This window comes from Lepidothrix coronata, unplaced genomic scaffold (genome assembly GCF_001604755.1).
Source record: "Lepidothrix coronata isolate B3197 unplaced genomic scaffold, Lepidothrix_coronata-1.0 Scaffold44, whole genome shotgun sequence".
Lineage (NCBI taxonomy): Eukaryota > Metazoa > Chordata > Aves > Passeriformes > Pipridae > Lepidothrix > Lepidothrix coronata.
In genome coordinates, this window is record NW_016690224.1 from 31,460 (window position 1) to 281,370 (window position 249,911).

The following is a 249,911-nucleotide window of genomic DNA, read 5'->3' on the forward strand; positions in this document are numbered from 1 at the left end:
AAAGTGAAGGACAATGTTTGTCATTTCTTGCTTGCACAGGTTGCACTATTGAAAAATTGAGATTGTATAAACCTGTCCAAAAAAACTACAAGATAATGATCTTGTAGATGTCAAATAAAAGTTATTGTACTAACAAGAAGTGGAGTCTTGTTTAGGCAATCACGGTATTCCAAAAAAACTAACAAGTCTGTACAATTGGAATCTGACAGGACTTGGCATGTTCCAGGCTGCTCTAACCAGGCTTCTGTCTTGCAGCCCAAATCTCTCAGCTGAACTCGCTAATGAGGCAAGAACTAAACTCTGTTTAAAGCTCCAAATGTGTGTTTTAAGGAAGGCTCAGCTGCCAGAGCAGGATCACTGCAGGGGTGGCACCTCCCGAGGGTCAGAAGGAGCTTCTCCGTAAATAACAGGGCAGAAGTTCCACAGCTTGAGGCCAGAGTGTGTTCCCTTATGGGAATTGTCCTCTTGAGGCTGCAGTGTCTTCCCTTATGGAATTGTTTCCCTTGAGGCTCAGTTAACTCTGCCTGTGCCACCAGCCCAGTGCTCACGGAGCCCCTGCTCAGCAGGGAAGGGAGTGTGCCCACCTCCCTCAGCTCCAGCCTGAGCTGGTTGGGAGATTAAACCCCTGCTCACGCTTGGGACTAACTGGGAATACAGACCTGGAATAAATCCTCTGCTCCCTGTTGCTGTAGCACCTGCTGCATCTCTGTAAATCCTTGGAATGCAGGTGGTGGGTGTTGGGAGCAAGGAAACTGTGCCTGAGTGCTGTCAGAGCCCTGGCAAACTGTGGAGCACAGGGTGTGGGGAAGGATGTTCCTGTGTTCCATACCCACAAGTGCATGGATTTGGCATCCATTCCAAGAGCAGAGATGGGATTTTGAGGAATGTGTTGACAGATCACAACTGCAGCAGACAGGGAACCAAAGTGCCAGTGAGGGCAGGTTGGGTGGGGACTGCCCTGGCTCTGACTCTTAATTGTTATTTGATGTAGAAACTTCTGGGATCTGAGATGGTAACAATGTTTTAGGTCTTGATTGTCAGTGAGATGGTTCTAGAAGTCCCAGGTTCACAATTAGTGATTTTTTTTTTTCAATTTTTTATCGTTTGAAAAAAATTACTTAGACTTGCTCAGTTCCTAAGTGCTCTTCTCAGCCTGATGTTGCTGGGATGAGCAAATGCTGGATATTCCCTGTATTGATAAGCAAACCAAGCTGAAATTTTATTTCAGCCTCTTAAACTTTCCATAGACTTGAGTCCCTTGGAGGGGGGAAAAAAGCTGACAGGACTTCCAAGATCCATAAGAACCGTTCCCATTCCAGAAATCTATTCCTCCACTTGCTGTCCTTTGCCTGCTCTCTGCTACTTGCCACCATCACTGCCTTGGCTTTGCCACCCAGTTACTAACACAGCTGCAGCCACGGCTCTGGACTGTTAAACATCTTAAAGGTTAACAGCAAAAAAAGAAAAAAAAAATAGCCTTCAAGCTCCAGCAATGTTTTCTCTCTTGAAAATTCCTGCTCAGGGGGTTGGGATGGGGGTTTGGGGCAGTTTGTTCCTTGCATGAGCTGCTGCTCCAGCTTGGGGAGAAAAGGAGTATAAATAGCACTGGATGGGGTGAGGAACAGTGAGTGGTGTCCCTTTGCAGCACTGCCCCTGAGACAAACATCCTCCTGGGCAGGAAAGGAGACCAATTGTCACTATAAATTACCAGGCAGGGACGGTCTCTGTGTTTTCCTGCTTGTGGGGTATTGATCTGCTTTGTAAAAATGAAGTACAAAATGTTTGGTGGAGTGGGTATAAAACTCACAGAGGGCAGATGTCTCTGATAAAGGGGCAAAGCCACATGTAAAATGGTGTCAACTTCTGTGCCATGGGAGTTTTGGACTCGAGCTGCAGAAGGGGAAGGTACATAATTAAGTTGACTTGAGAACTGAAACCCAAATTTTGGGGTTTCTTTTCTAAACTTTCCCCTGACAGCAACTAAATTATGACTTGTTAACTATGTCTGACACATTAAATGCAGTTGTAACCTCCTAAAATCCTCCTCCCACAGCAAGTTTTCCACTATTTCCAGTGGTTCATTGGGAACACACACCTCTTGTAAGGACTTCCAAGTTCCCTGAAGATGCGAGTTGTCTACTCTGTGTGTAGTATTTTCTTTGTAAATGAAGAAATCTCTGCAACCTGTAAATGCTTGTCCAGTGAATTACCCAGGGGATTTGTATTTTCCTTTTGCATTTGGAATAACTTCCCTCTGCTCCAGCGCAGTCTGTACATATATAGAGTCTGTATGTATATAGAGGTGTTAAAGGCTACTGAATATTGAATGTAAATAACTCCTGTTTTCCTGTGTTTTTTTTTCTCCTTCATTCCCTTCCCAAGATGTATTCCTATTTTCTCAACCTGCCACATGGGCAGTTTGTGTGTACTTTGAAATATATAGAGATCATATATAAACCTCCCAGGGTGTGTGTGTGCATTGGGGATGTTCCGTGTTGTCATCAGTGTTTTAAAAGCTCAGTGTCCTTGTTCCGTGATCCTTTTGATGCTCTGTGGTTTTATTCTATATTTTTAGTGTATAATGCATTTTTTTGAGAGAACTGATGTCTTTCAGTGACACAGCGAAACAAATATTTGACTTTTTACAGAGTTTGTTTCCTTTAATCTTTTCAGTGCATTTCAGATCTTGAGCTTTAGTCCTAGAAACATTTCCATTTTCTTCCAATTATTTTTATCTCCAGTTGTGCATTCAGGGAGCTCCTACAATCAGAGTTCTAGAATTAAATTCTATCCCGTCCTAACATGTCAAAGTGTATACTACATTCAGATTAAATGTGAACTGTGTCTTAAAAGCACTCTAGAAGGGTGGGGATTTCATAGAATCTTAGAATGTTAAGGGGTTGGAAGGGACATTAAAGACCATTCAGTGCCAACCCCTCTGTCATGGGCAGGGGCACATCCCACTAGACCAGGTGTTAGTAAACAGTTTGTTCTATTTGCTGGTTTGGGAGTGGAAATGATGCATCTGTTGTAGAATATTTCCTGGGAAAACTTTGAGCGTCCTGTCATGTCTAAATGTGCAAAATGAAGGTAGTGGAACTTTCTTACCTTAGAAAAAATGATGCATTTCTTAATTGCCAGGTAAAAACACATCTATTTACCTCAGAGTTGGAGATAAATGAGAATCCTTAGCTGGTCCTTTCTGTGGTCAGTCAGGCTTTGAACAGTGAAGGTGGAGAACGAAGGGGGATGGTTTGCTCAGTGCTGCAGCTCCAGGGTTTGGCCCTGTGTCATGGGCTCGTGGGGATGGAGGGGGTTGGCAGGAGGAACAAAGTAACACAACCTCCTTAGGCTGAGTTTGAAAAAAAAGCTGGTTTTGAGGAGAAAAACATGAAAGAGGGAAGAAAAGGCTGTAAACAGCTGAGGGCAAGTTGCCCCTAAAAACTTGTGCTGGAGAGAACAAGATGTAAAAACCTCAAGAACTTCCTTGATCTGATGTGCTTTGCTATTTCTTTATGGATCCAAAATAATTTTGGAATAAAGTTTGAGGCACTAATAAGATTCAAGAGTAGGAACTGGACAGGTTTAAGATGAAGCCAAAACTCATGTAAGTTTTTCACCTGAACGGATCCTGCAGGTTTCTGTTGTCCTGCACCCCACGTGTGAAGGATCTGAGACATCTGTGTGGAGAGCACAGGCTGAAAGGAAAGGATCTGGTGCAGCTAAACCAGAATACGGAAATACATTCGGATTTAAGGGATGTCCTGCAGCGTTAAATACCTGAACCAATGTGAGTTCCATTTTATTTCATAAGAACTAAGTTTGGTTGGTGTCTCTGAACTCAGCTGTGCTCAGAGCATCACTTCCATGAGAGGGGTCACTGTGGAGGAATAGCCTTCCTACACTTGATCTTCACTGGGAAGGATAAAGAGACATTTCTACTGCCATTTCTGATGACATATTGATGTCTCTAATCCTGATTTGGAGAGGATAACGTGGAAAATGCCAGATTCATTGCAGGCACAGAATCACATTTTTATTTGCCAAGTCATTCGATTTATTTATCAGCCACTGACATATTGAATTTCATTGGAAGTGGGTGTTTGCTGCCTTGGCACCTTCCAGCAGCCCTGGGGAGGGTCTGTACTCCCCTGCAATAACCCACTGTGAGCCTGCCCTGGCACAAAGGACATGCTCAGCTTTTAAAGGAGGACTTTACTGTTAGTACTTCTTCAGTCACACCTTTAACAGTCCAACGTGACAGAATTCCAGAGACACGCAGGATTTAAGCTGAATTGTAGGAGTTCTTTTTATTGCCTGCCCTAATTGGAAAGCTTTGCCACCCTTAGAGCCTCCATCCTGCAGGAGTTGTGCTGCACATCCCCACGTTCTCCGTGCCAGCAACCAAAACCTGCGTGTGCCAACTGTCCAAGAGTGGCAGAACTTGGAGTGCCTGGCAAGAAAATATCACAGCAGTGTGCAGAAAGAGTTATACTCCCCAAAATGACAAACTGAACACGATGAGTTCTGTACTGAGTTCTTTCCTTTTTGGTAAAAAATTGTTAAACAAATTAAACTGACTACTATGTTGGGACTTTTTTCCCCTCTTTTAATTTTCTGCTGTGGAATTTGCCCATCCAGAGATGCTGGAACACCTTTCAGCAACACATCTGCATACCTTAAACGTACTCATTGTCACTCCATTTTAGGATCCTGCAGACCAGCAGAAGTCTTGTTGTAATGATCCAAACAGCTTTTCTTTCAATCCCCTTGAATCCCCAGCACTTAACCTGGTTAATGTCACTAGTTAATTAAACTGCCTTTATTAGCAGTTGAGAACAAAATCACAACATTCTCTGAATGTTAATTGCAATGATCTTAAAAAAGGGAGGAGGGCTTATAAAAACTGTATCAAGAATGGAAAGTATCGACTTCTTCATGTTTTATGCAGAGCATGCAAATGTCTTTCCTTTATCCAAAGACTTAGTTTGGGATAAACAGACTAATCTACTCTTATGTTTGTACATCTTCTTATATTGACTTTTATTCTCATTTTCCCCAAATTTGGAAAAGTGTTGATGCCAAGTTCTCAGCAATAAATGAAGATGCCCAAACCTCAGAATTTAATTATTCATTTTCACAAAGCAGTAGACTTTGTTCTGCAAGTAAGGGAGAAATGTCTTAAGAGAAGTTTTGGTTGGCTCCTTTCCAGTACGTAAATAATACACCTTAAAAATGCCAGCGAGGCAGCTCGTGAGCTGACAGCTCCTTCCTTTGGAAGTCCAGGTCTGCTTTGTGTGTTCCTTCCTTCCACGTTTATGAAGTGGAAGAACTGACTGTGTCTGGTAAAGGCACAATGAATTGCAGGGCATGAAACCAAGATCTGTATCGGTTTAGCCAGAGAAAGTTAAATCACAAACCGAAGTGCAAGTGGTTTAATTCCTCCTGGGTGAGGTCTCCCCTGAAGTCACTGGAGGGAATACAAATGGGAGCAATGGAACCGTGAAGATCCGAGCCTGTAGCTGGGCTCCACAATCTCCACAGACTGCTTCACACAGTCGGTGCTTGGGATTGGGATTGGGATTTTCCTGGCGACAGCTCCTGCCTGCTTTTGTGAGCGGCCCCCCAGCTCTGCCATCCCAGCTCAGGCTGCTGAGCCTCCTGCATCCCACTGGCCCCTCGCTGCTTCCCAGGGTGGACTCAGCAAAGCGCCCGTGTTTCGTCCCTTCTCTGGCAAGAGGAAAGCCCATCCCAGCCCCACGAGCTGCTGGGGAGGATGTCCTGGCCTCCTCTGCCCTCCCGCAGCCCTTTGGGGCAGGTGGGTCAGGGCCTCGGGGCTCCTCCTTTGGCTGGAGCCTCCCTGTGCTGTGTCTGAGCCTGGCAAGTCTCGGGCTCAGACTGCGCTGCTTAAATCGCCAACGCTGCCGCCCGTGAGGAGCGTCTGCCAGGGCTGTAAATCCTTCACATCCGGGATTGTCCCTCCCTTTCTGTGCACGCACAGACTCTGACACAGAGGGACAGCGAGGCGGCTGCCAGGATGCAGCATCTGCCGGGGGAGCTGCCTGGCCACGGCTCCGTGGGGAAAACCCACAGCCTGTCCACTCCAGAGGGAGCTGAGGGAACCCCACGGCCTCCCCTCTTCACTTTGGGAGGGGGAAGGATGGGCTCGTAGGCACTGCTCCAGGGCAGGAGGCTGCTGCTGTCACTCCTCAGGTACATGTTTAGGGAGAATTTGATTATTTGGTTGCTAAAAATACTTGGTGTTTCCAAGCCCTGATGCTGTGGGATCACCCTGTCCCGCTGCCTCCGCTGGGAGAGAGAACTGGCACTGCAACTCTCTGCACTCAGAGCTGGGCACAGGGGCTTCACACCAGCCATCCTCGTGCACAGACGTCACTTGGCAAGAGACTTCAGGGCTCTCCCTCCTGCTCCAAGCAGTGTCCTGGGGCAGGAACTCAGCAGGTGTGTTAGACTCACCCTGGCAAAACCTGTGTCTGGGCTCTGGGCTGGCCCAGGGACAGAACTGCTGTGCCTGGCAGTGCCAGCCCAGGGCTCCACAACACCGACAGAGACCACTGAGGAGCTGCCCGTGCCACACTCAGCACTCCAGAGACTGATGCTGCTTCACTGTGATTTACCTCCTTTCCCCTGCTCCTCTCCCCCCCTACTCCGAGTTGCTGTGAAGCTCCACATTCCTTTCCTCGCAGTCATTTCCATTTTCCAGCTCTGGGCTTTGCTTTCACTCTCTCCTCCACTTCCTTTGCTCAGATGACCAGTAACAAAACAATCAGAGATGCTTCCATCAGGATCCAGAGCTCTGATCCCATCAGGCTCTGAGGGACAGCGGTGTTTGTGCTTCTGGTTATTTGTTTCAGGAACACGCCACCGGTCTGGTGACATTTGGTTTGCACTTGGAAGGTTTTCTGTGATGCTCAACTCCAGTGTGTCCCTGCAAACTGTGATTTGACTCTGCAGCCATGGCAGGTGCCACGTGGATGATTATTTCACGTGGTGTTTGATGCCAGCCTGCCTTCAGGAATCACTCCAGGTGAGCCAGCACTCAGCTTTGCTGTGGATTCCTGTGCTCCCAGACGCAGAGCAGGTTCAGGAGCTTTCCCAGACAGGGCTGGGATGAAAGCAGGTCTCTGAGGCTCCTCTGCCCCAGCCAAAGGGTGGGGTATTCCCTGCCCCGGGCCCGCAGCCACACAGGGGGAGGCAGAGACAGAGGGCCGTGCCCCAGCCCAGCAGTGCCAGCTCACGCCTTGGCACAGCCTTCAAGGGCTCGGGAGTGGGAGGAAAACAAGAGTCCAGCCTGCAGGGCAACAAGGGAGAGTCCTTCCAGGCAAACCGAAGGAATCAGGCAGGGTGGAGCACTCGTTTGTCTGGAAAGATGATGCAGGGAAGCCCTGTAATGTGGGGATAACGTGATAATCCATCGCTGCAAGCAACAGCAAGGAAGGATGAGCCCCTTGGCCCAAGCCCCCATCCTCTCCTCTCTCCTCTTTCCTCTCTTCCCATCTCCTCTCCTCGCTGAGGGCAGCTCCGTAGCTTTATTTGCCTGTTCTTACCAAGCAAAATGAAGTGGTTTCCTTTCTGCTCTTATTTTTCTTTGCTGGTTTTCATTGGAATCTGGGCTGGTTTTGATATTGGTGCCTGGTGCTTGTTTGCCTGGCAAACTGCAAAGAGGAAAACTCTCATTAGAGAGATTCCAGGCCTGTGCTTTTGTGGCTGAGGGCTTGGAAACTTCTCATTCCTGCTCTGTGGTTCTCCAGGGAGACCTCCAGACAGAGCAGGAGAGAACAGGCTTGCTACTCGCACTATCTCAGAGGTAAACCCAGAGTAGCATAAAGGCCTCTTTATTTTAAACATTTCCAGTCTCTTCCGACAGCTTTACAGGTGCTGTTTGCTTTTTCTCCTCCCGGTACACGACATCCCTAAGGCAAAGCGTCCCCCTCGGAGATGGAACGGGCCTGGAATGGGCTCGGGAGCCCACGGGGCAGCGCCCGTGCGATGCGGAGCAGCTGTCGGCCTGGCAGGGCTGCTCCTCTTGGCAGCCAGACAAAGGACTCAGGAGCAGGAGGAAAACAAGGCTGGGAGGGAAAGTCGCTCCAGATAATATGGCATCTGGCCTGGGAGGAACCATCTTGAGGTGGGGAGCAGGGCTAGACTGGGAAAGTTTGTCCGGAATAGGCATCCAAGCCTCGATCCGGAATTGTTGCAAGGCTGTCTGGAGACCTGAGCCAGGAGCTGGGAGAGGATTTCCTGGCACTCTGTATCACAGCCCCTCTCGCAGAGGGTCTCAGAGGGCTCTTTCTTGTGGAGGGGGGACCAATGCAGAGCTTCTAGAGGGATCTCGAGGTGTGAGAAGAAAAGGCAACAGGGTGGAGCTGCAGAATCTGTATTTTTATTCAGCATTGGGTGTTTCTCTTGCATTTTGGTGAGGATGGGGCAATAGGCAGCAAACATCAGCCAAAAATTAGATCACAGAGGAGGGACACCAAGGGCTGTCAGATTTCTCTCGGGAACAAAAAGAGCAGGAGGGAAATGTCGTAGCATCAGTAGGAAGCAGTTGTGGGGAACAGAGACAGGAATGTAAGGAGCTGCAGCAAGGTGATAAGAAAAGAGCAACAATGATGCCAAAAAGCATGAAAAGCACAATTTTCCCTCTGTGCCAGTGTCCCACACTGCCCCTGGAGTGTACAAGGTGTCCTTGGAGCAGGGCCTGGGGAAGGAGGTGTTCTGCACCAGGAGGTGCTGGCTCTTTACTATCCCAGTGAGAAAGGCATTCAGCTCTGTAAAGCATCTTTGAAAATGCTATTTGTTAGAGCCACTTGCCTCTACTTGTGCTCTTCACAGAGGTTAAACCTTCCTTCATTCAAGACTTAGAAAGCTTAATTTTCAGCCTAGGCCTACCAGAGACTTTTCACTTCATTTTGGTTGATCATCTTACTTTTAGCAGAAGAGCAGTTTGGAGACTTGCAGATTAAATTAGTGCTCAGAAACTTGTACGAGCATCTGTGATTATTTTATGTATGATGCTGGATCCCCAGAAATGTGGAGAGAAGTATTTGAATATAAAGTCTCTCCAGGAAAAGGAGAAAACTTCCCATCCCCTTGCTGCTACACAGGTCTCTGCATTGGGTTAAGGACAGAACTTCCCCAGTCACTCAATTCATTAAGCCTGACAACAATTAATTACATTGAAATTAATGCGCAAATGTAATGTTTTACACATGCCAAAGACATGCCAGGAAAAAGGAGGGTCTTGCTGAGCCATCTTTCATTCTTCTCATTGTTGATTTAACCCAAGATGATAAGGAACAAGCCTAGTTTGTGCTCTCCATTTGCAGGTCCCCTCGAGTGTTAGAGCTCTGCAATGACTAATTCACTTTGTTTCCAGATAAAAGGGGACAAACAAGTTTGTTTTAAAGCATGGCCCAAGGCCCCTGGCTCTGTGGCAGAGCCATCCTACAACCAGCTGCCAGCACCTTCCAACATCCCACTTTGCATGTGTGTTCCTTACACCCTGGCCTGAGGGGCACGGCACCAACCCCGCAGAGCTTTGGGAAGGGAAAACCTCCCTCAGATCAGTTGGAGCTCTGGCGAAGCAGAGGCTGGAGGCAAACTCTGTGGAAATGCTGGCCGCTGAGTATTCCCAGTGGTTTGGGAGGAGCAGAGGTGAGGAAGTCAAACCAGCAGAGGGAACAGAAAATGCCAAGAAAAGAAAGAGGAGGGGGACAGGGTAAATGGTGGAGATCTCACACAACTGAGAAGAGACAGCTGTACTTGGAAAATACATCATTGGTGCTTGCTGTGACTGAAGAGCCTGATTTCACAGAATCAAGATTTCACTGAATATTCTGAGTTGGAAGGAACCCACAAGAATCATCAAGCCCAACTCTTAAGTGCATGGCCCATACAGGGATCAAACCTTGGTGTTCTTAGAACCATGCTCTAACCACTGAGCTCTTCCTGTCCATCCTCCCTTGTGAAAAACAAGCATACGCATTTATTTTCAAATTACCTCTTAGTGTGGAGAGGGCTTGAAAATGTCACCTGCGTGATAAAATGGCTCTGTTGTATTTCCTGCTCTATGACTTGGCCACTTGGTGCTGAAGAGCTGCTTTTGATGTCAGTGAACACGACAGAGCCATGAGCAGCCTGCTGCACAAGACGGGGCATGTGGGCTCTGGGAGATGGAGCTGCTGCACTCAGGGCAGGGTTTGCATGTGCAGAGCACAACTCCAGCACTGCTTGGGACATCAAACAAGGTGAAAGCACAGGCAGTCCCTCTGAGGGAGCTCACTCTGTGGTCACCCCACTGAACAGTCAACCCAGGGCCCCAGCACAGTGGTGGTTTTGTTCTTGTGGCCACACCTGGTTGAAAACAACTGAAGTGAACCCTCAGAGCACATGGCAGATGGGAAGAATTTGCAGGTACTTCCTACCCAAGCCAACTCCTGCAGTGTCTGCAAAAAAGAACCCCAAGAGTAAAGTCAGTTGAAGCTTAAATAGTGTCTGAGGTTGTCATAGGGTCTTGTGTCTCATGCCACCACTGCTCCCTGTGCCCAGAGAACTGCAGAGCAAATGTCAAAAAATAATCTCACCCTACAAGCCTGACCATCTCATCAAGCCTGACCCCCACAGTTTGCTTCAAAGCTCGCAGTGCCTTTTGCTGAAGAAAGGATAATCTTTACAGGACTCCTTCCTTATCCCCCTTCCCTCCTGGAATATTGTGTATTTTGAAGCTGCCATTATAAAACTCGAGCAAAACACGGGGGATCTTGTTCTGCAGAGTGTTGCTCTGAGAGCAGTTTTGTAGAGTTGGTGCAAAGCCGTGAAAAACACGGCAAGCTCAGAACGCTCCCATTTCGCACTCACTTGGTGTGACTGTAAACAACCACACAGCGATGGAAAATCCCGGAGCAGTGTGCAGGACTTCACTGGCCTTCCAGGGATTCAACAGAAAGGCTGTTATTTATAAATCTGGAAGTGAAGCGTTAGGAATGCAAAGTTCTCACTCACACGGTGCTGGACAGGAGGGTTTACCAGTGCAATCTTTCAGGACTCTAAGGAGAATTACACAGTTATAGTTGCAAGCACCAGTGTGAAAATATTGTCACTGAGCGTGTAATTCTGTGCCTGAGGCTCTCAGGACCCCTCTCTAACAGACCAGAGTGTGGATCAGTTGTAAGGAAGACTCTGTACCACTCTGGGCTTTGTAGAATCACTGCAGTCATGCACTTGGCCCAGAGATAAAATACAACTGTGTTTCATCTGGTACTAGTCATAATTTTCAGATGTTTCTTTCATGCAGCATGCAGTCGCTAGGGCATGAGCCAGGGGCTCAAAGGCTGCCTCGCTTTTCCCATTCTCCCTCAATTTTCCTTTATTTGGAAGAAATCATCTGATTGCTCCGTGACTGTTTCTGTGTCCCTGTGGTGGAGCTGTTACCTGCTTCCCTCTGCAGAGCTGTCCATTATGGGCCTGAATCATGTCACTTAAAAGAAATGTGCCCCTGAGTTTCAAGGAGCAGGATCAGGCTCTCTCAGTTTGCCATCACTGGCATTAAGAGCGATAAAAAGCCTTGGACAGACTTCAATTAACATATGCAATAAAATTTCCAGATCTCAGAGTGGCCTCCGGTAAAATGTATGTGTGGGTCTGATCCTGTGGGTCTCAGGCTAAGCTGTGCACCTAAGGAGAGCTTGTCCAGCTCCCAAGCAGTTTTATTTGTATAAATCTGGAGTAATTTAACAATTGTAGAGTATATTTGAGATTAATGACAGAAAGAGCAAACCTGAGTATCTTGCAGTGAAAAGGGTGAGTTCTGAAGTGGAAGATGCATGTGGAAAGTGTCATCATTTAACCTGAAAATTAATATGTTTTTAAAATTTTTTTTTGTGGGGAAGTTTTACTGCTGCTTGCAAGCAGAAAATGTGTCAATTACCAACGAGATCCATATTTTTTTTTAGCCCCTCAGAAGCTGCAATCTACATTAACCCTCCACCTTCAAGTGGAGAGAAATAGTGGCTTGAAAAAAAAAAATAGAAGCAAAAAAAAAAAGAGGAGATTTTTTCCTCGGCGGCATCTAGGGGGAAGAAAAAAAAAATCTTTTATTCTAAAATTATCAACAGGTATTTTCCATCGAAATTCGCGGGGGGAGACGGGGAATAACGAACGCGACTGAACGCCCGGTGTGAGGTGAGGGGGAGGCGGGAAGGCGGCGGCGCGCGGGCCGCCCTGAGGGACGGCCGGGGCGCTCCGGGCTGGCGAGGGGCCGCCGCCCGCCGCGGGCACAGCCCGGTGGAAAAAAAGCGAAGTTGTGCCAAAACTTTCCGAAGTTAATTAAAACAGCCCCCCCGCGCCGCCGCCGCCGGGGCTCTGCCGCCGCCGCCGCCCGCCCGCCCGCCCCGCTCCCTCCCGGCGGCTCCCTGAGGGGAGCTCCATTGTCTGTGAGGGGATGGCCGCGCACCCCCGCCGCGCCCCCGCCCGCCGCGCCCCCGCCCTCCGCGCCGCGGTGCGCGGGGCGCCGGGCGGCCGCGGCGGGGTGGCTGCCGGCTCTCCCCCAAAGTTTTTGGATCCGCGTCTCCTCATGATGTATGGATGATATATTGCATTGTGGGTGTCAATATAACTGACGGCCATATTTGCCGGTGCTGCTACTGCTGTAAACAACCCAAAGTGTCTGGGAGACACGGAGACGCTTCGCTGAATTTCAGGACGCTTCTCCTCCTCCCGCTGGCCATGTCTCTGGGAATGTCTTACAAGCCCAACTTGAACGCCCACATCCCCGGGACTCCCCTCAACCCGGGTAAGTCCGCGGCGGCAACTGGGTGGCAAGTTTGGGGAGGCGAGCGGCGGGTGCCGCACCGACACCTGGGGGAAGCCCCGGACTCGAGTTTGTGCCCAGTCCGGTATGGCGGGGCAGCGGCTCCTCCGCGCCGCCATTACCCGCGCCCGCCCGCCCCGCCGGCCGGCACCGCCAGCCCCGCACCGCGCCCGCCCCCGCGCCGGGCACCGCGCCCGCCCGGCCCCGCGCCGCCGCCGCCGCCGCCGCTCCGGGGCTCCGGCCGCCGGGTTTCCTCCATGCTCGGCTCCCCGGGGCGGCTGATTGATCTGGATCAGGAATATTCCGGCGGCGCCTCAGCGAGGACCGCTGCTGGCGGGACGCCGCAAGTGCGGCCGCTCGCCCCGCGCCTCAGCCTCGCCTCACGCCTCCTCAGCGCCGGGGCCGCCCCGGGGCCGCGCTCCGCGGGGCCGAGGGGTCGCCCCGGACGCCGGAGCTCCGCCGGAGGCACCGGCACCGCCTCGGGGAGACTCCCAGCCCCGCTCCCCTCTCAGAGTCTCCCTCTCATCCCGGGCGCGGGAGCCCTGTCCGCTCGCCGGAGATTTGGAGATGGGGAAGGAGGGGGGGTGTGGTGCACACGGGAATTGCACTGTTTCTTAAAAAGCTCCTTTTTCAAAATCACTCCCTCATCCTTGGATCTGTACGGGAGCAGTTTCAACTTTCCTCTCTAAAAAGTTTCCTTGACAGCATTAACTTTCTGTCTTTATTTTTTTTTCGCTCCATCCCCCCGCTTTTCCCTTCCCTCCGCGGTTTCCGAAGGCACCGGCCGGGGGTTTTTGCCGGCGCTGAGGTGCTGCCGTACATCGGGTCCCCGTGTGCGAGTCGGTGCAGCCTGAACAAAGCCGCAGCAGCAATTGCTTCGCTGTGGGATATTTGGAGGGGATCTCGCTAATCTCTGCGCGTTGGCTCCAATTAAACAGCACGAAAATGGAGAAGTTGCTTCTGACTTAAAAAAAACGTATTCCCGACTCCCATCCCCGATGCCTGCAGGGCTGGCATCGGACCATCCCCAGCCACAAATTAGGCTGATTTTTTTTATTTTCCCCCCCCCCCGAGAAAAAGTTTTGGAGTTGGGTTTCAGAGGGAGACAAATCAGCCTGGGTGATTTTTACGGCACCGTTAGTGGCTGTAATCCTGGGAGGCTGATGAACGAAAGGGATCACCGAGATGCACCTCTGTTCTAGCTGCCAGGAGAGCAACAATCTTATTTTACTGCAAGGAATCGTCGCCAGCTGGTGGATGAGCCGAGGTGCCGGTGCCTCAGACACTTTGATCCTGCGTGGAGCTGAGCTCGGTGGGGCTGTGAGCTGGAAAGGCTCCGTGTGCCGGGGTCGTGTGTGGGGAGTGCCGTGGGCCCCAGCGCTGCTCTGTGGAAGGGTCAGGGAGCAGGGGATGTGCCGAGGATTTTTGACAAAAAGCAGAAGTGTCACCGGAGGGGAAAAAAAAATAAAAAAGAAACAAAACAAAGCCGAGCAAGGGAAACCGTTCTCCTGTCGGCTCCCACGAGAACCTGTGCCTTGCTCTCCGGAACAGCCGTAAAATTGCAGGGAAAACAAAGGTGGTATTTTGCGATGGTGGGTGAGGGGTGGGGATTAGGTCATGCTGTGGGGGGGATCCGAGTCTGGCTGCTCTGCGAGCGGGGACTGCGAAATCCCGGCTCAGACACGCCGCGCACAATGCGAGCCGAGCGGGGAAGTTTCTGTCTCCAGCCCTCTCGCTGCCGTGTCGGTGCTTTCCAACGCTCCGGCTGCGAGCAGGGCTTTAGATTCTTTCATGCAGTTTTATCTTCCCCTTCCCCCCCAACCCTTCTTTTTGCCTCGTAACGGCAAGTTAGCAGCAGTTTGCTGTCATGCTGGAACTATTCCTGTCTAAGTTGTCCTCTCTTCTGAGTTCGGATCATCCTCAACACCCCCAGAATCTTTTCAATGAAAGAACGTCCTCCTCTGAATCCAAAATGGGCTCTCTCTTCCCTCCCTGTCTTCTGCCATTATCCTCACGCACCAGCTCTTCCTCTAGCTGGTGGTATTGCCAGCACCGTGGCCTAAGGCCAAGGGACTTAGACAAAGCAGTCCTTGCAGTTGCACATATCGCATTCAGAGTGATATGACTGCAAATGGCCCCCTCCTTTCTGGAGCTTAATTCTGATTTGGAGGAGACCGCTTCTCTATTGTGCTTAAATTAAATACCCCCCAGCCAGGGGGATAAATCCTAGGTCTGCTTCCAAACCTGGGGTGAAGGACCCCCCCGCCCCGTCCTGCAGAGGAGAGGAAAACAGGAAATCTGTCCCTTTTGGCCTGAAATCAGCCCTGCAGAAACCTCTCTGTATGAATGCTGAATATTTTGGTCTCGGCCGACGGAGGGCTCTGGGCAGCTGTGGATCTCACAGGGATTTTCCTCTGGGAGGTAATGCTGCTTCCCTGCAGTGCAGGGCTTCTGGTGCAGGAGTATTTGGGAAGACAGTGTCGACTCAGCTCCCGGAGCTGCGTCCTTGCTGCAGAGCAAACTCCTTTCAAGTTTAGGCTGAGAGTGGCCACTCTGCAATATTCTGTTTAAGCTGCACATCAGTGAGATGAAGCAGTTGTGGTTGGTGGGCTCTGTTCTTGCACGGGAGCATGTTTTGGGAATCCAATCCTAGACTGAAGTCCAGAGGGAGTGGAGCTGTGTGTGGGAGGAAATATGGGGAGGAAGCCTTCGTGGGTTGTCGGCAGATCTGGGGATGACTGTGGGTGAGGAAAATGCAGCTGCTCCACAAGTGACTCAGGATGCTGGAAGTATCCGGGTGCTGACTCCTCTGCCTTGCACCAGGCTGAGGGAACGAGATAGTGTTGTCACAGCAGAATTTGGTGCCTGTTCCTCTTCCCCAATGCCCAGAGCAGTGCTGACACTTGGCCCAGGGTGGCTGCACTGGGCTTACAGTGTTTTGTCTGAATTACCAGTCACCTTCCTGGAGGGGCTGTGCTCAGGAATTGGGCTCTGGCTGTAGCATCCCAGGCTGTCAGATCCAAGCTGCCTGTGCTGGGGGAGCCCCATTTAATCTCCTGCAAAAGCACCTTCTCTGCCTGGGCTACAAAAGGTTGTTCTGGTGGGGACTTGCAGTGCTGTGGCTCTACCTTCCCAGCCTCACCTGACCCTGCAGTGTTGCAGGGGAACCTTTATTACCTTTTCTAATAACCATGTTTTGATTTGTTTCTGTTTTCTTCCTTATCCTGCTGAATCCTAGGAAGTGCTGTTTCCTCCTCATCTGTCTTGTGTTTCATATTGTTTGACTGTTTCTCTGTACGGGACCAGCTGCTGAGCTGAGGTGAAGTAGTGCATCTCCATTGACTTAAGTGGAATAGAGACATTTACACCAGCTGTGAACTGATCTGTAGTTTGTTTTTCGCCCTGTTTCCATGTGTTTTCTGGCTCAGTGGATATTCAGCATTCCTATTTTGTTCAGAGTATGCACAGGTCAGAGAAAAGGAGTTTTAAGATCCAGAAGCTACAGTAGGAGAAACTGCTTGGGATTTTCCTTTAGTTTTATTGTCATTCCTTCAGGAACGTCAGGTTTTGAGACAAAATCCTGTTTTTGTAATAAAGGCTAAAAACTGTTGTCTGTAGGATCTGGAAGCACAGATTCCAGCAGGCTGGGACAAGGGAAGGAGCTGTGTCTTGGCTCCACAGGAACAAGCGGTGACCTGTCCAACAGACACTGCTGGATCTGGGGACCAGCAGGGCTGTGGGTGCACCTGCCACACCTCCCAGCAACCAGCAGCTTCTTGGGAAAAGTGCAAATTCTCACTGAGAGGTGAAACATAATAATTTCCCTGGCTGGGGCTGTAGGTTACAGCTGGAGAGACCAGTCCCATTCACTCCTGAGAAATGGTTCCAGCACACGAGGCCGGTCCTTGTGTTATTACACTGCAGTGCAGACTTGTATGAGCACGTGGCTTGCTTGTCGCCCTTTACAGAGACAGCTTCTGTTTGATATTGTTGTCCATATTGAGAGGTTGTTTTTGGAGTGGGAGTACTGGAAAGAATACTCTTTGTAGGCAGAACAGAGAGCAAAGTGTTCGTTCCTGAGCAGAGGAGATAATTTCTAGGAAATATACTCCCCTCTCTCATTCAAACTGAAATTTGCTGGATCCCTGATCTCTTGGAAGCCCATGAGAAGTTGAAAATGGTCTGAAAAGAAGCTCGCTAAACATGTTTCAGAATTAGCAATTTTCAGGTGGACTTGTTTGGGCATTTAGAAAACTGGCATTTTTGGCTTTGTCTGCCTGAGTGTTTTACTTCAGAGCAACAGTGTGGTTTTCACAGTCAGCAAAGCCTCACATGGTCCCCGCCCATCACATGCTGGTTGAGTTGCAGAATGGTTTTGGTCCATGCTAACTTGATTCCTTTCGGATAAAAATGATCCAGAAGCTCTACTCCAATTGTGCAGTGCTGATGCTGCATCCCTTTTAATGGGGACACAAGGATTCAAACCAAAGATTGGACAGCTTGGAACCATATCCCCATAGTCTGGGGGACCAGACTAAAATCTAACCTTAAGTCATACCCCCTCAGGCCAACTACATGTGGTGTACACGTACCAAATGCTTTCATCTTTTGATCTATTCCTTGTTGTGCCAAATAACTTGCTCATGTAGAAATAGCTTAAGCTGGAAAAGAAGAATGGTGGGGAGTCCAAGGAACTGGCTTTTGTTTTTCTGATAAAAAAAGAAGACAGGAGGGTAGGAAGAGGAGACATAAAACATGACCATTATCCACATGGAAAGATTTAATAGCACAAGAGTACTCGAGGAAAGGCCCAGAGTGTGACAGATCAAAAGAGCAAGGCCTCTGGCTGTTCTGATAAAGAATGTCCCAGTTCTTGAGAACATATTTATGTGTCTGCGCACTGCGCTTTTTTAAAAGGAAATAGTTTTATTCAAAGAAAGGTCTGTTTCTTCCAGAAGGGCTGCTTAAAGGAGAAATAGTGGGTGAAAATACATTTTTCACAGTTAGTGCTATAAGGAATGTTTTGTGCAAATGAGAACAGGGTCCATTATTTTAAATTAAAAAATTTATGAGAAGGTTGGGGGAAATGGGGGCTGTGTGTTTGCACTCTGGGTTGGCAAGTCCTGTTAGAATTCAGTGTGTGGCTTGGCTGTGCAGTGGATATACTTGTGTAGACATGTGGTGTCCATGGATGGCAAGGAGTTCTTGTTGAACTTAGACCAAAGTGCGTGGAGGGCTCGGGAATAAAATATTCCTGCAGTCAGCCAAAGAACTCCAGCTGTGCTGAGATCTGCACTGCAGAAATGGCTGTGCTGGTTGAGGCTTTACCTCTGCCCTGGTGCTTGAGGATGCCTCATAATGTGCACTGTCAGAGCAGATTACAGGAGCATTTCTCATGTGTTTTCTTGCAAAGTTGTCCAGCTTAGGACAGACCAATTTATTTCCTCTCAGTTAAACTATTCCAGCCTTGTTGTCTTGTACCCCATAGGATCAGGACCAACTGCCATCACCTGAAGCAGATGAAGTCCCCCAGGTGTGGCAGAGGCAGTGACCTCCAGCACTGGGCTATATAGGGCTGTATACTGGGCTATATAGGCTATATATGACCACGAGCCACCAAAATGGCAACAGCCTTGATGCCGCCGACAGCCTCAGCTTGAAGGGTCTGTGAAATACAGGGAGAAGTGTTGAGACTCCACAGCCTGTGCCATGTACCTTGGATAAACTCCAGGTACAGGTATCTCTTCTTACACACTGTCATGTTCGTGTGGGGAAAGAGTCTGTAAAATGGCAGTTTGCCTTTGGAGTTTTACAGGACCTTTCAAAGTACAGGGCAGTAGAGAAACACAATCCAGTGGGATTGGGCCTTGATTTGTCTCAGTCAGTTCTCCATGAGTAACTAACTCAGTGAGTTGTGTGACTATTCCTGGTTTTCCTTTGCTGTCTGTGAAACAGGGTGGCAGTTGAGCTGTGTAGATGCATCTGATGGAAGTGGATCAGGTGAGTGTGTCCTGGTGCTCCTGCTCCTGCTGCTTCCTTGCAGGGTGCTCAGCAAGGTGCCTTCCCAGTTATTTTCCAGCAAGTAGCAGTAAGGGAATTAAGAATTAAAACTTGGATCAGCAAATTGATCATCATTGTTTAGGCTTGGAGATAGTAGCAAAGGAACTGAAGGGATCCCTACAAACCTATCAGGAATTAATGACAAGATTTCTGGTCAGTGGGAGTTAAGGCAAGCAAAGGTTGATTTGAGATCCTTTGTCTCTTAGGGTGTTAATTTGGGCTCAGAGAGAGGGTTGGAAGGAAGAGATTTGGATACCAAAATCTCGTTTCTATTTGCTGTACCTGCCCTCAATTAATATAGATTAATATTGATTAACAAGAAAATCACTATATTTTTGTGAGAAAAATGCTTGTGGCAGTCTTCTGCTTGAATACAGAAATAAAAGACATTGTTGGTACAAGAATAAATGGGGATCTACAAGGTTTTGTGTACATTTAATTAGGAAAGTGGAGGGAGGAAAGTATGTGTATTAATTTAGGTTTTAAACAACAGCAAGCACTAAGACAATTTGGGATGTGATACAGGGTGTCAGTGAAATTCAGTACCAAGCACACTCCCTTTTCGATTCTGTCAGTTCTTAACTGTCTCCATTGTCATTTTAACGTGAGAGAGCAAACCTCGATTTAGATCCCCCCTCCTTTTTTTCTCTCCAGTGAATACCTAATCATCACACTGATTTTTGACTGGGTATTGACTGTGAGACTTCCTGGCCTAATTTTTCTTTCTAGCTATAATAGCAATATCTGGTGATTTATTTTTTTTTTTAAGCTGAGATATACAGGCTGTTCAGACACGCAGCTGAATTTTGGGTTAATTGAGTAATAGTCAGCCAAGACCCAGGGCTTCTCCTCGAGGTTAACATACAAAGTGATAGGTCAGAAAGCTCAGGGTCTGTTGCCCTGTGAGATACTAATACCCCCCCCAATTAATTTCATTTTCATGATTGCATCATCTTAAATTGAGGTGAAATCAAGGATTTTTCCTTTCCCCCCCTCCTTCAGCTGAGTTTGACTGGCACAACTTCTGACATGGATGTGTGGAGGCTGGTGCTGCGGCCAAGCCAAATCCTTTCCTTTGTTCTCCGGGCCTGCTGCTGCTGCTGATAAAGTGGTCGGCGCATGGCATTATGTCTTATTACATTTTTGATGCAGACTGCAAAGAAACGGGTAAACTCACCATGGTTACCACGCTCTGTCACTTGGCAGGGCACGGCGCACTCAGCGATGGCCTCTAGTGTCTGCAGCACAGCTCTGCACCGCCCGGGCACGGCACAGCCGCGGCTCCTGCGCTGCTCCTTCCCACCGGGAGCCACAGCCAGCTCCGGCCGCAGCTCCTTACTCAGCCTTGGAAGTTCCTGTTTGCTTTTATCCCTCCGTGTTGACTGACTCCCTGCTGGATTCATGCTCCCGTGCTGACACCAGCCCAGCGCTGTCCTGCTTCCACAGCTGTGAAACTTCCTTGGTCAGCCCCAGATCTGTGAAACTTTCTTGCTCAGCCCCTGGATCCATTCACTGCTTTGTCCTGGCACATCACATTTCTAACAGTTTCTCTCTAACCCACACATACCCTGCTGTGTTATTTCCTACAGACCAAGCTCATGTCGTTGCTTAAACGTAACCTGAAACAGTCACTAAATTATCTGGACTGTATTATCATAAAATCATAGAATAGGCTGAGTTGGATCCATCAGGATCATCGAGTCCAAATCCTGGCCCTGCACAGACATCAGCACAGCTCAGCTGCCACCCTGGTTCACAGGCACCAAAGGAAAACCAGGAATAGTTACTCAACTCACCCCAACAATCCCACCATGTGCTTGAGAGCGTTGTCCAAATGCTTCTTGAGCTCAGACAACCTTGGTGCTGTGACCACTGCCCTGGGGAGCCTGTTCAGTGCCCAACCACTCTCTGGGTGAAAAACCTTTTCCTGATGTCATTAATCAGTGTGTTAGCATTAACCAATATGGGATCAATAAGTTGCTCTTTGTTTTGCATGGGCTGCAGCTCAGCTTTGCTGGCTGGGTAGAGCAGGATTCCTGAGCCGGGTCACTGCCTTGTTCTGAACCAGTTTGGAGCATCCAGGTCTTGGATGTGACTGCTTCCAACAGCAGTTTGGGAACAAGTCTTTGCAGGATAGGTCTTTTGCTTTATTGTACATGAGGAAAAATCGCTTAAGCCTTTCTCTGCTTAATTGAGGTAATTAAACCTTCTTACCTTGCAGCACAAGGGGCTCATTAATGTTTTTGAAGCATTTTGAAGTCCTTGGAAAAAAAGATGCGGTTTGTTGTTGTGCCATGTTTGGGAACTGTTGAAATTCAGTCATCTGGACTTGAAATACTGAGTTGCACACACAGAAATCTTACACTGGTGTGTGTATTTTGAGCTGATAATGTGAAGAACTAACTGAGAGAGTAGCTGACAACTGTGGTGTTCCTTTCCAGTGCCCTGCTCTGTGGGTGTGGTGTTTAGTTTTTGGGGGGTTTTACTGTGCTTAAGCAAAATTCGCTCCATGTGAAACCTCAGCAATGAAAATGCAGGTCTGTAGTGCCATAACATTCAGCAGCTCAGTTAAAGACAGAGAAATGTTGCTTCTTTAAGGTGACCTGCTGACCAGCCCAATTTGCCTTTCTGGAGGGGATTTCACATCTGGTTAACAAGTAAAAATTAGAGAACACGCTCTCTTCTTGTAATGAAGAAAACACCCCAGTGATATCCTGTGGTAATTCTGAAATGGAAAGAGACTTCCCAGCTGAGGATAAGAGTCTATTCCACTATGATCAGAGCTTTCTACAGAGTAACTGCTGGCCCTTTCTTTTTGTAGTGAGGGGAAAATAGGAATGAAATCACTTGTAACTTTAAAACAAAGCTAAAGATTTACATAGTACTGAGCCCCAGTGACTTTTAGCATCAGTTTAATTTAGATTTAAATGAAGGCTGGTAAATGAGATCTGTTCCTCTTACGAAAGGCAGTTGGGAATTTTCAGCAGAGGAGTTTGTGAGGGGGGAGATTTTTCCAGACAGCAGGCAGTCTGTGTCTGTGCCTACAGGCAAAGGCAGCAGCATCCGTGGATGCAAGGGCACGGGAGCTGCAGGAGTGAAGAAGTTCAGTGCTGTGGTGCTCCCTTGCTCCTGAGTGTAAGTCCAGGACCAGCAGGCCCTCCAGCACAGTTGTGATATGGGCAGCATAATTAAGCCCCCTAAGAAAAACCTAGAAGTTGTTTCTCAGACCCAAATTTTTCCCACTGCAGGGCAAGGGGGAGGAAGTGTTTTGTTTCTGAAGCAGTTTGTCAATGAACACATGAGTCAGTTTCTGGAACTCCGGATTCAAAACTCCTTAGATGTGAATATAATGTTTTATAACTTTAGAAAAAGTAACCCGAAGTGATGTTGTTTTTCCTTTGATTTGCTTATATAGCACAATTTGACTGGCTAAAAACGTTTGATATCACACAAAGAGGAATAATGGCAGCACCGCTCGGCTCTGGTGTCACACAATGAGCAGCAGATCTGATCCACCTCAACTGACTGTTCCCTAAGAATGGTTTTGGCATTGGCTGAAAATAGTACTGAGGGTAACTTGCTTTGACCACGTAATGACACTTTGAGTTGCAAAATTACTTTCAGATAACTTGCACTGAAAAAGTAAAAATAGCCCAGTACATCAGACTCATCTGTGTGGAATGTATATATGCAAAAATAGGGCTCCTTAATATTTACAGTTTGTCTGGGCAGAACAACCTGTCATGCTACACTCGGCTTCACTTTTAGGCAAACAGTTTGCACTGATACTGTTGCAGGCTGTGTCATTTCCCAGCGTGCAGCAAACATTAGAGAGGCATTAATTTAACCATTCTTTTCCTTGCAGTGACACTCAGAAATGTCATTAGTGATCCCAGACAAAGGTGAGAGGTCACAGCTTTAGAAACAAGTGATTAAAACGTGTCCCAATGTAGCAGACTAATTGATCTTTAGATAATAATAGATTTTTTTTCTCTCTTTTCTCTCTACAGCTGGGAGTGTTCACTCTCCCTCCACAAGTATGGCAACATCTGCACAATACAGACAGCTCATAAATGACTATGGACCCCCATCTCTAGGCTATACACAAGGGATGCAGGTACAGCTCTGCTTATTTTCCTTTAATCAGATCACTGACCCCACGTTTGCACAGTAGCACGGATTGTGGCCTGTAATCTGAGGTGTTCCTCCCTCCCACCAAGGTTTGAAATCAAACCCAAATGGCAGGACTGCTTCCTCACACATGTCTGGGGATCAAATTAGACTAAGCAGAGTGCTGAGGGAGGTTGTTACTAATTAACTGTTAGTCCCATCCTGTGTGAGTCACTGAGAAACATGTCTTGAATTATGTTAGTAAGGGCTCTAACATATTTTAAAGTTATTTGTTAAAAAATGAATATTTCTGTACAGTTTTCTTCTCACTCTCCCTGCCCAGCTAACTTCTCCCCAAAATATACACCTCAACACTGAAAAAGCAGGAACAGGGTTAACGGTTGCTGTTTGTTGTAATTGTTTTGTTTTTACAGTATTTGATTGAGATTAATCTACTTTCAACCACAGGGTACCAGCAGCAGTCAAGTACCACAGAGCAAATATGCAGAACTTCTAGCTATCATAGAAGAATTAGGAAAAGAGATTAGACCCACATATGCTGGGAGTAAAAGTGCGATGGAGAGGCTAAAAAGAGGTAACTTTTAAACTTATTTTAAAACAATAATCGTGTCCCCTACACTTTGTGCACTGACTGCTTGTGTCCAACTGCATGACAACTGTGTCCTTTGAAAGGAGACAGCCTGAGCTCCTCATGGAACTGGAAGTATTAACCTGCAGCTGAAACCTTGGGAAGCTCTGTCTGTGCTGTATTTGATAGATAAACAGTGACAAAATGTGTTTCATGTGCACACAGAGAGTTCCAGTTAATAACTCAAACTCCTATTGTGGAACCCTTAATGGATACATTTTTTCAGGCTCCCGGTGACTTACTTGCCCCTTCAATTCCCTTTTCTCCCCAGTCTCCAAAATACACAGCCAAGCATTGTTTACTTCTTCTCATGCACATCTCCCACCTACTTGGCCCAGGAATCTTCACTGAAGTGCATTTTGCCTAAAGAAATACAACATTGTGGAAATTCACGCTGGGGCTGGTGGAGAGAAGGTGTCAGGGAAGGCTGTTCAGACTGAGATGTCAAACAAAAACGTTCTGCTACCTGCTATGAGTGATTGTGGTGTCATTAAGAGTCCACTAGAAAGGGCCAGAGAAGCTTTTAGGGCTGGCTGATGAGTCTCTGTGGCTTTGCTTTGTCAGCTAAAAGGGGTAATAAATGCCCTTTCCTTGCAGTGTAAAAGAAACCCCTGCATGCCCCACTGGTGACATCAGCCTGACATTGTCCTCTGCAGGGGACGTGCAGGGATATTTCTGAAGGAGCAGTGGGACATTCCAGTGCTCCAGCTCCTGAAATGACCCTGAAAGGCCACGGACAACAGTTGTGCTGCCAGTTCAGTCCTTTGCCAGTGTAACATGGTTACCTTTTCCTCCCTTCCCGTGGTCCTTGTGCTGAGATTGGCTCATGCATTTGACCCGGAATGGGAATGTTATTGTAACAGAGTAACTTCACCACCTTGCAAATCCTTTACATTTACCCAAGACTACAAAGCTTTATTTAAGGCTCAACCATTATGGGAGAGTAATATATCTGCCGTGACATGCAATAAAATGACTAGTAGCTGTTCTGGGAAAGGATGCAATAAAGTCTGCTGATGAGTGGTAAGTGGAATCTGGCCCAGCTAAAATCAATGTTGCTGGAGTCTCTCTTTATTGCATTGCCTGAGTCAGTATTAATAGATCATGAATGGCAATAGGCTAATGGGGACAGCTTGAGAGAGACCAGGGGAGATGCAGACCTCCTCTGAGCTGGATGGTTCAGTTTGGGGAGGAAAAGTTGTTTTGCTGCTTCTTGAAGCGAATATTTAATTTGTTGGTTAATGTAGGTTTAAGATTCAGTGCTGCCACTGTGACTTGCCTGTGTTGCAAAGAATCCCAAATAAATACTTTTTGCTGCCATCTTTTGGTCACAAACGTACCTCTCTTTCCATTTTGGGAGGCTGATGGCTGAAGGAGCATGTGCAAGTGTGAGAGCAAAAGTGACTGAGGGGAACCACGTGACTGCTGCCTCCATGGCCATGGAGGTTATTCCTGAATAAAGTCCCTGTCCCCAGCTCCACCCGCTCCTACTGACCTCTAAAATTGGCCAAAGTCCCAGTGTTCTACATTATTCAGAGTAGTTCTGCTGCATAAACTGGGCGTCCTGCCACCACGTCCAGGTCTGACACACTGCTGTGAGTAGGAGTTTCTGGATCCCACAGCTGCAGCTTTACTCCTCTGTGGCAGTTTAACCCTCTGCAAAGCCCTGCACTCATCATGTCCCAGGTCAGTCCTCCTTGGATGGAAAGGCAGTTGCTGTGACCTGGGCTAGCAGCCTTCTAGAAACAGAAGCCATTATCTCTAGAGACTAACCCCCATCTATTGCCTCACTGCCCTTTTTCCACCTTGTTAAGGAGCATGATTGAGCAGAGAAATCACCTTCTATCCTGCCCTGTCAGCAAAACAGAACCTCCTTTGTTGTAGAAAAATCTGTCCATCTCCCATTTTAAAATCTATCTCAAGCTCTGTTCTTTCAGCAGTTCTGTGAACACAAATCTACATTTAGTTCCAGAATCGAGGTCCAGATTGCTGGAACTTCAAGGCAACAGGACTTGTAGTGGAAAATTCCGCATTCTGTCTCTCAGATGAGAGTAGATGTAAAGTGGTGATGATTTCCACTGGGAGCTGAGCCAGTGTTAGGAGGTAACTTTTTGCACACACCATAAAAAAAAAAATCTCTTATTTTTACAAGAGACACAACTTGTCTTTAAGCAGCATTATGATGCTTGGATTTTGATGCATCCTCAAGGAGAATTATCCCGAGGGACTAAGACTTTCAGAGCTTGCTACAATGACTCCCCAAATAACTTTGTAATTTGTGTCACTCCACTGTAGCAAAATATCTCACTGGTAGGCAAGATTTTTTTTTTCCTTTAAGTCTTTGATTTTAAGTAGGTCCACACTGCACATGAAGATCTGCCTGTCACTGCAGACCTACAAATCTTACTGTGCTCTGCTTTAATTCCTTTTTCAATTTATGATCTGAGTTTGGGAGAGCAAACTTGTTTAGGAGCAGCTGATGTTTGGGGCACGAGGGCTGCCTCCCTTTTCTGAGGCCTGCTCTGGTAGCCTTGGCAACTTGGGACAGAAATACATAAACCTTCCTGTGGGCTGTCACTGCAAGTGTGACCTGAATGGGATGATTTAAAACATGTCCAATTCTTTTGCAGGCATTATTCATGCCAGAGGATTAGTTCGGGAATGCCTGGCTGAGACGGAACGAAACGCACGATCTTAGCCCACTAATTCAGCTGCAAGATTTTCCATCTCTTCATGAAGAAAAAGTAACACTTATTCCTTTTGACTCTTGAAACATTCAGACAAATTCCTTTATTTTGAATGTTTTACCTTTCTTGTTTTGCCCTTGCAAAAATGTATAGTTAAGAATGAAAAAAAAAAAAAGCCAACCAAGGATTTTTCAACTTACTGAGGGTTTGCATTTTGTAAAGACGTTAAAACTCCCTAAAATGTTTCTAAAACATGGAAACTGAAGTGCATGCAGAGGAATGCTCTCTCTCTCTCCCAGGCTATATTTCAGTTCTCTTCTTATCCAGCCACAGCCTCATTCTGTTTTTTCCTTCAACTATATTCACTTATCCCCAAACTGTCAATCTTTCAAAGTTTGACATAAGCTCTAAGGATTTTTTTAATAAATGCAGAATAGCATGCTGTTCCTAGTAGTCTGCTAAGTCACAATTTGTCATACAGCATAGACCCTGCTTAGAAATAACCTCCCCCTTCTCTTATTTTTTCCTTTTTTTGTTCATTTTGCATAAACATTTGCATGACTGTTAGTGCTTTGAAGTCCATTTAAAGTGCATGAGCTATATGGAAAATAGGGAAACCTATTAAATAATAACAAGGTCCTGGAAAGCTAATTCCTACATTAAGGCTGGAGATTTCAGTTTAAAGTTTGCCAAAAAAAAAAAAAGGAAAATTCTGGATAAATTACTAAAACTGTTATTTGCATCTTTGTATGTATTTATTACTTGACGTAATAAAGCTTATTTTCATTAACAGTTTGTATTAAAACTATGCACAGTCACTTTAATCAGATTCACACTCCACAAACAAGAACTGTCAAACCGATAAAAATTGAACCTTCATGCAGGAGTTCAGGAAAGGACAAGGGAAGGGGCTGCAGTTTGCTGCTGAGTTTCCATCCATGGCACCGTTGGGATGCAGTCAGTCTCTGGGAAAAGGAGGTGGAGTTCAAGGTCTCTGTTTTCAAAATCCATACTCTGGCTTTGGGTCTTTGGTGAAGGCCAAAACTTGGTGGCAGCTGGTGAGGGTGCTGTCCAAAAATGAATGAGAGGTTCTGGTTAAGCAGGTGGGAGTTGTTAACAGGGTAAAACCAGGAAATTGCACCTCAGCAGTGACTTCAGAATAGGTGAGAAAGGAAATGCAGCTGCATTTGTTTGTTTAAAATGGGAAACTCAAAATGAGTGAAGATACCAACATGCCAAATTCAACTGCAGCATGGCATAAACATAATAAATGACTAATTCACTATTATAAAATAAAAAAGAAATCTAAATCCTAAACAAAATGGGATGACTAATACATACAGACCTATGGATACCTGAACAAAATACAGTATTAAGAGGCAAACTTAAAAAAGAGTTAATTAATTCACAGCTTGGATGAACTGGACTCTGTTGCCTTGGGAGGCAGCTTCCAAAAACATTGTTCTTTATCTGTAATGACCCAGTTTTACCTCTGAACTGGAAGAAATGACTGCCCAGCCCTCACTTGAGGAGAGACCCTCCTTCCTGCACCCAATGCTCAGCACCACTGCAGGTAAGGTCTGTAAAGCTGCTGTTTAAACTTTGCTCAGAGCTGAGCAGGACAGAGCATTTGTTCAGCTGACACATCTGGAGGAGGCAGCCAGTGACTGGTGTCTCTTCCATCAGCAGGTCAGTTCACACCAGCACAACCAGTACCTAAACCTGGTTTGTGAAGAATTTATGTCACTGAAGGCATTGCCTGAGTAAGGATGGGAAGTGAGAACCTTTTAGTGCTGTTTTCCTCGTGTGCTGGAGCCCCTACAAAGCATCTCAAGGTGTCACCTGGGCAGAAGGAAATCTACTGAATTTTTTTTTTGTCTCCCTTAACAACAGTGGAAAGTTTATAGTTCCTTTTTAACAAGGATTCTTTTATCTTCTGAACTTGGCAGAACAACTGATTGCTAAGTGTGATTAATGAGATGATGGCAGACAGAAGCAGGAATACCTGAGTGCTTTTATCCCTTTACAGCAACAGCAGGTCAGCTCTGGGTGTTTCAGCTGTGCCTCTGAAGCCCCACATCGTGTTAGTCTGAAAGGTGTGTTCAGGTCTAATGACACATTTCCCTTACCCCACTAGGGCAAGTCAGTATTTCACATGTTCATTTCTTATCCAGTTGTTGCACCTCTTTAAAAAGCTTTTTCCTTTCCAGGTTTTCCTTTGCTCTTCTTTTTTTCTCCTGCTTCTTCTTCTCTGATGCTTTTTTCTCTTTATAAACATCACTCTCTTCACCTTTGTAGAAAAGATCAACTTTTTCCTGCAGGATTTCTCTGGCAATCTTTCTGTTCTTCTCCACTGATCTTGTTTGATGACACTAAAGAAATAAAACAGGATGTTTTTACTGGAACTTTAACCTGTTTATTCTTCTGCTTTCCCTCTCAGTCTGTATATTCCTGCCATTACAGCAAAGAAACTCCCCTTCTCCCGAAGCCAAGAGCATCCTCCTACCAATAACAGCTGGAACTTTTATATCCAGATTATATATTTTAATAATTATTGCTACTGCACTTGTCAGACTGGCTTTTGCATTAATCTTTAATGCTTCCATATTACCTTGGAAAGCTGCTTGAGTTTAACTTAACTGTGTCTTCCCCTTGTGACAGGAAGCAAAGATTAATTTCAGGGTATTAATTCACAGGAAGTAGGTAAGGAAAATGCTTAAAAATATCTGCAGAGTGTGAGCAACTTGTTAAAGGAGAGATTCTCACTCCCATGGGGGACAGGAATGTGACAGCTACAATGAAGATTCATTTACCTGAAAACTACAAACCAGTAAATTCATGGCAAAGCCAAGAAGATCAGCTCTGACCCCAGTTTATTTATCTGCTGACAGCCAGAGGTGCTTCTTGCTGAGATTCTTTACCATAAATATAAACTTTTCCTCGTGCCATGCACACTGTGATTGTGCTTTACTCTGAAAGGAGGCCTGGAAGTCGTGATGCAATTTGTGCCTTAACAAAATAGAACATAATTACCTTCACTACAATCCCAGATGGAATATGCTTCAGGACAACACAGTTGTTTGTCTTATTTGTGGCTTGACCCCCTGGGCCATCACCTCTCACAAACTGTTCTTCCAGTTCTGCCTCAGTGAGTCCAAGGAGATTCAGGGAGTTCCTCTTTCTTGCTGCCTGAAGCATGGGAATGCTGGGCAGGGAAAGCTGCTGCTTCCTCAAAATCCAGGGTGTCCATGCTGACAATTCTCTCAGTAAGAATGGAAAATGAAAGAAACCTGGAACATTCATACAGGAGTGAGGACAGGCTTCTCTGGGATGAAACCTGGAATAGAAGTGGAGAGTGGAGTTTACCATGAGAATCCTTGTTTTCAGATGATCCAGTTTGGCTGCACATCTTACGCAATATTTTCACAATCAGGTTTGTTTTCAAGGATATCTGAACTGTTTCACTGGCATTTGCCCTGGAATATTTACCATTCTGAATGGAATTTTGGTTCTTAATGTTATTAGGTTTCTTAAAATAGTTGGATTATTTTGAAAGGGATCTGGAAAACAGTAAGTCAATAAGCACTCCTACCAATGCTTGGGAAACACTAAAGGTATCAAATATTAAAAAAAGAGAGGGAAGAGAGGTTATTTCTACCTTGGAGGCTGACCTGAACAGCCTCATGGATAATGAGGAATGTCAAGTCCTACTGCTTTCAAATGTCACTCTGCAATAATCAATTAAAACAGTACATCCTGTCATGCTTAAAGTAGAAGAAAATACTTCAGCGTGTGAATAAATATTCATAAGAAACTGAACATAACTTGAAATAATTAAATAATAATAAAAATAATTGAAAATATTTTTAAGCAAACTTTTATTGGCACCCACTGAAGAAGTTAGTAATTTTTTAACGAAAAGTACATGCAGAAAAAACGGGAATAAGCCTTTATTTAGCCGGTTTCATAGGGCTCTGCCCGCTTTGAAACCAGGACTGACAGCTCTTCATAGACAGGGTTAAAAACCCACGTTCCCTCGGCCTGTTCCCGCTGTTCGACCCCACAACGATAACATAAGAGGAAACAGAAATCCCGGACGATTCACTCACCTCCGCCGGCCCGGCCGCGCCCGCGTTGCGCATGCGCGCGCCGGGAGGGAGGGGCGGCACCACTGCGCTGATTGGCACGTGGGACAGCCAATCGCTGCGCGCGGGGGGCGGGCTTTAGGCGCACCGTCCCCTTTCTCGCCAATGGGGCTCTTCGGGAACCCGCGCGGCGGCGCGCGCCAATCTCCGCGCGGCGGCGCGCGGGCTCTGCCGCGCAGCGAATCAGCGCGGGAGGCGCGGGCCGGCGCGCGCTCGAGGCGGCCAATCAGCGCGCGGCGCTCGGTCCGGAGCGCCCTCTACCCTTCCCACGGTTCGAAACTCGGGGCCGCCAATCGCCGGGCGGGCGGCGCAGGGCCCGCGCCTCTCCATCGCCTCACGGCCGCGGCGGGACGCGGCTGGCTGGACGCCGCGGGCTCCCAGCGATGCGGGTAAGGAACCGGGCGGGCCCGCGGGGCCAGCGCCGCCGCGTTTGGCCCCGTCCCAGCGACGCGTCCCGGAGCCGCGGAGCCGCCCCCGTCGCCCCGCCCCTTCGCCCGGAGAGTGGCGGGCGCTCCAGCCAATCAGAGGCGGCGGCGCTGTCAACACCGCGGAGCGCGGGGGCGGGGCTTGGCCCGAAGGGGGCGGGGGGGGCGGAGTCGGGGGGGGCGCTGGGGAAGGGACGGGACCGTGAGGGGAGCGGGAGGTGCCCGGGGACGGGTGTGGGGGCACCGCGGGAGGGACGCGGCGCTTGTGAGAGCAGGAAGCCCACACGGGGCCGGGGAGGGGGCACGGGCTGAAGGGAGGCGGTCCCGGGGGCGCAGACGTGGCGAGAGGGGTCCCCGCGGGGGCTGAGCCCTTGAGGCCGGGGCCGTTCCTGAGGACACCGCGGCGCTGCGGCCCCGGCTCGTTGTCCCGTCGCGGGGTCCCGCAGAAGGTTCCTGGGGACGCGGGGCCTGGCGGCGAGGGTGCTCCGAGGAGCCCTGAGGGACCTGCGAGGGATCGGAAGGGAGCGGGTCTGGCTCGGGGGGCGATGCGGAACCTCCCGGGCTCCGGGGCTGTGCCGGCCCCGGCGTTTGCGGCGAAACCGGCGCTGATATTTCAGAGTTAAAACACCTCACGGGTTGTTTTTTCCGAGCCTGCCCCTTAATGCAGCGTCGTGGCCGTATAAGGACCGTGCTGTGCTGCGGAGTCGAGGGATGGCGGCTCAGCGCTCCCGCAGCCCCGTTATAGCTCACTAAATATTGTTTTTATTGCGAACAGACTCGTAATGAGGTTATGAAACGAGCCTGTGTCACAGCTAAGTCCCACCCATTGCTGTGCTGCTGAGATAGGCCGCCCATGGTTCCATCCTGGGGGGGACTGATCCCACATCCAGCTGCTCCAGAGACACTCCCACAGCATCAGCTTTAGCTGCCAAGTCTGATAACCTCCAAGTTTTCCAGACTTCTGACCGCTAGAAAAAGAAGAAAGCTTTTTTTTTTTTTTTTTTCTCCTTCTTTATCCCAAGAAGCTCTGCCAAAGGGATATGTGTGTCTCTGGTAACTTCCTTTGAATTCTGGCGTTTTCAGCCCTACCCAGAGGAGATGGTGTGAGTGAGTACCCAAAAAACATTTCTGCTGAGCCAAACAGGCTCCAAGAAAACAGGGAAAAATGAGACAGTTGTCTCTCAGTTTCCTTCTGGTGGAAATATTTTATATTTCTGTAGCTATCTATTAGAGATACATCTCTATGCACTTAAAATGATGAAAACGTGAGTCTGTACAACCCATCAGCATGTCTTTGTAAGGCCTGTAAAGAGGAATGGTCGTGCTTTGGAGGTGTTGTGCTTCTTTAAGGCAGCAGGAATTTGTTCTTGGCATTATCACAGGATATTTCCTAATGTCTCTTTTTACTGTCCATCTGTGAAATGATCATAAGGTTTTTCTTCAGTGTTATAACAAGGGCTGAATTCACCAGGGTGTAGAACATGCTGAAATAAGCACTATATAAGAACTGATTAATTAATATATTTCAGGTGTTTTCTTGGTGAAAGTAGAAAAATCTTTTAGTCTCTCTACAGCCACCCTACTTTGAGTGTTGTAAGACTATGGCACAAGTATTGTGTGTTTATTTATTTATGATGCTTTCAGTTAACCAGCTGCTGTTTTGAACTGCTGTGGGATTCCTGTCTGACTGCTTTTTTTGTTGTTTTATTAATCTCTAAGAAATGTAGCTCAGAACAGTTTCAAAGCTTTCTGAATTAGTGTTATATAATAACAATGAAGCAAGTGATCTGTGAAAAAAGTGAGCCAGATATTAGACACAGAAATGGCAAAATTGGTCAAGTGCAGTTTATTTAACTCAGTGGGTCTTGTGTTTATTATTTTTGGTGAACGTGTTTCTCCCAGTGAAGTTGCAGATCCTTGGTCACATTTAAATATATTGATAGTAGGTGTTTTCACAGAAGCCTTGAAAATGCCCAGTGGAGCCTCAGATTTTAAAAAACAACCAACCAAACCCCAACAACACTGTTTTACCTGGAACATTTTGCACTGACACCCTTTCCAGTCCAGTCCAGAGGTGTGATGCACAGTTAGGAATATCTTTGGCTCGTAGGAGTCCCAGCAGGCACGAAGTTAACTGAGGAGCTCCTGTTGGCAGGTGTAGCCCAGGGGAAGGGAGAGGGGCTGGTTGTGGAATATTTGCACTTTCTGGGGTGGTTTAGCCGAAACAACTGCCTCTTTAATTCTGTTTCTTCAAGCAACAAAGTCAAATGGTTTTTTAAAGTAAGAAGGTGATTCTTATTTCTGTCTGTTCTCAGGGTAACGTACTTGGGACCAAGATATGGAAAACTGGGATGTGGTGAATTCTGTACAGGAAATCCCTTCGTCTTCTGCAGACTCTGATGTCAGAAACACCCACAGCTCTGTCTGTAACTTGAACTGTAACAGGTAATGTGCTGAAGGAATTCCTAACAAATATTTTTATTATTTTGGGTTTGCTTAGTTCAAATGTTTTTACAGTACTGTTGTTATTAAGGTGAAATAATATGTAAGATTGCAATATATTTCAGGGTTCTTTTTACTTTCACAGGTATAATCTTGATGAAAGATTTCTTTTTAGAGGAAAGCCTTACTGAAAGAACTGTGAAGTCTTCCTTAAATTCTTAGTTAACTTCCATTGCCTCGTGTCTCTTAGAATGGGGGAGGAAGGAGGGAACCTGTCTTGGCCAAATTGTAAGAGATCATTTTTTGGAAAGCTCATGCGTTGTGTGAAGTCATTTTTGGAGAGCAGCAGCTTAGGAAAACTGAGTTGTTTTTTCTGTTTAATGCCTGAGGTATTCCCAGGGAATAAGAAGTGCAAATATGGCCTGATGGCCTAAGTGAGAGGTGGTTCTTGACTGCCCTGTTAAGATGAGAGTTACAAGTCACTCCTGCCCATGTCGCTTCTCCAAGAGGCCTCAGTCCTGCCCTTCCTAAACCATTGCTCCACAGAAGCTCAGCTCTGTGAGCTTCTGACCTCAGGCTCTCTGAGGAATCACATGAGTTTGATGCAAAGCTGTATTTGTTGATGTTTGTACCAGTGAGCAGCGATATCTGTGCTGATGATCCTGTCTCTCTCCTTGGAAAGCTACTGCATTTCACAGTGTGTAGGATAAGGGTGAAGCACACTGTGGATTCTTTGACATTGGCTTGAAAAACCTCCTCGTGAATTTATCATTTTTATTTCAAGATGATGAGAGGCTCAGTATAAATTAAGTGTATAATTCTTTTCTGGCTGCCCAGCATATGTAGTGCATTGTTTTGGCCACTGTGTTGCACAACTGACACAATAAATAATTGAGCTATTTTTCCTCATGTTTCACTAGAAGTCCTTCATCCAATCCCAATGGAGTTTCTGGTTACTCAGGGAATACCAGGTCCTCATTAAAGCCTGGTTCTGTTGAACTGTTTGCCTCCTTTATGCAAGACATCCAGGCCATTGGAAATGCTGACACGGAAATTGTGAAGAACTGTGAGGTAACTGATGTTCAGGTTTATTTAAAAAAGTTGTATTAATGTATTTGCTCTGCATTTTGGAAGGCAAATCTAATGATGTAGTTCAGCAGCAAGATCCATATATGGATTTATATATACACATATATGTGTTTATTCTTGATGGGACAGATCCTGTTACACGTATGAACTAATCACCTGGCTGGATTTTATTGCAATTTTATCTTAGCATTTTCCACTATTTTATCTGTCTATCTTATGTTTTACAATACAGATGTGAATATTTTCCCCCCAAAGTTTTTGAACTGAAAAATTTAAACCTTTAAAACTGTAGCACTTCAAACTGATCTGAAGTGATCCTAGAAAATAGAATTTTTCTTTCTAAAAATGGTTCTGTTTTGCTTGATTTATTTATATGTTCCATTTGTAAAGAAGTGTAGGTGATTAGTTTGATTCCGATTTAAAACAACACAAAAAAAAATAATGATGGAGTTTCAATGAACTTATTCTCCCGAACACTTTTCTGAAGGTTTTTGTCCTTTTTTATTTTATATGTTATCATTATATTTAGTCATCATAAGGAACATTAGTTTTCCACACCATGGGCTTGTTCCTGCAGAATTTTTGAGCTTTCTGGCTGTGATCCATCACAGTGTCTCTTGGCAGATGCTTAATTTGGGTTCTCTTTAACACCTCCAGAAACAGAATATTGATGTCTGTGTCCTGTGCTTCAAGCACCAGGCTCCATAAACATTGGCATAAAATAGTTTTTAAACATCAGATTTTGCCATGTTTTAGGAATGCTATACATTTGATTTTTTTAATTAATTTTTTTTTTATTGCATATTTTTGCATCATGGCCTTCAGCAGGATTGCTGAAGAGTTTTTTATTGAAGTAAATGGTTCCCTGAATGGAGGGATGTTTAATTTTCAATTTTAAACTTGCCTTTAATTAATTGAACTGGATCTGCCTTTCCAAAATTCGACTGTACTTTCCTGCCAGCTGTTTCTTCTTTTAGTTCCCACTGATTGACACATTGGGGGCTGCAGGGGTGGTGGGGTGGGAAACCACGGTGCTGTTACTCAGCTTTGCATTATGTCAACACCTAAGTATAGGATTGCAAAGCTATTTGTAGCTACAGGAAGAGGTGAGAGATGCAATATGACTGTGCTTTAATTATTTTACTTTGTGATTTAATAGACAAGGTGGCTACAGCTGCTGAGACTGGTAGAAAAGCAATGTCAGCAACAAATAGTTGCCCAGCAAGAGCAGTTCCACCATCAAATCCAAGTAAGTAATGATTTGGCCATGTGGGTAGATGAGGCTGAATGTTTCTTTTCTCCCTCCAACCCCACACCCCTCCAAAACAATGCAGAGAGGCAGGTAATGGAAGTGGACAACTGGAATGCTGTTTACTGGATGCATATTTGAGACAACCTTGGCTAATTAACAGGTTAACGGGTAGGAACCATTTCAGAAGAGATTTGTTGATTATCTGTTTTCTATTGTTTTGTTTTCACAAACATTTGGTTCAGAATGCCCACATGATAACTGGATTTTGTAGGTACAAGATGGTTTTTATTAACTGTTAGACTGTTTAATTTCTGATTTTGAGCCATTGTAGCTTTCTTTTCATTAGAAAATGTTGTACTACTTGTCCAGACAGCATAGCGTAGGAAAACCATCACTGTAACAGCTGAACACTTATTTCACCCTTCAGTTGAACAGTCTCCTTTCTAATAATGAAAAATGACCTCTGTGAAGGTTCACATTTTTGCTGAACCACATTTATCCTTTAGAACAGGAGAAGTGTCTTTGTATGTATAAGAGACAGTAATACTGTAAATATACAATGCTTAATATCCTCATCATTTTGGTTGCTGTTTCTCCCTTCCCTTTCCTGGTGCCCTCCACACTAGTAATAATCAGCAGTTCCTGAGCTGAGTTAACAAGAGGTACTGTCCTTTTATCCTGTTTCTCCTGCCTCACCTCCTCCCCTGTGCCTCCCATCTTGGCATTTTCGTCCCACCAGTGTTTTGTTACCTGTGTTATTGCCTTCCTCTTACTGTAGTGGTTTGATTCACTTGTTGATCATAGTCTTTACTAATCCATTTTGTTGGCTTGGCTGGTTTTTGTCTTTTTTAATAGGAAAGGCTACCTCTGGAAGAGCTGAGGGGCGTGGTGCCAGCAGGGACTTACTAACTGCATGAATTGCCACACTAAATACAAAATTAACAGCTACCACTCAGTTGTATGAGTGCATTAGATAAAATAAATGGAGCTGTTCCAAACTTTAACTGCTGTGCCAGAGACCTGCTGAAAACACAGGCAGCTCAACACATTCTACTAAGAATAATAAAAAGACAAAAATAATAATCTATTTGGGGTAGAAAAGCAAGATGCTGCATTAGCATTGACATGCCTGAGATAAGGCTTGCTCTAGGCTGGGTTTCAAGACCAACTGTGCTTATGAAAGTACATCTTCATCCTTGTGAAAATAGGGATCAAAAGACCTTGAGTTCATTTTGGAATCAGTGGGGTCAGTCCTTGGCTTATGTGACCTATACAATAGGCAATACAATGAGCTGTCACCACCTGTGGATCATCCTAAGATCAGACTTTGTGAAAAGGATTTAAAACCAAATTTTCCTACGATCCCTAAACTTTAGAAACCTTATCTTATTTTTCCCAGGTTTTTCCATCTCTTGCAATTATTTGTGACTATGCAAAGAGAAGTTAAAATGCACTTTAGCTGGAATTGTAGCCTTTCACTTTTCCAACACAGGGTATTAATGACAAAGATTAAATGTCAGCAGGGAATCTGATCTCCCTCCTCACCCCCAGTTCTGTTTTTTCCCTTTTGTTCTCCCTTCCCTACCTTTCTGACAGAGTTCAGTCACAGAATTAAAGTGCAAACAATTGCTGCACTCATGATTGAAATCACTAATAGAACAAAAAACTTTATTAAGGAAGAAAACTTCATCCCAAGCTTTTTGTTTGTTTGTTGTTTTTGGCATAGAAGGACTGAGCTGAAATTCAATTGTTAATTCTGTTGCAAGTCAATAAAACATCTGAGGCTTGGTCCTGACTAGAGTTACAAGTAGGTTCCTCTGAAATTGTCTTATTTTTTATTTCTTACTTTAAGAGAACAAATGATTTTTGTTCAGTTTGTGCTTCCCAGTTGCTGTTCATGTGTGAGTGATGTCCTGTAGTCCTGTGAAAAGACAGGAGTTCCATGTTCTCAAAAATTATTGCAAGGTCTTTTTTTTTTTGCCTTTCCTGAGGGAATTAGTTTGAAATATGTTATTGAAAGGAACTCTATATGTTGGTCTTGTCACATGTAAGAAGAGTTGTGTGCTCCTGCAGTTCAGTAATCTCGAGATAACTCCGGGGAAGTGCTGCCCATGGGCACTAATGGGAAATCTTTCCATAGCCCTTGGCAAAGGCATCACTTGTTTCTCAGAGCTGTTTCAGTACTTCCAGTGCACAACTGTAAAACTTAAAAAGAAATTACTTATGTACTGAAATAACTCTCTGCAGACATTGTAAACTAAGTAACCTGTTAAATGGAGTGATCCAGTCATAGGTTTGTTCCATTCCATCGGACACCAGAGCAATCTAAATGTAGATCTTTGTATTATGCCATAATATCTAAATTGGGTATTTTAAAGTCAAATTTTATGCAAATAATCTTACAGAGGTACATTATTCCTATTAGCATAATAGAGGAATGGTTAATCCTTCCAGTGAGGCATCCTTGCAGTCTTTAAAAGTGTATATCCAAGTTAAAAATTGGTTTAGACCTGAATTCAGCAAAACATTTCTGTCCCACGTTTGTGGATAGTTTGTATTTCTTCAGCTGGCTGGGAGGTGACTGTAGTTCTGAAGGCAGTCGGTGAATACATTCATGCATGTTTTTTACATGAATTAATGACTCCTGAGACCTGGAATTCACTGCATGGAATGAAGGATTGTTCCCATGGACATTTTACTGTTGCGCGCAGTACGTACTGATCTCCTTCATGCATGAGGTGTCTGCACATCTTGGAGTCCTATGAAATAAGTGCTCTAATTCTGTCACTAATCACATGAAGCATCAAAATACAGATGTGATTTGTGCCAGCATCTCATGGCAATCCCGCCTTTCCCTTTTGTGCAGCTGATTCAGGCTGAGATCAGGCAGCTGGTGAAGTTTGGGAGCAGCAGTTGGGGAGCCGGCAGGAGCCGGGGTTTGCCTGCCACGCTTCCAGACACTTTTCCACCACTAGCAATTCCAATGGGGATGCGATCTGAGCTCTTCGAGGAACACGAGAGCATTGTCCATCAGCTCAGATCCAGTGAAGCAGAAAGCCAGCCCAGTGCATCCGACCTGCAGCAGGAATGTTGCGGGAGCGACACCTCCATGAACAGCGGGTATGGAACGCTCTCCACCTCCGAGCTGAACCCTGGCACGGCCAACAGCACCAGCAGGGCCACAGATTCCATGGAGAAAACTTCCCAAGGACACAGGGATGGAGCGGGGTTGCAGAGTGATGCAATTGTAGCCAGTGTTCAAAATAAAACAGAACTTTTACCAAAAAGAATAGAGGAAAATTGTTCACCGGGAAGGAACAACATTTTAGTTTTTCCTGCTGAATTTGAGCATAAAGTTGATGAAGCTCCATGTGGGAAGAAACCCAGGTAAGTGATAAACTTTCCAAGTATATTAATTTATTGTAGACAGTTCCCATTGAGTAAACAGCTGTTGGTCACTGGGAACATGCAAGAATTGAATGGAACCTCTTGATTGTAAAAACTTTGCTGCTTGGTAGATAAATATATTTGTTTAGCCTGATGTCTCTGTGTGATGCAGGTTTGCATCTGCAGTGTTTATTTGTTGTAGATGTGTTGGGGGAAATACCTTCCTTATATGTGTGTGTGTTTCTTACCATCCAGTAAATCTTTAACGTCGTGGGCACAAAAGTTGAAACAAAACCAACCAAAAAGGATAACTGCAGATGAAGTGTGTGTGAACTCTATGCAAGAAAATGAGAAAGTGAAGAAATCACCACTTGAGAATGTAAGCCTCTTTTTATTTTCTTGTGTTTTTCTGATGTTATTCTTGTCACTGGTATTTTTGCAGAGTTACAGTATGTTCTCATCCAGCATATCCTTTCATATTTAGCATTTAGCAATTCTCATTCATGTATTTAAAGTTCATGTGGGCAAAGTTTACTTCTTGGATCATTCCATACTCAGGCACACAGTGATTTTGGCTTATTTTATTCACTGCCTAATCTTTGTCTCAACCTCCCCAAGTGGCACATGTTCTTTCCTTGTGGAGATAATGGCCACATTCTCAATTGAAGCTTCAGGTCATGGCAATTTATGGTGCCCTGTAATTTTTTGAAGGATCTTTTGAAGGATCTGTCAGCTGCTGATGCCTCTTTTGGCACATAAAATTCTTTGTATTGTTAAGGCTTTAACCACTTTGCCCAGGACAAACATTCTTCCAGACTGGGATTTTAAGTTGCAGAGATTTTTTTGTTTAGTTTGGTTTGGGCTTTTTTAGTGTTCTCAGCAGTCTCAGTTTGAATCAGCTCAAAATACTTCTTATGAGAAGAGTTTGGGTTCCCCCTTGCTCATACTTTTCAGCTAATAATTGTGTATGTCCACAAATCTGATTATTTTGAGAAGGGAAGTTTAATCACATATAATATTTCTGATCCAAAAGTATGTTATGCAACATGATTGCATGAGTAATCATCATACACCCAACTAGGAAGCTTTAGAATGACTTCCAGCATATTCAATGTCACAAACCTCTCTCCTTATGCCATTTCTAAGGAAATAATTCCTGCAACTCTGTGAATGGCTTCTACAAGAGCACAGAACTAGCAAATACGAATCACTTGATTCAAGGCAGGGTCTGTTTTTTTTTTCCTGTGGTCACTTGGAGGATGATCCAGGAAGGGTGAGAGCAGCTCTTTGGGTTTGCTCTCTTCAGTCTTCTGTTGTCAGAGGAAACAAGATATTCCTCTAAGGGGATTTTTCAAACCAGGAGTCCAATGCATCTGCTGTGGTTGGTTTTCTTTTCTCTCTCTGCTACAGGAGAGGGTGCATAAGGAAATTAGTGCCAGAAACTCAGATTTTGAAAAGAGCTTTATCTTTCTGTTCCTTTGGAAGAATGCAGTTGCTACTCCTTCATTTTCCTTTCTTCCTCCTTAGGCAAAGGAAATACCTAAATAAAAACATTAAGAGGGACAAAATAGCCTTGAGGTGAGATGGTAATTCCTGCAAAAACTTGAACAGCTTTAGTTCTGATTTTTTCCTCTCTTACTTTTGTTAACTCAGTGGTTACTATCCTGTTACAGTCCTCACTTGTATGAAGTGTGTGGATTTGTACAGTTGTTGAGCTGCACTAATGGAACAAAAAGCCCTAAGCAGAGCAGAAAAGAGAATGTGAGATGACCATTTCTAAGCAGCTGCCCTTCCTCAGTTGCTCTGCTGTTATATCAGTGCCACTTCTTCCTTTGGTTAAGGAAGAGGAGAGTTGTGGCAAATCTTAAATAATATGAATTTTTTTTTTCCCTGTGTTGGTCCCACCCTTTTCAAAGTTTTGCTTTGATTAGCTGGGGAAGTTTGGAAAGTTGGGAGTGATGAGCAGAAGGATGTGGAATACCTTGTCTGTCTGAGATGACAGACAGTGGTACCTCCAAATTTGGGATAGGTGGAGTCATAACAACTGAATATATGAAATTCCAATCTTAGGATGAGGAAGGAAGTAACTCTTTATTGTTAAGTCATCTCTGTATACTTGTACCTCTTAAGGAACAAGAAAGTTGAGATGACTGTCCAAAATGTGTATTTCTGTAACAGCTAATCCCAAAAATGCTCCACAAGCACACAGGCACTTTAGAGAAAATAGAAATACATATATATATATATATGTGTGTGTGTGTGTGTGATATATCTGTATAAATATGTATAAAAATATAAATATTTTAAAGTTATGAGGCATATCTTAGCTTCCCTTTCAACTGTGATTGCTTTCAATATAAATTGTGTAGGTTTGGATCATGCTCTATTTAATCTCTTTGCTTAAAAAGAGTAGTAACATTTATGTGCAATTTAAAAAAAATTATACCCTTGATGTTTTTTTTTTCCTTGCCTTGTGATTTTCCTTATAAATTTATTTTCCCATTGTAATTTTAGACAAACCTTACTGATGCTGCTTTGCCACCTTACACTTTTTACCTCAACCAACCGAAGGAAAGTCCCAATTCCTTGGTGTCTGAAGCTTCAGGTAGAGTTAATTTCTTGTACTTAAATTTCCTTTTCTTTGGAATTCTCATTTTTCAGTGCTCTTGCTGGAATGCATCTCCAGTAACTCCAGGGAGGTGAGGAGGATTTAAGCACTGACAGGCTTTGATTTAGCATAATTCTGCTTTTCTTGCACCGCTTTTCAAACTGATGCAGCTCCTTTGTATCACTGCTGGCAGATGTAGGACATGCAGCAGTTGTTTTTTTTTTTTTCCAAATTTCCCAAGATTCAAAGCTGAGCTTTGTGTTTAAAACTGTTTCGTAACATAATTACTATTAAAATCATGGCAAGGTATCAAATGATGCTTCAAATGTGAGCATCACTGACCTGGTAATGTGGTGATTCTTAGATTGCTTTTTTGTGTTCATGGTTTGGCTTTGTTGTTCTGGGGGCTGGATATGAGGGGTGGTTGGTGGTGGTTTTTCATGGTTTGGGGGTTGTGGGTTTTTTTTTTTTTTTGATGAAAGCCAAAAAACTAATTCCCATATTTTGATCATAACAGGGTGGATTCCTGTCAGTAACAAACAGGGGCACAGAGATGCAGCCCTGCAAACTGTGTATAATTATTGCTGCTTCACAAGCCACTGAGAGAGGGACACACATAAAAAACTGAAGTGGGGTTGAGTCTGTGTCTGTTCCTCTTGTGCCACCCCTTAGTCCTGGCAGTCTGTCCTTTTGCATGTTACAGAGAGCTGTTCAACACCAAACTGAGGAGTCTGCAGTATCCAGTGGCTGCCTGGGATTATCCCTTGGGTGATAACAGTTTTAAGTGCTACACTGGAATCATTAGAAATATGAAAGTCTGTGATAATTGAGGATTTTTCCCCTCAACACCCATCAGTGACTGTGGTGCTGTGTGATGTGATGCTGGTTATGTTGCCTGTGCCTTGCACTGAGATTTTTGTCACTCCTGGTAACAAATGCTCTAATAAGATCCTTAAGCAGTAGATGCAAATAACTAACACAGCATTCTTGTTCAAGACAAAATAACATTTCACTAATGGATTTTGGGATTCCTGTTCTATAGCCTCGAGCTTGAAATTTGTCTTTTTTCTTTTTTTTTTTTTTTTCTTTTGATGTTTCTTCTTGTCAGGACTTTCATACTGGAAGTTAGATGAAAAGGAGATGTATCACACTCTACCAGAGAATTTCAGAAGTGAGTTTGCTGATGTTTTCTCCACAAAAGTATCACCAGATCAGGTAAACTTTGTATGTGGTTAAAAGTTGTCATGTAATTCCTTGTCATCTTTGTTTTTTTTTTTCCTATGATGGAAAGAACCAGCCCTCCAGAATTTAACTTCTCTGTGAGAACTCTGTTGTTAACTCAGTCTTTCCTACTCTGCTCCTTCATTATTCCTGTACCCCAACTAACCTCACTTGGAATTTATTGACCTTCTTTTGTTACTCAAAAGAAACTCTGTAGGACATGAAAAGTGACTCACTAGTGTATTAAAGGTGCCTCCTTAAAGACCCTTTTTTAGCCTGGGTGCATTGAATAAAGCTGCCTTCTGTCCTGAACTGCCTTATTAGCTAAACCCACCCCAAAACTTTTTTATTTATTTATTTTGGGGATGGAGGATTGTGTTCAGAAAAAGTAATGTAGCAATTTTGCCTGTTGAAGTTGTCTTCTGCTGAGGAAAGGAAGTTGTCATCCCTGAAGGATATTTATCATAAAAGACAAAGGGAAAACAAGCAGATGCCAGACCAGAGTGTTTTGCCTTCTTCCCAGTCAAGTCACCCACCAGAGGTAACATGAATTTCTTTACTTCCCATCTCAGTTGAGGATATGTTGAATACAGGCTGGTTTCACATGAACTGGCCCCTGCTGCCACCTCCAGTGTTTTGCTGGAACAGCAGTTTGAGCAGCCGAGGGATGAACCAGCCCGGGAAAGGATCCAGCTGAAAAGAACCTCTGAGAACACCCGGAGTGAAGAGGCACCTTTGCAGCACAACCTTGAGGATGGTGCAGGGACGGCTCTGCCTGTGCTGAGGCTGCAGCTCATGGAATGCACTGGAACTGCAGTGGCACAAGCGGGATTTTCTTAGTGCTTCCCATGAAACAGGACAGGCACAGGTTGTGGAAATGATTCTTTATCATCTCTCTTTTTTTATACAGCTCTCAGTCCTGTACATAATCCAGTAATGATGTGACTGTATTGTGTAGATAATTCATGAATTGCTTTTGTAACCTACAAAGGTGTTGTTTCAACATATAAACAGATATCGTAGACCTTCTGTTTGTGTAAGTGAAATTTCAAAGGTTTTCTAGACAGCTACAGATGTTGGATATGTTCTTTATTAATGGAAACTTAGAAATTTGGGAATGTGTATTGTCATTGAGTGTTAGAGGCACCTTCTTATTGTCACTACTAAATGACTGCATTAATATTCAGTGTAATGCCTGCAGTGTTATATGCTTTACTGGTGTCTTCAGATCAACTCCATTTCAAAGAGGAAAAGTTAAATCACAGTTTTTTAGCATTGTAACTTATTTCCTAGATCTTGACGTTGGACCCAACCCTGCACATGAAACCAGGTCAGCAGAACCAGGGACGCTGTTTTTTCAATATTCCTGAAGAGATTACTCCCTTTTCTCCAGACTCTATGGCAGAGCCAGGATTTTCAAGTCATTGTGACACAGACTCTTTCTCACAGACAAGTCACTCTTCTCAGTTAGATGATTCTCCCAAACACCCTGCCAGCAGCAGAGCCGTGCACTTGGACTTCTGGAGAAATCACCCGTTCCAAAGTGAAAACAGGAGCAGCTCCCCTTTTCCAAAGGCATACAGGGATGCTGACCATGCTAGTTCAGTCAGCACTGAGGAGGAAGAAACACTGACTTTAACTCCATCCTCTGTTACTCAGTGTGCTGACAACACTTTGCCAGATTATAGTCTTTCAGTAGCACCTGTTGAAGACCCTGTGGTAATGTCACAGTAAGTAATTTTTCCTTTTTTAAAAGGCAGAGTTGTTACTTTCATGGAAGAAGTGAAACAATAGTAGTGAACCAAAGAAAATATGTGAATTCAGTTTGCTTAGAACAGAGCTGGACATTCCTGCTTTTTTTCTCCTTTTTTCTTCTTTTTCCCCCCCTTAAAATATAGCTGGAGTATAAATAGAACAGTCATTTTCCACTTCTTACAATTGTCGTTCTTTAACCGTCCTATTAATTTTCTTTAGACCACAATATTTAGTCTTCTTTACACCATACAATTTATTCCAAGGCACAATATTTGTGTTTTGTCTTCCTTGGGCGTCAAAGCCTTAACTGGAAGGCAAAACAATTTCCTAGGTTTTATTTGGTTATTTCTCTTTATACATAAAAATAAAAATACATCCTTCCTTTACAGGCTGCATGAGGGGGTTTATTTAGGCAGAGAATTTCAAAGTTTGGGAGGGGGGGTCTGTTTTCTTCTTTAGAGTCAAATGGTGGGAGAAGCACAGAACTACTGGACTTAGGAAAAATAAATATTCACTGTTGAAGCTCTCATGCTTTGCACGTGGACAGGCAGACAGGGCATATATTCCATGTGTCAGGCCCTGTAAGCTTTGTATTGTGTTTGTATGTATTATTTGTATATAATAATCATAATTTCTAGTTGTATTAATGCAAAGAATTCTCTGCCTTAGATGACAAAACTTTCTTTGCTTTAATTCGAATGGAAAAAAGTTTTGTGAGAGAGATTTGTACTCAGAGTTCACTCTGAATGAAATATCCAAATGATTACATACAGATAGCTGGATTTTTTTTTTTTTTTTAATTCTTAATTTTAAAAACAGGATTAGGCAGAACCTGAGGGAGAAACACGCTCGACACATCGCTGATCTCCGAGCTTACTATGACTCGGAGATCCAGAGCTTAAAGCAGCAGCTGGAGGCAAGTCAGAGAACTGCTTCTGCTGAGGACCTGAAGAAAATCAATCAAAGTCTTGCTGACAGGTGCTGTTTGTCCTTCCTTGTTGTCTTCCTCTTTTGGTGGTGTTCTTTACACTTTCAAAACTGGGCATCCTTGTGTTAGAATGTCTTGAAAAGTTTACATCACTCTTCAGTTCTGAAGATTTCATGGATCTGTGATACTAATACTTCCCTATTAAATGTAACTTTTGCATTATTTAATGCAGCTGTTCAAGCTGTGGCTGCCCCATCCTTGGCAGTGTCCAAGGCCAGGTTAGATGGGGCTTAGAGGAAACTGGGATAGTGGAAGGTGTCCCTGCCCATGGCAGGGGGGTGGAACTGGATGATCTTTAAGGTCCCTTCCAACCCAAACCATTCCATGATTCTATGAAAATCAGTTCATTTGGCCTGATTGTTGCTGGAGCCAGTAGAAGCTTTCCTCAGGAATGGCTGTCAGGCAGAGGTATCCTAAGCAATTTGAATAGGAATGATCTATGTTGTCCTTCTTAACCCTTCATGTGAAAACTCCAGATGATACAGGACCAATGTTGAATTCACTGGGGGATTTGTGCTGCCCTCTGTGTGCCCCACCTGTGTATTCCATTAGACAGAGCTTGAAAGGTTGCTATATATAGAATATTGATGAGATTTTTGTATCATTATTGCCAGTCAAAATACATATTGCAAATTTAGACAGCTAAAATACTTCACAGAGTTTATGTCCTTCAGAATAATCGAGAAAGTGTGTGGGTAGCTGGGACTCTTTTGTACTTCCAGCACTAATGTCTACTTTCAAAGCTGACTTCTGGGCAGTCTTACTGAGTCAAAGTAGGAGGAGGTCACAGGCTGGGCACCAAAATTCATGGGGAGGCTTGAGGAAGGAAAGAAGGCTATAAAATGTAGATTTGTTATTTGAAGATTTGTGTAATCTGTACGTTATCAATAGGTGTGAGCAGTTGGATGCAGCTCTGAATGAAGCCAGTGCTCGCATAAAAGCCCTGGAAAATAAGAATAATCTGCTGGAAAAGCAAGTGGTAAGTGTATGTTCTTAAATCAAGTTGCTTTTTAAGTGAAAGAGTGAGAGGAAAGCTTGTTCACTGTTAAGCTGATCCGTGTTTCTGTGCTTTTGTCTTTTTATTTTCAACCTTTGTCTTACTATGTGACGTCAGCCAGCGTGTTACACCAGTGATTTTCCCAGCTGAGTTTCTTGGGACTCCCTACCTGAATCCTCAGCACTTTTACTCATGAACCTTTTTCCCGGTTAGAAAGGATCAAACAGAGCTCAAGAGGGAAATATTGTGATGTGTTTATCATGTTTCTCTCTAAATTTCCTAATTTATTGATTTTGTTTTAACTACTTTCTTATTCAAGCTGTGATAAAAGCAAATCTCACCTGTGCTGGGGCAACAATACTCTTTTCCCTAAGTATATTTACACTGGTTTTGGCTAGGCCAGACCTCTTTGGGTATGCATAAATAAATGCTGCATTTATTAGTCAAATCACAGGACACTTTGTCTTGTAAGTTGGACACCTGCAGAGACCAATTCCACCTTTCTTAGACATTTTTCTATGCTGGGAAGCAAATCAATCATCTGAGATTAAAGGCTTCATCTCTAGATATTATAAGTCCTGTAAAATAAATACATCTTTGGTGTTTTCAGTCTTCACTTTCATTCTTGAAGCATCACAGAAATGAGCAAAAAATCCTGTTTAATTCATGTCCAGGTGTACCCTTGTTTTCTGTTTAGATGATTTCAGGTTGCACTTTGCACTGAAATAAATAATCTGCCAGGGAAGTGTTTATAAAGGACGTTTTCTCCCCTCCAGGCAGAGTGGAGGGAGCGTTTCCAGGCCCTCAGCAGCACTTCCAAGGTTCTGCAGGAGCGGATCGAGGAGATGCGGACGACCCACAAGGAGAAGGACAACACCATCAGCCGCCTGCAGTCCAGGCTCAAGGAGCTGGAGGAAGCTTTTGAGAAGGCCTACAGGTTATCTGATAATAAAAACACGAGGCTAAAGGAAGAAAACAAAATGTTTCAGAATGTAAGTGAGAAAATGGACAACAGGAAGTCTGTCCTGGGTGTGGAAACTGCTTCGAGTTTCCAACTGGAAAGTCTTAATGCACAACTAACACAGCAGAAATGACTCAGCTGACTCCTTGTAGGCTGGGTGACACTAATAGATATTTAAAAACAATTATTTAAGGCAGCTTATGTGTACTTGATAACTCCTCCCATAGTCAGTCTCAGGTATTTATTACTCTTAGTTAATTTTATTTTTGAAGACAGTATGTGAAATTATTTTAGAAAGTTATTTTTTTCCTCTCTTAAGTTTGTTGGAGATGGACTAAATTTCTCATACCTCATCACAGCTTGATAAAACTGTTCATTGTGTGTGATTTTAGGCTGAATCAAAGGAATTGTTCCTCCAATTCTTCAGGAATAGCTTTATGGAATGTTTAAATGGATTGGCCAAATGGGTATTAGCTGGAAAAGCTACTTCATGCTCTAACTTCTTTTTTACAATTGAGATTTCAAAATACAAAGTCAGTTTTAAGGTCAATGAGGAATTTTAGTGGTTCATTCATTCAGTTTCTTTAGAGAGAGAGAATTTGAAAATTAGAAATACATTCTGTAAGTAGCTCTGTCTCCTCTTGTCCCATCTATAACTTCTTGTTCCAATTAGAAGATGATAAGAAGAATTTACAAAAATGTCCTTTAATAGTGTTTGTTATCCCCTGTAGTGTTTCTGCATGTGGTAGACAAGCAGTTGGGATGATTTTACAGCAGTCTGTTAATTGTGGATGGTCTCAGTGTGAGTTTTTGTGTTCTTTTGTTCTGTTTTAGCTTTTAGGAGAATACGAGTCCCTTGGAAAAGAACATGAAAGAGTAAAGGTAGGTGCACTCCAGTTAATTAAAAAACCAAATGTGATAATGTGCCATAGAATTTGCTGAATTAACTGATGCATTTTGAAAAAAGCTCAGATGGAAAGATCCATGTTTATTTTTACTGAGAGCTTCTTACTCCATCTGCAGAGCCCTGGAGGGAAAAGGGGGAATTTGGAATATATTATTTTCCAATCACAGACAGCAAAAATACTGCAAAATCAAAGCCAAGGAAATTTAATGGACCCTTTGAAGGTGTATTTAATGGAGTGTTCTTGAGACTGATGTGGAGTTACTTGTTTTTCTTTTAGTGCACTTCTGGGCTTTTCACTTTTTTCTTTGTGTTCTTGTAGGATACATTAAATACAACTGAAAACAAATTGCTTGATGCAAACACACAGATTTCTGATTTAAAAAGGTAACTGTGAAACTTATTACTTTTTTACCAATATGAAATACAGACTATGGCCTAAACAGCAACTCCTAGATAATGAAGGCTGTAGATCTTGCCAGTTTAATTACATTTTATGAAGCATTCCCGTTGTTTGATGTTACTTGTACACACTAAAAATCTTGTTATTTTAGGATACGTGTTTTTTTCTACTTCTTCTGCTTCCACAGCAACATCTCCTGGTCCTGTCTTTCTAGCCAGGTTACCTGATTTATTTAACTTGGAATTCCAATCCATATTTATATCTGTACTTAGATAGATACGGAGATACATAGAAATGCAGCAGTTTCTCTTGTTCTCCTGCTTCATCCAGGATATCTGAATAAAAATGAATAAACTAAGAAATATGGTGTATCTTTTGTGTCATTGAAATCATCTCCTAATGCATCTTTACTGCTTCCCCTTTAGGACAATTTTAAAACTTGAAGCTCAGCTCAAGCAGGTGGAACATGAAAATATGTTGAAACTTCGCCACATCACCGAGAACCGTTTGAGAACCTCTTGTGCCAAGTGAGTGAATGTTCCAACAACAGGAAAACAGGTCCTGTGTTTGGAATATTTTTTAACATGTGTTGGCTAAAAGTGGATCAAGATGAGGTCAGTCCACAGGCTAAACTGGATTAAACACATGTAACAAAATCCAGAGACTTCACATTCCAAGAAATTGTGAAACCCAAATCAGTACTTTGGATAATGGACCAGAGTGTCTTTGGTCTTCCCAAATGAGTGTTAGATGGGTCTCAATTGCTCAGCTGAGTTGGGATTTCCACACTCACCGAAGAATTTGGGAATAAAATCTAATACTCCAACAAGACATCGGAGGTTTTCCATATGTGTCATTGATTTGAAAGGCTGATCACAACTTTTTATGGTTCTAAATATAGTTTGTAGTTGAATTTATTTAATTCTCTTAACATATCCTGAGAGTAGGGTGGGAGTTCAGTGACAATGCACACTCCAGTTTGAATTGGGAATTTATGTTAAGAGAATTAAAATTGATCTGTGTTCTTTTGTTTGTTTGTTTCTTTGTTGGTTTTTTTTTGTTTGAGGGTTTTTTTTATGTTTTAAAGACCTGAAAAACTTTGTCCCCCTTCTTTTTTCATTACTTAGTTATGGTTTCTTCAGTGTCTCTCCCAGTTCAGCACTGATGCTGTGAAGCTCAAAATGATAATTGATGTGATTTGTGGATATCCACTTGTATGTGTTTTGGTAGATCTGATTTTTGTTGATTACAAAGATGCAAGTAATTTATGTATTAATATATTAGAGGGACAGATTTCTGTTTAGAGCTCTTTTAATATTTCTGAACCAGATCCCTCAACAATGAACAGAAAAAAGGAAGACCTGGGCAGGGCAGACCATGTTCATCAGGGAGGGGGATGTAAGAGCCAATATGGATTTAGAAGTTAATCTGTCCCTGACTGATCTCAGAGGCTCAAGGAAAGCCTCATTCCAATTGAATGCCCAGCAGGATAGATTTACACAATAGTACTTATGGTTCATAGCTTGGGTAAACAAGACCCTTTTTTTCTAATTATCTACTTTGCTGTGTGTAAAAATCACATTGTTCTTTTGACTTTTCAAGATAAGAATATAGAAACAGATGCTTATTAGTCTATCACTCACATCATCAATGGTGGCTTTTTCCTGGTTTTTGTTTTTTGTGTTTTCTTTTTCTAATATTTGGTGTCCAAAGGAAAGCTGGGATCAGATGCTCTGAACTACTGCAATAATCTCCACCAAATGTTTTCATGTAATTAGTTGGGAACTACTGTTACCCAAACCTTGGTCTGAGTAAGCAGCATTAAATTACAGGAAGATTGTTGTGGAGCTTAGAATTCTGAGCATATTGTGTAATTTAGACTGAAACCTCAACATAGGACTTTTTTTAAAAAAATATTGCACTTTTGCTTTACAAACATGTTTTAAAAAGCAGTTATTTTTTCCCACGGTATTTACAAGTTTATTGTACATTTCTTTCTGTTTACTGGAATAAATAGCAGCTTTTTCTTTAAAATAAAAAACAAACAACAACAACAAAAAAACCAAACCAAACCAAAAAACAACAAAAAAAAAACCAAACAAAAAAACCCCACAAAAAACCACAAAAAAACCCCAAAACCAACCAACCAAACAAAAAAACCAAACAAACAACAAAAAAAAACCAACAAAAAAACCCCAAAGAAAAACTCCAAAGCCTTTTGTAATTTTGAAGCTTTTTGTTCCCACAGCAAGTTGGGAACTCCTGATGTCAGCAGGAGAAAGTGGCTGATACCAGGAGCTGAATATTCCATCTTCACTGGCCAGCCTTTGGAAGGCCAGGAAAGCCCCAAAGATAACAGATTAGAAGAAAACTATATTCCTTCCAGGTGAGTTGGTTTCCTTCAGTATTCACTATGAGGGAAAGTGGAACACTTCTAAAATTAATAAAGTAGAACACTTGTAAAAACTTGTATTGACTAGATTTCAATTTCTAGATTTTGTACTTGTTAAATAGAGTTAAAAAAAAAATTCTCAATGTTGTAGGTGCTGTACAATTACTTAAAAACAAAACACTCCATTAAAAATTTGATCATTTTTTTCCCTCCACTGCTTCACATCCTTTAAGGTATCACTCTCCTCCTGAAAAAGATTCTTCACAGGAAGACTCTTCAACAAACACAATAGAAAAGAAAGAAAATGAGATGTCAGAAGCACCAATTATAAAAGCCTTTAAAGAACTCGAAGAAGGAAAAGTATTTAAAGACTGGGGGACACAGACAGACAAAGAAGACGCACCAGCCAGTAACTCTTATTTTTATATTCCTGGGCATGTTTTACTTTGTCTGCGTATCTTTTAGTTTTGGTATTCTCAGCATTCAAGTCCATCAGGCTTCAGCGAAGGGATAAAAACAGTGTTAGCATGCAAACTGCTGGAGTTTTTCTAAGAAAATTCAAAATTAGATAGTTAAGTGACTTGTTTAGAATAGAGGGAAGGCAAAGGTTGCTGTTGGGTCTCAAGCTGGAGACTCATCAGTGTCCTCTTTTCTAAGAATATCTCAGTATTTATAAACAGTTAATGGAGCCCTAAGAAAGCTCTGGCTGTACATCCACTTGAGTTTTGTTCTCATGGTGTTGTATTGGAATGTTATTAAGGAAGCTGGTGTGTGTGAGACTGCACTGAGCTGTTGTAACAGCAGGGATTTAGGAGCCTTGTTGTGAGAAACATCAAGTCTTTCTTAAATGCTTGTACTCTTGGCTCAGGCAGGTACTCCAGCTTTCTTTCTCAAAAGATGCTTTTGTCTGATTTCCACAGTTTCTCTATTAAAAAAAGGAAAGAAAGGCCCCCACTCTGCAAAGATCCTTTTCCATGAGTTAAGCTGTCTATTCTGTGAGTAGAAGAGAGACTGGAACAAAACAGCACAAATATGTTGATGTGAGGGAGACTTAAGTGCAGCCTTTGTCATTTGTTATTCAGGAGAATATTCGTGAGTTCTCATATTGAAAAAGATTGATTAATATAACAACTTTTTTTTCTTTTAACTAGAAACATCAAATCGACGTCAAACTGTTGGGTTTGTTGAAGCTTCTTTAGTTGCCACCCCAGAGAAAGGGAAGGACCAACACAGACCCAAAAGGTTCAGCTCCCCTTCAGGCCAGAGATCATCGTCCCTTCCTCCTTCCAACAGGAAACCCAACACTCCAAGTCAGTGCTTTTCTCAAGTTTGCTTTGTGTTACTCAAAAAGTAGGAGCAAACAATGACAGGCTGCTCTAGGAGAGAGCAAAATAGAGGCAGGATTCCTGCATTACTCTGACAGTCTGAAAAGGAGAATGTCTGTAATCACAGCAAATGTGAGAGCTCTGAGTTTATTTTCATTTCTCCGTGTTGTGATGCACTTTTCATCAAATTTAAATAAACGTGTAGACAGCTTTGAAAAGCATTCTTTTAAGCTGTAAGCACATGAGTGGGAGGTACTGCACTGGGAGGTTTAAGGTAGATAAACATAATTTGTCTTTTGCAGCAAGAAGAGAGATAATGTTGGCACCAGTGTCTGTGACGTACAGCCCAAAACGATCTCCAAAAGAAAACCTCTCCCCTGGATTCAGCCATTTGCTTGGCAGGAATGAAAACACAGTGACAAGGTACGAGTGTGGTGATTACAGTTGTGTTCTGATCATTACTAGAGCAGGAGGATGTTTATTATAGAGGCTCAATGCTGCTGGTTCTTGTCTAGAAAGTGAGTCATGTGAAGTTTTCTGAATATAAAGCTGAGTTTTACTTTTTAAAATCTGGCAAGGAAAATGTAGAAGGGATGTTGGGTTTGTTAGTGACACAACATTGATCAGTCACAAGTAGTTAAAGAAGAATTGTTCTGTAGAGTAAGTGCAGATCAGATGTGAATAAAAGTTGAAAGTAGGACCTTCCTACTTGTCCTGGTAGCTACAAGCATTTTAAAATACACATAAACTTACCTTTCTGCTAACTTCCTAAATACTATGGTTTCTATCAAAATTTTTGCTTAGCAAAGCTTACAGAGTTTGAGAACACACTTAGTTGTGAGATTAAAGTGTAGGGCATGTGTGTGAGAAATAAGAAATGTCCAGCACCACTCTGAGAGTTCCTGAGGATGATGAAACAGGAGCTCAGGGTGTTCAGGAGCAACAGCTTGGTGAGGCTCTGAGAGAAAGTCACACAAATGAGAGGTTTTGGTGTGTGCAAATAGGAGGACATTGGGGCATGGTGCTATGAACAGGAATCAGAAGACTTGCAGTGGCTGTGGGATATAAATAGTTTTATAAAAAAAATTGTTCGTTTAACCAAAAGGTGAAAAAGTAGAAAATTCTGTATTGCCTGATCCCTGATTTCTAACAAGTCATTGCTGTGTGCTTCCTGCTCTGTAGGTTTGATATACTTCTAGATGACCTGGAAACTGGTGCTACATCTACTTTACAGCACAATAACCCAAGGAAAAGGCTCCAGTTTCTCTCACTAGATGATGCAGAAGGTAATCTGTCAAAGTGGGGGGAAAATCTGCTATATTTTTGTACCACAGTTCCTTCCACAGTGGTAACAACTGCTTAACTGGAAAGCTGACCCTTGATTTGACAAAGTCCAACTTATAAAAGTCCTCTTTTAAAAGTCTTGTCTTATCCCTGGAGCCAGAGATATACCATTCATACAGTATTTTATTTTTATGTATATATGTGTGCACAAACACGGCAGAACAAGAAAAATAATTAAATTGAGGAAGAAGGGCAATACATTTCCCTGTGCTTAACTCAGTTATCCAATGCATATCTTAGGGGGGGTCTATATTAAGATGTACCTGAGTCATACTAATAAAATTCTATTGCTAAACATTGCATTACAGATAGCAAAGAGTAACTCTAATAAAACCAGCTCTTTCAGATTTTTAAATGATTGATTGAAGCAAATCTTTTCTCACTTTTCTAATCCTTGTCACAATGTTCTGCTTTTGTTTTTACTGATGCATTTATTTAGCCTGGTGTTTGCCTGACAGCTGCTCTGCTTGGTGATATTTAGAAATGTACCAGTAAAAGTAATTCCTAATTAGCACAATAGAGGAATCTGTTTGTTAGCCAAAAAAATATGTTGTGCTACAAAGATCACTTGAAAGATGACCCCTACAAATGTTTTGCATTCTTGTGGGAAGTTGTTTAAGGCAAGGGACTGAGGCTTTGCTTCACTGTCCTTGGTTCACATACCGCCACGATCGTGCTGCTTGTGCGGTTATTACTTTGTTTTTCTGTCCTATGCAATCATTTCCCAGACAATTACAAATATAAAAATGTAAAAATCCCCCTGCTTTGTTGCTAGGAAGGCAGCATTCAGGTGTCAGGCACAGCTCTTGTGCTGAATCCATCAACAGCGGGCTGAAGAAGGCGGCAGCTTGGGACGAGAGGAGCACAGCTCAAAAATATGAGCCGGTGGCATCGCCTGGGGAGGAGGACTTCAAATACACAGCAAGGATCACGACTCTGGCTGAAACAGAGAGGCTTTTTGATGAGCTGACTCAAGAAAAGCAACAGGCAAAGATTATTTTTGTTTTCAAGTTGTGACAAAACATAATTGTTGTACGAGAGGGGAGGGATGGAGCCGGATGTCCACGCAGCGCGTGGCTGAAATTCGTGCACAATTTTAGTGTCACGCTGGGAACGTGCCATTATCCTTCCCTGCTCTACTTCCAGACCTTCTCTGTCCCTAATTTCATTAAAGAACAGTCACTGGAATGCCAACACAGTGTGAGTGGGGATTGGCATATTATTATGGTCACAGAAGTGAGCGTTAAAGGACAAAACTGTAGCTGTATCAGTAATCCATACACATCACCTCTCTTCTTGTAAGAGGAGTTGGGAAGGCTCATATTGGCTCTTGAAACTCTCATTTACAGCTGAAGTGTTTTCTGTTATTAGATTGAGGCTGCACTGAGTCGAATACCTTGTTCTGGTGGAAGAATGACCTTGCAAGCAAGACTGAATCAGGTGAAAAAGCTTCTACGTCTGACTGTCCTGTTAAATTGCTCTTCCACAACTTGAGAATATGTAGAGGAAAGTTCTGCTGTGTAGTGTGATTTCTGTGGCAATTTTTAGATTGGTTTTGGGTCTTATGTTATTGTTTTATATTGTTCATATCTTCTATTTTTTGTACATGGGATGGATTTTGCCAACTTGCTGCAAGAATAGTCTGTTCTTGTGATAACACTGAGAGGTAGATAAAGGCAATAAATTAACAGCATGCAGTTCCTATGGAATAGATCCCTGAAACTGTGGAGAGGATGTTGTGCTGTAGGAGAAATTGCAAAGTTTAGTTTTTGGTTGGTTGTTTTTTGTCTCCTTGAAAGTATAAAGAGGAAAGTAAGAAGGTAAAAATAAGTAGTGTAGGTGGAATACAGGAAAGTGCCTTCTTTGGGAAGCTCTGCAGACTCTTTTAATAGAAACAAGTGTCTCAAAGTTGTGTTTTAAAGGTTCCTGTGAAGCCTTCAGCTTCAGCACTTCCTAAATTCTAATCCTTGTTAGCAATTAATCAGTTTGAAATTAAAAAATCAATACTGCCACTCACTGTAGTGATCAGCTCTTTGCTAAATGGGTCTCCCTAATTATCAGCCTGTCCCAGTTCTTGTCAAGTTTATCTCCTGGAGTTTCATAAATCATGTGGCCAAAAAAACAACAACCTACAAATACACACATAAAAATTCTATGGAAAGTTTGGAGGTCTGGCTCTAGTTTTTGGGTGGTAACAGAATACTGATAATGCCTCAAAAAGGATACCAGGAATACAGGAATAACAGGAGTTTCTTAATTTTAGAAGGATCGTTGAATTTTTTCTATTATTAATGTTTTTTTTCCTCTTCCTTTTCTTTAACTCTTCCTTTTAGGAAGCCCTGGAAGATCGTTTGGAAAGAATTAATAGGGATTTGGGGTTGATAAGAATGACTCTGAAAAGATTCCATGTTTTACGGACCTCTGCCAATCTCTGACAGTTCTCTCCTGACTGCAAATATACCCTTTTCCTTTTGGTTTTTTTTTTTGCACTAATATATAATTATGCACTCAGTAAATGCAAATTGTTTTGTATTTTTATAAGCCCTCAAAAGTAGTTTTACAACCATGTTACCCTTTACAAACAGCAATATTTTGTACTTGGAACCGCAACCTCTATTTTGAACATATTTTTATTACACCTGAGAAATCAATGTTTATCCTGTATTGTAATATTTTTAGAAATATTAATTATTTTTAAATAGTGATATTGAATTTATAATAAGAATAAGAAACTAAAAGGCAGCTTGTTTTCAGAAAATGATAGTGTTACCCTTTTGCACTTGGTTTTCCTCCACCATTTTATAAATATTTAGGGTGTGATGTAAATATTAGCCAAGAGGAGATTTTGAACTTTAATACAAAAAGCAACATGAGTTACCTGTGTTAAAGAGAACTGCTGTTCTGTGGTAAATCCTTTCAGCTGAACCCTTTAACATGGATATTTTTCATCGTGACAGAACTGTGAGCAATACTTTCACTATGGCTGTGGTAGGAAAATACTGCTCTGAATTCCCTCATGTCTCCAGCAGTCACAGTGAGTAGTGTTTGATACTGTGAGTACCAGGATTCACCTGACAGCAGCCTCCCTGTCTCCCAGTGAACAGCTCCACTCCAGCTGACTCTCCAGGACTGGAACTCCTTCCCTGAAGTTACTGGTTTCCTGTGCCAGGCTGGGTTTTGTGCCAGTGTTCCCATCGTGAACATTTCATGTATTTGTGAACAGAAATGCATTTTTCTTGGTGAAAAATCCAGATTTGCCAGTTGACATGTTGCTGCATTACTGTCCAACATTGATACTTTGGTTTGTATTTTAATATTAAATAAATGTTTAATTAGATTCTTTCCTCCTGCCCAAGTACAATAATAGGTTCTGGGATATTACATCAGCCATAATGTAGGTTTTAATCATATTGTGTGTTTCATATTCTGTCCTTGTTCAAGATGTTTAGCCACCAATGATGTGATTATAGGGCCAGAGGAGCTGTCATAAAGGAAGCTTGAGAAGGTCTGATTCTAAAATTAGAGTGCTGTGGTTTCAGATATTTCATGAAGAACTGCCCTACCCATGCAGAGTCTTGAAAATCTTGTGGTTTTTGCAACCCCTTGTGCCCTGTGGGTCCTTTCAGTACAAGACCAGAGCTGGGAAGGTGTCAGGGATGTTTTAGTTCCTCATTTCCCCTTTACTCTAAAATGTAGAAATTGGGTCTGAATGCATGGACATGACTTCCTTAAATATATTTCCAGTCCCCACAAAGAGATGCACAATTTTTATGTCATTCTGTGTTCTTACTGGTAATTTTTACTTAGAAGAGGTGGAGGGAAATAAAAAGAATCTTTGACTTCCCTGCTCTGCTCTATTTAGCCAAAGTTTTCCCAGCATTTTTTTATTAACAGGCACAATTTGAAAGGATTCTTCAGAAGTACCACTCAGCCAGCAGGGTTTTTCCATGGAATCCATCACAGGAAAATTTCATGAGTCCACTGATGGCCTTGTTTTCTTTCATCAGTGCTACAGCAAAACCAAAGAATTTTCCTGACAGACATTAGAGGCAAGTAGGTAAATCAGCTCAGCTCTTTCAGTGCCTTTCCCTCTCACCTCCCTTCATCTCCACTCCATTCTTTCCAGCACTATTCATATTCATGGACTCTTTTTTTATTACATCCAGAAAACTGAATCGTGAGTCAGAATTTATTTTTTAATCAAAAGTCCTCCTCCATCTGTTGGAACTCTTTAGGCTATTTCTGTTCTATTATAACACTGAAGGGGAAAAAAAAAAAGTTGCTTTTGGTAAACTTCTAGGACAACCTTCTGAAATACCTGCGTGACACAGGGTGACCTGTTCAGTGTGGTACCTTCAGCCTGATTCATCAGAGGGGTAGAGGCTCTGCAGTTCCAGATTAAAGCAGTGGGAGGCCTGAATGCTCAGTGCTCCTGAAAATCACACCCGAAGCGCCAAAAACTGGGACACAGGGAGCGTGTTTACTGTGGGAACCAGGACTGTGCCAGCCCTGCCCTTTGCTGGACACTGTCCTTTTTTTAAATCCCTTTTAAACTTCCCCTTAACACGAGAAAATTCTGTATTTGGGGATAAATAAAGACTTCCAGAGAAGGAGAGAAAGCTTATGCCTCCTCCGTGAAGGACTTTAATCATCTTCCCCTTGTCTCACTTGATACATCCCAGCTATGTAGGCATTTACTGCCTTTCCAGATCTACTTGGTCCTGCCTGGAGCCCCAGGCTCTCCTTGCCTCACACTGCCCTTGGAAGACACTCCCATGCATAGTTTTCTCTATGATAATAAACATTACAACACCTTCAGCTCTGAGATTTAACCTTTGGAAAATAAAACTTCTATTTGTTCAAATTTCTAGAAAGCAAATTAAAAAAAAAAAAAAAAGGTGTCTTGGAGCAGTGGTAGGTTTGAGTGTAATCTGCTTTGCACTGGGAACTTTGTCCCTAAAAAGAGCTGTGATGTGAACTAGAATTTACTGTAGCAGTGCAGGGAACGTTTACAAAACAAACGAGGAGGGACAGAAGGGCTGGAACGATGCATCCTGGAAAAATAACCCCAGGAACAACTGCAGGAAACGAACGAAGGTTCCAAAGGCCACGGCAAATTATTTTTCCTGCGGTTTCTGAATAAAGCGATCGCTAAACTTTTAGAGATTTTTTTTTTTTTCCCCAGTCTTCGCAGGGAGTGAAGCTGGGGAGTCCCCAGCGCTGCTGCGGGAGGGGCAGGTGAGCGCAGGGACCGGGCTGGGGGTCGGGACCCGCCGATACCGAGCGGGGGAAGGCGGGCCGGGCCCGGGGCAGCCCCGCACCGGCCCCGCACAACCCGCCGCGCCCGCCAGGCGGCGCCGCCGCCCCGCCCGCGCGGGTGCGGGAGCGCCGGGGGCGCGGGGAAGGAAGTGGCGGCTCCCGGCGCTCCCGGGGCGCGGGACTCGGCTCGGCTCGGCGGGCGGAGAAAGCCGCGGGGCCGCCGTGCCAGGGCAGCGCCGGCGCGGGGCTCCTCGCCTTCCCCGCTCCCCCCTCCCCCGCAGCTGCAGCGGCCCGCCCGCCTCGCCTCTCCCCCCCACCCCGCCTCCGCCGTCCCCGCAGCGCCGGCGGGCGAGGAGCTGCTGCTGCCCGCGCCCGGCCCGCCCGCGCCGGGGATTATGCGAGCGGCGCGCGGGCAATGTCGGCAGGCAGAGGCAGCGACCCGTAGGCAACGGCAGCCGCCGAGCCACGGCGGCACCGGCAGCAGCGGGAGCAGCAGCAGCGGGAGCCGCGGCCGCCGCGCCGGGAGCAGCCGGTGCGTGGCGGGGGGCGGCGGGGCGAGCCCCGGCACCTGGCGGTGCCTCGGCGGGGGCGGGAACGGCGGCGGGCCCGAGGGCGGCGCGGGGTTGGGGGGGCGGCCGGGCCCGCGGAGCGGCTGCGGCTCCGCCGAGGGGCCGGTGCGGCGCGGGGGCCCCTCCCCGGGAACGCGGCGGCGGAACGGCCCCCGCGGGCCGCGGAGGGTCCCCGGCGGTGCCTCGGGGCTGCCGCAGCCTGAGCGGGGCCGGGCGGTCCGTCCCCTCCCGGGATGCGGCGGTAAAAGTTTCCCGGTGGAGCGGCCGGTGAGCGGGAGGGCCCCGCGGCCATGGCAGCGCCCGGTCCCGCACAGCGGCACCCGCAGCCCCGCGCCGTGCAGGTCCGGCGGGGACACCGCCGTGCTCGGGGCTCGCCGCGCCGGCGGGTTGTGGCAGCGGACACCGCGCTGTGCCCGCGGGGACGGACGGACAGACGGACGGGGACCCTCCGCGCCGGGTTACGGCACAGGGAGCGTTCGGGGTCGGTCGCGGCTCGAGGCCAGACCAGCCCGTCCCCGGCAGAGCCGCCGGCCCGGCCTCCTCCTGCCTCGATGCCGCATCTCCCGGGCTTGGATGTCCCCGAGCTGGGCTCTGGCAGAGGCCCCGGGGGCAGGTTTGTCGTGCGGTCGCCCCGCGAGCCCCTCTGACGAGGCCGGGCCGTGAGGAGGGGTGAAGGTGCTGCCCGGGGTGACCCCCCGTCCCTGTGGTGGGAGAAGAGGGTGAGACCCGCAGCAGCATCATAGAGAAACAGCCTTGACTCAGTGCAGCTGAGGGAGAACCTCGTGGGCTTTTGGGCTGGAGATCCCCCTGCGCTCAGGGAACTGCTGGGTTCTGGTTACTCCCTGGAAACCGGCCGTGCTCCTGAGGCGGTGCTTCCCCCTGGGAGGGTGGAAGGAAGAGGTTTTTCCCTTTGGAAAGAGCAGGATGCCCGTTCCTTAAGTGGATGATGGGCTGCGAGAGGGGATTCTCTTTGCTGGGCCTGGCAGTCCCTTCTTCCGGCCTCCCCATTCCTTGACAGAAGGGGTCCTGCCTAATGTTCCCAAACAACCCTGGGCTCCATCCTGGAGTGCACTGATGCCTCGTGGCTACAGCGTGAACAACTCCAGCGTTTTGTCCAGCTGTGGGAGGGTTAAATCCCTTACTTCACCTCCTCCCCAGGCTCTCTCACTCTGCTGAAGGAGCTGAAGCACAGAGTGCACTGAGGTGCTCAGCCTGAGGCTGGAGCATCCTTAGGGAGTCCCTCAGAGCAGTGCCCTGCTCAGTCAGCCACACAAGTCAGCATTATCACCTTTTGTGTTAAAATGCCTTGACAGAGGCAAAGTTTACTTGAATTATTTAAGAAAAAAAAAGTTCCTTCCTGTGTTAGTACCTGCTCTAAAGCGAGAACTTCCATCTCCTGTGTGCCCTCTGCGTCTGGAAGCTGCTTGGTGGGAAATACGATGTCAGGGAGCGTCTTCAGTCCGTGAAGACATAATCTGTGTGTGCTCAGCTCTGCCCCTGACAGCGGTTCAGCAGGACAGTGGCAGTAGATTAGTCTTTGTGGACATCAGGACTTAAATATGTGGTCTGAGTGCACGTGGGAATATCTGTGGCTATAGGGCTCCTTATCCTCCGATGGCTCCCCGATCCTGCTCCCTGCCCACATCTTTCTGCTCGTGCTGTATTTTTATCACGCAGTTTATTTTTGTCGTGACTGTGACTGTGTTGTGCTCCCGAGTAACACAAGCCGCCTGACTGTGTTACAGAGTTCAGCACTGGCTCCTGGGCGGTTTGTTTTCCTCTGGTCAATAGGAGACTGCTGTTTGTAGGGCAGCCTTTTTCCCTCTTTTCCCCTGGCAGACCCCGTGGTGGATGGATGGCCGAGTGCCTGGCTGTTCTGACAGGTAACTCGGTAATTGAAGCGTCTCCTCGGGATGTACAAAATAGAGAATGGCCAGGCATGAAAGCACCGCTGCAGACTTGTCCTGGCTTGCTGTTTTTTCTCAGGAATTTTGCTTCGTGGTCCTTGCAGTGTGTTCTGGTTGTGGCAGCATCTCTGGGAGGGAAAGAGAAATGAGCAGCAAGGGCTGGAACGCAGCTTGTGCTGCTTCCTTTTGATGGAGCGGAGTTCTGGTGGGCTGCTGGGTCCATTGATCATGTTTAAGTTTCTGTCACTAACTTTTAATTAAAAGCATAGTTGATACCACTTTAATGAACGTACAGATGTTAGCCATCTTCATGCATAAAAATGCTTTTTAATTCCCTTACTATTCCCTTTATGGCCCTTAGATGCTTTTGTTACCATCTAATCCGTGTACAGCAGCAGCTGTTTATCTTCTTAATAAAACTTTTTCTTGCATCTGTGTTCAGGAAACAATAATGCTTTGAGTAAACAATTCCCTGGTATCCTTTAGTGGTATTTTTTTTTAAGGAACTTGGCAGAAAGGCTTTTAAGTGATGTCTAAATAGTGAACTCCAAGGCTGACAGTCTCCCCGAGCCTCACGTAACTCCGCTTGTTGGTGGTTGTTCCTCAGCTTATGTGAGAAAAATAAGTATCCCTCAGTGTATGACTTTTGATTCTGATGAGCTTCCTGAGGATCTTTCCCCCAAATGATAACTTCTTATTAAAATACCCTGTCTATTTTGGGTTTGCTGGTGTGTGTCAGTGCGTTTGTCGCTTGTTGTGCATCTGACAGCCCGGGCATTTATTGTGATTTACCAGCTGGCACGGGGGAGTTTTATCTAACTTCTCATTTTGCTTGACAGCAACCAGTTTGGAAAGACCTGGCCCTGATTTTTTTTTTTTTTTAATAGAAATTCTCAAAAACTTATAATTGACAGTGAGGCTAAAAGGCTTTGAATTTAAATAATTAGTTTGGTTTTATTCAGAATTTGTCACTGTTTCTGTGAGTTGGCCAAATAGAGAAGCAGCACATCCTTCAAGTGTGCTGCTCCAATTAGCACTCCTCCAATTAGTCCTAAAGAGCTTTAATCTCCCCCCAACATTCAAACAAAAAGTCTTGTCATTCAGTTGCTGTCTTGGCAGCCTGAGTGGAAGGCTTTGGAAATGGCAAGTGAAAGCTGATGCTCGCTCCCCAGTGCAGTTTGACTCATGCCTCTCATGCATATTCACCGTAATGTCCTGTTCCAGGACCAGCAGGATCCCTCTAGAAAGCACTTTTGGCCTTTTTTTTTTTTTTTAAATGTGTTTTTCTTTCAGGATTACTCTTGAGAGGGGAGAAACAGGCTTCAGTGTCTCTCTTCTCTTTATTTTTATTTTCTTAGGAGGAAAAAGCAACATATAAACCCCATGGTTTTCTTAATGGCCAGTTTCTCTACATGGTGAAGATGCCTCATTTAATTTTAAAGCTGGCTGACATGGAGTGTGATGCAATTAATATTTCTGATTATCCCCCCAAATTAGTAAAATATGTCTAAATTCAATTTTGAGCCTGAAAACGTATTAGAAATAAAAGTGTTCTGTAGTATGCAGTGTGACTGGAAATGGAGTAATTAATGCAGGGGGAGGGAATAAATAAAACACTTTTATTTATAACTTTGTTTCCTGGGCATTGGAGGAAATCCAAATGCCACAAGATTGTGCTGGGGCAGAGTCTGTCTGAGCTCACCGACAGACTGAAAGGGAATGTGGCTTCTCGAGTTGTGGTGTCCATGCCAAGAGTCCTACGAAATTTTAAATGAACAAAGTAATGAATGATATTTGGATGTTCTTAATGTAAGAAGAAGAAAGCAATTTAGCCTGGGGCTGACCCAGATCCTGACACTACCGGGAGTTTTAATCAGCACGATGCCAAGTGAGTACACAGAGCTCCTGAAGTCAGGCTTGTGAGTTTTCCATAGGGAAGAGGTTTTGCTGGTGTGACTGTCTTTGATGGTGATTTTTATTTTTTTTAATTAAAAAAAAATAATTCTTAGAAACTCACAGCAAAATGTTTCAGTAAATCCCACTGGCAACTTAAAAACCAGTTGGGAGAAAAGTATCTTTAATTTTGAAGGGTTGGTGGGGGTCCAGGGGACGTCCTGAGAGATGGCAGGATCTGGAGATGGAGCTGCTTCCCGCTCCTGCAGCCCTTCCTGAGTGTGTCTGACACAGGATTGGGCTCCAGAGGTGAGAAGAAATGAGAGGTTGCTCAGGCAAGTGGAGATAAATAGTTATGGAGCAAATCTGGGTGCAGGGGAGAAATCCAGTCAGCACAGAGCTAAAACCTGCCCTGGAGAGCTGGGGCACATCAAAGTTGATCCCAGAGAGACCATCCAGGAGGAGAAAAGAGAGAAAACAGCATCTGCTGCATGTGGGCTTCCATGTGCAGGGGATGGTAACAAGGATAGCGGGGATCTTGGGTTGGTGGTTGAGGCAGCCCAGGTCAAGGGTGTGGAAAAGGTGTGGAAAGCCACAGCCGAGAACCTGGCACAGCTCTGGAGTGTGGGAGTGACGGTGCCGGGGTCATTGCTCCGGTGTTGCCAGGGCTGGAGCCTGGCAGGATGCACATGCCAGCACCCAGGAGGGCAGGGACAGAAAGCAAACACCTTGGGTGAGTCAGGAGTGCTGGGCAGGACGCAGCTTTCCAGGCAGGAGTGGCGCCCACAGCAGTGCCTGGAGCTTCCGAAAACCCCTCGTGGCAAAAGCTGATCCTCGGCTTCTCCTTTCTGAGGTGGTGCTTGAGAACTCCCAGTAAGACAGATTTGAAGACCTACAACATCCAGAAGTCTGCATCCTTGTGGACATCAAGTTTTCCACAAAAAAATCCCCAAGCCTGAGCACTGAGTCTCTTGGACAGCGAGGACTCTGCGCAGGTTTGACAGTCCTGACTCGGTGTGTTTGGCCAGCTGAGGTTGGTGGGTGCTGTGGCGTTGGGAGCAGGAATCTTAGAGCTCTCCTCGATGGGAAAACTGTTGGGATTGGGTAAATTGGGGAGACTCCTTTGATGGGATGAGGAAAAGTGATTTGCCACTCATCCTTTTCTGTGCCTTTAAACAGTTCCGTCTCCTCTCGGAGATCAGATACTGGGATTTCTCCCTGGGATTTTCCATCAGTTTCCATAGTCTTGTCGTGGCAGGAGGAGGGAACAGAGGTCTGGACAATCCAGTTAAGGAACAAGAGGTAGTTTGCTGTGAGCTGGGAAGGCACATCTGGACATGGAAGTGAACTGTGAGGACCTGGGGAGGAAAATAGTGAATGAACTGCTGAGAGTTTCATAGGCAACGGGGATTCCTGTAACAGACAGGGAAGTTAACTCTGATTTGTTTGGATTGCCGGCACTTACATAACGACCTTGGGGACACTAATTCAGGCGTATTAGCTGACTTAACCCCCAGAGCAGTGACCTGAGAAAGCATTTCTCTTTAACAGCACCATAACCAGTTTGGAGGGTGGGGAGGTGTAATCACATCAGCACCTTGAGGGCTGTGTTGGATCTTTAGGGGCGAGGCCGCGTAATCTGCAGCTCCAAAGAAGTTTGGTATGTGCGTGACCTGACTCTGGACATGAAGTGGGGCCTTAATTCCATTATGTGCTTTAAAAGGTTATGGAAGGATTGCAGGTTTTTGTAGGACAGCCCTGGTAAACAACAGTTCAGCTCTGGCTGTGGGTTACTCATACAGGGTCTGGTTTGGGATGTGGGGCATCACTTTGGGGCTCTTTTCAGATATTTGGGTTGGAGTTGGAGTTACCTCTCTGTGGGCATTTTGCAAGAGGTGAAAAAAGAATGGGCTGCCATCAGCCACTGCACGTTTGGAATGAACAGCAAAACAATTTCATGTATGTATTTGTATATAAATGTGGTGTAATTATGTTTTATATACATCAGAAGACAATGCAATGGGAGTAATTTCACTTGTGGTTATAATTTGTTTCAAGATCGATACCATAAGTTAAATAGCCTCCTCCTGAAGGTAGAAATACAGCAGAATCCTGTTCTCTATGTGGGTGGCTTACCTATTTTAATGCTGCTTTCTTTTTCTTTTTTTTTTAAAGAAGGAAATAGAGATTTTATATTTATCATATCAGATGAAATTGAAATCTAAATATTTACATCTTTTCACTGGATCTGAGGTTGAGCACCAGCTGTAGGCGTTGCCAAGCTGTTTAGTTGTCTCCTTCCCTGAGTAGGTTGAGTTCTCCAGGGTGGTGGAGGGATGGAGCCTCATGTTTTTGTGTGTTATTTCCTAGCCAGTCTCTGCATCTGGAAATCCTTCCCTCTGTGGGCTTGGTGACCCGGCCTCACGTTCAGAGGGTGTTCCAGCCTAAACATGCTGAAAGCTAAACATGTGTTATCTCCAGCAGGATGCAGAGTTAACTGCAAGCTGTGAAAGTGGAGGGGGAGTTCAGGATATGAGGATGTAAATAACTCGCAGATATTTGGTGGGGAAGAGCAGAAGGGGAAGGAGGCCTCTGCTTGCTGTTTCTCTGCCATCCCCATCTCAGTAACACTTTGAGTGCTCTTCACAAGCAGAGGTGGAGGATCACTTCTGTTTTTAACAAGGGTAAAACAGAAACACATGTATGGAGTGTTGCAGGACACAATTCAGCAGAAGAGACAGTAAAATCTCAGTTTTCTGTCTCCCGTTTTGTTTTGTTTTCCTTGTTTCCAGGCAGGCTGTTATTTCTGAGCAGGCTTAACATGGGGCTTTTTGGCTTCTGATGCACCAAAGCCAACTGGTAGAGAAGAACATATAGCCTGTTTTGTTTTCCCTCTCTCCCTTGTTTTCAAACATAATTTATGCAGACTCTTGGGACCCATTATTTGTCTAACCTGTATCTGGATTGTAAAACATTGTGCCAGGTTTTAACTTCAAGAAACAGTAAACATCTTCCATCACATATCCTCAAAACTGTGTTTAGCACAGGCCCAATGTGTCCTTTATTTCTTTTGAGACTGTGGAGTAATTTTAATGCTGTCTTTTGCTTACATTTAATGCCTGTAAATAAGTTTTTCCAAAGGGCACCTTTAACATGCTGCCTGTGTGAGAGGGAAGAGCGTATTTGGGCAAGCCTGCTTGAAGGATTAACAGTTGTAGTCCAGTTCTGTGTGTTGCTCTGCCTTCCCAGTTTTTGTTTATGCTTTTGTTTAGAAGAGCTGGTTTTACTTGCCTTGCTGAGGGTGGGCACTTTGGTACCATTAGGTCAGATCTTCTGCATCATGTCTGCAAAACATCTGGGCAGAGAGGATGGAGAGGAAAGAGCTTTCTGTCCTCCTCCTACCCATTTCTTCATACAGTTGTCCCAGCAGAAAAAGGAGCTTGACAGAAAGGGGAGATTTCATTGTCTAGTGGAGCATCTGTATTATCAAAGGCAGATATGTCAGAGCACTTTTCCCCCCCTGCTCTGTCTTTTGTTCTCTGTATGTCATTTTGCTGACATAACTTTTGTTTTATTCCTTGTTGTCAAAGTAAAACTGAAAAGAGGTATTGTCTTACCTTGAACATGGTTACCCAAATCATCAGCTAAACCGTGTTGAGAGAGAATTTTAATTCCTGATTTGAAGGCTGAGTATAATTTGGCTTTTAGACCTCCCATTCTTCCTAAATCAAGTTTATGGTACCAGCAGCCAGGAGTGTCAGCTTCTGATTAGAAACATGTTTGGAGCCACTAAAAAACTCCTTGAAATCAGTTTGACAACTGTTTGAGAACCACCTTTTTAATATTCCCTTCAAGTTCCCTGCCGAGGTCTCTTGCAGCAAACTTGTAGATCTTGTAGATATCTGTCTTTGCTGCATATTTTATTGAACTTGCTCCTAAGCTTCCTAGAGGAATGCACAGAGATAAGCTTTTCAAAGCTTTTTAAAAAATTTAGTTTTACATGAAAACCTGGAATCGTCAAGATGAGAGTTTAACTGGCTGCACTCAGAGCACCTTGCAAGGAAGTTCTTTTTCCTTTTGTGTGTGGTTTTTTTTTTTTTTTGGAGGTTAAATCTCGATTTCTCCCCAGAATTTCTGGTTGTGTAGCCCAGGTGGGTGTCTCTGGACCTGCAGGGTGTCAGAGGGTGCAGCCAGGTGAGGCAAATCCACCCCACCAGCACCGTGGGTGACAGTTGGGGTGGGCTCAGGGGTCTTGGAATGCTTAGGTTGAGGTTGGGAGAAGGGAAGGGAGACTGAGTGGTGCTTTTCAAGCTTCATTCCTGCAGCCTGTGTGGCCTGAACCACCTGGCTTGGAGAACTTGAGCAGTTCCTGAAGGCAGCATCAACACAGGCGCCCCGGGGCTCCACGTTGCAGGAATCAGAAGGAATTCCATCTGGAGGTGGGAGAAACAGCCCTTACAGCCTTTCTTTACTCGAGGCTGGCACAGAGAGCAGAGTGAGTGACACATTTCCATTTGACTCATCCCTTGTCAAAGTGGTGACACCCTTGAGTCACATCAAAAAGGAGCCCTTGAAGCTGAATTGGCACATCACAGAGCAGGTGTTTGCTGGGTTTTTTTTGGGTTTTGTCCTTGTTAAGAAAATTATTTTCCCCTTCCCTGGGATGGAATGAAGTTGATTAATGCTTTCCCTAATGTTCTGGGTTAAAAATAACAGGAAAACCTGATTCAGATGGAATGTTGGATGTTGGCTGTAGAGATGGTCAAACAACCTGCTTGGAATAGTTGTGAAGCCCTAAAAAAATAAAATAAAATAATTAAAAAAAAAGAGTGCCCAGTAGCCAGATGGTTGGAAAAGAACACCCCACGATCAGTGAGGCAATATGTAAATATTTTCAATCATTACCACAGTACTGCTGTGTTGACATTGAAATTCAGAGTGTTATTCCCTGGGACTCCTCATTGATCAGCAGATGAGCTCTGATAAAACAGAGGATAAAAGCACAATACTGAGCATTATTATGGATCGTGGGTTTCGTTGACAAGGACAGGCTTCCATCAAGGGCTGGGAATGGATTTCAGGCCCTATTTAAGCATGTTACTGAGCCACTGTTTCTTCCCTGGCTGTCAGCTACCAATTAAATGGTGTTTTATTTCTTGAGCTGCCTTATTTAAGGTGAAATACTGCAGAGTTGACTAATTTTTCTGTGCTAATTAGCACATTTGTATGGGAAGGGGCAAGGTGGAAGCTGACGTCGAGTTCTCTGTTTGAAATATTCCTGGCTAGAAATGACTGGAAAATAATATAAATCAAACAGTTGAATTAAAATAATTTTTTTGGGGAAAAAAATTCTCCTGAAAACAGGCTGAGGAGACCCTGTGTGGCTGATTCACTTCAAAATCGTCACAGGGGTGATGGCATTGTCATCCATAAAACATGGAGTGCCTTTGGCATACACAGGTGCTGAACCCACCCAGAGGCTTTTTCTTTATTTTTCTTTATTTTTTTTTAATTTTCTCTCCTCCTCCACTTTTATGCTCCTGGAAGAAACAAATCCTGTAGGTTTTACTGCTCTCAGAGGGGAGTCTGAAGCTTGGCTCTAAATAAGATGCTTTTAAAAGCTGCTTTTTAAGCTCTGCCCACCTCAAAGCAGTTCCATGCCAGGGTGAAGCAGGTGCTGCTGGTGGTGGCTCCTGGGATCCCACCATGGAAGCAGGAGGTCTCCTCTGTTTGGGAAGGTGATGTGTGTAGGGGACAGGTTGCCACCTTGGATATTTGGTATTAAATATGACTGTTCCTTTGTTAGACTGATGTGATGTTCCTAAAAATCTTGAGTGTAGGGGTTATTTTTAATATTTTTTTTCTCGCAGTCTGATCAGAGCAATGTGTTGTAATACTTTCCACTCCAATCTCTGCTTTAATACAAGGGAATAATGACTTTTAAGCAAGGAATAATGACTTTTAAGGAAGGAGGGAGAGGGCTTTGCGAATGAAAAGGTCATTACAGCTACAGCAGGGTCCAGAACCCAGGCAGCTTCTGGAAACATTTTGCTGTTTGTTTTCTGTCCCTTCCCCTTGGGTCTGGCTGCTTGCAGTGAGGCCAGGACCTTGTGCTCCTTTGGGAATGTAACTCCAGGGCATTTTGGAGGGGCCAGATGCTACAAACATCAGAGAGGGGAAAATGGTCCGGGTGCCTTTCCAAGCTGTTCGTATTTTCCAGTTTAACTGCTGCATTTGTCCTGCATGTTGATTAATTTCCTGGCACGTCCTGGAGCCTGTTCCTACAATTAGAGTTCTTCAAGATTTGGAATTTTTTTCTCTCTGGTTTGTTGATTTTCATTTGCTCCCTTATATCCCCTTATTTTTTTAGGGCAACTTATAGGAGAGCAGAAACCACCTTCTCTGAGGATAAAGGGCTCTGGAGACTCTCTGTGGTCTCAAATTGATGCTTCCAAGCCATGGCCGTGTGAGGTTTGACCACAACTGACACTTGGTATTTATTAATGCAGATTGAGCTGAGCTGAACCAGCTGTGGTGTTGTTGAGGGAGAGTTTTGCTGCTTCATTTCTCCCTGTAAGACAGTGCTCTCAGTGGCTCTGGCTTTGCAGAAGCAGCATGTGAGTCTTGCTTTTTATTGCCAGTGCTTGGCAGGCCTCTGGTTCGAGGTGTGAGGCCTCTGTGTTGTGGTCTGTGGTGGTCACCAGGTGTGTTTGTGGGAGCTCTGCCCATCCCACCAATATAAAGAGTTTTAGTGGTGGCAGTGATGGTGCCTCTCGGGGAAGGACTGGAAGGTGAAGTGCAGCACATCAGTTCAGCAGAGAAGCCTTCAGAAGCCAGCAGAAAGCATCTTATAACTAATTAATCATCCTCCTTGGAAAGGTAAATGTCAGCTCTGTTAGTGCAATGTGGTGTGTGCAGCATTTGTGATAAAAATGAGCCGTGTGGCACCTCTGCCTCCTTGCAAAACATATTTCTGTGTGAATGTGTCTATTAATAGCTGGGGTCTGCTTTCATGGACCTGTGTGATGGACTGTTGTGCTGCTCCAGAACAAACTGGGCTTTGATTTGGGTCTGAGCCGCTGTGATGCTCAGAGACTTCCTTGGGGAGATGCTTCCCTGGAAGCCTTGTGAGGAAGGGAGGGAGCTTGAAACGTTTCTCTTTGCAAATCGCCCATAAGAAAACTGTTGTTGTAGCCTTTTGGGAGCCCTTGCATTAACTCACGTTTCTCTGTTTTTGTTGTGTGGCTTTTTCCTGATGGTTTGGACAAATGTGCCCCTTCTTTAACAGTGCTGGAGCCTCCCACACTTGAGCAGTTTAATTTTGAAGCAGATGCAGTTTTAACTGTGTATTTGAGTTCCACACAGCACAAAATGCTTCTGAAATGCAGCCAGAGTTAATGATTGTAAAGCTACAAGAGGGTTAAAACCTGACAATTTTCAAGTTTCAGTTTTGCCTTGGTATTCTGTTCTCACACCTAAAAATAAATAAATTAAGAATAGCAGCAGCAGTGGCTTTAAAAAGTGATGACTTGGGAATACAGCCAAGGTGAATTGTTTATGATTATTCCAGAAAACAAGTTTTAGAAATATGTCATAATTTCCTAGGCTGCATTAATTATCTATTACTTTCAGTGTTTGCTGACGGTGTTTCTGCTTCCCAGAGGCAATACTTTCAGTTTCTGTTGTGCTCAAATGGTTTTGCTTTTAATCACTTTCGATTTCAGTACCATTAGCAGGGGTGCAGAGAGCTGTCTTTCTGTTTGGAACGATTGTTACAGGCTTCAGGTCACTGAAAATGAGAACTTCTGTCATCCTTCCCCAGTCTACAACCCAGGGGAAAAAAAACCAGTCCTAAAATAAGAAAGAATAAAGCATGTGGGAAGATTGATTTTCTTAGATTGAGGAGGCTTTGTGGCCGCTCTTCAGGTTTGTAGGTACCTAGGGGGCTTTTGAAGTTGCCCTCACCCCAAGACTGAAACTCTGAACCCCTGGGTCCAGGCCCTGCTAATTCTGAGAACTCTGCTCCACAGAACCAGGGAGACAGAGCAGGGCCTGGGTTGACTCAGATTTTTACAATTTATTTACTGAAATGTAGGTTGTGGTGGATGGTTCTTTTGGGAGGATGTTGTCTGGCGTATCCAGTGTCTATAGAAATGTGTCTAGCCTGTGGAAAATGTAGAAAGAAAGGATATGGACAAATCCCAGCGTGCCCGAGGAATGAATTGTTGTATAACATGTAAAAAGTGGTCAGACTCAGACAGACTAGATGTATATTGAGTTAAAAACTATGTATCTATGATAAGTCCTTATAAAAAAGAAAGGTAATATGAGGATTCTTGTTTACTTGCGAATCAGAATGGTAGAATAGCTGAAAGGACTAATGAGATACTCGCTTTTCTGAAAAAGTGTTTAAAAATTCAAAGGCAAAGCAAGATTAAAATGTTGTATTTCAATACATTTCCATTGTACACATTTGAATAGTTGCTTTAGAGAGAAAATCCTTTGGGCTTTGAATCACTGCATTGTGTCTAACAGTAGGGGAAGAAATATTTTAAATTTTCTTTCACAAAAAGAATTTTTTTCTTAAAGGATTCCTTAAGAATTTGGTGGGTTAATTCTGCCCTAAAGCGCACAAAGAAATTCTTGACACGGGTTTGTGTATATCAAATATTTCTGTTCAGTTGTAAAGATGTAATTTTAAAAGTTGTGATGATTTTCAGTGTTAATTTTGTTGTGAGCCTGAAGAATCAATTTTATTTATGAGCTGGTCTTGACTGTGTTAACGTTGGCAACAAGATCAATAGTCAGTAAAAGAGAAGAAAACTAAGATTCAGTTTCAGATAAACTCGGATCAGATCCTAAACCACAGGACCACAGACTGGACCTGAAGTTTCCACCGCAAATAGATCCACATTTATTAGTTGCATGACAGAAGGTTTTGAGATAGGTGAAGCAACTTGATGCCTGACACTTTCAACTGTTTTGTCATTATTATTATTATTTTAAACCCAGCCTGGGAAAGCAGAAGTGGCATTTGGGCTCCATGTGCCTGGCTCAGCTGTGAATCAGCAAATGACGTTAATAAGCATTTGTGGACTAAATATATTTTTAAGCTGTCTGGCTGCTGCTCTTGGTGAGATTGCTGAGATTAATGGGCCTTCAATGTTACTCACGTTTGCTCTTCCTCCAGGATGAATCTGACCCGTGCAAGCACTATTATATTTTTTAAATTGCTGTGCAAGAAGGTACAAGAGGAAAGAGCAGTTAGTGTTTTTTTAAACTGTTGCTGAGACATAAATCTGTCTGTTAACTGAAGCAGCGTTTGCAGCTAAAGGCAGCAGCGGTTTCCCCACACGTTTCAGGGTCTTTGGTGCAGGGAGCAGAGCATGTTGGTGTTTTAGTTATTTTTGTGTATAGCCCTTCATTTTTGGGTGCTGGTCTTAAGGCTTGGATCCAGGTTCTAATCAAGGAGATGAGCTTTTATTTGTGGGGTTGTGGACTCAGATTTCCATGTTCTGATGCAAAACACAGCTCCTGCTGCTGGGAAGGACAACTGTGCCTTCCTGACCTGAAGGGGAAAGGACTGTTTCTGCTGATGGGGAGTTGAGTGAGTTAGAGGCAGTTTTAATCTGAATGTGTGGTTTTTTTGGGGGATGTGGGAGCTGCTGAGGCCTGTGGGTGACTTGTAGGGGAATGGCTGCATGAACCCCAACCTTCCCTGCTCCATCACCCTGGCAGACCGTGTGCTATGGACAGCCCTGACTCTGCTCTGGTTGCTGCTTGGAGAACAGCAGGGCAGAGAAACCACGATAAGCCATGAAGACCTAAAGAAACTTGAATATACTTGGGGGGATGATGGCTGGTAGTGGGCAGCACATGTGCATGCCTTAAAGTGCAACCCAGCTGCTTTGAAAGCATAATTAAAACCAGTGTTTGGAGGTAAAGATGAGACTCTGCCTGAAGGAATCTCTTAGAAAGACAAGGGGCTGCTTGGAATAAGGAAGCAAACCACATAACCTGCTCAGCTGGGAGCGGTTACAGGTTCCTTTGGCTCTCAGCCCTCCTGACAAAAATCAGCCTTGGGGGAGAGCAGGTGGCTGGAATACGAGTGTGGATGGGCTGCCTGGGGTTGTGTGGGAAGGGCTCTGGATCTGCCCTCCTGGGGGCTGTTGGTTCACCATCCCTCGGGCCCGGCTGCTCCAGCAGCCAGGGGAGCTGCCTTCTCTGTGTTCTTCCAGGTGTGGAAGGATTTGTGGGGGTTACAAAGGCAGCTCCAGCTCTGCTTCCGCCCTTGAACGTGGGATCCTGCCTGCTCTCTGGGGGCTGTTGGGAGCAATGCTGTGATGTGCCAGGATGATGATTTGTCTCCGTGGAAGTTTTTCAGCACCCAGATTGGAAGGGAATGCTTTAAAGGGAAGTGTTTTACAGAGGGAGCACGTGAGGGTGGTCAGTGCAATGCGCGTGTGTGTTTTCTCCTCTCTCTCTTTTTTCCTTCTTAATTTCCATGAGTTAGAGATGATGATGACTCATGGCTTGGAAGGCACTTAAAATCCCTGAGGTGCTCATTGCCGCCTACTATCACGTATTGAATTTCTGACATACCGGAGGGATGTCTGCACAGAAACTCTGATGTGCAATTAGAAAATGTTGTAGCTTTATGTTGTTTGCATAGAAGCCGTTAGCATGGAGTAACTGGGAAAAGAATGCAGCTTTATTCCTGCTCTTGATTTCCCATGGGCATGGCAGTTAAGCAACTGTGTTTTGTCTTTCTCTAGGATGTTGACACATGTGGACCAACAGTGACATCCTTTCTCAGCAATGCTGTCTTTACTCCCTCCTGCATTCAGAAGCATCTAGAGAGATATTTTGCAGAAGGTAGGTGCTGACATTTCAGCTGGATGGCTATTCTTTTGCTTCTGGATTAGGAAAAAAACCCCCATTTAGATGTTACTAGGGAGAATGGTAATTAATCTGAAGGTTACTAACTCGCTGCTGGTGAGGGGGGATTAACCTGAGCTTGGGTTCCACTTGAATAGATGCTCGGGGAAAACATGCTAAAATGGAGTCTGGAAGAATGGCTGCATGAGCTCTTTGGGAAGGGCTTGGCACTCACAGGACACGGTTGGCTTAAATTGCATAGACGTGTGCGCTGGTAATAAACCTCTTTTTAAAGAAAGCTCCCTGCCTTTTTCTTAGTCAGCATATTTGTTTCTTTAAAATCTTTGAAATAAATTCATTACAAGGGAGAATGGCTGCACAGGATGTGCAATTAACAGAATTTTTAATGGATATTTAAATCTTAGATGTCTGAGTTTCCCCCCTCCAAAAAATCTTAACCATGTTGATTTTATTTGTGTTGTAATAAACAGCTGTGCAGCCTCTGGTACTACCATCAAATTGTTGTTTCTGCCTTTTTTTTGCCCTCTGAACTTTAAATTTGCCAAGATGATTGAAATGCAGCACTTCCTAATGAAGAGTGTAGGAGGGAAGCAGTAACCCTGTGGTGGTTTTTAGCAAGTAAATGTGAAGAAGTTGTGTTTTTTATGAATGTTATTCAGGGGTTCAGTGTGTGTGCCTGGCTCCCACCAAACCTCTTTTGTGTGAGTTCTAGAAATGTGGATCATAGTGTGAAGTCTCCCTACAAAATTAGTGGCTGAAGAGGAGGTTTTTGATAGATGGGGTGTCAACCTTTAGACTGACTGCATAGTTTTGCATCTCCTTATTGTCCTCCAGTACATTCCTCAGCACTAAGCTTTTTTTTCTTTTCCCTTATCAGAAAGGGTGTTTTCAGCTCCCCCGAATGTCTCTTTGGGGTGATACTGTGGTGTAGCAACTTTGCATTTTTGCTGCTGGATGCTAAAACCCAAAAATTGATGGGTTTTGCTTCAGGAGCAACAAATTGCTGGGAAGAAGAGAAAGAATAAATGAGTTTGGATCCGGGGCTGTTCACTTACCAGAATGAAATGTGATTTTAGTTTGTGTGGATTTATCGCTCAGGGTCGCAGCAGTTGCACTGAGCCCACAGTGACACCAGCCCTGTGTTAACATGAAATATCTTTGTTGAAAACTAAGGGTGATTTGAATACCTTAATTATCTCCTGGCGGGGAACTGGCTCCCAGTGAATTCATTGCCGTTCCCCACGTTGATTCCCTTCCTGAAGCGTCTCTTCAGGATTAGCAGAGCCAGGCTGTTCCCAGTGCTTTGTCTTGTCCCTCAGGAATACCTAATTTCCTTGGGAGAGAGCCCGGCAGCTCCTGCCTGCCCTCGCTGAAGGAGCTGTGGACGGGTCTCTCTGGGAGCGAAAGCTGCCGTCAGCAGCTTTAACAGAGGAGTTTATGCTCGTAGAGGCATTAATTGCCATGTGAATTTGTGCTCCTGTGCTGAGGAGGAACATCTGTATCCCGAGAGCTTTCCCTCCTTGTGTTAGGTCACGAAATCCCCCTCGGGCCGTTGTAGAGGGGAGTGTTTTTCTGGGAATTAGCAGTAACAGCAAAGTAGAAATGCAATCCTTAGCAGTGCTCAGGGTTTGCTTTGCCCCAAGGTTGAGGCTCCTCTCGTTTCACTTGCCTAGAGGATTTAACAGGGCTGATGAGGTGCCCAAATGGTCATTAATTTCCTGGGCAGGTGAGGGGAAACTGCCTTTGGAATGGTGTTCACAGCAAAATGAATCCAGGCTGTTTGCGTCAGCAGAGAGCCAGGAACGTCTGTGGATTGGCAGGTAGGGAATGTAGGGAGAAAAATGGGTTTTAAACCTTGTCAGGGAGTGCAGTGTTTGTGAAGACAAGAAGCTGAATAGCAGTGTTCAGGAAAATGCTGTAGGCACTGGGTAATATTCCCCTCTCTCCTGCCAGCAGCCCTCTGTTTTTCCAAACCTGGAGGCTTTGAATCCAAACTGCTGGACAGAGTTGAAATGCTGGGAGAAGGCTTCTCTGCAAGTTATACCTGGGAGTATTTTGGGTGGAATAACTTGAAAATCTAGGAAAGTGTCCTCAATCCCTGGGATGTGTGTGCGTATGCATGCCCTAAATACTGGTGATTCTGGAAATTGTGGGACTTGGGCAAGGAGCTGGTGGGGGAAGCAGTGGGATGGGGAGATGGAGGGATGCTGGTGCAGAGTGAGGAGGTACCTGCAGCTCTGCATCCTCCCTTCCACCTGTCCAGGGGCACTGTGCTGCCTTTTTGTGTTTCCACTGGTCCTGCAGCTGCAGAATCCTGGGTGGGATGAGGAATTTCTCTCTTCAAGAAGCAGAGGCTGATGTTGGGCAGGAGGATAATATGTAGGAGAGGGGAAAGTAAATGAGGTGGAATCACAGGGTGCCTTAGCCTGAGAAGATGTGAGGCAGGTGGGGACAGGGGACTTATGCACTGGGGAGGTGATGTCCCCTCCAAGCAATTTGTACAAACATACAAGGAGTGTGTGGTGTCCTGTCAAAAGGAAGCACAGGTTTGCTTTGCAGTTGGGTCCTTCTAATGCCCTTCCAGGACCCCCTGCCTTGCCTGCAGCACCTGTCTCTGCCTGTGCCATGCTGGGCTGTGATTTTCCACCCCTGGCTGTGTAATGTCATCAGCTTTTCTCCTTCCAGAGCCTTATGTCCTTTTATATGGACACAAATTGGGGCTGAATCTTACTTTTTCTACATCCTGTACTTACCAGGGGAGTTACTGTGGGATCCATGACGTGAGAACTGGATGCAGAGAAATCTGTCCTCGTGTTGGATCCTTCATCAACTATATCACAGAACTCACTGTAAGGAGTTAGATCGAGGTGATAACACTCCAGAGAGCTGGGTGATGGCTGCTCTTGTACTGGCAAGGAGAGGAACCCTGTTTGGCAGCACAGTTGTGACATTCCCTCTCTGAGTGTGTAAAGGTGGTGGGTTAGTGTGGCACTTTTAACTGTGCCAGGCTGGGAGAAGAGGGAACTGCTGATAGGGAGAGGAGGGGGAATGGGATCTTTTAAAGGTGGGAGATAGTTCCAGGTAAACTGAGTTACACCTGGCAGAGTAGGACATAAATATTTGAAAAGGTACAGAAGGATCCCTTTTCAAAAGAAGGGATCTTTGTAGTCCCCCTGTATAGTCTGGCACTATGAAATTTTTAGTGGAACATGGGTGAGTTTGTCTTTTGGTGGTTTTCCTCCTTTTACTGTAGGAACACCAGACATGAGGAACTGTTTGGACACACGTATTTAACTGGGAGGAAAGAGCTGTGACGCTGGTGTGGTTGTAACCACAGACTAACTGACAGTTTCCTGCTGCAAGAAACTTTCTATAGATCTAAACCTCCTTCGTTTGTGTTTGTTTTTCTGTGCTGTTTAAATATCTGAGGAAGATTCCACTGCTTCGAGGCTTCTATTTTTTTGATCAAGTCTTTGTTTTAGTAATTTGGGGGGATGGTGGCGTGAAGAGGGATCATTACAGCCCTAATACAAAATCAGGTGAACTCCAGAAGGTTTTCCTATATTTTACAGTCTGGTTTAGTGTAAAAGTCAAGAAGTAAGCCCATTAAATGTGTGTCAGACTGGTTTTGCAATTACATTTGCATGTACAAAGCTCAGTTTATTTCTGGGGAGAAAGGATGTAATCATGTGAACCTACTTGTTCAGGCTCAGACTCTTCATCCAATATTTTCATGGCATCATTACTGGCTTCCAACTCTCCTGCCTCCTTCCCAGTCTTCTCCCCTGCGATGTGTTAAATATCACAGCTGCAAAAATGAGGGCACGTTTTTTCCCTGCTGTTCCCATTCCAGCTGGAAAACTTGGACAGATCCTTCCCTTGTGGTTTGTGATACTGTAAATAAAGGCTTGGGAGGTCACACTTTTCCATCTCAAGTTATTTTGATTCCAGTGCTGGAATGGGAGGGGAGGAGAGGAATAAAAATAAAAACAAAAACAAAACCTCCAACTGTTGTGGCTTGTTGTGGGAAAAAGAGCTCATTAATGCAAAGAGAAAGCAGTTGGAAGAAAGGCCTTTGCAAGGAGGACTTAGTCTTTGACTGAAGCTGAGACTGGGATAATTAGGGTCAAAGATTTCAAAGGAATCTTCCATTAAGCTTTGAAATAAAAGTGATCTACAAAGGAAGGCCCTGAACACGAGGCTCCTGTGATCTGGTGCTGTTGCTGGGCAGTTGCTGTGTGGCTTTAAAGGGGTACTGGCGTCACTCTGGAGGCATTTTGGTGAGTAATTTCACCTGGGTTCCTGTGAATATGGTTACTCATGGGCTGAAATGTCAGTTAAGTGGGCTTTTAAACATGGAGCTGAGAAGTTGTGGTTGTAGGTCTCGCTGACTGTGATGCATTTTGTGGTTGGGTGACCCAGAGTCGCTGCTCACAGCCCTGGGGCAGCACCCCTTGGTCTGGGCACGGGGGTTGGAAAACATGTTTGTGCCATTTACCTCGAGTAAATGTGCAGTTCAGCCTTCTGAAAATCACCACAGGATCGTGGCTGTTACTGCTGCTGTTCACAGCTGGTGTCCTACATCTGCAGGCTTGGTCTCCTCAGCTGTGTCCCTTTTCATGTTGGTGTTTGAGGCTTTGAATACTCACAGAAAACGCTGTTTAGGCTTAACCTTATACACGATATTTTTCCTTTTGATATTTGTATAATCGTGTTTTGGATTTGCTAAGAAAGGAGCTCGGGACAAGGTCCACTGGGCTTTACTGCTGGGTGGTGATGTGTGAGTGGGGTGAATATTGGCTTACAGGGGAGGAACTAACACGTACTGGCAACTGTGTCCCTCACTTTTGTTGCATTCTGAAGAGACCTTTTCCTGGTAAAGATTTTTTTTTTGTTAGTTTTTTATCAAAACAGGATACAAAAAGTGAATGTAATTTGTCACTGCAGAACTCGTGTTGTACCTTGACAGAAGTATTTCTTTTTCCATAAACTGTTATAAATATAAATGTACAGCAGGAGCAAAAGAGAAACATTCCACATCTAGATACTAATCTCTGCACAGGGTAGTCTTTTGATTCAGTAACTTTTCTTTTCTTCCTTGATCTTCTTTTGCATTTTTTTTCTTTAATGGGCACAGGACATATGGACATAAAAAATAATGGCCCAATTTCACCCCTGCTGTAGCTCATTGACGTCATTAAAGCTACAGCAGGGATGACTTGGCCCAGATTCTTTAAAAATAAGACCTGATGAACAACCCCTCATGGAAAAGCTCCGTGGAGAAGGTTGTCCTGAGCACAGCATAGAGCAGATGTGATGTGACTCACTGTGACATTCAGTAACATTCCCATTGGTGCCAATCCAGGGAAATGGAGGTGGGACCCTTCCTGGAGGGGAAAGAAGGCTGCAGATGTGCTGCAGATCTGCTTCTGTTGTGGCTTAATAGAGGGATGGAAAGGGGTGATTACTGAGGTGAGAGGAGGGCACTTAAAGCAGAGGCAGATCTGGGTGGAGACCTCACTCGCTTGGAAGTTGTCAGAGGTGTCTCTGCCTGAGGGCTGGGATTGCATGTGGGAGCCAAAAGATGGGAACTGTGGTAGAAAGGATCCATGGAAAAACTTGGTTTGAGTAGGTTTTCAGGAAGATGGTTTGGGTCTGGTTTGTATTTTTGTACTTTTTCCTCGCTGCTGCCCAGAGGTTTTCTGTGACATCCAAGCGTTGCCACACAAGGATCTGCCATCTGAACATGGCAGCTCTCTCTTCCCTGGCATAAAGGGGCACTCCAAGGTTCAGTATCCTGAGGTAGGTCTGAGGTGCAGCTGCTTTTACAGGGCGTATTTCCCTCCTTACGACTGTGGAATAGAAATTCCAGGTAATGGAGGTGAAAGAGGGCAATGCAGATCATGGGTGAAAGTAGTAGATTTGACCTTTACTTAAATGCTCATTCTGAATTAAGCTGAAAAATGCACTTTCAGATCTGAACACACTGGAAACAGAGACAAATGTGAAAGGTTCTCAAGAGCTGTTGACTACTTTCCATTTACTAAAATAGTAGTAGCGATTCATGGATGGTGGCTCTGAAAATCTTTACACCAACATACAAAGCGAGTGTTTTGCTCACTGTTATTTATAACTGCAGGAAGAAACACCCTTTACAGAGCAGTCAAAGCCCCAAAGCTGCATCTGAGGTGTGTGAATGCTTGAACCCTGTTTGTACAGCCAATATTCGTTGCCTGGGGTAGCTTTAATTTAACCGAGTTCCTGGTGGTGATAACTGTATCTGGCCAAGACAGGTTCTCTTGCAGTGAGTCCAAGAAATCAGATAGTTCTTTTTCTGATGCCAGACTCTTCTGGTCCACTGAATATAACTGCAAGAACACATAGTTCCCAAGAAGGAAAATGCTTACTGTGTTTTTGGTGACAGCTGAAGCTGACTTGGGGGAGGGCAAGATGGAGCCAGTACCAATCCTGTCTGTTGCTGAGAGCGTGTTCATTTTAAGGGAATTTAAGTTGGAAAGTTTTTTCCTGTGGAAAGCCAGAACAGTGTCAAAGTGACATTGCCTAGTATAAATAGTGAAGGGAGAAATTAAATCTTTAAAATATATTCAGTCGTTTGATTAGTCATCCAAAACTCTGCTGGTGAGACAGGGAAAGAAATCTGGGCTTAACCTGATAAATGTCCTTCTAACGGTGGAAAAAGTCATAAAACCCAAAAATTCATGATATCCAGAGAGACCATGCAGCAGCTGGCAGCAGACTTCCAAGGAAGAGTATTAATCCGAGAGGAAGTGGGGGGAAAAGGTAACCAAAAACTGCAGCCTTAAGGGCTTTTGGAAGCAAAAGGTATTTGATGTAATGCAGATAAGGACAATTATCTTCTTTTATTGCACAGAACACGCCCTTGTCTGGTGAAACTGTCCTGCTTTGAGGTTCTCTTTCCTCGTGTTGTCTTCCTTCATCCCGTTCAAGCCCCCCTGTGTCAGTGTGGTGGACCTATTTAGGATCTAATTCTGCTTCCACTGAGGCCAAAAGCAAAACTTTATAGGTGTGAAGAGAACCTGCCCTAGAACTGCAGCTGAACCCCCACCAGACTGATGAGCAGCATATTTATGCCAGATCCAATAAATGCTTGATAATTGGAGAGGAGGGTTGAAGAGAAGATTCCATCTAAGAGAATGTAAGAAAATTTTAAATTGCATGTCTTTGACTGACCTGTAGCAGTTAATTTTCCAGAGCCAAGGCTACATTGTCATGGGTCTTAGCAGACTACAGGAATGATTAATTTCTGGGGTATATAGAGATCCTTCTTAATAATCAGAAGTGTGTCTTGTGGTTGAAAAAACAATTTTTCAGCAGGGTGGAAAATTGTAAATAGGCAGCAGCACAGGGTTATGGATGTACTTACACAGCACACACATCCCTGGAAATCAAATCCAGCTTCCTTTCCACAGGCTGAGCAAGCAGCACTTGGGCAGTGCTGGGAAATGATGTGCTACAGCCAAGTTTTGGTTCGTGTCCTCTGGAACAGCAGCACGTGGGTGTCACGTTGCACAGTCCCCAGGGTGTGAGGGTTATCAGGGAGATAACCCAGGCTCAGCCCCATCACTCAGAGGGTGTTTCTGGGACCATTGCTGTTGCATCCCAGCTTTACAGCCTCGAGTGGAAACTCCAAAAAATCCCAGTTCTCACTGAAGCAGTGTGTTCTGCAGTCCAGGTGTGTGTTAGTCCCTGTGCACAGAGTGGATTCACCAGTGGATATATTGACAGACTCTTGTGGATCCATTTTGTTTATGAAGAATTATGAGTTGAAATCAATATGCAGATCAGGAGTGCTCTGAGTATCTAAAGAAAATCCTTCCACTGTGTGTTTCTGCACCATGTCAGCAGGAAGGAAAAAAGAAAAAGAGAGCGATGCAAATACCATCTGTATTTATTCAGATTAAAAAGCAATGTGGGGATGGAGCCCTAGAGAACAAGGGAACTGTTCAGTGCTGAAGGAGAACTTTCAATTTATTTGATGGGAAATTTTAATCTCTTCTGGATGATTTAACTGTTAAGCTCTAGAGCAACAGACTCACTGCAGCTCATCACCTGCTGAGTGCTGGAGTTCCAATGGGTGTTCTCGAGTCCTGTAGAGGTCTCTAAGATTGAGCTGCTTCTTCAGAGCTCACAGAGTAGCAAGGAATGAGGAAATGGGAACTTTGAAACAGCACTACTTGTGTTTATAAAAGAACTAAGGAAATAACCTTGAAATTAATTTGAGCTTGATCAGTGGCATTGGTTTGTCCACTAACTCTTCTGTACATAGCTTGAACACAAGCAGCCAATAAAAGTCCCTTTTAGTTTCTTACTATTTTGAGGTTTATTTTGATGGATTATGTTTCTAGGTAACTGTTGAAGGTTATTTCTGGGAAATGCTGCCAGAATGTTTATTAACATGTGACTAGACCCAGGTAGAGTCCCTTTAGAAAATGTGGCTGTGCTGTGCACCCTCAGTGAGGGACAGTGACTGTGCTCAAGGGTGAGTCCTCCCAGTTCCCTGCCCACGCTGGGCCTGGAAATAACTCTGTCAATAGTAGAAATGTCACAGCAGGAATGACTCTCTGGATGTGCCCAATTCCATATATCTAAATGAGCTGTGATCCTGGATTTAAAGTGCTGTTTCATAGCTAAGAGTCACATGAATTAGATTATTGTTGGGGAAAAAAAATAGAGGGGTGCTGATATAAATACTTCTGTGGGAAGTTTAGAGAGCATTAGCAGGTCTTTTTACATTTATGAACAGCAGTGGTCAAAGCAGAATCCTGCAAGAGATGCTTTCCACATCATAGGAACTCCAGTCATTAAAAAAGTATGTATCGGATTAAGAAGCGTAGGGTTATTTTAATTTGCCTTTGAGTCTTCAGATGTCAGTGTAAGCTTTAATCAGCAGCTGTGCCAGTGAGGAACTACCACATGAAATGGAAACAGAGGATATGGACAGAGATGCTCCTGTCTGAGTGATTTAGGGGCTCCCCAGCACCCCAGGAGGTTACTGCCCCACAGGTATTCACCTCTCGAGCACTCTTGTCCCTTTTGTAGCTGTGTCAGCAGCAGACAAGGGTGGAGTCCCTGTGGTTTGTGGAGCTGGATGGTGCTGGTGGGTGCTCAAGAGCATCCTCCCAGAGTGGGAGACCCCTGCATAAGAATGTGCAGCACCTGAGCAGAGACAGTGCAAGTCTTGTGATAGAAACAGCTGGCAACTGACTGCCTCTTGGGCTTTAAAATGCTATTTCCTTTCCCTTCTGGGAGTTTCCTCTGCATATGAAACAAACTCCTTGAGCTGTTTCTCATCACCCTTTTGGTCCCCATTGCTTTGAGGACCCTGCTGTGTTCCCTGGGGCTCAGAGGGAGGTACAGCAATGACAAATGTTAACAGCTCAAATTTGTGTTTCCATGTGTGCTTAATATGCAAAACATCACCTGTGTCGTGTCAGAGGCAGTGATGAGCAGTTCTCTCCCTCCCTGTGTTCTGAGATGCTCAGTTTTGGCCTGGTACCAGTGATTTCTGTCCTGAGGAGCCAGAAGCAGCGGGGCAGGGAGGGTGTCCATTCTCAAGGTCGTGGTGAGTCCAGCACTGCTGAACTTCCGAAGACCTGGAGGGAAGGGACTTGGCTGAGGGGATTTCTTAATGCTCATGGCTGGGCAGATGGCTGTTTTCTGCAGGTCTCGTGGTCAGGGACAAAGGCGTATTCCCTGGACAGGATGGCAGGAAGTTCAGGAGGTGGGACGGCAGGAAGCAGTTTTGTGATCCTGAGCTACTGCTGGTGGAAGAGCTGCCCTTGCTTTTAAATCTGCTCTGCCTCTGCATGGGTAAAGTTTGTGTCGAATTTCATGGGGTGTTCAGGGCAGTACCTGCTGTCTCTCTAGAGAGCTGTACTTACTCCTGTTGTTATCAGCGTGGCTGTTCACTAGTGATAAAGGACGAACGGAAGAGGACCAGGATACTCATACTTGGGAACTGGGTAAACTTATATTTGGGTTTGTCTCCTGTAGCGGAGAGTCAAGGCAGTTATGGTCTCTCTTGAAGGCCTAAAATGTGCTTTTATTGACTCCTTGGGCTTTGTGAAATCATGATGTGAGAATGTAGCAAAACCACTGGGAAAGCTTCCTTTCCCCACATTTTAGCACTGACTTAATAGCTGCCTCTTATGAATTGAAATAGCTCCCTATGCCATTCCCTTTCTTTTAAATATAAGCTAGTCTGTATTACTAATAAATATGTTAACTTAATAATACAGTTGCTTTAAATCAAGTGGCTCCAGTGTTGCCAACTCTGGTAGCTCAAGGAGATATTCTGCCCGGCAGAGACACGGTGATGTGCTGGTGTTGCATCTTCTGTGTCGTGACCACCTGACGTTGCAGAAATGCAGGATTTGGTAACTCACCTTACACTACCCACTAACAACCTTTCATCATTCTGCCTGCCGTGGTAATTTAAGAGAAAGTGTCAATTCTCCATCTCCTTTCACACGTCATCGTACACACCCTGACTGTTCCACTCACCAGCTTCCCTTGCCTGTGGAATCTGCCTCTTTCCCTTAGCAAAGCCTGGCATGGAAGTGGAGCTTGGGGTACTGCTGCCCCCTGGGTTTGCTGAGGTGTCACCTGGGCTGTTCCCAACTCACCCCTGAGCTCTCAGGTGCTGCTTCCTGACCTAAAAACAGATAAGAAGTTCTGGGCAGGGGCTGAGCTCCATCAGGCTGCACTTTCAGGGGTTAAGCTGATTGCAGATCTCTCATAAATAAATCTCTCTGTATAAATAAATAGTTACATTATTACAGTTCATGGAAGCTGTCAGAAAGAAAAATTTCCCGACTGAGCCGTTTGTGCAGCCTCTGCTGGCTTTCAGAGATTGGTGTCATTAATTGAATTTTGGCTTTTCCATTACGATGGAGCGTGTGCTTTTTGCTCGATGCACTTGAAAGAGTGTGAAGAGAAAGAATATTCAGAGCTACTTGCGTGGCTTCTGTGGCTGTCGGAGACTGTGCAGCCGTTCCATGGAACTGCCTTATCCTTGGGTCTTTGGGAGTGGGAGGGTTTCCCCACTGGAGCCCATGCTGTGGTTGTTGGTTGGCTGTAGAGACCTGGCTGTTTGTGTGCTGCTGACTCATTCTTCCTGCAAAATTTCTCTTAAAAACCCCAAAACCTGTCTGTATATTACAAGTAGCCAGATTCTTCTTTCTGCAGGGAGTGATCCTTGCTGGAAATCAATCTTGCCTAATCCAAAGCATAGCAAATGTAATAATTAAGTTCTGTTTAATTTCCATACTCATTTGGTGGGGAGACAGTAGCTTGTTCTTAGAAACTGGGCTTTGTCTTTTGAAAATACTCTTACCAGTGTTACATAAACACCATATTGCAGCCCACCCTTATTAGCCACTGATTAGAGGGTCCTTTGTGAAGTGTTGTCTGTTTCTGACATAAATTAATTAACATGGGACCAGTAAAATTCCTATGGAAACAGAACAGGATAAAACTAGATAAATGTGTGTTCTGGGCTATGAAAGTGATCACAAAACTCATTTCTTAATGGGACCACTAGAAGAACAAACAAATCTACAGAGACATGGTTGTAAGCCTCAGCTAGAAATGTGTCTTTGTGGATATAATTAAACTTTAGTTAATAACATATTGTCCTCAGTCTTGGCAAAGAACTGCATTTGGGCTGTGGCTACACGTCCAAAGCATTTTTACCAGATTAACTTCGTGGTCTGGAGCTTTCAGAGCACTGGCAGCTCTTGGGTTGCTGCTTTGCATCTCAGCTCGTTCCTCGCACGGCTCCAAGAGCACATGAACCTTTTCCTGCAGAAATGGGTGATTTTCCCTGTCCCTGACCTGCTCTAGAGGAGGCAGTGGGTGAGTTGGAGTGAGTGTTCACCAGCAGTGCGTGAGGAAGGGTGAAGGGTGTGAAGGTGATGCTTCATGATTCACTTTTTGCATTGCAAATCCCGTTCCGTAAGTAACCCTCTCCCGTTAAATGATTTATTAGCTCTCAGAGCTTTTCTTCACCCTGGAAAAAAACAAAAGATGATCAGTGTGTTCGAAAGCTCTGTGCTGAGCGTTATATGATTAAGTTGTAATTTTGAAGTGACGCATTTGGGCATATAATTCTCAAGACCATCTTTGCTTTTCAGGGGTCATAAATACTGGTTCCAGCTGTAATGAAGTGCTGTTCTACTTACTATGTTCCTATCATTGTGTGTGTGTCTTTTGTTTAAATTATTAAATCACAGTGGCAATGACCATAATAATGTGGTTGTTTTATGTCTTGGAACAGGGGAAAATAATTTTATTTAGTTGGGATAATGTAATTGTAACATGCCTCTGGGTTTGAGTTGAAGGGGGAGGTGATGCAGGTGGCTGGCAAGACAGTGCTGTTCTCTTGGTGATTTTCTGCAGCAAATTCCACAGCCGTGGAGTGGCAGCATATTTGTTTTTAATGGAACAATTTGTGAGCAAACACTGGGATGTTTATGATGACAAGGAAAGCACTGGAAAAGTAGAGGCTATAAAATCCCACTCGTTAAGGGCAGCAGCACGAGGAATTGGCTCAGTCAGGTGCACCTCGGGGGAGGAGGTGTGGAGCTGAGATCTGGCCCAAGCCATTATAGGCAAAACACTGGAGTTCTTTGCACCTCTGAAGGGCCATGTGTAGGGTAGGCAGCTGTCTGCCTGGGTGGTTTTGTGAGGCAAAGTGCCAGGGAAGGACTCGGAGATCCTCTGATGCAAACTGCTTTGCAGATAAAGTCTTTATTTCCCCTTTTGAAGGGAAAAGATGCGTGATGGTTTCTTGAATCAGGATGACTGCACCAATTCAGATCTAATTTGATAAATGAAGTATAAAGGCCCAGTGAATGACCTTCTGTAAAATACAAGAGTGCCTGAACCATTTGTGCTTTAAATCTTGCTTCACATCTCTGTATTTCCTGCTCATGCTGTTCATTAGTCTCCTGTGCCTTGTTGTTTTGGGGCTGATAATGGATAGCTGAGTGGTGCATGCTGAAAAGAAAGCTCCTGTATAAGTAACCTGCTTGTCTTGGCGTAAATATCTTGTGGGTATGGGACACAAACTCTTCTGTTTCCCCCTCTTTTGCATTTGTAGCTGGGCCCTGACATGTCCTAGTGCTCCTTAGGTATCCCCCGAAGTCCAGTTTATTGAAGCATCCCTTCCTCCCAGTGAAACCTTACCCTGCTGTGGCTACAGCACAGACTGTGGTTTCTTTCCAAATGAATCATGAGGGTTTTACAAGCTGTAAAACTTCTCTGGAGAGCTTAAGGGTGTGACCAGCTTACAAGCGTGGGTGAACTTTTTTTTTCTCCTTTTCTGCTTTGGGGCTGAATATATCCTGACTATATCCTGAATATCTGCTTGATGCTTTTGATTGCCAGCAGGATTTGCTTTTCCCCTTTAGATGGGGTGCAACGCTATCCCAGGCTCTTGTGGCTGCCCATGAAGCTTTCCTGGGAACTGGGTGTAGGGAGTGATAAAACTTTATTAGTGTTGGTTCCTCCGCTCAAGATAAACTTTTTATGAGCAATGAGCTTATGTATTTGGAGGACAAAATTGCCCATTCCTCTGGCTGGGCTTTGCTTAAGGAAAATGTGTCTTTTTGCCACCCCAGCTCCAGGGCTGCTGCCCTGTTCCCTGTGGAGGCTGATGTGACCAGTCCAGCTTAGTCCAAGCCACTTCTCTCCAGATCCATTTGTTCTCCTGGTGTTCCCTATTTGGGAGTGTGGTGCAAGAGCCCTGCAAAGGGGATAGTGGGTGGGCAGAGCTTGTTCCCTTGGGCTCATCCCTGTGCCTGGGGGCTCTGCTGGCAGTGGGGTCACAGCTTGCTTTGCTTGCTGGCAGTGCAGTGCTGAGCTCTGAGATGTGCTGTCCTGCTCTGTCCCTACCTGGGATTGGAATGCGTAGGCAGTCCTGGAGGGAGCTGGCACATCCTCTCTTATCTCTGGCATGTGTGCTGGGCTGGGAAAGTCTGGAAATCAAGGGTGTTTGCAGTAGTTTGGAGCTCTGGGTCAGAGCACTCCTTGCACAGTGTCCTCTGTGGCTCCTCCTGGGTCTCGGCAGCTGGTTCTGCAGCTGGAAAGGGAGTTATCTGCTCCAAAGAGAGATTTTCTCCAGAGCAGGGCCCTGGCTAACAAATCTGGAGCTGGCAGTGACATGGATCTGGCAGAGGACAAACCAAGCAGGTAGGAACTGTCAGGAGCTCTGGGAAATTAGAGGGGAAGTTTTCTTTTTTTCATTTTTCAGGCATATGCCAAGAGTGGGTGGTTCAGAAAGGGAATACCTGGCACAGCATGATGGCAACATACCCAACTGCCCTGTCAGGATGCTTTTGCCAGGAACCTTTGGACCTATTCTTCTCGGTGTAAATAAAATCAAATAAATAAAATACCTGTTACTATAAATAAAACTGAATGAGAATGATTACCTTGAGTCTTTGGATGCACCTCACATGGTCAGCATTTGTTCCTTTCTCCCTCTGCAAGCAATTAGTGGAGAAAGAGGGAACCATCCATGGGCACAAGCATCAGCCAGGCAGCAATGAAGGCTCATAATAACTTTCTCCTATGATAAAAAAAAGATATTTTTATAGTCTGAATTTTTTATTTTACTTTCCCCCTGGTGGGAGAGAATTACTGGTGATGATAGTTGGTAGACCAGCTCCTGTTGGGAAGCACTGAATGGAGGAAGGATTTATTGAAGGAAATGTGTGGCAAATTCCTTTATGATGCACTTTTTTTCCCCCCCTTATTTAAAGAGGTTGTTTATAACTAAGAGACCATTAGTGCCAGGAGGTAATTTTGTTGTAGCAGTACCTTATTGAATGAAAGCTTGGGAATCTGATCTGTTTCTGGATGGAAGCCTTGGGAACAGCTCCTGCATAATACTGTACCTAAGCTTTTTTTGCCTTTCTCCTTTTTTCTACTTTAAATTGAGGTTGGTGCAGTTCCTTCCCATGTAGTTTAAGGAACAGCTTTGTGAAGAACATGTCAGCATTTGAATTATGCTTTTCATTTCCCGTAGCCAATTCCCATCCTCTCCTTTCTCCCCCAGGGTTTCTAGAAGGTTTCTTGACAAATCTTCCCCCTCACCCCCTGCAACCCAGAGACAAAAACCCAGGAGCTCCTTTATGTGCTGCCTGGCTGCTTTGCCTCACTCTCTGATGCTGTTAGAGAAATTCTGGGACTTTTGTAAAGGATACTAAAATTGGGGGGTGGCAGAACTGTGCTCTAGAGAATCTTGCTCAGGTTACTGCCCCCAGCTCTGCCTGTGCTAAGGAGCAGTCAGAACTCATCAGTGTGAAACCTTCCCCACCAAGGGAGTAAACAACATGGATTAACTGGTAAGGGATGCTGAGCACTCTGCATCCTTTATGTGAAGTGGGATTTGTTACTTCTGGCTTGAATACTGACCTCATGCTAATCCTATATTTAAACAACCTGCCAGATTTTCCCCGTGGCAGCAGTTAAGAGATAGGAGGGAGAAGTGTGTAGCAAAGATTGCGGCTCTTTGCAGGAGCAGAGTACCTGTTTGGTTTAAAATAATCTTCCTTGTGATCAAAAGAAAGGGGAATGTGTTCCTAATTATCTCCCCTGTAAGATCTTTTGAGCTGTTGCTGCAGAATGTCTAATGCCAAAGCTTCTTTCAGTGATAAAAATGGTGAGGGAAGGTCATGTGTATTTTACATCTTCCCCCTTTTCCCCTCCCTCCAGTTAAAGCACATTTGGGCTGGAGTGCACTGAGCTACCCAGGTGCAGAGGATATTACAGATTTCCATATTGCAAGCCCTAATTTTAGCTGCACTCTGCAGGGTTCATGCCAATACTCACCCCCTTGCATTTGCACTTTGGGTAGCACTCATTACACAGTGTGAGCTTCACACATGTGCTGCTCCTCCCGCGGCTCCGCTGGCAGGGGATTTGTATTCCCGCAGGAAAATAGTGGGGTTTGCGTGGGGAAGGGGCTGGGAGGAGGAGGAGGATGCTGTACTGGGCTTGTTGCAGCCTGTTGGAGGCAGTTGGATGGGAGGAAGGGGGAGAGAGCTCTGTAATTCCCTTCTGCTCTTCAGTGAAGTGGAGGAATGGCTCGGCGTTGCCTGTTGTGCACCTTCGCTGTGAAAGGACTCCCAGTTCAGTTTGTCCAGGCAGAGACTTGACATGAGTCCAAATGTACTTGACAATAGTCTCTCTGCTGTCAAAACCTCTCCTCCTTCTGTGATAAAAACAAAGCTCCAAGAAGCATTCCTCTCCTTCCTTCCTGTGGCTCTTAAGAAGGACTCTGCATCCCGGAGTTGCTCTGGGGAGGAAGTTTTTTACTGGATTCGAAGCACTTACCCATTTTCCATTAAAAAATTTGACAGAGCAGCGCGTTCAAAGCAAGATAGCCACAGAGAATTTGGATTTATGCTTTCTTTAATTGGCTCACATAAGATTTTATTTACTGAGAGTGTCCAAAGGGAGCTGTCGAAACATTGCAGAAAGAGTGAATGTGTCCATTGTGGTAATGTGCTTTTGATAAATGCATTATGGCATAGTTATGAAGTCAGGAAGAAGCCTTAATTACTGTTATGAAGCCATTAGAGTCTAAAGCAGCAATTTGTGCTCTTGTTGCAATTGTGTTTTATATTTCTTCACTGAAGACTTCGGCACCGAAAAGTGCTTGTTTTAGGAGATAATTTATGCCTTTTATTTCCTTTGCCTTTTTAAAATGGTGCAGCAGTGACTGTGATAGCAGTGAGCTCCATGGATTCACGTAAATAAAAACCCCCACAACCTTTACATGGAGCACCTTCTGGGAATTCATACAGGGAAGTGATGCCATATGACCTGCTGATGGTTTTCTCCTGCTAGCCATACCCAGATGGCAGAAAAAAATACTCAACTTGATTCTCCCATTGTAAGGAAGAAAACAAAAGAGGGAGAGAGGGCGTGATTGGTCTCCAGGAATCTTGTGTAAATCTTCCTCTGGGGCTAGGGAAGGAGAAATGCTGGTCTTGGAAACTTTTTATTAATGAAAATTGCTTTGGGAGATCAGTCAGTGTTATAATAACCTACAGATGGGGTCAACAAATCGTCTGTCCCTGGAAGCCTTTGCTTTCCACATCAGCTGCTCCTCAGCACAGCGAGAGCCTGAGCTGTCTCACTCGAGCCCCTCCTGACAGCCACAAAAAGCAAATTATTTCGAGCTGACTGTTCTTCTACCAAAAATGTGTGCAAAGAGTTTTGTTTTCAGGTGTTTGTTATCTTTTTATCTTTTAAGTTATTCAGAGAAAGGCTGTTTAATGCTCACTTACCTGTTTTTAGTGCTTTGTAGATGTTCATTGACTCGGGTAGCACATTATTTATAGCAGATGTTAATTTAAAAGCCTGAACTTTGTTACCCTTCAGCATATAAACATCTTAATTTCAAAACCAAAAGTGACAAACGGAGTTGTAAATCAAAGGTTAACAGGCATAGTTACACGAAGGCATTGTTTGCTCAGTTGTTAAACTGATTCTGTGCTGCTTTCTTAAATGGAATATTTCTTTAGTGACAGGAAGGTTAAGTACAAGTTGTACTGTTATGAGAAAGGAGGAATTAACATTATTTAGTGTTTTTCCAAAGCTGATTGCTTAAAATAATCACAGGTGCAACACGGTAGCACTGATCCTGTTTACAGCAGCTCTGGAAGCAGCTGTGGCTGCCTCTGGCCACCTCAGAGGGCTCCAAACTGCCCCTCATTGGCCTCAGTTTGGGCTCTGACTCTTGGCTGGCAACAGGTTGCCCAGAGAAGCTGTGGCTGCCTCATCCCTGGAAGTGTCCAAGGCCAGGCTGGACGGGGCTTGGAGCAAGCTGGGCTAGTGGAAGGTGTCCATGGCAGTGGATTGGAACTGGATGGTCTTTAAGGTCCCCTCCAAACCGAACCATTCAGTGATTCTAGAGGGCAGTGTGGCTTGTTGTTCATAAGCTTTTGGCAAAGAAAACACCTTTTGAAAGAGCCCTTCTCAAGAATGGGGATATATATCCTCAGTGCACCAAATGGTGGCCTCTACGTCCGGCGTTTTGGGGTGTCTGAGTCATGTTCTTCGTGCCCAGTTTGGGTTTGAGCCTCTTCAGCTGCCACTCACAAAGATAACTAGAGATGTCAAGAATGTCTGTTCAATATGTTGGAGCAGCTTTTTCCCTTTTGCAAATATGTGTTTATCTTTGCTGTCTAGTGTGGTCTGTGAGGGCTGTGCTCTTGGGCTGTTTTTCTGGTTTGAGTAATTTTAAAAAAAAAAAAGCAAAACCCTCACAGACTACACCCCCCCAGCTGCCTCCATCCCCAACACTTAACTATTCCAAGGCTGTGTGTTTTTTTTTTTTTCTCTGTGTGCTTTCAGCATACTGAGCTGGGGAAGGTGATGATGATAAATATTACTGCCTTGTTTCCCAAAGCTGTTGGGTAAGATCTCTCACTGCAGCATCTGAAGTATTACTGGAAATAGTCAGAACTGTTATAGCAACATCTCTGGCGTAATTCTTCTTTTCCAAAAGTCTTTCCCTTCCCTTTATTTCTGGGTAGAAGACACTAATTAGGGAGAATCAGGTGTCAGCAAATGTTCCAGGCTCCTGAATCAGAGCGAGCACTGAGACATTCCCCTTCCCTTCAGATGGCAGCATTAATTCTCAGGGTGCGCTGGTAGTGCTGCTGCACTTGTCATCGTGTTTGTGTATTTCCAAACTTAAAATGCTTCCAGTGATGATGTTTGCCCTGATTGACTGTCGTTAGAGGCTTTGGTGCTCTGAAATTTGGGTTGAGTTCTTGAAGTCTGACACGCGGCATAAAAATTCTCGGAGTGCTACGTCTCTGTGTAGTGACAACACTTGAGATTAAACCTAAGCATTACTACTCCCAAGGAGATAGACTGAGTATTTTTTTCCTCTCCAGAGTGCTCTACACTGAATAGCTCTACAATTAAAATTGATATATCTTCACTTGCTTAATCTAATAGCTATTATTTCCTCTTTGTTTCAAATTTGAGTAGTTTGGGCCAGTTCATGCTCCAGAGATCTAATTGCAATGAAGTTGTTCACAGCTGTGAGCTTGTAGATGTGTTAATGGGATAATGTGAAGCTCTAAAGAACCGCTTGATGAGTCCAGAGGAATTTAACGGGATGACTCCCCCGCTCTCCGTGTCTGCCCAGGCACGGTTCTGTCAGGTTGTCATCGTTCCAGCTGCTCTCACAGCCTTCAGCACAGCCCTTCCAAAACTGTGTGTGTATTTATTTGTTCAGAGGATTTGGTGTTGATGTCTAACTTGCAGCCTGGTGCTGTTTCACTGGTTTTGGTTTGTTAAAATGTTCCCCAGAAGGTGCCTGGTGTTGCTGGATCTGCGTTTCCACTGGCAGGTTTGAGGGCAGGTCTGTGTCTGCTCAGCTTGTCCCTGCCCCAGGGAGGGGGTTTTAACCAATTCAGCTCTGTCTCTTGCAAAGTTTCCTGGGAAGTGTTTGACCCCAGCTACACACGCACACATTCATAGACACTGAAACCACCCATTCCTCTTCAGGCATTTGGGGCAAATGCCGCCAGAAAATGGCACAGAGGACAAAAAGTATATTTGCCTTCTAAAATCCTTTCAGCTTTTAACTATTACAGATATAATTAGAAACACAGGCAAGGATTATTATCCTATAAATGCCTTTCTAGTCTGTTCTGCTTTTGTAACCTTTTTTTTTTTCATCTGTCATCCTGCTTTGCTGCGTGTTCTCCTCACAGCCTGGCGTCTCCACCACCATGGGCCATCGCTGCCCTAGCGCTTTGCACTGGCTCTGTTTGCTTTTTCCCTCTATTTACGTCAGAGCTGTCGTCGTTTGGCTCTGCACTGGTGTTCTCCTGAAGCCACCATCATTCAAACAAATAGGTAGTTCTTATTGCTGCAGGAAAATGAAGAGCCGCCCTCTGCAACTGCACATCTTCTCCCTCTGCTGCTCGGTAGGTGAAGATTTTTGGCGTGGTTTGTTTTGTTTTTCAAGTGCCTCAGAAGCAGAAAGTTGAAGCTTTGTGTGAATTGGGCCCTGCAGGGGCTGATGTGGGAGGCACAACAGGTCCCTTGGAACAGGGGTGCAACTCCATGCTGGGAAACCCACTGTCAGGCAGGAGCTGCCTGGGCAAGGTCAGAAGGAAAGGCACTGCTTTCCTGTGAGAGCACACCACAGTTTGTCCAAAAACCCCAAACAAGATGCCCGAGAGACCCTGAATGGGAAGGTGAATCAGCCCCTGGAAGTGCACCTGAGCCCTTCCCTGCCTGCACACTGTGGTGTCCTGGAGTGCTGGAGAACCTGGGAGAGGAGTCATCTGACATGAAGGTGGCCTCAAAAAACCTTTGTTAGGACCACACAGCATTTCCTTCCAAAGGTGATCCCCTCAGGCAGGACCACAAGTGGGATTTACACTCCGTAGTATCATTTTATATATGCATTTGTATGTGTCTGTATCAGTGACTGCCGAGGATGCTCAGCAGCTCCAGGACTGGGATCCAAGGCACGTGGGCTTGGGCACCCACAGAGCGGTGGCAGCAGCTTGTAAAACAAACAAACCCCCCTAAAACTCAGGCTCATCCTTTCTCAGACACAACTGAGCTGTTCAGCCCTGCCCAGAGGGAAATCGATGGTGTGTTTGGGCTCCCTGTTGATTTCCGTGGAGGTGAGCGTGTTTATTTTATTTGAGGAGTTGGTACATAATCAGTCTTAAAATTAACTGAGTGCCTGTTGACTTGTCACCCTGTGAATGAAAACACATTGCTGGTAATTTGTTTGACATTATTCTGTCCTGTTGTCAGGCTTCTAATTACATTTAGAACATAACCCAGATGTCTGTCTGTCTCCTTCTGTCTCTTTTCTTTTTAATTATCATTATTATTATTTATCTTTTTTATTGTCAAACATGGAAGGGAACATTTCTCTGAAGTGATGGAAGTCTGTTTGCTCCTCTCTCTTTAGATTAGTAGGTGGTTGCAGGCTTATCTCTTAAAACTGTTCCTTTTAAAAGAGAGTGTCACTTTGGGCATCCAAAATTGCTGTTCCCTTGTGACTTTGGATTGACCTTCTGTATGCTTTAGGGGTATTGAAATATGTTTCTATCTCCATTAAAATGTTTCTCTAGGTACTGCTTTCTAAATATGATCACATTCCCAACCTTATTTATTTTTAAAGAAGAGATAAATTGCTTGTGCTTTCAGGGGATTAAAATATTAATGTATTTAAATATAACAGTGAAAGAGAGGCAAGGCAGAAGGGGTTGCCCTTTCAAAATGTGCACAAGTGAGCAGTTTTTTATGGGATCCATTGGATAAGCATGTAATATTCCTTGCCAGCACTAGCTTTTGATAATTAGCAAAGGAAAACTCAAGCTGCTCAGTGTGAGGTTTTATTGCTCCAAGTCTATCCTGTGGCTTGAATTTTCCTTGAATCACAAGATTTTAAGCACCAGAAACCCGATTTTTGTATAGAATATTGGATCACCAATGTATTCAAGCCTGGTTTTCCGAAACCATTAAGGCACTTAAAACATCAAAGGGCTTCTGCTTCCTTAATGGGACTTCTGTACACTTCACCTCTGTTCCCACTTGGAGAAAGCTGTGTTGGCCGCTGAACAAGCTCTGTTCCCCTTGTGGTGGTTCTTTTTTAGCTGATCTAAATTTGCAAGGCAACAGGGGTTTGTGGAGACTGTTTTTAAGGATTAGAAACTTGACTCTTGGTCCCTGCTGACTTGGGTTTTTTTGTGTTATCGATCACCAGCTATTGGAGCTCTGAGCTGTGGAGGGTCACTATTATATTTAAGGGCTGTTTCCTTAGGCAAAAAGTCAGGTCTGGCTGGTTCCAGCAGGGGACAGATCTTTTCTGTTCTGCAAAACTTTGTTCAAACAGAGCTCATGGCAGGGGAGAAGGTAAAAGTATATGAAAGGCACAGTGGGTTGCTGTAAGAAAGAAAAACTGACAAGTAAGAATAAAGGAAATAAAGCAAGTGTTCAATACATGTGAGCCTCGGGCACAGAGACTGCAAATTATTATGTGGTCCCAGCCATTAGTACAAATACATCTCTGATTTTCCCCTCTGCATCCCAGCCAACAGGATCTTAATGAAGGACAAACCAAGCAAACAAATTCCCTGAACTACTTCTGCCTCAGCTTGAAGCAAGTCATGTTCCGTATCACTGGTGTGTTCCATGTTGGTGTGATGGTGCTTTTTGATCCACTGCTGTTGTTATGTGGGGTCTGGGCATCTGTCAGACCTGCCACCTGCAGAGAGGGCTCCTGGCTGGAGTCTGGAGTAAAACTGCACCAGGGACAGAAACTAAACCTTGGGTTTTCACGATGGAAGAGCCGCTTCCCTGGAGGGACAGAACTGCTGGGCAGAGTTGGGCTTGGCTAAAATATTGCTGGCGTTTGCAGTTGGGAGAGAGGCTGGAGGGGAGGATGTTGTCACTTAAAATTCCTCTCTGATCCCTTCCTGCTTTTGTTGGCAGCCAACAGTTAAAGGGGGAAAAGGCATTTTGGTTCTGGGCATCTGGGCCCAAGCCTGGCTGCCATCTCAGTTGGCCTCAGCTGCCTTTGAGGATCTTGGCCCTTATAGGAGCTGACAAACAAGAATTAATCGATGACTCACCAGCACAATAATGTCAGAAATGCTAGCTTTGTTTTGCTGTTACTGCATGTTCTTCAACCTGTAACTATTTAATGCATTTTTTAGCCTGAAGAGAGGTTGTCATGGCCATGTACAGCAGAGGATAAAAATGGGGAGTGGGTGCCTTTGGAAGAAAAGTGCCTGTGGTGCAGTGCAGGTGGATAAGTTGGCTTCCACCAAGAGAGGGGGGATTGCCAAAGCCTGGCTGTGCAAAGCTGATTTTAGTCCAAGTGTTTGATGGAGCAAAAAAAGGGTTTCTCTAAAGGTTTGGTGTTTGGTTTTTACTCTTGTTTTTTCTCCTGAAGCAGCACAAAACAGGATTGTGCTGCCCAGCTAGAATTTGTAATCTCAAGTTCAGGAAAGCTCTGTCTATGCATGGTTTCACATGTTGGGGCTTAAAGGGACAAGTTAATTCTTGGACTGAGGTGGGGGAGAAATCCTCGGAACAGCAGTGAAGCTGTAATGCAGTATGTCAGTTATGGGGAGGGGAAGAAGAAAAATATGCTGGTTTATAGTTCAGTTAATGAGGTAAGAAATGAACATAAATTTCTTGAGTTGGCTTTGTATTCATTAGTTGCTGAGTTCACTGAGTGTGGTTTCCAGTGGGTATGGCTTTTTTTTTTTCCTGTGCTGAGAAGTTATCTTAATAAATTAGGGGATTTATTAGCAGGAGCCATGTGTTTTCCAGCCTCCAGCCAGGAGCAGGTGTGGAGGAAGTGTGAACCCCCTCATGTTTCTGTTGGAGCATCGCTCCTCGGTGTGAGCACATCGCACCCTGCACGGGTCCCTCCTCAGCTCTGGGGACTTTCTTCTGGGCAATCTGTCCTCTGTGACAATATGTACAGTATCTAAACTTGATTGTGTGTGTGTGTGGTTCTGTGGGGTTTTTTTCCCCTAGTTTGACTTTCCTTCTCCTTTTAGCCCTAGACTTTCTTGTTGTTCCACAGTAAGCTTCGATATTAATCATATAGTATTCATCCTCTCCCTACCCTCTTTCACTCCCACTGTGACAGAAACAGTTGCTTGATCTTTTTTGTAAGAATTTTACCTTTGCAACTGCAAATTTCAAATGAAAAAACACCCAAGGAACACCCCCCCCAGACTATGCAAAACCCAATGAGGCTTTGAGGAAATGTGGGTGTCATTTAAATATGTAACACACACACTCAGGTTTTCTCCCTGTACCTGCTGTCTAATTTCCCTTCTCTCAATAGCTTTGGCTAACGCTGGGATCTTTCTCTGTTGGAGCTCTGCTATTTATGAATAGGGCCAGTCCTATCTGTAGGCTGGGGAATGCTCACAAGTACAAGGAGTGCTCAGATTAACAATGTGCATAAATAGCAAATAGTTGAAGGACCGAGTCCTGGGAATAACAATCGGGAGGAGATGACCCTGTTGAATATGTGATGAAGGGAACAGCTTTCCTGCTTGTCAGCCCTTTGGTTGCTGGCCCCACTGACGGTAAGGGTATATTTTTATTGCAGTCAAGTTCAGCTGGGCACTCAGAGATGATCTCCCAAATTCTGCCGATCTTACCAGGCTGAAGAGGTGCTTTCAGTAGGGTAGTTTTTTGAAATGGTGCTGAGGTCACCTGCAACAGAAACAGTGATTTATTTTCCTTTACAATCACAGAATCATAGAATGGCCTGGATTGCAAGGGACCTTAGAGATCATCCAGTTCTATCCCCCTTGACACCTTCCACAGGTTGCTCCAAGCCCCATACAGCCTGGCCTGGAACACTTCAGGGATGGGGCATCCACAATTTCTCTGGACAACCTGTTCAGTGCTGCTGACTGAGTTATCCTGCTACTGCTGCTGTACTTTCTTCTCTACAGCAGGCTGATTTTTCAGGGTAACGCTTCGTGCACTCATTTGCAAAAAGCCTGTAGTACTGGTTCTGTCTTTGACACAATTATCTCTAATGCTCTTCCTCCTCTTATTGCAGCCCTCCCGTGTGTGTTCACCAGATGTTCCCATCACACTTCATGTTCCCCTGTATCCCTGAGCTATAAGGGAGAAAACAAGAGGGCTTGTTAACCTGTGTAGTGCTCCTGTGGAAATGGAGAACTGCCTCTCCAACCTCACCAGGAGGAGAGAGCAAAGCTGCACCTACACAGTTGCCTCACAAAGGCTTCAAGTGCTTTCCAGTCCTTCAGTGGGAAAAATCCTGGGAGCAAATGTTGTTGCTTATTTAATTACTGTTACTACCTGGTATGTTTGGGGCAGCCTTTTAAGTGAAACTGCTATGAGGGATTTGGTGAACTCATTACTTGTTCTGCATGTAACAATTTCTGGGTCTCCCTGGCCCTACCTGGGGAAAAAAATCCACTTGCAGCATCTTGAAAGAAGAGGCTGCTGAGGCCAGGGCAGTTCAAAGTATGTGGTGGTAACGTTGATGCTCATTTTCTGCTGGGTGTCTGGAACTTCTGTAAGCATGAAAGATTTAATACACTGCTTTCAGTGCAGAATAAGCATAAAAGTGCCCTTAGCTGTGTTTTCAGGAGGTGGCCAACACGCAGCCCTTATCTCTGTAACATTTCAGCGATGATAAGGCATCTGTAGCTCTTTCCGTGACACAGTTTAGTAAATCCAGCAGCCCTTTTCCTGGCTGACTTGCAGAGAAGCTGTGGAGCTGCTTTTTGACTTTGCTGCACAAAGTGGTGTGTAATGAGCACTGTAAAACCAGGTCATTTGTATATGAAGCATGAACTCTGATTTTAGTCTTACTGGGCTCTGGCTGCTCAGGTTTAGTCTTCCTTGGTCATCCCTGTTCTGGGCACCTGCTTCACATCAAGGATAGAGGCCAGAACATGTTGCTTTTTGGTTCTCATCCCTTGTGTAGGTAATGGGGGGAATGTGCTCCTGATGTGCACAGGGAGCACAGCGCAGGGATGCTGCTGCCAGGGAAGTTGGGAGCAGTGGTACCTCAGTGTGGTCTCAGGCAGGTGAGGGCTGTTCTCACGCATGTGCTGATCACACTGCAGTAAAGATGAGTATCTCTACATGGTATTTCTGGGACTGTCACGATCTGGTACAGCTTCATTATTAATGTTGACCTTTTCCCTGCCCGATGAGACATCCATCTGCAGCATCCACTGGAGAGGCTCAGGAGAGCAGTATCGTGGCACCTGTTGTCAAAAATGGTCCCTTTTCCCTTTGCTGTAAACTGTCTCTTGTGATGTTTCCCACATGGCAGTCCCAAGTATGTAAAGGCGTGTGTGTTTTCTGTGAACACAACTGCTGCTCTTGACCCATCTGCCAGGAATTCTGCTCTTCAGACACAGCTTGTTTCCTCCTGGTGTCTGTCTCCCTGTTCCATCAGAAACAAACAGTTTAAGACAGCTTTTTTAAATGCAAAAGAATAACTGACTCTCCTTTTAAGGGCATGGTTCAGAGCATGAATGATTCCAAGGACGGGCTGAATCTCCTGTCAAATGGGTATTTTAATTTGGACAACTGTATAAAGTATTCGTCGCTGTAGAAAATCTCTTCTTCCACTGCATAAAAATTCCTTAAGCAAGCGTGTCTGGGCAATGCCAAACCTGGTTAGTGGAGGGTGAAGCTTCTTGAGAGTCTCTGTCCTTTGTGCTCAAAAGAAAACCTAGTCCATGCTTCATCTTTAATTGAGTTGGGTATGGCTCTGCTACAAGAGCTTTCTCAGCAGCACAACCAATATTGGTACAAGAGAAAGAACAGCCATTTGTTTTACTATTTAAAGGAAATGAGGGAGGGACAAAGAAAAAAAATTAAAAAAACTCAAACACAAAACAAACTGAAGAGCAGGGTGCTTTTAAAACACCTGCCTCTCACCTCTGCTAAAAAGGGCATGTAACTGAATTAGGGAGGGCCTGGATCGTGCAGTCAGGAGTCTTTCCACATCATGGGCATCGTGCTGCCAAGGGCGTGCTCACGAGATGTCCTCTAATTCAGTTAGAAGTGCTCTTCCAGGAACCATGTCATTGTAGAGGTGGAAGTCCCGTGAGCTGAGTGGGCGCAGTAATACAGGGCGGCCACCGCGCTCTTTCCTTCTCCCTGCTAAAAATGTCTGTGGAATGAGCCGTGTCCTGGTGTGGCTCTGCTCTTGCCATCTGGGACAGCGGCCTCCAAAGGGCTTCTGTCCTGTCCTGGTGCCCCAGCTCCTGGCAGGATGCAGTGGGAAGGGCTCTGCAGAGCTGGATCAAGTCTCCTCTGTCCTGCTGCACCTCTCTCCTCTTCAGGACCATCTTCCCCAACACTGGAGGCCTCCTGATCTTTCCATCTTGGACGTTAAATTTTTAGCATGGACGGATCTGCTTTGGTCCATAGGTGGTGTGTTGCCTCTGCCTGGCTCTAAACAAGGAGAGCATCTGGTTGTGGTGGTTGGGATGTCTGCTTTACAGGGCTGTAATTTGAGGGGAATAGAGACAGGCACAGGATGAAAATCAGCTCAGTGTTTGGGCTCTCAGTTGGCACCTCTTAACTGCGCTGTTAATTTTTTGGGGGAATTTTTTGTGTGAGCTGTGATCTGGACAGTCTGCTGAGCTACCCCTGCTGTTTGGTAAATTCTCTTTTAAAGAGAAGCATGTTTGACACTGGAATGTTTGACAGCTTCCAAAATTCCTCCTGCACAGTGATCCTTCCTGCAAAGGGGCAGCATTGCAGGACGGGCAGTGACTCCAAGGGAGCTGCCTTCATTCCCTTGGGAGAGCTTCCTTGGTGTGTGCTCTCTGCACTGTGATGTTGCTGTGTCCAGAAAACATCTGGGCCTTTTTGTTGTAATCGTGTTTGTACATTCAGACCAATTTTGATGGTTATGAAGGTTCAAAAAAATCCCAGAGATCTTAATAAGCTAATTCAGTAACTGTTTGTGGCTTTTGTTGTTCCTCTTTGTTGTGAGGACAGACCTGGTTCATGCTGATGAGTGCTGCATGAAAATTATATTATTAGTAATTACTGGTAATTTCTTGTCTGGAAGCTTCAGGTTTGTGGGAGCACTTAAATCCATTTGCTTCCGTATTCCCTCTGGCTTTGCTGTGGCGTCTCTCGGCACCGGGTACCTCAAGTTCCCTTTTCTCCATGGCAACTTCTCACACTGGTTCTGTGTGGAAGAGACACTTCTCCCTCTGTCCTGATGTGTTTTTTCTGCCCCATCGGTGCATCACCAACCCGTAGAGGCCTCCCTGAAGCAAAGGGAGCAGCACCAGCCGTGGATCATTAGGGATGTCGGTGCAGGGCGATGCACCCTCAGGGATGAGGGGAAGGCAGAGGACCAGCGAGTGCTTCCCATTTTCCCCTCCCCCAAAGAGAAATTGTAATTTACTTTTTATTTTAAATGTGCTGTGGTAATGCAGTGGTTCTTGTCAGCTGGCAAAGCTAAGGATTAGTCATAGAGGCTTGTTTTGTTTTCTTCTAGGGAAGCTGGCAGAAAGGTAAAAAGAAAAAAGTGTACCCTCAAATAAAAAATCCTTGGAAAAAACCAGCCCTAAACTGACAGCTTTTCAAAGAGAATGACAGTATTGCTGTATTTGCTCTTCATGGGGAGCATCACTTGGCTCAAATCCCTCTTTTAGATTTAGATTAGGGATATTTCTGATTTTTGAACTGTGCAGGGAAACATGCAATGGAGGTAATCTCACCTGGCATAGCTGAGGAAATGGGAATAAATGGGAGTACTGATTAGTTGTTCAGTTTGAGAGTTATTTTTTTCCCTATACCAAATACTGAGTTTTTTTTCTTCAAAGATCATCATTGGAATAGAAACATTTTTATCACCCTCTCAGGCTGAGATTAATAGAGGGGGACTCCTTAAAAGCTGTATCTTCTGTTTTGATTTGGTTTCAAACATCCTAATTACTTCTACTTCCAACCATGCTGCTGGATCTGCTTTCCTTTCATCTTCCTGCCTCTGATTGGAAGTAGCCTTAGACCAGAAAAGAAGGAAATCTTTGCTGTAGGTGAGATAAGCAGCATTTGTGGAGGAGGAGTGCCGGTGACTGGCACCTTTTACAGGACCTGGAGCCTGGGAACACTTGGGATTGCTTGGGAACGCAGCTGAAGGTGGGCAGGCACAGGGTCACCTTCTCAGCCAGCTCTGGAAAAGGGTGGTGGCTTGAAATTTGCCTGGGAATAAACAGTAAGTAAACCCTGGGATGTGTTGGTGAGGCAGTTCCTGCAGAGGTTGCAAGCTTTTGTGAAAGGTGCAGGCAGGAAAAGCAGAGGGGTTTGTTCCTTTTTTTTAAATCTTTTTCTTTTCCTAAGCTGTAGTAAATTTATCTAATTTTTTTGTTGTTGGTTTAATGTAGAATCCTAATGACCAGATATTCTTGATAAATTTTGAGTTCCTCACTGGGTGGAGATGCTGGAAGGGTGGGAGCTCTGTGGAACAAGCCTGTGGCTCCTGCGTCCAGGGAATAAGGTGGCAGCAACTTCGATTCCATGTGTCAGCATCTGTTAATGAGTTGTTGTTCAGGAAGATCAGTAAAGCTTAAGAGCAAATAACTTGTTCCCTAAGCAGTGGGCTCACAGACCAGGTTGAGTTTATATTTGTAGCTTTGTTTTGCATTTTGTTTTTATTGGATAAAGAAATACTTATGCTCCTCTGGTGCTCTGCAAACTCAACTGCTGGGATGCCCTTCAGTGCCTCTGGATTGGGAGAGGGAGGAATGTTTGTTATTCAGTGGGATGGCAGTGCCTGTCTGTTTTCAGACTCTGAGATGATGTGTAAAACCTTCAAACACCAAAATATTGGTAGGGTGATGCTAAACTTTCTTCTTGTCCGAATAAGCAATGGGAGGTTTGCTCTGTTTTGTAAAATAAGAATTTCTCACTGGTTACTTCATGGAAATGCTGACAGGTTTTTTTATGAATTGATTCTCTCTCTGTCCCCTCCTCCCCCCCACCCCCTTTTGCAAGAGATATTTAGCAGCACATGGAAAATGTGACTGACCCTTAAAGGTCAGATTCTAGCCTACCACTCTGCTTTTCTTATCCCGCTTGTCTCAGAGAACACAACTCATTTGCTCTACCTCCTGTCCAGATTTGCTTTTTTTTTTGTGTATATCTAATTTTTTTCCACGTGTGAATTTTGAATAGAATTTCTATAAAATATGGTGGCAGTAGAGCTGTTTTCAGAATGTAATTTACTGTGTTTTGTGGTTTCTGCTGATCTTTTTTTAGTTTCTTGCTCCTGATGCAATTGATTGGAGCACAGAAGTTTTTATGCAGCTGAAGGGAAAGGTTGTGCTATTACAGATTGTATTTTTTTAAAGACTCTTTTACGATAATAAACATATACAGTTACCAGAACTCATTATTGAGTAGCTGTAAAACCACTAACAAGATAAACCATTTAATGTATTGACTTGTTAGTGTCTTTAGATCAGCTTTTGATGGCGTGGTAGGTGGAGTTTATATTTAGAAACTAATTCCAGAAAAAAAACATCCATCAGACTAAAGTATTTTTCAAGACCTGAAAAACAATCATGTGAGGTTTTTTTCCCCTAAGCAGAAAGTCATGTGCTCCTCATGAAAGATGCTGCTGGTGGTTTTCCAAAGGTAAAAACAGGGAAGTTGGGCTCGTAATATCCCAACCGGAACAGGGGAGTGAGAAGCACGGGTCACATTCCTGCTCCTGTAGCTCCCCATTTAATGACTGCTGGGATGGAGACTTGGATGAGCTGAACAGAGGGAACAGCAGAGGTGCAGTGGTGTGTAATTTCCACGTGATTTAAGTGTGCCTGGAGCAGGGGGTGTTGATTTGAGCAGTGTCTCAGCACCGCAGGCACCGGCAGCTGCGTGTCCTGGTGTGCAGGTGCATGGAGACGATGCTTGTCCCGGGAATTTCTGCACAGTCCCGGTGACAGTCACACTAAAATGTGTTGTTCTTTGAACTAATGAGCCTGAACCAAACATCTCTGACCTTTTGAAGAGTGTTCATGTCCAGATTCGCTTCCAAACCTCCTGGATTTTGGCTTGACCCTCCTGGAAGGGCTCTGTGGTGTGCAGTCAGTGGAGCTCAGCACCAGGCAGGCTGTGGATGTTATTCCTCTGTCTGGCAGGGGTTTGGGGGTGGATCAGGCATCTCACTGAATGATTCAGTTTGTAACAACCAACCTCCTTCCGTGCATGTTTGCATCTCTCCGGGTAGAGCTGTCCTGCTCCTGCCAAGCACTGGAATATCACTAGTTTTCCAGAGCAAGAGCAGAGCATCCCAAGTGATTTAAAAGTCATTGCTTAGCATTCTTGGCTTTTTTTTTATTCATCTCTTTTCCTTTCTTTGATGTCACACAAAAACACTTGTCTGGGAGGGTGTAATGGAACATTTAACTCTTTTTTTGTGTGTGTGCTGGGAGCACAGCTCAGAGCTGAATTTGTGTGCTCTTGGTAGTAATGTAGTTTTCTTGTTGAGTGTTTTTTTCTCCACAGGAAGGTTTGTTTAACTGAAAGAATAAATTGCTTTTCTTGCACATTCCAATATTTATTTGCTTAATTGATCCAGCTAGTGAGGAAAATGTATGTTCTGAAAGGCTTTACCCACTCAAAGGAAAAGTTACTTAGTGTTTAGTGACAGAAACCATCAGAACACCCCTGTAAGTAAACAGAGAAGAAAGTTACTTGTAATGTCCAACAGCTTTGTCTTCTGAAATATCACCACTGGGAATGTGTGGTTATTCCCATCAGGCAACCTGAGGGATCTGGGGAAAAAAAGCTTTATTGGTGTCAGTTTGGTGTTACTTGTGTTACCTCTGAGCTGCTGGAGAACTGGGAAGGAAATTCTTCCACAACTGGATTTTTTTCAGCAGAGTTACTCATTTCACCATTTGTATTTTATCTTGTCAGCTTTTTGAGGCTTTCATTTTCCCACTGTGGTTTCTATGGGAATGTCATGAGTTTGGTGGTGTGTGTGACCCTCCTGACTGCAGCACAGTCACTCTCTGGATTGCTTAACTTGTGCTAATCTTGTGCCTCAGGACAGGGCAGAGGGTGTTTGACATGAACTGGGGTGCCAGTTACAGGAATGGCAACCAGAGATGACTTCTCCATCCTCCGAAGGTGAGAAGATTGAGCCAAAAAGCTGCAGAAACTGGTGTTTCCAAGACAGGCTTGAGGATGGACCTTACCATCCCCAGTCCCTTGGGATGTGGTGCAAGATGGGAGCAGTCCCAGGGGTGGGAAAGTTGGTTTGGGGACTGAAGGAGTAGAGGGGCTTCTGTGACTGACCCCAGGAAGGGCATTATTGAGTGAACGTTTGTCTACCACCTTTTTCAGAAGAATTCGTACTAAAGTGCTAAAACATCAGAGGGAACTGGGAGTGTTCGTGGCCCTGCTCACAGAGCTCCATGCATTTAAAAATAAAAACTGCTGACATTTCTTTCAGCTGTCCTTAGTGTGAATCAGAGCACTCTGGTTTCCAGTGTTTCTCAACACTGACGACACCAGGCTGGGCAGCAGAGGTATTTTAGCCCTGCATACAGGATTAGTGGTGTCTTAGGGGGGAAAAGAGGCACCTTGTGTTCCAGCAAACAGCAGTTTACCATTCACAGAAAAATATTGTCTAGCTGGTGGTTCTGTGTTGAACCAGGCTTTTGAGCTGGAAATACTGTCAATGACCTTCACAGCTGAGGAGCTGTAAGAGGGTTGTGCTTGCTGTTACCATAACTTTGTGTTCATCTGCTCTACTGGCTCAGGGAGCTTCTTCCAAAGACTGTCCAGTGCAGGTGGTGGGAGTGTCTTTGAGTGTAAGAACTGAATTCTAAAGGTATAAAGGAATCTGATCCTCTTCCACTTTCAGAACTTTAGTGATAATTTAGGCTTTGGTCCTAGGGCACCCCAAACCCTAAAAAAGGGGCTGAGGTAGGATTTTGGAGACAGTTGCCTTTGGTGTAAATACCACTTTTCAGTTCACTCTGTTCTTTCATGTGGGACTTTTAAAACCTCCTTATGCTCCATACCTTTCTTCCTGGAGCTCCCATTGCCCTTGGTCTGGCAGCATTTCAGAAGTAAGAGATGTTGGGCCACTTGAGGTGAAAGATGCTACAGGAACACAGTAAATCATCTGCTTTGTCCTTGGCCTGGGATCTCCCCTTGTGCTGCCCCCAGCACATGTTGGTTTGGGTGAAGAGAGTGGAAGAGCCTCTCCCAGGAGGGTTTTTGTAGCCAATCCGAAGAATGCTCTTGGAGAACATGGCTGGAGGTGTGGATAAAGCTGCAGGTATTAATGCAGGCTTTTACCACATCCTCTTAGCAAACCATTTTCTCCAATAAATGTGACAAGATAACCCAGGGCTTCCAGAGAAGTTTGCCTCTGAATCCCAGAGGAGCTCAGTACTGGGAAGTGTTCGGGAGGCTGACGGAGCTGTTTTGAAAATCTTGGGGGTGATTGCCAGGGAGAGGAATATGAGAAAATGACTTCCTTCTCCTTCAGATATGGCAAATTTGTAACTGCTTGGCTAATCTGATTATCTCCTCTTGCCTGGGATGATGGATGGGACAGAACCTGTTAGGTGGGTCCTTTTGTGCTAAAGGAGCACATGACCTTATTTTGAGAGAGTAAACTTTTGCAGGAATAAACACTGTAAGGAGGAAAATGCAGCTTTCTCTACTTTCCCCCATGACAGGCTTCAAAAATTCAGTCATTATTCTGTAACATGGTGTAGTTACAGTCCTGCCTGTCTGTGGAAGTGGAAAATATTTCCAGCTCAAAATAAACTCCACAAAGAAAATAGCTTCCATGTGATTCCCTGTTCAGAGGAAAGCTGTTGGACATTAGTCCTAAATAAAGATTTCAGCCAACTTTGGTGTTTTGAAGAGCAGTAGTAAGTGGTTGTCCTAAATTTGACCTCTGGCTTAACAAGTTCACTCCTCTGCATCACTCCTTGCATCCACCGAGTCAACAGAGTGAGTTTCACATTGACTTCTCAGTGTTGCTGGTGCTTTGGGAGTGGCTTCAGTGGTGTAAAATGCAAGGAAAGCTTTCCAAAATGTAATTACTGAGCCATCATTTTCAAAGCTTGCCATTGTCCTTTTGTCCTCTTTACCATCGCTGGGAAAAAAATGCATTAACCTGTGCTTGAGAAGGCAACGATTTTCTTGGTTTTGATACTATTTGTTTTGTCAGTGGGAGATGCTTCTGATGTATTTAGCAGTAAATCATCCTCCAAGCCGAGGCTCTGAACAGCCCTTGCTCTTGTTCTGTCTCCTGATGGGGCTGTCTGGATCTTGTTGCTGAATCTGCAGAAGAGAATGGCCAATTTCCATAGACTTTTCTCTTCTAATTTTAGTGATCAGCAGGGATGGACTGCATCCCTCATTTCTGCTGCAGTTTTAGAAGCAGCAATTCTGCTTAGTTTGGAACTTGGAAGTTTTCTCTCCCTTTAGCTAATTATGGCTATTATACTCTATTGTCATTATTGTCACTCAGGGTATTTTTGAAAATTAAGGGTGAAAAGTGACTGAATAACAATGAAACTCATCAACGAGGCTCCCTGAGCCTGTTGTGAGTCACCCTTGCTGATTCTGGTGACAAAAATAAGTTTTCTATTACAACTGTTGACTGCTGCAAGCCCTGCAGTTACTCATCGAGCTGGAGCTGGTTTATGTTCTGGCTCGTGCCTTGGGAAGAGCCACTGGCACCAGCACGTGGCTTTGATCTTTATCAATTTTATTAAAAATGCTGAAGCTGAGTAGTGCAGTCCTGAGGAAGGAGGGACAGCTAGTCTTGGCAAAAGCTTGTGTTTTCCTGGGAGAACAGAGAGGATTAAGCCCTGGATTTACATAATTGACGCCTTTTCTTTTTTAAAAAAACACTCAACACAGAAGTTGCACACCTGAACGACTGAGACAAACTTCTAGAAGTGGTCTGTGTAATTAAAAAAAAATGCAGGTCATCACTAAAAGTCAGAATTGTTAGTGCTGCCATTGCTTATGCTTTGCATTTCTCCCTTTAATTATCGTGACTGGTATTTTTAGGGCAGCTTTGCAGCTTGTCTATTTTCTCCCAGTTTGGCTAAAAATGTTGGTCTCACGTGACATGATAAATATTCTCCTGGAAACCAGTGCTGTATGTATCCTGAACTTCCCCTTCTGCTGATGCCTGGATTCATTCCCCAAGGTTGCAGCATCAGGAGCTGGAGGAAAGGTGTCCCTTCTTCTTGAAGGCTGTGCATGTGGCTGTTACTGTCTTAGGAGGAGCTTGAATGGTCCTTGCAGATCAATGTTAGACTAGAATGTTTTTGCTGTAGATTTTGGGTGGTCTTAGCCTTAGTTGTAACCTCTTTCAGCTTCTATTATCTTTTAGTATGGACTTCCTAGAGCTCTGATTCTGCAGTGAAATCCATGCAGAGTCAATGTGAGATGAGCTCTGAGGTTGCAGCAATGAGGCAAACATGGAGCTGCCTTTCTGCTTTCATGGGGTGCCTTCTCCACTCAGTAGTGCTCAAACTTCCCTCTTGGAGTCAGAGGGCTCTACTTGTTTTATTTATCTAGTTATTTTAGGGTTACCCTTTCAGGAGTTTCAGCATCTCTCCTGTCTGTGTTCATAAGATCTGATGTACATTTTCTCGGAGGTGTTGAGGGTTGCACGTTGCTGGTTCCCAACCCCAGGACCTGTCCCTGCTGTCCTGCCCAAGCTCCCACCTGCTCCTGGTCAGGTCTGTGGAGCCTCAGCACAGGTTGAACATCTCCATCCAGAAGAATGTGTCTACCTGTGTCTTACATGTGTGATGACAAAGCTTAAACTGAAAACTCAAGATTGTACTGGGAACCAGTACTGGAAATTGCTTTATGTAATCTTTTCAACAACACCCTGCACTTCCAGGTGGGCCAGATAGTCCTTGGAGTGATATCCAGGTGCTGCTTGGTAGTCCTGGGGTGGAAAAAAGGCACAATTTGTGGGCTGCTCCAGACAAGGTACAGCTCATGGATGTTTGTTTGGGCTGTGTGTTTGGGCAGCCTTGCTCAAGTAGATCCCAGGGTTTCCTACCTGGCTCCTAGCAGCAGTTGGCTGAATGTGCTGTCACAGCTGGAATTGCTGGGAATGCTGCATCAAAATACCACGACACTATTTATGTTATTGATTTCTGGACTTTGCTATCAGTCAGGATTTTTGCTTACTGACAGAAGCAAAATAAAAGCAAATCTGTTGAAGAGCAGAAATTGAAGTTTTAGGCTAATGAAGCTGTATTGTGTCTGACAAATGAGTGGCTAATCTGCTGGAAAAGGGGGAGGGTTGATTTTTAATGAGAAGTTATTACATATTGAATAGCTGTTAAATTGCTGTTTTAATAAAATGGACAATCCTCCTCTAGCTTGTCTCCTCAAAGTCTTCTTTTAATTGAGAACCCCCTCTAATACATTCTTTTAGAAATTAATTAACATTTTCAAAAACACTTCTTAGACTGTAGTGACCTGGTTCAGAATTAATTGGGGTTATGTCATGACTGCTTCCTATGTACTTTAGCAGCAATTTATGGGCTCAGTGGATAGCACTAACTTCATATAGAAGGGCTTAATACTTTTAAGAACAAGTCTAATTGGCTGAATTTTTTTTATTTTTTTTTGTCCTCGTGCTTTGAATTGGCAGCAAATAGAAGAATAGAAATGAGATGAGAAAACAGGCTCTGGTGCCTGCAGAGTGAGAACTTGGATATTATTTTCGGTTCAGCTACTGATTGTTTTGACTTTGAGCCAGAATTTGCAGGGAATTTTGGACTAAACTGTCCAAACTTTGCTGTCCCTCAGACACTTGCTTTGCTTGTAGACTGCAGGTAACTTTTATTGCCCAGACTAATTCTCCTTTTCTTCACGCCATGTTGTGATCAAATTGAAATGTTGGAGCCCTTTGGCTCCTCTATCTGCAAGGCACTGTTGGATTTTGTGGATATGCCAAAACCTCCAGCTTTTGGTGGTTTTCACTTTCCACCTGCCATTTCCAGAGGCTTTGAGAGCAACATCTCCTCTGGTGGTCAGGCAGGTCTGGTGCTGTGGGTCAGGGCCATCAGACACGTGTGCTTGTGGCCATCTAAGAAAGTCCCGGTCCTGAATCAGGTCACTGTTTACAAAGCAGATTTATGTCAGATATAAATACAGCTGTAATGCCCTTTAACAAAGGGCATGTGGGGCTGTGCAGAGCTCCTGGCACCCAACAGCTGACAGACAGAGCTGGATCAGTGGCCATGGAGAAATTCCCAAGGTGTGAAACAACTGGCCAGGCCATAACGAGAACTGGAAAGCCAGGCCAGGGAAGTGCTCCACTCAGTCCCTGAAATCTGAACTGATGGAGTTTGACACTCTCTGCTCTGGACTTTGCTCCCTCAGCTGGTGCCAGGCTGGAACAAGGTTTCCATCCTATGGTGCATCGAATGAAATAAAAATGTTGTGCCACAACCCTTTGTGAACTTTCTTTTTTAACACTTTCTTATAAGGGACACTTCAAAAAAGAACACCCCCAAAACAATTCAGGTATTTGTTGGGGAATGGAGGAAAAAAGTTTATTTGAACAGGCCTCAGAGGGTCAGGAAACAGATTTTGTTTCTTTTGTTTTGATTTACATTAAATTGCTTTCTTTTGACCCATATGTGCAGAATGACATGGCGCGTGTTTCACGACACCCTTATTTACTTGTAAAGTTGAATTTGTAGTTGGAGAAGGCAGTTGAAATCTGATTTAATTTGAGGAATAAAACCACGAGTCCTCAAGGAAGATGAGAAATCTGCCCTTGGGAAAGCTCTCTGCTTGCCTTGTTGGGCTGAAACCACAATATGTACTCTATGGCTGTTAAATGGTTTGTTACATCCAGAAATTTTCTGTAGGAAAGAGAATTGTTTCCTGGAGAGGAGTCTGAGTGAAACCAAATCATGGCTCTCCGAAACCAGTGGCAGTGGGAGAGGCTGTGGGAGGGGTTCTGGAGCAAAATGGGTCAAAATAAAAGGCCAAAGGTTCTGTTTCACTTTTGTCTTGTGGATTTGACAGCTGAAAAGTGAGTTTGGTTTAAGATTCCCAAGATATTGGGTTCAGAGCACAATGTAATTACAGCTGAGAATATTATCCCCAGCAAGGATTATTTCCATGAGATTTGGAGGATAGCGTTGTGAAGGTTTGAGCATCTTTTGATCTTGAGTAGTTTCTTTTCTTGTCAGCTGTAGAAACAGAAGATCTGTAGCCCTTCTAGAAGAGGGAGGGGTGAATGTTTGGTTGTAACCATGGAGTGTCATGAAGCCACGCATGGTGACAGTTCTGCCAGCCAGTCTTTATTCAATTTACTGCATCAATCAAACCTGGATCTACCCAGACTTCAAAAAACCAGAAAAGTTCTTGAAGCTTCCAGGTGCTTTCCAGCAGGAAAAGGGTTTGTCTGTGAGCAACAGGAAGTGGGATGGGATTTGTGCAGAGAACCTCTGGGCTCTCAGAGAAATTTGGTATTTTCGAGTTATTTTATTTTCTGCAGAAATTACTGATAGCCTGAGAGGTAGTTGGTAAGAGGAAAAAAGAAATTTCACATCTTTTTCTTGCAGAATGGGGCTAGTTATCAGGGCAACTGAATTTACTTGAACTACTCCACTCCTCTATTTGCAAAAAAAAGTATTTTGTGGCAAAAGTTGGACTTAGAACCTCTTGAATCTGCTCTGTCCCTGATTCTCTCTTGGATGTTGGACCAGATAATTTTTCTCTCTGTATCTTAATTTCCCCCAAATGAGGGATAATGATGGTTGTCCCTGAGGCTGGGGCAGAGCTTTAGTGCATCTCTCAAGCACTGGGAGCTGCTGCAAGGAGTGCCCAGCCAGGCTCTCCTGCTCCTGGGTTTCTGTGCTTGCTCAGACTGGGTGACTCAGATAGTGCTGCTTCCCCTTTTCTTGCCAGTACCTGCATTTCTCTCTTAGGCTCTGCTCCTGTCCTTGGCTTGTGGCAAATTCATCATTTATTACTACTTTTTTTGGAGCCTGCCCTGGTGGGATTTGTGGTTGTTCAGCTGGGGCTGTCCAGGCTGACTGGGGGAGTTCGTGTTCCTTCCAAGGTGCCATTTCCTTTCCCTGTTCTATCACATCTTTGTTTCACACCAAGTCTGCAAAATGTTGGAAATAATTAAATTGCACGTCAAGAAAACCAAACAAATGCAAAAGGGCACAGCTGGCCCCGAGTTTAATCTAGAGAAGGGTTTAGAAATATTATGTAGAAACACGCCGTGCTTTGTGTTCAGGAAAGCTTGAACAGAAGTTAAATATCCAGAGGTGCAGGAGGTTCCCTCTGGGAGTGACAGTGGCACTCTGGGTTCTGTAATCAGCCTCCTCCAGCCTGTCTCAGCACCCAGGTGTTTTATTAGGATTGACTTTGCTCCAGGTGTCCTCTGCCTTGAGGTCCCTGAGGTTTCTTCTCTGATTTGTGGGAATTCCGAAGATGGATGGCTGGGGTGGTACAGAAGGTGGTTGGTACATTCTGAGAAGGAATTGAAGAGGTGATTAAAAAAGAAAAAAAAAGTAGCAAGAAGCTGAAACCAAATGTGTGTGCTTGGGGTTTTTTGTAGCACTTTAAATGCTTTGCAGGTATCTGTTGTGGATGCTTTGAAAACTTCATTTCCAGGGTTTTTGCATTGAAGGTATAGATGTAATTTGACTCTTCTTTTTGCTTCCAATACCATGTGGCAGGGCATCCTATATTTTGTCTTTTGTCACTCCAGCTTGTGTCTTAACTGCAGAGTCCATGTTCATTTTGCCTCCTGTACTGTGTGTGTGTGTAACAGACTGTCCACTCTCATTTCTTTGCCATGAAAACTTGGTTATTTAAAAAAAAAAAAAAAGGCACCAATAAATAGTGAGTTTTTTCCAAGTCTCTAGCTAAACTAATAAATCAAGGTTTTATGGGATTTGGGGGGTGACAGTGGGCGCTTTGATGTCTCAGGCAGATTTCCATTTGATTCCACTCTCATCTTAAGGGTTTGATTTTCTTCAAGGGAGAACTGTCTCCTGTGGTGGCTGCTTTTCCTCTGCTTATGCTCGTGGAAAGTGAGAGTAGTCTGATGGATTCATCTGTGTGCCTTTCTCCTTCCCAAGTCTTTGATTCAGTTTCCAGCTGCAGTTGTACTTTAGGTGATCACAGTGTGTCCTTTGGGTGGGGTTTTCTTTGGGGGGGAGGGAGTGGGGAGTGAATGTGTTGGGGTTTCCCAGAGGAGGTGAGAATTGGGGATGTGGGTAACATTGGTAGTATCCCTGGGAGTCTCCCATTGCCTGAGGTGGCCATTGCACCCTGGTTTGGCAGCATGTGCAAAGGTCCTGAGTGTTGAGGATGTGCAGCTGTGACTCCAGTGCAGCAGGTGGATCCGGGGCAAAGCGAAGGGTCTGGTCCCAGCAGCAGCAGCACCAGCTCTCCAGGGAGGAGCCTGGAGCTGGGATTGTCCAAGTGACTTGAAACAAAAACTTTACCCTTCTTTAGACTTCTTAAAAAGGCACTTCTTAAAAATTGCACAGCAATTTGTTACCCAGACTAAGGAAGAAACAGAACTGATCTGGCATGTCATTCACTTTGGCCTCCTCTGCCTTGGCTGGCTCAGCTGAAAACACCCTGGAACCCTCTAAATGATGTAGGTGGTATTTAGAGGCTGGATGCTCCATGTTGTGGTTAACATAAAGGATAATTTGCAAAACCAGTAATATCTGAGGGTTTAAAAACGCACCATCACTCCATATGTGGGATGTGAAATGGCAGAGGGGAAGAAATAACCCCAGCCCAAAATGTGCTGAATAATGAACAGAAAGTGGTTATTGATTAGCTGTGCACTTTTATTACCCTGCTGCAGTCGGAGAGCGGCGAGCGATTCTTTTTTCTTTATTAAAAAAGAAACAAAACTTTCAAAGGAGCTTATGAAATATTTACTGTAATTATTTCCAAGATCAAAACTCCAAAGCCACAGAAACCTTGTTAATCTGTTGGTGTTATGGATGAAAGACGCAACAGAGACATTAAACATTTACTGCTCTTGTGCAAAATGGCCTCTCAATTGCACCATTTTTCATGGCCCTCACTGCCGTGTCTGTCTCGCTTCCCATGTAAGGATTTTAGGTGTCATTCCAAGTTTCTTCTGATGGAGTAGGACTTATTTTCTCCATCCCTACTTTGCCCTTAGGCAAGGCAAATCTCAGCCTAATGAAACCAGTGTGAAGTATTATGGTGCTATGACACTGCCTTTGCAATCACACAGTGTTTTTGTTGGTGAAATTGTCTTTCTTAAAGCAGCTTTGAATGCTTGTTTCCTTTTCCACATGGTATTTGCAGAAGCGAGGTAATCAAATGTTATTTCTGCCAGGGCTGTAACTACTGAAAAAGTGGAGTAGCTGTTGATGTCCTTTTCAGTTTGAGTAGGGAGTTACTGAGGAAGCAATCCAGGGTCTGTCCAATCTCGACTCAAATCCTAAAATTGCATTTTTGTGGCTCAAAAGCAAGTTTAGTGGATCTGTGAGTATTTGAAGATAAAAATTCAAATTAACCTCGAGAAATAGTCTGAAATGGGCTGTAAGTTGGAAAAGATGAATGTAAGGGGCCACGATTAAGCTATAAAATGGGGAATGAGTTGTGTGGTTGCCATTCTGTGGGATGTGAGATTACAGCTGCAATGGGTTTAGGACTGAGTGGCCCCAACTGCCTTATGCTGTTGGCGAATATCGTGCAGAGGGGTGTGAACAGGAGTCAGAGGAAAGACTTGAAGTTATCCTGCTCATTCCTTAGGAATGCTGTGGCTCACACCAGTCTTACACATGTGGATTGAGGGGAGAAGGGTTGTAGACAGACAGGGAAAAGAGGCATCACATGTGTCTTTGAACATGAAAACGAGGAACTGAGGAAGAACATAATTAATGAACCATTTGCTGGCTCTTCTGAGCTCAGCACAAGGGAGGGGCTTGAACCGTAGTGAGGATAACTGAGGTTAGACAGCAAAAGCCTTTTATGTCTGTAAACAATCTGGAGACATTCCTTGTTTCTGCAGCTTGAAGTGGTTTTCTTCATTCATAATGTTTTCTTTTTTAAAAGATAAATAGTCCTGTTTCCTGATGACTTTTAGCTGTAAGGCCATTTGTCTTATGGGTCTGGGCAGGATTTGTGCTCTGCTGGGTACCTGGGGACCCTCTGGGTGAGCTGGTCACCAGCTCAATTTCTTATTTTCATGCTTAGTGACTGGCAAGATGAAAGAGTGGGAGTTTTCATGACTTTCTGCTCTTGCCATTGTAATAAAAAAGTGTAATTTCCAGTGCAGCAGCTCACAGAGAGAAAGAAAGAACAGAGGCGGTCTAGACATGGACATTAAGAGCCTGATTGGATTTGTTGTTGGCATTTTACTACTTAATAGAAGTGAAGCCTTGCCCAACCTGTGGGAACTGCACCAAGCTCCCTTCTGCTTCCTCTCCTGAGTTCCATCAGGAAGAGGGATTGTAGCACCCAGAGCTGTGAAGTGTAAATGCAGTAACCTCCCAGGGAGGCTACCTTGGAAATAAGATGTGTTTATTTTGTTTTTTAAATTTGGCCAGCCTCCCACCTCCCTGCTCCTGCGTGACAGTGGCCTTTCAGCTAAAGGACGTGTCACCAGCAAAAGGAAAATCCTGACCATGCTCTTGCCTGTGGCATTGCATAGATTTTTCTTTACAGTAAGTTAATGAGCTGCCAGCAATTTTCAGTCTGTTTTCAGCCAACACGCTGCACTCACCACATTCAGTGCTGCTTTTATTTTTGTTTCCCTGTGTGTGTATATATATATATGTATGCTTATATATATTTGTCTATATATATACATTACACATCTATATTTATATGTGTGTGTGTAATTGTTGCTTGTCTTCAGGGTGTGATGCTGAGAGACTTGGACTAAGAGCAACCCCTTAAAAGCACAACTGCTTTAGCTCTTCTGGCTCTGCAGTGAGGCCACGGGACTTTGGGGTTTATGGCTGCTCTCTTCATGCAGACGACTTTGAAACATTTAACCTTTCATGTCAGGTGCTTTTTAATATTCATCTTTATCCCCAGTACAGCAAAAGGATTAGAGGCTGGTTTGTCTTTCCCTCTGAACTCATCTGTGACTTGAGTGTGCTTATTAGTTCTTTTAATGGCTTCTTTATTAGTTCATTACTGTGTAACCTCCAGGCATGGCAGGACTTGAAATGTTAATTTTCCAGCCAAAGTTCAGCTGATGGACTTCACCTGATCCCCTTGGTGTGTGCGTGGAAAGGGCTTGGCTGGCTTTGCACAGCATCACTTACAACACAGAAGGCAGGCAGTCAAGTTTTCCTCTCTGACTTAAAGGAGTAAGAGCAATGGAAAGTACAAAGAAACAGTTACAATATCCTAGAATATTTAAGGAGAAAAGGTGGTAGGTGTGTGAACGCTTTACTGTGGTGTTACTTCCCCCCCCCCCTCCCTCAGGTTGCTTCGAGCCACTGTTTGGCTGCCCAGTGAACTATAACAAGATTTAATAGCTCCAGTGTCGCTGTATTGCATTTGGACTGCTTCCATCCTTCACTTGGAATAAATGTCTGCTTTACAATGAGCTCTTAAATTCTATAAGTGACGTCAAATTGTATCTAATAATGGAAAAAAGACCGAATACTGTAAATGTGACTTGTTCGCCCTGCCTCACCAAGCAGTATTTATCCTCAGCCCCTCGCAGTGCCTTTGAGAGCTTTGGAGCTTGCCCTGAGCTTTACACCTGAGGAGGGCTGATTTCCACATATGTTGTGTTTTTCTCTTCCCTTTTCCCTGGCTGTGTGACAGTGGCCAGCCCATGGAAGCAGGCACGGGGAGCTTCCCAGCTCCAGCTGCTGTGGCGCTGGGAGGACTGTTGAGGTTTTGTGATGTGGGCACATGTTCATTAGCTGCTGATTCACTGTCAGATGGGATCTAAGCTCAGTCATGAAACTCAGCTGTGTAAGCATCTGCATGAAAATGTCTCTCTGAAGGAGCTGTGACAGATGAGATGTGTGATTAGGATCTACGACTGCACTGAACGTCACTTACTGACACAGTGGCCTTGGAGCCGTGAGCGTGTGAACTGTGCACTTTTAAGGAGATTTAACTTTTGATCTATTTTTTTTTCCCCACGGCCTGATGAGTTTTTAAATCTGCTTAGCTGTCAGTTAGTAGGTATGACCCACACTATGAAAGCTGAGAACGGCTAATTCCAAAAAGCTCTTCTGTCTCATCAGTTTATCGCACGTGCTTGTGTGTGTGAGACGGTTTTGAGTGTAGTGATGAGTGTCATGGCAAATAACGATGGCCACAAAGGTACTAAATAGAAATGTTGGGGCTTTTTAACCTTTCAATGGCTTAAAACAGCCCCACTGGAGAGAACACTTTGGCAGGACTGGGAGAAGAGGGGAGAGAAGGGGATGGTAAAATATGAGCACTCACTATGCATCTTGGAAAACCCTCATAAACTGTGTTTTCTCTTTGATGGTCATTCATGAGGGATTCATGGAGGCAATTGTGGTCCGTTTGTGATACTGTGCACTCACAAACCAAGAAGTTCCTCTCTGTCCTGTGGTCCTTCCCAATGAGATGGCAGTGGGACATGGGCAGGACAGTTATGGGTCCATGTGACAGATCACAGGCTGTGTGTGCTGGAGTAAGGGCTGAGCAGGGTTTGACAACCACATTCTGTAGATATTGATGAAAGACTCCTGAGAGGCAGGGATGCTGTGGACAAGCGGGATACGAGTGGCAGATACAGGAAATGGTCTTTGCAGCAGAGCTACTGTGGGGAGATAAAGCTGAGCCAAACTGCTCTGGGCCAGTAGCGAAACTGCCGCATTAATCATGGTGTGAGAGGTGAGGCTGCTGTTAAAAACTGCTGACTTGGGCCCCAGAAATCTGTTTCACATTTATGCTGCTGCCTCTAACGGCATAAATAAATGCAAATGCAGTATGGATGCAGTGCTTCCAGTCGTAGGAGGGCACTGCATCCTCCTCCAGGGAACTCTGCAGGAGAGGGAAGGTGGCTGGGTTTCTAAGCCTGGTGTTGCTTCCCAAAGTCCAAGTGTTTGATACACTTGGGACCAAGAGCTAACATCTCTTTGATATCCCTTTCTTCAAGGAGGCATCTTCTTGGGGGATAAAGGTGATGTTGAGAACCTAAGGAAGGTCTTTAGGGAGGTAGATGAGGTCTCCAGGTAATGCCTTTGCTCATCCTTTTGCCACTAAGTGTTTGGCTTGTTTTTCTTATGGTTGGTTGTTAATTATCTTTCATTTCTCAGTTATGGGACAGTATTACCAGGAAAATTGTTCAGTATCTGAGTCAAGGGTATTAAGCTCAGGAGTTCGTTCTTTCATCTGGGAGGTTTTTCTCAACTTCTGCAGGCAGTGTGTGATCAGAACCTGAGGCTGGTACCTGCCTCTGCTCCTGGCTGCTGTGTGACCCTCCATAATGTGTTTTAATTTAACTTTATAATAGTGTAAAATGAACCTCCTGCATGAGACTGGAAGAAGCTCATTATAGTTGCTCTCTGCATCTCAGGCTTTTTCCTCTCTGTTGAAAATGGGCTATGACAGCCATGGCATGGGGTGGGTTCCTGCTCCTCACTGCAGCCCTGAAAAGCCTGTGCTCAGCAAGCTGAGCACTGAAAACGTGAGCTGGTTAAAAATTAGTCATTGAGGTGACAGTTAGGAGAGCTGTAACAGCCCTTTTGTAGCCTGAACCCACACTAGGAGTGGTTCTCCTGCCCTGCAGCTGGGATTTCTGCTGTCATACTCAGTTTCCATCCCCTCAGGGCCAGCCTGGGAAGCCTGGCTGGGGTTTGGCCTCCAGCACTCCAGGAGCACAGTTTAACCACCCTTCACACACTGATTCTTACTCCTTAATTACAAGCTGTCAGTTGTCATCAGTCCTCTGCTCCCTCCTTTAGTACCAGGGAGGCTGCCCTGATGCTCCCAAAGTGAACACCAAGTTCATGGGCTAAATTGAGAGATTCTGCTGGGTCTCTTGATCTGTTCAGCTTCTGCAGATCCTGATAGTCCTCCCCTGCTTTTAAAGCAAGGGCCCTTTTTCAGGAAGTTTGTTGTTGAGAGGTAAACTGTTAAAATTGGCAGTAAATGCAGTAGGCTGTGCTGAGCCTTCAGACAGCCTGGAGCAATGGCTCCGAGGTGGACCTGACTCATCGCAGCAGGATATTGACTCTGCAGCCTAATTATGATGCTTTGAGAACCTGATTTTAAAATAATTGAGGTATAAAATTATGTGCCTGGTTCTCACAGTTACTACAGCTCTGGGTATAAATTGAATAACGGGCTGTACAAATGTGCCACTTGGCTATAGCAGGAATAGCAGCCAGTCTGGAAATGTCCTGCGTCACTGCTGTTTTCCTCTTGCTGGGAAGCTGCCTGCAGGCTGAGGTTTGCAAACAGCCTCTGGATGCCACTGGTCCCAGTTGTTTGGCAAACCCATGGAAAGTCCTGCAGCTGGGCAGCCAAAATGCAGTGGTGAAACACTGGCTGCTTGCTAATCCCAGCACGTGGGGCATCTCCAACACTTCTGGCTGCTCGGAGCAATGTCCTGGCTGTGGGGAAGTGCCAGGGACACAGCTGGTGTTTTGACACCCGTCTTCCCAAGCTGTGGTGGCTCCCTGGCTTCCAGAAGGGCTTTCTCTTTTCTCTGTCATGTCTGCAGACAAACTTATGTGTTTTGTTTGGCCTTGGTGAACTTTGGTTGTATGTGAAGTCCCAAGACTTTGGAAGGAGGCTGCTGTCCTCAGGGTGATTTTGTCACTTCTGTCCCACTTGGAATGGTGTTCCCCCAGGCTGAACCTGGTGATAACCTGTGTTTGTCTTTCCTGGTTTGCCACCAGGACTCCACTGCTCTTGGAAGGGTTAGGATATATTTTCAGTTCAAAGGCAGCCCAAACTGCAAACTTACTTTGATTTTTTTTTTTTCACCAGTCTAACTAAAAGCCAGACAAGTCAGGTTTGTTGTCTGTGCTTCCCTTAGGGTCAGGCTGCTGCTCCCAGCCTTTCCCTGCTGGTCCTCTTGGTTTGAGGTTGAGATTTTGTCCTTGCTCAGTGTGTTTCCAGAGTTGTTTTCCACCCAGCTTCAGGGGGACTGGTTGAAGCCACTGGAGTGGGCGGCTGCTGGAGGAGGTTTTTGAGAGCATGATCTTTCTAATGGGCACATCATCAGGACCTGCTGCTGCTCAGAGACCTGGGGGCTGAGCCCAAACTCTGCTTTTAATCATCAACCACAGGGAATAAACCTGCAGGGGAAGATCCCAGCAAATCCTCAGCTCCTGTAAAAGCTGAGCAGGAGCCACTGCTGTGACCAGACACGCTGGGCACTGTGAGGCTGCTGCTGTGCCTGCTCGGGGCCAAAATGTTGGGCTTTTTAGTCTGTAATAAAATAAACCTTCTGTTTCTCAGCCACCTGAATTATTACCTGACTGGCACTTCATTATAAACACATTTTTTCCATCTTGATACTGGTTTCCTGCCATTTTGTTGCTTTTTAGGTTCTATTTTTTGTTTTATTCATCTCTTCCAATCGATAGAAATATCCTGGTTTTAGCAAGCAGCAGAGGCAGATGTGACTGATGTCCTGATGGTGGAGCAGAATCACTCTCAGAGCATTTGGGGAACAGAGGGAGAAGCTTTTAAATCTAATTTTCAAAGATCTCTAAAGCATAACAAACTACTCCAGACGTGTAGCTGAGTCTCCCAGTGCCATTAGCTCAAAAAGTTGGGATTCTTTTGTTGTCCCATTGCAGATCTGGTGCTTTATATCCCTCCTCTGGTGGTAACTGTTGTTCTTTGCCATGACACTAATTAAAACCCACTTAATGAGATTATCTCCACCTGTTCTGGAGGATTAGTTTGATGGAGGAAATCCTGCACGTGCGTGTGGATGCACATAGGCACAGCAATGTTGGGAAGCACAGTCTTCCCAGAATTATTCTCTTCAGGATTCGCCATGGCAAGGAGTTTTTTGAGCCCCCCTCCACATGCACAGATTGCTCTGACAGCACTGAAATGCAACAGAGAATAGAATTTGAGAATAAATTGTTTAGATGACGCAGCACCAGAAGAGTCAGTCCGGGATGGATTTGCTTTAGTGCCAAATTAGAACTGTGGCAATCAAAGGGAAGCGAGCTGGGAGCACCGTGGCACAGCCCTGGGTCAGGAAAGCCTTGGCTGGGACGCTGTGGGCAGTGTCCCCACCAGGGAGGTGTTGCAGTAAACCTGGGTTACAAACACTGGGGTTTGTCCCCAGTTGCCCTGTGACCATGGGCATGTGTTTTAACCTCTCTAAACCTCGTAAAAGGTTGGTGAAGTGTTGTGCAAACACTGACTGGCACTAAGGGCTGTTGATATTGGTGTGGTTTCCTGGTTCCCACATCACAGTTTAATCCACTGGATCAATTGGTTGGGTTTATTCTGTTGGGTTTTTTCACCAGCTGTAGAGTTTGGGGCTGGTTTTTCTTCAGGAGCTCTATCTGAAGACTTCCACTCAGCAGGCACAGTGGAAAGGTGGATTTTGGTGACGAGAAGGAACCAAGCAAATGCTTTGTGTGCTGTGAGTGGTCACCAGATCCTGCTGAGGCTGACCTGGCCTGATAACAGACACTTTTTGCTTCTGGTGTCCTCTTTTCCTCACCAGTCATCCTTTCCTCCCCCAGTTTCTTACATGATGTTATTGTCTTTATCCACAGCCCGTAGAGAGTCTTGAAAATATTTGAAAATATCCTGCTTTGCTCTGTGGTGTAGTAAATGCTGTATTCCCTGAATTGTTCAGCAATAATTTTGTTAAATTGCCTCGAGGTGGGGTGTGATGGGATTATTTTGTGTTGCAGTTTGACTGTATTCTCATGCAGTGGGAATGTAAAAATGAGCCTGGCGTTGACACCAGCGGCAGGAGGATCTTGCCTGGGTTTGGAGGTGCAAGAGAATGGATCCTACCAAGACAGTAATTCAGAGTAAAGCAGGGAAGAAAAGTACATTTCCGGTGTCTTTATTGTTAGAATCCAAATGACTTCCTTCATTATGGTGCTACTGAGGGCTGAGCCAGTGTAATTATTGCCTTTTCTTGCTGCTAAATGAATGTAGAGGATAAAACCTGATGCCTTTGAGTGGATGCATCTCTGGTGTGTTGCTGACACTGGAGAGAGACTTTGTTGTCTGGCAGCAGAAGGTCTGGCTATTCATTTGGAGCTTTTGTCACATCTCTTCCGTGGAGATGCTGCTGCATACGAAAGTCTGAGTGATGCAGTGGCAAAGGTCAGGAGGGTAATAGCTTTGATGGTATCCCCTGAAGCAAATCAAAATTCTTCTCAAAGATTCTGTTTAATTTGATACCAAGGGTCTGGTAGCACTCCAGGGATTCTTCTCTCTTCTAGTAAGCTCAGAGCTATTACAAAAATTAATGTTTGTCTGTTGTTTTGGTTTTTTGTTGGTTTGTTTTTTTTTTTCCTAAGAGGATATTCTGCACTAAGAATGGAAAATAAACACCTCTCTCCTTTTATATCCCCTTTCTCTGTTTCAGGGATCCTCGATGCATTTCCTTGCCATTATTTAGGGAGCCTTTACTAAAAGCTTCTGGATTGTGTTTCTGAGCGGGCAAAAGATTTTTGTATCCAAAATGCTCATAAAGGAATATCGGATCCCTCTTCCGATGAGTGTGGAGGAATATCGGATCGCCCAGCTGTACATGATACAGGTCAGTGACATTTGGGGCCATGCAGGAGGCTGGAATGGGGACACATGTGGAATGGGGGAGTCTTGCTGGAGAATTCCTTATTTTAAATTTGAGGTTTGCTGTGTGCTTGCAAAGGAGAAGTAGGGAAAGTCACGAACTTCAGTTTATGACTTGCTTCCTCTTAAATTAGAGAACCTTTGTTTGACCGACCTGTGGAAGCAGCCACGGCTTCCCAGGTGGGCTGTGGTTACTGGTCTTGACAATTCCAGCTGCAAACCGAAGGATTGTGTTCTTTTCTTGGGAAGGAGCAGTTCTAATATAGATTTGAGAGAGTAAACCAAAGGCTTAATTTTGAATGTGGTGTGGGAAAAATTTAGATGTAATATTTCTGTGCTTACATACCACCGTGAAACAGATACTAATCAGTTTCGGCATAAAATGTAGATTATTTTTAACAGGCTTCTGAATACTGATGGGAATTTTTGTTGAGTTCCCTCTCTTCAATAAAGCAGTTAATTAAAATGTTGGGGTTTTGTAACTGAAATCCTCTGTGCCCATATTCTCCCAGTGTTTGAAATCCAACCAGGAGCAGTTTTAAAAGGAAATGAATCTGAAGTGTTATTTCATTGTCCCACGCTTTAAATAAAATTTAATTCTGCTCATCCAGCAAAGAACACATCTAATATTGAGTTTGCAAGAGAACTCTGCTTGTCAAAGCGATGCTAAAAAAATCTGCTTTGGCTTAAAGCCTGAAATGAGTTAAGGAAAAAAGCAGACCCCAAAGCAAAAGCACAACTCCCCCATTTCTCTCTCAGCCATCCAACTGTGTTCCTTAAGGATTCATGCACTTGGACTTGACTGTTACAACGATGCATGTTGTGTATTTTCTGGTAATAATGGTCAAATTCCTTTTTCTGACACAAATATCTTGTCTTTGTGTGTTTAACCTAAATGTTAAATGTTGGCATAAGCAAGTAAACACTTTTCTTAGGTGGCTGCATTTTTCTGTACCTCTTCCTGATGCTGTAGCTGCTTTGAATATCATTGTAATTAATTTGTTAACAACTTTGTCTTCCTAATCTGGCTCTGCTGCTTTGAATGAAGAGCTGGTGGATGGCAGCAGAGTATTGGCTGTGCAGAACTTGTCAGGAGCAGTGGAGCGAGGGGAAAGGGATTTGATTAGGGAGGAGCCGCCCACCTGATTTAACAGAGGATGAATCCTTAACTGGGGAGTGTCTCTGGGGCCTCCTGGGAGATGTGGAGGACTTGGTCAGGGTGATGAATTTGCTTTTTGATTTCAGGAGTTAAATTGCTTATTTTTATTTCATTACAGCAGAACACTGGGTTCTGCTCTGTTACTTGACAGTGATTTTGGCCATATCTGAATGTCAAAAGGACATGATAAGCCATTAAGGTTTCATGCAAGGGGAAGTTCACCAGCCCAGGAAACCACTTGAGAAACTACAGCTTCAAATTGCCATCCGGCCCTGCTCTGATTTTCCACTGCATTGATAAGCAGCAAAATAAGGTTTGGTTTTAGATCAGGTGCAACAGCTGGTGCAAGTCAGGTCTCTGATCTCCTCCCACTTACCTGGAGCAGGGAGCTGAGCTGGAAACACTGCCTGGAGCCCAAGGTCCAGTGGAGTTGGTGATGATGACAAACAAGTGACTTTACTATGTTACTTGTATAAGTAGTACAAGAGGAAAAGTTAGCTGTGCTTTTCCTGGACAATACTAATTTCAACTCAAATTTGAAAGAAACAAAAAGCAATAACAAAACCAGAAAGCCCACTTAAGGTGGAGTTTGGAGTTTGTTAGCATTTTGCTTCAGTTGTTCCTGAAATTGGTGGAAAGATTCCTGCTGGATTCAATAGGAGCTTTTCCTAGACCAGGATGCTGAATGTCCTTTTTCTTCAGTGTGATTTAAAAGTGGAGGGTTCATCTTTGAGACAGGCACTGGGGAGGGAGCAGTGGGGAGCGTGGCTTCTGTCCTCTTCAGAGAATGAGAAAGTGCTTCGTGTCTGTCTTTTTATTTTTCCTCTGAAATGCCAGAAGAGGCCACAGGAGAAGGAAGTTCTGTTTGTTGATCCCCCTTAGAGGAACAAGCTGAAATATCTGTATAAAACAGCAGTGAAGAGGCATTTCTTAGAAATCTTTGGCTGAAACGTAGAACAGAATGATTTAAGGTGGTTCCTGGGGAGAGGAGCAATTCCAAAAAGCAAAAGGTTCATTTCAAAGACGTTTGTTGTGTACAGCATGGGGATGTTATTGCTGGAGACACCAGGCAGCCAGGTCCTGGAAGAAGCACTTCTCCAGCAATGTAAAAGATGCCACAGTTATTCCTCAAGGGTTTTGGGGAGCCTTAAGCACATACTCGAGGTTGATCACTTGTTTAACTTCGAGCTCATGAGTGAAGATTCCCATTAAACTCCAAACTGCTTGGTATAAAACTCCCTAGTTTTTTTGGTCCAGGTATAAATTTTCCCAGATTTCAGCATTGTCCAATTGGAAGTTTTCCAAAAGGCCTTTTTCACCTGAGCCCTTCTGGTGGAAGTGGTGCCTCAAAGCCATGTGGGCAGGGGTGTTCACACTCAAGCTGTGCTCACTTTTCAAAGGCATTTTCATGGAGGGTTTTGCTTTGCAGTGGAAGGGTCCATCATCTCCTTTCATGAGAGAACAGTCCCTCTTTCTTCTTAGAAGTCTTAACAAAAATTTCCACCAGATTTGATGTAAGCAGCATCATGCCCAAGTAGCAAAGGATCCTTGCATTAAATGGGAACAGGCTGTACTCATATTTGCTGTGTTTACTGGATGGGAGAACTAAAATTGTGCGGTGGATAACCCGGCATCTCTCTCTGTTCTCTGCGCCACTGGGCAGGCGAGACGTGCAATAAATCATTGTGTGTGTGCCCATGTTGCTCTGTAATTCCTCTTATACCTCAATTCTCCAGGCTGGTATATAAAGCTGTGAAAACTGAGGTGAGTGGCCTGCTGTTTTACTTTTTAATTTGATTTTTTTTTTTTAAATTTGAGGCGAGAGAGCAAAAAGTCTCATAAGTTGCTTTCTGCTGGCTTCTGAAATATTATCTACGGAGTCAGTGGTTTCAGTACTTTAAGCAGCACTTAAATTCTTCCCTAAATAAATTAATTTTACATTACAGCAAGGGCTTAATGTACCCATGACTTGTTTGAAGCCTAGCAGATCTGAACTGAATTGTTTTTCTCTATTAAATTTTAGACTCTCAATATCCATATTTTCATGGGAAACCTCTCACACAGCATTGTCAGCATCTCCAGGTTGGGATCCCTTGCTGTGTTGGCTGCAGAGCAGTTGGGTTTTAGCTTTTCCATAGGCACAAGGGCCTTCTTGCATCATTGCTGCATTTTTGTCTCTTTTGATGTCCAAATTAAAACATACTTATTTTTATATCTGAGCTCAAAACCAGTGATCTTCCTTCCTACTGTGACCTGGTTTTATTCTTGTGCAAAAAACAGGTAAATATTTCAAAACAGTGAAATCACTCTTTGTACCTCTTTTGATGTAACTTTTTCCTAAAATCTGTATACACATTTAAAAGCCTGTCCTGCTTCCAAGGGTGAGAGATTTCTTGATAAACTCGGCCTGGAGAGTTGTCCTTGAGACTGGGAGAGCTGTGGTCTGGTGTGGTGAAGCTGCAGCCTCCTGTCCTAAGCAGAGAGGAACTGGAGTTGAGCACTGGAATGAGTTTCATGAAGCACAAACCATTTATGGAGGGGACAACTGTAACCATCTCTAGGGATTTCTTTTTTCCTGCAGAAGTTTTGAGCCAGGGACTTCTCAGACACATCACACCAAAGGCATGTGGGCTGTTTCAGTCTCTGTGAGGTGAAGCCTGTTGGGTACAAAGGGGCAGGATCATCTGTATTACACACCAGGGAGTTCTTGTTAAAGGGTCTCTTCATTCTTCCTCTTCTAAGAGGCCTGCATGTTTTTGTCTCAGCAGATAACCTTTCCTGGAACACTGGCATCCTTTTCTTGTGTGTTCAGGGAACCTTCCTTTCTGTGCACCTCCCCCTCACTCCAAAAACAATGCACACGTTAAGTCCCTGTTTCATAAAAGCCTGGAATACGAGATCTGAATGCATTTGTCAGAAAGATCAAGATCTTATTAGCCAAAGGTCAGGCCATTTATCATCTTAATAATGTTCGTTACTGTGGTTCCATATGCCATGAGATTCCGAGAGACCATTGCCCTTCTGACCCTTTCATAAGACAAGAGAATTCCTCTTGTTATTAAAACTTATTTTTATATCACTGTGCATAGCTTACTTGTCTGCTCTAAATAACTCTGGTCCTCATTTTGTCCATACAGATTTCTCTGAGTATCTGTGACCTTCCTCCAAAGCGTGCCTTAAAAATATTCTTCTGGATGCAGTGATTACCTTTTGAGGATGACACTTATTTTAAGATGTGGTGTCACCCTTCCCAGTTAATAAAGTTTATGCTTTGTTGTTCATCAGTTTGAGGGTCTGTGATGGGGGAAGGCCTCTGGCCCCTGTTTGAGGCAATCCATGAAAGATAACCCATCTGTTCCTGGGAATTTAGGGCTTCTCTCATCTGTTAACGTGACCTTTCTTCTACAGTCCTCCAGGGCTTTGTATTTATTGCCTTCCCTGAAAAATCAGAGTGCATTCCAAGCATCTGCAGTGTGCTGTATTCACCTGTCCTGACTGCTGATGGAGAATCCTGATTTCCATCACTTTCCTCCTTTGCAAAGGTTTGTCCATCATCTCACTCTCCACACCCCTGCACTGTCCTGTTTTCTCCTTCATTTCCGTGTAGCTCTCTGGAAGCACCTTTGAGAATAGACTTAAAAACCTGCTTGGTGGTGGTAATTCCAGAGGCCCTGTCCTGATACCCAGTGCAGAAGTCGTGTCCCTTAAACCCTCAGCTCCACTTGGCAGCCACAGGCAGGCTCAGCAGATGGTGAAGGATTGATTGAGTGGGGGAAAGCAAACTAACCCTTCATCTCTGGACACTGAAGAAACGGGTGGCTGATTATTTTTCTTTCACATGCAGATGCCTTGGCCATCTGGACAGACATGTATATGCTTTAATTTTAAAGCAGGTGACACTGCTGACAGCTCCAGAGACCCTGGAAGACTTGCAAGTCTAAAAACAAAGCCTGGTTTGAAGCTTTTCCCCCCAGTTTCTATGCTGCAGCATTAAAAAACTTGTGGCTTCTATATTTTTTTTCTTCTTCTCCTGGTTTTCATAAGCTTTTCTTTGTGATCATGAGACTTGCATCCTTGTGGAAGAGGAGAATAAGACACTTGCAGATGTTTAGCTTTGAGAACAGAGGTGGTAGGTACAGGCACATTCAGTGCTACCAGATGTGGGGTCTCATTTGCACAGGTGGCAGTGACACCCCTACAAGTTTCATTTGGGGAAACCATACAGAAAATAGAGAACACCTTTTCTACATTTCCTTTTTTCTGGTTTTGAAGCCTTTTTGTAGCTTTGGTTATCCTGGAACAGTTTTTACACTGTCTGTGATTCCATACCATATTCCAAAAAAGATAGATGTTAGGGCAGTGAACTTTCTGTTGCCTTGACAGTTCCCATGTGCTCTCTTTCTCTTAACAAAATTGAATGAAGCTGAGATAAGGTTTATAACACAAACATTATTTTAAACTTCAGATTTGCTCTGGTTTTAATACAGGATGCAGCACTGCTAATCCTGCTGAGCTTGTTGGCTGTCAAAAATCCTTTTTCCTTCTTTATTTTTTTTTATTTTTATGAAAGAAGGCTTCTGATATGTGGACAAAATCTTGACTGTTTTCACTTTTTCAGATACCCAAAGGCAAGTAATGAATTAAATGTTAAGAAAACTATGGGGATTTCTTTAAGCCAGTCCTCTGGCACTTTAGGATATAGCCTATTGTTAATGAACAATTGCACTGTGTTCCTAAAATCTAAGGGATGTAGTCAGAGGATTAGAATTGATCCAAAACACCCCGAGTTGAAATTCTGTCTCTGACTCACAATATACTAATGGGCAACTCGCTTTGCCTTCCTCTAAAGCAGGGACAGTAATTCACAATGTCTGTGGAATAGTTAATACAGTGAAAAATCAGTTTAAAGACACAGAAGGAAATACTTAAAGTAGATGAAATACTGAGCTGGAAGTGTAGAAGACATTTTGAAAGATTGAGCATGTGGCATAAACAAGTTTGAGGTATCTCCATAATCAAGTGATTCCTAATTCATGTGCCTCTGGCACATCCAGCCCTGACTCTAAAGGAGTATGACTGGGCATCTTTGTAAGGTGAAGTGATTAATGAGTGGCGATGAGAACGGTTCTCTTAATGCTGTAAATTATTTATGATCCTGCACAATTGATTGTCCCCAAAATATCCTGTTTTTGTACGAGCAGCTTCATTAATATCTGGCCCTGACTCTAAATAATGCAGTTCCTACAACACTGGTACAAATTGATGCTGTGCGTGTTTCTGCTCCATCTTGTGCGACTCTGCTGCTGACAGTCTGTCCTACCTTTAACTTTTAGGGCTTTTTTAAAAAAAAATATGTTTTACATTGCAAGAAAAGCAGCCAAGGGTGATGGAGCTGCAGATGCAGCTGGGGTGAGAGCGGTTCCTTCTCCAGGGCCTTCTGCACCTCCAGCTTTGCTTCTGCAGCTCTACATGTGCCTCTCTCTGGCAAGAAGAGCCTCCTGGTGACATTCTCTTCTCCTTGTGTCCCTAATTTCTCCTTGGAGGCAGTGTTATGCAGTTATTGAAGCACGGGACAGCAGGCTGGCAATTCCTGGGTGATATCCCAATTCTTGCTTGGTAAACTTGAGGGCAGATCCCCCTCCATAATATCCCCGCTGCAGACTGGAGCGATCAGATGGCAGCTCCCTACAGAGCTTGGAAGGACCCAAAGGGGAAATTTCCTGGAAATTGCAGCTGCTCAGTGCCATATTGTGAAGATAGATGATCATTCCATTATGGTTACTATCAGAAGGGTGTTCAGCTGGTGAAGCATCAGTGTTTTGGGGACAGGAGGACTGCATGGAATGAAGCACTGCACATTGCCCAGCCATTGATCAAACCTAGAAGGGAGATGTTTAAAACAGCTGCTCTTTTCCCTTTATTAATGAAGCCATTGATGAGGAACAGATTTTTTTCCTCTTTCCCCAGAGTGTCAGGTCATTCCTATGTGTTTGATGCAACGAGCCTCAGAGTCAAAGTGCTATTGTAAAGCCTCATGTTCTGATGATTATCTTGTTGACTCAAACTAACCTTCCTTCCCTAAATAAGTATTGACACTGGCCCTTCATGTATTTTATTTTTTTTTAACAGCAGTAATTGGATTAAAGTACTTGTCACCCATGAAGGATGTGAGAGCACAAAGGGCACAGGGACAGCTCAGCTCTGGGCACCATGGATACTGGTTGACATCACTGGTGTGCTGCTGGTGTGCAGAGCTGGAGCCTGGGTGAGGATGGCCTGAACTAAACCCAGAGATTGCTGATGCAGCCCCATTGCCATGGAAACAGATGTTGCAGTCTAAAGTTGCCTGCATGCATAATGTGGTGCGCGTGGTGTGAACACGTGGCCCTGTGGTGGCCACAACTTCTGAAAGGGCAGGAATAGCCTTACTGGTGGGAGGACTTGGAGTTGGCTTCCCATTAACTTAACTGTGCACAATGAGGTAGAGCAAGCCTTGCTTTGAGTAACAAAAGCAAAACTCAAATCCCTTGCTGTTCTCCAGCAGTTTTGTTGTTGAAGGACTGTCAGTCTGACTTGGTGTGGATTGTTTCTGATTGTACCTACAAAGTGCAGGCTCAAAAGTACTAATTAAACCCATTCCTGGGGCAGCAGTGTTCCCATTATTAAAGGTAAGCTCCTGCCTCCCCTTAAAATTGTCTTTCCAATGTAACCATTAAGGCTGTGCTCGACTACTGCAAAACAGGAGTAGAGAAGCTTCCCCGTTTGAGGACTGTTCTGGATTTTGGTAAAGGTCCCTACTCAAGCCCAATAAAGAAGACTTGCATCATGGTTAGGATGCTGAAATGGGGATTGAAAGATCTGGGTACTAGATTGTAGCCCTGCCAGCAGCTCTGTGTCTTAAGGTTATTTTCTCCTTCTTCAAAATGGTGCTCTCACGTTGATTCCATCAACTTTAATGTGAGAGGACTCGGCTCTTCTGACTGGGGCACAAAACCCTTTGACAGCAAGAAGTTGTGTGTGCTGTTCCACTTCAGCACTCTGCTGCAGTAATAACAGTAAAGGTGATTTTTATTTTTAATTTAATTCGTGTAGCTTCCTGTTTGCTCTTAGAACATGTTGTGCACTGATAAAATTATGTTGGTTTTGATGTGATGGGAAGTTCTGCATCTTGGCTTCCGTAAGAGTGGACCAGTACCATCTTCTTGTTCCCTTTGTTCACTCTGAACAGAGCTTTTTGCTTCGGTATCCCCCTGGTTTTGGTGATCTGGTTTTTATTGAGTGTTTCAGGTCTTTGGCACAAGTTTTGAAAAGAAAAAAACAACAAAAACCAACTTGGGAATTATGACCCTACTATACTTTCAGGGTAAACCAACATCTTTGTTTTTGTAGTCAAAGATCTGGGTTTTGATTACCTGCAGTAAATCCTGCCCGTGGATGGGGCCTGGTCTATCAGATATCTGCATCAGCAGGCAGAAGGTTGGTGGTAGTGAAAGCAGATTGCTCGTAATGAATTAGATGTCAGCTCAAATGCTCAGAAAGGAGTGGTTAACAGAACCCAGAGCTGAGTCATACACAGCAAGAGGCACCTGAGGGCAGGGCAGATACACCCATGAGTATGAACATCCTCACTGGTCACGTTATCCATGTGCAGAAATGCTGTGCTGGGAAAATGTGGTAAGAATACATCAGGTATTAATTCCAGGACCTTTTGGTATTTCCCAGTGTCTCTGTCATTGGCTTTTTGGTTTTGGGTGCACATCGAGGAAGGCTGTGGGTGATGGGAAGAAGGCAGCACTTCGGAAAATCAGTCATAAGAGTGAAATATCCCTCAGCCTAAACAATGTCCAGCTGGAGATAACTGGAAGTATTTTTCCCTTGGTGTATGGAAGCGATTGAAAACAAGGAGTTTGTCCCTCTCCTAGCCCAAATTTTGTTACTCAACCCTTTATACTTTGACTATGACTTTGTACTTCCTTTCTAAAACTGAACAGAATAGGTGTGATTAGTGAAACCAGGTATTCCAAGCTGTCCAGTGATGGCAGGAGTCCTCCTTCCTAAGAGCTTCAGACATTTCTGTGGTCTGGTGCATTGCGTGAGGCACTTCAGGCTTTCTCTGGTTCCCAGAGGACAGATCTGTTTCTGGACACTTAATTGGCATTTGTGGTAGCCTTAGCATCCAAAACAATAAAAAAAATAGTAATTGGTTGTAAGGAATGTTTTCTCAACCTCCCTTGCCACAATATGAGCAAGTATGTTAGGGATCCTCTGGGGATATTTGCTGTCATGTTCTTGTTCCGTGGTTACATAGATGCCTTTGCTGTCATTGCTGTCATTGTTAAGTGAAACCATCAGCTGGCTGGAAACTTCTTGTGTGCATATCTGTGTCTAAGTGGGCTAAAAAAATCCCAAGAGTTCAGTGTTATTTTAATGCATTCTCCCAGAAGAATTTGTCTGGACTGTCAAAATACCCTGTTTCCAACTGAGAGCTGGAGGATAAAACACCACAAAAAAAAATCTTTTGGTTATTGTTTCCAGACAATGATTTGTGTCTTCATTATCTGTGGATGATAGGTCTGTCAAGTGCTGTCAGTCTTCATAATTGGAGTAATCTCAAACCAAAACTCTCGTGGGCCCTCAGAGTCGGCTACCGTGTAACTGCATTGCAGTGGGGATGTGAGAACTTCAGTGGGAAGCTAAAGCATCTCAGCCTTTTGTAACCACTATCTCACTTATTTAGATTGAGAGGTTGTACTGTAAACAATAATCAGTGGTAAACAAGGTAAGATTATAGCTATAATCTATTTTTGAAAGCTAGAACAATGCCTGGATCACCCGTTATCACCGGGCAACCTTTACTGTTCTCTGCAGTATCATTGCAGTGCTTAAAGGAGTAAGTTACAATAAAAAGAAGACAACTTCAGGAGAAACTAAACCCCTGAGCTGTTTGCAGTGCTGCTGTTGGCTTTGCAGAGATTCCCTGCTTATGCACCTGAGCCCGTGTGCAGCCTGGGCTGGAACACAAGGAGAAGGATTCTGGTTTAGGATAATATTCTTGGTGTTCTTCTGAGTTGATTTATGGGGCTGCTTTTTCTTCTAATTCACCAAAAGCAAAACACTACAAGCCAAGCTTAGTTTACATAGGCTAACTTCTGTATTTCTCCAGCTGATCCAGTAAGCCACATCCTGACTGTTTCATCCAGCATTGTGCATTCTGGTGTGAGTGCCGTTCCTCCAGCTGTGGTGAGACTCCTCAGGTTGTGTGGGTTTCTGTTGCCATCCATCATCATTCCTTTAGGGAACTGTGTCCCCCTAGAACAACATCCAAGTTGCATTGAGTCACCTGGTGCCATTCAGCTGTGCCAGGTGGTTTGCTGGACTAAGGCTTTGCAGGATGTAAACTGGTGGGGAGGAACATTTCTGACTGGGAAAGGAAATGCAAGATCTAAGAACTGTCCAACCTGCCTTTGCTAGTGGAAGGCTTTGTTTCTAGCTGCTTTTCTCCTGTTGTGAAGGGCAGATGATAAATGGGGTTAGGCTTGCCCAGTGGTTAAATGACATTCATGGGAATTATTCATCTATGATTGCTGTGCTGAGGTCATGTGCTGTGTCCCATGCTATGCTGCTGTGCCAAGAGATTTATTTTAATAGAAGCCTTTAAGTAACTGGCATTCTTGCTAATCATGGTGCATCTGCTTCTCTGGGTTCCCTGTTATGAGTAATTTAATGCTATTACTTTAGCTAGAAGGGATCTGTGTCACCATCTGTCCTGAAAAGCTATTGATGGGGCTGTGCAGAACATGGAGTGTCATCAGCACAAGAGAGGGACTTCTAAAGGGATGACTGGATTTCCTGTTGTAATACAATATAAGATGGTTTACTGTGATTATGGCTTAGATAACCTGCATATAAAGGCTGTCAGCTACTCTTTGATTTTGTTGGGGACCATTCCTCAGATATTTATAGAGGGAAGATGCTGTGTCAGTTAGTAGTGAGTAGTAATGACACAGGAAATCTGCTAAATAAAGTCTCTACTTCTCACAAGCACATGTGTCTATGAGGCTGAAACCTGAGAGACTGACCCTAAAATGCCTGCACATCTGCCCCCCCCCCATCAGATATTCTTTGGAGAGGCCTTGCCAGACATTTCTCACACCAAATGCTTTCCTAATCAATGGTTATTTTTTAATTGTTGTTTACAGACCACTTCTTGTAACAAGCCCCCTCCAGGCTGTGGCTCAGTCACAATGGGCATGAAAAGGCTCTATGGCTGAAGAGCAAATTGCTCTTCACTCCCAGAAGTGCTTCACTTTCACAGCACCACTTACACCCAGAGTATCATCCTGGTCTCTCAAGTGAATGTGGCTGATGTCTTTATTTCTATTATATGAGAAAGAAATCTTTTTGTCTTTGTGACTGGTCAGTAATTGTACTGTTCATCATCTAACCTCTTTTGGCTCTTCCTTACCTCACTTGTTGCCTTCTCAACAAGCCAACTGGTAAGTATGAGGGTGTGAAGGGCTGGGAAGCAGCTTTGTGTGGGTTTATCGTGTGGAGTTTCTCTGTGATCATACAATCCTTCCCAGCAATGTGTTGTGTTTTGAGTATAAATTTGGCCTGACTCAAAAGTCCTGGCTCTAAAGATAGTTTGGGATATAATCTTTGATTATTTTTTTTTGTCAGCAGAGCTGCAGCTCTTATTTCACATTCATCTAAGAAAATGCTCTTGCTGCCCTTGTCACATCTTATGTGGATAAAGTGACAAGTAGGAGGAATGTGTAGGGCCAAAATTTGCTTAAGGTTTGAAACTGGGTGACAGAGGCTGTGGGTTGGAGTTGGTCACCTGGAAAGACTGAAGGAGGAAGCACGCCCTGCTCTCAGAATAGGGTTTGCAGTCTGCTGCAGGTGCAGAAGTAAATAAAATCAGGAATCAGAAGTGGGATGTGAACTGACTTTCACAAAGAGTTTCAGAGGACTTGCGTTTTTGCCTTCTTTGTCTCCTCACAAAGTGTTGGGGCCAGAACATGGTGCCACCCTCACATCTCCCATCACCAGACAGCTCTGGCTGAGAACCTCAGTGTTACCAGGTCATGTGGGAAAAGCTCCTTATGGAAGTATTCATGTAAAAAAAAAAATTGGCTGGTATGGCAGGTCACCAGGGTTCCAGCTGTAGGATGAGAACCAGGCAGCTCATCTTCATGCAGAGAGATTTTTGTTAAAAACTGGCTGAATAGGGAAGAGCCAAGTGGAGAATGTCAGTGCTGGCTCTGTGTGTGGATGTAATACTGCTCAGGATGTTTTGGTCCCAAATGAGGACTTGCAGAATAGATTGGGCTCTAGAATGGAATTTTAAATCCATCTGATGTCCAATTCTACTGTGATAACTTGGCATGAAGAGAACCCATCTTCCCTTTGCTTATGATTTCCATGTGCCTCTGCCATGTAATAAAACTCTAGATCTCCATAATTTGTATAAACTGTTCAGAGTAGATGCTGTACTGCTATTCTGTCTGACACATTCACTGTGCTGGTTGAGCTACTGCCTTTTCCAAGACCTTTGAAATAACCAGATTTTGGGGTCATCAAGATTATTTAATGTTATTGTCATAAATATTTGTACAGGACTTGGTCAGTGCTTATATAAGAACTGAAAGTCAGTAATTTGTTTGAAGAGGATGTGTGCTTTAATGAACTGCCAGCTGAGTGTTAGAAACAAACTGTAAAAAAAGTACTTTTCTTTTTTTCTATTTTTTTCTATTGCAGTTTGTAGAGTGAGAAAAAACTTACTATTTAGATTGTCAGTTGTTTAGGTTTGTTGGTTATGGCTGTTTAAATTTTAAATCACTTGAAAGCTCTTTAAAAACAGAGCTATTTACTTCTAAATAGCTCTGTTGGCTTATCATCTTGTTCTCAAAAGATGAGAAGCTGATCTCTTGCATCTTATTAATAATTTTCTGTTAAGCCATGTTATCCTTTGAATTGTTTGTATGCTAGAAATGAGAAGTTGTTATTGTGTTACATTTCATGGTTGATTCTTGGTATAAAATTCCTTTTTTCCCCCCTTAATTTTCAAAGTACTATGCTCTCAGATACAAACAATGAACTCAAAATGCTAACAGTATGAATCTGTTGTTTGGAAATGATGAAGGTTATACATCATCCAATCTGCTGAAGTGTGTTAGAAATTAATAAATATTTAGTTTGCCTCTAGCTCTTCTTAGAAGCACTGAAATTTTTAATTGAAGGAATTTTTGCCAGGTTTCTCAGTGAAGGACAATCCAACAAATAAGCCCAAATTCGGAGGCTGCCAAGGGGTGCAATGTGCATTCTGGCAAACTTGGGTTGTTTCTTCTAAATATCTTAATTAGCAGAGCATAATCTCTTCTGGGAGAGCTGCTGCCAGGCCAGATCACGTGCAACAAGCCCCCAAATCCTGTGGGATTAGGTCACAGAATAGTCTTTAGCACTGTGATTTAGGTTGGAAAAGACCTCCAAGATCATCGAGTTCAACCTGTGACCAATCACCCCCTTGTCAACCAGACCCAGAGCACTGAGTGCCACATCCAGCCCTTTCTTGAACACCTCCAGGGATGGAGACTCCACCACCTCCCTGGGCAGCCCCTTCCAATGTCTGACCACCCTTTCAGTAAAGAAGTTCCTCCTCATGTCCAGCCTGAGATGATGCTGTGTCAAGTGTGTGTACAGTTCTTCATGCTGATACACCACCAGCAGTGTGCCAGGCTGAACAAGCTCTCTTTTTGCTGTGCCATCTGCTGATGTAAAAGATTTTTGTGCTGTTGGGTGATTCACAGTTGGAGCCAAGTTTTGGGGTGTGATATGTAAACCTGTTTCAGGAGCAGGAACTGAGGTGTCAGTAGATCTCCATTCAAACTTAGTATCCAAATCAAAATTTTCACAAGATTTCTAATAGATCAGTTCTCTGTGTTGGCCAGATGAGTCTCTAAATTTGGCCAGATGAGTCTCTATAATCTCTAGCTTTGGTAACCTTAGTGCCAGGGTGCTGCTACAGTTCTTTGTTTCAAAGGAGTCCTAGAAACCATCCCCAGGGTCCATGTGCTTTGAGAGCCTGGTACGTACAATAACCTGGAAAAATTAACTATGTGAGACTTTTCCCTTTCAGAAAAAGAGCAGAGAGGAGACATGTGGGGAAGGCAGTGGGGTGGAGATCCTGGAGAACAGGCCCTACGTGGATGGGCCAGGAGGCAACGGGCAATACACTCACAAGGTGTATCACATTGGGATGCACATCCCCAGCTGGTTCCGCTCAATACTGCCCAAGGCAGCTCTGCGAGTCGAAGAGGAATCATGGAATGCTTATCCTTACACAAGGACAAGGTAAAACTGAGCCACTCCTCCCTCCCCAGGAATATCCTTTAGAAAAAACAGGGTCAAGTCCTAAAATTCTTCGGCAGTGTTTAATCTCCGGAGCGCGAGCGTTGCCTGGGCTGACTGCAAACATTGCTGGAGAATTTGTGGCTCGTTGCTCTAAAATGTTGAGCTGTTTTGTCCATCAAAGCGTGGGAAATCTTGAATGGTTTTTATTTTAGTCTTGTATCCTGCACTGCATGTTCTGCTTAACATTGCAGATATCTGCTAGCTCAGGGAAGTTATAAATGTACCCAGTGCTGGGACAGATGTCACGCTGAATACTGTCAAGGAAGACAGGATTCGTTTGTTCTACAGGGGAAGAAAAAATATTAATAAATATATAAATAAATTTGGTGCTTCTTTTCCGGGAACTGTCTTTCTGTCATTTAGCTAGAATCTAACAAACCTACATCCTATGGTTTTCACCCTGAGGAGGGAAGAGAGCCAGAGGCTCTGTGGAGCCCTCTGGGACCTCCTTGTTTCAGCTGATTTTGTCTGGGAGGACTTCAGATACCCTGGAATAAACAGCCTTTATGCCAGTTGCTCTGGTTTAGAGCATTTGCACTTTGCCAGATTTATAAGTCTGGTATTGCTGTCATCTTTCATAATAAAAGGGCTTTAATGCATATTTTTATCAAAAAACCTGGACAAGTTTCCTAGTTCTGTTTTAGCTGGTCTCTCTGAGTGCCATCGGTCCTGGGAAAGGTGAGGAGTCAGTGTTTGCCACTGGGCCATTGCCAATGACTGAATATAGTGGAGCTGCCTGACTTTCAAGTGATTAAAGTCCACTTCCACTCAGGTTTTATCTCTTCCCTTGAAATGCCCATGAGTCAATCAGTTGACCAGGAAACCTGTGCTGCACAGAACCAGTCCATATTTTATTCTGCCATAGATTTCAGACAAGCAAGAGCTCTGCTTTTCTTTGCTTTTCTCTGCTTTTCTCCTTGCACAGGAGCATTTCCAGGGTGTCCTTGTATGTGTTTCATAACATCACTTTTTAGTATAATGGGCCCAAAATTTATCTCCTTGCTGAAAACCAGTGAGCTCTAGTCTTAAGGAGTTATTAAAGAACAATCTCTTTAATCTGTCCAGTCGGTATTTTAAGCATATCTGAGGTAAAACAGGAGTGAAGGCTGGCTGGGATTTGAGGCTGATTTACTCTAAGCTGTTGTTCTGCCTTTCAGGTACACGTGTCCTTTTGTGGAGAAGTTCTCTATTGATATTGAGACGTACTACAAAACTGATCCAGGAGACCATAGCAACGTGTTCAACCTTTCTGCTGCAGAAAAAAGGCAAACTATTTTAGGTAAATAGCCTTTTTCTTTTACTTTTTCTTTCATTCTGGCTTTTTTTTTTTTTTTAGCTTAGTGTGTCCTATCTGCCTTTCCATCCCTGCTAAACACAAACCTGCACCCCCGTGGTGTCACTGTGGGTAGGGTTACATCAAGTAAAGTGAGGACACCTGGGTTCTCTTCCAGGCTTGATGTAAATCACATGGAAATAATTTGAATCCCCCATCTGTAAATTGAAGCTGCTGCTTTTCCATCTTATTTATGCAGCTCCAGAGAGGAGTAAGACATGTAATAAATTTGGGGGTAATAAGTAGAAATAACCAGAGAAGAGGAAAATATTGCTGTGTAATTGTAAAAATATTGCTGTATACTTGTGAGGCTCCCTCGTGGATGTGGAAATGATTCCTATCTGCACTTTTGAAGCAGGAAGGTGCATTTCGTTTTTGTTCCCTCTCTTTTAGTCTTGTCCTCGTGCAGGTTAATACTCAGCTTCTCAGCTGGCCTTAGAAAATTAACTTCTAAAGGCAAAAGGCAACATCATAAAAAGGCAGAGAATGACAAGTGTTGTAGCAGTTCCTCTGTCCTGCCATTCCATCCTGGTCCATGCCCATGGTGTTTTCCATGGCTGTGTGACAGAGAGTGCTGGCAATGACAGCCATGCAGGACTGAAGCGGCCCTGGGATGGAAACATCCCTTGCTCTGGAACTGCTGAGGCTGGAGAAGTGTTAAGCTGGAGCTGGGTCCTGGCGGCCCTGGGAAAGGACATCCTGAGGCTGTGTGGCTCCTGGAGGCTTGTGGGACAGGGCCATAACCCTGAGCAGTTTCATTGGAGAGTTACATGATTTCGACTCCTTTGTTTTGTAGACTGGCCTCATTCCTGAGCCTGTCTAATCAGGCTTGCAGTGCTGAACAAACAGGCTTGAGCCATGCTGCCTCCCTGGGAGGTGTCAGCAGAGCTGTCATTCCTTGGGAAGTGTGATCCCGCCCTTCAATCCAAACTTCAGATGCTTCTGCTGAGCTCTGGGGTGGGGGTTGCAGATCGTTAAAATATGTTCATTCACTGCACTCCCAGTTTCCACTTTTCCACTGTTGGATTGATAATTAGGACTTAAGTTTTCTGCCTTCCTCAGTACATCTGGTCTAACAATAGCAGGTGAGGAGTTCCCAGTACCCTCATTTGATGGATATTCCATGGGTAGTGCCTATTCCATAGCAGGGCAGGTGTATTTAACTGTCTTGGATGAGACAGCTGGAGCACTGTGAGTGATACTAGAAAAGCTGAAAGATGGAATGTGCAACAGATCTTTATGGAGCTGGAAAGACGGAGTGTGCAGAGCTGCCAGAGTGGATCTGCAGCCACTGTGGGCAGAAACATCTATTTGGAGCAAAGCCTCTGTTTGCAGGAACTGTGTGTGCTCGTTCCTCTGGCAGAGCTGATCTCTGCCCAGCAGCAGTGTATAAACAATTAAAATATCAGTTGTTTAAGTGTAAGTAAAAAGAAACTAAATTGCTGTAGTGTTTCTGGTACTTAGTAAAACAGAGATAACTCATGAAAAATGATGTTTTCTTCTTTTGTCCAGCAGTAGAAAAGGTCTTACTGTTTTCATTCTCTTTCTCTAGATCCTATTGATATTGTTAAGGATCCTATCCCTCCACATGAATACAAAGCTGAGGAGGATCCAAAGCTGTATAAATCAGTAAAGACTAAAAGAGGGCCCCTCTCAGAAGATTGGATTCAAGAGTACAAGAACAACCCTGGGAAATACCCCATCATGTGTGCATACAAACTGTGTAAAGTGGAGTTCAGATACTGGGGGATGCAGTCGAAGATTGAGCGGTTTATCCACGATGTTGGTGAGCATTTGTAGCCCTGCAAAGTTCACTGTCAGCTCCTTGATGTTGTTTCTGAATCAGAACACAAAGGTGAGGTGTGTGCAATGCATCATATCCCGAGACATGTCTGTGAGAGTCTCAGATCTGATGACTCTGTGTGTCAGCTCAGACAAAACCCTGTTATTTTATCACTTATAATCGTGGTATGTATAAATCCAAAGCACGTGTACCCACTGAAAGAGCTTCAAGTCTTGTGTAGGCAAGATCTTGCATTCTCTTTTTTTTTTTTTTTTTTAGGTAAGGATTTGTCTGTTAAACTTGCCAGATCATTTTCAAAATCTGCCAGTTTTCCTTATTGTGACCAAAATCCATCCTGAAGGGCTGCCTAAAGAAATGAGCTTCACTCCTGAGACCTGAGTGGTTCCAGAAAACCGCTCCTGGAGCATCTCTAGTTTCTACCTGCATTGTGACAGGGCCTGTGGGTCTCTGTGTGGCCATACATCTCTGGGATGTTCAGGGCCCTGCACATCACTGTGCTGTTACCTGTGGTGGGTCACTGACAGCTCTGAGTTGTGACTAAATGTGCTGCTCTAAAGGATCCATCATTCTTAGGTCAGGGCTTTTAGGGAGGAATTGGTTGTGTAGTAACTGAATGGTGGCAATGCTGGCAGTAATTTGTTCTTTGCAGAAAATCTGTAACACAGCTGATACAGTTTGTGAGCAGTGCCACAAACGACAGGATCTATGGCCAGGTGAAAAACCTAAAGAGTGTGTTAAAGAAGCATTTCCATCTCAAAAAAAAAAAAAAAAAAAGGCAGAGCTATGGCTGTGCTCTGGCAAAGAGAAGCCCAAAGAAGGGCTGTGTAGAGGATGGTACCTGCTTTCTGTACACAGTAAATCCTCCTACGTGACCTCTACAACTCTCCTTTTGATAAGCAAATCTTCCATGAAGTGCCTGAGTGTAGCATAAGTAATTTTATAGCTCTTTACAGTCATATCATGCTCCTGAGAGTTAATGTGGAAAACACTGATAGAGCAGTGGAGAATGGTGTTCACCTCTCTCTGAATGCTCACAGGTTGTTTTCTTAAAGCTCCTTTGCTTTTCCTTTACCCACAGATGGAAGTTTTACCTGTTGTAGGCTTTATTACAAGTGCCTCTCTGCAATGAGCTCCCTTGACGTTTTGGTGACATGGGTTAATTTAGTGTATGCTGGAAAACACGAGGGCAGAATAACAACTCCATTGTATCTGTTAAATGGAAAAGCAGCACGTGACTCTTCCAGTTGTTCAGAGGTGTTTGGCATAGATTAAACTGTGGTCCCTTAGAAACATTTCTTTTGTATTCTGTGAAAGATTGCCTGCCATTTCCCTCTTGATTGAGGTTTTGCAGAGAGCAGAGCCAGCTCATTGTCTGCCTTTCAAAAGCTTTTCCACTCTGTTATAATGATGGCAAATACTGTTTTTCAAAGTGGTTAAGATGCATAAAATCAGAAAAGCCTTTAAGGCAAGACAAAGTAGAGTGAGTGAAAAGTGAAAGCAAAAGCTTTGGGTATCTACAGGAGCTGCGTGGCCTCCCCCTGCCCTGGAAGAGCCTGGGGAAGCCATTTGCCCAGTGAGTGGGCAAAGTGCCACAGCATTTGTACCACAGCCAGCAAGGTACGAGGGTGTTGAAGTTGGAAGGATGTGGCTACAACAGGACTGACCAGGCTTAGATGCTGATCCCAGTTTGGGGCTTTCAGCTGGTGACCAAAAGCAGATGGAGACCTTTGTGCATTGTACAGCTGATGGTGGACCAAGCTCCCAGGAGGCAGATATGTTCTGGTGGCTCAACCCCTCCTTCCTTGGCATTTTCCTCCTGGCTCCTCTGTTCCTAAGCCCTGCAGATTTATTTCTTGGAGAACCAGCCAGCTCTGTGTGGGGTCACCAAGTCGGCAAGAGAACAGAGGCAGAAGCAAACAGCAGGATCCAAACTCTGCCCGAGGAGGGGAGCAGAACTTAGTGGTGCAAACTAAAATTAGAGAATGGGTTGAAAAAAGAACAGGTCTGAGGTAAGTGATGGATGGATTGTACAATGTGGAAAGGCTGCTGAGCACAGAGGGAGTAACTCTGGGGGATGGTGTTGAAACGTTCTCAGTCGCACTGAGTGCAACAGCCATTCTTTCCTATGACTAATTGGACAGTTACTCAGTGCTTTGACAGCCTAAGACACAGACTAAAATTGTGATTGTGGGCTATTAGTCTACTTGGCTGTAATATTTGTATGCTTTTTTACTCCTTTCCCATAGATTTTAAGTTTAATTGGACTGGCACTGCATAATGTTCTGCTCCCACTTGCTTCCTAATGGTGCACGTGGGCTCTGAGTCTTTTGTTGTTAAACAAGTGTGTTGACTGTGTATGGGTTATTAATTATATACTGTGGCAAAGTGTGTTCCATCCCAGTAACTGGAGCTTTGTCTAAGCCACTGTCTTAGGCTAAATATGCCCAAATTGCTGCACAGTGATGAAGTGGTTTTAGAAAGTACTTTTGCAGAACTTTTGCTTCACTAAAGCGCTCGAATGACTAAGGTCATCCACTGCTTGTTGGAGCCCAAAGGCAGAGTTTTATCTTTCCAAGGGGAGGCAGGTTGCAGTTGGAATATTGTGGATGTGACCATAGGCTTTTCTTTGTGATGGGTCTGAGCAAGAGAGGGCAGGGAAGCAAGGAGGTAACTGCAGGTGGCCTTTGATGGGGTACTTTCAGACAACCCGAACCTACTGACAAGGTTATGGGATCTGTTGTGACTGTCAGGGAAATGGTGTTGCACAGGGAAAATCAGGCATCCTTTACTTGCTGCCAGGAAACTGTGAAAGTGTGTTATAAAATGCTTTGGGATGTTGCCACTGGGTACAGAATCAATGGATATCTGAACAGTTGCTTTATATGGATATTGAGGTGGTTTGGAGCAGGATTTGTTGGTGAGTTTTCTGATTTATTTGAGGGGGTTTTTTTGCATTGAGTTTTTGTTACATTTACTATTTTTACTTCACGTTGGAAAGCAAACCCAGAACTACAGACCAAAGCTTTTTAAATTCAGATGAAGACTCCTCTCTGTCCTGGCTTGTCTCATGGTCATTTGCACTTCCTTTTGTATGATGAAGTTCAACACCACAAATCATTTACAAGAGTCAACACCTCATGTTTGCAACCAGCTTCTGAGGTGGTTAGCTGAAAGCCAAGTGATTTACATGTTTGCACCCTGCTCAGCTCTTCACAGATGATCTCTCTCCACAGAGCAGTGGGAAATGTTATAATTAAATCAATGTACAGTGACGGGTACTCTGAAGTCAATCTGCATGTGAATGTTTGTGCATGTGTGGTTTTCTTGTTTGTTTGCTTTTTTTTTTCTTTAAAGCTACAAAAATGCAAAAATACTTTAAGACTTGATTTTTTCCATTGCACAGGGAGGGAAGCAGTGTCTGGACAAGTGAGGTCAGTCATTAGTAGCTGGTTCCTGAACTCCTGTAGCTGTGTGGGGCCCTCAGTGTGTCCCCTGTGTCCCTCCTGCCTGCTGGAAGGCTGCAGCTGAGGCTGAACAGGAAATCAGTGATATTCTCACTGCTGTGCACTGAGGAGCTGCTCAAGTTCTCTTCCCTAGCACTGAAGACTTTCTCTCCAAGCCATGACTTTTATTTTTCCATTTCTTTTGTACCTGCACAGCCTCATTCTCCTCCAGGTTTTCTCCCTGTGTTTAAGGAAGAGAAATGGCACATCCCACTGAAGGCCAGAGGCTGGGAAAGTAATCTGTCTTTTTGACTTCATGACTAACCTGGAGGGGTAGAGGCATAACAGCTGTGAAGTCCTGTAGTGCCATCCTATTTTCAAAGGAACAAGGTTTTAAGGAAGGATGATTTGGGATGTCTAATCAAAGCAGTGTGAGCAGGGCACACGGGGAGGTCTGTGGGTTGGCAGGAAGCAGTACAGGCGATTTTTTTGAGATCTGAGGAGGCAGAGAGGAACTTCAAGAGACTTTTTCTTTACTCCCAAGTGGTTTTCATGTTCCCTGTGATGTTGGTCCAATAAAACACAAGTATGTGGTTGGTGGCATCCATGCCTCTACACAGAGAATTTCTGAGGAGTTGGTGCACTGATAGATCAAGGCTGAATCCGGGAGCATGAGCGGAGCCTGCTGAGTCCTGGAACGGAGGAAGCCTTGGGATGAGAGCAGGGGGACATTCACTTCTGTGTCTGATCACAGTCTGTTTTCAAGGTGTTCCAAACAAGGCAGAAGTGGACATCTTGGATGTGGAAGTCCAAAGGATGGTTGTGGTGTTAGGGAATTAGAGGGAGAGAAATGTTCCCTTGGCTTTCAGTGTGGGTGTGGTGGGAGTTTAATCTTCGTAGTTAAGCTCTGCTGGTTGTCAATCATAACAGGAGGTGAAGAGGCTAAAACATCCTCCTGTAGTTCTGCAAAAAGTAATCTGATATGGGAAATAACTCTGAATCTCGACTAAGTCTGAACACAATTAAGTTGCTTGTTCTGCCCCCAGAAGGTTGCAGTCTGCTGGCTCATACTTCCCTCTCCCACAGGGAGCTCCCTTCTGAAAGTCAGGCAGAGAAATGCATCAAATATTGATAAATTTAATCTTGCTGTGCAAATGAAGTTCAGGTTTCGCTGGTCCACGACATTAGTGCTGATCTCAGAAGCCATTTCCTCTTGATAGCTTGGCTTGGGAGGGCTGGTGGCATTAAGAACTGACCAAAGAGCAGAGCAGACAATAAAGTGCTCAGACCTGGAAGGAGATAAACATAAAAATACACTCTTTGTTTGTTTAGAAAATCCATCAAACAAACAAACAAACACACAAAAAAAAACAAACCAAAAGAAGTGATTGCTGAAAACAAAAGGGATATTTAGGCTGAACATCATAGAAACTGTGACAGTAATGAGATCTAAAATTTTTTGTACAACAGTGAAGCAGATGTTGCTGGAAACACCTCAGAAACCCTGCACACAGTGGCACCATCCCACTTTGGCTGTGCTCCTGGAGGTGGAGGGTGGCTTATGAGGGACGTGTTTCCTCATGGTGGTGTTTAGGGAGTTTGATCTGCAGCTCCCAAAACCTGAATGGTTTCAAGGTAGCTCGTTGATTGCTCTCTATCTTGTAATACCGTAATCCCACTGACAACAAATCCCACTGCTGCTTTTGGCATGTCCTTCAGCCCATCTCTGCCTCAGTTTCCCAGTAATTAAAGGGGGGACAATATTGACTAAGTATTTATTTTCAGAAGGGCTCCTGAAAATCAGTTGGTCAGTATTTACAGAAGCTTTTAAAGCACCATTACTGCTGTGTGCTACAATAAATAATGGTTTGGAGCTTTGACCTGTTGTGAGCTTTTAAGGAATAGTATCGGTGAAAAACCTAAGTGACTATAATGTTTTAAAAGTCTCAGTGGTATTGTGATGTTGACCAGTGAGTCTAACTCTTGAGGAAAGTATCTGTTGCCTGGTTAGGTGCACTGTGTGTTGATACTGAGGCATTTCTTCCTTTCAGATATGTGATACATTGAAATATTTTAAATTGGCTTTGCTCACTCCGTTTCTCTCCTACAGCAGAAGGCAGATGGTATCTGCAAAATAAAGCATATTTATTCTCTGCCTTACTTTGCTTTCTATCCCATTATCTCAGAAGCTCATATTTATAATGCCGTTTCACTGATATACAGAAATCAGGTGCAGAAACCAGGTTTCCAAGGAAAGGAAAGGTTTTAGGCTTAGCACTGCTGGTGTGGGATGTGCTTCTGTCATGTAACAATTGGGGTGGGCTGTGTAGTGTTCATCAAGGGATGACTTGAAACTCTTCTGGATTAAAAAAAAAATCAGTGGGTTTTTGTTGTTGATACTGGTTTGTTTTTTTTTTTGTCTGTGAACATACTTGCCTTTAAAGGTTGGATCTAAATGTTACAACTTGCCAGAAATTCAAGAGGGTTGCAATTACAGTCTGTGTGTGGCTCCTTCTCAGTAGAGCAGGCACTCACAGGGGGACAAAGTCCTTAATCCAGAATTAGGAAATCCCTTCCCTAGTTAAAAACAGTCACAGAAGATTTGTCTAATTTCGCAGTGCATGGTTGGTTAGCAAGAATTTAGGAGATAAAGCACACAAAGTGACCGAGTTGCCACCCTGCCTGTGTGAAGGTCCTTCACTGCAGCGTTGCGGGTTTGATGTCGCTGTAATATCCTGGCCACAGTGTCCTGAGGTTTTGGGAAGGGAACATGTTGAATCCTGCCATTTGTAGCCCTGGTGACGGGGGTGTTTTCCTTTGCAGGCCTGCGGAAGGTCATGGTGCGAGCCCACCGCCAGGCGTGGTGCTGGCAGGACGAGTGGTACGGGCTCACCATCGAGGACATCCGGCGGCTGGAGAAGGAGGCCCAGCTGATGCTGGCTCAGAAAATGGCCCAGTTCTGCGGGGAAAGTGACCCCGAGCAGCACGGTGTCAAAGACACTCCTGGGGAGAAGGAAGTGGAAGCCAACACAGTTTCACCTGCTGACACTGAGGATTCTGCTGCCAGCAGTGAACCAGCCTCTGGGAGGTCGCTCACCAAGCAATGGTCAACCTCTTCCAAGTCCTCACGGTCTTCAAAGAGAGGAGGTAAGATGACTTGCTCTTCTGAACTGTGTGGAGGTTGGGCTTTGGGGAGGTCAGACTGTGTCTCCTTGTGTCGGGTACCTTTGGGACAATGTTTTTCTCCTGTGGATGCTGTTAACTCAGAGGCCTTTTCTGCTGGTGTCACAGGCTCAGTCTTCTCAGGTGGCTTGTTTTGGGTTTGAGAATGTCATCCCATAACTGTGACTCAGTGTCACGTGGCAGAGTTCTTGCCAATGTCAAAAGCAGAGAAACTATGAAAACACCACAGAGAAGCAGGCAGGAGCTGGCTGGCAGTGTGGAGTGTCAGAAGACAGCCAGTAGTGCAGAGAGAGAGAGTTCTTGCTACCCATGAGCCACGAGGCCCTTCAGTGATGCTCCCTGGATATATCTGCTTGTCTGCTGTATCACAGCAGGTACATTGTGTCACAGTGCTCCTTGGCCAGGGTTATTTATTCATTTCAGAAGGGTGTTTGGCTCCATGGGTGCTGCAGTGTAGCTCACACAGCAAAGCACCTCTTCAGCTACTGTGGAGATTGAGACAGGAACCCCAAAAGGCAGCTGCTGCTTTCCTCTGGTGATGACATGCAGTAGCTGTTTGGAGACGACACCTTACCCTGGGATTAGGTGGGACCATGGAGCACAGTTATATTCCCTTTGAAACACCATTCAGGAAGATTTCAGGATTTTGATGTTAAAGCTCCCTTGTGGATGCCCTGTAAGGACTCAGCTTTGAGCCCTGGATTTTGTCCCTCCCCTCTCCCTTGGCAGTCACCTTGTTTTGCTGTACTGAACTTTTCCCTTCCTCAGACCATTCTGTACAAAGGGGTGAATCCCCAGTGAGTTACAGCCAGAAGGTTTGAACCCTCAGCAGTTCCCTCTCCTTTTAGTCAAGCACAGCTGGTTAACAGGGTTATAGCAGCTCTCACTGCAAGAGGGAAAAACAGAAGTCTTGATTTTTCTGAAAACCCCAAGGGGCAGAATTTCTTCAGTGACGGTGGAAGGGAACATTTGGGTGAGTGAAGCTTCTCTGTCTCTCATATGCACTAAATATTGTGAGTTGAGTCTCCATTTTTATTTCCCACTCCATCACTGATTTCATCACGGGGTGAATGAGAGAGGAGCAGTAGTTTTACCTTGCGATGACTCACTCGAGTGAGCCCCAGGGAAGAACCTACCAGATGCTTCATAAATCACTGCATAAAGATAAAAATGCTGGCTACTTTGCCTGCACCGGGATTTTATATTGATGCACCCATCTCCCATTATGCTCTTTGTACAAACCCCCTCTTCCACTGCTGCCATGTTCACTGGGAGCTGGAGTTTTCAGACCTCTCAGGATTTCACTAGAAGGTTTTCACTGGGAGCAAAGCATGAATTTCTTTTCAACTGCAGAATGTCTCAGCTTTTACAAGAAAAAGTAATGAAAGAAATTAATTGTGATGTGCTGGGAAGTACGTCATGCAGATATTTTAATCCTCCTCCATGCTGGCAGTATATTACCATATGGAAGCAAGGAGGGCTGTCGCGACGTACCGCCACCTCCAGCTGAAAAAAATGCCTTTTCTCCCAAAGATCTCAATCCTTTCCCTACCACCCGAGTGAGACTTCTGATAGCAGGACCCTTGTCACCATTCCATATGTTATTATATGCTCTATTTTTAGCCACTATTATGCGAGTGCCTTGACGTCACTCCGGCGTGAATTAGCTCTGCTCTGCCAGCCTCCTCCTTGCTGCTCCCCGAGAGGTGGGCGGTGGGTGCTGGGGGCTGCTGAGCTGCAATTAGATGACTCTGCACAGGGTCTCCCTCCTCTTTCCATCTGACAACCAGATAAAAAATTAGAAGAATTTTACTTGTATATTTAACGCTGTTGGAACAATAGCGTGAAAGTGCTCGTGCAGCTGTCACAGTCACCAGAGCGTTTCAGTGTCTTGCATATGCTAAATGAGAATTTGTCAGTCTCCTCAGGTTTTTGTTGGGTTAGGTGGCTGCTGCAAGTGCTTTGTGTGCACTGTGTGACAGGCACGAGGGGAGAAACCCTCTCTCTCATCGTTCTCTGGACAGTGCTCCCTTCAGCAGGCGGCTGATCTGTGACAAGTTCAGCCCAGAAGAGCTCAGGCTGGATTGTTGCTAAATTATATCTGAAAAAAAATACAAGAAAAAAGCCATAATGTGATTATATTTGGCACAAGGAACTCTGGAGGGGAAAGTGAAAGGGAGCAGGTAGGTGTGAGAACAGGAGGGCAAACAGCACCCAAAGGACTGTTGGGTTTCTCCTCACTCTGTCAGGACCGTGCTCTGACAGCTCCCGATGAAGTAGTTGCATGGCATGTTGTTTAAATCATTCAAGTTTAAAGTTTAAATAGATCTCTAATCCAATTTGTGTGGAAGCAATTTCCTTCCAGAAAACAGATTATTTCTCTCCAGGCTGCTCTGCTTAGCTACCCACCCGAAAGTTAGCGAAGCAGAGGCACGGTCTGTGTGCTGATGAGAGGCACAGAGAAAGCCTCCAATCAGCCTGCTTCCTTCCTAATTGCAAACTTTAAAACCCAGCTGATTTTACACGTCCTACTAACAATTATAAATAGCTGCCATTCAAAATAGCAGAAGAGTGATCCAAGCAGCAGCTTGCTTTAATGTAGCATCTTGCTGGCAGGTTCCAACAACAGTAAACAGACAGGATCTGTAAAGCGGTACACTGACATCACACCAGCATCATCGGGGTTTAGGGTTTTTAATATTGCAGCAGGGAATTTTCATAGAGAACACATGATTCTCCCTCCAGCAAAGATCATGTTGGGAACTCTCCGTGTTGCCGCTGTAGCGTATCGCATCAGGCTTCTCTGTTTTTTCCAGCAAGTCCCTCGCGCCATAGTATCTCCGAGTGGAGGATGCAGAGCATTGCCAGGGATTCAGATGACAGCTCAGATGATGAATTCTTTGATGCACATGGTACGTGGAGCCTCAATCACCATCGTTTCTCCCCTGAAATGGTGGGGTAAGGGAGCGGAAGGCATGAGGGTGGGGGGTGAGCAGGGAAGGAAGCGAGACTTTCTGCTTTGAAGTCTTTTCCTTTCTCACCATGACACGGTGCAGCTTCTTCCAGCATCACCCAGCAGACTCTTACATTTAACACAGCAACATATCAGATTCTGATCTGTTTGAAGGGATCTTGAACAGTCTTAGCCCTTGGAGCTGTATTTTATGTTGTGCAAATGAGTGTGGGTAAAATCCACAATAGTAACTGTGCTGTGGGTGTGTCCTAATGATTCACTGTGACTGATTATTTTTCTAATTTGTTTTTTAATCAGTAAGAGGTATGATTAATTATCCTGTCTGGACCTGAAGAAACCCAAATTTGCCTTTATTAACTCCTTATTCTCATGTTCCAAGAAATACAATAGTGAATGCAGCGAGGTACTTCAGGTGCCAGAATTAATCAGTGTTGATTCCAGAATCCTCAAAGTAATTTTGATTACCTGTATTAAGAGAAAGCTGTTATTTTTTTTTTACTCTGTGCATGTGTGTGTGGAGAAGCTTTGTTCCACTGCACTCTTTTTGTATGTGGTAGTTAATGCAAATTTAAGCGTGAAGGGCTCCATCTCTACTGACAACAGATGGACTCTTCTCCCAGCTTGTCTGATGGAAGTGAGATGTGCAATATGTGCTGATGAAGTTGGTGACCTTTCTGTGAAATGCAGTTGTTAGAAGAATGATGCCCCAGTTTTGTAAAGCTCAATTTCGCTGATGTTCAGCTAAAGTTCAGTCTCCGAAAATTGATAGTATTGTGTTCCAGAAGAGCTCTCCCATCAGTATTTAGGCACGGATCTCAAATTCTGTGGTGGGAAATGGCATGTTAGTGTAGTGACTTGTACAGTAGCAGCTGAAATGGTTGGGACACGTGTAAGTCAGGGGATGAAGGTGTGTCTTGCCTGGAAGAAGGGCCAACTTAGTTTAAGTGTCTCTATTTATTAACTTATGTAGCATTTACACAAAGTATGCAAGGGATTTATTGTAGCAATATATGTGCAAGAGAAGAGGAGTGAGCCATGGAAACGGCATCCTTGCTATCCACTGCTTTTTGCCTCTTTAATTACTCAGTAATAGAATTGAGATGGAGATGGCTCTGCCTGGGATCCAGGGCCCCAGGGAATCCCTGGCATGCTCCTAATAGGCCTGGGAGGGGGAATTAACAAAAATGAACCTTGTGCACCTCTGTTGCAATACTTCTAGGAGCTTGCTAAGTGTAGAAGCAGCTCCTCTCCTGCAACAGCGAGTCTCCGTGTACGTACAGTTTGTCCTCTGCAATCCACACAGTTGGGCTGAAAAGCATGCCCAAATCTGGTGGGATTTTGGTTTAGGAATCAAAGCCTTGATGTGTGTGCAGTTGAACACAGCCCTGTCCCTGGGAGGGATCTCTTGATGCCCCTTGGCCTGCAGATGACACGTCCCAGCTCCGGCTCTGAGAACAGGGATGAAGCTCTGCTTGCAGCTCATCCTGCAGGGTCGGTGCCATGGGAACTGGCACGGATCAGGATGTGAGTCAACACCGAGCAGGGTTCCTCAGAAGTGCTTCCCAAACACACATTTCCTCACAGTGCAGTGGGCGTAACCCGAGCCCGAGAAGATTCCTTGTCTCCAGCTTCCCACTCACCCTCATTCACCGGCACACTCTGGTAAAGATAGTGACAAGTGCAGTAATATCGAATATCTATCCTGTAATAAATGCTAATAATGGGAGTAATATCCCATTCAGGGATCACTCGAGCAGCAGTAAGGGCTGTAATTAAACCTCTCAAAGAATTAAGTTTAATATTTAGATGAAGTTGCTGGAGGAGCTTTGAGTACAATTGTCCTCTTAATTCTCTGCCAGCACGTGAGTCTTTCCACTTGCTCTGGACAGGTAGCTCCACACTCCCTTGTGCAGGGAAATTGGGATTTACTCAGATTTTTTCCATAGCTGAAAAAGGAAATGGCATGCTGATGCAAAATTTCCAGGTTGCTCTCTTTTTATGGTCAAAGTTGAAATAGAAACTCCTAAAAATAATCGGCCTTTGCTTGGATCTGCACTAAATCCCCTTCATATAATTTGGTTTTTAAGCTATTACTCAGATTTCCTGAAAAGATGAGTATATTTCATAATCTTTTGGTTCCCCATTGTAGGATTTTTCCAACTAATTATTTTAGTAACTGTACAGCAGTAAGAAAGGAGAAAGCCTAGTCTGGGACTCTGAAGATTACAGCTTTTAGATCTGCAAGACATCTGTAATTACTGCTGTTATTACATTTATAACTCTTTATTAAATTTACAAGCTCAAAATTTTCAGGAAAGAAATACTAAGCACAGAACAATAAATAAATTAGAAGGCACTTAACCTTCGTAACAGTAAAAGATACATCCTCGATGGAAAAAAGGAAAAGAGAAAGACAAGTGTCTCCTTTGTATTACACTGTCATTTTAATTACACTTCTGGGAACATAATATTTTTAAGACACTTAATCTTTATCAACTGTAGTTGAACTGAGCCAGGGGATTGAGAAGACCCTGAAGTAGGAGGAAAATGGCAGATAAGGGTAATCAATGTGATCAAACAAATCTCATCTCCTGAGCAAATCAGCCTGGGGAGTTCACATTTCCTTTACTGCTCCTGCCTTTTTAGGTGTTTGGTCCTATTAACAACAGTGATCTTTGTCCCTGCTTCCCCCAAAGACATCCCAGAGCTCTCAAACAGGTCTGGGAGGATCCCAGTGACAAACCTTGTTTTGTCCTGTACAGGAGCATTCTGGCTGCTTTAGCACCATCAATCAGAAAGACTGGCAAGAAAAAGATCAAGCTTGGTACCTGAGATGGTAGCATTAAAAACCTGTGTTACTTTGTCCATGCTTTAGGAGTTTTGTTTGTTAGACACATGCAACTAAAACATTTTGTTTACTTTTCAGAAGATGGTTTGGTTTCTATGTAACAAAAGCTGGTAAAGTGTTGTGGTTTATTATGACTTAAGCCATCTAAATGTTTATAGATAACATAGAGTTATGGGGCCTTAGTTTTATTTAAAACTCTGTTCCGTGCTCTTGTCTGTGTACATATTTTTGTGTGTGTGACTCTCAAAAAATCTGTTTTTTTAAAGAGGACCTGTCTGACAATGAGGAAATGTTCCCGAAAGAAATAACCAAATGGAGTTCCAATGATCTGATGGATAAAATTGAAACCACCGAATGCGATGATGTCCAGGGTAATTTTTTTTAAGTACAAACTACATGTGCTATTTTACAGTATTTCCAGGAGATTGTTACAGCCACATTCTGAGCAAGGTAAAAACTTGTTATCCTCATCTCACAAAAGCTGAGACAGAGCATAAAAATGACTGCCCAGTGCTGCTGAAAAAGAATTGCTCAGTGGGAGCTGGGATAGCTCTTGATTCGCTTTTATTTTCCTCGTTGGCTCCTTTGTGTGACAGTCAGGATTCTCTTGTATAATGAAATATTCTAGCTCTGTCTCGAATGACTTGAATTTCTCCTGACTCTTCTTTCCTTTTGCTCCATCCTTTGTTCTTGACTGTATATCTGCCTCAGTTTTATTTTCTGCTCATCATTATGAAATGGTGAAAGGAAGCTGCAGCTCCTCAGCCAGAGCGATTCATGTGGCAGCACGGTGGAAGATGAGACTGGTACAAAGTCAGTCTGTGTAGGCGCAGACATAGGAACACATCAGATTTCTGCTCCCCAGCACAGTTCAAACAATTCCTTTTCTTTTCCAACAAACCAGTCATTTCTGACAATTGTGCAGGGATTTCCCATTGTTGCCATGCATAATAAAGCAGCAATACTGGATCGCTGTAATGAGAGAAGAGCTCACTAATGTCTTCAGCTCTTACCAAGGTTAGGAGAAATCGCTGGAAAATAAATGACCCAGCATTGCCCAGGCTTCTCAGGTGGAAGGAGGCAAGAGGGAGGGAGAGGGCAGTTTGGTGAAATAATGAAGGAGATGTGAGGCAGAAGAGACTGAGAGGCATTGGAACAGTATCTTTATGGAGGAGTGTCTTTGACAAAGAAAATCTTGCAGCGCTGACATTTTACACCTCTGCTTCCAGGTGACTTGTACCACGAGACATCAGCAGAGTACCACGTTGGCTCCAGCGTGGAGAGGCTCAGCATCATCGAAGTAAGTGCTTTGCTTTTTTGGAATGAGATCCTTGCTGGAATATGTCTGCATGGGATAAGGGGGTAAACGTTTAAAACTCTTTTCTGTGAGTGACATTTTGTCTCCATGTGTCACTGAGCTGCACTGGCACCCATGTGCTTCAGATTTAAGGGACTATTTCACCTACTTTTTAAACATCATGTAGAAAATTCTCTGTAGTTTGCAGGCAGCATCAGGTATCCAGCTGGAAAAAACTACTAATCCTGCGGGGATAAGTGTAGCCTGAGGCACTGCTGGGTAGAGGTAATGCTGGATGGTAATGGAACTGGGAGAATATGTTCCTGCAGCACCAAGGGGCAGGGGGCATCGTTTGGCTGCAGCCTACGACAACGTGGAGCTGCTCAGGGTCTTGTTTGGAAACCAGTTACAGCACAACCTGTGTCAGTGCTTGGGTAAAATAATAAATAACAACACTCCCACCCACCCCAGCTTTCTAGACTTGCATATTCAGGCTTCTGTAATTCAGTCTTGGTGAGACATCCAGGAGCAGCTGTACTTGTCCTGCCCGTGAACCATCTGCCTGTCAGAGTTGCAGAGGTGGTGTTGCTGATTTGCAGAGTGCCTACATTATGTCTGAGTGGTCCCTCAAAGACCATGAGCATGGTTTTGAAATTACTCTGTGTGCCAGGCTCTAAGTTCATGGTGATTTGGCTTTTCCATAATAGATTGAGAGCTCAAGGGCCATGGGGAGAATGGGTGGGTGGGATGGCAACGGCTGTGGCTGCCTCAAGATAAGTCACAGCCCTAAAATTTCTCAAGGTAATGTGGAAAACTTGTCTTCTTCAGAGGGCTGTACAAACTCAACCCTCCCCCCCCATTTCTGCCTTCATTTTAGGAAAAGAACAGACTTCAAAGTGAGATGAAAAAGACAGTTATTTGTAGTTGTTCACAAGCTGTCTGCTAAAATGGTATGAAATTCCGATGCCATCATGGCAGTGATTTTTCAGGTTAAGAGCTTCCTCACCATAAGGTGGTTTAGGGTATCTTAAGAGGCTCCAGATCTTACAAGGAAGTTCTAAATAGTCACCTCCACCCATCAACTAATCAGCAGTTCCCCATTCCCTTCAAGGACAGAGGTTAATGAACTGAAAGGGAAAGGTGCCTCCAAATGACTGCTGATAAACTTCTGCATGCCCTGAGCCTGGTGACTCATATTGTTTTCGAAATGAGCACTTAGAGCAGTTTGTCTGGAAGCAGAAGAGGTGCTGAGATGCTGGGAGAGCTCCTCCCGTGCCTCCAGCCGGGTACAAAGTTCACTGTGCAGGCACTGAAAACTGGAGTCAGAGGAGGTTTTAAGAGCAGGCATTAATACAGTGGAATGGTGCTGAATAATTAATGGCCATTCTTATGCAGGAGGTCTGGAAAATCTTTATTACAGATTTGGATGTGAATTTTAGTACTTCTGGTGGGCTGTGTATTAAGACATGCTTTAACATTATCTGGTAAAAATGTAAGCTCGTTGTTAGGTTGCTAATGTGTGCCTGGCCATGCTTTCCTCCCACCAGCAGGGACTGTGAGGGACTCAGTCACTGCTCAAAGGACAACAGGGGACTAAAAATGCTAAAATTAGAAGAATTTGCCAAATAGAAATACCGCTGCCCTCTACCCCTTCTCCACCACCTCCCAGTGGCTGTTTCTCTGCCTCAACAGGGAGTTGCTCAGGATGTTCTCAGATGTTGTCTCTGTGAGCACAGGGGTCAGGCACAGGAGTATTTGCACATATTTCAGTGTGGCATGGAGGATTTGAGTCTGTATGAGAGCTGTAAACACTGAAAGCCCTGTTAGCAAATAGATATTAAAAATAGTTACTGCTCTGTTGTGTTATAATATGTCAAATGGATGCTCTTGTACTTGCTCCTGGGGCATCAGGATTGGGCTTACAGCTGGTCTGGCAGGTCATTTAATGATAACCCTGGATACAGTTTTAATGATACTCTGGATACAGTTCCCTCCTTCCCCCAAGCTACAGCCTGTCTGTTTAGGCAGGAATTGGTTCAGCACAGTAAGCAAAGTGACCTGAAAAGCCAAGTTAAAATCCTTCCCTGGGTTCTTGCATCCCAGTCAGATGTTGGCCGGTCCTTGGGTTATGAAGTCATGAAGTTTTTTTATTTCCAGTTCCTCTTTTGCACCAGTTTAAGCAAATATGAAGTCTTATTTATAACTTCTGTTGTAGGCAAACATGCAATGACTGGTCTTCCTACAACTTTTCTCAGTAACTTGCCACTTGCTGACCTTTCGATCTCATTTGTTAGTTTTGCTGAATGTGTTTCACTGCCAACGGCTGCAGCTGAGCTCAGCACCCCACAGAAAGCAACACCCATCTCTTAGTTCTGTACTTTTCCACCCCGATGCACACAAGTAATGTCTTTACTCCTGCCATGTTTTAGCTGGATACAGTTTTATGCAGTTTTTTTTTTAATTTCCAGCATTCCTTCTGCTTGAGACAGTCAGTTGCACTGAGGTTGTGTGTGGATTTGTGCATGGACATGTGTAGGATAAGAGACCTGGAAGGAGTAGTCAGGTCCTCAGGTGTTGTATTCAGGTGTATCTAATGGCCTTTGCCATAAATTAAGCACAAGTCAAACCTCTTTGCAAAATGAGCCTTTCCCTGTGCTCTCTTCCATCCCCACCTAGGATGAATCGGTGCAGCCATTAATGCAGCCAAGTAAAATCCATGTCCTCCTCTTGGTCCTCCATGGAGGGAATATCCTGGACTCAGGAAGTGGTGACCAGAGCTCCAAGCAAGGGGATGTCAACACCATCACAACAGTGTTTGACACAGTGATGAGGGTGCATTACCCAGCTGCTCTTGGCCACATTGCCATCAAGCTTGTCCCCTGCCCAGCCATCTGCTCCGAAGCATTTTCCCTGGTGTCCAGGTAAATTGATGCTACTTTGTCGTGGAGGGACACATCTACAATTTCACTCCTGGTTTTGGGGGGGAGGGTGTTGGCTTTTTTGTTTGTTTGTTTGTTTGGGGTTTTGTTTTGGGTTTTGGTTGTTTGTTTGGTTTTTTTTTTGCAGGGGGGTTGTTTTATTTGTTTCCCTAAAATATTCTGCATGTGTTATGGAAAGCTCTGACCATGCTTTGAGGATGCACTTATTAATGTAGCAGCAAGGCATTCAGTCTCGATTTCATACTGTGCTGCAGTGAATACAGGAATCATGCAGCACAAGTTCTGAGATTGATTTATTCTAATTAATCCAATAAATACTAAGGATTTAATTCCTTGTCTGAGGGTTGTTCTGCCAGTGTAAGTATGTTGTCCTTGAAGATTTACATTTGATGGGAGAGAAAGATTTATTAAGCTCTCACCCATTCACAGAGGAATAAATGGCCTTTCTGTCTTGAGGCTTTTTTTTTTTTTAATGAACCACAACACTGACTGTACTGTCTGCAAATAGTTTTCCCCACCTTTTATGTTAGGCTGAGTATTTCCAATGTCTCTTGCCCTTTCCAGCCTCAGCCCATACAGTTATGATGAAGGCTGCCTGTCCAACAGCCAGGACCACATTCCCCTCGCTGCACTCCCTCTGTTGGCAACATCCTCCCCTCAGTACCAAGAAGCAGTGGCCACAGTCATTGTCAGAGCCAACCAGGCCTACAGTGAGTTCATCAGATCCCAGGAGGGCACGTCATTCAATGGCCAGGTGAGCCAGGGGCTGTTTATGAACACAGTGAGGGGAACAGCAAGAGAAACAATTTTCTTCTGAAACTCTCTTTGCCATTAATCTCTCAGGAGGGATGGAAACATGACAGTGCTGAGCTGCAGTAAGTGTTGTGCTTTCCATTTCTTTCTTTCTGAGAGAGAGATTATTGCTTACGTTCTGTCTTGAACCTTTGGGATTCAAAGCCTGAGTTTGTGTTCAGAAATGGAGCTACAAAGCTGTGAAGTTAATCAATTTTCAGTGTGACACACCTTTCTGAAGCAGGAATGCTACTTTTGTTACTAAACACATGGTCTCTTCTCCATTGCAAACCAAGGCTGTTTAAGCATTCCTGTCCTGAATAGACCTTCAGCAGCTCGTGCTGGAGCTGTTACAGCAGCGAGTTTATTTTTCGAGGCTGTGCAGCTGCTGCACCCCATAAAAGACCATGACTGAGCTTCCCACCTCTGAGCAAAGGGACTTTCCAGCCCCACGAGGGCAGAGACATTGGACTGGCTGTCACATTCCTCTGCTGTGGTTTGATTTATCCACCCTGAGCTTCTTCCCAGCCAGTGTTGTACCCAGGACCCAGCCAGCCTTCTGCTATCCAGTGGTGCTTTACTGTGCCTGTCTGCTCAGTACCCTTGGAAGCAGGACAGTGTTATCCCTCGGGATACTAATGGGCAGAAGCACAGGGAAGCTTCCCTAAAGTAGCACAGACAGCTGGCAAGTGAGGAATCCAGCTTTGGTTTCCTGAGGCTGGAGTAAGCCCTGGGATCAGGGTGCTGTGTTGCTCTCCCTGTGTTCCAGTTGGCTGGTGGGGACAGCCAGGACACATCAGCTGTGTGAGATAATGGGAGTCTGCAGGCTCTGATGGATATTCATTGACTGAGTAGTTTTCCTAAGCACTGGGCATTCTGTTATTCCAGCTTGCGTAGGTGTAATCCAGCATCCATTTACCTGTCGGCTTGGAGCTGAAGTCAAGGGGTGCTTTTCTTTTAATTCCTTTTTATTTCTCCCCCCTCTCCTCTCCTGTTTTTGTTACCTTTCTCAGGTCTGCTTGGTAGGGGACTGTGTTGGAGGAATCCTGGGATTTGATGCCTTATGCTACAGCAATCAGACCGTGTCCGAGAGCCAGAACAGCAGCCGGCGAGGAAGCGTTGTGAGTGTCCAGGTAATGCTGGCTCCCAGTGGCTACTGGGAACAGGTCTGCTGGCCAGAGCACCTCCATAGCTCCTGCTTTTAGTAAGGATCTTCTCCTGAAAAAACAAAGACTCGATTCCTTACCAATGGCACATGTGTGCATATGTGTCACAGTTTGGGTGCATTTGCTCTGAACAGGGATGTTTCACCCTCTGGTGGGAAGCAACACCCACACCCTCAGAAGGTGGTTTGGCCTGAGGTACTTTATGGTCCTCAACTGGATCTTGGGGTAGATGGGGAAAGGAGGGTGGAAGGAGAAGGGTATAGTGTCAGTCTATTCCTGATTCAGCTGTTAGAGTGCCAAATCCATATATTTCAAATCCCAGGATACGGACCTTCTGTCTCCTGGAATAACGGTGAACAACAGCTATTGTTCCAGTGGCTCTAATCTGGAAGCCAGCAGACACCTCAGCAGGAGCAACATTGATATTCCTCGTAGCAACGGAGAAGATCCAAAGAAGCAGCTGCCACGGAAAAGGAGTGATTCATCAACCTATGAACTGGACACGATAAAGCAGCATCAAGCCTTTCTCTCAAGGTAAGATTTAAGACTTGGAAGGAACAGAAAGAGCAATATTCTGGAGCTGAGGCTGCTGCATCTGTGAAGCCTGAGTGTTGCTCTGTCATCCTGCGATAAGCAAGGTGGAGGAAAACATTTAATTTAATTTAGATTAGAGGGGTATTGATTCCAGTGTGTTGTATATGCAAAAAAATTAACAGCTTTCTTGCTGAGTAGCACTGAGAGAATCCAGGTTCTTTACTGCATCCATAATTCAATGGCACGAAGCCCTTCGTGCTGTTGTGTGACAGCCAAGGCTGTCAGGGAGCTGCTTCTCTGCTGTGCTGCGAGTGTGGGATGGGGGTCATAAAGCAAATGTAGAAATCGTGCGAGCGGAGTCGGTGAAGCAGAACTGGGAACCCAGCGTTGGATTAATTTTAAAGCATCTCTGAAGCCTGATTTTGAGCTATTCTGTCCCCTGCCAGGGCTGCTCCACTGCACCAAGGACGTGTTTCAAATTTGTTACTCAACTGTTGACGCCCCTGATATTACATTCCTAAGCTTCTTCAAATGGACCTTCAGAAATGTATCCGTTAACATAACCAATGGAATTTTAATAGCAGCCTTTCCATGGCCACCGGTCGTTCAGGGATTACTTCTGTAAGCCCAGAGGATTTTTCTGACTGAATCATCTTCTTCGACCTGTGGAACTGGACAGCCCAGACTTTTTTCCTCCATCAGGCCTGTAGGAACTGCAATAAATATCCTCTTAATCCCTCTTCCCCCACATCCCAGGAATTGGGGAGCAATGTCCCCCCACAGCGAACACACTGCCTGCATTGCAGCTGTGTCCAAGGCCGCTCCTTTTTCCTTGTGCTGAGCTGGAGGCTTCTCCTGCATTTTTCCCCCTCCTTCACTACTTGGAATCATTGTTTCAGCACAGGGATTCATGTTGTCCTGCCATGTCAGGGGCCTTTTGTAAATGATTTATAGGAGAGAGAAGGTATCAAAGTGAATGTTGTTGGTGCACAGAGATACAATATTGGGAAAGACAGCTGCATTTACAAAAACCACATTAAGCTTCCTGGCTATTTCCAGCAGGTTAATGAGAGGCAAACAGGCTCTTGGTCTTACCTCCTCAAAACAGCCTCCTGTACTACAGGAGAAAATATGAGTCGTGCAAAAATGTGCTCATTCTCCTTCTTGTTATTGACCTCAGGGGCACAGACTCAGTTAATGGAAGCGAGCTGGCGTCTTGATGCAGTTTTACACCTATTTTAGAATAAGTGCTGGGCCTGACATGGATAATGGATTGCACAGTTTTATTTTCCAAATTGCTTTGTGCTGATCCTTCATGTTCCATCTCTGAAGGATTGTGCCTGCTCCCAGTATGAAGTACTTGTGGGTCCCTGGCAAAAGCTGTCAGTATTCAGTGGGCTGATGGATTGGTGCATCTGTACTTCTTTAGAGATTTAAATCTTTTTAAATCTCCTTTTAGACCTTCGGTTTAAAATTAGTCTCTTCCCAGAGCTCAAGAGCAGGATTCCCTCAGGGAAAGGGGCAGGTTGAAGCTGCTGTATGAGCTCTGTCCCTGGTGCAGGGAAGGCTGGGGAGCAGGGATTCACCTCATCCCCTCCTGCATGTCCCACACCAGTCCTGGGCCTTGTGCTAACAGCCATTGATACAGAGCAGCACCTTCCTCAGCAGAAAGTCCTGTCAGCTTCTGTCACCAAGGAATGATTTTTCCCATACAAAACCCAAGCCCTGATGTGACATGGCTTCGGGCAGGAGATTGGCAGAATAGAGCCAAGTTTCCCTAATGGGCTCGACAGACGGGCAGCCTGGCACACAGGGACCTTTCTGTCCGTGCCCACTGCAGATTCCAGCCTGTGCCAAAGACACTCATTTTTATTCATGTATCAGACCTACCCACTTCTCTGGGATAATGCCCAGCAAGCCAGAGCAGCATCTGGAGATTACAATCACACATTTATTTTTAAATTCAGTCCTTCTGCGCAACTACATTATTTCTGGCTGTGCTGTACTTGTATTATTGTAAATGAGTTGATTTGCTTCTGAAATCCATAAGCTCTTGTTTAATTAATGCACACAGTACATCTGCTGCTTTTTAAAGGGAGAACAGGGCACTGTAGGTTGTTTGGAGCATGACAGATTCTGAGTTCCCCTTGGCTCTCATTTCTTTTGATTGCTGAAAAGACTATCAAGTTCACAGCAAAAGGAGAGAACTCTCCAAATTGCTTAGTGCTGTAAGTGCTCTCATTCTTCCCTTCCTCAGGAAGAGATGCTGTGGGAAGCCAGGTGGGATACACCAGACACCTTGTACCCATCCTGCCATAACACATGTGCCATCGGAATAGTCTTTCCTTTGTGCCTTTGTCGGAACCCTGTTGCTGTTGCCTTGTCTTCTGCAAACCTGACCGTGTTCTAAGTGACTTTGCATTCCTCACACACAGCAAACTTGCTGCGTTGCAGTCTTGTTAGCGAAAGTAATTTAAGCTCCGCTGAAGGTGGCTTGTTTTAGCCGTGTTTGAGCGTCGTACATGTCGGCACTGCCATCTCAGGGAAGCTCGTTTGCATCCCAGAAACGGGAACATGCTCATTTTCGCTGTCACTGCTGTAACCCCCCGTTCCTCTCGCTTTTGACATCACTGTTTTGACTTCCCATGATCTGTGTGTCTGGCATAAGCGAGCTTATCATCTCCCTGTGGTTGGGAAGCGGGAGAGCCGTGCATGTGCCTGTGTGCAGCTCCGGAGGATACATGACAGCGCAGCAGGAGCAGACGGCGCTTCAGCATCCCTTGGGAATGGCGTTCGGCAGAGGAGCTGTCTCTGGGATGATGCGTTATTTGCTGTAGCAGGAAAACAAAGTCTGGGTGAAACCTGGGTTTCTTCCCAAAAGTGCGAGCTTTTCCAGCTGCTCATTGCCTGACTGGAGGATGTGTGTGAGCAACCACTCCGGTGCTGGGGATGGTGGGGAGGGAACAGCCCAGTTCAAGTGAGCACAGCAGAGCTGGGGTGTCCCTGCCCTCAGAAACGGCCTTGATGAGCAAGTGCTGTTGCATGTGAGGACACAGCAAGTGCTGCTCACCACCTGGGGCTTTGACTTCGGGCCACAGAGCCGGCAGGAGATTTGTTGGATTTGTGTCAGTCCTGATTCCGGGCCAGTAAACCTTTTATCCAACCCAACTGTTGTGATATCCATTTACCCTACATATTTTATAGAACCTGTTCTGATGTTTTTTAAAGTGTTTGCAAACGCCCTGTTAAGGCACTGCTGCTACTCTGTCTTCAACTCCCTGCTTCTAATTACAATGAGATAACCCAGTGTGGCTGCCATTGGAATCTGCACAACCTGGAGAGCAAAGGAAATTGCAGCTTAGTGCTTTTGGGTGGTAACAGAGGAGTCTCAGAAACTGCTTTGTAAACGAGCTTATTGGTGTTACACACCTGTCCTTTCGCAATTCCACATCTAGATTGCAAAGAAGCAACTCTCCCTAACGTGGGGCTGGATTCCCAGATCCATCTAAGAGCTCCTGCTGCTTCTTCTGAGTGTCCAGGGGAAATGTGAATTTAAATCTCTGTGTTAAAGCTGTGTATTGCCCAGCCTGCATCGCATACTGTTGGAGTTTTGCAACAGCTTTGAAACCTGAGAGAGGGGAGGGGAAACTGGGCATGTTTTATATAGTTATTCTTTGTAAATTCATTTACCTGGAGTTGTTGGGCTGAGGTTGAGAGGTAGTTTGGTAATAACTTGACAGATATGGCTTCATGGGCAGAAGAGAAGTGGGAGAGTCCTGGTTGCAGGATAAATACAATTTACCACATGGCCACTGAGTGAATTACCCCGAATTCTCATTCCCAGTGAGTGCCATCCACACACATTGAATCTGTGGTGCAAACTTGATGCACGAAGGTATCAGAAATCCTCCTGCAGATTTTGATGTTTCTTCTTCTCTTTTCCCTTCTTTCTTCTTTTTTTTTTTATTTTCAATCCAATAACATTTGTCCAACTGCTTCCACGAGGTAGAAATGGGTGAGCACAGCTTTCCATAACATTTGAGAATGAGGTGAAGGAACAGCCAGAAAGCACAGCAGTAATGTGTGTCATGGAGTGAATCACTGTAAACCCGCTTTTTCCCTGCTACTCTAGTAATTTTAGCTTGTTGGTTGTTTTCTCTTGTAAATAAGTGTCCTACTAGCAGCAACCAAGATTTGGACTCCTCAAAAGAAAAACATTTTGAGGACATAGTGTGTAAATGAACCCACTTGAAGCTTGGATTTGTACAGTGATGCCGGTGGAATGGGGTCATTGTGGGTTGATTAGCACAGTTCCTTCACTGAAGAGATAGAAATTATATTCACTGTCAATCACTAATCCAGGCTTTACTGATGAAAACACAGCATGAATGGAATTTTGACTTTTATTTTCTTGTCCCAGTTTACATTCTAGTGTTCTGAGAAACGACCCTGGATCCAGGCGATCGAGTAGCTCCACTATGCTGGATGGAGGAAATATTGGGAAGTTTGAATTTGAGATCACAGACTTCTTCCTCTTTGGTTCTCCCTTGGGCCTGGTTCTTGCACTGAGAAAAACTGTAATTCCAGCTCTTGACAGTAAGTTCTGGTGCAAACTGCTGAGCTCTCTTAGTGGATGGTGGATGCAGGAATTTGGTTAAACCCAAACATTCCTCTATAATATTTATGCACTGTAAGGAAGCAGATCACTCTGTGCTCTGGCCAGTACTGATTATACTGTTTATTTGCATTGTATTTCCAAGCATTAAAAATACTGGACAATTCTTGAGTGTATAAATAATGAATAAATTGTTTCAGTTGACTAAACCGTGAGATGAGGGAGATGATAAATCCTTAGCACTTTCTTTAACCCAACAGTTGTCCTTTTTACACACAAATGTTTACAATATTCTAACTAATAATCTTTTGATACTTGAGTTGGCTTTTTTTTTTCTTCTTCATCTTTTTAGTCTTTCAGCTCAGACCAGCTTGTCAGCAGGTCTATAACCTGTTCCACCCTGCAGACCCATCTGCTTCACGCCTCGAGCCTCTTCTGGAGAAGAAGTTCTACCTTTTGCCCCCCTTTAATATTCCCCGGTACCAGAGATTCCCGCTGGGTGATGGCAATTCTGCTGTTTTGGGTAAGTCACTCTGGGGCCATACTTGCTGTTTAAAGGGCTGTATCCACATTTTACATGAAGTTATCAAAGCAGTTGGCCCTGCAGCATTAGCCTTGTTCCTGGTTTACCAGAAAAGGAGAGTTTTCTTGCAACAAAATCAGTGCTTTGTGTCCCTCATGCCCTTTGTTTGTCACACAAGGGCCTTCAGCTGCTGAGAGCCACAATGAGGTGACCTCTCTGTGAAGGTCCCTGTTTTACACCCAAGCTGGTGCTTGTGACTGGGACTGAAGGAAACAGGATTAACTCGGCAGAGTGTAGGACTTCAATGCTTGGAGGGCCAGTGAAGACTGGAAGGCACCGAGAAAACAATGAGATGATGAGATGATTTCTTTGGTTCTATCCTATGCTTTTTCATAGGACAGGCTCCTGCAGGTCAGTGGGCTGGTGACAGTGCCTTGCCCTTTCCACCGTGCCAATGAGACATTATGTCTTCTAGGAAACCTAGATTTCCTCTGCTGTCTGTGGCCTCCTCACTTGCTCTGCCCCAACTGCAGCTGTAATAAGGTCCAAAACACTTGTGTTCATGCCCTTCCTGACCATGCCCTGCCTCAGCTCCCATTTCATCAGTGCTCTTGCAGTTGGTCTAGTAAAATAAATTCTGTTTCCTGCCATCCTCACCTCACTTCTGTGCCTGGACTCTCATAGGTTCTTGATATTTCAGTGCAGGCTCTCATTGCAAGGAGCTCTCAGGGAAACTCAACACTGTGCAGAACTAAATTTGACTTTTTTGCTTACCTAAAGCTTTAGTTCCCTGCAGGGGACAGGACTTTGGGACAATTGCAAGAACAACTCACCATAATTTTTTCCCTGGATAGAGGTTGTTAGTCTGTGACTGATTAAATTGCAACTAAGAGTCACTACTGTAAAACTAGACTTAAAACACACAAGAAATCCTACCAGCAAACTAGAGGAGAAAAACAAAGCCACCAGCTAGAAAGTTTGGGATTTGGTGGTTGTTTTTCCCCAAACTCTGGGGGGAGCATTCAATTTGTTTAATACTTGAATCATGCAGGACTAAATGAAGAAGACTCTTATGTCTAGAGCTGAATAATTCTGGTCACACTATGCATCATCTTAAAATTGAAAATCCAAAGCATTGGTCTTCTGTGTATCAGTGTCTTTAGAGGTTGTAATTGCTGAATCTTGAGGTCTGGGTTGTTAAACAGGCACAAACTAAACCCCATGTTTAAAAAAGGCGACTAAAATACTTTCTGCAGGCCCCACTCACTTGTCAGATGTAGCAAAGATCTTGCTGCAACACTTCTTAAAAATGGATCCACCCACAATTACATTTGTACCCAGGCCAGTTACAACAACTCAGGGAATCTATAGCAACTTGAAAAGCAACTTGCTTTTTGGGTGTATTCTGCTGCAAGGGGCTGCTTAAAAAAATTATGCCTGAACATCTTACTTTGATTCTCTTAAATAATACCTTCCAAAGCCCCTGTTCTCACTGAACCCAGAGGCAGAGACCCCACTGACACTAAACAGCCTGTGTTCTGATTATCATTCTGTGCAGCAGCAGGGATTTTAGTAGAGTGCTGTGTCTGCCGGGACCTCTGAGTTGGCTGTGTTTGGAGAGACACTTGTTATGTGGTGGAGAAGAGTTAAACAGCAATTAGCTCAACTTAGGAGAGGGGCAGAGCGATTGCAAAACCTTCTCCAGGTTTGAGCCATGTTATTTTAAGAGACACTGCTCTGCCTTAATGAATAAAAGTGACAAAAAACAACTTAAAATTCATTTCCTGTAAGACAAAGCCTCTTCATTTGCTTATCATAAAAGAACAGGCTATTCCTTCTCATCAGGGTCCAAATTTCAGTGTGATGTACACATTACCCAGAAAGACTGACCATGATTCACCAAGCCTCTACTGAAGTTGTGTTCACTGTAGGGCGCTCCAGAAAAGTTAATTGCTGCTATAATTAAGCTGTATGTTTTGTTGATCACGTAAAATTCAGGTGCTCCATTATAATTAGTTCTGTACCAAACCTTCTGTAACACTGCTCATGCACATCTACTCATGCACATCTGCTCATGCAGGTAGCTTTTTTTTAAAGTCCACAATTCAGAAATCTTCTTAGACTGTTCTCCCCTCCCCTGTTTTCCCATCTGTACTAAATGCTGGTCTCTGATTCATTTCAGTGAATTTGCAGAGTAAAATCAAACTCACATTCCTGGTTATTCCTGTGCTTTGCACTATGTAGGCTGTGAGTCTGATTCTCCCATTACATGTTTTTTTTCCCCTCATAGTAAAAAGATTTCTCTGGATCTGCTGGGTATTTATGGATTTGGTTCATTGGAGAAGCGGGTTAAGAGGACTCCCTTTTGTTGTTGAAATGCCATTGTTGTGTTCTCCTCTGCTCCCAGTTAATCTCTGATGTGAGTCTGTTTGGAAAGTCACCCCTGTTTTGTTTCTTTTACTCTATTTGGAGGTTGTCTGTTCATTGAAGACTCGTATTTAAGTGCTGGGGTGTAACTGTTTGTATGTTTAACACTTTGTGGCCGCATGTCTGTTGTTCTTTGTCCTTCTGTTATGTTTTTTTTTTCCCCATCTGCTTCCAGTTGAGACAATCCAGAACAATCCCATCCTCCTCATGGAAAGTAGCCCTCTGGGTGCTCTCCAGCACCAGGACAGCTTCATGGAAACAAGTATCCCCGTTCCCGTACTGAATTGGCAAGATGTTTCCAATAAAAGTGCTGGTTTTGCTGAGTGTGTGTAATCTACACTTTTGTATTGTCTGTGGTGTTGGGTTTTTGGGGTGTTTCTTGGAGATCATACTGTTGCCTCCTGGGGTTGAAATCCTCATGCTGTGTCTCGGGCTGTGCCGCATGAAATAACCAGTTGGGATCACGCTTGGAGCTGGGAGACCCACCATGGAAACAACAGGCTGGGATTACAGACTGTCCCGTGCTGGTGTTGATGCTGAAGGAGTCCCTGGTGGCCCTGCTTGTGTGGTACTAACATGGGCAGATGCCTTGGGAAAGGGTTGTCAGCAGTCACCATGTTGCACCATGCCCAGAAGTGCAATTAATGCCCGTGTCACACCAGATTTTGTCCCTTTGAGTCTTTCATGTCTGGACACTCCTCGTGGCTCCGCCCAACACAGTGTCTGAGGCTTTCGGATCCCAGGGTGGCTCTATGTGTTGGCTTTTTTAAATTAATTTCTCATCTTCTGCCTTAAAAGCAAAGTTTGATGTATTTGTTTTGCCTTATCTTCCATCGCAAATGCTGCATGGCCTTGTTTATTCTGGTTGTGGCTGGTGCTGCATCTTCAGTTTTGATGAGACTTGACTTTGGTTTGGTTTCTTCTTCCCTTTGTGTCTCACTTGCCCCTTCTCATCCTTTTCTTGGTGTTTTGCATCAAGAGCTGGGTTTGCTGCCCTGTTGTCTTTAACAAGCTGATCCTGTGGTCATACAGGATGGCGACACTTCTGGCCATCCCTCATCGTCTCTCCCTTGGTCTCTTGAAGGTGCAGATGATTTTTGGGTGTGCACTTGCCACGTTGCCTGTGCTGTGAGGTTCTGTTACCAAGCAGAGGGAAAAGATCTGGTACTATTAATTAATCACTTTGGAGGTCATTAATGAAATGCCATTTAGCTGTCAGCTGATATTGCCTGTGGTCAGGACAGAGAAGCATCTCTTGCCTGTGGCGGGGGAGTTAGAATTAGGTGATCTTTGAAGTCCCTTCCAACCCAAACCATTCTAGGATTTGATGATTCTCTGCTCTTTACCTTGTGTGTCAAGAGCACAGTGTGGCCAAGCAGTGCTTGGCTTGATGGTGGCAAGTGCTGAATTCCAGTTCAGCCACTGGACTGCAGGAAATTTCCAGAATCGTGAAAAAATATGGGCAACAGAAATCTGTAGCTCTTGATCTCAGGGTAGCAACTGCAGAGTTCCCAGCACTGAGCAGTGACTCCAGTGCAAGCGGGGTCTGGCCTGTGCTGAGCAGCTGGCTGGCTTTTCTATTTTTTATTTTTATTGAACCGTACATATTTTTTGATTGCTTTAAGTATTTCTTTGTTGCTTTGCTACAACAGCTCACCCTGCAGATAGCACGTATCAAAATCTGTCATTCAGGTACCCCAAGGACTTACATGAGAGGATGGCCCAAGGCTGTTCACTTAGTGGGGAACAGTGAGAACATTGACAAATGAGTCCATAAATGAAGGAGCACAGCACTGAAATGAGTATTAAAGATCTATTGTAGGCCAAAAGAAAGGAAAAAGGTGATTTGGCTGCCTATGTTCCCTCTTAAGGAAGTGCAGTTTAATCTCAGGTTATGGCACTGGTTGTGCTGTGTGGTTTGAGCAGCAGCAGGTGCTTTGCTGGCAGGGAGGGTGTTCAGGGCACTGCTCCAGCCAGGTCTCCTTGTGTTCACTCTGATAAAGTCTGCCCTGAGTCACAGTACAAAGTGCACTTCAGCCAGTGCAGTAAACCAGGGCACCTCTGTCCTTATCTAGTGATGAAGGAACAGGTAATCTTGATCAAAGTCTTGCTGCTGCTGGGCCTTCTGACCTCACCCTGGCCTTTCCTGAAAAAAACCTCCCCGTGGTTGTCAGGACCTGAGTTGTGGCTGGGGATGCACCTTTGCAGTGCAGGAGAGTTCAGATGGCTCCCTTTAGGAGTCTCTACTGGCATGGCAACATCTGTGACATCCCACCCTGGTCACTACACTCCCCAAGAAAGCCCCCTTAGTTTCACAGTTGCTACATAAGGGATTTGGTGCAAGGAATACACAGAGTTAGGAAATACATTGTTATGTTTGGGGTTTATTTCTGCTAGTGAGGTCCCAGGATTTTCTTTGGAAGTCACATATTTGGGGTGGAGGAAGCTTGCCTCAGGGGGCAGTAAAGCATAAAACGGGTTTTTCTCCATGTTTCCTGCCCTGCCTGTTCCTGGCCCTTGTTTTTCTTAGCAACTGTCTTTTTTCAGGGACTGAGGGTGTGTAGCTTGGGAAAAGTGAGAAACACAAGAGCAACCTGAGTGGGCTGGAGCACAGGAGCACTGCTGTTGAGTGGCACCTCGTGCCCTGCAGAGCAGCCACCAGTGTGGGTGACACTGAACTGAACAGTTCAGTAATGCTAAAACACTTCAGGTTTTTATAGGAGTGAGAATTATTCCTCTGGTGGCTCTAGGATGGGATTGGGAGAGCTGTTCAGGTTGGGTGTTTTTCCTGCAAACTCATTATATTCGAAAATCCCCGGTCAGGCCCAGGAAAGCGAGATTGGCTAAGAAGAGCAAGCCCAAAATACCACTGTTTCTTCCTTTATTCACTTTCTGAGTTCTGCCCAGGCAGCACCATTTTTGGCCCTGATTTTTCTCCTGTGGAGCGTTACTGTAACACCCTTCATTGTGTCTTCCAGCTGCTTCCTAATTCAAGCCACAGATGCTTTAGGTTGAGGGAGAGGAAGAAGTTCAGTCTTCTCTGGTAGTTAAACCTGAACCTGGCATTTTTCCTAGTACAGACAAAGCCAAACCTCTCCTTGCATCTGAGCAGGTTCAGGGAAGCTGATGGTCATTGCCTCTGTTGGGGCACCCACTGAGTGACACAAATGCAGAAGGATCTCACAGGCCAGAGAGAGCAGAGGGAGGGGTAATCAGGGAAGAGGTGAGAGGGTTGTCCCAGGTCCTGCAGCAACGGGAATGAGACCCTTTACACTTGAGACCTTTATGGGGTTCGATGCAGCTCCCGTTCTCTGCTTGAATTGTCTCCTCTTGCTCGAGCTGGTGCTTTGTACAGTCAGAAAACAGCACTGGGTTGTGGATACTGGTCACAGCCTTGACAGGCAGCAGCTCGAAGCAAGGTGAAAAGAGGGGGAAAGTGCTGAGAAAGTGATGCTGCTAATGGCCTTTCAGGCACAACGTGGGCAGTGTGTGCAGCTCATCATCAGGTCAGGCTCCCGCTAAGGCTCAGATCTTGCAGTCCACAAAGCTTTTACACAGAGCAGCTTGTGGCCTGATTTTCCCTGCAGAGAACAGAACTCTTTTACCAACACTTAGCCACACATTTTCAGCTTCATACATTCCCTCTCCCTTGGCTGCAGCAGGATTTGTGTGGGCACAGGCACTGCTGCTGTGAACTGAGAGATGGAAGGGAGAAAATCAGTAGCCCCAAGCAAAAAAAGATCGATATTAAAATAAACCAGTTGCCAAAACAACGCCCTATGTCAGCTCCACACTGAGATTAATCCAGGGATATCTAAACTGGCTGAAATAGGTGAAGGATGTTGGTGTGTGGGAGTGATGTCCTCACGTTCCCCATGGCATCTCCTGCCTGGCTGAGAGCACAGACCTGTGCCCTGTCAGATACCCGGGGATAAAGTTCAGGTGCTGCTCCTCAGGTGCAGCAGAGATGGGCAACCTTAAAACCTTAAAAAATTAAGTAAATGGCTTTGCTTTTGCATGTTCCTGCCATACTGGTGCTGCCCGCTATGAAGCACCTGGTATTGGCATTACAAACCTCTGCAGTGCAGGAGCTTGGGATGTCCCATTTAATTGGGCCTCGTAACATCCACAGAGGGGTGGATGTTCTTACCACTGTTACAGAGAGAAAACTGAAATGCAGAGATTTTGTTGTGACTTTCAGCATCTCTTGGTTTGCCATTTGAGGTCCTTTTCCCTCCAATCCATACGTAAAGTCCGTATGAGCATGATTTTAAACCTTCCTCTTCTGTATTTATGTACTAAGGGATTAGGCCACACTTGGTAAACCTCAGACTGGAATCTAAAACTCCAGACATTGTACCCAAGAAGCTCTGTTTTCACGGAGACTGAGCATTCCCGGATCCGCCAGCTCCAATGGGAGAAGCAGGTGCTGAGCACCAGGCTCCTTTCACTAGCCCTTACTTCAGTTTAACGAGTGTTGGCTGTATCCATTAGCAATAAAATACAGGTTCAAATTAGTCCCCGCCAGGCATGAAAATGTTTTCTTGATTTTTCTTTTTTTTTCATTACTGTTTTTATCTTGGAGAAGTTCATTTAAATCTCAATATTTCAAGAAAACAAATATCCCCTTTCTAAGGTTGTTTTTTGTTGTTCTCCTTACCTTGGTTATTTTGTCTTGATGTGAATATATAAAACTGTGTATATTCACATCTGTTTGTATGACACATGCTTGTTATTGCTGCTTGAATAAGTCTGCCTGGGTTTTTCTTTGGATCTGATTTTTGAGCTACTTATTTTGCTTCTCTCAATCAAAGACTGCTTCTCCAGCCACATGTCTCTGCCTGCTGTGCTCTTTGCTTTCTTTTCAAACCAGAGCTCCGATGATATGTGGGTTTTTTTTTTTCATTCCAATCCGTTCTGAAAGGTTTTTGCACCTCCCAGCTTTGTTTGCCTCCTTCCTCTTCCCTGAGTTCATCTTGCCCAGCCTCTGTCTGTTGGTCTAATATTTTGATTTCCCTGTTTCAACTTTGTAGCAGATGTTGTTCAGTCTCATGGTGCCGTCTTCATGGAAAACGCGTCCCTGTCCACCCCCATTTCAGCCCCTCAGTTCAGGGGCTTCCGGAGAGCCAGTGAGATCAGCATTGCCAGCCAGGTCTCAGGAATGGCAGACAGTTACACTGCTTCCAACATAGCCAACAGTAAGTGTTCCACCCCTCCGAGACCCCGCTCGCTGCCGCTCCGCTCTCCGACCACGCACCGGGCCGAGCCACACAGCTTCTGTCTGTCTGTCTGTCCGGGGCTGTGCTTCCCATTAATCACCACAAGTTGGAATTATTCCGCCTTCGCCCGGTTTTGCCACAGGCAGTGCCATGCGTTATCACATCCCCTGGAAGAACAGGTGATATATTTGATGGTCACACAGGGACCACCGCTGTGTTTTGCATGTTGGACTGTGCTGGTGATAAATTGTTTAAAAAATCTAATAACTGCTAATTCTGAGCACCGTTTGGCTGTTGTGTGTGGTGAAAGTTAATCCAAAGGGATGTTTCTGTGCTGCTGTGATAAGTTGTGCAGAACTGGTCAGGATCAGCACTTCCAGATTGGTAATGCAGGATGTAGCTTAATGCAGATCCCTTAACTGTGGCCCATGAAAATAGGGATGAGTGAGCCCCTCTTTAAGAGAGCAAGGACAGGTTTGTTCGGAACAGAACATTTATTACTTGCATTAGAAATTCAGCTCTTCTGTAGCCTGCAGGGCAGCTCACAGCCAGCCAGTTATGACCCATATCCCAGAGCCAAATGAGGAATAAAAGGGATTTTATTTGTTATTTTTCCCCAAGATGTATGATTTCCCAACTGATACAGCGGAGAAGAACAGACTTTGTTAACAGTTCAGCCCCTTCTTTGTTTCAGCTGAGGTGTGAGATGAACACTCTGTACCCTCAGGGACCTCTGATAATTCGGACCCAAAAAGGCTGAAAACTTAAATTAAAAAAACAAGCAAAACAACAAACAAACAAACCCATATGAAAAAATCTTCAGCCCAAACTCTATTCCCAGAAGGTGGCTAAAATTTAGAGATATTCCATTCCTGGCACGGGCTGTGAATTACTCACTCTGTAATTAATTGCTGAGGTTAATAATGCTCCCTGAAGCAGGTGTGAGTTGCTGAAAGTCTGTGGGTGCTGCTCAGGGGCTGCTGTAACCTCTTACCCTGTTTGAGGCAATGCTCAGCAGCAGGAAAAATAAATACCTGGGCTCTGACAAATGAGGTTTTCTTTCCCAAAGCGCATCCGAGAGCCGATGCTGCACTCCCAAAGTGTGTCCTTTTACTTGTCCTGGTAAGACATCTTGCCAGGTGCTTGCTAAATATGAATCTGCTCAGGAGAAAGCTCCTGAGGGAGAAGGTGCTTGTTTTGTGGTGGTTTGTGGTGGGGCAGTTTTGTTGGGGTGATGCCCCAAGGCCGACGTGTCGCGACGGAGGGATCCTGCCAGAGCTATGGCAGGGCCAGGCCCACACAGCGCTCGCCTCTCTGCTTTCCCCATGCTCCCCCCTCCTCGTGTAGCTTCTACTTCGTGTAATTCATTCCTCCACGCATTTCACAGCCGTCAAAACCTGTTTCTGAGATCAGCGAGGACAAGCGTGGCCGCAGCACAGGCTTCAGGTGCTCCCTGTCCCCGTGTGTCAGCTCCTCATGGCTGTCACGGCCCCTTCCCTCAGCTCCCGAGTGCCTGCGTGTCCCCTGAGCCCTGGCTCTGCCTTCGCAGCTCTTGCTCTCAACCTCATTAGTGTGGTGGTAACGTGAAGCCGTGGCGTTGAGGGTTGGATGCAATCTGTGTTTATCCCCAGGGAGAGCCAGAGAAAGTCCACAGGGGCACCACAAAACCATGGCTCCCTTCAGGGAGCCTCCCTAGGGTGCAGCTTCTCTTGTACTGTGAATTTCTGAAGGATGAAATCAGTGTGTGCCATAATAATGTGCGATTTCTGCTTTTTTTCTATATTTTATTTTTCCTTTTAGAAACCAAACACCACTTTAATCATTGTAGAGGGTTTAGCCTTCTGTCCCAACTTGCCCTCCCTCACAAATCCCCCACCCAAACCTTCAAGAGACATAGGCAGCATAAACATGAAATCCCTGCGAAGGGAAGAAAGCTCAGAGGGTCACGGAGTGGGGCTGCAGGCTGTGCTCATCGGATACTGGACCTGGACATCAAGACAGGTATTCTGGGGAGATCCGCTCCAGTCCACTTCCTCTCTGATTCCATAGCCACAGATCTTCACAACAAATCTCTGCGCTTTCACTTAGGCACTTGCAATTTCTAATTGCATTTTAACAAGTATTTCTGTCCCTTTGCTCCGAAGATCAATCATAACACGGCTAACAACTTGGCAGGAGCAGGAATTCTTCTGGGCCAGAGCTGTGGGGACAACGCTTCTGCCTCTCCACTGTCTTTTGAGCATGGAAGAGTCGATCCTGTCCGCTTCCTGCAAAGAATCTGAAATTACCCAAGCTGGGGACTTGCATGAGAAAGACTGGGACGTGACCAGGAGCTGTCAGTTTGGAAGACAGGGAGTCAGAAATGGCTGCAAGGAGGTGCCTGTGTGCTCTGGAAAAGCCATGTTGATCCATCAAATCCTCCTCCTCCTTCCCATGGCTCTTCAGAAAAGCAAGGACCATCAGGGTGAGGGTGGCCTGGGCACTTGACACAACAGGGCTGGACCACAGGGATGTGCTGATGCCATATCCCTCTGCATGTCTTTGTGGTGGGAGCTTTGTGCAGGTCTCTGTAAGGAACTGGTGGATCCATCTTTTCAGTTCAGCATCCTTGCTCGTCACCAGCCAGATTTCCCATAACTGAGAGATGTGTTGGATCATACCTTAAACCTGGCAGCTTTCCTGGAAGTCCTTAAAAAGGGAACATTGTCACAGAGAAAAACAAAGCTTGAGGAAGCCCTTGTCAAAGCCCCAGCTTGCGTCCTGCATGCAAACACAGCTCTTCCTGCTGCTCTTTCAATCTGATCCATCTTCTCTTTCCTTGGCTGCTTTTCCAGGCCAGAGCACATGGGTGTGGAGGACTCCTCAGTGCTGGGAAAGCAGCCCGTGGCTTTGGGGTCTGAGGCTTTGGGCTGAGACCTGCTCATTTCCAGGGATTCAGACAGGATGTGTGTATGGGCAGAGTTCGGGGCACCATTGAAGTGTGGGAAGGTTCCAGGGGTGAACGGCAGCTGTCGGACATTTGTGGGCAAGTTGGTGGCTCCCTGAGGGAGAAGCTCCTCTGTGGTGTTTGTAGCCCTGCCCCTCCAAATCCCAGTGTATTTTTCAGTCCTCTATGCAGTGAAGTCCCATTGCTCCCAGATACCTGTCTGGTTGTCCACCCCAGAGGCTGTGTTCCCAGGGAGGCTGGGCTGGACATCTTGCTTACCTACAACGTGGTAGCCCAAGAAGGGAACAAGGATTTGTTGGGGACTGCCATCAGCACATGCCATATACCTTGTGGTGCCTTTTAACATCTCACATGGATTCCCAATACTCAGATCCTCTTTAGTGTGGCCAAAACCTGGATGCTATTCCTTGGTGAAAGCTAAAGGAGTTGGAAGCAGGGCTGGAGATGGCCCGGGCATGTACTGTAGTGGGCAAAACACACACATCCTTCCTCCCACAGCTCCAGGGAGAACGCGTTTCTGTCTTACGTTTTGGCATATGGATTCCCAGGCTTATTGTGCATGAGCCTTGGACCCCTTAATGCCTGCCCTCCAGTGCCTTCCTATTTGCTTAAATAAAGGAGACCTCACACAGGTGGTGCCTGTGTGTGTTCCTCCCTTGGTCTGAGCAAACACCGAGCCCCGGGTTGGCTGTTCCCTCTCAGCAGTGTGACCAGCCAGGGAGCAGCCTCAGGTGCACCTGCAGTGAGGAGCCAGAGCCCTGAGATCCCGTTTGTGATGGAGACCGTGTGTGCATGTGACCCCCCCCTTTGTCTGAACAAGTATTTTACTTCCAGTTGCTGCCAAGTGGTGGGGAACCAAACGGATTGACTACGCCCTGTACTGCCCTGATGCCCTGACGGCTTTCCCAACAGTGGCCTTGCCTCACCTCTTCCATGCAAGCTACTGGGAGTCCACAGATGTTGTCTCCTTCCTGCTCAGACAGGTAGGGTTGTCCTCCCTCCCTTGATCTCCCTTGGGCTGGAAAATATTTTGGGCTCTTTGTTCTTTTTTTACTGCACCTTCCATAACAGCCGTTGATGCATAGAGGTGAAAAAATACCTTTTGCCTCCCCCAGATCCATTTTCTTCCCCTTCTTTTTGTTCCTCACCTGTGGTGGTGGTGGAGCTGCACACATGCAGACTTCATGGATGTGCTGTCACACCTGGTTGGTTTGGTGGGTTTTAACATCAGAGCAGGTTTCAGATTGGGTTCACCAGGGATCCGTGGAGAGAGCCCGGGGCAATTTCATTATCAGATCAGTGGCAAAGGTCAGTGGCGCTTGTTTCTTGAAGTGATCTATGCTCTCTGTGTGCAAAGTTGGATCTCAAGACTGAAACTGAAAGGGAAACTTCTCAAAGTACAAATAAAAATAGCGTCAAGTACAATAAAACCAAAGGAGAAGTTTTATATTAATTTAATACAAATTGATAGGCAAAATTCAGTTCCCCATTTTGCCTTGCTAAGTTGTTGTGGTTTCCTCTGGGAACTCATTGGGATTTAGTCCATGTTCCTGCAGCAGAAAGCAGTTCTGGAGCCAGGAAAATGGGGATTACTGGTGTCTGGAGTCTAACACCTCAGATTTTATCAACATATATTTGACCTGAGATTCAAATTTACTGTTTAAAATGTATTTTTTCCTAAAAGAAATATTTTCCCTTCAGTTCCTTGGGGATGAGGGGGAGTTATTTGCCTTACAAAGCATGAACTCCCCAGGGAAAATACTTAGAGCATGGAATTGGAAAAACCAAAACTCAAAGCAACTCTGTGGATCGTGTTGCCCACTCCAGCGCTGGGTTTGCTTTGTGTCAGCTCAGCTGTTAAATCCTCCCCGCTCCCTTCCAGCCTCCTCTGCTGCAGCTCTCAATTATTTATGACTCTGTTGGCAAACTTTCTGTCAGTGTTATCTTCCAAATAGTGTGAGAACCATAAACAGCAGAGATGTCAGTGCTGGTGGCAGCTGAGCAGCAGCGATAATCCAGGGAGACCCTTTCTTCCCGGGCTGTGTCCAGCCCAGTGAGACATCTCTGTGCTTGCACAGACCTTGCTGGATAGTCCCACATCAAACTCAGCCTAACAGGGCTGAAAAGAAGAGAGAACTGTAATTGTGCATGAGGGAGAACAGTCACAACAGTCTCATACACAAAATGTTCCACTCAGGAAACAGCCAATTACTCAGGCTTCAGTTGGAATCTGAAGTGCTGCTTCAAATCTTGTAGCTTGAGTACCTGGAGGTACCTGCCCATGCATTCTAAGCCTGGGTGGTCTGGCACCCCCTTCCCCAGTGCCTGTCTCTGCTCACTTGTCTCTGCCTCAAAACCAGGGTTTTTCTCATCCCCTGTCTTCTCTCTGTCCTTCCTGAGCACCACACCACTGCTTCCCCTAATAAGGACTTGTTTCTAATGGCCTTGGACAGTCACCTCTGGGCAAAATGTAAAAAGAAGCTGTTGAATAGTTTTAGCCTCCAAAGATTAAATCTTGTTAAAACAAGCCCAAATAGGACTCAAAATAGATTCACGATTTAAATAATTTTCAGTAGAACTTGTTATTTTGTTTACATTGGATTTCCATGAACTCCCTCCCCAGCAGGCTCATCCTCCCTGGGGTCCTTTTTCCATTTCCCTGGATGAAAACCAGCTTCAGCTCTGCAAATGGAGCTGGCCCGTGTCAGCCAAGCTCAGCTGGAGAGCTGCTGACCTCACAAAACATGTTCAAGACCTTGTAAAAGAGCCCACATTTAAGAGACTTGTTAATTTTTGGTCACCAAGGACCACTGCCAGTTTTGGAGTTCTGTGTGTGCAGGGTCACCTCCCGGTCCCACATCAGTCTTTGAAGTGTCCCCTCGCCTTTGAGTGTTATTCTTCCTTTTCCCTTTTAGAGCAACCTAGGTAGGATTTAACCCTCCTCCCTCTAGGTTCCTGCTTCCCATCCCTGACTGTGCCCTAGTGACAGACAGGAATTGCCCCAAAAGCTGGCTGGTGGGCATCACCTTGCCCCTTCTCTGATCCTTGTGCTGGCACAGTGACATTCCACTGGCACAAAGTTCTGGAGCTCTGTGAGCCTTGGAGATGAGGCTAGGATGGACAGACACCCTGGGCTCTGCCTCGCATGTGGCCAAGCCAGACCCCTGTGTGTCTCCACCAGGGTCAAATCAGTGAGAGAAGCAAAAGCCATGGGACAAGAGCAGTCTGGGATGTGTTTCAGGAGGAATAAGAAACGAGGTGAAGGAACAGCATGTGGCTGGTGCTGGATCTGTCATGGAATGGGAGAAGGCTCGTGTTCAAAGGAGGAGACCAGTCCCTTGCAGACCGTGGGAAGGGACTAATGAATCCCTGCAGGAAGGGCAGGTATCTTAAGTGCAGAGCTCATCCTGCTGTGTTTGAGGCAGCTTTGTACCTCCAGATGGACTAAAAAACCTTCATCCCAGCCAGGATTAAGTCCGTGTCGGCCACAGGCTTTGCTAGTTCATGAGAGGCCACTTATCCTGTAAAACCTGCAGGCTTGCCCAGCAGCAAACTCAGGGACCTCCCTCCAGGTGTTGCCCTTCCTTGGCGATGGCTCGGGAGATGTGGAACAGCGTAGGCAGGAGGAGGGAGGTCACCACACAGGTGGTGATGCCTTGGTGGGATCTGTCCTCCCACAGGTGATGAGACATGAGAACTCGAGCGTTCTGGAGCTGGACGGGAAGGAGGTGTCTGTGTTCACCCCCTCCAAGCCTCGGGAGAAGTGGCTCCGCAAGAGGACACACGTGAAGCTCCGGGTGAGGGGGTTTGGGGCTGTCACATAGAGGGGGGTCAGTTTGGGCTGCACAGATTGCTCTGAGGGTGGATGGCATGGGCACAGCGTGGACAGAGGGTCATGTTGCATTGCTGGTCTATATTAGTGCTTATGTCCTACCTGTGTAGAGTAACCCAAAAGATCTGCATCAGCAAAGTCTCCTCTTGGCCTTGAGTCTGTAAAACACTCGCAAAAACCTGAGTCTGTTGGCTGTGGGTCAGAGAAGGAGCTGGAATGGAACATCTTTCAAAGTCCAGTAATACTGGTTCTCTGCTCCATAAAGGCCTTTCTCTCCCAGTAAAATCTCTAGTTCCTGAGAAGGCAATTCTGTGCTAGAACTGAAACAAAGTCAGCAGATTTCTCTGGCAGCTGTTTGTATGTCCTCTTAATTTCAAAGTGTAAGAGTTAATAGGCAGTATCAGAATTGCACATACAGCCTGCCATGGAAATTGGCTCTCCAGCCATGTGTACTCCAGCCCGCCCATCAGTGCAGGGCACAGAGCCTCACCTCTGCCACAGGTCAAATTCTTTCCCAGAGTGGAGTGGAGGAATGACACAGAGAAACCCATGCTCCAATTTGCCTGGTTATATTTGGCATTTCCCTGTGAGGCTGTCCATTGCTGCAGACTTTTTTCCTTTATTTTTTTTTTCCTCTTTCCCTCCTGCCTCGTGCAGAACGTCACAGCCAACCACAGGATAAACGACACCATTGCTAACGAAGATGGGCCCCAGACCTTAACGGGGAGGTTCATGTACGGCCCGTTAGACATGGTCACGCTCACGGGAGAAAAGGTACCGTGTGTGCTCTGGGGATTGTGCATCATGTGGTGAGAAGGACAAAGGTGATGCTGGTTGGTGCTCGTGTTTGCTGCCCTTGTGTCTTTGTCATTTTGCCCTGCTCAGACTTGTGGGTGTGTCCCACCAGGAACAGCATTTGTTATGAGATTCTTCACCACTGGGGCCGGGTTTCACTCCAGCACCCTGATGTTTGGGTGCTTCTCAGCTCAGATCCATGAGGTGCAGAGGGTGGGAGCAAGATCCAGCCCTGCTGCCATCCAGAGGGGCTTGGGTGGGATGTCCTGGTGCTCGGCCTGTTCTACTTGTCTGTGTCTTTAATGCTGTGGTGACCCAGCCTTGCTGTCTCCCAGGTGGACATTCACATCATGACCCAGCCACCCTCGGGAGAGTGGGTTTACTTTGACACAGAGATCAGCAACAGCAGTGGCAGGATTTCCTACGTCATCCCCGAGCACCGGCGCCTGGGCATCGGCGTGTACCCCGTCAAGATGGTGGTCAGGTGAGGTACCCTGGGCTTTGCAAGAGGAACACGAGGAATTTCATGACTGTCAAACGTGGTCCCTCCTTGTAGGGCAGCTCTGTTGGGTGGGATCAGGGCCTGGTTTGCCAGCAATAGGGGCCACTTGTGCTCTGCAGCTGTAAGAGGAAGATCCATGTTTTATTCTGGCTCGTGCATCACCACCAGCACAGGAACAGAGCTCCCACTGCAGGAGCAGTGCACCACAGGGTATGGCCTCACGGTCATCTGCAAAACTGCACAGCTGAGCAGATTTTAAAGACCATAAACTTGTCCTTGAGGGACAGAACTTTGTACTCATGATGATTCACAGCCCAGAGGAGCATCTTCTCAGTGGTGAGCCCAGAAATGGTTTTCTGGGCTTACTTCTTTGAATCACTGATGCCAAGGCTCCAAAGCACTATTCCATCCCCACTTTAACACAGAGACCCTCACACAGTGCCTGTAACCAAGGGTGTCATCACTGTTGGAGCGTTTGGGCCAGATTTGGGTGCTGTTTTCAGCTGGTGGTGCTCTGCAGGAGTCGGTGGTGCCTTCTGAGTATGTCACTGTCTCTAAATACCTGCATCCCTCTCTCCAGGGGTGACCACACGTTTGCAGACAGCTACATCACAGTCCTGCCGAAGGGGACGGAGTTCGTGGTGTTCAGCATCGACGGCTCCTTCGCAGCCAGCGTGTCCATCATGGGCAGCGACCCCAAAGTCCGGGCTGGAGCAGTGGATGTTGTAAGGTCAGGGCAGGGGCCAGGGCAGCCGGTCTGTTTGACACTGGTGTTTCTCAAGGCCTGCAACCCATTGACTCTTGGCTTTCCTTCCAGGCACTGGCAAGACCTTGGCTACCTCATTATCTATGTCACAGGCCGCCCTGACATGCAGAAGCAGAGGGTGGTAGCATGGTTAGCACAGCACAACTTCCCCCACGGGATCGTCTCCTTCTGCGATGGGCTCGTTCACGACCCGCTGCGGCACAAGGCCAACTTCCTGAAATCCCTCATCACCGACGTAAGCCTGGCAATGCTGAAATAGGACCGTGGCGTGGGTTTAGATTGCTCCTTGTCCAACTGCCCCTGTCAGCACCAGTCTCTTGGCAGCAATGTGACCTGCAGTGGAAGATTAATCTCTTAATTTTATTTTCATCCTCTTATTGCTCTACAAAAATGTCTATACTGCTAAATTGTTGCCTCTGCTCTGCGACTGCTGCCTCTTCCATTAGGCCTTTGGTGCTGGTCAGATCATCCCTTCCCCACACATGCACTTTTTTTCATCTATTTGGTGACTATCTGGCAGCCTGTGGTGCAGCCAGCAGGTCTGAGAGGGGATGGAGCTGCTGCAGAAATGGCCTTGCACCACACAGCCTTCATGGGAGACTCCACAGAGAATCTTCCAAGCTTTTGATGCCTGGGAGGTCTAAAAGTCACTCAGCCCAGAGGCTCAGAGAAGCTCCAGATAGAACAATGTTTTCTGTGGCTGGCAGGTGAAGGAGCTGCCAGTGTCCCAAGCACTTGCCCTGTCTTGATTAGCAAGGAAAGCCTGTCCTTAACTCTCTTGGGCTCTTGTTTTTGGCCGGAGTTGCAGTGGCAGGAGCAGCTCCTTGCTCACTTGCTCCCTTGTCCTCCAGAAGAACCTGGACCAGGGTCAAAAATTCCATTTCTGTGACCTTTGGCTTCAGGCACAAAGCTGGCCAGTCTGTGGTGGCACCAGTGGCCACAACTCCTCTGCCAGCCCCTGTTCCAAGCCCAGCAAGGAAAGGGTTGGCCAGGAGCTGCTCTCTGCTCAGAGTGGAGGCAGACATATCCCTGCCTAGCAGATGACAGCAGTGGCTCTCAGAGGGGAACATTCCTGACTAATGATTCCTGTATGGGGGGGTTGGAGCTCCTGTCCCCCAGTGACAACAGGCAGCAAAGTGTGTGGCATCCTTGCCCCCCATGGACCTCAAGGCAAGGCCGTGGATCAGCAAGTGGAAATCTGCTCTTGTATCACTGTTACTCCTCCTGTTCTGGCCAGTAAACATCCCAGCTCATTAATTAGTGCTTTGCTCAGTGGTTCATTATCCAGCTGGGAACTTGTATAAGTTCCAGTGACCTGAGATTCCCACAGATGCTCTTGGAAACCCAGAGCCCTCCCTGTTGAGCAGCACGGGGTGCCTGTGTGTTCTGACTGCGTGTTGCTTTCCCTCCTCACAGCTCCACATGAGGATCCATGCGGCGTATGGATCCACAAAGGACATCTCTGTGTACAGCTCCATCAGCCTCCCGCCCACGCACATCTACATCGTTGGCCGACCCACCAAGAAGCTGCAGAGCCAGTGTCAGGTAGGAGGGGGCTTGTCTGAGCCCAAGGGCCTCCCATGGGAGGGAGATGGGAATTTGGTCATCTCAAGACTGGTGGCTGAGCTGTGTTCGCCAACAGAACGGGAGCTGTCCCGCATAGCTGGACCACATCAGACTGAGAGAACCTGTCACACCAAACACGTTTGGTGGCCAGTGGCTCTCAGGGCAACATGTCCCATCCCTCTAACCCGTACCCTGACCCCTCTCGCCCTGCAGTTCATCACGGAGGGTTACGCGGCCCACCTGGCACAGCTGGAGTACAACCACCGTGCGCGCCCCGCCAAGAACACCACGCGCATGGCCCTGCGCAAGGGCAGCTTCGGGCTGCCCAGCCAGGCCGAGTTCCTGCGCAAGAGGAACCACCTGCTCCGCACCATCTCCTCCCAGCCTTCGGCCGGCAGCCACCGCCCCGAGCGCACCCAGAGCCAGTCTGACAGCGACAAGGAGAGGGACAGGGAGCGCAGCCAGAGGAGCATGAGCATCGCCACGGGGTGCTGGGGCCGGAGCGCCGCGTCCCGGCTGGAGTCTGGCCTCTTGGGGCAGAAGTAGCCAGGCCAGAGCCAGGATTGTCAGCTGCAGCCACCAGAGGAGAAAACAAAAGGAAAGAGGGACGAGATCGCCGTTTCAGGCTGGAAGGGTAAATATGGTGCTACTCCAATAACATCGTGGTGTTCTGGGAAGAGATGGGATGTTTCCCACACAGAACGTGCAGGCCTTGCAGCGAGAGCGTCGGGTTTGTGCAGCAGGAGCCCAAGGAACAGCTGGAAATCAGGGGGGGATGTCTCCAGATCAAGATGGCGCTCTCTCCTGCCTCCTTCTCTTATCCAGGTTTAGTGACTGTAAATATGTGCCTCCTCGCCTCGTTAGCCATCGCTCCGATCCGCGCGACCGAGTGCTGTCCTCAGAGCCACACAACAGGGCGTGGGGCTGGGGAACCTTGTCCTTGGCTGTCCCAGGAGTCAGACTGAGGGGCTCTGCCGGCACGGGGCAGGCTGGGGGTCGATAACACGGCAGCCCTGAGTGAGGGATTGATGGTGGGCTGTGCCAGGCAGAGCGACCGAGAGCTTTATCTGTACAAAGAGCTCCGAGGGCAGCTGCTTTCTCAAGGAGTTGGTGCAGTGCAAAGCTAAAGCTGTATCGATGCTGTTGGCAGAGGTAGAATGTTTGCAGATTCATGCCCAAGACAGCGGGGTCGTTATTGTTATTACTGTTATTTTTTAAAGAGACCTTTCAGAAGCTGATGGAATTTAATGTGTTGACCTATTAAAAGAAGAATACAAGCTATTTTGTTTGAGCTGTTACAAACCTCAGACACTTAATTTGCTGTTAAAGTCTCCAAATAGTCTCGCTATATATTGTTTCCAACAGTAACCACCGTATATTTGGAAGCAGCTGAAGGCACTCAGCTAGATTGCATTGCAGTTCTTCTCATCCAAATGCAGGGTTCTGACTCTCAACACCCACCTCTGAGACGTTTTCTTCTTCCCAGGTTCTCTCCAAGTTCAGTAGCAGCTTTCATGGGAACTAGACTTGCTTCTTTTACCTGTAGTTACTGAACTGTAAAACCTCATTGTTTTTTGCACTGATGATTTTTAGAATGGAAACCTGTTACCATCTCATGTAGCTACACCAGTGTTTGTAGTGCATGACAATGAAATATTGCTAAGCCAGGGTGTGTGTGTATATCTATACGTATATGCACACACACATATATATATGTATATATTTAAAAAAACAATCTGTGCAGAAGTTTTTCCAGCAGTAAGGAGACTGTAAGGAAGTGTTCCAGCAATGTCAGGCAACCTTAAAAGGCCATATCTTAATTTTCCTGGTGTGTTTCTCAGTGGATGTGCCTGAGGTGATGGTTTTGTGCTGCTGGAGCGGGCGGGTGGGGTGCGTGGCAGAGGGGAGCTGGCACCCGGTGACACCGGGACAGGGACAGAGAACAGTGCCTAGAGCCAGGGCTTGCCAAAAAGCTCCTTAGTCCTGTCCCTCCTGGGGCCGGTGAAGGTTCCCTCCTTGCACACAGCTCCTGGGGTAGAGGGGCACCCACACCAGGGGGTCCCGGGGTGCCCATTCAGACTCCAGTTGGCCTCTTCACGCGGAGATTTTATAGTCCTACCTGACTACGTGTAACCCCTGCTTTTCCCCACCACACTTCCCTGTCTTTATATCACTTTCTACTTATGAATATCTTATTTATAACAAAGAATTTTTTAGACTGGCTGCTTCATTTTATTACCTGTTTCAATAAGAAGTGCAGGACGGCCGCACTGAGATACACAGCACTGTGAACACTGCTCTGCTCACTGGCTCTGGGCCACGGTAGGCAAATCCCAACTCATCCGACACCCAAGGTCGATCTCACGTGTTCGTGGCGCTGGAGGGCCCGAGGGAGGCAGAGGAGGGACAGTGCTGATCCAACCCGACTGCCGCCCGCCCAGTGCGTCCCCCACGTCTTGCAGCCCAGCTGCAAAATGTGTAACCACTTCTCTTTGATAATTATCCAATTACAGAATGTACCTGACGACTTTTGTTACCGAAAACTGACTTCCCTTTCTGCCAGCTCAGCTTGGCTCTCTCCGAATGTACATCCAGAGCTTACTGGGTTCGAAAACAATGTGAAGTGTCCCAGCTTTTTGCTAGTCGAATGTTCTATCAAACAGATGCCATCTGAGTAGGAAGCCAAGCCACAATCCATCCTGTGAAGTCACCAAATCACATCACTAAATCATTTCTGCAAATTTGGATATGGCCTTTGCAAAAATCACCTTTCCTCCAAGTCCACAACCAAGGCATGATCTGTACATTTTCCAGTGTTGATGAGATGTTCACATTTTCTTATGTGTAGATAGTGTAAAACAGAGGCGAATGTAAATGTTCAACATAAAAAGTGGATATATAAAACTGAAAGTTATTTATTTATGTAGAGGGGAAAAAAGTGTCTGGAGGGACTGGAACCTTCAGGGTTTATTAATATTTAAAAATGTAGCTTTTTGTTTCAGGCATTATGTACAAAGCAATTATTTTATGGACCAAGTTTAATGTAACTGTCAATGAATGCAGAAGTGCAATATGATACTCACCTCTCCATCACTTCATGTTTTAAACAACTACTACCCAGTTAACCTGACAATCATAACACCTCCGTCCTCATCCTTTGTTGAGCTTCTTGAACCTTGCCCGGGTCCTTTCCCTGGCCCCCCATCTGTTGCCATTGTACAGATCCAACACGGAGAAGCAATTGTAGAGCTGGACCTTTATTGCTGCAATAATACCAGAGGAGGTGGGTGTAGTTACCAGGAAAAATGCCAATAAGTTTTTCTTCACCTTTTCAGTCCATCCCTGTCTCCATCGCTCTGTCCTCAGCCGCCCCCATCTGGCACTCATCCCTCCGAAGCAAAGATCAACGTGCTACTCACTCACAGAACAATAGCAATAGTTTAACTCTGTGTTTATAACCTGTTTGTTCCGAGCTGTTTTGGAGAGCAATGCATGTGACCCGATGCCTTTCCACGTGTATGGAAGAGGATCCGTTGGGATGCGGTGAGGGAAAAGATGAATGTATATTCCATCCTTACTAAAGGGGCACTGTCAGGTTAAAGACCTAATTTATCTTTGCTACCAATAACTTGTTTGCTTTGAAATGAAAAGAATATGAAGTTTCTCGTGCTCCTCCCTCAGCTGTTGCCGGGCAGCCCCCGGCACAGCCCACGTCCTGTTCTGCACACAGCACAACACAGCCTGCACCACACAGGCTGCCTCGGGCTTTGGGGTTGGTTTTTCGTTTCCATGGGAATCAAACTCTGCTGCAGAGCTCAGATTTTTTATAAAAAGCAGCTTTTTCTATTCCTGCACCCTCGGGCCAGACTTTCTACCTGACGCTGTCCCTTTAAAGTCTTTTAAAACCCGTCAGAGGAGCCCGTGCGTTCCCTCCGAGCTGTTTTCCTGGGTTTGCTCAGATCACTCAAGTCAGATGAGGCGAAATTCTCATACCAAAAACAGTTTACAGTGTTGGATCATGAGCAGTAACGAGCCAAAGGGTCACCAACACCCTCCCACCCGCCCAGCAGCCACCGTGCTTGCTGTAGCAGCCCCTTCTTCAGGTATCGCCACTGTTTGCTGCATTTCCTATTAGTTCTAGAAGCCTTACGGTCCCCTCCCCTCTGCCTGTTGATACCCTCGACTGTCAATTTTATATTCCGACAATGTTAGTTATATTTTATTTATAAAAAATGGCTTTAGGGGTACCAGCCCTGCGTGGGGAGCCACCGGAGGGGATGCCCGACCCTGTGTGTACAGTCACCGTGCCGACGACCCGCTTGTGTGTGGCAAACCTTCTGTACAACTTCCTTCTCCTCCTTGCTGTTAGTGCATCGTTCCAATGCCTGGTGTGCTTTGTGTACAGTATCATTGTGAGTTACACAGATTAAAGAAATGGGAAGGCTCTTCTCTGTCTGCTTTTTTTGGGGGGGGAGACTAGAGACAGACAAGTCACAAAACCCGAGACGTGAGCAGGCGCCAGTTTAATGGGGTTACAGCGATGATCAGAACGTGGAAACCCTCCGTGCACATCAGTCCTATTAGTCCTTTAACTCATTTTCTCCATTTCTTTTTTACAGTTTGTAGATTTATGGACTTTGCAGTGGGGGAAAGGCTTCTCTGTTTGCTTCAGAGCAGCCATGGGCTGAGAGGTCCAGAGCCCCAACGCTGCCCAGGGCCTGTGCTGTGGGGCAGGGACATGAGTTGCATGCAGGAGCAGACAGCAAGGTAAAGCCACCCCTCCACAAAGCACACCTGCACACATCCCAGTGCAGCGTGCCAGCTCAGTGCTCCCCAGTGCCACCCCAGAGATGAAGCTGCGGGAAAGCTGAGAAAAGACCCGGGGCACAGTGGAGGGTGACACTTAAGGGTGCAGAGGAGAGCTGCAGCCTGACCAGAGCCACAGCTGCTCCTCTCTGAGCAGGAGGGTTGGTGAGCCTGAAGGGCCCATGAGCCACATCCAGCAAGGAAGGGGCCACAAGCAGCCCCTGAAGGGAAGAAGTGGCAGCCATTTGTGTATTTTGTGGCCACAGTGTTGGTTCCTGCCAACCAAAGCCTGCAGCTGAGGGGCAGCAGCACTTTGAGGTGCTCAGCACCCTCGAGCCTGTCCCCTGGGTGCTGCTGAGCTCCTCCAGCATTGGGGCATAGAGGGCTCAGGTGCATTACAGCCACACTGGCCTCAGCTGGGAGAGGGAGGGGAGAAGCTGTTTGTGGGAGATGAACCACTAAAGTCACTCTCCTTCCCAGTCAGTAACTTACAGAGCAGCTGCAAAGTGCCCCTGGGGAACATGTTGACATGGTGCTGTCTGCGTGGTCCAGAGACAGAGGCTCCTACCTGAGCTGGCACTGGCAACAGGATGGGCTCCTGGCCTGGCTGATGCACACTCACTGCAGCATCCCTGTCCTCACCTGGAAGGCCAGCCCGTCCCCCCGTGTGGCTTGCTGCAAAGGGACACAGGTGATCACAGCATTGTCTGAGGATGGAGGACCACCAGCACCACCCGTGGTGAACATACACCACCTCTGGGTGCAGCAGCTCCTTGGCTGTGCCCAGCAGCTCATGCTGGTGGCCAGTTCCCACTACCTTGTTAATCTCCTTGTGTCTCTCCTTGCTGACAATTTCTTCCAGAACTTCTCCGTCTCCCTTAATGAGCCTGGAAGACAAGCACAAGCCCCCGAGCTTTGAGAGCTACTGGCAAGTTCCTGCAGCTGCAGAAGGTGCTGACCCCCACCCCACCCTGAGCCCCCAGTTCCCTCACAGCCTAGGACCAGGTGCTGGGCTGATGCACCTCTAGGCAAAGCCAGTGATGACCTACCCTTGACATTGCATTATGTGATTATTTTTTTTTTGGCTGTATCAAGCTTAAATAGCACAGCAGGCTTTTCCATTGCTCCCATGGGATTAATGTCACCATGCTACAGTAAGGACAGGTGCAGTCCCCTGAGAAATCAGCATGGGCCAGCCAGCCCTGCCCCAGGCTGTGGGCACTGCCTGCTGTGTGCAGTCACACTGCCATGAGAAAACACATAATAAAAGCATCTCCTGCCACCCCAAAAAATCTGCAGGCTTCACTGTCAAAAGCAGTGCCCCAACCCCTGCAAAGCCTTTTCCTTTTTTTTGAGAGTTCAGGTGTGGTCCTGGCTGCCCCAGGAAACTGCAGAGCCATTGAGAAACAGGAGCCAGTTTGGGCCTGAAATGCAGCCAGGCTGGGGAGCATCTTGCTAAGCAAATTCCAAGCAGTGTTGGAGGCAGCTCACACCTCCAAACATGATCAGAAATTTAATTGTCTTCATTACGTGCCTTACAGGGAACCGACCTTTGTTCCACACCTCCCTGAGCCCTGCAGGCTGCCTTCTATTTTAAGACTGGACTTGTCATACCCAATTCTCTTCAGCATGATGTTTTCTGCTGGCTGAGAAGACTCAGTTTATTAAAAACTGGGTCATTTCTATTTGGCAGCTAAATGAAGTTGGGTTTGATTGTTGTCTGTAACCCCACAGGGCACACACTCCTTCCTCACTTGCACCCAGAGCTGAAAGGTGAGTGGATGCAGCAGTGGAATGACAGGACACAGCCCAGTGTCCCTTGTGTGGAGCCGCAGTACAATTTGATAATTTGGTGTCACTTTCTGGGTAAGTTGCACCAGGTCTGACAGCAGGGAACCTGTGAGGGGTCAGCTCAAGCCTTTGCTGCTCAAGGGGACCTGGGTCCACACATGGTACTGCAGTGCCATGGACAGGTGTCCTCCAGAACTCCAACCCACACAGCATGGATAGGGAAGGACAACCCCCCTCCTTTCTCCCCAGGGATCATACCTGGTTCTCCCTGTTTCGGGATCCACGACTCTCCTTATGACACTCTGCCTCGCGTCCCATTCTTCCTTTGTCATTGGCTTCATAGCCTGGATCCGGGATTTCTGTTCATCTGTCAAAACTGGAATGCACTGGTCAGTCAGAGCCAGCTCCCAGGGCCAAATCCAGGCACAGCCCTGCGGCTGCAGCCAATGGATACACGTCCCACACCAGATTCCTGGTGGTACTTGGGGATCAGTGGTGAACCTCTCAAAGGAAGGGCCACTTCACATCCCAAAGGCAGGACCAGCTCTGCCAGGATGTTACTGCTAACTCTGTCCTTCTATCTTTGTTCCCCACTCACACCTATGAACTACATCTGAACACTTCACAAAAGAACATCTCAGTGTGGCTCCTACGTTTACCTGGTGTGGCTCAAAGGTGACCACAGTATGTAGGAGGGAAGAGGGGGCTCCTCCCTGTACACAGCCCTGCTTCTCTCAGACACCTCACGGGGTCCCAGGAAGGGATCAGCACAACTCCAGTGTGCACAGGCTTCCAGGAGGGAAACACTGTCATTACCTGGCCCAGAGTCCTCCACTGATTCCTTCTGCCACTGCTCCAGCGAGGGGCCAGGCACCTCTTCTCCCTTGGCTTTCTCCTCCTTAGCCTTTTCCTTTGCCTTCTTTTTTAATTTCCTTTTTAATTTCTTCTTCTTCTTCTTCTTCTTCTTTTTCTTGTCTTTCTGTTTCACTTGCTTTTTTTTGCCATGTTGACTCTTCTTTGTTTTGGAGTCACTGTCACTGGAGTCGTCAGAAGAGGGGCTGGAGGAAGAGGAGGACGAGGAAGAGCTGGTGGATGAAGATGCTGTCTCAGAAGAAGAGGTACTGGCCTTCCTCTTCTTTTTGTCCTTTCCTTCCTTCTTCTTCTCTGCAATACATAAGCAGAGGGTGAGTGGAGCAGCTCTGGCCCTGCAGCAGCAATGTTGGTTACCCCTCTCCCAGCCTGGTTTCTTTCTTGCCTGGAAGACCCTTCTGTGCCAACACTTTTACCACATGATGGTGTGTGGTGCTGCAGTGCCAGACTGGCATGTGGAGGGGCTGCAGGGCTCTGCACTTGTCAGAGTGAGACCAAAATGGGCACAAAGTGCAGGGCAAGGTGACAGAGACCAATTTAGCTTAACCCAGGGACCTTCTTCTCCCATCTGGGCCCCTCTGTGCACCCACCCCAGGAAAAACATGGAGTCATGGGCCTTCCCCACCTTCCCTGGCTGCTGCCGAGCTCGACTTGTGTCCATGAGAGCCAGCGTTCCTCTTCCTTGGAGGAGAGCTGCTGCCCTGCTGTGAGTCCTTGCTGCTTTTCCTCCTTTTCTTCTCCTTCCTCTCCTGCCTGCTCCGAGAGCTGCTTTTGCTCCTGCTCCGTGACCGCTTCCGAGACTGGCTGTGGGCCATGGTCAGCCTGGAGGGGACAGGGACATCAGTGCCATGGGGGGACCAACCCCCCAAAACCTTAAATCCACCTCTGAGCCAACCAGCCCTGCTCCTGTCAAACTCCCTCTCTTGGATATCCCCTTGGAGAGATGGGTCAGGGTCCCCTCACGAAGCCACAGCCAAAAGGAATTTCACCAATCCACAACATGGAGCCCTTGGGGTAGAGCCAGCACAGGGACAGCACTGCTGTCCCCAGGCAGCCCTTTCCACCTCAGACAACCTGTCCCCAAGCAGGTTTTCCACTAGGAAAACCCTCCATTGGGTTTTCCCCCCACTTTTTCTATTTATCCCCAGAGAATCAGGCTGATCCCTGCTATGGGCAGGCACTGAGGGGCCTGAGGTTGGTGTTTGCAGGCCCTGCTGTGCCCCACAGTCACCCCACAGCCCTGGGAGCCGTTGGGAAGACGCTGCACCACAGCCAGACTCTGGGAAGGGATGATGGATGCTGCAGCCACAGCCATCAGGACTAAACATCCTCCCAAGCTGAACACGGAGTCAATCACCCCATTATTTAAAATGCTGAGAGCAGGCACAAGCCAAGGGGAAGAATGAATTTTTAATATTCCAATTTGCTTTTAGAAAACAGATTATGCACCGAGCTGGCACCCCCGTCCGTCAGCCCGAGGGTTCCTGGCAGCCACAGGCCAGAGCCAGAGTGATTCCTGCTCCCATTAATTTAGAAAACAAACTGGCACTGTGGGCAGAGCAGGAGCTGGGAAATGCTTCCTCACAGCCACCTTCCAACTACCACATCTAATTAATTGTTTGTTTACCATCCTGACGCTCCCAGGCAGCAACTTGCTCCCAAAGGAATCAGAATTTTGATTGATTTCCAAAGGGAAATTTCAGTCAGAAAAAAAACCAAACCAAAACAATTAAGGGCAGGCAGGGAAGGTCCAGAGGGTGAGAGTCCTCCATGGACACACACCCAGCAGCCATTCCCTCGACCCCTTGTGCAGGATGGGGTCTGGGACTCGAGGCAGCAGGACCCACATTATCCAACCCCAGCAGCTGGATCCATGGATATGGCAATACCTCAGACAGGAGCATCCCGGTGAGTGCAGGGCGATACTGCGGGAAGGGGATGAATCCCAAATCCACCCCACAGCACCTCAGGCTGTCTGTGCCCCAAAGCTGGGCTCTCATCTGAATGGGGGCACTTTGGGGCAGCTTCTCCTGCCCACACGGCTCTGCCCGGCCCGGCTGCTGCTCTGCTCCTGCCCCAGCACGGGGAGCCTGGGAAATACAAGGCGTGCTGGCCCTTTAAGAGCTCAGCATGAGGTGCACTGGCCCTTTAAGAGCTCCCCACAAGGTGCGCTGGCCCTCTGAGAGCTCAGCACAAGGCGCAGTGACTCTTCAAGCACCCGCGCAAGGCGCGCTGACTCTTTACGAGTTCAGCAAGAGGCGCTCTGGCCCTTTAAGGATTTAAACGCTCACGGCGCGGCCCCTTTAAGAGCGCGGCTCTTTATCGGCCCCCCTGGGCCCGGGTGCCGCCGCAGCGCGGGGGGCTGTGTCTACCACAGCACCCCGGAGTCTCCAGTCCCGTGCAGGTGCGAGGAGCGGCAGGGAGGGAAAGAGGGAGGGAAGGAAGGAAGGACGGACGGACGGACGGACTCACCGGGCCGGTCCCGCTGCCGCCGCAGGGTCCGCGCCTGCCGTCCCCCGCTCCCGTCCGCCGCGCGCGGGGCCGGGCGGCAGCCGGGCCGCGCTCTTTGGTTCCGGGGGGCGCTGGGACCGCACTGCAGCTCAATTTTTGGGGGGAATTCGGGCGGGCGGGGAGCACGCGCGTTCGCTGCTGAAAGAGGTGAAACCTTCGAGACTGAGTTTCTTGATATCGGATCCAGGCACAAATACAGCAGCCGGTTTCCTTGCCCAGCGATTTTAATGGGCTTTGCTAACGAGCAGCTCATCAGCCATGTGCCAATGGCCCCCCCAGCCAAAAATCCAGCGGGTCCCTCGCGAGGGCTTAAAATAACACCCTGTGCCCGCTCACGTCCAGCCCTTCCCAGTTCTCGATGTGATTATCCACGTGCTCTAATTACTGCAGGGAACAGGTGACTGAAACAGTCCCGTACAAATCCAGCAGTCTCTGTACACATCATATACAATTAATTTGCTACAGACGCAAATGCAGACACCAAATCAAAACATATTTGGCTTCTTTAATTTGTTTTGTAGGCACGAGAGTCCCAAGCTTTCAGCCAGCTGGAAGTAAGACAAGGGAAGCACTTGACCCTTCTAATCCCTCTTCTGTTGGGGGATGTTGGTGCCAAATTAAGAAGCCCCCAGGTCTGCCTGATGCACCCAGCTTGGGAGAGTTATTTTGTATTTTCACTTGCTCATAGAGCTAAAGCAAAGGGAGTTAAATGTAAAGTTTTGCTGTGCTGCAGGTCGCTCCCAGAGCTTTGTCTCTGTTTCTGCCTACTGGAAATTTGTGCTCAGAAGAGCTTGTGGAAGCCTGTGGAAATCCTCTCAGCCACCCTGTGGGATCAGCTCTCCCTATATAGTGCTCCTGATGGATTCTTCTGAGCCTGGGCTAGGCAAACTCCAGTGATAGTAATTCCCTGCCATTCCCAGCAGCCTATTGTGAATCACCTGGATCTCATTTCTGAGCAGATCCTTCTCTGTCACTCAGCAATAAAAAGCTCTTCCCCTGCCCCTGGAAGAGGACAGGAGGCCACTGAGAACAGCAGAGAGTGGTAAGTGTAGGGCTTTAATCACCATTCCTTCCCATTTCCAGCAGGACCTGGGATGCTGCTATTGGCACAGAGGCCAAGGATCTTCAGGTGTTTTCCCTGTACACCTGAAAATATTTACTGAGTCTCTGTAGTGAACCAAAGTGTTGGGGCTTTCTCTGTCTTACAGTCCTGTAGCCCCAGAGTGAGCCCTGGTGAGCTGAGTTCCAGCTCTCCAAGCTCCCCTAACCCTGGCGGGGCTGGCTTTGTATCCTTTTCCATGGTGAGAGCTACTTCTTACAGGACTCCTGCATCCATCAGAGTCTGTTAGTGCAGTCTGAGAGGTCAGAGAGGAGCTTTAGGCAACGTGGTCTGCAGAAATTGTTTTCCCATCCCCTACCACAGGGCACAGACATCCACAGTCTCAGGCATGTCCTCTTCCAGGGTTCCTGTGAATCCATCCCCAAATCCCTCTGCTTCCACCAGCTGGGGTTTGCTGTTGCACATGGGGCAGAGCTGGTTTCGGATGAGGGATGATCTCATCCACACGATGAGGTTCCAGCGCTCCCCAGAGCCGATGGGAAGCGCCCCATGGATCTGCCCTCCCCGGTGGAGCAGCCCCTGGGCTCCCACGTGTTCCACCTCCAGGTACTTCGGCACAGGACTGGGATCCTGGAACAAAGGGAGGTGGATTCATAATTGCACCAGAAAGTACCTGGCAGAACAACACTCACATAGTTGACACTTATCACCTTTTCCCCCAGGGAGCAACATGGAGAAGACAAACTGCACCTGTGAAATGCAGCCACTTCAATGGTGGCTTGGCAGCAGATGAGTACAACTTTTTTCCAATAAGACATTCCCAGTTTCAATCAAAACAACCTGTTTCACCTGTGTATGAGAGCTATTACCCACTCTTGCCCTAGAAACAGGTGCTACACATTTAGCTTTAAGTCTCATTTGAAATAAATCTCTCTCTCAGGACCTCCCTGCTCCCTGTTTCAGCTGTGGAAAGATGGGCTGGTTTGTTCACTCCTACTACAAGCTGCCTCTGTGCTCTCTTTGAAACCTGAATATTGAACAGAAAAGGCTTCTGTATAACCAAAACATGTAAAAAAGAGGGAAGGGACAAAGCAGGTTTGAGTGTCAGACGTGAATAATTGTTTTTTAGAACACAGTTTATGCCTAGAAACTGGGGGGGGGAAGGGTGAGGAGGTAGAGGGGAATGGAATGGGGATCCAGAGTGGGAATGTGCTCAGTACCTTGTAGAAATCCTCAAAGTACAAGTTGCCTTCTGTGAAGTCTTTCCCCAGTGAGACATTTAAGGTGACTTCTGCATTGTCATAGTGGGAGCTCAGATCCAGGTCCTCATGCAGGGAGTACTTGACCACAAAGGCTCTGTGGCTGTCCAGGCAGGATCCCCCCAGCTCAGGGTACAGCAGGGCCGTGATGGGCCGCAGGAACTGCTCCCTCAGGGGGGTCAGGAAGCCCTCATCCATCCCAAGCTCGTTCAGCAAAACCTGTGTCAAAGAGAGGAGGTGGGAACAGCTGAGCAACATTATCAGAGCTGTCCTCCTCCTCCTCCAGCCCTGCTGCTGGCTCAGAGCAAGAACTTTAGAGCAAAGGCTCCAGCTACAGGAGGAAGGAGGAAGATCAAGGTGGAAAGGGATGGGGGAAAGACAGAGCAAGATCAAAAGGTGAGTGTTCTTTAAAAACTAACTCCTTGATTTAAATGGGTATTGCTTAAAAATACAAGGTTCTCTTTGTTCTGAGGTACCAACTCCCACCCCCTTTCCCTGCATTCCCATGTCCTTTTGTCTGTGTAACACTCCCTCAACCCTTTCCCTCCAAGGGGGTACTGGAACTCCAACTGCTCTGTGTAAAATGACAGACACTTTGGAAGTGAAAGGAGAACTGAGGAGGTGAACAGAGTGAACACTCCCCCAAAGAAGCACAGGAGACAAATCCTACCCCGTAGTTATTCATGGTGTTGGGCCTGCCTTTGGGCATATCCGACTGCTCAAAGTTCTCCAGCTCATCCACAAAGGTCTGGCAGAACTCCTCTGTGAACACTGGGAGTCGATAGATCCTCTTATCTGTCAGGAGAAGGGAAACACCATTTGCTGGGGAAGATCACAGGTGAGTGTTCCTGCCTGCCTGTCCAGCTCCACTGTGCTGGTGGCAGTGACAGCACAGGACCCTCGTGCTTCACTTTGTGCTCAGGCTGCTCGAAGGGCTGGAACCATTCCCCAGGATGTATTTGTTATTTTTCATGTTGGTCCCTCGTTTCCAGGCTCACCCATCCAGTCAGGAGATCTGGCACTGGTTTAAATGACAGATGTAGTGCCAAGGAAGTGTTTTGAGTCTGGAGGGAGGGTGGTGAATCAACGACTCATCACAGGCAGCCTGGAAGGACACTCAAGGGGCTGTGGGACTCACTCATCTGGTGCCAACCTTCTGGGAATACCAGGTCTGAGCTGCCTCTCAGGGTAGAGCCCTAAAGGTCTGTGTGAGGGGAGCTCAGGACTGAGGATACAGAAGCTGAGATTAAGACAGCAGGAGAAGGCTGGACAAATTCAGGAGCTCTGCACAGACACATTTGGGTCTCTTTTCGTCTTGAGAAAAGGATGAAACTTTGCCTCTTCCCCTCTACATTTTGTCAGCATTTCTGGTAGGCAGAGAGCTTCACAGATGCCTCCAGAGAAGCTTAAAACCCAGAATTCTTTTTAGAAGACTGAAATTATTTCAGCCCAGACTAACTCACGGGGATTGTCTGAAATGGCAAAGCACTTGGGAAGGAAAAAAAAACCTGCTCCCCAGGCTAACAGTGTTCCTTCAGGCTCCCTGGTGAGATGGTGGCACAGCCAAAAGCCCCAGCCCTGCTGCAGCTGAAGCCTCTGGTGAGACATCAGCAGACTGGGATGGGATGGGAAGGCAGAAAAGAGTGTCTGCTCCAGAGCAGAACTGCTGCACAGCACTGCCCCTCCAGAGACCCCTGTCTGGCAGAGAATAACATCCTGTTTGCCTCAGCCTGTGTCAAATCCGAGCTACTAAAGACAGGGCTTGGGAACAGCTGTCACCAGGGAAGCTGCAGTGTCACAGAGGGAGATCTGCGTGACTGAGGTGTTGTTTCCTTTACCTGAGAAGGACTCGAGGTAGCCCAGGAGGCCCTGGAGATGAGCTCCCGGCGATGTGCAGTATCGCACGATCTCCAGGAAATCCGGGGCCAGGAAGGAATCCTGGTGGCAAGGGAAGGAGGGAAAAAACCATACAGAAACACAATTAGCCAGTACAGCCTTTTATGACCCCAGAGAGAAATGGATTTCCAGGGAGCCACAAGGGAAATGTGCAGACTCTAGGGAGAGGGCTGATAGTCACACTGGGGTTACTTCTGCGGCAGGAACTGCAGAATGTTTCTGTGTTTTACTTGGGGGTTTAGGTAAGTTTGAGGGTTTCTACATAAAACTGGCCAGATTTTTTATAGGCATGACAGGAAAGAGCCTGGCTCACGATATGGATTCCTAACAGGTAAGTGCAAAATCTTTCCTAGTGGATTTTAGCCTCTTGTCATGGAATCAGCACAACGGAGTGACTGGGCTCTGCTTTGAGCACTTCCCCACACTGATGATAACAAACAACAGCAGCACTTATTGCTGGAGGATCACAGTAAATCTGTGTGAACTTGGTTGTGCATTACTGCTGTCTGTGGGAACTATCCAGCTGGGAAGTCTTGAGTCTGGTAAGCATGAGAAAATTCAAAGCAAAGTAGCCCATAAAGGCTGTTTTCTGCAGCTCCTCATTAGACCTGATCGAGCCTGTTTGGTGCAATGATGCTTTATGTTCAAATTACTAATGGTATTTCAAGTCCAGTACCAGGTGCTGGAGCAGCTTCCATATGGAATGACCCTTTCCTGGCTGTAAACCAGGTGGAATCTTGCCTGGAGAACATGCTGTGCTGTCAAAGTTTTAAATTCAGTTTTAATATGCTACACACAGGTTTAAATTCCGTCCAGCTTTAGCACTGCATGATCCCAAGGAGAAGAGAGAAAAATAAACTGCAAAAATAAACTCTCAGGTAATTCCTTGGGTGCAAAAGAGACTCCAAACACACTGTGTACCTGCAGAGTGTACACCTCTGGGTGTTTTGGTTTGTAGCACTTGGAGATGATGGCTCTGCGTTCCACTGACTGATGAACTAACTGTTTTCTTCTCTGCACTTCTGCCTCAATCTGCAAATAAACAACAGAGCATGTTGTGAGAAAATCAAAAGGGACAACTAAAACAATTCCAGGAATTTGCTCATTGTTTTAAACCAGTTATTTTTGTTTCAGGCACCTCTGGGAAGTGGAGTCTGTGCTTTTGTTTTTCTGTAGTCAAGACAAGTCCAATAAATATCTGAAAAGCCAAGTGCCTGAGAGGGTTTGGAGAGACTTTCTCTTTACAGATGGCTTAAAAAAATAACTGAAGCCTTTCTATCTATGGAAGTGCCAAGTGGAGCTGTGAGGTTTCAGCCCTTTCAGGCATCCTGACACCTCCTGAATTGTCAGTGGAGGCTTTAAGAGCCTTGGCTTGTGTTCTGACAATATAAGCATTGTCCAAAATAAAGACACTTGCTGGGAGGGAGACAAGTCTTGTCATGAAGGGATTACTGCTAAGTGTGGTGGAGACAGGCTAATCTGTCCTTTCAGAGCAAACAGCTGTTTTAGCAGCTGATTCAGCCAGCCCTTCCTGTTTAATTCCCCTTCATAAGATTAATTTATAACATTTCTCACTAAAGAAGGAAGGAGGGTGTGACCAGTTTCCCTCCTGACCCCTGGTTAGCATCACTAATGCATTTTATGAGGTGAGCAGCCATTCTCTGGTCATCTATTCATTCCCTTTCCCTCATTATCAGGCCCTGAAGGTCTTGTGAACCAAGCAGACAAACCAAACAGATTCCTTCTCCTCCTCCTTTCCAGCCTCAAGGCCAATCACTCCCTTCCTTGCTGGCCTTGAAGGGCCCAGTCCCCTGGTCACCAGGTGCTGTTGGTGACCTTGACAGGGAACAGGGAACTGTAACAGCCCCCAGCACTGCCTACAAAATCAGGCAGTTACAAGTCCTAAGTGGGAAACTTCGACTGGAACAGCTGCTGGACAGTGAGAGAGAGCCATGACCTCCCACAGCCAGGGACACCTCTGATGGCAGGAGACATACTCCTCTGAGGGCTGAGTGAGTAAATCCTATTCTTTTATATTATTTTTGAGTCTACATTATGTTTACATTGGTACAGCAAACCTTTGTATTAAGATCTTAGCAGATTTGCAGAGTCCAGGTGATTAGGGAGTTATTAGGATCTAGGTGATATTAAATTACAACTAAAGTTTGAATCTAGAAATCCTGAGAGAAGTTCTATTATAAATTCTGCTTGTTGTGCTGCATTGATTCTGCCTGTAGAAATCCTGTGCTGTCCTACTCATAAATTCTGTGCTATATGAATCATAATATCCTGTTCCTAAAGCTTTAATTATGATTTACTGCCATCATCACTCTGCCAAAAATCCCTAAAGGAACCTGTCTGTCCTCCAGGTGAAATTAGAGCTGGTTGTGTGACAGATCTCTGTCCCTGGCCTGGGAAGGGGCACAGATTCCTTAATAAAGGGTGTCCTGGGGGGAGTGTGAACCTGTAGGACCCCTGGGTGATCCCATCTCAGGGCACTCTTTGAAAACAATTGGCAAAAGAAAGGACAAGGAAAGGCAAACTAGAAGGGGGCTGGGAGCCAACTGACTAAATCCAAGGAGGGAGCAGCACAGAGGCCACTGGGACAAAGTGTTGGGTGACAGTATTTAATTCCAGGGTGTTGGCTGTGTAAACAGCTCCCCAGCAGTGCCTGGGGAGAATTCTTTCCTCTGACCTCTGTCCAGCAGTGGAGTTGACTGGGATGAGGTGCTGGGGAGCTGTGCCCCAATTCTGTCTGGGCTTGTGGCTTCAGCAAGTCCCAAACTCCCTTTAGGGTTGACCCCGGCCCCAGGACCCCTGGGGGTGTGGAAATGGCCCTGGGGTCCCAGCACTGGAAGGACATGGAGCTGTTGGAGCGAGTCCAGAGGAGGCACCAAGGTGATCAGAGGGCTGGAGCAGCTCTGCTGTGAGGGAAGGCTGAGAGAATTAGGATTGTTCAGCCTGGAGAAGAGAAGCTCTGGGGTGACCTAACTGTGGATTTTCCATACCCGAACGAACTACAAGAAAAATGAAAAAAGACTGTTTACAAGGCTCTGAAGTTCAGGACAAAGGGGAATGGCTTCACACTAACAGAGAGTTGGGTTAGATGGGATATTAGAAAGAAATTCCTCCCTGTGAGGGTGGGGAGGCCCTGGCACAGGTTGCCCAAAGAAGCTGTGGCTGCCCCATCCCTGGAAGTGTCTAAGGCCAGGTTGGACAGGGCTTGGAGCAAGCTGGGCTAGTGGAAGGTGTCCCTGCCCATGGCAGGGGGTGGAACTCGATGACGTTTAAGGTCCCTTCCAACCCAAACTCTTCTTTGCCCCGAATCTCCCTCCCGGCAGGCGTAAGGGGGGTCCCCGCGCTCACCTCCCTCAGCACAGCCTGGAACTGCTCCTCGCTCCGGCAGCCGCGCTCCTGTAGCGCCTGAAACACACGGGACACCGCCGTCACCCGGTACCGCCCGTGTCACCGGGCAGGGCCACCCGCCCACCCCGGGGGAGACCCTCCCGGCCGCGCTCCCGGGGCAGCCCCGCCCGCCCCCGGCGGTACCCTGCCGTGTTCCCGGCGGAGCTGCCGCCGGTCCCGGTACCGCACGTGGAGCCCGTAGCGGCCCACGAAGATGTTGTCGGTGAAGAAGCAGGCGCACGCCAGGAACGGCCGCGCCCCGGACATGTTTCCCGCCGGCGCTGCGCGCGCGGGGTCCGACCCTCAAAACGGCTCCGCTTCCTCCCGCGCGAGGGCGCGTCGGCAAATTCCCAACCGGGGCGGAAAACGGGGAGAGGCGAAAAGAGCCCGTTTCTTTCCCCAGTTTTGTGCCTTTTTTTTGCTGTTGTTTTTCATTTGAGCTTTCCGTGACGTCACCGCGGGTGGGTTCCGCAGCGGCGCCGCGGCCACACGGCCCTCCCCTGCTGGGCCGGCCGGACCCGCTCGGGGCCGCCAAGGGGTGTTTGCAGACGGTCCCTGGGAGCGCCCGCCCCGGCCGGCGGGGGCGCGCCCGGGGGCGCGCCCGGCGGGGTCAGCGCGGCCCCGGCCCCGGCCCAGATCCCGGTCCTGGACCAGCCCGGCCATGGACGCGGCGCTGCCCGAGGCCGAGCGGGAGGTGGTGGTGTCGGCCGAGCCCTGCGGCCACGGCAGCAAGTTCGAGGACATCTACCGGCTGCTGGCCGAGGGCTGCTTCCCGCCCAGCTTCTGCTCCATCAAGAGGAAGAACCTCAAGCGCTACGCCCAGAAGTTCGTCGTGGACGGTGGGGACCCTGGTGGGGGGCACCTCGGCCGTGGCATACCCCCGAGGGATCGGGCTGGGAAGATGCCATGGGAGGAGGGATGCGCCGGACCTGCGGCTGGGGAGGGGATGTGGCTCCTTGGCAGCCGTGGGATGCACCATGACTGCCTCCGTCACTGTCACCATCACTGTCACCATCGCTGCCGCCCCCCTGCTGTGCCTTAGCGTCATTTTTGGGGCGCAGAGTGGGGGTTCTGTCACCGCGGGTGGCACCGGTGCCCCGTGGGGACCGCAGTGGTTTTATTGTAGCAGAGTATTTCGCGCAGCCCTGCCTGCAGAAAAGCTCTCCCTGGGTTTGTTTAGGGGTGTTTCCAGGTCAGCAGCTTCTCCAGGGGCGCTGCAGGAGCTCCCAAGGCAAAAAACCCGAGGTTGTGTCTCTCTTCCTGTGTTTCCCACTGTGGAAAATGAGCCTTTTTCTGGGGCTGAGCAGCTGGAGTGGCGTGAGAGGGGGGTGTTGGACACAAACCTCTGGTGCCCACAGGTGGGTGTCTCTACTACGTGGGGCCCAAGAAGGAGGAGAAGCGGGAGGTGATCGTGGATCCCGAGCGGAGGCGGCAGGTCTTCCTGGAAAGCCACTTCACCGAAATCGGGAACCACCTGGGCCAGAAAAAGACCGTGCACCGGATCCAGAGCCGGTACTACTGGCTGGGGATTGTGAAGGATGTCGTGGACTGGGTGAGTTGAGAGCACTGACCGTGTCGGTGACACCGGTGCTGGCAGCAGTCCTAAGTAAGCAGCTCCAGGAGTGCAGGGGTGATGTCATCTCTAGTGCCTGCTGCTTTGAAACCACAAACTGAGTAACTCTGCAGGTGAATCTTGGAATGCCCCGAGGCAGCTGGATAGTTTAGATGTCTTTCCTTGAGCGTCAGGAAGCCTCCTGGTGCAGGGCAGTTTTGGCCAGCATGGGAACATGGGATTGTTTCAGACAAGTTGCTGAGCCCAGCTTTGGATTGCTCCCAGAGCTGCCCAATTCTCTAAACTATGATAAGGGGTGGATCTCAGTGTTTCCACTGGCTCTGCTCAGCTGCTTTGCCTCACCTGTTCTGTTGCTGACAGTCTCCTGCAGCAGGGCTCTGCAGTGGTGTGGTTTGGAATAGTGTGGTTGCATTGCATGGTCTGAGCTCCTACGGCATCCTTGGGCTGATGATTTTTCTAACCAGCAGTAGGAGGTTAAAATGCAATAAATATCTGTCTGGAAACAGGGTGAGAAATAGCTTAGCTGTAGGCCACGTTGAGAAAATTGGTTATTGTGTCAGAGGAAGCTGTCAGGTGAGTTTTGGGAGAGGTGAGATGTGTCAGCCTGTTGTGTTTCGTCCTCTTTCTTCTGTGCCTCGCTGTTTTCATTGGGTAGAGAGAAGCTGCTCAGCCCTGCTGTCTGTCTCACCCCTTCATAATCCGTGCAGTCTGAGTCTGACAGAATCCATCAGCATATTCCCAAGCCTTTTGATCTGCCTTTTCCCTTTCCAGATCAAAATGTGTGAGACCTGCCAGAACGCCGAGCACAACAAGAACGTGTCGCGGAAAGCGCGGCCCGTCAGGGTGGAATCTCCCTGGGAAGTGCTGGGATTAGACATTCACGGTGAGTGTGTGTGGCTGGCGGGCTCTCCAGGGCTCCAGGAGCGTGGCAGACCTGCTGCCACATGCCAGGAGTGAGAGCTGCCTGTGGGGAAGTGCCAAGGAGGCCAGGGTGCAACCTGATCCCTGTGCTTGGCTCGGCTCCCTCCCCACACACAATGGGAGCTGTGGGCGTGTGTTACTTCCCAGAACTGAAGCTCTGATGGGTGTATTTTTGCTGACAAAGGTCACCCAAATGTTCTGGCCAGATGACATTGCAGAAGGGAGTTGTGGTGGGTTTTGCAGCAGTGGTTTTGCTGGGCTGGGTTTTTGACTGTGCCCATTTGGGTGATATTACGGCATCACATTGATTTTTTGGATGGTTGTTTGCGCAGGTCCTTTTCCCGAGACGAGTCAGAGCAACACACACGTACTCCTTGTGACTGACTACTTCACCAAGTGGGTGGAGGCTGCTCCTCTGCAGAAGAAAGATCCCTTATCTGTGGCTAAAGCCCTGGCTGCCATTTTTTACAGGTGGGCTCATCTATTGTTGGTTACATTGCACTTCTGCAGTGAGATGGGGAGCGCTGGGATCTGTGTTGAAAAAATGCTCAGTGTCCTCAAGATGTTTCCCCACGAGAGCAGGAAGTCCCCCTTCTACAGGAGAGACCATGCAGTGCCTCTCAGTTGCTCTTTATAGGAGAGCCTGTTATCCTCGTTACAGGGAGGGGAGAAAGAAGCAGAAGTGGCTCTCCGAGTAGCCCCGAGGCCAAGAGAGCTGTGCCCCAGTTCTCTGCAGGAGCTTTAAAGCCATTCCCTCATTCCTCCTGGAAAGTGTTCATTTTGCATTCACATGGCACATGCCACCACGTGACATTGTCCTTGTGGAAAACTCACAGGGCCAGTGGAGATTTGCATTCAGAGCAAGAAACTTCTCTTGCTTCTCCTGCTGCCCTATCATTCAAAGGCAGACAGGCTTGGCTGGTTTGGAACAGATGGAGCCAGCAGACCCCTCTCTGCTCGTGGGGAAGTGGGGTCACGCCAGCCTCATTAGCACCAGCCCCACTGGAGGGTCTCTGTCCCTTTCATATCCCATTTGCATCCATGAAGAGCAAAATCCTCTGGCTCTGCCTCAGCTGATGGAATAAAACCAGTTGTGTGTCCTCTTCTTGTTCAGGTTTGGTGCATCCAAGAACATTTACACCAGTCAGAGCTGGGACTTCTGTGAGGAGGTAGGTCAGGGGCTGGGTGGTTCAGGGAGAAGCCACGTGACCTGCAGCAGGTTTTTTGGGCAGCAGGTCCTGAAGGCAGAGTTGCAATGTGCCATGTAGTGGGGGTGAGGAGCTGATGGTGCCTTATCCTTGTCCCAGCCCTGTTGGGAGTGGGAGGTGATTTGCCAGGTGATTTTCACCCTGGCAGGGATTTAAGGCAGTGGTTCTGTGGTGCAAGACCTCCAGCCTCTCTGCTGAGAAGGAAAGGTCCTGTGAGACCATGTGCATGAGATCCTGCCCTACCCTGGGATTAACCCAGCTTCACAGTGCTGTGGAAAGCTTCAGGTGTAGAAACAGTCGTTGCAAAACCTTTTCTCCGGCTCTAAATTTTCTGGAGAGCTGTTTGTGCTGCGCAGCATCCCCTGGCATGGGGAGGGGGCCGTGGGGGCTGTGGAGGCTGCTGTGGTGCTGATGGGCCGTGTTCTCCGGCGGGCCTGGCCCTGCCTTTGCAGGTCAGCCGGCAGCTGTGCGAGCACTGGAACATCTCACAGGTCCTCACCCCTGCAGACCCCACTGACAGCCTGGATGACCCCAGTGCTGAGGTGCTCAGGTCCTCCATCTGCAACATGGTGAACGAGAAGCCCAGTGAGTGGGACGCCCACCTGGACCCCGTGCTCTTCCATTTCCGCACCTCGGTCAACTCGGCCACCAAGTACAGCCCCTTCTTCCTCATGTTCAACAGATACGTGTGCCTGTCCTCAGAGGTAACTGCTCGGCCCAGGAGAGTCTGGCAGGAGGTTTGTCACTGGCGTGGTTACAGAGTAACACCCAAATCTGTACCTTGCAGGTGGATTTTGTCAAGGACTCTAAAGAGCAGGGGTCTGGTAAAGCCGACGGCCTCCCACCCTTCACAGCCACGGTGCAGGAGCAGCAGAACATGGTGAAAGAAATTGTAAGTTTTGTGGTGCCTTGAAATCATTTTGCGGCCAAGTCCAGGGCAGGCCTGAGAGGAGAGGTGGCAGGTGGCACCTCGATGTGGTCCAAGGGCAGCAGGAGCAGAGCTGGACCCTCTGAGGCAGCACCACAGGGAAGCTGGTGGTGTTGCTGCTCAGAGGTGGGTGATGAAAGACGAGGGACTGGCTTTCCCCATCAAGAGCTGTGTCCCAGCCTGCCCAGCTCTTTGCCTTGTAATCTGCATCTCAAATCAGCCAAGGGAGTCCCTCCTCAGGCGGGGACAAGGAGCCTTCAGGGACACGCTGTGTAATTACAAAGGTTAAAAGAAACCCTGCCTCAAAATGGGAGGAGTTTGGGGCTGCCATGAGGACTACTGGGCCAGTGGGCAAGGAGAAACAAGGTCACCATTCACTTCCTGACTGTCTCTGACATGCTGAGTGACCTTGGACGGCTTGTTTAGTCTCTCTGTTTCTTGGTTTCCTAACTTAAAAAATTACCTCAGTGTCCCCTGTAAAGGGCTTGGTGAGCCATGTGCCAAAAAATCACAGGCAGGGCTCAAGTACTTTGTTTGCTCAGTCATTTCTTACACTCAGGCAGGGTTATGTGGTTCTCTGTGAATCACCTGGACTGTGATTCTTCTTGCCAGGGAATAACAGGAGTAATATGGGGCAGGAGGCAAGAGGCCTGGGAGCTGAATATGTGGGATCCATTCCCAGCTGATCCCTTTGGCAGCTCAGGCTCACTAGCTTGGCTCCCTTGTGAAATGGAGATGCACATTGTGGCACAGGGCAGGGAGAGCTCTGTCCTTTCCATGAGGGAACTGTTGGGGGTCAGTGACTCACCTGCAGCCAGGCCGGGATTGGGGCTGTCACTGACAGAAGGTGATAAAGTTCCCTGTGGCTCTGTGGCACTCCAACCTAGATCCCCTTCTGCCCTCTACTGATGGAGAACTAGCGGCTCCCCTGAGCACGGCCGTGGAATTGCAACTGTTTAACATGAGGTCTCCTGCTGGTTTGGGGTTGGTGAGAACAAGGCTGGAAAGCCCTTGCTCAGTCCCTCCGTTGCCCCTGGGTGTATCCAGCTGTGGCACAGCCTCTGCTCACCCAGCAGAGCTCTGCACTGGCTCTCACTCACTCTGAGCATCTCTGATGAGGAGAGACTGTGGGAACTGGGCCTGGTTAGTCTAGAGAAGAGAGGACTGAGAGGGGATCTCATCAATCCAAGCAAACATCTCCAAGAGGTGTCAGAGGATGGTGCCAGACTTTTTCAGTGGTACCAGTGACAGGAAAATGAGCAATGGCCATAAACTAAAACATAAGTTCCACCTCAACCCGAGGAAGAACTTTCCATGGAGGGTGGCAGAGCACTGGAACTAACTGGGGAGGTCATGGAGTCTCCCTCTCTGGAGACATCCCACACCCACCTGGACATGGTCCTGTGTCACCTGCTCCAGGTGACCCTGCCTTGGCAGGGGGGTTGGACTGGATGATCTCCAGAGGTCCCTTCCAACTCTGTGATTCTTTTATTCACCAGCTATGTGAGACAGAGTTGAGCTGATTTTGTGTGACACCTCAAAGCCCAACCTGTGCAATCCTCTTTCCAGGTGATTGCCAACATGACCACGGCCTACAACCGGGAGCGGAAGAGCATAAAGAGGAAAAGTCGGGGCCTGCCCTCTCTTGCCTTCAAAGTGGAGGACAACATGTTTGGGGGCAGCACTGCCAGCTCCCTGAAGAAACTGAAGAAGGGCCAGTTTGTGTCGTTCCAGATCGAGACAGTCCTGCCCCCCGAGCAGAGCTTGTCCAGCGGGAAGAAAACCAGTTAGTCCCGGGAGCTCTTCGGGGGTCCTGCGGCGCCGGGGACAGCACGGACTGTCCCCAGGTTTGTGGCTGCCTGGGAGTGCAGGGTGCAGACATGCCTGCTCTGTCCTGGGAGAGAGGAAGGGGAAGGTTCAGACAAGGGTGTCTGTTCAGTCCCTTCCCGAGGTTTGCCCTTGGGCCATCCCTCTGACTGAGGGAGGTGGCACCATCCTCGTTTAGGTTTGGCAGGGAGAGACTCAGTCCTGCCAAAAAGCTCCACCTTGACTGTGGCTTGGAAGTTGCCCTTTGGGAGTAATTGCACCAAAGCCTGGGAGTGATGTGGGTGCACATGGGAAGAGAATCAGAAACCAGACCCAGCTTAGCCACGGACAATGTTTCCTAGAGCTTAAAAGTGTCATCCCCACTGTCAGCCTGAGCTGGAAGAGTCACTCCAGGTCTGACTGTGTTCCCAGTGGATGTGGGAAGGGCATGAAGTGAGCTTTTTTTTTTTTTTTAGTTTTAAGCACTTATTAGCAGAAATAAAACCAACAGTAAAAAGTGATATTTATATTTTTGGTTATCCAGGCAGGTTTCCTTTGTAACCTCTCCAGAAACGGAGTGAACTCCAGGAATCCTGAAGTCTGTTCTGTGCTAGTGAAGGTTATAGGGGTGTTTTTAAGCTCAGCACTCCAAAACCACAAGGGAAGTTTGGGATAATAACACCGCCCTGCCCCTCTGTCACCTATATAGCCCACCTGGATGCACAGTTGCTGCCCAGGGAGGAGCACTTCCATCCTTCCGGAGCTAGAGTGGGAGATGAAGGGGAAAAATAATTTACAAGCTGGATTTCTTGGGTTTAATTGTGAAATAATTTATAAGCTGGATTTCTTGAAACTGGATCCCTCTGTGTTAGGGGTTAATTAAACCCCTGTCAAGCCCCTATTTAGGGGTTAATTAAACCCCTGATGAGCCTCTATTTAAGGGTTAATTAAACTCCTGTCGAGCCCCTATTTAAGAATTAATTTAAAACATGATCTTGACCCTTTGTCCTGGTTGCTTTTAAAGCCAGGTCGTGTGTTGTATTTTCCCCTCTCTGCTGCAGAAATGAGATAAAACCAATAAAATCATATAAAAATTTTAAAATGGATATATTTTTGGGGAGGGAAAAAAAAAGCCCTTCTCTGGAGGTGGGGGGAATTCTGGAGTTGCCCTTGTTGCGTCGGGGCAAGGTTTACCCGCGCAGGGCCGTGGTGGGGGAACCCGATCCCCCAATTTTGGGGCTCTCCCTGCTCGGTGGATCCGTGGGCGGGGCCGGGGCCGCGCCGCAGGAGGGGGCGGGGCCTCGTGGGCGCGGCCACCGCCAAGGCCACGCCCCCCACCGACCTTGTTCCCGGGACGCGGCGCCGCCGGGTCCGACCGAGCTGATCCCACTGATCCCGCTGATCCCCCCGCCGGTAAGACCCGTCCGGCCGCGCCGGGGCTGAGCTGCCCCTGCGCTGCAAAGGGGGGAGCCGTGTGTGCGTGTCCGTGGGATGGCGGGCACGGCCCTTCCCAGGCGTGTTCCCCCTCTCCCGTGGGAGCATATCCTGCGGGGGGAAGCCGGGGTGCGGCCGGGGACCTTGGCCGGCTCCAGCTCGGGATCTTGGGACGCGGCTGCGGGTGGTGGAGAGCTGCGGTGGCCGCCTCCTCCTCCTCCTCCTCCTCCTCCTGCTCCAGCGGGCCGGATCCGCGCAGCTTTGCAGCGGATGGCAGCAGCGAGCACCCTGGGAAGCGTGTCCTGCTCCTCCCTGGCATCGCTGCTCTGCTTCCCCTCCATCCTTCCTTCCCTCCCCACCCCACAACCCCCCGTGCTTTCCCCAGATTGCAGCCTCTGCCCCGTTTTCCTCCACTCTTTAGCTTTTCGTCCCACTTGCCCGCCCACCGAGCCGCTCTCGGCCAAGGGCGCTGCTCGTCCAGCGCCAAGGGCTGCCCTTCTCCCCGAGGTTTGGTTTTTGGGGGGCTGCGGTCACACAGGGTGGAGCGTGGCCGGCACATGGCACCCCCCTGTACCGCGCCTTCCGCACTGTGCACCGTCATGAGCTGCTTACCCAGCACAAATCTGAGGATCAGGTACCTCCCTCGTGCCAACGCGTGGCACCTCTGGGCATGGCACCGGAGCAGGTGAGACGCTCCCTGTTCTTAGAGGGCTTAGAGCAAGTCGAGCTTTTCGCTCTTTGCCGTGTCCGTTCAGGCCCTGCCCCACCATCGCTGCTGCTGGACAGACCCCCCGGGCGGCAGCAAAGGCAGCGTCCCGCCCCAGAGCCTTCCTCTCCCACAGGATGCAGCTGTGGAATTCCAACCCCTTTTTAATTTCCTCTTGGGATTTTTGTTGTGTCACTGAACTGCACCCGGACTGTACAGTGAGTTTCATGGGCTACCCTGAGTTAATATCCAAAGGGGGCTGGGGACTAGAAGGTGTGACAAGCTGCTGTATCTGTGGTTTATTCAGGTTTTGATCAGGGGAATCCATTACAAAGCTGAGCTGCTCTTCCTTCTGCTTTCCTGCGGTTTTGATTGCTCACTTTTAGCTTTGTCCTGGGAAGGGTGGGAAGGGACTCTGGGATCATGAATAACCGAGTTTAACACCTACCCGGCTCCGTAGCGCAGAACACGTGGGTTGCACAGATGGCATGGCAGCACCCGACTGCTGGGGACCGCCCGGCTGGCCCTGCAGCCACCACAGCAAACAGGGACAAATATTCCCACTGAGAAGTGCAGATTTCTGCTTTGGGATTCAGGATGGGTGAAGGCATCTGGGAGGGAAGTTTGTCTTGGTTTGTACTGCTCACTTTATGAAATACCTTGGAGTGTCTGCAGCAGGGAAGGGGAGGAAGGAACAGATTAGAGGTGTCTGAGGTCAAGATGGGTGGGTGGGGAGCTGGCACGGTTGTCCCCCCATCCTGCTGCCCTTTCCTCATCACCTCTCTGGGGTGAATAACAACCCCATCCCACTATTCTCTCCCCACAGCGGAGGTCAACATGCCCACATCCTTCCCGTGCTAGGGCTGCCCCCCCACCTGGGTGCCCCCCCGTCCCAGTGCCAAGGATGCGGGCCTGGAAGGCGGTGGCCAGCACGCTGGCGCTCAGCGGGGCCGACGTGGCGGTCACCACCCTGCTCTACACCCACGGCCAGGGAGGCCGGAACGTCCTGCAGGACCTGCGACACTTCAACATCTTCAACTCGCTGCTGGACATCTGGGGGGGCTGCCTGTACCGCAGCTGTGTGCTCCTGGGGGCCGCCATCGGCGTGGCCACCAACACTGCCTATGGCCCCCGGCGCCTCAAGGCGTCACGGACCTTCATCGCCGTTGTCTGCCTCCTCATGGGCATCTACATGATGGTGAAGCTGCTGCTCTACTCGGAGGTGCGGAAGACCATCCGGGACCCCTGGTTCTGGGGGCTCTTTGCCTGGACCTACGTGGCGCTGGCGGCCACCTTCGGGCTGTGGCAGCTGCTGGCCTGTGTCACCTCGTCCCGCGAGGCGCTGGGGCCCGGCTCCGAGTCCCGCGCCGAGGTGGAGGAGAGCTGTGATGGGGGTGTCCCGAGGGACAAGCGGGAAGAGGCAGCCGGTCCCACCATCCATAAGCTGCTGTCCTACACCAAGCCGGATGCCTTCTTCCTGGGTGTTGCCTCCTTCTTCCTCGTCGTGGCCGCGCTGGGTGAGTGAAGGGACCCAGGGGGGCCATGGTGTGCTCCCATGCTCACCAGGAGGGAAGGAACCATGGTGCTGTGTCTTGGAAGCACCCCAGGATTGCTTTTTTGGGGCTGCTGGGTGGCACATCCTGCACGGGCTGGATAAAATATGCAGTGGGGCAAAAAAATGCTATAGGGGATAAAATACACTGAGAGTGCAACACTCCCACGTGCCATTAAGGGCTGCACCTCCTGAGACATCTCATGTGATGACTGATATCTCCATCGTGGGGATGGGGTTGTCAGAGTTGGGAATACAGGTCCTGTGCCAGTCCTGTGCTGCAGTGGGGCTGAATCTCCATGTCCTGTGCTTGTCTGGCAGGAGAGACCTTCCTGCCCTATTACACGGGGCTGGCCATTGACGGCATCGTGGTGCAGAAGAGCATGGACCGGTTCTCCACGGCAGTGCTGGTCATGTCGCTGCTCGCTATAGGAAGGTAATCGCAGGGGCTGGGTCTGACCATGACAAGGAGGAGTTTGGGGTTTTCCCACAGGCGCTTGTGGTGGTGGTGGGCACAGGCAGCCACTCCACCATGCTGCTACCAGACCCCAGGGGTGCACTTCGATGTGTCTGCACTGTCACGGCACAGAGAGGCCAGTCACAAGGCCTTTGTGTAGCTCTTTCTGTCCATCTACTGGTGGTGGGGGAGCAAGAACAGACAGAGAGAACAGGGAATGAATTCCCCAGGTGTAAGAGTAGAAGACCCTTCTGGAAGATTTTACTATGAGAACATTAGGGTTTTTCGCTTAAGAAAGCTTTCCTGCCTGGAAGAGGCATCTTTCCCTTGAGGCAGTTTTAGCTGTTTTCTCCTCCTGCATTCCAGAGAAACTCTCTCTGGTATGAGAAGAAGATAAGTCTTTGCAGACGTGCGTGAAGGCCCCACAGAGGGGGGGCCAGGGATGGTAAAAGCCCTGAGAAGAACAGGGGTCGTGTCTTTCCCCAGGACCTGGTGTTCGAAACACCATTAAGATTAACATTTTGTAAGTCCAGTGTTCTCCACTTTGTAAATAAATTTTCCTACAGTCCTCCCACTGCCTGGCATTTCAGGGGTACCTGTGTGTTATCTCACTTCACGCTGGGGAATGCTGTCCCGGCAGCTCTGTGTTCCCTCCCAGAGCTCATCACTCCCAGGGTTAGGACCAGCTACCGCTGTGCTGGTGGCACCCAGGAGGGGTGTGGGCTGGTTTAGCTGTGGCTTCCCCAGGTGCCAAGTGGTGCCAGCACAGCACTGCCCAAGCCCTTGGCCCGGCGTGGGGGCGTGTGTGTTGCTGAGAGCGGTCTCGTGTCCACTGGTCTATAACGTTTCTTATCTGCAATTAGCTCATTTGCCGCAGGTATCCGGGGCGGCGTTTTCACGCTCATATTTGCAAGGCTGAACATCCGCCTTCGCAACTGCCTCTTCAGGTCGCTGGTGTCTCAGGAGATGAGTTTCTTTGATGAGAATCGCACAGGTTGGTTCCTCTCTCCCCTCTGGATTTGCTCTAACCCCTCTATTCCGTCCTGGAATTTTTGCCCTTGGCTTGCCCAACCCGCGTGCAGCAGATCATGGGCAGCCAGAGGCAGCACCCGAGTGCTCGTGTTTAGAAATAGAGGCAGAAAGCTCTTCCCTTTTGGTTGCTTCCCACTGTGGGGCTGGGACAGCACCCTGGGGATATCCCATTGCCATGATCAGCCTGATATCCAGCAGTCCTGGGGCTGACATGCTCATCTCCAGTCATCCCCAAAACACCTACTTTCCTCCTCCTGTACCTCAGTCAGTCTCTCCTAGTCAGCCACTCTCCAGCTCTGCTCCAGGCACCGAAAACCTTGGATGTGTGAAGCTTGCTGGGTGTGCTTGTTGCTTTCCCTGCTCGAAGTTCAGTGCTGTCCCAGGCCATGCCACTCTGGTGTGGTCCCAGCCCACTGTAACTTTCACACATTTAATTTTGTCTCAGCGGTATTTTTAGTTTTGAGGCTGTTGCCATATTTAGCAGTGACTGCAAAGTGCTTTGATAGCTGAGGACAGCAGAGATGTTATTGTAAGTGGGATATGGGTAACCCTGGACTTACACAAAAGCATGGGAATTCAGCTGGACTCAAACACAGGCCAAGTATTTAGGAACTCAGGCTGGCTGTAACACTCAGCTCCACCAAAAGGCATCACCAGAGCTTCACCCCTTAGTAGCTGGACCCATGTCCTCAGGTCCCTTGGGTCAACTCCAGGCTGTGGGGCACATGGCTAAACCCAAACAGCCATCTCCAAAGCCCCATCGTGCTCCACAGGGCGCCCTGAGCCTGGCCCTGGCTGGTCCTGCCAAGAGGGCAGGATGACCTGCTGCCCATCTGCCTGCCCACAGGGTGCTCTCCAGCACAGGGTGCTACCAAAGTCCCCGTTGCTGTCCTGCAGCCATCCTTGGTGACCCAGGGATGTGCCTTCAGGTGCATTTCCTGTCCCTTGTGCATGCAGCTCCTGTGTTCTGCTTCGCATCCACAGCAGTGGAGGGTTGCTCCCCTTCCGTGCCACCCTTCAGACCCCCAGTGAGGGGCTGGTTGAATGGGGAGCTCCATCTGGCCCCTGGCAGGGGACATGGGACCAGTGAGGCAGTGACCTACGGTGATGACACGTCCCCTCTCTCCCCTTTCCCCAACCCCTCGCTGCTGCAGGGGACGTCATCTCCCGCCTGACGTCGGACACTACCATCGTGAGTGACTTGGTCTCCCAGAACATCAACATCTTCCTGCGCAATGTGGTGAAGGCCACAGGGGTGATCTTCTTCATGTTCAGCCTCTCCTGGAAGCTCTCACTCGTCACCTTCATGGGCTTCCCCATCATCATGCTGGTGTCTGATGTCTATGGGAAGTACTACCAGGTAGGCAGGAGCAGCTGGCATTGCCATGGTGTGTCACAACTCTGGGCTGTTCCCCACTGTGAGGCTGTCATGGAGGCTGTGGGTGGATTTGGAGCTGGTGGGAGTGATGCTGGAGTGCTTTGCTGCCAGCAGTGGGAGCAGGAAGGCAGCATTAAATTTGTGTGGGCAGACAGGCATAGCCTGGGCTCTTACCTTGCTTCATGCTCAGGAGTGGAAGCATCTCAGATCTGACAGGAGAGGGGGTTTGGCTGTAGGATGTCCTGTGTGCACCTGCCTATCCTCGTGCAACCTTTCCTTTCTTTTGGAGTGACTTGGTGGGAGTTAATGCAGTGCTGAGCTCCCTCCCTCTGCCTGGGACTGGTGTGGGCCAAGAACTGTCCCCCTTGGCCAATGCCATGTCCCATGGACCATGTGAGTCCTGCACTGCTGCTCCCTGTGTCAGCTGTCGGTGCTTTCCACTGTGCACAGGTACTGCCAAAACAGTCCTCAGGTACTGCCTCACCCAGGCATGGCCCCTTCATGGGACCAGCACTCGTGGGAGGAGTGGATATGAAGTCTCCAGACCTGTCCCTGACTTGGAAACTCCTTGGAAGAGTTCCTGGGCCAGAGCCCTTCAGGACACTGGGAGCAGCAGCTCTGCCAGGCTTCCCAAGTGGCCCTGGACATGGCACTTTACCTCCTGCAGCCCAGATGCCTTGGGGAGAGCACAATGAATCTGCTCTCCTCCTGACACATTCCAGGTTCTGAAGTGTGGGATATATCCCAGTGCTCATCCTTCTTGCCCATGGCCTTGAAAAATGTCACTGTGCTGCCTTTTCCCGAGCCCAGCAGAGCCTGGGGCAAGCAGGGAGATTTGTCATGGGCATCCTGGCACCTGCTGAGCCCCTTCTGCCTCCCCTTGCTCCCTGCAGAAGCTCTCCAAGGATGTGCAGAGCGCCCTGGCCAAGGCCAACAACACGGCCGAGGAGACCATCTCTGCCATGAAGACCGTCCGCAGTTTCGCCAACGAGGAGACGGAGGCGAACGTGTACTGGCAGAAGCTGCAGCAGGTTTACAAGCTCAACAAGAGGGAGGCCTTGGCTTACACCTACTATGTCTGGTCCAGCGGGGTAGGTGTTCCCTACACGGGGCTTGGGATGGGCAGGAGAGTTGCTTCAGATCCCAGAATGCACGTGGCACGTGCACGTGGTTCTCCTCCGCTTTCAGGGATCCACCTCCAGCGATCCTCTGTCTCTTTGTTATTATTATTTTCACACATCAAAAAATTATATCCCCTTCCACCTCGGGGCAGCGTTGTGTTGTTCCACCGACCTGCCTGTTTTCTCCTGGAAATGGGAATATAATTGATAAAGTGCTCAAGGTCGTGGAAAAGCCCGTGGCTCGGTGGTGCTGCATTGCGTTCCTGTGCCAGCTCATCCCCGGGGCTCCGGCTGGGAACAGCCGCCGCGTTGGTTGAGCTCCTGCTCGGGATTGGAGCTTCTCCGCGTGTGGGTGGTGGCAGGGGGAGGCTGCTGGGCTTTGGCTTTGGGCTTTTTTTTTTCCCTGCAAAATGCTTTTTCACCATTCAAGACCAGATGGTTTGGGACTTCTCCTGCACTGGCTGTTAACTAAGGCTGTGCAAAATCCCCGTGTGAGGCTGCCCTTATCTCTGCACGTTCAAGGATGGAAGTAGTCTCTGATGATGGGTTTGTGAGTTATGGTGCTCTCATGCAGCTGTGGGAGGCTTTATGGCTTCCCAAGTCTGGAAGCAAAATTGGAGCATTATTGGCATTGTTTCTGGGCTCCAGGTGAAGCCAGAGCGTGAACTGGGTCAGCACAGATCCTGACAAGGCTAAGGCGGCAAAACCCCTCAAAAACTGCTGCTGCAGGGCTCACATAGAAAGAAGCTGATGGATTTAACACAGCCCTGGTAAAGTCTTTCTTGGAGGGAACACAGGATCCTAAGGTCACCTCATGGAGAAAGGAATTTTTTTCCCCAGTATTTTTATCTGTGTGAATTTACAGCCTGTGCTGCAAATGTCACACAGGGCACCAGGGCATCGCTGCTTTTCGGAGTGCCCGGGCAGATGGAACAAAACCAGCTGAATAAAAGCAGGGGCTGGTATTTGTCATATGAGAGCTCATCTGTCTCCCTTCTAGAGTAGGTGGAACCCCCCCACTGATTTCAGACGAGAGCTGAGGTTATCCTTCAGGGACTTGTACACACAAGGAGGATAGTTCTGCATTAACTCTTGGCTTGATTTTGTGTTCTAAATTAAAAGTGTGTCATGCTCATATAAGAGAAGGTTTATTTTAGCGGTGAGGTGAGTGCATTCCTTGGATAATTTGAGCGTTGATTATTATCCTTGAGGACCTTAGTCCAAGAGAGAAGTTCATGAGATACTCTGTTATTTCAGATAAATTCTCCCTCCTTGGCTGTTATCCCTCTGGACTTCTGTTTTGTTGAAAGATGCCAGCCCAGCTCCCTAAATCAGCCTTTGTACTTGAGTTGTTTCTCCCTTCTCATATACATACTCATTGCTTAGGGTTGTCAGCTGTGCTGTCAGGGATCCTCAGCTCAGGGCTCAAAGAATAAATGTTAGCATGTGAATCATGGGCTGTTGTGTGAGTAATTACAAACACACCAAAATATCAGTTGTCCCTGCTGATTTGGGGGTGTTTTCTTGCTTTCAGCTGACCCTCCTGGTGGTCCAGGTCAGCATCCTTTACTACGGCGGGCACCTCGTGATCTCAGGGCAAATGACAAGTGGAAACCTGATATCCTTCATCATTTACGAGTTTGTCTTGGGAGATTGCATGGAGGTGAGTCTGTTTTTTCACAGAATCATGGAATGGTTTGGGTTGGAAGGGACCCTAAAGCTCATCTAATTACAAACTCCCTGCCGCAGGCAGGGACACCTTCTACTATCCCAGGTTGCTCCAAACCCTGTCCAACCTGGCCTTGAACACTTGGAGGGATGGGGCAGCCACAGCTTCTCTGGGCAACCTGTGCCAGGGCCTTACCACCCTCTGGGCTACTCCATGTCAAGCTGATGTTTGTCTCAGAAGGTCCCAGGGCAGTTGCAGGTCTAGATCCAGACCTGTGACACATTTCCTTGGTGCTCTGGCATCACCAGAGTGGGGATTCTCCCCTCTGCTCCCCATTCCTCTCCTGCTGTGGCCTCACCACCTTAATGTTCCTGAAGCAGCTTGTCCCCCAAAAAGGCAGCTGGGACCAGAGGGGTCAGGCTGGCCCTGCTGAAGGGCAGAGTCCTGGCTGCCTCCCAACCCCATTTCCTGGCATGAAGGATGCAGGGATTACAAAGCTGCCTGTTATATTTCAGGCTTCATTAAAAACTTAATTATATTACTTTTTTTTCCCTGTCCCTGGAATAGGCTGCAAGCTGCTGCGCTGGCAGAGCTTTAGCAAGATGGGACTGTGGGTGGGATGGTAGAGCCCACCCAGGGCTGCCTTCCCCTCACAGAGGCGTAAGCTTAGCTAATCCAGGCAGAAATGATCCAGTTGAGGTTTCCTCACAGCCAAGAGTGGTTTTGGTGGTGCTTCAGCCTCTGTGTAGGGGCAGAGCAGAGCTGGAGGCAGCTCACCCAGCTCTCACCATCTGTTTGGAAGCCTGCAGGCTCTGGAGGTGCTGTCAGGCTGTGGCTTTGGTGTGGATTTCATTTGGTCTGGTTTTTTTTCCCCCTCCCGATGGGAGGGGCAGTTGCAGTACAAACTGTTCTGCAGCTCTGGGTTTAATATTGAAATTTCCAACGTGGGGTTTATTCCAGGGAAGCCAGTGTCAGCATGCAGAAGTTGTAGTTGGGAGACGGTGATGGTGAATCCCCTAGGACCATATTCCAGCCTTACCAGCTGCCAGGCACTTGTCTAGAAGAGCCTAGCCTGGAGCTGCTCTGCACTTGAGATGTGTGCTGGGGAAGGAGCAGAACCCTCTGGGGGCTGGTCTGTGAACTCTGTTCAGCCATTGCACTAGGGAGCTGCCAGTCTTGAGCAAAAAGAGATGAGGGGAGGATTTTGTTGAAGTTTGGGTCATGTATCTCCCAGCACACGTCTTCTCTTCCCAACCCATGTGTTTCCTTCTTCTGTTACCCTCCCAGTGTGCCCATGCACAAAACCCCCTTAGATGTCCTTTTCCCTGGATTGCCCATATATCCCCTCCATATCCTGCAGAGGAGGAAGAGTTTTCTTTTGCTATGTCTGATGACTGTAGTCAATGTGAGGTGAGAGAAGACTTGGGAATGCTTCAACCTTTCTCCTTACCAGTAGCACTGACTGACTTCTCCATCACATGGGTCTCACTGTTGCCCCCTTCCCTTCCAGTCCATCGGCTCCGTGTACAGCGGGCTGATGCAGGGGGTGGGAGCTGCTGAGAAGGTGTTTGAGTTCATCGACCGCAAGCCCACGATGGTGCATGACGGGTCCCTGGCCCCGGATCACGTGGATGGCAAGGTGGAGTTCAGGAACGTGACGTTTTCCTACCGCACTCGCTCCGCGACGCAGGTCCTCCAGGTGAGCCCCGCGGGCGCCGCGCGCTCCCACCACGTGCTGCTTCTCCGCCACGGCCATAACTGATCCCCAGCCCTTGGGAAGTGTCAGCTGCCTGATGGAGATACGTCAAGGCAGGCTCAACACATGCTGGAAAACAGCTTAAAAGGAACAGCGGGTGTTTCGGGCCAGCCTTCCTTACAAGGAATGAGATTTATCAATAAAGCCCTTGTTCCCCGCTCAGGCATTAAACATGTCAGCGTGGTACAGGGCTCTGTGCCAAGCTGCCTCGGACTGTTTCCGTGGGAGAGGAGCTGGGATCATGGGAAGGGGGAGGCAGCAAAGAGGTTAGTTTGCTTTGCAGTTTTTAGAGGACCTGCTACATCAGCAGGCGAATTTGATGCAATTTGGAGGCTTTTTGCTTCCTCAGAGCCAGGAGAAATGGCTGATGTGGCACATCACCGAGGTAGAGGGTCACCGTGGCCAGATTTTGGCTACTTTTCTAGTGTAGTGGCCAAACTGCTGCCCCAGGAGCCTGGGAAGAGCCCAGACCTGAGCACGCTCTCCCATCCATGTTGCAGAACGTGTCCTTCACCCTCCACCCTGGCAAAGTGACGGCACTGGTGGGTCCTTCAGGGAGTGGGAAGAGCTCCTGTGTCAACATCCTGGAGAACTTCTACCCTCTGCAAGACGGGCAGGTGCTGCTGGACGGGCGTCCCATTAACATGTACGATCACAAGTACCTGCACTCCGTGGTACGAGCGACTGATACGTGTATTTTAGCTACACCCGTGCTCAGAGGGGATGGATGGCAGTGCTGCATGTTGCTTTGGATTTGATCTGCCAACTTCTGAAGTGTCCAGAAAGCTGGAGGCTGGAGGTGGTCCAGGAAGCGAATTCAGATAATTTGTGGGGGTGGAAGCAAAAGGGATGGAGTGGTTTCATGGGGAGGGGGAAGCCTTCCAAAAACAGAACAAAAAACATGGTTTGTTTTATATTTTTTGGCCGATGCAGTAGAAATATGTTTTTGGTTGTTGGATTAATTATCATCTAAATTGGGTTTGGGAAAAGAGTTTTTGCATTCCTCCAGCGCTTTCTACCTTTAAGATCTTAAAGTAATTCTCAGCTCAGGGGGAGTTAAACCTCTTGGGATCCTGGCAGCAGCTGGAGCACCAGAGGGGCTGGGTGGTTTGCCTTGGAGAGGGGTCCGGGCCCCTCAGCTCTGGCCTGTGTGTCAGCACAGATCAGCCTTCATCTCTGCAAGTAACTGCCTCCTTTGTTTGCCCCCAGAGCAAATGGCCTCACCAGTCAGCAGGAAAACCTGAAAACAATTGATCAGAGACAGGCTGGAAAGCCAAAGTCAGTGTGACTAATTTACATTCCCTGCCCGTACAGAGGGAAAATCAAAAGACGAGCTAATCTTTCAGTTTGGAAAGCCTGGTGTGGTGTTAGGGGCATGGGGAGAAGTCAATTAAAATATGACCGTGTCCCCCTGGCTCTTTTCCTGCCCAGTTCTGAGCAATAGTTTGGAGGGTTTGATTTATTCCAATATCAAGGGTTTGCTAAAGCAGACTGAATATGAGAGTGAGCTGCAATGGCTGTAAGGCAGGACAGAGAGGCTGTTGCTAAGCAATTAATGAATTGCAGCAGTTATGTCCCAAATTTGCTAATTTGGGATTAAAAAATTCAAGAGGGCTCATTCACATGGCCCAAGCAGGATCAATGGCCTGCAAGAGCCTGGGAGTGGATCTCTCCAGCCTGATTTGTCCCAGCAACTGGTTTTCCATTTTGGAAAGAGCAAACAGTGACAGGAAGGACAGGTCTGGATCAAAAACACAGCAGGGTCTTGAAGGGGGAAGCCCATCCCAAGTGCCAACGTACCACCATTGCACAAAGTTTCTTCCCTGCAAAATGACTTCCCAGCAGGTGATGCAAACTGGGCACCCCATCATTAGCATCCTCACATTGAGGCACTTCTATATCTTGGTTAATGGCTCTTCTATATCTTTATCTTGGTCCTTACTCAACAGGGAGAAATGCCGATGCTGCGCGGTGCGTCTCCTGCTCCTGACGCCCTGCTCTTCCCTTCCTTTCTGCAGATCTCCCTGGTGAGCCAGGAGCCCGTGCTGTTTGCCCGCTCCATTGCAGATAATATTTCATATGGCTTAACTTCAGCCTCCTTCGAGTCAGTGGTTCAGGCTGCCCAGAAGGCCAATGCACACACCTTCATCACGGAGCTCCAGGACGGCTACCACACAGGTACCAAAGTCGTCACAGCTCCATCCCAACGCGGTGCCTGGCAGCTGAACTTGGTTTTTGTTTTGACCCCTTCTTCTCTCTCTTGACCCAACAGAAGCAGGTGAGAAAGGGGCTCAGCTGTCAGGTGGCCAGAAGCAGAGAGTGGCAATTGCCAGGGCCTTGATCCGAGCCCCTCCCATCCTAATCCTGGATGAAGCCACGAGCGCGCTGGATGCAGAGAGCGAACACGCGGTGAGTGGGTGACTGGGATGTTTGGGCCAAAGAGACAGTCTGGGTTTGGAGGAAAGACTGTAGCTTCAATTTCCAGCCTGTGGACAAGCTTAGTCTTGACATGGTGCAGTCAGAGGGTGGAGTAAGATGCTAATTCCTTAGCAGGAATTTGCTTCCAACATTGTTGTAGTCACCAAGAAGGGAATAATCTCATGCTCACAGCAGCCAATGCCTGACAAACTTGATGAGATACAGGGTTCTCTGCTGATTTTTTTAAATGTGGAAAGTGTTAATTGGCATACAGAGACTCTGTGCAGCCTTTTAGGGCAGGATACAGAGGAAGACCCTAAAAAATGATGCTGTAGCAAGGACAGTAGGACTCCCTAAACTCAAATCCCAGCCGAGGCACCAAGGAAGCCACATGTACAGGAAAGGCCCTGAGCTTCCTGTGAACTGGGCTCTGAGCTTCCTGTGAACACATCCCACCATCCAGCTGGGATGTGACAACCAAACAGCTCTACCAGCAGCAGTTTGGCCTCACTGACGTAATGACACAAGGGAAGGCCTGTTCAAGGCTGGGGTTTAAGGATGTGTCTCCCGGTCCTGGAGGACAAGTGCTGCTGACCCATGGTGTGGGGCAGCGTGAGCATCTGACCTGGAGCAGCTCACAGGTCCTCAGACGTATGTGGTGTCTGATGCCAGCCCAGGACTGGTTTTTGGCTACCCAGGGGTATCAGTGTGACATGTGCCCAGTGCCAACCTGCCTGCCTTTAGACTTCAGTGCCATTGTATGTAAGCTGGAAAAGAACTCTTTTGCTTTGCCTTGATACGCTGAGGAAATAGCCTCACTTTTCTGAACAGCTGCATTTACCAGGGATCAGCTTCCTGCAGTCCATGCCAGCACCACATGGCCTCCAAATCTGGGGCCCAGTTCTAACAAGGACCCAGCTGGCAGGATCAGACCTGTGTGCACAGCACACCTGGCAGGACTGACACGGCCTTTTGGGCTGCAGCCGGGAGCTGAGATGGACGCGCTGGTTCTGGCAGTGCTGCAGGGAGCTCTGTGTCCTCTGCGTGGCCACAGAGCAAACCTCCTGTCCAGAGGTTTCTGAACACAGACCACAAAGCTGCTGTTCTCCCGCAGCAGAGCCAGTGCTGCTCAGGCACTAACGCCTTTTCTCCCCACAGATTCAGCAGGCAATTTACGGCGACTTGCAGAACCACACGGTGCTTGTCATCGCTCACAGGCTGAGCACTGTGGAGAGGGCACACAACATCATTGTGCTGGACAAGGGCCGCGTGGTGCAGCAGGGCTCGCACAAGGAGCTGATGGAAGAAGGAGGCCTTTATTCCAAGCTGGTCCAGAGACAGATCCTGGGGCTGGAGGGGGGCGGCACGGACAGTCGCCAGCCTGCAGCCCGGGGGGATTCTTCCAAGGAGGAAGAGTTCAGGATAGACCATTCCCTGCCTGCCGTGGCACAGGACGATTACAACAGCACGGCCCACAAGTGAGGGGCCGGAGGCTCGGACGCTCCCTGGACGCTGAGATGGAGGCGGTTGGTGCCCTGCAGAACACACCGTGCCCTCACCCCGCGTGTCACACACCCAAACACACACCACAGACCCAGACACACCATAGAGCTTCCTGCAGCGCAGTCTGTGCCAGCTGGGAAAACAGGGAAAACCCGAGGGAGCTGGGTCTTTAGCAATTCTCAGCTTCTACTCAGCTTCTTCTCAGTTTCTACTGGGTTTCTTTTCTTACTACCAGTAATTCCTCTTGACTGGGACTTTTCTCCCATTGATATGCATGTGTAACTGCTATTAACTGTAATGGATGTTAAATGCATGCGTGGAGGGGAAGGTTGGAAACCCCTTCAGGAATTTCAGGGGGTGGCTTTTGTGGCTGGATAGAAAAAAACCGTGACTGTAAAACAAGGTCCTGCTCCCGCTATCAATCTATGGGGCTAATCCAAAGTTGGCTGAAGTCTTCAGGGAGTTCCCTTTGGCTTTGGCAAAAACTGGATCACTCCCATGGAGCTGAATGCCGGGAGAGTTTTGCACTGAGTGCCTGCAGGCTCAGGCTCCCAACCATTGCTGCTGAGCTTGTATCATGTATTATCCACCCTTGCTGGGACAAGCCAGGGGACTGGAGGCAGATATTACTTTCAGATTTGCTCTTGGTGCTTGGTGGGTGTTTGTTTTTAAGGATGAAACATTTTACCATAACTGGGTTAGGTTTTGGGGCTTGGGGTTTTTTGGTTCGATTTGTTTGTTGTTTTTTAATGTAATTTGTATGCACTGTGCAATGTCTGTCTGGCTCCAGCATCCACTGAAAATTGGTCTGTTATCTCAGAATTTTTTTTTAACTCACAACCCTGGTGCTGGTTTGAGAAAAACACTGCTGAAGACAGGCATAAAACACTAAAAGACAGCACTTTATAAATCCCACCAAAGCTTTGTTCAGCTTCAGGCCATGCCAGCAACTTCACTGCATGGGAAATCGGTACAGTCACTTTCCTTGAAGTCCAACTTCAGCTGCCTGAACTTTATAATGTGTTTCTTTGACTATAATTTATTTTAGTATGAGGGATAGAAAGAAATGTGTTACTCCTAGCCCTTTGGGGTAATGGCTCTGGCTTTGTAGTGTTGCCCTGCTATAGACCGGTGAAAAATCCTATGCAGCCAGGTAGATACTGTTGAAAAAAATAGCATTTCTAGGGGAACACTGACTTCAGACTCTGCATAGTTAAGAAATTCTCTCAAGCACTTTAGCTCTCATGTTTTCTGATACTTGAATGCTGCTGCATTTTCATTTTCAGCGGGTTTGCATTTTTGTTATTGGCGATGTTTTGTTTTCATTTAGTGATGTTTTACAAACTCTAAATTTAGTGTCCTTGAGGAGGGATGCTCAAAGAATAAAATACTACCTCTGCCACTCAACGTTGAGCTCCTGTAGTGGGGGTGGTTTTCTGTATTCTGGATTTTCAAGGTGATGTTCATCTGAGACCACGGCTGAATGCAGGTGCACCCCACACGTGTTCTGGCTCCCTTGCAGGGAATGACAAGAGGAACCTGCAGAGAACAAGGTATGTAAAAGACTTCAGTATCTGATAATGACTGTGAGCCCAGCAGTTGGTATAACCCATTGAATAACTCGTTTTCATCCCAGATCCCCTTCAGAGTCAGTCTCACATGGAAGGACAGGCAGTCTAACCCATTCTCAAAGCACAGCACTTCATGACTGGAATCTTTTCAGCTGCTTGCTTTTGTGATATGATAAAAATCTGTGCCTCAGAAGAAGAACAAGATGTCTTTTTGTCTTCCCTCCCTCTGCTTAGGAAATCTCTGTGCCACTCTGAACTCCTCAATTCACCCCTTCAGTAAATGGCCATGTGTTCCTGCTTGATGAAAATTTGTGCTGTGGGTATGAGGAGGTTGGGGGTTTCACCCAGTGCTGGCAGGCAAGTGATTAATTGTGCATTTTTATCAGTACCTGGGAGGAGAATGTGGCCACCGGTTTGTGGAAGTGGAATTAATTTCTGCTTAATTGAAAAACTCGGGGGAAAAAACAAATTTGATTACCTGGGAACTAGGGAAGCCAACTCACCCTAGGAAGTGCTGGTAGGACAATGCTCATTAGTACAGGAGATGCCAGGAAAGAGAATTTGATTGTATCCTGTGTGTCCCTCCCAGACAGTGCTGCAAAAAGGGAACTGGAGCATACAGATTCGTTTTATTGCAAAGACTACAGTGAATTTCAGAAAGGGAACCCTGCTCCCCAAGCCTGTTGTGAGGATAATCCCAGCATTGTATTCCCAGGTCAGGTCCAAACAGCAACAACTGAAATGACACATTGGAAACAGCAGATTGTCTCTGCTGGTGGCACCAGTCCAAGCTGATAACAGGGCCTGACTTTGTTCATTGCCACAGGTGATGAATTCTTTCTTCTGCATCCACAGAACTCAAGGCTACTTTTCCATTGAGCCTCTCATCTGGTGGCACAAACAGGTCCTTTTATGGCGCTGTTGGTGTGTGACAAGTGGATCTGCCTGTGTGCTAAAGCCATGAGGGTTTTCTTATGGCTTTGGAAGATGGGCGGGAGCTCCACACACCACTGGGGATCCAGCAGCACTAACCTAATGCAGATATTTCTGCTGGCCAAGTACAAACCCTGAAACTGTAGAGAAAATCCTGCTTTTCTAAATCATTCCTACTATGACTTCTTTTTGAAGTGAAAATCAGGGTCAGAGATGCCCATTAGCGAGACTAAACCTGGCAGTAAAGATGTGCTTCCCCCAGTGCAGGAGTGGGAATTGCTCCAGTGCTGGAACATGAGCTGCTTCCTGGAGCTGCCCAGTCCCTTGGGCCTGGCTGCCTGTGGGCAGTCTGTGTTTCAGGCTCTTCTGGAAACACAGCCACTGTTCCCTCTGAAACCCTAAACTGTAGTATTTTGTGGCTGTGGCTTTGCCCAGAGTTGACATTTACAGGGGAACATAAACAAAATCAGTTCAAGAGCTTCTCCCTATCTCTTCTAGAGATAAAAAGTTTCTTCTCAAAGGGAAGAGTCTTCACAGGGAACTTGCACAAGTTCATCTGAAACCTTAATTTGGGGGCACAGCTTGAAGACTGTCATGGCAGAACTGCAAACAATTTGAAAGCACAATTGATTGCAAAGGTTGACTGTACATTCTGTGGCAGGTTGTTTTCCTCACTATTAATAAGCTCTAACCATTCCCTGTAATAGGCATAACCACAGCTTTATTTGATTTAAACATCAGAGAACACTATCCAAGATGAAATTCAAGAGCAGATCCTACAGTCCCAGCGATTCCCCTGGGATATGTATTTACCTTTGCACAGGCAGGGTCTGTGGCTGACTGACACAGTAAATGAGAACACGGTGATGGAAAAAACACAGCTGTGTTTATTCCAACAACTTGTCCCCTGGCACACCAACCTCTGCCTCAATAAGCAACTGTGTGTGTGTCAGTGGCTGAGCTTTCTAGGCCTTCAGCAGGTCTGGAAATACCACAAGCAAACAGACAGAGTGTTTCTAGCTTAGGTTCAGAGACGTGTCTTAGTCTGGGGTGGAAAAATAGTATCTGCCTCTTCTACTCCAGCTTCACTGTGAGCTTAAGGCAAAGCAAATATGTGCAGGTACCTCAACCTGCTCCTCCCACCTGTAGCTCCCTGAAAGGAAGGAGTACAGCACAAACACTTAATTCCTGCTCTCTCTCAGACAGCAGATCTCTCAAACAGGAGGGCTGTTTCTCTCCCAGAATGCTGAATATGCAGGTCATTTCCATGTGTGAGGGAATCTGGATTGTGAAATCTAAACAGAATTATGGGCTGTAATTATTATATAGAAGGAAGTTAAATTGCAAATAAGCCTGAAAACTTATCTGTACATTAAGCAACCAGACTAATAGGGGTTAATATGCACCAAAGATTAGATTTGCAAATTCAATGTGTATGTAACCAACCAGTTTTTCCAGGAAAAGAAAATAAGTTGTGAAGGTGACTTGTAAAATATGTCTGAATCTAATAAATATGCATGAGTACAGTGCTACTGACCATAAAAGGATATGAGGTAGCAGAAAGAAATCCAAGAGCAAGTTTAAATAGGAAAAAAAATCTAACATCCTATTTAAACTAGTTTGGATGCTAGTTCTCCCCAAGACTGAAACCTGAGTCCTTATTCACCATGACATGGTTTCCACTGTAATCTTCCCAATTTTTTAATTCAATTTCTCCTGTAATAAGAAATCTTGACTTCTGTACTTTGTCTGCTTACAATTTTAATGTTCTTGAATGCTGTCACCCTTCAAAAGAATTTCAGCAAAGGCAAATAGGAACTAGGGCTGGAGAGATGATAAATCTCAGCCTGCAGCACTGCAATATTTGATAATCCCTGTAGTCCAAAATCCTGCTTTAAATCTGCAATCCTTCATATTCTGTCCAAGTGATGTGCTGTCACAAAACCTTTATGTTTCATGAAGACTGGGGAATGGGAAGGCACTCTCCTATCTGTCCAAATAGAAAATATAATTATATAAAAGCAGCTGAACCCTATCTTGGCTCAACCTCAGCTCCTTTTCTAGACAACTGGAGAACTCAATCACATGCGGTTGCTGATCAAAGTCCTTGAAAGCAGACCAGGTTTTTAATGTAGACTCCTCTCCAAAATCCCCAGAACCCAAATTATCTACACAGGAAGAAGTGGGATTTTCAGTGTATGTTGTACTTGAGCACAAATGAGTTATGTTCTTCCAGTGCATTTTGGGAGAACTTCGTTGTTCTGCATTATGGAGCTTCTAATTTTAATACAGATTAGCATTGGCTAATTCAAATAATCCAGTCTTTGATGTCCAGAGCAGTAAACTTCCACCAACCCTATGCAACATTAGCAAAAATTAAAGAAAAGCTCCTTAGGTGACTCTAAACCATCTTTCCCAACAGCATATTGACAATACAATTATTATCACTCTGTAGTGCCCTCCACCAGAGATTCTCACTCACAACAGCTCTGTGTGTTCAGTGTGAACTTTTATATTATTCAGTGTGAACTTTTCCTCTCCACTCTCACCTGCAACTGAGCAGTTATTATTCCTCTTTTTAAGTAAAAGGCACCATAGTTGAGAGAAGCTGAGAGCTCCACTCAGGATCACACAGCAAGGCAGTGGTAAAACTAGATTTACAACACGAAGCTGAGTCAGACTCTTCTAAACCACACTCCCCCCAAACCATTTATTTAGCTGTGGTATGAAGTTCAAATCACCAACGTTCCTGGGAAGAAAGGACTTCTTTTAATCCCTCAACTAATCCCTCTGTTTGTGTGTGTATCTAAATGTGTGTTTGCATGTACAGATTTACAACAGGTTTAACAGAAAACTGTGACACTGTCTGTTTGCTGGGCATGTGCAAATACGGGGTATGTGGTATCATGTTGGCAGGGTGACTATCTGCTGGTTTTAAATAACCAGGTCGGGCTGTAGTGACTGTGCAAAGCCATGTCACTGCCTGAGGGCACAGCTGCTGACTCACCTGGAGCACAGCACATACCTGCAACAGGCAGGTGTGTTCAGGTGGATGAGTGAACGCATGCCCATATCTCTAATCACCTTCTCCCCACCCTCAGCAAGCTCAGCTCAGCTTCCTGCTGCACAAACTCTGTGCTCTTACATCCTTCTGAGTACACTCTGTTTGCATCAGGGCTGTAGAGTGAGCAGCCAGAAGGCCTGGAAGGCTTCCTCTAGCAGGGTCACCTTGTTAGCCGTTATTACCTGTGGATAATAATGACAAAGAGGGCTTCTGGGGTGGGGGGAGAGGTGTGGGGAACCGAGTTTAATTATAGGACAAAAGAACAGCCATAAAGCTGTCACATCACCACTCTGTCCTGCCAGGAACTGCTGGGCCCCTTCCTGAATGTGATTGCAACATCATTGCATCAGTGATGGATTCAGTCACTATATGGCTTTTTTTTCTAGTTAGATCAAAATATCCACTCCAAATATCCATTCTGTACCCTGCTACCTTGGCTCATGTGCTCGTTCTGGCTCTCTGTGGTGTTACACACACGGAAATGAGCACACCCACACCCACATAGGTACAAAAGCAGGCCAGGAAGGTGGTGTCTGCCACTGATGCATATAAGTTAGGCTCTGTTAACACAATTAATTGTTTCCAGGCATAATTGTCTTTATCAGCTCTGCTAACAGTAGTAGTAATTGGGGAGCTGCTGGTCCTCAGGGTTACCACACAGAGCTGGTGACTTGACTGATATAAATCAGAAGAACAAAATGTATGATGTTTTAATTGATGCAGTTTTTGCTACATTACATTTCAAAAGCATTTAAATTCACCATGAAATACATCTTTGACATTATTTATTGGCCTTCGCTCTTGAAGAAGAAAGTGCTTAATGCAGACAAAAGGACCTAGCACCAAAACTTGGCAATATAAGATTTTAAGCTATTTTTAACCTAAATAGCAATTCAGCCTAGGCTTGAGAACAATAACACAATCACCCTATTGAGATGTACTCTAGCCAAGCCCCAAACTGGTAAGGAAATGCAAGTTAAAGAATTCTACTGATTTTCCTTCCGAATTTACAGCTGTGGAGTTTTGAACAAAGGGAGGACAAGAGTGCCTACAACACTTCCAGGCAGGAGAACTGGGAACAGTGGGGATGGTGATGTCCAACCCCCCGGCTGTCCCAGCACCCGCCATCCTTGAGTGCTGTGTCCGGTTCTGGGCCACTCGCTTCAGGAAGGACACTGAGGTGCTGGAGTGAGTCCAGAGAAGGGAATGGAGCTGGGGAAGGGTCTGGAGCAGCAGGAATGGCTGAGGGAGCTGGGGAGGCTCAGCCTGGAGAAAAGGAGGCTCTCTCCAGAGAAGGGGGGACCTTCTCTGTCTCTGAACTCCCTGACAGGAGGGGGCAGCCGGGGGGAGGGTTGGGCTCTGCTCCCAAGGAACAAGGGACAGGACAAGAGGAAACGGCCTCAAATTGTGCCAGGGGAGGTTTAGGTTGGACATCAGGAGGAATTTCTTCATGGAAAGGGTGATTAGGTATTGGAATAGGCAGCCCAGGGAGGTGGTGGAGTCACTGTCCCTGGAAGTGTTTATGGAAAGACTGGACAAGGCAGTTAGTGCCGTGGTCTGGTTGACAAGATGGGGATCGGTCACAGGTTGGACTCGATGATCTCAGAGGTCTTTCCCAACCTAACCGTGACCCTGCGATCCCTCGGGACTCCAAGGACCTCGAGCGCATCACATGAGGCGGCGCACAAAGCTCGCTCTGTGCGGGGCTCTGCCCGGCTTTGCCCCCAGGGGCTGCGCTGTGCCCTTGGCGGGGCTTCGCCCCAGAAACCCCTCACCCGGGCGTCACACCACAGACCCTCCCCAACAGGGGCTTCACCCCGGAAACCCCTCACAGGAGTTTCACCCCACACACCCCTCAAAGGGGCTCCCCGTTGCCCCCCCGACCCCCGTTTGGTTCCGTCCCCCGCCCGCCCCCCGCGGTCCGCCCCGCCCCCCCAGCAGGGGGCGCTGAGGGCGGTGCCCGCGGGGCCGGGGCGAGAGCGCGGCGGCACTTCCGGTGTGAGGCGGGAGCGGGGCCGGGATCGGGAACGGGATCGGGATCGGGAACGGGGAGGGATCGGGATCGGGGCCGCGATGGCGCTGGACGTGCGGCGCCTGGAGGCGCTGAGCCTGCAGGAGCTCAGCGCGCTGCTGGACGACGAGGAGCAGCTGCAGGACATGGCCCGCGAGATGGAAGAGGTGAGGGGCTGTGAGGGGCTGCCTCATAAACCCCCCGGCCGCGGCCTCTCCCCGGGTCACCCCCTCAGCCCGCCGGGGCCCCGGGACCGCTCGGTGTTTGGAGGCTCGTAAATGACTCCCCGCTCCCGGAGCCGCCGGGTGCGTGAGGAGCCCCCGGGGCTGCGGGAAGCGCTGCCGGCCCCTTCCTTGCCTCCCCCTTTCCCTGCCTCTCCCTTCCCTGCCGGCCCCTTCCCTTCCCTGCCTTCCCTTTCCCTGCCGGCCCCTTTTTCCCTGCCGGCCTTTTGTTCCCTGCCCCGCCGTGGGGCGATCGGTGCCCGCCGGGTGCCAGAGGAGGGGTGAGCGGGCTCGCCAGGCTGAAAATGCTGGATTAAATTAATTATTCAGGGCCGGAGATGGGCTCAGCTTTTCCATCCGTACAGCCTTGGTTTTGCGCCTTGGGTTTTGTCAGGGTGAATTCAAAGCAATGCGAAAGAGGTTTCTATGTGCCCCGGGCTTTTCTCCCCCTTGCTTTGCCTTTTGCACAGGTCGAAGTCCCTTTGTCAGTGTATCTGACTCTTAAGTCGTGCTTTTGAATCTGTCCTTCTTAGAATAGAAGCCTGTTTTCTTCCCCCCGCTGTGGTTGTCTTTAACGAGTTTTTCTGTGTGCCAGTGTTGCAGTTCTGATAGGAGACTGTTCTGGGTTTATTTGGCCACAGATGTGCCTGAAAGGCTCTCTCTGTGTGGTCAGCTAACAGCAAAGAAGATGAAACCATTTCTGCGAAAACTTTAAAAGAAAGAAATGTGCTGTGCTTCTCTGGGTCTTGTATTTATTGGTTTTGTTGGTTAAAATTTGAGGACAGAAGCCCCAGGGAAAAAAAAAAAAGGAGGCAATGTGTTCTTGAGAAAGAAGCTTAGTTTATTAAGTAAAATCAGTTATAATTGTGTTCTCTCAAACTAAGATTCCTTTTGGTGCTTCTGAGGAAGTTGTTCTGGATCCCCTCAAACCAAATTGTCAAGGTATTACAGATGGAGAGGCCTAGTGAAGGCTGAGGCCAAGTTAACGAGGTGTCCTGGGGAATTTACTGGCTGTATTATGCAACAATTTATATTTTGAACCTTGTGTCAATAGATTTGTGAGAGGGGGGCCAGGCAGAATAGTTTATATTCTGAGAACTTGGAAGAAACAGGCACTGCTGTGGTGAGTAAAACATGCAGAGACCTCGGAGGCCCTGTGGTTTGCTGGGGGCAGGGGAACCCTGCTCTATAAAAACTATTTAAAGAGAGGCAGTGGGTTATAATGGGCTTAAGTTTGCAAAGATATAAACGGGGGGCAGCACTGCTGGTTTCAGTGTGACCTCTGACAAGGGACAGGAGCACAAAGCCTGGCTCAGTGGGCTCTTTTTTATTATTTATTTGTCAATGTGCACTGAAGACTGTAGATAAGAAGTGACAGAAAACCTCATGACCTCAGTAGGAAAGATCCTCTCTCACACATGGGCACAACCAGGCCATATTCTCAGTTTGACCCTCTGGTTTTCCTCTTTGGTTGGCATCAGAAGGGCTCTAAATTGTAGAGTAAAGTTCTCTGGGCCCCCAGGGAATATTTTGTGGTGTTTGGAGAGTGTGGGGTTTGGAGGTGCTTGGGCTGTGTGGAAATATGGCTGTGCTGCTGTCTGGCATAATCCTCTTTTATTGGATGTGGAGGCTTTTACTGGAGTATGTTCAACTAGAAATGTGTTTACTCACCTTGGAAAGAACTGGCCATGCTTGAATATTTCTTCCTCATTCTGTTCTTGCCTTCACTGAATTGTTTAGTGCCTGAGCTTGTGCTGCTGAGACCTGATGTTTCACTGTGGCAGGAAGAGGGAGAGAGGGAAATCCTGAGCATTAAGGAGGAACCATGGTGACTTCACTGCTCCTTGGCTGTATCTGTGTTGTAGGGTTATTCCAGAGTCCTTAAATTCCTAATTTTACTGTGACATGCCAATTAAATCACGATTCCTGAGTCACTTCTATGAGGTCACTTGTATTTTTAGTGGCGAAGTTGGCTAAAGCTGATTATTCCATAATTGAAAAAAACCTTTGTTCTCCTCGTTGCAGGGGAAACCCAGCTCAAAGCCCAATGTTTTGTCCACAAAGAGGAGGATTTGGAAAACCACTCAGCTTTCTTGCTAATAGCTAAAAATAGGCACTTCCAGCCTTAAAGGGAATGTATTCCTGTGTGGCATTTGAGCAGGATTTGTGTGTGTATCTGTATCTGTGTGTGCCCACTCACACATTCCCATTTCTAGGGTGATGTGCACGTGCAGTGCCCTGCACCTGTGTCCTCAGGTGTGTGACACTGTGGCTTCAGAGCTAAGCTGCTGCTTTTCCTGCCTCTGAGGTTGGTTTTGCAGCCTCTGGGCTTTTAGTGCTTGAACAACAAGCATCTTGTCTGTTAGAAAGAGGAAGGAAGCCAGTTGTCTGGTACTCCCAGTCTTTTAAAATTGAGGAGGGCTTTTTTTTTTTTTTATAACCCTTTCAGGGTAATCTCTGTAGTACATCTGCAGTATTCATCTTCATGAGATAGAGAATCACAGTTTGGGTTGGAAGGGACCTGAAAGATCATTTAGTTCCAAACCCCCTGCCAGGCAGGGTCATAAAAGTACCTTGTTTATAAAAGTGAATGTCGATGTGAAAACTCTAAAAAGCACAGATGAGAGAATTTGTGACCTGACACTGGTGGTAATTTGGTGAATTTCTCTGTGAAAACAAGTTATTTTTTTATCTCCTGGAGCATCCCTTTTTGTAACAGTGCAGCATTGTGTTACTGACTGCTGAGGTTCCACTGCCAAAAATTGTTCACTCTTCAATACCTTAATGATATGAAATCAAGAAGTCAGCCTTCCTCTCATTCCAGAATTTCTGAGTACACTGGCAAGAACAGAAGGGATTTTTGAGCATAGACCTTTTCTCAAAAACCGATTGAAAAGATCAGGCAGGGCAGAAAGTCCAAGTTAAACTCTGTGTATTCGTGCCCAGATTTCTTGGATTCCCACTCCTGTCCTGAAACCAGTGGTTATGTGCCAGTGGTTATGTTCTTGTTGGCCAAACATGAAATTTAGTTGCAAAGTTAGGAATTAGTTTGGGTGACAACTATAGATTTTTCTCTTCTGGCTGAGCATCAAATGAGTAATCTGCCTGTGTCTGATGAGTGCAAATTGCAGGGCTGAGTGTCTGTTCCCTCTGCAAGAAATGTTTAGGAACTGCAACTTACCCTCTAAGCTTCATTTTGTCATTTTTTAAAGCTAACACTTAAGTGCTCAGAAGAGCTAAATTTAGCCAATCTAATTACTTTGCAACATGTTTTAATATTTATTGCAGAACACATGTTGGTAGGGGGTGTGTTATTCACCAGTCCATGATGAAAAAGCACTGTTAAATCTTCTTCTGTAAAAGAAGTCTCTCTTCTCCTACTCTGCACCTGTCAGCTCCTGTTTCAGGGGTTAATTTGACACTCCAAATGTGCATCCTTCTACTCCTGCAGTGTGACTGCATTTCATTCCTAAGTTACGAATATGTGCAAGTGAAAGAGAATGTGGGAATGATAAAGGTTATAGAAACCTAAACCTAAACCTAACCTAACTTGGATGTGTCCCATGTATAAAGCAATTAAAACAGTGCCACACAAAGCTGCTTTTATTTATAGCTCCTTAAGAGACTTTTTCTCGAAGGTACCAAGAGACTCCTCGCTGTGTTACTGGCTGAGGAAGCTTATAAATATAGCAGCACTTGCTGGACTTTGTGGGATTGTAGTTGGGATTGCAGTTGCTCAGTGTCCCAGGACTCAGTTCTGGGAATGTGCTTTTGGGTGAACCGGGGTGACCCTTCTCAGCATTTTACACAAATAACTCTTACTGCAAACCATTATTTTGGTGTAAATGATAAACGTTTATAGTACAAATGTTGCTAAGCTGGTACTAGTTCTGCTTTAATTTTACCCAGCATTTATCTTCCTTTTCTAAAAGTGAGATGAAACGAGGCTGCAGCTGATGGAAGTAGTAGAATCTCAGTGCCCAAAGAAGTTGCTGCTGCCTGTTCTTGGAAGTGCTTATTAAATAAATCCTTGAGTAAAATTATTCAAATTACCTCTGTGAAAGAAACTCATTTTTTAAGCAGCTTAAGTTTTGAAGGGCTGCATAAACCATGATTTTTGTCTTTTATAACCTCTGTGTGTCCATGGCTTCATTTTCTTGCAGCGTGCAGTTGGGTTTGAGTTCTTTGCTCAGTGGTGAGCCATCCTTGTGCCATGAAAATCCTGTTACAATCAGCTCAGTATTGTTGCCCCATTTGTCCCATTCAGAATTCATAGTGAGAGCTTAGCAGTTAAAAAAAGAAAAGTGTATCTTCTCTTTAATATTGTCCTGTCTCTTTGTGTCTCGTGATTCTGACTGGTATTTCTCATCTGGTTTCAGATTAGTGTTTCCTGCCTGGTGAAGTGCTCATGACTTCAAGAGTCTTACTAGGAATTCTGCTGGAGTCCCATGCTCCTGGCTGATTTCCCTTAATAACTTTTTTCCTTGCACTTCCAGCGGGCTGGTGAACATCCAGTTCAGGAGCAGTTCCCTGCTAACACACATTTTTGTCATAGGGCACATCTGACAGCAAAATAACATCTTTTGGATTTACTCCTTCCTCAGCTTTTGTCTTAGGCTTGTGGGAAGCTGTGAAGGGATGCTGAAAGCCTGCTTTGTGCTGCACTGATAATCTTAATAGACTGTTCATGCTGTACTGTGGCTTTGGCCCTTGGATGATTTTGCAACTGTTTTATTTTTGTTTTGTTTTAAATTAGTCATCATTTCTTGAAAGTTTTTCTACAGTGCTCTTTAGGCAAATTTTACAGTATTTGCTTTCTGATTCTTTGAATTAACTTCCAAATGCAGAGGAACAGATGCTGGAAAGCTTCCTACACAGACCTTAACATCAGTGCCAGAGATTATTCTGGTTTGTAAAATCCTGACTGTGTTCAAGTTGCTTTGCTGTGGGATTATATCAGTTCTGTTTGCCGTGAAATAGAACTCACTTGTCCCACGGACTTCAAAATTCTTTCAGAGATGTGAAGTATTTAAATGTTCTGAACAGGTGGATGAGTCTTCACCAGCTCCTCCTAAGTTTCATTAAGCATCATTCCTAAGTTTACTTTGTGTTTGAGGAACTGGTTCTTCTCATGGTTTTGGGTAAGATTTGAGTTTCTCATCTCTCCAAGTGTCCATTGTTAGAAGACATTTGACACAGACTAATGCTGGAAGTGAAGACCTCAGGAGTGACACTTGAATTCATTATTAAATGTCAATAGTGGTTTTGTTCAACTCCTGCTAAAAAAGAAAAATGCCCTTCTTAGAACTGCTGAAATATGGAAAAAGTTGAGTCATTAAGTCCTCTGTAATTTCAAGCACTGTAACTTAAAGTGCAATTATGAATAACTTCTTTTAGTTTAAAACAAGTATTTTTAAGGCTTTTGCTAAAGTTTACACTAGTCCATAATTACTAGGTCCCAGATGCAAAGGACAGGACAGGATGTCACTCTGCCTTAGATGGAGGTAGGTCATATTAGTCATATTTTCCTTGTTTATACAAGTCAGATACATTATGTCATACTGATATTTATTCATCTTTACAATTTGAAATGATTTAAAAATAAAGTTATTCAGCAAATCATTGTAGAACATAAGGCATTTTCTTCCTGCTCCTCTCTAGTCCTATTGAGAGACATTTTGAGGAGACATCAGGTCCTCCTTCTCCTTTTTACTGTGTATGATTTCAGTAGAAGCTTCCTTTTCCTGGGATTTGTGCCCTTGAAAGGTTTATAGGTTTGTGTGCACTGGCTTTTTTTCTCTCCTGAGTAAATGTTTGTCTTCTTCATCCTAAAAGAGAGATCAAAATTCACTCATTAAACTGGTCTTCTTCCCACACTGACTCTGCACCTTTGAAATGAGAATTATCAGCCTTGCAAGCAGTGAAAATACAACCACCAGAGCAAACTGGAGTCGCTGGGAGGAAGTAGTGAACTCATTAAAATGGTGAAAAAGGCACCAGAAACCATCAGTCTTTTTGCACACAGTCTTCCTTGGCTGGCAGTGGTGGTGACAGGTGTTTGGGAAGAAGCTGGATGCCAGTCATTGAGCTGTTCAGTCCTGTATGTTTTAATTCTCTTCATAATTGTTTGAAAAAATGTAAATTTTTCAGCTTTTCGAAAGCAACAGTCTTATCAGGATTGGATCATATGAGAATAAACAAATGGAAACCAGTTTAATTTAAATTATTTTGCATTGGATTCAAAAGTAAGAAGAGGGGATTTTCCTTTGGTTCTTGGAAAGGGTTTAAATTGAACATGAGCATAGGACTGAAAGTTTATTTAGCCTTGATGTGAGAACCTTTAGAAGACAAAACAATATTGAAAGAATAATTTCTGATTTTCACAATTTGGAGTAGAATTTTGGTTGCTGTAGAATTTAGGACTTAACATTATCCTTGCCTTGATTTTTTTTTAAAGTGGTTTGGCAAAAACAGGGTGAAAGAGAGTAAAACTTGGGTATTTGAAGAGCAGTATCTGGGGGCAAAGGTGTATTTAAGTAACACTGAGCCAATTTTGAATTTAGCAAGTTAAAGTAGTGTGTAAATATTTCAAAAGGAAGTAATTGCTTTCAAAGAGAGTTGCTATGCTTGGAAAAACACCTGAATTTTGATCCTGTCCTTTTCTGGGGCTTTTAAACAGCTCATTTGGGTTTCCTCTTTTCCTGTTTCTGAGGTGTGGCTCTGTATCCACACAGGAGTGTGGAAGGAGAAAGCCCCTCGTGTTTGCACTGACTGATGTGCGAGGTCTGTAAATGGGATCTGTTGGAGCTAAACAGGGATAAGGTGGGCTGGAAGGGAGGTATTGATGGAGGAGGTCACAAAAAGGGTACTAGGAGTTTTGTTGGTTTTTGAAGGCAGCTTAACAGAGTTGTGTTGTGCCATGGGAAGACTGTTCCACTTGTTGATTCAGACTGAAAATCTGAAATCGGATCCCTTGGTTTTTGGTTTCTTTCCCTTTTGATGTCTGAATATTTTAATGAATCAAATGTGACACCCAGGACAGAGTTCCCCAAACACTCAGCTTTCCCAAAGCTCCTGAAGAATGTCTTGATAAAATCCTGTGTCTATGGGAGTGTGAGCAAACGGGAATCTGGCTGAATCCTGAACTTGTGACAATTGTCAGTTGTTCTTTAGGAATAATGTCTTAAGGCTAGGAAATGTTAAGCAGAAGGAATAAACCAAAAAAAAGAAGCTTTTGGCATTAATCCAGGATTGGTTCAACACAGTTGGAGGAAGAATATTAACAAGATAAGGGGTGACATTCTGCTGCAGTCATTGCATCTCACTGCTGGAATTCAGATCTTTTCAGAGAGCAACTGTTGCTTTATCTGTCAGTGTCATCATTTGGTCATCATTTGCAGGTTCAATACCACAGCACTAATTTTTACTTTTGTTTTTTATTTAAAAGTTTTCAAATTTTTTTATTGTCCTGCTTAATAATTTCACTGTTATTTCAGGCACTGCTTAAAATATTTATTTCTTTCCAGGCCCAAAATGTTCAGCACAGCAAGGACATGACTCTCGCCAGCAACCGCAGTCTGGCAGAAGGAAATCTCTTGTACCAGCCAAAGTTGGAGTCTTTGAAATCAAATTTGACTGAAAAATATCAAGAGCTGCAAGTTCTTTTTGAAGCATACCAGATAAAGAAAACAAAACTAGGTAACACTTGCCGTTGACAATTATGATTTGCTGTTTTCTAAGTGAATGTAAATCTGTTGCCTGTTTGTTGTTTGGTTTGTGGTGTCTCATTTCTATCTGTGTGAATTAGGGTACAAAGTGAAATGTCACTCTCGTGTAGCTCTGAACTAGATCACACTTATTATGATTTATTAAGTGTCTGTTACACCTAGTGACAGATACTGTGGTTTCTCTCTGCTACTGTGTGGTTACCTACCTGTTCTTGTCCTGCTCTTCCCTAATGATTAGATTCATTTACCTTGCTAAAAACACAAGTTGAATTTTCAGTGACTAATTGTAAATCAAACAGAATATTGCATTGACCTTTCAGTTCATACCGAATCATGAAGTACTGCATATCTGATTCTGCACTTGCTGAAGTGCTTTGGCTTTCAATATTATAAATGTATCATTGTAATTAAATGTCAGCTTTTAGCACTCTGGCAGTATTCTGACAATATTCTTACTCTATCTCTTACTGTAGAACACCCTGTCTAGAACAAGGAGCCTGCTGCTTGTACATATGTGCCTCAGAGATTGTTGAGCTGTCTGGGGCTGTAGTTATAAGTCACTTAGAGGCAGCTGTCATTTTCTGTTCTTTCCATGCCATTACAGACAGACAATCCAGCAATGCTTCCCTGGAGACCCTACTGGCTCTGCTGCAGACCGAGGGGGCAAAGATTGAGGAAGACACAGAGGTAACGACAGAACACTCCAATTCTGCCACTTACACCCATAACTGAACCTCCCAGAGTCCATTCCTGCAGTGCAGAGTTTAACATGGTGTACACTAAGGGATATTTATAAGAATATGGTCTGGTCTTTGCTTTGAACTTCAGTGAGCAGCCATTCAGTTCCAGTGATTTTTTTTTTTATCAGAGTGATTTTTTTACTCTTCACATCTTTGAAGTTTGAGAGAGAAGATGCTCCCTTTTAGAAAAGAAAGCCAAACCCTCTTAGTTCCTTGGCTTTGCCTTCAAACTCATTGTGTATACAAATGGAATCTCTTTTTAGTGGTGTTTGCCTGGTATCTGTATTACTTCATTATAAATGTCAATTAGTAGCCTAATAAAAAACTGTGCCTGCACTGGTTTTTTGCAGCGTTTCGGATGAAATATTCCATTAGGATTTCTGCATGTCTGTGCAGGTGCCACTGGTCACCACTTGCTGTGATACCAGTGCTTGAAGGGTGGTCTAACTTCAGAATAATGGGAGTGCTTGGCTTTTTTTGCTGATTTGCCTGCAGGCATTTTCTATAACTATATCGGGGGAAAAATCTGTTTATTAGCCTTGAGTTGTGATCATGAAAAGACATTCCCAGGACAGGTTGGATTTTGTGATTATATGTTTGTTCACCTCTCAATTATTAAACATCATTTGCTCAAAGCCACAAGTAAGGGTGAGTATTAAACCTGACTTAGCAATAATCTGCCTCTCTGTGCTGAGCCTCACAGAGTTCTCAGTGTTTCTGTTGGCACTGAAGCAGCACTGAGCTGTAATTCAGCTTAGCTGGCAATCTGGAAAGCTGTTGGCCTTGCTTCGTTCCCATCTCTGATGATCAGGGAATGTTCAGATGTTTTTACTGCTGTTACTTCGGTATAAATTTATGCAAAAGTGATATTTAACTCCCAGTGCTTCTGAGTAATAACGAACTCAAAGTTCTGCTCAGAATTCTTAGTATGCCAGTCATCTTCCATACGCCAGCTGGAAAATCACAGGCAAAACGCTGCTATTTTTAGGATGTGAGCCATTTAGATTCTGTTGCAGTGCTCTGTTTTCTAAGAGATTGTTCTGTATTTGACAGAATATGGCAGAAAAATTCCTTGATGGTGAAATACCACTGGATTCCTTCATTGATGAGTACCAGAGCAAGAGGAAACTGGCTCACCTGCGCCGGGTGAAGATTGAGAAGCTCCAAGAAATGGTGCTGAAGGGACAGAGACTTCCTCAGGTTCAGCCTCCAGCTCAGCCCAGAGCGCCCGAGACAACACCAGCACCTCAAGATTCCTACAAGCCGGATGCAAACACTCCTCCTTCCGTCGTGCCCCGACGGATACCACCCCCCCCACCCTCCTCAGTCCCAGCAGGACGCTTCCCTACTCCGTTTACCGCAGCCATGAGCTCAGGACCAGCTCTTTCTTATCCAGGTGCTCCATACCCTCCTCTCCCGCCTCGCCCAGGGGATGTTCAGCCCACAAGTCAAATGCCACAGCCAGGATACCCATCTCAGTTTGTACCACAGTATCCTCCAGCTCTTCCCCAAAGACCACCTCGTGTTCCGCCACATCCTGGCTTTATCCTCCAGTAAATATTCCGGTGCGCCTGACTTATTGTATTGGTGCTTATATTTCCTTTTCCCCCCCATCAGAGACTTGCTGTAGCAATGGGAAGCCTCTGTTCTTTGCACAATGGAGTACAAAGGCCGAGCTGTGGCACAGAGGTTTGCAATTGCTTTGGTAAATGTGATGATGTTTGTGTTCAAAGGTGACAAGGTTTTCCTGAGAAGGTGAGAGGGTCTAAATTTTATAAATCCATCGAATGGGGAAGCCGCCTGTGGTGGATTTCCTGACCTTACCAACCGAGTCACGCTCTGAATTCTTTAGTGATGGTAGATCAGCATCCTCTTCTGCCCTGGTGGGTTCCCATCACAGCTGGATGTATGTGTGGCAAATGGGAGCTGTTTGTGTCTCTAAGGAATTCTCTGTTGGTGCCCATATCTGCTGGGCAAGGGGCGTGCACTGGGTCTCCTTGACATCCTTTTGCATTCAGGGCCAGGTGCACAACATTCTCAGAGCTCACTGAGCTGCAACTCTTGTCAGAACACGGTGGGTGGTTTTCAGGCAGGGAAAACTACAAGAGTTTCATTTCTGCATTTCAGTTGTTACCTTAGAGTTCTTGTAATCAGAGTAGGCACTCCTTCCACTCCTGAACAGCTCGATACCCTCAAAGTCCTGGTCTCTTGAAATGAAACTAAACTGTTTGTAGAGCCAGTTTAGAGTTTTATAGACACTTTACCAGGCAGTTTTATTTCCTTGCCTGTTAAGACTTTTTCTTACAGTTGTTTTTTTCTCCTTTTCCACACCTTGGATACACAACTGATTTTTTTACACAGGTGCTTAGCTTTTTGATATCATGTGATTCCAGGAATCTAGGCAGGGTATTTTCTTAATCAAATACTGGATTTTCACATGTAATTGCCCACTTGAAGATTCACAATTTCATTTTATCCCTTAACTCTGTCTCTCACTTAGCAGAACTATTTTTAACTTCCCATTTCCTTTAGTTGTGCAGTTTTGGGCACGTGTATCCATCTGGAATTTGCAGTTAACGTTCCTCTGCAAGTAGGCAAAACAGAAAAACTTTATGAACTCCACGGTGGCTGTTTGCATCTTACAGGATCTGTTCTTGACTTATGCCACTGGAGAGGAGGCATTTTAGGACAGCTCACATTTCATTCTCAGTGTGATTCTCCAAGCTTAAGGTGCAGACATGTGCTGGTATTTTAATCCAGCACTGGGGGAGGCAAATCTTAACACTTGTTGTTTGCACAGAATGTGTCTGTGAATTTGTTATCAATCAGTCCAGAATCTGTCATAGCCCCTGGTTATTTCAGAGCATTTTGGTATCACTGTCCTGGAATGCACTACATTGTTTGGAAGTTTGTACTACAAACAACATCAGTCAGAATAGAATATTTATTTTTTTCTTTACATAAGGCCCTGAACTGTCCCTTAATCATTTCCTCTGGAGTGTGGTGCTTAGCAAATACTAATCTGAAATTAAGCTCATAACAGGAAGCTCTCGATTCTGAAAATATGATCATTTGACTTGTTTTGCCTTCTGAAGACAAAGGGCAGAAGGTTGGTCAGTGTTATTGGCATCTGAACCAATTCCCCAGTGTAAGTCTGGCAAGTTTTTATAGATGGGGGATTTTGTGAAGCAACGTGCATTGGATTTGTTTGCTAAGTGTGTTTTTTCTGTAATCTAGTGATGGTACAGGATGTGTTTTTTTAAAAAAAATAGTGTAATATCTTTACTTGGTATTATTTTCTCACTGAAGCTTTGTATAAGCATGGTTAATTATGACTCGTTTCAAAGTAATTTTGCTGTGCTTTTAGTGCTGGTATTTGGATGGCAGCTGTTGTATCTGGATCCTAAACATAAGTCTGCTGTAGAAATGGTTTGTGTCCTGGAAAGAATTAAAGTGGATGGGGGCTACCAGAGTGGTGACTGAGTACAGGAATTCATACTTTGAGCCTGCTACACAAAAACACTCTCAAATCAGTTTAACTAAGATTTCATAAAAACAACCAGGTATATTTTACACTTATCAAGTGCCAACTTTTTTCTGAGGGTTGAAAGTCCTCAGAAGTGATGGAGGTGATGGATAAGTGTATTGTGAATTTGCACTGCGTTTTGTGTATGGAACTTTCTTGGTATTAGTAGTCCAAAAATATTTTTACTACTTGTTAAATCTTCTGTCTTTTGGTAACTTTTGTGATAACAATGACCTTTCAGGGATACTTTATCTAAAAACAAACTCTTGTGCACACTAAATAACAGACAAAGCTAATGCAATTTTTCTGTCTGAAAGCAAAACAATGCATTATTGCATATGCATGTGGCTGATGTGCCTTAGGATCACTACTGGTGATTGTAATTCTAGGAAATTAGCATTTTTATAATTTGAATGGCCATTGCTTAACTCTGATTTAAGGGCTCTTCAAGAGCACTGATTTTACAAAGAAACTCACCCTCATACTTCAGAAAAAAAACAGCTGTATCTGCTATTTGTAAGCTTCTAGTTGCCTTCACTGATGGGTAAGTTTGAACATAGGTGATGTAACTGATGTGGTGTCTCAGTTATTACAGTCTCATAACTGAAGTCCAGCTGCTCATGGACAACGTTTTGCCATTAATTTGTGTGTGTGTGTGGGCACAAACTGTAAATATTTACTTGACTGCTGGTGATGTTTAAGGGGAAAGGAGAAAAATGGCTGTGGAAAGCTGTTTAAATCCTTCCAGCAACAAACTTGAAACACTAACCTGGATCAGTTGGGCAAGAGCTGTGTCAGTGCTTTCAACCTGTTGCCCTTGAACAGCTTCTCCTGTTCTGTTATAGCTAATATATAAATTCTGCTCTGGCTAGGATGTTTAGAGTTGTACTAATTTGCACTGTTTATAAGATAGTGAGATTAAAATGCCATAGGCAAGCTGAGACTTGAGAGGGGGGTGGCTCAGGATGCTTGCCAAATATATATATATATATATATAAAATGAGGATTTTTGATGTCTGCTACAAATAGCATATACTTCCCCAAAGCAATTGGAGTGGAGAAAAATCTCTTAAATACAATGTGTAACACGGCTTTAGAGTGTTGGTAGCATTGGAAATGCTCTCTTTGGGTGGCATTACTTCTGCCAGTCGTTTGTCTGCAGTTTTGTAAGTTATAACTAGTTTTATTTGGTTAGACTTTGGTTGGTGATCAGCACTGAACTGTCCTGACTCACAGGTGGGTGTCAGTGCTGTCTCCTAGAGAGGGTGCAGTCGGTTGTTCCAGCACAGCTGATCCAGACAGGTCACCTCTGACCCTGGAGGGACGGCAGAACAGGAGCTTTTGTGGGATGCCAGGAGGCACCTGGGCACAGGCTCATCATGGCTTTAGTGCCCCAACTTCCACAACCTCAGTCTCGACCTCTCTTGGGACTTCTCTGCCCTCTCAAACTGGAATCATCCAACCCACAATTCCTTACAGAGCTTCCTGGCAAACATGGAGTTTGGAGGAGGCAGAGTCATCCTGCACCAGTTCCTCTGTGGGATCCTGGACTGTCTAATAAAGGGGCAGTTTAATACTGAGCAAGTTGTGAAACATACAGTGGATTTGTTTGCATAATGAGTCTTTCTGTAATCTACTGTGTTCTGATTTTAAATAAAATAGCATATCTCTTGGTGCCCTGTTCCTGTTGTGGCTTCATTTAATCAGGGTGCAGTTACTTACATTGATGATTTTCAGTCCTAATGGTGGTTTTTCTGTAGCAACATAAACACAGTTGTAGGTGGATGTAGAACATAAAAATGACTTTAATTATTCATGGTAAATCTGTTGGCTGTGTTTTTAGTGACTGGATATAGCGAGTCCATTTTGTGTGTAGCTGATCCAGGGTGTGCTCAGAGAAGGTTCTGCACGTTGTAATCATGGCAACGAGGTAGGTGGCTTGTCTTGTCAGCTAGAATCTCTTTGGTTTTAATTTCCTGCAGCTAGTTGGAATAGTGGGAATGTTCAGAATCTTCACTTGGAAAAGCTGAAGGAAGGGAGAGAGCTGCTTTTTATTTGTTAAGAGAGGGAAACCTTAGATTTCAGCCAAGTTAGGAGAAATGAGTCAACCAAAGTTATTTAGGAATATGAGTCAGAGGGCAGAAAAGACCTGATGTAATTTTCTGTGATATCTGTCACTTCAATAGCGTGTGAAATAGAAATCCTGCTGCGGAATAACTGATTTTGTAGGGAAGAAAATCCCTGTTTTAATTGTTTCTTGATGTGTCCTGTTTGTGCTGGCTGCAGAGATTTGACAACCTTCTGCTGATGCAGAAATAGGAGAGTACAGATGAGGAAAACCTGCTGTGCTGACTCAGAGCAGGTGGGCGAGGGCAGGGGAAGGTGTTATGTAAAAGCTGCAGCTCTTCAGCTCAGCTCTTCGAAGAATTTGCACCAGCTCCACATGTGCCTGTCCCAAAACTGGGGTTTGGGTGGCCCTTCCCCAGGAGATCGTTCCACGTGGGATTGTTCCCAGTGCAAAGGAGAAGTCAGCTGGTAGGGTCAGACCTTGCCAGGGAGGGGACTCAGAAGTCAGGTGGATCACAGAAAAACAAAGTGCCACAAAAGAGACAGGTGTGTCAGTGACACAACGTGGTATCTCATGTGACCTTGACTTGTCCCTTCCCTGGAAGCTGCTTTGAAGGCTGTGCAAGCCCACATAGATCCTTCCCCAGCCCTTGTTCCTGTAATTTGAGTCCTCTCTGGTTGTACATTAATCATCCCTCACAGTGTCCTCTACAGATTTGCCTGTTAACCTCTCTGAGACTTTGTCACTGGAAACAGGATGTGTTGCTTTGGGTTTTTTTGAGATTTTTGCCTTGACTGGAGTTTCAGAGACTCCTTGCTGAGCCTGTGCCCCTGGACACCTTGTCCCTGGCAGCCTGTGGTGAGCTCTCAACCTCACCCGAAGCCAAATCTCCATTTTCCCCCTACCTGCAGGATAAATCATAGGCTGCTGAGGCTGGAAACTTTCCAGTGCATACCTTGAACCCTAGATCCTGCTGGAAGCTGAAGGCTATTTTTAACACTGTGTGATTTCCAACCTGCTCAAGGGTGGGTTTTTTTCTGCACTCCTGTAGGTGTTGACTAGGAATTATTTTTTTCTTCAAAGCTAAAAAAAAAATGTTTCCTCTCACCATATATTGTAATCCCACACCTTGCTATATGCTCTTAAAGTTGCACATTATTCTAGCAACCACTGCTCAGGATGGGTTGATTTCTGAGAGATTCATTAGTCCTGAAGGAAGCTGGTCCCATCCCAGGAGAGATGAGAAGGGTGGGAGAGGGTGGGAGATGACAAAGTGGCTCCAGTTCTCAGCACTGGAATGAGATCACCTGGTTGAGGAGAAAATGCTGATTGTGGAGAAATGTGGAAATGTCCTTTGGCCTGGGGTGTGTGTTGGTTGTCTCACACCTACAGATGTGAAAGATGGTACAAGGGGACTCCAGCTTCGTATTTTTGTTGTGATTTAAGCTTGCATACCCACGAGGCATTTGTTAAATGATTGTATTCGCTGGTATTTCTGTATTTCCCAGGTCATTTTTCCAATTGGGCCATTCAGGGAATGCTGTCCCTAAATATAGAGCTGCCCAGACTCAAGTAACTCATGCCAGGCAGGTTGGGCACAGCAGGGAAATCACCTGCCTTGCAAAGGGCGGCTGCTGTTCGTGCCTTCAAGGGCTCTTCAAAACATATTTTTACAGAAGTTTGGGTTTTTTTTTTTTAAACCTGACTTCCTAGAGTGTGTACCAGCAGTGTTTTCTATTTCTGTGCTTCATTTCAATGCACTTTTTTTCCCCCCAATGATCTAAGAAACTTGTGTTTTGTCTACTTTGCTCTCTATAGTGAGGTTGTTGCTGAACTTCAGCTGCTTCGTATGCTCATGTTCAAACTAGTTTGTGGTTACTGGAGCTTTGGCTGCTGAGGGAGCCAGAGGGTGGGGAGAGGAGGGTTTTGATAACAGGCTGTTTGAAAGCTGCTTCAAACAAAGTAAATTGTACTTACTAACCTCGGTGGAAGGGAGCAGAATGTAATATTTCACAACTTGGTTATTTTCCACTGCTGCTCTTACAGGTACTGACTAAAATTTGGTCTGGGGAGCACATGGAGTAAAACATCTTCCTCTCTCCACAGCCACAGTAATGGTATTTAAAAGTAATTAGCAAATTGGATGCTGCACAGCAGGATGTCTTGATGGGAGTCTCAAAATAAACCTCTACATACACAGTTTGCCATTCTGATATTTATGCCTGCCATAAATAGCAAACACTTTCCAAAAAAGTATAAGACCTAAGAAAATCTTAGACAAGATGGTAAGTTTAATTTTGGTATAAAAAATTAACTTGGATTACATTTCAAGTGGGGTTTGGACCTTGTTTTTATTTTTGCTGCTATTTTTTGAGACTGTACATGGTGGCCTGGGTGGTTTTAAGTAAATCATAATGAGAGAGCAGTGGGGGTGAACAAGTTACATTTATCCATAGCATCAATCTTATAGCCACAGTTTTATTTTTGAATTCTTTAAACATTAAATATAGCAAATTCTTTAAACTTTAAATAGAGCTGTGGCTAGACTTCTGGTAGTGAGAGTTTAAAAGTTTGCATTCTCGATTAATCAGTGTTTCCATGAAGAAATGTGATGGTGTGAGTGGTTGGATGGCGTCAGTCTCACAGCAAATATGTCTTTATCATTGCCTATAAATAGACCTTGAGCTACTGCAGAAAGCACTTCCTTGAGAGAAAAGGGCTCTGAAAGAAATGAAACTCAGCAGGAAACTGGCCCCTGTCACTGCTGTGTCATTGTCACTTGATGTGACAGCGGTCACCTGAGGGACACGGCTGCGGAACCTGCTCCCAGGGCTCCCGGTTCTCCGTAGCCTCATGGAAAGGCTGAGAAGGATGTAAACCTTCAGGTCGGAGATGATGTTGACATAACTTGCAGGATTAGACCAGCTGCTTGCCCTGCCCAGCAACACCACTATCAACACCAGAGCCTTTCCATGGGGACTGCACTTCATGCACACAAGGAGCTGGGAAATGAGCATTGGCACTCCTGTCACTGCCCAGAGTATTTGCTCATAAACCTGTAAAGTCTGGTTCGTGACGTGTAATCTGGGAAATCGTAAGCCATCATGAGACTGCTACATAACTAAAATAAATAATAAAATACATTATAAATGTGCTTCCTTGAGATACAGCCACTTGTGATTCTCGTTAACTGCTTTATGGCCTCCTGTCAGTCATAGGGACGAAAAGCTGTGGGTTTTACTGCGGCTTTTATGAAGTTTGATTGTAATTGTTTTTGGGAGTCACAAGGAATCGGATGAAAACATTGATTCTAGACTTTTTTTTTTTTTTTAAATCCTCACAAATCTCCTCTTAAACACAAGGGAGCTGTGTTCACGCTGTTGTGGATGTTTGTGCTGAGCTCTGAATGCTCCAGTCTTATCACCCAACTTGCACCAAGAGCTGCAGTGACCCTCAGGCCCAGTGAACCACGGAATAAACCAAATCCCCATTTCCTGAAGGCGTGGTCCCACTCAGCAGCTGGGAGGCTGCAGGCACCAGCTGCCCTGGCTGGGAGCTGGATGGCAGCACTGATCCTGCACCTGGAGTCCTTTTTATTTATTTAAGCTACTTATTTTCATCAAGGCTGCCCATCACCCTGGCTGCCAGCGAGAGCCAGGAACTCATGAGCTACTGTGCTCACACTGGGCAGGGGCTGATCTGGGCTTTCTGCATAATATATATTAAAATATATAGAATACATAATATTATATATGAAATCATATTATTATATACAATATTTAAATAAATGTAATTATTGTATATAATTATAATTAACTATTATATAGTGCATAATAGTATAGATACGTAAAATACGCAAAAATGCACATATAATATACACATATAATTATAAATTATCTAATATATGTCATAATTATCTATAATATATAATTATCTATTATCCATTACATTATATATAGTGCATAAAAGTATAGATACATAAAATATGCATATATATATAAATATATATATATATATATATATATATAGGCACAGGCAGAGCCATAGATACACGTGGCTTCACATATATACAGAGAGAGGATTCTATTTATATGTGTGTGTGTGTATTTATGCACTTTTATATATATTATTTATATTTATTTATGCACATTTAGCTAATTCCTTCGTGGCACTTCACTGCCTTTCTCTGCCCCACACAGCTCAGGGCCAGTTTGCTGCAATCACCAGATCCCCCCCATGCCATTGACTCCCTCCCCACCAACAAGCAACACAAATGTATTTTAAATATTTCTCCTTTAATAATCTACATCCTGGTAGTTGCTCCAAGGAAAGACACAGCTGACAGGATTTTGAGTCTGCCCCCACATCTCTCCACATCAGTAATTCCTTATTGCTGCAGACTTCTCTATCCCCCAGCCCCCGTAGGCCATGGCTAGATTAAATTCTGCTAATTATCTTAAATATAAAACATAATGCAACTGATCCCTTGACATTGCTGTAGTAATAAAAAATAGAAAAGGAAAAAAAATAAAAATGTTTGTATCCTTATTGCCAGTGTGTGTCAGTAACTGCTTTTCCCTTACAAAAGCCCTGCTTCCCTTCCTGCTGAGGGCTGATCACAAGGCCCAAACAAAGTCAAGTGATTCCCAGGCTGAAAAAAGGGAATTTTAAAAAATGGTTGCAAGAAAAGCCCAACAGTTTCCTACTGTAAAAACAATTCACAGTTCTTAGAAAGGGTCTGAGCAGTACAGTAGAGCTACATTTACTGAAAACTTCTAGTGCTGATAAAGTCCTTAAAAAAAAAAAATTAACCCAAACGAACCCCAAATTAAATTAAACCGGGAGAGCCAGTTGGCAGTCGAAGAGGAGAAGGAGGAGGAGGAGGAAGAGGAGGAACAAGAGAAGACAGAGGAAGAGGAGGAGGGAGAGGAGAAGGAAGAGAAGGAAGAGGAAAAGGAGGAGGGCACTCTGCGCTGCCCGCGGAGCACAGGAGCCCCTCTGCTCTATGGATAGGAGCCAAGAAAAAAAAAAAAAAA

The 249,911-nt window shown here is 46.0% G+C and overlaps 8 protein-coding genes across 25 annotated transcripts; 5 read left to right on the forward strand and 3 right to left on the reverse strand.

Moving 5' to 3' along the window:
- The first annotated feature begins 12,524 nt into the window (after positions 1 to 12,524).
- On the forward strand, positions 12,525 to 27,128 carry CDK2AP1 (cyclin dependent kinase 2 associated protein 1). Of its 4 annotated transcripts, none has more exons than XM_017814284.1 (4): positions 12,525 to 12,814; positions 22,903 to 23,009; positions 23,471 to 23,597; positions 26,282 to 27,128. In XM_017814284.1, exons 1-4 carry the CDS (start codon positions 12,607 to 12,609, stop codon positions 26,347 to 26,349), a joined length of 510 nt encoding a protein of 169 aa, XP_017669773.1. In that variant the 5' UTR covers positions 12,525 to 12,606; the 3' UTR covers positions 26,350 to 27,128. The 4 variants fall into 4 exon arrangements, with proteins under 4 accessions (XP_017669773.1, XP_017669776.1, XP_017669774.1 ...); XM_017814287.1 differs by lacking the exon at positions 12,525 to 12,814 and adding an exon at positions 14,287 to 14,408; XM_017814285.1 differs by lacking the exon at positions 12,525 to 12,814 and adding an exon at positions 14,952 to 15,253.
- CUNH12orf65 (chromosome unknown C12orf65 homolog) lies at positions 27,075 to 30,490 on the reverse strand. Of its 4 annotated transcripts, none has more exons than XR_001874673.1 (4): positions 30,010 to 30,055; positions 29,372 to 29,675; positions 28,344 to 28,710; positions 27,075 to 27,405 (listed from the first exon to the last, which is right to left on the reverse strand). XR_001874673.1 is itself a non-coding variant. In XM_017814281.1 (4 exons), the coding sequence occupies exons 1-3, from the start codon at positions 30,021 to 30,023 to the stop codon at positions 28,498 to 28,500; spliced, it is 531 nt and encodes a 176-aa protein (XP_017669770.1). In that variant the 5' UTR covers positions 30,024 to 30,055; the 3' UTR covers positions 27,075 to 27,405; positions 28,468 to 28,497. The 4 variants fall into 4 exon arrangements, 3 of the variants coding, with proteins under 3 accessions (XP_017669770.1, XP_017669772.1, XP_017669769.1); XM_017814281.1 differs by having other exon boundaries at positions 28,468 to 28,710; XM_017814283.1 differs by lacking the exon at positions 30,010 to 30,055 and adding an exon at positions 30,448 to 30,490 and having other exon boundaries at positions 27,075 to 28,710.
- A 323-nt stretch (positions 30,491 to 30,813) lies between these two features.
- Positions 30,814 to 56,508, forward strand: MPHOSPH9 (M-phase phosphoprotein 9). Of its 7 annotated transcripts, none has more exons than XM_017814276.1 (24): positions 30,814 to 30,872; positions 33,224 to 33,353; positions 34,271 to 34,421; positions 35,599 to 35,688; positions 38,558 to 39,078; positions 39,334 to 39,457; positions 41,593 to 41,683; positions 42,795 to 42,901; positions 43,323 to 43,448; positions 44,201 to 44,637; positions 45,482 to 45,640; positions 46,542 to 46,629; positions 47,424 to 47,639; positions 48,443 to 48,490; positions 48,835 to 48,899; positions 49,341 to 49,442; positions 51,164 to 51,301; positions 51,541 to 51,716; positions 52,459 to 52,617; positions 52,935 to 53,055; positions 53,815 to 53,918; positions 54,752 to 54,963; positions 55,348 to 55,416; positions 56,310 to 56,508. In XM_017814276.1, the coding sequence occupies exons 2-24, from the start codon at positions 33,247 to 33,249 to the stop codon at positions 56,409 to 56,411; spliced, it is 3,513 nt and encodes a 1,170-aa protein (XP_017669765.1). In that variant the 5' UTR covers positions 30,814 to 30,872; positions 33,224 to 33,246; the 3' UTR covers positions 56,412 to 56,508. The 7 variants fall into 7 exon arrangements, with proteins under 7 accessions (XP_017669765.1, XP_017669768.1, XP_017669763.1 ...); XM_017814274.1 differs by lacking the exon at positions 30,814 to 30,872 and adding an exon at positions 31,220 to 32,011; XM_017814273.1 differs by lacking the exon at positions 30,814 to 30,872 and adding an exon at positions 31,221 to 32,015.
- A 3,208-nt stretch (positions 56,509 to 59,716) lies between these two features.
- Positions 59,717 to 188,401, forward strand: PITPNM2 (phosphatidylinositol transfer protein membrane associated 2). 4 transcript variants are annotated; one of them, XM_017814163.1, is made up of 27 exons: positions 59,717 to 59,767; positions 74,380 to 74,479; positions 123,669 to 123,842; positions 138,175 to 138,389; positions 139,607 to 139,728; positions 141,335 to 141,568; positions 147,853 to 148,176; positions 151,029 to 151,124; positions 154,301 to 154,405; positions 155,264 to 155,334; positions 158,008 to 158,252; positions 158,835 to 159,024; positions 160,076 to 160,195; positions 160,551 to 160,762; positions 165,183 to 165,358; positions 165,730 to 165,900; positions 168,503 to 168,652; positions 173,361 to 173,525; positions 175,347 to 175,547; positions 177,328 to 177,476; positions 180,174 to 180,290; positions 180,983 to 181,099; positions 181,456 to 181,604; positions 182,203 to 182,352; positions 182,440 to 182,623; positions 183,805 to 183,933; positions 184,168 to 184,500. In XM_017814163.1, the coding sequence occupies exons 3-27, from the start codon at positions 123,765 to 123,767 to the stop codon at positions 184,498 to 184,500; spliced, it is 4,203 nt and encodes a 1,400-aa protein (XP_017669652.1). In that variant the 5' UTR covers positions 59,717 to 59,767; positions 74,380 to 74,479; positions 123,669 to 123,764. The 4 variants fall into 4 exon arrangements, with proteins under 4 accessions (XP_017669652.1, XP_017669655.1, XP_017669653.1 ...); XM_017814166.1 differs by lacking the exon at positions 59,717 to 59,767 and adding an exon at positions 61,451 to 61,687 and having other exon boundaries at positions 184,168 to 188,401; XM_017814164.1 differs by lacking the exon at positions 59,717 to 59,767 and adding an exon at positions 70,467 to 70,483.
- Positions 188,402 to 188,421: 20 nt separating this feature from the next.
- On the reverse strand, positions 188,422 to 193,942 carry ARL6IP4 (ADP ribosylation factor like GTPase 6 interacting protein 4). Of its 3 annotated transcripts, none has more exons than XM_017814167.1 (6): positions 193,894 to 193,942; positions 192,047 to 192,243; positions 191,368 to 191,715; positions 190,810 to 190,927; positions 189,578 to 189,647; positions 188,422 to 189,435 (listed from the first exon to the last, which is right to left on the reverse strand). In XM_017814167.1, exons 2-6 carry the CDS (start codon positions 192,234 to 192,236, stop codon positions 189,379 to 189,381), a joined length of 783 nt encoding a protein of 260 aa, XP_017669656.1. In that variant the 5' UTR covers positions 192,237 to 192,243; positions 193,894 to 193,942; the 3' UTR covers positions 188,422 to 189,378. The 3 variants fall into 3 exon arrangements, with proteins under 3 accessions (XP_017669656.1, XP_017669657.1, XP_017669658.1); XM_017814168.1 differs by having other exon boundaries at positions 192,047 to 192,247; positions 193,893 to 193,934; XM_017814169.1 differs by lacking the exon at positions 193,894 to 193,942 and adding an exon at positions 193,311 to 193,471.
- A 196-nt stretch (positions 193,943 to 194,138) lies between these two features.
- Positions 194,139 to 201,771, reverse strand: OGFOD2 (2-oxoglutarate and iron dependent oxygenase domain containing 2). The gene is made up of 7 exons (XM_017814170.1): positions 201,737 to 201,771; positions 201,514 to 201,570; positions 199,069 to 199,179; positions 198,090 to 198,189; positions 196,922 to 197,046; positions 196,213 to 196,470; positions 194,139 to 195,622 (listed from the first exon to the last, which is right to left on the reverse strand). Exons 5-7 carry the CDS (start codon positions 196,958 to 196,960, stop codon positions 195,347 to 195,349), a joined length of 573 nt encoding a protein of 190 aa, XP_017669659.1. The 5' UTR covers positions 196,961 to 197,046; positions 198,090 to 198,189; positions 199,069 to 199,179; positions 201,514 to 201,570; positions 201,737 to 201,771; the 3' UTR covers positions 194,139 to 195,346.
- A 7,560-nt stretch (positions 201,772 to 209,331) lies between these two features.
- On the forward strand, positions 209,332 to 223,109 carry ABCB9 (ATP binding cassette subfamily B member 9). Its single transcript, XM_017814485.1, has 12 exons — positions 209,332 to 209,401; positions 210,955 to 211,645; positions 212,002 to 212,116; positions 213,001 to 213,131; positions 214,324 to 214,529; positions 215,441 to 215,638; positions 217,203 to 217,331; positions 218,848 to 219,036; positions 219,594 to 219,767; positions 221,112 to 221,271; positions 221,366 to 221,502; positions 222,670 to 223,109. The coding sequence occupies exons 2-12, from the start codon at positions 211,033 to 211,035 to the stop codon at positions 222,991 to 222,993; spliced, it is 2,376 nt and encodes a 791-aa protein (XP_017669974.1). The 5' UTR covers positions 209,332 to 209,401; positions 210,955 to 211,032; the 3' UTR covers positions 222,994 to 223,109.
- Positions 223,110 to 230,588: 7,479 nt separating this feature from the next.
- Positions 230,589 to 244,490, forward strand: VPS37B (VPS37B, ESCRT-I subunit). The gene is made up of 4 exons (XM_017814410.1): positions 230,589 to 230,760; positions 238,341 to 238,512; positions 239,146 to 239,228; positions 240,335 to 244,490. The coding sequence occupies exons 1-4, from the start codon at positions 230,656 to 230,658 to the stop codon at positions 240,836 to 240,838; spliced, it is 864 nt and encodes a 287-aa protein (XP_017669899.1). The 5' UTR covers positions 230,589 to 230,655; the 3' UTR covers positions 240,839 to 244,490.
- The last annotated feature ends 5,421 nt before the right edge of the window (positions 244,491 to 249,911 follow it).

Bases quoted from the DNA above. Each gene is read 5' to 3' on its own strand.
- ARL6IP4 (XM_017814167.1), bottom strand. From the start codon at position 192,236: ATGGCCCACAGCCAGTCTCGGAAGCGGTCACGGAGCAGGAGCAAAAGC. The intron at 190,928-191,367 runs GTAATGACAGTG...AGTGCATTCCAG, and splicing joins AGTGGAGGACTCTGGGCCAG to TTTTGACAGATGAACAGAAA. The intron at 189,648-190,809 runs GTATGATCCCTG...CTTGTCTTCCAG, and splicing joins CCCGAAACAGGGAGAACCAG to GCTCATTAAGGGAGACGGAG.
- PITPNM2 (XM_017814163.1), top strand. From the start codon at position 123,765: ATGCTCATAAAGGAATATCGGATCCCTCTTCCGATGAGTGTGGAGGAA. The intron at 138,390-139,606 runs GTAAAACTGAGC...TCTGCCTTTCAG, and splicing joins TATCCTTACACAAGGACAAG to GTACACGTGTCCTTTTGTGG. The intron at 173,526-175,346 runs GTAAGTGTTCCA...TTTTCCTTTTAG, and splicing joins TGCTTCCAACATAGCCAACA to AAACCAAACACCACTTTAAT.
- CDK2AP1 (XM_017814284.1), top strand. From the start codon at position 12,607: ATGATATATTGCATTGTGGGTGTCAATATAACTGACGGCCATATTTGC. The intron at 23,010-23,470 runs GTACAGCTCTGC...TTTCAACCACAG, and splicing joins GCTATACACAAGGGATGCAG to GGTACCAGCAGCAGTCAAGT. The intron at 23,598-26,281 runs GTAACTTTTAAA...ATTCTTTTGCAG, and splicing joins GATGGAGAGGCTAAAAAGAG to GCATTATTCATGCCAGAGGA.
- MPHOSPH9 (XM_017814276.1), top strand. From the start codon at position 33,247: ATGGAAAACTGGGATGTGGTGAATTCTGTACAGGAAATCCCTTCGTCT. The intron at 47,640-48,442 runs GTAAGTGAGAAA...GTTCTGTTTTAG, and splicing joins AAAACAAAATGTTTCAGAAT to CTTTTAGGAGAATACGAGTC. The intron at 53,056-53,814 runs GTACGAGTGTGG...CCTGCTCTGTAG, and splicing joins AATGAAAACACAGTGACAAG to GTTTGATATACTTCTAGATG.
- CUNH12orf65 (XM_017814281.1), bottom strand. The intron at 28,711-29,371 runs GTAATTATGTTC...TTATTTCTTTAG, and splicing joins CATCTGGGATTGTAGTGAAG to TGTCATCAAACAAGATCAGT.
- ABCB9 (XM_017814485.1), top strand. From the start codon at position 211,033: ATGCGGGCCTGGAAGGCGGTGGCCAGCACGCTGGCGCTCAGCGGGGCC. The intron at 211,646-212,001 runs GTGAGTGAAGGG...CTTGTCTGGCAG, and splicing joins CCTCGTCGTGGCCGCGCTGG to GAGAGACCTTCCTGCCCTAT. The intron at 214,530-215,440 runs GTAGGCAGGAGC...TGCTCCCTGCAG, and splicing joins TCTATGGGAAGTACTACCAG to AAGCTCTCCAAGGATGTGCA.
- VPS37B (XM_017814410.1), top strand. From the start codon at position 230,656: ATGGCGCTGGACGTGCGGCGCCTGGAGGCGCTGAGCCTGCAGGAGCTC. The intron at 230,761-238,340 runs GTGAGGGGCTGT...ATTTCTTTCCAG, and splicing joins TGGCCCGCGAGATGGAAGAG to GCCCAAAATGTTCAGCACAG. The intron at 239,229-240,334 runs GTAACGACAGAA...TGTATTTGACAG, and splicing joins AGATTGAGGAAGACACAGAG to AATATGGCAGAAAAATTCCT.
- OGFOD2 (XM_017814170.1), bottom strand. From the start codon at position 196,960: ATGCCCAAAGGCAGGCCCAACACCATGAATAACTACGGG. The intron at 196,471-196,921 runs GTAGGATTTGTC...TCTTTGACACAG, and splicing joins ACACCATGAATAACTACGGG to GTTTTGCTGAACGAGCTTGG. The intron at 195,623-196,212 runs GTACTGAGCACA...CCTTTGTTCCAG, and splicing joins ACTTTGAGGATTTCTACAAG to GATCCCAGTCCTGTGCCGAA.